This window comes from Zootoca vivipara, chromosome 11 (assembly GCF_963506605.1).
Source record: "Zootoca vivipara chromosome 11, rZooViv1.1, whole genome shotgun sequence".
Lineage (NCBI taxonomy): Eukaryota > Metazoa > Chordata > Lepidosauria > Squamata > Lacertidae > Zootoca > Zootoca vivipara.
In genome coordinates this window covers 13,767,148-14,055,505 of record NC_083286.1, presented here as the reverse complement: position 1 = coordinate 14,055,505, position 288,358 = coordinate 13,767,148, and the positions used below count along the sequence as shown (strand labels likewise).

The window sequence follows — 288,358 nt, the reverse complement described above, 5'->3', positions numbered from 1 at the left end:
CGTTTGTGAATTAAGCAGGTTTGGTGTAAGGCATCAGAAGTCATTTTCCAAAGTAGATGGCAGAAATAAGCACCCTTCCTGAGCTACTTGGGAAATCTGGCTAATTTTTTATCCTCCTAAATCTCAGACAGAAGGTGAACTCTGCAGCCGATATAATCTGGGATGTGTGACAGAGATGTATTTCAAGTGTGGCTTTCTCAGTCAAGAGATACAGTTTCATATGTGAACTTCCTTCGCATTCAGCAGTGACATGTCACGAGGAGAGTCAAGGGCATGGGTACCACGAAGCCTTGAGGTTGAAGGCATAAAAGGAATTTGCAATTTAACTGAATAACCTATTTTACATCCCAGATATTTCCACCCCCAAACATGGGCTGCTTGACTCTGTCAGAACCTGGCATTATTTGGTGGCCCCAGATACAAGAAGAGGAGGGGGAGAAGCAGGTGGGAGGCTGGAAGGCAGGCAACCACAGATGGAGAGGAGAGGTCCTTCCCTTCTGTCTCCAGATGTTACAGAAGAGGAAGCTGATTTGCTGGTCCTCTCCCCTGCCTCTCCTGCCAGAGCACAGAGGCTCATCAAGGAGGGAAGAGCTCATCAAGGAGGGAAGAGGACCTCAACCAGCCGGAGGGATGGACTTAGCAGGAGGAGGTAGCAATGGAGCTGGAGGCAAAGGGACTGGACACCTAGAAGTCATTGCTGCCTTCGTAGTTGGGTTCAGAGATGGAGTGTTCATGTGTGTCCATGTAGCAGACTTGTATATAACTTGGAATCTTGACTTCTGGATCTTGTGCTCAATGCTGAGCATGTACTGCTATTAGGCTGTGTAAAGATCTTTTCCTTAGTTTCAACTCAGAGTCACTGACATGTTTTGGGAGCCTGGTGCTCAAGTAATTTGGGGGGCATGCTGAGGCTACCTTGACATGCATGTGAGGGCAGGAGATCTTCACAAGTGTGTTACCAGCAAGTTGGAAGAATTAGGAAGAAACAAAGGACAAAAAGAAAGTAAAATGTTGACCAGGACAGCACCGTTTCAGTACAATCACACCTTAGATCATCCATCAACAGCAGAACCTGTTATTTATGCTATATTCAGGCATCTTTAGTTTCTTCAAATTGAAGCGTAACTTTATTGAAGTTACACAAGCATCTATTCTAGTAGCTTGCAGGTCCCTGCTCGTTTCTCTTCTAAACCTCATTAGCTGTCTGAGAATCTTCTTTTTTCTTAAAATGGCAAGATTACAACACCCATCATGCCAGAACATTGGCTATGATTGGGGCTGAGGGAAGTTGGTGCCAGGGGCAGAGAGCAGGCACATTGCCCCCAGGGACATGGCACACATTTTGGGGGCAGGGCAGCCGCACACAGGGGTGGGGTGCGCATTTTGGGGGAGGGGTGGGCAGCCGCGATGGCGCCCCTGGGATCACGCTGCCTGGGGCGGCGTGCCCTCACCACCCCTATCTTCCTACGCTACTGGTCAAACAACATCTGGAGGTCCCCAGATTCCACATCCCTGTTCTAGAACATCCCTATATATTACTGTCTCACTTGCCATGCAGATATAACAAGGTCTGGATGCAAAGATTCTATGTATGGGTTGAGCTTCCTCCACTATCTAGGAAGGAAGAGCTAAAGTGCAAATGCAGTTGTGGGGTTTTGGGATACACAGCCAGTCACTCTTTATGAATGAAGTACAAAGTAACCTGCCCACCTCAGCGGGGATCTGAATTTGCACTCAGCCTTTGTACTGTGGTTGTGCATGCCCACCCCAATCTGATTTGAGGCTTAATCCAGTACTTTGGAGCAACCCTGGGTGATCCAGGATCGACCCAGATTGGGCCCAGAACCAGTTCAAGGTTGGGGGGAGGTGGAACAGAAGGATTCATGCCTCTAATTCTCCCCACCCCTCACAGCCAGGGCTTTTTCCCCCAGCTGGAACTCATCAGAACTTAGTTACATAACCTCTCAGTTGGGTGCCATTGCCATTATAAGAGAACAAGGGTATTATGTACTAAGTTTGGATCCTAGAACAATAGGCAAGTAGGATCCTAGAATGCAACAACTGATTGGATTGCAGGAGAAGACCATCAGGTTCCAGGAAGAAGTTAATCAGCCTATTAGGCTGGTAGGATCGTAGAATGCAACAACTGATTGGCCTGCAGGAAAGGACCAATCAGGCTCCAGGAGGGAAGCGGAATCAGCCAATCAGGTGGGACTCATTGTGTAAATAATGTATATAAAAGCCTGAGGTTTGGGGGGGGCATCTCATTCACTGTTTTACAAGCTGCACTAAAGAGCATGAAGTCACTACAGGACTCTGAGTATATTTCAAAGGGAGACATTCATGGTGAGTTCTGGCACCTCTTTTCCTAGAAAAATCGCACTGCTCACAACCATATGTTTCATCAAGGTTTTTAAACCCAGATCTGGTGTTGAACCCTACTTTATACCTCCTAAACATGGAAGTGATGCTAGGGAATGTAGGAATGGTGTTTGGATACCTGTTTTCTATCAAGAAGCATACTCCAACTAGGGATAGCTTTGCTTAGAAAGATGATAAGATAAAGTGAAAGGTGACTATGGGGTTGCAGCACTCATCTCGCTTTCAGGCCGAGGGAGCCGGCGTTTGTCCACAGACAGCTTTCCGGGTTGTGTGGCCAGCATAATTTTCTGGTGCAACAGAACACTGTGACAGAAACCAGAGCGCACGGAAATGTCGTTTACCTTCCTGTCACCTATGAATGTCATTCATCACATAACAAAACACTTGAAAGCAAACTCAAATGCTCCCTTACTCCCCACCCGTCCCCCAGAAAAGTTATGTTGGGATCACTGGCCAAGCATTCAGGTGGAACCAGTCCCTCTTCTCCCCCACAAACGCTTGCTGTACCTACAGGTTCACAAACAATGTGTTCCAGCTGCTGACTATTGAACATTATTCTTTCTGTGCATCTCCCCTAGTTTTCAATGGGCTGCTTTCAAGCAGCTATAGGATGCATTCCACACCCTGTTCTGTACAGCCGGGAGGGATGCCTGTCCCATTACCACCCACAGTGACCTGGCTGCTCCTTCGTGGAATTGAAAACACTCTTGTTTCAGACAGGCTGTTCAACCCTGGCAAGTTCTGTGTAGCTATGCAGCACAGAATGGGTGTCATAAGTAAGGCCCTGCTAGAATGACGGGATGTCAGCCCCACACGTATATATTTCCATTTAGGAAGCTATTTCATCCTGTATGATGCTCAACAAAATCTTTGATATTTACACTTGCATTGCTTCTTTGTTGCTAGGGAGTGGCAGGTAGGAATTGCTTTCTCACATCCTAGTATGATGTGGCTTTGACTGGAGTCAGGATGTGGAAGGGGACAGAAAGCTTGCCAGACTTGAGGGCAATGACCCACCCTCTCCCTGCTCACTCTGCTTTTCTAAGCTGTGAGGAATGGATACGGTTGCCAAGGGGTACCAGGCACTCAGCTGGGGGCAGGAGGGGGAGCAGTAACGAGGGATGCTGTGGTGCTACCCAGGAGAGCTGACCTATCAGGCAAAATAGAGCTGATGGGTTGGTCAGAGGGACTACCAGGGGGAGGTCATAAGAGCTTTTTGGTCCACGCAGAGGCCAAGCAATTGGTTCATGTGCCAATCCTAATTGGTTCAGGTGTGTCTGAGCGCAAGGGGTCCTTACCACCTTGTCTACTGTGTGTCAGGATGCTGTCATCAGCTCCCAGCTGGTTGCGCAGGAAATTATAAAGACAAGGAAAAGTTTCTTACCATCCTTTTTTATTTCAATCTTTACAGAGAAAGGTTATAGAACCCAGCCTCATGGATAATGGCATTGTTTCAAGTGAATCTCCACACACACACCGCCTCTCCCAATTCCGCATTCATCACTTCTACGGGTGCCAATAAGTGCCCTCTGTCTTTGAGCTCTTTGCTCTCCTACTTTTAAGGCTTGCCGGGTTCTAGGAGATGGAGGGTCCGGAATGCATTCCCTTGGTGGATGCAGGGGATGCATGTAGGTAAGGCCAAAGGACATCCACCAGGCAGAGGGCCTTCTCGGTAGTGGCACCCACCCTGTGGAATGCCCTCTCATCAGATGTCAATGAGATAAATGACCATAAAGTGGTACCTCTGGTTGCGAACGGGATCCATTCCGGAGACCCGCTCACAACATGAAAAGGCCACATCTTGAAACTTCGTATCTGCGCACGCGTGTGACACAATTTGGTGCTTCTGCGCATGCGCAAAGCACGATTTAGCACTTATGTGCATGCGCGCGTGCCGTACCTGTAAGTTCCGGGACTTCCGGGTTCGACACATATGTAACCTGAAAAGACCTAACCCGCAGCGGACGTAACATGACTGTACAACTTTCAGAAGACATCTGAAGGCAGCCCTGTATAGGGAAGTTTTTAATGTTTGATGTTTTATTATGCTTTTATATTTGTTGGAAGTCACCCAGATTGGCTGGAGCAACCCAGTCAGATGGGCGGGGTACAAATAAAAAATATTATTATTACCATTATTATTATTATTATTACTACTACACACACTTGCACCATTCATACACAACTAATCTCCAGGGCTCCAGTGGGAACTCACCGGAACTCAGAATGGGCGCCATTCTAAGAGAACAACGGTTCATAGTGAGTTCCAACATTTCTTTTCCTAGAAAATTAGCAGCGCTCATCTCTCTCACATGTACATATCACTTTATCATACACAAACATATTTGGCTACAAATGTATTTTTAATGTTTGCAAGCAATGAACTCACATAGAAGGGAAGGTGTCAGTCAGTAGTCTTCTTGCTACATGGAAAATCACTTGATATGTGTTCTCAAATGAGGCTCTGACCTTACTGAAACCTTTGAAAGTAAACCTTAAGTTTAGCTGCTTTCTCTCCCCTCCCCGATTTCTTTCCTCACTTTGTTAGTAGGGAACTACACACGCCGAGAGAAAATTCCTACCATGATGTAAAGCTCTAATGAGTGCATCATTTTGTTTGGGGACTATTTTTAGAATCCAGGGTTCTGCAAAGAATGAGTCGTTGAATATCCAATGACCGTCTGGGCATGAGCCAGTCATTGAAAGGGCCTGGAGCCTCTCTGCGCTGCTATTTCACATTAAAAATATCGATCTGTTAAGCGTCAAGGCTCTGTGTGCTTAAAGGTGACAACTCACATTCTTTGGAAGAATGTGAGGACAGGAAATTAGGAAATGAGTCAGAAAATCACAGGCAAACCTCTTCTTGACATTTACGGCATTGTCCCAGCCCTCCCCCCCCTTTTTTTTACAAAAAAAGATTCAAGTCAGACAAAGAAACAGGAAATATGTTGGTGAGAGCTGCAAGGCACCAAAAATTCCTTCTTCATATAGTCATTCTTTCTGGCATTCTCTCTAAGCTATGTCAGGTATTGCTGAGGGGGAAAGATGAGGAAGGTCCTTGAAATGGAGGGAAGTGCGATGGGAGGAGGTGATTGGCGAGTTTTTCTTGGTGCAGTAAATATTCTGTCAGATTTTCAACTGGCCACTTTGCCGTGCTTCAGAAATCCTTTAAGACAAGAACACAACATGAGAACTAGATTCTGTGGCAAGGGCTTGTGAAGGAAAACAGCACCAGCTTGAAAAAATAAGGAGCAACTGTATTTTTGTATCACATAGAGATGGGTTGGGAAATAATCGCATTAGCTACATATGTTTTATCTTAAAGATCAGAGGGTATGGGGGAAGAAAAGGGTTCTCAGCCATAAATGCTTTTAAAATCAGTGAACTGCTTACCCTCCAACATTTCTCTGATGAAAATAGGAAAGTCCCATTCCATCATGATAATTGTACTAATTATAGCCCACACATCTGACTGGGTTGCTCCAGCTACTCTGGGCAGCTTCCAACTTATATAAAATCCATAATAAAACATTAAGACAAAACCACCACGACAACTCCCTGAAATGAGATGTATTGTGAAGACAACTTAAAACTAATGACTTTTCAAAAATATATATAAGTCTCCCGAACATAAGTAAATAAGAAAAAAATTAAACTTTTTCTAAGTGACCTATAAATCAAATCACCTGACGAGATGCCGGTTATATACTGTACTCTCGTTTCACTGGAAATATCTTCCTCAGAAGGAAAAGGCTTTTTAGTTTGGTTTTTAATATCTTAATGTTTAAAGTAACTCAGAGTAGAGTAATGAACTCTGCAAAAACTCTACAAAAGGTTGAATAAAACAGAGCAGTCGGGGAAATTTTCCCAGAGAAAGCTGGAATTGTTTTAACATAAGGTTAGATAACCTCCAAAGATTATTAATCAACAACAAAAAAAAACATTTTCTTGCAAGATTAAACTAATGGCTGCGCAAGTTTGCTAAAGCTAAGGTGTTCTAGTGGACATATCTCAAAGTTTAAACCACAAGCTGCATCAGCCTTCCAAAGTAAAGGTGTTCAAACCAACTTAACTCTGACTGCTGCCGAGTGTTGCTAATTCTGGGCTTTTATACTAATAGAGGCTTCATTCCTTAAAGAGACAGTAACACCACACTGACACCGGGCGTGTCTCAGACAACTCAATATATAACAAACTTATATGAAACTTATCTCAAAACATTTATAAAATGAGAAATTGAGAAATTAATGAGGAATCATACCGGTGAATGGAATTTTAAGCTGAAAGAGCCATATTCTTACTTTTAAACGCAGAAAACATTCCAAATACTTTTAAAGGGTGAGATAAATTCAGACTTGCTTCTTACAAATCCTAATGTATGTGGTCTAGGGAGGAGGTGATTGGCTCGAGTTTTTCTTGGTGCAGTAAATATTCTGTCAGATTTTCAACTGGCCACTTTGCCGCGCTTCAGAAATCCTTTAAGACAAGAACACAACATGAGAACTGAATTCTGTGGCAAGGGCTTGTGAAGGAAAACAGCACCGGCTTGAAAAAATAAGGAGCAACTGTATTTTCATATCACATAGAGATGGGTTGGGAAATAATCACATTAGCTACATATGTTTTATCTTAAAGATCAGAGGGTATGGGGAAGAAAAAGCTTCTCAGCCATAAATGTTTTTAAAATCAGTGAACTGCTTACCCTCCAACATTTCTCTGATGAAAATAGGAAAGTCTCATTCCATCATGATTGTACTAATTATAGCCCACACATCTGACTGGGTTGCTCCAGCCACTCTGGGCAGCTTCCAACTTATATAAAAGCCATAATAAAACTTCCCTATACAGGATTGCCTTCAAGTGGCTCAGGGGTTGGGTAACTCCATACCCTCCGACATTTCTCCAATGAAAATAGAGACATCCTAAGGAAAAGTGGGACATTCCGGGATCAAATCAGAAACTGGGACAGCTTCTCTAAATCGGGGATGTCCCTGGAAAATAAGGACAATTGGAGGGTCTGCTCACTTTCCCCTTGTTACCGGAATTTATGTAAAGGTAGGGGGTTGCCCCTCCAGCAGACATCATATACCCACTGGCGGAGGAAGAGGAGTGCGGGGGGAGTGCACCGCCCCCGGCAGCGCGATCCAGGTGGGGTGCCATCGCATAGCTGCCAAGTCTCCCATTTTTCACGGGAAACCCCCGGATTTTAATCCATTTCCCACTGGTCTCCCGAACTGAAAGAAATCCCGGCAATTCCCCCGGATTTCCTACCTGCCATTGAGGCTCCATTTTGGGTCCTGGCGCCACCCGATTTCCGGTGCCCAGACATGGGTAGTGCGGCACCGGAAGTCGCTTCTACGCATGTCCAGAAGTTGCGTAGAATCAACTTCCGGTGCCGCTCTGCCCATGCCTGGGCACCAAAAATCGGGTAGAGCGGCACCGGAAGTTTCTTCTATTATTATTTATTTATACCCCGCCCATATGGCTGGGTTTCCCCAGCCACTCTGGGCGGCTTCCAACAGAAAAATAAAATAATTGATTAAACATTGAAAGCCTCCCTAAACAGGGCTGCCTTCAGATGTCTTCTAAAAACCTGAAGCTATTTTTCTCTTTGACATCTGATGGGAGGGCATTCCACAGGGCGGGCGCCACTACTGAGAAGGCCCTCTGCCTGGTTCCCTGCAACATGGCTTCTCGCAACGAGGGAACCACCAGAAGGCCCTCGGTACTGGACCTTAGTGACTGGGTAGAACAATGGGGATGGAGACGCTCCTTCATGTATACTGGACCGAGGCCATTTAGGGCTTTAAAAGTCAGCACCAAGACTTTGAATTGTGCTCGGAAACGTACTGGGAACAGCTACCAAGGGGGGAATCTGGGATGTGGGCAGCCATAATCCCTGAAACCTGCGGTCACATAGCAGATCCTCCAGGAATGGATTGTGCTCCTGGTCAGGACAAAGAAGTGTGTTCACGTGACTGGGAAAACCAGGAACTTGTAAATATTTCTATTGTATCACTTGATGGGTGTAAGGTGAAGGGCAAGGGAGGGTTGGGGGAAACCTGATGAACAGGTTTCTGCCAGAAAACCCCTCCCTGTTTGTGACATATGTATGATGTATCTATGATGTATGCATGATGCTTCACCAAAGGTGTTGTGAGGAAAAGGGAAAACTTATATAAGTAAGAACATCCTTTTGTTCTGGGCTTCTTCCTGCTTCTTCCATGTGGTGGGTGGAAGTCCTGTTGCAACAGTCTTTGAATAAAGATCAGGCCTACAGGCTGCTGTTTTGCTCCTATACTCCTGGCTGGTGTCTTTGGCGATCCAGGTGTTATGTCCTAAGCTTGGATCCTAGAACAATAGGCAGGTAGGATCCTAGAATGCAACAACCTGATTGGCCTGCAGGAGCCCAATCAGGCTCCAGGAGGGAAACACAACCAATCAGATGGTACTCATTGTGTAAATAATGTATATAAATAAAGCCTGAGGTTTGGGGGGGGGGGTGTGAGGGATGGAATTCAATCACTGTTCCTATGAGCTGAAATAAAGAGCATGAAATTACTACTCAACTCTTGAGTATATTTCACCAAGCGAGCCCACATTTGTCTTCTGGAGCACATGAAATGGCTGGCAGGGCTATTAGTGGATTACAAAGCTGTCGGTGACACTGTTGGTGACGGAAGAAAGAATGGATTAATGGATGAAACTACGCTTGTATACAAAAATCCTGACTGCTGCAATAGTCAAAGAGAGAAGGAGGGAATGTGAACAAGAAACGCAAGCATTCTATGTTTCAAGGACTCCTTAATTTGAAAAGACAAAGAAAACACCAAAAAAATGAAGAGTTCATCTTCCCATGTATGAAATGGCTGGCTGCTGAATGTTTAAAATAAAAGTGCATGTGCGAGAGAGGGAGAGAGATCAATTTAAACTCTTGTGTTTCCTGCTTTTTCAAGCACTTTTAAAAACAAAAACAAAACCAAAACCTCTATACAGTCACCCACCCACTGGCTCCTAAGCCCTGTCCTTGACACGGCATGCACTTTGAAATATTAATTGTTCTTCTGAAACGCAATACCACCCAAGACAGGTGGAGGCAAAGGTGCTTGGGTGACTACGGTGTGAGGCAGGGGGTGATCTGAAAGAGGATGTTGCTGTGAAGGTTTCGTATTTGTAGGCGGGCCCTTTCTACCCCTGTGCTCTGATGTCCATTGAAATTCTGCAGTGCTTACATGTCAGTAGCCAGAGCACTCAGCACAAAGGGCATTCCTGGGTTGAGAGAACAATGCATTTCTCTACACTAAAATAACACTGCCATGAGAGCTCCTAAATAAGACACTTGGTGACACAGGCAACATTGTACTTTAACCTTTTGTACTAAGATTTTATTGGAAGCCACTCTTGGGAAACAAAACCAGCAGACGTAAATGCTCCTTGCTTAGATTTACATTATTCTAGCGTTGTTTTATTGTCCCACACAGATTCTCTCCCCACCCCCTTTGAATGATGTCATGGGTTTTGTGGAAAAGGCAAACAAAAATTATCTCTGACACTAATGGCTTTGCCTGCCGTTCCTATTGATCCTTTCCTTTTTATGCTTTTATCCTAGAAATCATTTGAACTTATCCAAGGGAGCTATTGAAGGCTTCCCTCCAGATTACAGCATGGGCCCAGGCCACAATCCAACCCAGAATTAGGCATGCATTAATCTTTTATGTTGGATGGGATCCATGACAGCACTCCAACAGGTCACTTCCATGTCTGAGCGTTTGTGCTGTGAGGCACTTAAAGTTTTGTGGGTTTTTTTGTTTTAAATTGATTAGGTGTATTTTAACTAATGAATGAATCTGCACCATTTGTGTTTTTCATTTTTTACTGGTGAAGTGGCTTTGTCATGCTGGCCACATGACCTCGAAGCTGTACGCCGGCTTCCTCGGCCAATAACGCGAAATGAGCGCCGCAACCCCAGAGTCGGTCACGACTGGACCTAATGGTCAGGGGTCCCTTTACCTTTACCTTTAGCCATTTAAAAAAATCAAAATTACACTGCAGAGACTGAAACAAAACAAACACGCATCCGTTAAGCTCTAACAAACTACAGTGTCTTGTCATGACAAGATATGATAGAGTATTTGCTTATACTTTGCTAAAAGCAGCAGGAAATATTTGCCCAAGAACTGAGCAATATTGTGCGTCATAGACTGGTCTTTCCCTCCAATGAAGCTTTCCATCTGCATTTACATATTACAACTAAAGGCGCCCCCCCCCCCAAAAGGAAAAGGCTCTTTCTATTCTTACTCTCTTTTATCTGTCATCGGCTTTCGATACAGTCCATCAGTAGCTGCTTCTAAGGGCTAAAATATGTGTGAGACTTATCACGGTGTTTGCAGTTGAGTGCAAGCTTTTTCTTTCACAAATTGCCCACCCGGGGCACCCAGTCCGGATCATAATACTGACCTGGGCAGAAGGGGTGGGGAGAGAAAGCTTAATGTTTCTCAAACTTGGGTCCCTAGCTGTTTTTGGACTACAACTCCCATCATCCCTAGCTAGGGCCAGTGGTTGGGGGTGGGATGGGAGTTGTAGTCCAACAACAGCTGGGTACCAAAACTTGAGAAACAATGTTAACCCTTTGCTACCTGCTGCGCTTACAATTTGGATGGGAAGCATTGTGCCTGCAATATGCTTTGGAGTTAAATGTTTCTGAGTAAATGATCCTCCCCCCCAAAAAAAAAGAATCAATTTTCACACATTCCCCTTCACACATCTATGGATACCATGATGTAAACATTTGGGTTGATGTGAGAAGCTCCACCGTTCTCTCTCTCTCTCTCTCTCTCTCTCGTTTTTCAGCTTAAAACTTTACAGAGATATATCAAACATAAATCATAAAAACAAGATTCCAAGGAATCTGCTGGGCTTCCATCCTTCCCTTTGTGGATCCTATTATTAATCAATTCCTCCCGCATCTTTTATGATAATCCAAACCCTTTACCTCTTCATGTCCAAAATTCACCATTAAAATTCAAGTGGTATTCCAATCCTACTAACAATTTTAACTGTTTACAATGGTCTTTAAGAAAAGTTATAAACTTTTCCCATTCCTTATTAACATTTTGGTCTTCCTGATTTCTGACTCTTCCAATCGTTTTAGCCATTAACTTCATCTGCCATTCTTCTCTGGTAGGAACTTCATCTTCTTTCCATCTCTGAGCCAGTAACATTTGTTCAGCCGTGGTCGCATACAGAAAAAGTCTTTTCTGTTCCTTTGGGATTTCGGCACCTTGAATTCCTAAAAAGAAGGCTTAAGGCTCTTTAGCAAAGGTCATTTTAATCTTTGTTCAACTCATTACATATCATTTCCCAAAATCCTTTTACTTCCTTACAATTCCACCACATATGATAAAAGGTGCCTTCTTTTTCCTTACATTTCCATCATACATTTGAGCATGTTTATACATTTTTCCTAATTTACTAAGGGTTAAATACCATTGGCACATCATTTTAATATAATTTTCTTTCAATGTATAACAAGCCGTGAACTTTGAGTCCCAATTCTGAAAAGCTCCACTGCTCTTAGGGTCTCAATGTCTGGCAGCTTAAAGCTAAATTTAGCTTAGTAGTAAATTACCGTGTTTCTCATATTATAAGACATGTCTTATATTTATTTTTTCCTCAAAAAAACACACTATGGCTTATTTTCAAGGGATGTCTTATTTTTTTCCTCCTCCTCCTGCCGCAGCCGGCATTGCTGCTGCGCCTATCACTATGTCTTATTTTCGGGGTATGGCTTATATTCCTTGAATGCTTAAAAATCCTGCTATGGCTTATTTTATGGGTATGTCTTAAAATATGAGAAACAGGGTATTCTATAGCTAGACATCACCTTCACCACCCTCAGATGGTCTATGCCAGAGGTCGGTAACCTTATCCGAGGATGGGCCGGTCGACTTTCCATCCGACCGAGGATGTGCACACAGACACTCTTCTGGGTCAGAGGAGCACCTGTGCATGTGCGCACATGCTATTTCCAGCGCTCCTCCGCCCCAAAAGTGTGCCAGAAATAGTGTGTACGCATGCGCACAGGCACTTCTCCGTCCTGCATGCGTGTGCACATGCTATTTCCGGCACACCTCCAGGTCGGAGGAGCGCCCGTGTGCATGCACGCAGGCGCCATTAACCCAGAGGTTGGTCCCCACACTGCACCAGAAAGAGCAGACAGTGGGGGTCGGTGGGGGTTGCCATGGGTCAGTCAGACAAGCCTTGTGGGCCGCTACCGGCCCATGGGCCTTAGGTTGCCGACCCCTGGTCTATGCTGTTCCTTTATGGGAGGGGGGTGTACATCCATCTAAACCTGTAACATGAATTTCCCACAGTTGAAGGGAATAAATTAGTCGCCCCCATGATTTACAAACAACAGCCCGCCTCATGCTTTGTTGGCCTGTCATCTTATCCTGGGAACAGAGAATCTGCACAGACAGGAGCCATTGTTCTTTTGAAATTAAGATGTTCTCAACTTGAAAGAGAAAGTGCTTCATTCCTTTTGACCCCCTACAAAGCAACCGATTAAGAAATGTGGCTGCTTCCGTGCTTCTCCACGAGTTTAACCTGCCCTAAGTTAGCAGAGCAAATCATCTCCTTGGGTTTAGAGATGTTTGTGTCCAGCTCAGAGAATAACAAGAGATGTCTCCGGTGCCAAAAAATTCTTGAGTTGCATTAATTAATTCATGAATCTTTGAAGAAAATGTTGTCCTGTTAATTTACTTCTTGGATGAGAATCAACGGCTTCGCTATTCTGCCGTATCAACTTTCCAAATATCAGCACCGTGATTTTATTACAGGGCGCACAATGGATTGTATGCTGCCGAGTGAAATTCACCCAGGCAGCTGCTCACTCAGATTAAATACACATGGGGGGGGGGGTGCTTTTCGTCTCAGATCTGGTGAATAAAACAAGGAAGTAGCCACACACACCAAGCAACACACTTTTAACTAAGCCCATGTCTGAAAATAACTACAGTGGAACCTCGGTTTATGAACACCTCGGTTTATGAATTTTCGGTTTATGAACGCCGCGGACCCATCTGGAACGGATTAATTCACTTTCCATTACTTTTAATGGGAAAGTTTGCTTCAGTTTATGAACGCTTCAGTTTATGAACAGACTTCCGGAACCAATTACACCCATGTTTCAGTTTATGAACGCTTCAGTTTAAGTACTTCGCGGACCCGTCTGGAACGGATTAATCCACTTTCCATTACTTTCAATGGGAAAGTTCGCTTCAGTTTATGAACGGTTACTCCGCGGACCGTCTGGAACGGATTAATCCACTTTCCATTACTTTCAATGGGAAAGTTCGCTTCAGTTTATGAACGCTTCAGTTTATGAAAAGACTTCCGGAACCAATTGTGTTCATAAACCGAGGTACCACTGTAATAGTAAACTTGGAAATAGAGTAAATGAAGAATGACAGCAAAATAAGAATGAAGTAAATAAGAATGAAGGCAAGTGTTAACAGAATACAAGGACAGGAAGCATGGCACCATATGACTATCCTCCAACTTTTTCTTGTCACTTTATCCACTCCAAGATCTTAGGGATGCCAAACATCTGGATTTCCCTGGACATTACTGGGATTTCAAAGGTGGAATTGAGAGCCGGGGGGGGGGGTTCCGAAAGGTGGCCTTTTGTCCTGGATCTTAGGTGAGTCAAGCTCAGCATTTTAGGGGGTTTCCTAAAAGAAGCTCAACAACTTTCGGAGTGTCCTGGTTTTACTTTTTGAAATATGGCACACCTATCTAATGAAACCTGAAGCTTTCCAACAAAGCCCCCATACATATCTTGCACGAAGAAAACTGAGTGTGCCTGACAACTTCCTAAGCTATAAATAGTCCTTGTCGAAATTTTGTGGATTGTGGGTGTAATTAAAATAGAGCTCAACCGAGTGAACAAAGGAGCATTTTTCCTTTAGGGACTGGCTTGAATTGCAAGCGCCCAGCAAAGGAAAATGCTTCACCTGACATCATGCTTGTGTCAGGTGATTGGCAGGTGGAGGACATCCAGTTCCCCACCTCTGCCCTATTGCAATGACTGAGAAAACTGGAAACCCATGTACATAAGGTGATCCACGACCTGATCGTGGATGGAGGACTTGACTTGGCATGTGTAACAGAGACTTGGTTGGATGAAGCAGATGGGTCTGTTCTTGCTGGTGCTTGTCCACCAGGTTTCTCTTATGCACAGCAACCCAGGTCATGTGGGTGGCGAGTGGGGGTTGCAGTTTTTTTTAGGAAGTCATTAGCTTACATCAGGTGTCCGATTGGAAAGATCCAGTTTTCTGAGTGCATGTTCTGGAAGTTGGGCAATAGGGGCAGTACAGGATTCCTTTTGGTGTACCGACCTCCCCGCTGCACCAAGGATTTCCTGCCTGAGCTGCTTCAGGTTGTGGTGGATGTTCTCCTGGAGACACCTAGTTTGGTTGTCCTGGAGGATTTTAACACCCATGCCGACATGGCCTTACAAGGGGCCGCTTGGGACTTCGTGGAGGCTGTCCCTGAATAAGTTTTGCCCAACTCATAGTTGCGGTCATGCCTTAGACCTGGTGTTCACCTCTATGGATGTTGGAGATCTGACACTAAGTAAAAGCGAAAGAGGAGTAGTAGTAGTAGTAGTAGTAGTAGTTAGGTTCAAAGTGAGCCCACAAAATGCTATTTGAAGTTTGTAGCTAGTCATCATGTCAACAGATGCTTAGCCCAAAACCCTTGCTCTCCATTTCATGTGAGAAAGGAGTGTAGAGAGTTTTTTTTAAAAGAAAAATCTCTTTTCGTAATAGACACTCTTAACATCATCAACAGGTTTATAACCCACTTTTACAAACCTGAAGTTTAAAAACGCTTTCCCTCAATTGGAACTTTCCTTGTGACCCCTCCCCCGCCCCCAAAATCCTGTTTTCTTTCATTACAGCTATCAGTTTGTGCAAAACTTTCAAACCTGTTTTTTGGGGGGTCACTGGGATGCCAACTGCATGTGCAAATATTTGCAAGTAACCTTCACCCTTATTTTATCAGGTGACTAGACCTAACGGGAACTCTCAATCAAGGAACTTTTGATGAGCATCTTTGCCTGTTCATGGAAACATCCTTTCAAAATGTTTTGTTGATGGTCAACACTTCTGGGACATGGAGCTAGTGGCCTGTTTCAAAATAATCAATAAAAAGCTCAGTGAACTTCCAGTGAAAGGGTCAAGCTGGCACCTGTACAGAGCCTACAGAATAGATTTAACATTAGCAATTGTGCCATCTGGAATCATTGCAGATTTGATGAACAATTAGGGCCATTCAAAGGAAGATGCTTAATTAGGGCTGCCATATGTCCTCTTTTTCCAGGACAAGTCCACTTTTTCATGGGTAAAGTCGACATAGCGATTCATAGTTCAAATTCAGCCAATGTGTCCTCTTTTTTGCTCTTCAAAATATGGCAACCCTAGAAGCCAGGGACCACCTGGCTGTGAGTCCTGGAAGACTTGTTCCCTTCTTTGTGTGGCCTTTTCCACCTGGCTGAGAGAGTGGGGCTGCGATTGACTCCAGTGACACAAACTGAGGCTGCTGAACAGACTCTTGTTGTTTGAGGGTGATTATTGGGGGCTGTTCTTTCTATCTTTAGAGGTTTTTTTTTGTATTTTTAGTTTTAGATTTTGCTGTGAATTATGGTTTAGTTTGTTTTTCTATCTTTTAAATGTTTTATTGTTGGTTTATGACTAGTTTTGTTGTGGTTATGTATTTTTTCATGTTGTGAGACACTTTGAGCATGGGTTGAACTGTGGAAAGTCAACAAAACCTGGCTGTCATAAAATCCTGGCTGTGTTGCAGTTCCAGTGTTTATGTACAGTTCTGGCCCCTCACAGGAGGTGCATTGCCGTTATAAGAGACCAAGGGTGAGTTCTGGCCCCTCTTTTTCTAGAAAAATAGCACTGAGAAGGAAGGATGCCCCAGCTGCTTATAACTTAAGGCAATAGTTGATACTTTACCAACATCTTTATGTCACTGACCCTGGGAGTCTCTAAAAAACAACAGTGTGGACACCTATGACTATATGGACTCCATATATACTTCCAAATACATGATCAAATGGTAGCCAGTAGTGGGCAGTACCTGTTTAAATAAAAGGGTTGCGGGTTGCGCTGTGGTCTAGACCACTGAGCCTCTTGGGCTTGCCAATCGGAAGGTTGGCAGTTTGAATCCCTGCGAGGGGGTGAGCTCCCATTGCTCTGTCCCAGCTCCTGCCAACCTAGCAGTTTGAAAGCACACCAGTGCAAGTAGCTAAATAGGTACCACTGTGGCGGGAAGGTAAAAGCCATTTCTGTGCGCTCTGGCAGTGCTTCTCTAGACCCCCATTGGTAGGAGCTGGGACAGAGCAAAGGGAGCTCACTCCATCGTGGGGATTCGAACTGCTGACCTTCCGATCGGCAAGCCCAAGAGACTCAGTGGTTTAGACCACAGCGCCACCTGCATCCTGCACGCCAGTACAAGTAGATAAATAGGCATCGCTGTGGTGGGAAGGTAAATGGCGTTTCCATGCACTCTGGCTTCCGTCATGGTGTTCCGTTGCACCAGAAGCAGTTTAGTCATGCTGTCCACATGACCCGGAAAGCTGTCTGTGGGGAAACGGCGGCTCCCTCAGTCTGAAGCGAGATGAGCCTCGCAACCCCATAGTTGCCTTTGACTGGACTTTACTGTCCAGAGTTCTTTACCTTTTTACCTTTTACCTGCTTAAATGCCCATATTCTATGCAAGCTGAACAATCCATGGTGATATGAACATCTAAAAATATTCATCTTCCTAGTACATCTCATTGTAATGTTAATGAAATCCTGGACTGAATCTAGACAAACAAACAACTTGCCCGAGATATCAGAAATGGGCCTGCCATTGCTGACATCCAGAAAAATGAAAGGCATTGTCTTTATGGTCAATACAGTGATGGACCCACAACAGAGGGTTATATAAATATATAAAATGTCTCTAACTCCCAAGCCATCTAAACTCTTAAACATGGTCCAGCTGATATAATAGGTAAGTTTGTTTGTTCTTTCCTCTTGGCAATTGAACAGTATGAAGCATGGTAGCTAACTCCAACTGAAAAACTAGAAAATTGGAGAGTTCTCTTTACTCGGAATACTAGTTTCTCTGCTTTGGAACTTTCCTGTAAAATTGACACAATGGAAAGCCCTGCTTCAAGGGATTAGTGCAGGGCTGAAACCAAGGTCAACCCTAACTGCAATCAGAAGACAAAAGGGGATATTGGGGTCAGGGTAAAACAAAAGTTCACAATGTCCTATGCAGAGACGAGCAAGGCATTTTGCTGCCCAAGGAAGAGAATATAAATAGTGTCACTCATAATGCTAAATATACAGTAAACTAAACAACAGATAATTTGCTGCCCTTTAATGATACTACAAGATATGCCACCTGAGGCTTTCAATCTGCTTATTGCAAGACCCAGCCCTGATGATCAATAGAAATAGAACAAACTAGAGTGTTGCAACAACACTAGCCAGTAACAAGAAGATAAAAGGTAAAGGACCCTTGGGCAGTTAAGTCCAGTCAAAGGTAACTATGGAGTTGTGGTGTTCATCTCGCTTTCAGGCTGAGGGAGCCAGTGTTTGTCCACAGACAGCTTTCTGGGTCATGTGGCCAGCAGGACTGAACCGCTTCTGGCGCAACGGAACACCGTGACGGAAATCAGAGCACACAGAAACGCTGTTTACCTTCCCACCGCAGTGGTACCTATTTATCTACTTGCACTGACATGGTTTCAAACTGCTAGGTTGGCAGGAGCTAGGACAGAGCAACAGGAGCTCACCCTATCATGGGGATTTGAACCGCCAACCTTCCAATCGGCAAGCCCAGGAGGCCTGACATCACATAGATCTTGCTTCCCTCCTTAGCCACACAGAGGCTCTATCCTTACCAATGGGACTACTCTGGAGCTGGCTGCTAGTTCAATGCTATTGCATCTCTGGTAAGGCAAAGATGGATGAAGTGCAACTTTGCCTTCAATGCAACAGTAAGGTAAGACATCTCCTTAAACTGTTCCAGCTCAATCCAGCAGCTAAAGGCCCAGATCAGTAGCACGTGAGAAAACTCCAGTTCATGTTTGCTAATAGGTCACAGAACTTCGAATTCAGAAAACAAATATTTGATTCCATATAATGATTACGGCAAAAAATAAAATACAAGAAAAGCTCATTGACAGTACATTTTTCATTGTTAAAAATCTAAACAAGATTAAGACAAAATTTAAACCAGTACTCTTAACAATTCTGAGAAAATGTTAATTCATAGCAAGGAAACACACAGTGCTGGGGAAGTTTGCGAGAAATTGTGGAAGCAGAACGGGATATATTTACTTACATAGGACCATAGGATTTACTTACATATTCAGTGCAAAAGAGCACATTTTTTAAACAGAGTCATTCTAATAGGTTATGTAAACCTGAGTCGGTGGGGAGATCTCTGCAAATTGTTTATATGGCTTTTATTTGCAGTAGCTGAGAGGAGCACTGCATGAGTGAAGAACTGTTTTGTTTCTCCCAATTATCATTCACATTTATGTCATTTGAGTTTTCGCTAGCTTGCCGAAGCCAGACGAAGGCTGAATCATCCTGGCTATTATCCAGATTCTCCCATGTGCAGTGCGAAAAATTAACCCATTTCGAAGGATGCACATCTGCACCGACCTCCCAGCACCTTTCATGTATTATCCCAAGAGTTACTGTTTCTGACTTTGCATTAGCTGTGTAATCTGAAATTGTTCTGGTGTTTGCAATGCCATATTTTTAGTTTATAATTCTTAAAATACAGAGCCATCATTTTTGCTTGGTTTACTAGAGTATTTACAACAAGGATTTTTTAAATAAAACTACAGGGAAGTTTTTAATGTGTGACATTTTAATGTATTTTAAATTTTTGTTGGAAGCCGCCCAGAGTGGCTGGGGAAACCCAGCCAGATGGGCAGGGTACAAATATATTATTATTATTATTATTATTATTATTATTATTATTATTATTATTATTATTACAGTGTGGTCATTATCTGTATAAAAGAGAGAGAAGGAAAAAGAGAAACAGAACCCATGTAGAAGGGAAAATAAAGGGGGAGGGGGGAAACCCCTAACTGTTTATTTTACAAGGTTATTCTTGTACTTCACCAGATCTTAACCTATTACAGTATTTGTAAGAATGGATTCCAAATATCATTGAATTTCTCCATGGCAAGTCTGTGTTTATATGCAAGTTGTTCATATGTTGTGAGTTTGTATAAGTCTTCAATCCAATTGTAGAAGGGAGCCGCATTTTAATTTATCCAATTCATCAGTATCAGTCTTTGCTGTGGTAAGGGCATGGAGAGTCCATTCATATTGTCCTTTTGTAAGGTTCCATGTGCTGGGTATATAATTCAAGAGGATATTTAATTAATTAATTCAAGAGGTTGTTCCGTACAGTTGATAGTTGCAGTTATCTTCTGCCAAAAATCTTTCAATATAGGAAAATGAAGAAACATATTTTAGAGAAGTGTTATCCCTATTGCATCTCCAACAGTTAGATACCTTGGATAGCCCTTTTAAAAATTTTTAAAAACAAAAACAAATCTTCTTCTTCTTCTATGGCAATCAATCATAGCCGAGTAAGATTGTCTTCAATAAACACGATTTTAACAATGGGTCCATAAGAACTGACTCAGCTGGTGGAATCTTAAGTCCCCCAAAAGGGGCGTGGCAGTGGCGGGACAAGCTGAGACTTATACCTATCCCAAATCTGTTTCAGCTCAGTCATGTCATATGACCTGGCAACCCAGTGGAAAATACACCAGCGAAAAAGGATGGTGTGAATCAAACTCTATTTGAAAAGCTTCTTTTTCTCTCTGTCAAGCCCAGGCAGGCTTAGCTGGCAGCAGCCCTGCTGATGGGGGGAGGGGGGAAGCAGGGGAAATGTAACTTACACCAGCTTAAGTTGTATTTAAGTCAGTGTAAGTTCAGCTTGCTTCCTACACAGTCGACCCTTGATAGTCGAACGCCGTAGTTGTTGAACAAATCGGCTCCCGAACGTCACAAACCCGGAAGTGAGTGTTCTGGTTTGAGAACATTTTTTGGGAAGCCGAACGTCCGATGTAGCTTCCGATTGGCTGCAGGAAGCTCCTGCAACCAATCGGAAGCCACGCCTTGGTTTTTGAACTGTTTCGGGAGTCGAGCGGACTCCCGGAACAGATTAAATTTGAAAACCAAGGCACCACTGTACTTTGGATTGCTCTGATGAAAGTCTAATCAATTGTAGCAGGATTAGCTGTTAAATGATTCCCCCGTTTTGGAGGGCGGACACAGAACAAGTTATTATATCTTTTATTCCAATGGGGTCATCTTAAAGAAGTCAAGGGTAGTACTGCCTTTCTCTCCATTAAAGACCAGACGCTGACAACACACCTAATAAAATGTGTTATTTGATGTAATGTTCTTCTTTAAAATGGTTTACATTAGAAAATAAAAGGTTTGTTAAGCTCAGCAGAAGCACACACACAAAAGAGATGAGCCCCATTTTAGTGAGAGGAATAGCGTGAAGGCAAATATTAATGTTTGAAGATTTAGAGTTTCTTCTACTGCTTCCTTTTAAACTTTTCACCACCGTGCTCCAAATGAGCTTTTTTCAGGGCATAGATCTTCAGTCATGTCACTTCAATAAGATGCAACAAGCTTCTATTTAAATGCTTTTACAGGCCCAGCACTGGACCAAATGGTAGCCCCTTTCTGTTTGATAAGTTTAATATGTTGTTTTTAAATACATATGCAGCTCATTCTCCAGCTTCATTGCACAATTTGCATGCATGATTTATCCATCGGATGATAAATTAACACAAATTGATCAGATGATAGTAACTCACCCGTGCACCGTTAATTTAATAGACATTGGCGCTCTACATTTTCCCATTAATAACGAATAGCTAATCAAGTACAACTCAGAATAAATGATGAATTCAAGTAAATTATGTCTATTAATTTCAATGGGTCTATTATGGTTCTGGCTAAGACTGGGAAAAGCTAACATTATTTCCAGTTGGTGTGTTTTCATTTTGCTGCAGTGTCCAGTTCCTTCTGTTCATTTGTGTCTTTTCCTGGTGCACACAAGCGTGTGTACACATTGATGATGACACACAGCACAAAAAGGAAAGGCAATGGAACATAGGGAAAAGTGAAACCACAGAATGTAACAAGAGGAATTCAGTTCATTCTTTACTACATATAGCGTTAATTTGTGTAATGTTTTTAAGGCTTGGTTTGCAATATCATCATCAAGGCTGGTAGTCTAGAGCAGTTTAGCAAGTTTGGTTAAAGAGCAACTCAGTCCATAACTGAGCAAGTTGCTCATATTGAGAGAAGTCAGCCTGAGTAAGTTGCTTTCAGGTAAAAGAAAAGGTAAAGGTAAAGGACCCCTGGATGGCTAAGCCCAGTCAAAGGCAACTATGGGGTTGCAGTGCTCATCTTGCTTTCAGGCTAAGGGAGCTGGCATTTGTCCACAGACAGCTTTCCGGGTCATGTGGCCAGTATAACTGAACCACTTCTGGCAATGGGATACCATGATGGAAACCAGAGCACATGGAAACGCTGTTTAGCTTCCCGCCGGAGTGGTACCTATTTATCTACTTGCATTGGCATGCTTTTGAACCGCTAGGTTGATAGGAGCTGGGACAGAGCAATGGGAGCTCACTCCGTCGCGGGGATTCAAACCGCCAACCTTCCGATTGGCAAGCCCAAGAGGCTCAGTGGTTTAGACTACAGCACCACCCGTGTCCCTTAAGTTGCTTTATGAGACCAGAAGGATACCCGGACAGGCACAGTCTTGTATTCCTTGGGGAAAACCCTGGGACAGAGAAGATTTAGGCAGCTATAGAGAGGTGGGGACTAATAATAATAATAATAATAATAATAATAATAATAATAATAATATATTTATACCCCACCCACTCTGGGCGACTTCCAACAGAATATTAAAACACAATAAAACATCAAACATTAAAAACTTCCCTAAACAGGGCTGCCTTCAGATGACTTCTTAAAGTCAGATAGTTGTTTATTTCCTTGACATCTGGTGGGAAGGTGTTCCACAGGGCGGGGGCCACCACCGAGAAGGCCCTCTGCCTGGTTCCCTGTAACCTCGCGTCTCACAGTGAGGGAACCGCCAGAAGGCCCTTGGAGCTGGACCTAAGTGTCCTCAGTCTCAGCAACTGCTTCATGGAGGCAAGACCAGCTGAAGATGAGTTGCTGAGCTCATTAGGCCTGACACTCCTGTGGAGATCCTGTTTTTTGCTAATAAAGAATTAACTCACTGATATAACTGAAGAAACCTAAAAAGTGACATTATCTTTACCACACACAGCTACAAAACTGTTGCAGTGCTGTTTGATTTATAGAAGATGTGCTGTGTAATTGTACCGGCTTTTGTTAGTGAAATATTACCCTTTCCAAATACTTCATGTCTCTCTTACATTGAATACTGTATTTGTTCTCTTGACAAGTAAAAGGAAACACCTATAGGTTGAACAAGGCACTTCTGTGTTTGCAAGAAGGGCAGTGTCGTAGTTTTGACTTAGCATGAAACTGGGAGCCAGCCAACGGCATGGGATCTAAAGCAAGCTCTACCACTTCCTTCTTGAATACCCTTGAAGAAGTCACTACCGTAGCTTTCCCCAACTGGACACAGTTGTATAGCCTGCCTGTGATGACTCAACTTCTACTCGTGAAAATATGCAACAACAAAAAACAACAGGCACTTGCAAGAATATTTTGGAAGATGGCTGCTTTGTAGAGACAGAAAAGCCTTTAACAAAACAACCCTGCTTATTAGCAGGCAAAAAGGAGATGTGCCAAACAATATCAATTTTGAAACATGACCTTGTGCTTAAAGTGATGAGTTCTTTAAAAAAAATACTTTTATTGACAATTTTTGAGATAAAATGCAATAAGAAGTGATGAATTCTTTTTTAAAGTGCTGGTAATTACAGGGAGTACATCATTTAAAAATCCAGCTTAGTAGGATTTAAAAGATGTTTGTCTCTTGAGCATATGACCCATTTCCTTATTTTACCACCACTGGTATGGTTTTCTGCATTCTGTGTTTCTGGCCTAAAGTTCAGATCCAGCTAGATATTACTAGGTCTAACCAATATGGAAGCACTGCAATCAGGAACTGCATGCTTACACTGATTATACTGGCAGATGCCTTAGATGTGGGAAGCGTGACTTTTCATTAACAGCTTGGCAAGCAAGTTTCTAACATACCACAATCTCTTTTTTAATTACTGTATATTTACCAGATTTCCTCCTAGAATTGCAAAACCCTCCAGCCCTTATACCAATTTTAGGCAGTCAAATTAAGGTGAGAAAATGGTGACGGTGATTTCACCTTTTACACTTGAGAATGAGTTGAAGAAGGTGTTTAAAAACACGTTTGTTAAGAAACCAGAAGCTTTTTTACTCGGGATTACAAGGAAAGAATTGCCAAAGAAAGATGTTACTTTTTTTCTGTATGCCACAGCAGCAGCAAGGATTGTATTAGCAAAGAACTGGAAATCTGAAGATCTACCGACCGTGGATGACTGGCAGATGAAGCTGATAGAATATATGGAACTGTCTGAACTGACTGGGAGAATCTGAGAGCAGGGAAATGAGACGATGGAAGAAGATTGGAAGAAATTTAAGACTTATTTGGAAAAGAATTATAAGATCAATAATAGACAATAAGGGAAATGGAAGTACAAAGAGGCTGAAGAAGCATTTAGATATAGTAAGATGGGAATAAGTATAAATGTAAAATGATTATTAAGATTTCTAGATCCATATAACATTTTGAAATATTGGGAATGTGTGGTTAAAATGGATGAAGAATTTTTTTTATAATAAGTGTGTTAGAAGAAGAAATGATTTAAGAGATGGAGAGTGCTGTATTAGTTATAAATAGAAGCGTGGAAGGGAGGGAAGAAGGAAGTCAACAGATTAAGAATTATAGTAGATATTGTTAAAGAATTTCCCCCCTTTTTTCTCTTTTTTCTTTTTGACTTTTGTTTTTTACATTTCGTTTTTTTCCCTCTGTATTTGACATAAAATCAATAAAAACATATTTAAAAAAATACAAGAAAAATATCAGCGTTGGGCAAGGAAGGAACAGAAAAATTATAAAGGCATCCCCACCCCCACCCCACCCCGTCACTGCCATCCAGTGAATGAGAGATTCGAATTTTCTTTCACATTTCAAGCATCTAAAAAAACATTCTGCAGTTACAGATTTACCAGTTTGCTTAAATGCTTGTTTACAACAATGCTCTGCAAAAGCTTTTCTGCTTCTTTTGGGTACGCATTATATAGAGAGTGTCTATGGGTGATGCATTTGTTTTGATGATCTTTTTATAGTAAATAATAACATTCCAATACTGTGGAGCAGGCAAGTTACTGCAATTTCCCCAAAGGATACAGCCCAGGCTCCTGTTTACTGAAGTTACTGTAAGTACCAGCTTGGTTGGGTGTTTTAAAAATTGCATTTGTTTTCAGTACAGGGCAATGGCTTTACTTGTTTTTGTTTTAGTGCCTGAATGCTTTCAGTTGGAATAGCTAAAAATTATAAAACCATAGTATCTCCGTAGGGGAGGGGAGGTTTGTGAGAACAGAATGCATGTCAGCCCTTTCATATGTTAATACTTTAACAGAATGCTGGGAAATCTTTCTTTTACAGCTGTATGCAGATGAAGATAAAAGTGATGCAGAAGGGAGTGAAATGCACAGAGACCTGCCAGTTAGGTTTTCTACAGCCTTAGGATTGGCACTTAAAAGGTATTGTGCAGTCATCTTATCTGGTGTGTGTTCCTTAAGGGTCAATACAACCTTGAATGTGAAGTGTGTATTGTTTTCCTTTGTACAGATCTTCTGCTCAAGCACCAAAGTGGAAATATTTTTCCAAGTCCAGGAACAGAGGAAAACAAGATGGGAAGGAAGACTTAACAATTGGGCTTAGGAAGGGCAGAGTCTACTTCACCCAGATTAGCCTTTTCTCCTAACACTGTCGGGGGGACCCAGGTGGCGCTGTGGGTTAAACCACTGAGCCTAGGGCTTGCTGATCAGAAGGTCGGCGGTTCGAATCCCTGTGACGGGGTGAGCTCCCGTTGCTTGGTCCCAGCTCCTGCCAACCTAGCAGTTCGAAAGCACGTCAAAATGCAAGTAGATTAATAGGAACCGCTACAGCGGGAAGGTAAACGGCGTTTCCATGTGCTGCTCTGGTTTGCCAGAAGCAGCTTTGTCATGCTGGCCACATGACCTGGAAGCTATACACCGGCTCCCTCGGCCAATAATGCAAGATGAGCGCGCAACCCCAGAGTCGGTGACGACTGGACCTAATGGTCAGGGGTCCCTTTACCTTTACCGTTACCTAACACTGTAGTACACCTCCTCATTTCTGTAAAAATCAGGGCTTTGCCTGTGCAAATAAGTTCCATTTCCTGAGAAGTAAATACAGTACAAGTGTTTCTGGAAAGCTATTTCAGTGCAAGAAGTGGGTCATGTTAGTTTACTGCAGCAAAAGAAAACAGAATCTTATGGCATCTTTAATGTATTCATTCTGGCATACACTCTTGAGGACTAGAGACTACTTCATCAGTGATTAACCTTAGTTGGAAGATACAGACACTCACACACGTGTGTGTGTGTGTGTGTGTGTGTGTGTGTGTAGACAGTAGGAACTAAGATATCTGAAGGACCCTGACTGCAGAAGGTGGACATCAGAGGAGGATATCCTACTCTTCTCCTGTCTTGTAAGATTCAGAGGATTAGGACATAGGACAAGGTCTTCTCTATGGTAGTAACCAGTTCTGGAACTCTCTGTTCTGGAAGACAAGGCCCTTTGGATGCAATTAGGTGGCAGCTCAAAAAATAAAATAGAATGAGACACCCCAACATGAAACATTAATGCTCACTTTCTTCCTTTCTAAATAGTGAGGAAGAAGCAAACACTGCGGAGCACTGTGTGTTGCATACATTCAAAACAAACTACAGAAAGGGCTATTTCTTCTTTCCCACAGAAGTCCACACCGTTTCCAAGTTCTACAAAACATCCTGGCAAATGAAAGTTCTGTTATAAAACAGGTTTCCCCAAACTTACGCAGATGTCTCCATCTCAGTAAACAAAACATAAAGTCCCAAGTTCAGCCCAGACTAATATCCTTTCTGGAAGGCCAACAGAACTCTTGGTGGCAAGAAATTGGGCTTGAGGGAAAGGCTACAAGATCACAACAAAATATTGGCAAGGTAATATGGAGGGAGAGAGGGACAATAGCTCATTCAAACAGACACCCACCTTGCATTCCAATGGTAGCACCCGATTTCCTGAAAAAAAGATTTCCTTACCATTCCTCAACCTATGCACATTCTCTAAAACCTGACTTCATTAGTAGGCATTGATTGATTGATTGATTGATTGATGTTTGTTTACAAATAATAAATTATTATTATTATTATTATTATTATTATTATTATTATTATTATTATTGACCTAGGATCATACCAGGTAGAGAATATTCTGAGACGTTTCTGCAAACATTCATATTTCTTTTGTGTGTGTGTTATATAATACACACACACATGGTAGAGTCCAGCTGACACGCAACTGACACGTGTGTGACCTTCAGCCCCGGAAGAGGTCAGAATGGGGTAGGGTGGAAATGGAAAGAGCTGATACGTGAAATGACCCTGAATGCAAACCAGGAGAGTAAAAACTTTAAAGCTTAGCATTTACTTAGCGTCAAATAATTCCCCCCCACCCAACAAAGGATATATCACAATGCAGAACAGAAAGAAAGTATCATCTAAAAAATATATGAGAGGAATGATTTTGGCTCTTTCTTCCAGCACAAATTATAATTTAATATATTACACCCCCACCCCCATTTCTCAATTGCATCTCTATGTCCCTGGAACTGGAAAGTGTCTGTACCTTTCAGCGATGGTGCCTTATTATATTACATTCACACTAATTTGAAATTGCACTATGCTTTGACTATTACTCCACAACTCTTTTTTTCTATACAAGGCTATAAGATAAGTGGGTGAAATGTAACATATTTGTAGGGATTAACTACATTCTACAAAACGGGTCCATGGTATTTCACATAAAAATGTAATGAATGAACTGGTCCAGCAGTACCATCTATAAATTGCTAAATTTGTGAAGGTTTTCGGTTACATTGTTATTTTTAATTAATGCAGCTTATTAATTTCAGATTGTTGTGACCCAGACATGGATTTAATGGACCATCTTAGCTAGCTTTGATCTCCGAGCCATATAAACATATGGACAAAGAAGAGGATGGAATCCAACCTCCCAAATCCATATTTATGCAGCTGAACAAATAAACAGAGATTAAAAGAAATGAACCTTCAACAATACCACCATGAAAAGCCTGTCATCTGTTGTTTCTATTATACATAGCATTAGCCACAAAACATTTGATACGGTATTTAGCACATACACAAACTAATCCTATCAGAAGACCAGCCCAGTATCCAGTCTATTATATTTGTGCTTGGTGAGGACACAAGATGGGGTCTTTTCAGTTGTGGTTAGTAGACTCTGGAGCAAACTGGTAGCAAACTATGGCCTGGGGGCTGGATGCGGCCCAACCGCATTCTCAATCTGGCCCATGGATGGTCTGGGAATCAGCGTGTTTTTTACATGAGTAGAATGTGTCCTTTTATTTAAAATGCATCTCTGGGTTATCTGTGGGGCATAGGAATTTGTTCATTTTTATTTTTATTTTCCAAATATAGTCCGGCCCCCCACAAGGTCTGAGGGACAGTGGACCGGCCCCCTGCTGAAAAAGTTTGCTGAGCCCTGCTCTGCAGTCTCTTCCCCGAGAAACTAGTCTGACACCCCCCCCCCCACTTTATTGATGTTCTGACAATCAGTTAAAACCATGTTGTTTTATTGCTTATTTGATTATGTCTGTTTTCTTACGTTCTCCTGGTTTGCCGTTTTAATTATTCCTTTGATTTCATTGGGTTTTTGTTTTTTTAGTGTGGATTCCCCTCCTGCTTTAGTATCTCTGTTTTAATATGTATATTGTTTATTTTATGGTGTTCTTACTTTGTGTCATCATCTGGTTTAGAGATTTTTCAGCAGAAAATTGTCTCAAAAACAAATATATAAATGCGAACACACGCTTATTCAGAAGTAAATCTCAGCAACTTCGATTGGGCATAGTCAGAAGCGTTACAAAACTGCAGCATTGCCTTCATGAAAAGGGTCAGCTGAAAAAGTAGCAGCAGCTCAGACCTTTGATTGGACACTTTTTATTACATGATCCACCCTCCCCTGGAAACAGAATCACCAGGAAACTTACAAGCTGTACATAGCTATGAGCTGAGTGCTAGGATTCCTTCACACCAGAAACACAAAACTAGTTTGCAAGACGTTTAAAATGAAGTATTCTCCTGCTTTCCAGTTAAAGAGTATTTGCACGTCAAGACCTCAGCACACCCCCAAGGATAAATAAATACACACTGACACAGAATTTTAGTTTGAAAGTTAATGGGCAAAAATTTAGGCCGCAACTTTAGTGATTACAGCAATGTGAGTAGTATTGGCTCAGGCATTGGCAATAACTGTATCTGACTCCTGCTCGCCTTGCAGGAAGTCTGGAAGGGTAAACAACCAAACGAGGGAGCTCTGTCAATAGCAACCAACTGAAGCTCACTCCTCGGTTCCCGCTGGGTCCTGGCATGGCCCTAGCCCCTCAAGCAGACTTCAGACGAGATCCAAATCTGCCGATTCCTTTACCGGAATACCCTTGTACCTGGAGTGGCAGGTGATGGCCACACCTTCACCCCCCCACACACCACAATAAGCCAATGCCTAACCACCAAACCTTACAAAAGTTGTGACGATTGCTAAGAGGTAGGCGAAAACCAAATGACCAGTGCCAATTTGCCAAATGGAAACAATTCCTACTCGGCCCCTGTTCCAAAACAGGCGACCCAAGTCCAGAGCAAGGCCAAAGCAAGCACATAAAATACAGGGCGGGTGGGTGGGTGTTCGGCGGCGCGAAACCAGGTGAGGCCCCAGTCAAGCGCCACCGCCTTTTATATGCCCCCACGGTCACTCCACCAATCTCTGATTGGCCAATAGGCCATGGTGTGATCATGCGGCCATCGCGTGGGCCGGGCTCAATCCCCCACCCCCTTAAGGTTAGTGGCAGGGGAGCACCTTGGGCCCGCGTACAATGTGGACCCTCATTTAGGAGGATCCGATTTGCATACATTTGCAAACTCATCTTGCTCGGTCAACGGTTTGAGGCTGACGTTGAAATGATAACCCCACTGGAAGAAGCTGAGCAAATCAGTTCGTCACACTGGCCTGTTGATCACTCTGCCGGATCTCACTGGTGCATAAGAAGGAAGGAAGGAAGGAAGAAATATACCAATAGAGGCTTGGGTTAACAACATGTTGAGCATAGCTCTATCCAAATACCTCACATACTGTTGGCGAATAATCAAAGGAATCATACACACACTGTGCATAGCTGCCAAGTTATCCCCTTTTTTAAGGGAAATTCCATTATGCTGAATAGGCTTCCTCGCGAGAAAAGGGAAAACTTGGCAGCTATGACACACACACACACACACACAATGCAATTTGGTCTCCCTCTTCTGTTTCATTGAAGAACAGGATATTTTAATACGATCACCGCAGATGTGTCTGTGGATGGGATATATTATTGAAAACCAAAACCAAACAGGTAGTTAGGTGCCAATTGAAGGTATTTTGCAAGCAACATGAGAGTGATGGGGAGTTGAGGATTTTAGTGATTGTTTAGTGTGGTATTACGGCAGTGGAGAAAGCTGTAACTCTTAATTTTGTGGGAAATGTATTACTATTTGTATTATTATTATTATTATTATTATTATTATTATTATTATTATTATACATTTAAAAAAACATGCATAATAAGATAACATTTACTCAATCAGAGTTACTTCTGAGAAGACATGTGTAGGATTATGCAGTAACCGTGATAATTTAATCATTCCAATCCTTATTATTATTGCCTGAGTATCTGCCTGCTGCAACAAAATATTGTTTAAACATGGCATTGCATTGGCACCCCAATAGAGACATCCCATCCAAGCAAGTGTTTTATGTGCTGGCATGTTAAATCATGGGATTGGCTCATAGGATAGTTTCCGGAGTGTAAACCATAAACTCATAGCTGCCAAGTTCTCCCTTTTTTAAAGGGAAATTCCCTTATGCTGAATAGGCTTCCTCGCGAGAAAAGGGAAGACTTGGCAGCTATGCATAAACTATTCCCAGAACTGGCAGTACTGTTGTAATTTATTTTCTTAAATTTTAGGAACATGGTAACCATAGAGCTGTTGAGGATTTATGTAATTATGCCCTTTCAATTAGAATGTACAACGTTGTGTCTGCAAATCTGGAAGCCATTCTAAAAGGTGATTTAATGCTGGCCATGTAGAGATGAGGAATGAGAAGCCACTTAAAAAGTTGGCCTGACTTGTCAGAATCTGCCCACCAGTTTCACAATCTGATTTGACTTTCCAAAGGTGGGCGAGGACATTGCTTTAGGGCTCCCATAGGCAGAAATGGAGTGAAGCAATTTGCTGTGACGGTGTTCCAAACGAAGCTTCTGTTTCTTATGGAACCCAGCTTAATTTATGAAATATTTAAGGTCCTTTAGTGAATAGGCTATTTGTGTTCCCCAAGCTTACCTTCCACAAAAGGAATCCAGAGGTTAGACTATGTTCCCTAACTAAGTAACAGGCATTTCTGAACTATAATTAACTTAAGTAGACAGTGAGTGCCATTTACTTTAAATGTTAATACAGCTGAAAGAATACTCCTCTGGCAATGAAGTATTTTCTTTATTAGCATTTTAGGCACAATGAGGAAGATTTTACAACAGGGCTTCATTGTTACAATGTTCCACCGACAGCCAAATTCTAGACTGAAAGCAGTGTATTCAAAATTGGGTGTTTTCATCTCCTTTTCTCCAAGAGGCAGGAAAGCAATCCTTAGAGATATTTGCAGGATTCCTTTATACTTTACTTCAACTTCATTTGCTTTGATGGTGTCTCTCTCCATACTAAACTTTAAGACATCAGCATCTAGTTCAGCAGATGCTCTGATTCTGAGCCTATTTTCTTGGAAGCAAACCCACTGGAACATATTTAAAAGTGTGTTTAGCAGCACAACAACTTAAATGATGGACTCAGAAACCACATCAAGGTTAACAGATGGGCCATTTCTCAATATTGGCTATATTGAGCTTCTCGGGTGCACTACCTGGAACATTTGTGGAAGCAGCTGCGTTCAGTACAAAGCTGGGTGGATTTATGAAGTACATCTTTGTGATTCCTCTACTGGCTTCTTAATAATAATAATAATAATAATAATAATAATAATAATAATAATAATTTATTTATTTATACCCCACCCATCTGGCTGGGTGGCTCCCAACAGAATATTCAAAACACAATAAAACACCAGACATTAAAAACTTCCCTAAACAGGGTTGCCTTCAGATGTCTTCAAAACATACCGTGTTTCTCATATTATAAGTCATGTCTTATATTAATTTTTTCCTGAAAAAAACACAGCATGGCTTATTTTCAAGGGATGTCTTATTTTTTAATTAAGTACCGGTACCGGTATCTGTACAGACCACAGACCTGCTCCCACCGGGTCTTCGCGCGCGGCAGGCAGAGGCTGCAGCCGGGTCCTGGGGCTGCACGCGCGGAAGGCAGAAGCTGCAGCCGGGTCCTGGGGCTGCGCGCGCGGCAGGCAGAGGCTGCAGCCGGGTCCTGGGGCTGCACGCGCGGCAGGCAGAGGCTGCAGCCGGGTCCTGGGGCTGCACGCGCGGAAGGCAGAAGCTACAGCCGGGTCCTGGGGCTGCGCGCGCTGCGCGCTGAGGCTGCAGCCGGGTCCCGGGTGTCCGCGCGCAAAGGCTACAGCCGGGTTCTGGGGCTGCACGCGCTGCGCGCTGAGGCTGCAGCCAGGTCTCGGGGGTTAACGCGGCAGCAGCAACCCTTCTTTGCCACAGACCTTCTTCCACCACCCGGTACGGCTTATTTTCGAGGTATGCCTTATATTTTTCCACCTCAGGAAAATCCTGCCATGCCTTATTTTGTAGGGATGCCTTAAAATATGAGAAACACGGTAAGTTATGTCTTATTTGAGTCAGGAAAGGAGTCACTTCCACAAATACATGTTTCTCTCTCTCTCTCTCTCTGTTGCATCAGAGACTGCCACAACTAAGCATGGAATTGGTCTGTTTCTCCCTCTGTTTTTGAAGGCTTACACTGATTCACATAGCATGCACAGTGATGCCAAGCATTGCTCAATTGACCCTGCTGAGCAATGATGAAGAGCTGCGGATCACGTGCAACTTGGTTTAGGGCAGCATAGCACAGGCGGTACAATGCCGAGAGTCTTAAATAGGAGCAGTGTTACAACCAGCATGGACACAGTTAGGGATGGAAGAGAAATTGGATTCAGTCAGCATTTAAAACCGCCAGCATTTAAAAGTAAATCCATCTAATTCACTTTCCCAAACTGTGTGTGAACCAAAACGCATCCTTTCTTCAAAATTCACGCTTCTTTAGATTTTGCAACTCAGTTTTCCAGCTAAGTAATGTATACAAAAGCACATTTAGTGGGGTAAAGTGTGCAGTAAAATGCAAATACAGTCATACCTCGGTTTAAGTACGCCTCGGTTTGAGTATTTTCAGTTTAAGTACTCCGCGGACCTGTCTGGAACGGATTAATCCACTTTCCATTACTTTCAATGGGAAAGTTCACTTCAGGTTAAGTACTCTTCAGGCGAAGTACGGACTTCCAGAACCAATTACACTCATACTTCGGGTTAAGTACGCTTCAGGTTGAGTACTCCGTGGACCCGTCTGGAACGGATTAATCCACTTTCCATTACTTTCAATGGGAAAGTTCGCTTCAGGTTAAGTACGCTTCAGAGGTTAAGTACAGACTTACGGAACCAATTGTGTTTGTAAACCGAGGTACCACTGTATTAATGAAAATAAAACACAAAGACGCATTATTAAGGGAAATTGCTTAGGAAAATATGCCTATTAGGAGAAATCTGCACTACGGTAAAACACTGATGAATTTTCATAAGGACTTAAAATAAATATGCAAACTGATGCAAATTCAGAGGCCTGGTGGGCCTTGTTATGGCTGCAGGCTGGACTTTCTATGTGAAGTAGTAGTCCTTTTTGGACTTTTATTAATTTCCCTGAACTGATTATCATAGTGGGCAAAAGGAAGACATGCTCCTCAAATTTGTCAAATTATCTAGAGCCTGGGTGATATTTTTTGCTAGTAAGTTTTATTGCATTGTTTATTGCAACAGTATGACAAAGTGTTTCTGGGTGACTTTTTGTGTATGAATTATATTTTATTTTGCCTCTTCCTAAAATATGTGGCCCTTACTGCAGTATCTGAACATAGTTACTTTGTCAGAACCTTCTATCAACTTCAGGCAAACTCAAAAGCAGCTCTTTTTTTGGTCAACAGTGCCACATAGATCCAAGAATATATCCATAGGGCATAGCTGCCAAGTTTTCCCTTTTCTCGCGAGGAAGCCTATTCAGCATAATGGAAAATCCCTGAAAAAAAGGGATAACTTGGCAGCTATGCCATAGGGCAAGCTTCTTCTCTCCCCCCCCCCCGCCCCCCGCCCATGCAAACTGCTGCAATACAACAAATTTAGTCATGTGTGATGCTGGCCAACCTCACATATTACAAAATGCAACTTTTCCTGCATCGAGGTGTAATTCGTATAATTTATGGTCACATTTCCCCCAGCTAAATTATTTAGTTCCTATTCAGGTATGTCAAAACGGACTCAGGGCACAGATTCAACAAAGCACTTAAAAGAATGTGATATACGAAACCACACTTAACATCTGGTTTCGCTCCATTTTAAAAGCTCGGCGAAGGTAGGAAGATTCCGTGCTCTTGCAAACAGAAGGCTTTCCAAGACCAACAGACTATCACCACTTTGTCTCATTTTGCTGTGCTGAGAACAGCTACAATCTAATGAAATCATGCATGTAGTAAGTATTCTCCTCCGAAACAAAACCTGTGTTGAAATATTTAAACCACCCAACATACAGTATATGTCTCTTTATGCAGGGACCTAATTTTTCCTTTTTGGAAGAGGCCGCTTACAAATACTTCTGTCAGCCTCTGATCCACATGCCCTTTATTTATGATAAACTTGCTCTGCTGGTTTCTGAATGAGTGAGCTATGAGTCAGTTTCCCACATGGCCGTGACCCAAATATGAACATTTTGCCATATCAAGCTTTAATTTCATTTATTTAGTTATATGGACAATTCCTGTACTGTTCTTCAGCCTGGGGCTCTCGGAGCATTTAACAATGATCTCATTCATATGTGAGCATATACATTTTAAAAAATCATAGGCTGATCCTCAGTCCCACCGTGCTAACAGCTGCTATGCCATAGATAGCAGGCACATAATGTAATCAGTCCCGTGAACTCACACTAACAAAGCAAAACACTATCGGGGCAAGCTACACGCTAAAGTAGCTGTCTAACCAACTGGCATTCCTTCAATGCCCCTATAAACACTGCCGCTGTCCACTGGTAGAGATGCTCTGTCTGCAGTACATATGAACTGAAGGCACACCAATCAATGCACAGAGGAGCAGGAAACACCATGAGGTCATCACACTCAACCCACAGGGCTCCACACGCAGTGCAAACAATAAGCTATAAAGAAGCCTTCACAGTGGTTGTCCTGTTAGAGGCTCCCCATAGCGCCATGGTAAAGAGGGCAGAAATTGGCAACATTGGCTACAAAGTTTGACCAGGTTGAAGGCCTTCTCGGTAGTGGCACCTGCCCTGTGGAACGCCCTCCTCTCAGATGCCAAGGAAATAAACAACTAGCTGACTTTTAGAAAGACATCTGAAGGCAACCCTGTGTCGGAATTTTTTTGATGGCTCATGTTTTACAATTTACAAAAGTAAATTGTCAGGGGCCTGAATCCCTAGGCAGTCCGGGATAAACCACCAGCAGCTGGTGAACAGCTATTTGATAGGGAAATACCTAGAACAGGGTTTCCCAAACAGGGCTGTTTTGGACTACAGTTCCCATCATCCCTGACCACTAGTCCTGCTAGCTAGGGATGATGGGAGTTGTAGCCCAAAAACCCTGGCCTAGAATGACACAGGGAAGGAAAGACTGCCATTACAAGTATACTAGCCATTTTCACAGTGTTGTCTTCATTGTGGAAGTAAGTTTGTACACACCTGACCCGATATTCGGTGAATTAGTGGGGCACAAATTTCCTTTAACAGAAAAGGTGGCATATAGATTTTTATGTTAAAAGTTTGTATAGCCAACTTCATTCATTCATTCACGTATCAATCATATGGAAGGCACATCACGTGAGCATTGGGGAACAGGGCCACACCTCTAACCACCTACAAGTCGGCATTGGCATTTGAACTGAAGAAGTCTGTGCGTAAGCAACTGCTCCTCTGCAGGCTTCCACATGACGGGTATTTTCCAAGAATCCTTTTGGGTGGCAACGAAAAGCCTCGCTTCCCCACTCCGAGGATTATTAAGGTTTGTCAAGCATCTCCTGCCATCCTCTATTCTGGCTTGTCCTGTTTTGAGAATGCTTTTAAAGGCCACTGGCAAATCTCCCCTCCCACAATGAAAGGCTGGTTCTTTAAATGTGTGAAGAAAGAGCATGTGGGAGTCGTGTTTTGCTGTGTGTGTGGTTTGGCTTGGCCTCTGCAAGAATGCTGGCAGCTCTTATGAGGCAAGCTTCATATCTTGTGCTTGAACTAGATGATAGGCCTAACAATGTCCTGTTTACAACCTCTTCTAGCATTTGGGGAGTGCTGATCTACATTGGACTACTGATTCTGCGTTCTACGTGGGGTTACCTTTGAAGGTGACCCGGAAACTACAACTAATCCAGAATGCGGCACCTAGACTGGTGACGGGGAGTGGCTGCCGAGACCACATAACTTGTAAGACCTACATTGGCTCCCAGTAAATTTCCGAGAACAATTCAAAGTGTTGGTGCTGACCTTTAAAGCCCTAAACGGCCTCGGCCCAGTATACCTGAAGGATCATATTCACCCCTATTGTTCCACCCAGAAACTGAGGTCCAGTTCCAAGGGCCTTCTGACAGTTCCCTCACTGTGGGAAGTGAGGTTACAGGGAACCAGGCAGAGGGCCTTCTCGGTAGTGGCGCCCGCCCTGTGGAATGCCCTCCTATCAGATGTCAAGGACATAAACAACTATCTGACTTTTAGAAGACACCTGAAGGCAAGTTTTTAATGTCTTTAATGTCTTGAGAGCAGTACATGTGAAAAGGATCTAGGAGTCCTTGTAGACCAAAACTTGACATGAGTCAACAGTGTGAGGCAGCAGCTAAAAAAGCCAATGCAATTCTGGGCTGCATCAATAGGAGTATAGCATCTAGATCAGGTATCCCCAAACTTCAGCCCTCCAGATGTTTTGGACTACAATTCTCATCTTCCGCGACCACTGCTCCTGTTAGCTAGGGATCATCGGAGTTGTAGGCCAAAACATCTGGAGGGCCGCAGTTTGGGGGTGCCTGGTCTAGATCAAGGGAAATAATAGTACCACTGTATTCTGCTCTGGTCAGACCTCACCTGGAGTACTGTGTCCAGTTCTGGGCACCACAGTTCAAGAAGGATACTGACAAGTTGGAACGTGTCCAGAAGAGGGCAACCAAAATGGTCAAAGGCTTGGAAACAATGACTTATGAGGAACAGCTTAGGGAGCTGGGTATGTTTAGCCTGGAGAAGAGACGGTTAAGGGGTGATATGATAGCCATGTTCAAATATATAAAAGGATGTCATATAGAGGAGGATGAAAGGTTGTATTCTGCTGCTCCAGAGAAGCGGACACGGAGCAAGGGATTCAAACTACAAGAAAGAAGCTTCCACCTAAACATTAGGAAGAACTTCCTGACAGTAAGAGCTGTTCGACAGTGGAATTTGCTGCCAAGAAGTGTGGTGGAGTCTCCTTCTTTGGAGGTCTTTAAGCGGAGGCTTGACAGCCATATGTCAAGAATGCTTTGATGGTGTTTCCTGCTCGGCAGGGGGTTGGACTGGATGGCCCTTGTGGTCTCTTCCAACTCTATGATTCTATGATTCTATAATGTCTGATGTTTTATTGTGTTTTGAATATTCTGTTGGGAGCCACCCAGCCAGATGGGCGGGGTATAAAATATTATTATTATTATTAGTTATTACATTTCTTCTTTCTGTCTGTTTCTCCTTTGTGATCTAGCATCCTCTTCTCACGGTGGCCAACCATGGAAAGGCTGGAAGCAAGAACTTAGCGCAACAGTACTCTCCCATTGTGAATTCCAGCATCCGGCATTCAGAGACATAATGCCTCCAATTATCTATTATGGATGCAGATTAAGAAATTTCACATTGCTCTCATTGAGACCCAAATGTCTATATTTGCTGAAGTCTTTTGAAGCTGGAGATACAATATCAGAAGTGGCATTGAACAAACGGAACAGCATGCCTTGGTTTTACCATTCTGTAATATTAATACTGATACTCTCTATACATGCCATGAATATTTCTTCATATATTTTCCTAGGGAACTCACTTCCCAATGAAATGTTTGGTACCTTATATTTTTGAAAGATCCCCAGGTGCTTTGTAAAATTTGATTTTCCAAATTGCTGAAACAAGGGAATGGATACCTGAGCAAAACAAATGGGTCAGCAGCAGTAGCCAATAACCTGGCCTTATTTTATCAACCTGAGTCATCTATAGTGAGGTTGAACTAAAATAGCTGGTAAACAGTAAGCAGCAATAATATACCACCGGCACTTCAGTCGAGTCCACAAGCAACAGACATTTTTGAGAATCCTGCAACAGAAAACAAAGTATTACTCTCCCATGACTGATGAATTCCTGCTACTATTTTCTAATAGCAGACTGTTTTGTCATCTCTGGCTTAAACTGCCTTCTATTAATTCTAGGCCTCTATTTGGTATTTCATGTCTAAATCAGTCACCATTGCAGCTGCTTTAGATGGCTGATGATTAAATTTGTTCTAAACATAACCAACAAGTGAATGTTTCCAGCCTTGGAAGAAAGCTCAAGGGGAAATGAAAAGCAAGAGTCAATGGAGTAGTCTCTGTGATGCTTGAACTGATCTGGCATCCCCAAATTTTTGAAGGTTACCCACCAATACTCAGTTTTCAGTACCTTTCTAGATATTTGGCAATGGAGAACAGAGGCAGGATGTATCTATAACTAACTGCCTGGGTGTAAAGATTATGTCAATGACTCTCAAATGGTGGGTTGTGTGAGCCACAGCATTCCAGCACATAAATTGCAAGCAGAGAAGAAATTCGTATAAAGACAACACGTTTTATTTCTAGTTAAACAATTGGAATCAACAGAAGAATCCAGCACAATTGCTGGAAGGACATACTCCCCACCTTAGACTCAGGAAAGTGGAAGAGGGGATTTCCACGAGTGCTATGCTTATTGTTTTATTCAGACCTCACTTTGTACATCTGGCTGATTCCACTTCAAATACCAAGCCTTGTTTCAGAAAATCCAAGGCTTTCTATGCCTTCCATGAGGAAATCGTCAATCAGCAACAACTTTCTTTCTGACAGAACTGGATGAAATTTGCAGACATAGCAGACCTGAGAGTAGGGTTGCCAGACTTAATAGAGGACAGGACTTCTGTGCCTTTAATTGCCCTGCTCTCTTTTGAGTCTGGAAACCTTAACGAGAAACCAGCAGACCCTTTGCTTGGAAATTAAAGTCCTGTCCTCTATTGAGTCTGGCAACCCTACCTGAGAGGATGATGCCTGCCAAATTTCAGACAGATAGGTGCAGGTGATTTTATGCAAAAGGAGTCTCAAAAGTCTGAGAGAAATTGATTCACTAATGCCCCATGGGTTTGGGGGGGGGGGATTTGTATTAAAACGGCATGAGGTGCAGAGAGTGTTAAGTATCCTTTCAGAAGGCTAAATGCAAGGGAAGTTGGTCTTTAACATTTTGCGGGGAAGGGATTTACCCCATTTTTGTGGGAGCGGGTGGAAATGTAAGAGGTGCCCTTTTGTAAGAAACCTTCTGAAAACTTCACCACCCTCAACCCACTCCCCGCAAATGGGAGGGTAGGATTGCTCCTTCAGACTGCCTGACTCTACTGGCATCATCTGAATCTTCAAGGCAGACCTGAAGACAGGGCCGGCCCACCCAGGAGGCAAGGTGAGGCAACCACCTCAGACTGCAGATTCCATGGGGACAGCAGATCAGGCCTTCAAGGAATGCATCACCTGCCGTTACTGCCTTTGCAGCTGCAGTGTGCTCCTCAGAGGCCAGATCTGCACCCTCCTCGACAGCCCCCCACCCCAAATTATCCCTAGACAGCAGCCTCTTGGTGACTAAGAGCCCATCCTTGTTCCCAATGTAGATATTTAATTTTCCCCCTTGTTTCTGAAGTACATCTTCACTCGCCCCTTCTTCCCTGGCTGCGGGATGGTGTGCTATTTTGTGGTTTGCCTCAGGTGCCAGAAGTTCTTTGGCCAGCCTTGCCTGAGGCTCTGGGAGAAGCCAAATGCACCTCAACTCATACAGAGCCTGAAGCAGCTTGCTTGGCTTCTGGAATCAGACTTCATCTGAAGCAGACGCACAACCCTAATTTCTACTAGCAGCAGCCAGGAATGCAAATGAACATGCTACAAGCCTCACATGCTTTAATAATCTTTGTGGTGGGTTCCCCCCCCCATTGTTTTTCACATTAAACACATCCATTCAAACAAAATAACACTGCTATAAACCTGGGGTTCTCTGAACCCCTGGATTTCTCCTCACCCTGGTTTTCAAAATGTACATTTTTTATCCTTACCACATTTAATTACATTTATCTAACTTTAATGTAATCCTTTTTAAAAAAAATCTTTAGGTTTTGCAAATTACAAGCGTTTTAAAAATCCTGCTAACATCTTTAAGTGTTTGCAATGTTCTTTAATAGTATATATTTTCCATTCTGTATTAAATTTGTTGTCCTCTTGGTGTCTGATTCTTCCAGTCATCTTTGCCATTTCAGTGTATTCCATCGTCTTCGTAATCCACTCTTATTTAGTTGGTGTTTTCTCTTCTTTCCATGCCTGGGCGTAAATCATTCTCTCAGCTGCCGTCATATACATAAACAGTCTTTTCATATCATTTGGTAATTCTCCTATTATACCTATTAAAAAGGCTTCTGGTGTTTTTTTTTTTAACAAAAGTTATCTTAAACATTTTTTTCAATTCGTTATATATCATTTCCCAGAATGCCTTTGCCTTTTTGCACATCCATGTGGTAGAATGCTTTGACAATCTTTGAATGGAGGATGTACATTTCAGAGACAAAAGGAAATGTATAGCTGCATGTGATTGACAGCAAGTCTCCTGGCCAATATCCTTCCCAGGCTTATGTTACCTGAACAGGACATGCTAAGGGGAGATTGCGGGGCCTATCATACAAAGCAGCCCCTCTGCTACTACCGGTAAGTTATGGTACATCTAACAGAATAAAGTGAGAGAGAAGTTGGGAATGTACAAGGAGGCAGGGTGGTTATTATTCAAAAAACACCCGAAAGGTGGTGTACTTCTTGTACTGATTTACTTGCAAACTTTTGTCACACAGCAGAGCCTGAGAAGGCTGGCAAAAAAACAAAAACAAAAACCCCAACACCCTTCAAGGAAGTGTGAAAAAATTATTTTTTGCATGTGCCAACCTTACAAAACATCTTGGTAATTTGTGGAGAGTTCAGAAGCATAACTAAGAAGCGGGATCAGGCTTTAATTGAGGAAATTGTGATTTAGAACGAAAGGAGGCTGGATTTATAAATAACAATCCCATATAATCTGATACATGCTTATCTCAACTACCTACACTTCCTAAGATTAAAAGATTAGGCTGCAAATAACATAAGAATGGGATTTCTTTCAAGAAGTTTGCTAGGGTGCTACCTAGCCAACTTTCAGCATGTTTACGGTCCATTGATGTAAGAGAATAGGAGAAGCAAGTGCAAAGGTTAAACGGGTCTTTCACCTCCTTGTAGCCATTGTTTGACTGAACAGAAGTATTCTAGTTTCATCTTGTCTGAGACTCTAAAACTCTATACCGGGAGAAATAACACTTGGTCAGGGAAGTAGCTCAGGGGAAGGGCCTTAGCTCAGTGATAAAGCATCTGCTTTGCAGGCAAGCAAACTCTTTTGATGAGAGTGAGCAATCATTGTTTCTGTTTATAATCTTGAGGCTTCATTCCAAAGTACTGTAGCTGGGAAGCTTGGGTCTTGATTTCAGTGCCACATACAAAACTTTCCCCTTTGTGCTCCACATTAATTATTCTACCCTTTGTTAATGATCTCATAAAGTCCCTAATGGAAACTGGAATTCCCACTTCAGCTGTAATAAAACATTAGAAGGTGGGGACAAAAATAAAATCCCCCCTTTTTTGTCTTGTGTAAATATAAAAAGGGTGGTTAAAAAGTTTTATAAGTAACTAATCTGTTTGAAGTTAATCTTGAATGTGGACCCAGAGATGACAGCTTTTTCCAGTTGTTGTAGGAAGTTGAGGAGGAAGAGGTACTTCCTAATATGTAGCAGGAGCCAAGCCCTTTTGGCCACCCCTGTATTTTGGGGTAGGGGCCGGGGCCACCTGCTGTCCCCAAAGCATGGAGCTGAACTTGGTGTGCCTCCAGAGGTCAGTTCCTCCTCCTCCACTGACATCTACCATGCACAGCTTCAGGCTTGATGAACACGATGGGCTCAATATTAAAAAGACAAAATCAAAACTGGCATCCTGAAATTCACGAGATGAAAAGTCCACACGAGCAGCAAATGTTAAAGAAAATTTGGAATGAAGTATCTGAAATGCCTCTGAAGCACCATTTGCATACATAACTGCATGGTGAACCCCAATAAAAGAAAAACACCAATCAATGCAAGATATATATTTTAATAACCTTGCTGAACAAGGTCTATGTACTATTCTGTTTAGAACAGTGTGTCAGATATGTCTAGGAGCTCATAAGAAGAATATGAAGGCAATCAACACTCCCCTTTCTTATAGCGTGAATGCTTTTGGAATATTAATAGAATATTTCACATAAATCACTTTTTAAAGGCTGGATTTATTAGTGTTTTTTTTAAAAAAAAAACCTGGAACATTTGGTACTGAGGACTTTTTATACACCTAAGTATCAGCCAATTTACATCTTCAAGAAAAATAAGGCAGCCCCGTGCCAACATTTAAAACTGGTCAGAAGTGTACTGCACATTCTACAACTCTCACTGTGAACACTAAAGGTAGAAAAACCTGGAGGCCGGGACTGTTTTCTCAGTACTGTGCTGTTCCTAATATCTAGAGCATGGCTGGGTTAATAAACACAGCCCAGAAGAGTGACTCATCGCCAAGCCAAGAAAAGAGGTGATGAAATCAAGACACGTCTAATGAAAAACTTGACATGTGGCAAACTAAAAACACACACTATCTTGTTCATCTGAATATTGCATAAACCAAGGTCCCAACCAAAGAGTGGCAACTTAAGTTGACGGAATATGCGCAGCTTGCAGACTTAGCATATAGAATAAGAGAACAAGAAAAACATACGTTTAGAGAAGACTGGAAAATGTTTATTGAATATATGGGAAATAGCTGGCAGCATTAAGATAAATTCAACAGTGTAAATAAGTTATGATGGATGTAATAATGGAATACTGAATGGCAGTTTCTGTAAAATATGCAGGGATTTACAATATGTAAAATGAACCATGGAAAGAGAAGAAGGGAAGTCATTGATATCTTAAAGATGTAAAAATGAGAACTTTAAATTGTAAAACAGAAAATTTAAGAAAATTATTATATATTAATATTGCATAAACATAGATGTTACTTGCAGTTTTAAAACTTTTTTTAAAAAAACGACCAACATTTTCTTTGTCTGTCATTTGAACCTATAATATGAGTGTGATGCATGCTTTTGAAAAAAATTCAGGAAACCATACTTGAATGAATGTCTTGGTGCAAAAGGCCACACTGTGCACCAATATGTTATATTATGGTATTCCTTATACCTATAAGTATATAGCTTCTCAGTGGAGGCCATCATCTGCTGCAATGATATCTCTAGGTTCAGTGTTTTACCTAACTCAGGGAGGTGAATGCTGTGTTTGCCTCCAGCTCCTGATGCTACGGGTAGGATGCTAGAGAATACAAAGCAAAGATGGTACAGAAAGGTCTCTGGTGTGTGGACAGTCTGTTACAAGTGTGAAAACAAGGGTAAGAAGTGGGCCTCATCAAAGCAAGTCACCAGCAACCCAGTAAATAAAAGGTATCGCCTGGACACATGAGAGAAATTTGATTTTGGACTCAAGGGTAAACCAGAATCTTACACATGAATTATGTTAACTTCTCTTAAGCTGGTTGTACACTTTGGGCTTAGCCACATACACAGGTCCACACTTTAAAGCTCCATGTCCTGAGCTTTCTGAGCAAAAACCCACTCTTTAGCACTCAGTTGGAGCAAATGACAATTTGGGATTTCTTGTGGATTGCCATTTGCTCTGATGCAGCTTTAAAGAGCAGCTTTTCACGGGGAAAGCTCCAGAGCAAACAGAAACAAAAACAAGGGCACTCGGAGCTTTAAAGCATGGGCTATGCCTGGAAAATGCAGAGGAAATGTAAGTGTGGATAAGCCCTATGTGTATTTAATCTTTGGGCCCATCCACACTGTTATTTTATTATGGGTGTATTCTGAAATGTAATTTTTTACACAATAACAGTGCATTGCAATTGCTTAGAGTGTGGTGCTCATAACGCGAAAGTTGCAAGTTTGATCCCTGTATTGGACAACTGCATATTCCTGCATGGCAGGGGGTTGGACTAGATGATCCTCAGGGTCCCTTCCAACTCTACAATTCTATGATTCGTGCCAGCTTTATTCTGCTTTAGTTCGTTCTGCAATGCTTCCTCAGAGCTATCACATTATTGTTGTCTGGAGGGGCTACAGCACAACAAAAGTGGGACAAAAACAAACCAGAACATTACTGATGCAAAAAGATATAGAATTTCAGCAGGGATATTCACCGATTCGCCATGTAACAGTACAACCACCTCAAAATCTTTGAAGTAACAAGCATTATTGAAAGTGGGATTGCACGTGAGTGGCCCGAAAGCACCACGAGCACAAATTACCACGAACCCTGCTGCGTGTAAAGCTTATGACACTGGTCACTGCACATTACTGGATATGAAGCAAAATATCCGACCTGTAATGGCAGCTAATGATGTTCTCATTTTCAAGAAACAGCTGGTGTTCCTTAGATCTCATTATGCATTAAGGGTTTTCTAAAAGCTGGCTACGGTGGCAGTCAAATATTTAAAAAGCAACGGGAACACATAATAGGTACCTAATAAGTGCCCAGTTGCTGGCTTAATTTAATTTAAGAAGGTACGATTTGCGTAATGAATACAATAGCTATGTGTAGCAGCAAACCCAAGTGCCTGAAGGCTGTTATTGCCCCCGTTCTTAATAATAATAATAATAATAATAATAATAATAATAATAATAATTTATTTATACCCCGCCCATCTGGCTGGGTTTCCCCAGCCACTCTGGGCGGCTTCCAACAGAAAAATGAAATAAAATAATCTATTAAACATTAAAAGCCTCCCTAAACAGGGCTGCCTTCAGATGTCTTCTAAAAATCTGGTAGTTGTTTTTCTCTTTGACATCTGATGGGAGGGCGTTCCACAGGGCGGGCGCCACCACCAAGAAGGCCCTCTGCCTGGTTCCCTGCAACTTGGCTTCTCGCAACGAGGGAACCGCCAGAAGACCCTCGATACTGGACCTCAGTGTCCTGGCAGAACGATGGGGGTGGAGACGCTCCTTCAGGTATACTGGAGAAGTAAAATGGTCCAACAACAAAAATAAACCAGTCTCTTCTTAGGAGAAGGCCTCCACTGATGAAAAACCAATTCTAGTCTTATGTTCTATCATCCAATTGTGTAACAAACTGGGTCTCTTTAAGAATTAAATAATGGGTCATACTACAAACTCTTGTGTCAGTGGGATTGCTGCTGAAGAAATGATTTGAGGAGCACAGACTTTGTCCCTCTGCCAGAGGCAAGTACTATTTCTTTTACAAATAAAAAAAATCCACAATGCTGCAAAAGAAATCTTTTATTAGCTGATGGTTATGAAAAAGCCCCATTTACCAAACAAATAAACCTCATTTCAACTCCAGATAGATTCTCTGTGTTGTACCTGGATGTGAAAAACCTTTTGACTGTTGTGCTGAAATGAAAAAAGATCCACAGCCTTGGTGACCTAGAACTGAGAACACTCTGTTCCCACTTCCTAGTCAAGCAATTTTAGGGAATGTTGGAGCCTTCCAGCTGAGTCAGCTTAGAAGCTGGCTTTAGTAAATACCTGCTTCTTAAAACAAACAAACATTAGATTTCAAGGAAAACACTGAAAATATACTGCAGTGGTGCTGAAATGTTTTCCTCTCAAATGATAACAACTTGGTGTTGGTGAGATTTTTTCTTATTTGCACAGAAACTCCCAAGCATGCAGGAAGAAAAATCCCTATGTAGCCCTAAATGTCATTTCTGTAACATCAAGACTTGGACATTAAGACAATAGTATTATGACTTCTCCCAATCTCCCAAGGTGCTATGTCCCTCTAATAGACAGATGGAGATATTAAGAGGCAGAGCCCAGCATGTGAAGGCTGAGTACGGATGCTCTTAGATGATGTCCTTAAGAGATTCCAGTTTTCTACTGTACTGAAGTCTATATACAAGGGATAGAACGGTGACACCCCAGTTAAGAGGCAGTCCAGCATAGTGAACTTAAATAAAGACCTGCGTTCAAATCCCTTATTTACTATAAAGCTTACTAGGTGACCTAAAACAACGTATTATAACCCTATTTATGCCACGGCAAGCTCTTTTGAAAGAGAGTGTTCTGGGGTTTGAAAGAAAGTGTTTGAAAGAAAGATCTGGGGTGGAGTGGGGCACAGGCAACAACTAAAGCTTTGGGTCAGATTGGACAATACCGCTATTCCATTTGGGTCCATAACATGGACTATGTGTGTACTGGCTGGCCATCCCACCTAGCATTTTCATGAGGGGAGGGGGGCAATATAGAAAGTGCAAATGCAACCTATGCATGTAGGCTAAAATTGCACAGGTGATTTTCAGATTATTATTTTTTTATGATAGTGAAATGGCATGCTTGTTCTCCCCCATCCTATGGCATGAGCCAGATTGGGAGAGTATCACCATCTTCTTCAGCCTTGTTAAGGGATTCTAAAAATAAATAAACAAATCTGTGCTAGAGGAGGAAGCATTCCCCAGAACTATTGGTAAGAGATAATGCTGAAATTCACCGAATAGCCTTACTCCTTACTTTAGGTCTCAGATTATGTGAGAATTGTGCAAAACGGTCAAACAATTAAAAAAACTGCTTGCCACTACTTTAAACTGTAGCTTGTTAAAAGGTATTTTCATATCAGGTATTTCAGTAGTGTTTTCCTCTGTTCCATTAAAAAAAAAATAGTCATGATTTAAAAATGGGAAAGGAAATCCTGTAGCCCAGCTCGAATGATGCATCTTTATGACAGAGCTTACAGTGGTGTAAGCAGCTGGGATCCTTATGTTCTCCCACAATATGGCACAATATACAGCAAACAAACTGGCAATACAGCAGCTACCCATTCCTATTGGGGCCACAGCAACTGCTTCTACCCAGCAATTATAATCATATTATAATCCCAGTGATGCCAAAATTAACCATGCATGGAAAGCACCAACCAAAATGCAGTGATGGAACCCAGTCCATTCCCTTTTGACCCGCTATTTATTTATTTCTCTAACTGCATTAGTATGCTGTGCAATAATTAAGTTTTCTGGTTGCTTGCTTGTAAGACATCATCACCTTGCTGACATGAGAAGTACCTAGCATCTTATCACGCACAGTTAACACCACAGCCAAAGCAGTTTGGAGGACAGAAAACTGATCCTGAAAGCAACAGGAGAAGGGCTTTCCTGAGCCACAGCATCCCAAGCAGAAATATATTTCGGGCTGAGGGAACGTTAGTCCACAGACAGCTTCCTGGGTCATGTGCCAGAATGACTAAACCGATTCTGGCACAATGGTACACCGTGACAGAAACCAGAGCGCACGGAAAAGCTGTTTACCTTCCCGCCGTAGTGGTACCTATTTATCTACTTGCACTGGCATGTCAAACCGCTAGGTTGGCAGGAGCTGGGATAGAGCAACGGGAGCTCACCCCGTCGCGGGGATTCGAACCACCGACCTTCTGATTGGCAAACTCAAGAGGCTCAGTAGTTTAGACCACAACGCCACCCGCACCCCATAGTTGCCTTTGACTGGACCTATCCATCCTGGGGTCCTTTACCTTTTTTAAAAAAACCAGTGGATGGGGAGATGTTTGCAAGTAGAGCCCACAAGTGAAAGAAAGCCTTCTTTACCCAGAAAGGCTCAACAGCTTATAGGGGGCCAATGATTCCTTATATGCAGTGCTAGTATCATTGCACTCAACAAACGGGCGGGGGGGGGGGGAGCTTTTGCACACAACAGCTTCAAGCACATATGAGGTAGTCCTGAGACTGCCTGGTAACTCATTAGAAAAGAACGCATAGGAAACCTACAACACAATATTGCAGTGTGATGTGCCTAGGCAGAGTTCCATCAAGTCAGCCAGGACACTACATTCTCCCTTTATTTACTAATATTATGTTCTACACAACAGACACTCAATATTATGTGGCTACTGAGGATGCTCAGTCCTTTTTTAGTGGGGAGGTTACCCCCTTAGAAAGTGTGCACAGGTGTTCCTGCAAACCTTGGGTCTCCTTTGAGCATACCAATTCCTTCCTCCTGGTTTTTAGTTTCCGTTGTTTTGGCTACAGTCCTGCTGGAACTCATCGGCTGAGTTCACCATTAGTGGGAGTGACGCTAGAAGAGGTAACAAACGAAGGAGAGATCCAACTAGCTTTCAAATAACCTTTAAAAAAAGGGAAAAGCTTCTGCAATGGGTAAGCGTTCCCACTCTACAGAGCAACAGCGTAGCCTCATCACCATAGAGCTGAAGCTCAACCCCTGGCCATGGACTTTCGAAAAGATCTGGGAAGAACCAAAGACACCTAACCAGTGCATTGCTGAAACCAACAAGGTGGGGAGGTAATCATCTGTATTTTTAATGAAGGTTTTATACTGTTCTATGTAAACCACTTAGAAGTTTTTGTTGATTGAATGGGACAAAAGGCTTGCAAAATAAATAAAATCTGAGAAAAATGCCACAGATTCCCTTAAGACAGTCGAGTGAGAGTGTAAAAAGTGAAAGCATGAGACACTTTTTAATCGGAGGATATTCTGAAAGTTAGCTTCAGTCAGGATCCAATACCTGAATGAAGACTTGGAGAACACTCCTCAAAGCAACTTGTAGGAGGGTCAAAATACACGAAGACCAAATACCTTGTTTTCAAAAGACTTACAAAGCACCAGCCATGTGCTATGGTTTGTAAAATGCTTTAGGTTTTTCCACTTTTGCAGGGTTAGGCAGACAGCAAACTCCACACACACGCACACACACACCCGCTGGCAGATTTATTAAACCTTTCATGAGCTGACATTTGGGGCTGTTGTGCTGCAGCTGGATTAGTGGGTCACAAGATAAGTACGCTTCCTCTGCACAGTCTATCGCAACTGAAGGAAGAGCACATAAATCACCCCTCTTTAAGCAGGGCAAATCCACGAATCCTGAAACTGAGTTCAACGCACCAAGCCTGAAACATTTACATCTGTCCAAATCTAGTGCAGATGTGAGCAATATTTCAGTGCACATGTGCTGAGCATAGCAACCCTACATTATACCGGGGGACAGGGAAGGCTGCTGTATCCCTATACTTGCTCTGTCTGGCAGAAGAAGAGGAAACATGCACAACCCAGAAAATCCCAAAATGGCAGAATGACATAGACACATCAACACTACACCCCTGTTGGGCAGAGCCAGTGATTATGTAACACAGGGAGCCGATCCATGCGGGCTATAAGCCAAGGGGATGTCCGTCACAATGCTACACACTTCGGACATGGAAGGCACACAAAGAGCCCAACAGAAACTGTGGCAAACTCCTTAGCATGCTCTGCTAAAGTGCAAGCAAGCATTCACTCCTAGGGTGACTGGTTTGATCCCCCCCCCGACAAGACAAAACAGTTTACCTCCTACTCTAATGCAAGAAAGCATAAACACACACGTTCGCAAAACCCCATCTTTCAAATCTACACAGGGGGAACACCCTCCTGGTCCACATCAGTCATTGTTCACTCAAAAGCTTGCAAGGGCATAAGCAAGATTGGAGAATGGCTAGCAGAGTCGGAGGGACACACAAATGAATGCTCACATTGTCACAACTGGCACAAATGCCATCAAGAAGATAATGCCTGATATTGCCATGGAAGAATTTTTTTTGAGGGGGGAGCAGCTGTGTGCAAGAGAAATGGATTAAGAGCACAGTCATCAAACGGAAGTGTCTTCACTAAGTGCCTACTGGACTGGGAATTCTACGGAATGAATTATCCCATAACCAATTGGGGGGGGGGGAACCAGAAGCCAGAAGTGGGAAGGATATATAAGTCTTAAGGACAGCTCGTGTTGCCAAGAGCTGTGAAGGGAATGCATGCCCCATCTCCCAACTGGCAAAGAGAGACCTGAGGCCAGAGAGGAACAAAAATGGTAAAAGGACAACTCAAGCCTGGCCCACCCCCTTCACCAACCTCGGCTACGATCCACACAGGAGCATATTGATGGCGGGGGATGAGAATGATGCACAGCAGGTGGGACAGGGAGGCTGCATGAACTGGCACACAAGGCAGGAGACAACAGCACACCTGCCACTGGGAATGACACAGTATAGCCTCCCCACTCTGTATCTGGCTGGACAAGCCCTATAGATCTCACAGGTGACAATTACTCTTCTGAAAACAATGGGGCTGTTTTAGGTATCCATGGCCTTAGCATTTTAGAGCTTTAAGGGTCAATATAAAGGCATCAGATTTGGCATATAAAACATGGGCACTCACTTCCTTCAAGACACGTGTTGTGTAATATTTACAATTTGCTCCTGATAGGAGTCTTGCTGCTAGATGTTAGGCCAGGGGTAAAGGTAAAGAGACCCCTACCATTAGGTCCAGTTGTGGCTGACTCTGGGGTTGTGGTGCTCATCTCATGTTATTGGCCGAGGGAGCCGGCGTACAGCTTCCAGGTCATGTGGCCAGTATGACAAAGCCGTTTCTGGCGAACCAGAGCAGCACACGGAAGCGCCATTTACCTTCCCCCTGTTTATCTACTTGCACTTTGATGTGCTTTCGAACTGCTAGGTTGGCAGGAGCTGGGACCGAGCAACGGGAGCTCACCCTGTCACAGGGATCCGAACTGCCGACCTTCTGATCAGTAGCCCTAGGCTCTGTGGTTTAACCCACAGCGCCACCTGCGTCCCAGGGGTAGTCAACCGTTTTATACCAACTGCCCACTAATGCATCTTTCTTGATGGTAAAGTTTCCTTACCGCCCCCCCCCAGTGCTCAATGGAAGGAGGATTCAGCTTGTGCCGTAGAACCACCTACCGCCCACCTAGAATCCTGAAATGCCCACTAGTGGGTGGTAGGGACCAGGTTGACAACCCCTGTGTTAGGCGAACATGCTCATTTCTCGTTGGGATATCACATGCACATTTAATCTTATATCACATATACTGTAAAATGCTTAATATATTTCCTGGGCAGCATGTAACACCAGATGTCAACAGCATCTGGCAAAATGAATGCTAATGTACGGCAAATAAAAAGATTTGTGGCATGACAAGCAAACTCGATTAAGACGGAACCTTTTGCTCAGTCAAAAATCCTGGCGTAGCGTTTGGTGCCATGACTAAAACCAAATCAAATTTTGGCATATATTTTTTTATAAAATTACAGAGTTCTTTTGAAGGAATGTGCAGAAGTTATTGTGTGGCTTAGCTGTTCTTGGCTGACTCATTTGCACCTATAACCAGTGCTATTTTTCCTAGAAAAAGAGGTGCCGGAATGCACCAGGAACACCTCCCTTGTTCTCTTATAATGGCAATGGCGCCCACCTGAGAGGTGCTGGAACTGAGTTCCAGATGAATAAAAGCTTTGCCTATAAGCTGCCTCCTTGCCATCTGAAGATAAGGTAGGAAAACCAGCACAAAGAGCTGGAAGAATCCATGGGGTTGAAAGCATGCAATAAAGAAGCCACACTGTTCATCAGGGATGCCATGGTTCTCATACCAATGATGGCTGGAGCAGGATTCCACACATTCACTGAATCAATGGCGAAGTACTTGAGGCAGGACATAAATGGACTTGACAAGACTAATTCTGTAACTGGAGCCTAAGACAACAGTAGCATTTGCAGAGGGAGAGCATATCCCTTCTGATATAAATATTGACACGGGGAATGTTGGTATGCCCTTCTTCAGACATACTGAACAAAGCAGGAGTAATAACCATGTGGCATCAACTGGGACTGTTAGCAGCAGCTGTTCCACCCACAATCTGGACTGTATTTTACCCTCGGCAGAGCTACACAGCATAAGATAGGTATGTTATGCTTCATCCTTGTTCAGATAAAACACTTGGGAGGCTGTCGTGAATATTTTGTGCCATCCTCCTATAGATTTAGTCAAGCTGATCTACTGTCTCGGTGGCTTTTGGCGTCTCGTTTATGACCCTTTTCTTAAGCTCAGCTAACACACTTATGAATCTCGTTTTGTTGGGTCATCTGGCCAAAGACTGACAACTAGTTTGGGGGATACAGTGCAGAGGTGACCTTTCTTAGCAACAAGTTGCCCACAAGGAGAGAGTGAATTTTGCAGCCATCAGTAGCTTAGGGTCCTTGGATGCTGAAAGTTACCCGATACCCCAGGACAGGATTCTGGACTGCAGAGGAAGAAACCTAACTTGATATGCCCGTCACTCCCTTCTCTAGCCAAGACCAGAACAGGGAGAAGAAAGTCAGTACCTACTATTTAGGTTTTCTGATTCAAGGAAAAAATGGTACTTCATGGATCCATCTAAGCATGTTTAACTAAGCATTCAAAAGAGACAATGAGGATTGTGAAAATGTCAGCTGCAAACATCAAGTTCTAAAAACGTAGCCCTTTTTAAAGATTAGCTTTTTATTACTATTAATGGTGGTCTTGATTTTAGACTGTTACATGCAAGGGAAAAACAACAGTAACCCAAGCTGGAAGGCAGAATACTGTACCTAGTGGCAAGTATAAAAATCATACTAACTTGTTGAAATGAGCTTTCCCACCCCTGCATCCAGCCAGCAATGTAAATCACTTAGAAGTGTTTCAGCAAGAAGAGCTGAATTATGGAATGTGCCTGGCAAACTTTCAGAAATATGGTACCATTAAACAAGAAAAAGAAAAGAAAGTGTTGGTCTGTTTTAATACACAAATATACATAAGATGCCTCATGGTTATACAATATTTGTTTAGGAATCTGTCCAATATCCGGGGGGAAAGGTAACACCAGTAACAGATTATAAGATAAGCCTTTCCCTCACACCATCACAATACAGTGTCTATGTATATTTATGGTGCACAAAAATGAAAAATAAGACATCAAAAGAGAGCAAACTTTGTGAATGGAAATGAGTCTGTGAATTATTCTTTATAAAATAATTATAGAAGGGTAGGCCTGAAACAAGATGCTCCTGTTCATCATTCCATTCACTGAGTCATACCCTTTGCCAAGATTTGTTGTTGTTTAGTCGTGTCCGACTCTTCGTGACCCCATGGACCAGAGCACGCCAGGCACTCCTGTCTTCCACTGCCTCCCGCAGTTTGGTCAGACTCATGTTGGTGGCTTTGAGAACACTGTCTAACCGTCTCGTCCTCTGTCATCCCCTTCTCCTCGTGTCCTCAATCTTTCCCAACATCAGGGTCTTTTCCAGGGAGTTTTCTCTTCTCATGAGGTGGCCATTCCATTCCATTTCCATCAAACTTGACTTTCTCTTCCCCATAACCCTAATCAGTCACTCTGTACTCATTTGCTTGTTTGGAGGTGGGTGGGCTGTTGTTTTTTACTCCCTTGGGGTCTCCCCCCTCAAAAAAACATTGTTTCTTACATCTCCAAACCTTTAGATTCTTCCTAAACCTGCTGGTATCTCCCTCTTGCATGTGGGCAGTGCCAGTTGGCTACATAAAAAATGGCGCTCACACTCTGAACATTGGAAATAGAGGGCATAATTGTGCTCAATAGCAATCTTCCTGGAGTTAATAGAAAATTCATGCAGGGAAACCTGAATTTCAAATGAGCCCTCAAAAAAGGTAAGTGTTATTTGGAATAGTGATGTATTCAAACACTGCATAAGGCAATAATAATAAATAATAAATGGCATAATATAAGGAGTCCCATGAAACTTAGTTCAAAGTAATCATACATACAGTTGACTGTAAGTGGAACTTATGTAAATGAGAGGGATTTAAGTGCACGCTTAACTGTTCCACTGGCATAAATGAGACCGAAAAGTGCGCACTGATTTCAAGATATAAAGATCACAATCTGGCAGAGTCGTTGATTTCAATTAGAACTATGTGCTCATAAATGAACTGGATTATGACTACAATCCTATGAATGAAACATGTTTTATCCTATGGCCCAGTTCAGATGTCACATTGCAATCCTAGCTTGGGATATCTTTCATTGTCTGTCTTAATCTTCATCTCCAGGTTTATTTTACCCACAGGTTACCATGATGTCTGCAAACTATGCTTAACATAAACTTAAACACCTTTACAGTACCTGAAAGCATGCAAGCCATGCTTCAGAGAACAGAGCTAATGAAAACCGCCAGGTTCACGGCCATGCTGATTTCAATCCTACAGTTTGCCCTTGAGCAGAGACTTTTTCTTTCACAAATTGCCAGCGGGGTGTTGGTGGGGCAATTCGGATCAGGAGCCCGGAACAGGGGTAGGAGTTTTTAAACTCTCACTGTGGTCCCGATCCAGAACAGGGAGTCCAATTCTGCAGCATGAAAAGGGGCCTGAGTCCCCCCGCCCCAAAAAGCAAGCTGCAGCATGCAAGTCCTGAGCCAAATGGGACCACAGCAGAGAGCAAATGCTTAAAACTTTCTACAACCCCAACCACCCTACTCAACCTGGAGTTATGATCCACATCAGGGCCCACCAACATGCTGTGAATTTGTAAAAAGCTGGAAATGGAAGTAGGATTGGCAAAAGAGGAAGAGGGAGGGTAGGGTAAGAAGCGTACATCTGCAATACATTTCCAATCCTCCAAACTATGATTCCGATCGTCATCTGAATTAAACCTGTAACTTATACAATTGTGTGTTACACACACACACACACTGACACACACTGTTTTATGTATGTATGTATGCATGTGTGTGTGTGTATTGAATATTCAGTGCTTCAATTACTTTTAAGCTGTACATAAGCAATAATTAATAAAACCAAGATATAGACACACCTAGCTTTATAATAATTGTATAGTTACCCACCCACCTACCCTGTGACAAGCACACAAGCCCTATATCTTCAGTATGACATAAGATAAACAAACAAATCAGAAAACACCAGTCATTTCCTTAAACCATTCATTAGACACCACACCTACAGTTCTAAAGTGGTTATTCAAAATTATAGTATACAGGTCTTTTGGTTGTTTGCCAATTCCGCTCTACAAAATATTAACTGCATAAATTTAGGCTAAATCACAACTTGCTTCCACCGTTCTCATGGCCATTATACAGGGGTTGTAAATTTTTATAATTCATTGTTTTACTGTCTCATGTTGCAGCAGAGGTAAGACTACTATGCTGCTTAATGACAGCAGCAGGGATTTTGCATTTCTTTGCCCTCTTGATATTTACCTTCTCCTAATTGCATCACTTATGTGGCGTTAATAGCATTCCTGCTACTAAATTTTATGGTTTTACGAAGGACTGGTATAAATGACACCATTTTGAGATAATACATACTAATGCATTAAGTACTATTCCGCATAGAAACAGGCTAGCAGTTGAGACACTCTTTACACTTCAGTCTCTCTCTCTTTCTTATCACAAATACTCTCTAGCTAGGTTGTCTAGGGATGCTGAAGCATTGTTTCTCCACAATCAGCAGGCAAGCAATTGCTAAAGCACAAGGTTATCCAGCAATTCCCTTCCCTATGCCAAGGATGTCTCCAATGTCTATTCACAAGTAAGTTCCATTCAGAATCAAAGTCCCTTCTTAATGGTAAGGAAAACCTTCCTGATTGCAGGTCCAGCCAAGATTACTGCTTTCCTATGTAATACACTTGAGGGTTTAGAAATTAATTCTTCTTTTAAAAGGTAACGGTAAAGGTACCCGACCGTTAGGTCCAGTCGCGGACGACTCTGGGGTTGCGGCGCTCATCTTGCTCTATAGACCGAGGGAGCCGGCGTTTGTCTGCAGAAAGCTTCTGGGTTATCATGTGGCCAGCATGACTAAGCTGCTTCTGGTGAACCAGAGCAGCGCATGGAAACGTCGTTTACCTTCCCGCCGGAGCGGTACCTATTTATCTACTTGCACTTTGACGTGCTTTTGAACCGCTAGGTGAGCAAGAGCAGGGATCGAGCAACGGGAGCTCACCCCATTGCAGGGATTCGAACCACCGACCTTTTGATTGGCAAGCCCCAGGCTCAGTGGTTTAGACCACAGCACCACCCTTCTTTACTTGTCCCTTATTTAATCAACTTTAGTTTGGGGTGGTGGGGGATGTTGAATTTCCAGTTTCTTCCAAAAATAGCATACTAAAGGAAATAAGGAGGTGGGGAATAACAGAAAGGCCTTTAAATCTTGTTGTGAGCATACCCCTGTTGCAAGTGTTTTTTGGCATCTTTTTACCCAAACCTGAAGTGGCACCCCTAAAAACTGCCATGTCAAACTCTGGCTATATGTTCAGTTCACGCGCATTCACACATGTCCCTTTGTTGGATCGTGGCCATGCGCTCTGGGAGCTATCCAACTAAGTCCGACTTAAAAGGATACCCTATGAAATCAGGAGATCAAATCTGAGCTTGACTAATGTTGGATATCACCCTCTGGCTTTACTGCAAAGCAGTTCCTCACTTTGAATAAAATTATTTATTTAGTGTATCTCTTGGGCAGGAGGAGACTACTTTATATTTCAGGCCCTATAATATAATATGTTTCACCTTCTACAATTCTTCATTGTTCCATTCCCATCTATATTACATGTCATTACTTGTGTTACTCTTTATTTACATGACGAAACCCATAATTTATTAACATAAAATATCAGCCGTGCACTATTAGGAAAAGTATATAATAAACAGTTTCAGTTAGATACATTATGCATCAAAATATTATGACTAATTGTTACGGATTATTTTTACATATAGCTAAATGAATGTTCCATTTCACTTTTCAGGGATACTTTCCCCAACACAATGTGCCTGATTACACATAGCATGAAGATAGTACAGTAATTTGATCACCCTGCAGTGTTACGAGCTAAATCTTACTAAAACTAAAACAACAGCATAACGGTTTGTGCTGAAAGATAATGGGAGTGGTTGGGAGGTCATGATGGCAGAAAGGATTTGGGGTACATTCTCAGTTTCTGTTGGGAGCATCAAACAACTCCAATGTTAGAAACAGCAATAGAAAAGCCATCTGCCACAGGGCTCCTGGAACCGAGGTTATGGGCACTAAAAGAGAACGGCTAGCCGTCTCCCCCTCAGTTCAGTGGCACTTTCTATTATTATTATTATTATTATTATTATTATTACACATGAACTAATACACAATTCACACCAGTGACACAGTGTTAATGTCACATTTTTAATAGCAATTCTTAATTGGACACCACAAACATAAATGAGGCTCAATCCCTGCAATAGTGGCCAAAACCGCAAGTCATTTGAATAAGTAATATTTACAAATGTGTGTGTGTGTTATGTAAAATATTGTGCTAGATTTGAACTTACTTGTTTGGGGTGGGGAGGGAGGCAAAGTAGCACTAAAGAGTTGGAAGGCAGCAGCCAGCGATCTTACTTTAGAGTGGGTTCTCCTCCTGCGCCCCCCGTGGCAATTTTAATCTTGAATCTCAAGTCTCCGTGCATGGCACCAAGATTTCTCAAATCAGACAATTCCTAGTTGCAAAGTGCGCCTGGCTGATTTTCAGCGCTGACTGCGACTCACTGCTTTTGGAGTGGCAGTAATTATTTTAATTATTATACCCCAGCCAGCAGCCTAGTCCTTATGTATGCCTCAACCTTCTTGTCCTAAACCAGGAAGGGGGGACTTCAGGCGCAAAGGCCAAATGCAGCCCTCCATAGCTCTCTTGTCTGGTCCCTGGGCTTTACACCCTCCTTGAACGAATCATAGAATCTTAAGAGTTGGAAGGGACACAAGGGTCATCTAGTCCAACCCCCTGCAATGCAGGAATCTTAGCTAAAGCATCCATGTCAGATGGCCATCCAACCTTTGTTTAAAAACCTCCAAGGAAGGAGAGTCCACCACCTCTTGTGGGAGTCTGTTCCACTCCCGAACAGCTCTTACTGTCAGAAGGTTTTTCCGAACGTTTAGTTGGAATCTCCTTTCTTGTAAATAGAAATAATTGCTCATAGAATTGTAGAGTTGGAAGTGACCATGAGGGTCATCTAGTCCAACCCCCCTGCAATGCAGGAATTCCCCCCCCCCCAATGTAGGACTTGAACCCACAACCCCGAGTCTCAAATTGAATGCTTCTGTGTGTGCCGTCAAACTGGGACAATGCCTCTTGCTTGCCTGGATGAAGGGAGGAAAAGTGTGGAGTGCATTTGGGCAGAAACATCTGGCGCTGTGTAGCTGAAATGCAATCTACTGTACAGAGGTAAGAGTCCTATCCACTGTTCTGCTCATTTTGCATGACCACATCCAATTTTGCCTCTGGCCCTGCCCATCCCTGGCCTGCAGGCCACAGCAGACTGCTCACGAGAGAATACAGCTGCCAGGCTGAAAAGAGATCCCCAAGCATTACCAACCTTTATTTTGTAATGGAGTTGTAGAAAGCTATTGAAAAGCTTTGACACGAGAATAACCACTAATAGAATAATATATGTGATTATTATTTATATTACCTGGCTGAATAATTACCAAGAGCAGATGAATAATTAACTCAAGCCAGTTTGTCCACGACATAAAAAAAAGTGCAGCAACCCATGAAGCCAGAACAATATACGCAAACACCCACGGCAGCACGGCACGTGCAAACAAATGCAGAGGCATGTCACCCAAAACTGTGCTGCATGTACAACACATCACATGCAAACACAAAGGAAACCCCAGGAGCATGCAATGGGCAAAGAAATGATATGAAAGCGTGCAGCAAGACATCTCCTCACTCTGGGGAAGGCCATTTTAATTTGAGGAAACAAGCTCCACCGCAGAAGTTACAGCTTGCCCAACTAGACATGGTTTCCACAACTTCAATCAAATGGCTTGTTTTAAATGGGAAGTCTGAAATGCCACACAAAGTAACAGGTCTTCATAAAACAAGCTGAAGGGACACCCTTGTAATCTTCTTGAAACGTTGACCGAATCTGAACCACCAACATAAGATATGCTAGGGTGGGTAGGAGAGACGCAAAAATGGTTGCTGGCACCGGGCACAAGTACCTCTGCTCAACTTTTTAACTATTAATCATCTTTCCTGAGAACTTATTTTGAAAAATGATCGTCAGATCATGCCCTTTACAAGACAGATTCTTCCCATGCTGAATTTCCTGTCTTTAATGGCTCACTTTGCAGGTGCTACTAAGCCAAACAACAGTTTGTCCCCATCTGTCCCAGGGCTTGTTGTCTGTCTCCCCCAAACCAATAATTACAGCTCATGGTGTCTGAAACAAGACAAAGCACAAGATCCGACAACAAACCATGGCTTGCTCACAGCAATGCAGCAGCAGGACAAAAGGAACATGCACACTCTTACATTTGCACCAGGTAATGGTACAATAAATAGTATTTTAATGCTTAATCGTATACAGTCGTACCTTGGTTTTTGAACAGCTTAGTTCTCAAACATTTTGGCTGCCGAACATCACAAACCCGGAAATGACTGTTCCGGTTTGCGAACTATTTTTGGAAGCCGAACATCCGGAGCTTCCGATTGAAGTCACACTTTGGTTTCTGAATGTTTTGGACATCAAATGGACTTCTGGGATGAATTCCATTCGCCTTCCAAGGTAAGACTGTACACCAATGGTGAACACAGGTAATGGCACCACCCCAAAATTAGGTAGAGTTTGCACATGCTTGTGGCACTCTTTACGGTAGATATGATTGGCAGAAATACAAATTGAAAGTTTTAGGCAGTCAGTATTTATTATTATTATTATTATTATTTCATCTGGCTATCAAAGTTTCTTGATTTTTTAACTTCTCAACTTCCTCTGGCTGTTCAAATTCTGTTTTGACATGTTAATTTGTTTTAGTTATTTTACCTGTTTCGACTGTTATTGTAAACTGCTGCGAGGGCCGGAAGGTAGTCTGGAAATGTGCTTGTGAATCTATATTTAAATCTGTGAATGAAAATGTTTTTAACAACCGAAACATACAGAGCATTGACGTGCCAGCTGGGAAAAATAAAACTGGAGGGCTGGAAGTTGGGGGATTAGCTACTCAAGGTCCTAAGAAATAGGTGGGGAACTCCCAGTTCTGATCAGCCCCAGCCACATGGCCAATGGTCAGGGATCATGACCATTGTAGTTCTGCAGCATTTATTTGGACAGACATGCTTGGCATCTCTGCCCTAGCAACTTATATTAAGAACCTTAGAGGGAAGTATTATTACCAGTGTGGAGATACATGCAGGGATAAACAATTCTCTTCCGCGCAATATGCAGGGATATTTCAGTTGAAAGGAAAGGGGAAAAGGCACATTTCCCCTTTCCCATTCTGCAGGCCATTATATATAGCTTTACAACACACAGGCTGGCAGCCGTAGCACTATAGTAAAGCTGGGAAAGGCTGGGTAGAAGAAAGAAAAAGGCATGGTTTTTTCACTTCCCCTCTTGTACACCCCCAGCCTAAAGAGGGCCACAAGACTCCAATTCTAGCCTAACTTGAACCCAGAACAGAGATACTCCTATTACGGGCTAGAACTACTCTGCAACATGTTGCTGTAGTTCCTGGTTGTAATAACAAAATAGTGAAATGGCCATCAACTTTAACCGCAGAACTGCTTCCATTAGTCTATAATTTAACCCATTAGTGCAGCGTATGCTTTTTCTGAAAGAACAAGCTCCAGAATTTTAGGATGGAATAGGCTCTTCAGTTCCCTTGAAGATAGTAGTGATTGCTACGGTAAGCTGAAAAATAGAATTGTCATTCATTTTTAACCACTTTTATATTTTCAATGGCCAAGCCTCATGGCTTAAGCCTCATTGATTTCAAAGGGAACTCAGTGCATTTAGTCCGGATTCAGCCAAATATTTAAAAACGCATTCATTGTAGCGCACTGGGAAATGGCAATATCAAATAAGGCAGGCAGGCAGTGTAAAAAGAGAATTTCAAGTTCATATTATGAGTTCACTTTTTAATGACTTTAGTAAGCTGAACCAGACTTGTGTATGACCTAAAATTGGCAACTCAACAAGCTGTAATTAATTTTGAAATAGGATGAAACAAGACATGGTGACTCACAATCTAGATAAATTCCAGACCATACATAATGAGAGTTCCGAGTGCCAAAATCAATGGAAGAAATCTACTCATGAAAACAGAAATAAAGGTAATATGAACTGGGGGGGGGGAAGGAATGTGAAGTTTTGTATGGTTTTCTGGATTTCACATGCTGCCATTTTGCAACAATTTTTTGTGGATTTGTAAACAACATCCTGGCATGGAAGATTCCCATGCCACCATTAAACCTTAGGATGTACATATTTTTTAACTCACAATGGCACTGCCAGCATCCGGATCTAATATATCAGAGTAGGGAATGGGCATGAGGTCATAAATCTTGCAGAGACAATGCACTTTAAATAAGCACACTGGAGCCTTTAATAAATAAGAATCCCTGCATAGGCTTGCTCTAAAATTGAAAGGGTGGATGGGATAGCAGGACTCAGAACTGAACCTAAGGAAATGGTTGGACAAATGAAAACCAACATGAGAAACGGACCTAAATATAGCCATTATATATAAAGTGGCAAAGTCTACTGGTAAGCTCATACAGCCAAGAAAATACCTCTTGCCTTTTCCTGAAGGAGCAAATTTTGCTGTCCAAATTTTGCGCCTTCAGGGAGCATTTTCCACATCCTTGTCTGCCAAGCAATCCCTGCACATTGTAGGGATTCTAGGTCATGTTCTATGATGCACTCTCAGTACAAAGGCAGAGCTGCTCAGGCCTGTTTGACTACACTGCTGCCCTGTCTGGGAATTCACCCTAAAGTAAAAACAGATCCAGTGGCTGGTTTATTGCTGGGTGGTATCAGTAGCAAAAAGCAAGCTACTTGGCTGATGAGAATTAGACATGCTGATTGATGCTCTTTCATTCGTTTTGGGTGAAAATAGTATCTGCCTTGTTCAGAGTGTCTGGGGCAACCCAGACAGATAAGGGGGTACAATTAAAATTATTATTATTATTATTATTAATCCAACCCACATTTACTTTGAGGTTTTCTACAATCAATTGGTAAATAAATTCTAGGGAATATGTAAATCTCAGAATGGTCAATGGGCCTTAAGCTGAAGATAGCAGCCTTGTAGAATTACTATTATTAATAATTATTATTACAGTATTATTATTAATCCAACCCACATTTACTTAGAGGTTTTTCTACAATCAACTGGTACATAAGTTCTATGGAATATGTAAATCGCAATGTGGTCAATGGGCCTTAAGCTGAGGATAGCAGCATCGTAGAATAATTATTATTGTTATTATTGACTTCTGTAACGAAGCGGAATAGAAATGATACCTTAAATAAACTGTTTTTAAAGGTGAGCCACGTTGAGTATTTCAGAAAGCAGATGCAATTTTAAATACTGTACTGTAGATCAAGAGCCTAAAGTTAAACCTTCTAAACCAGCTTTCCTCTGAAACCACGTCGGCTGCCCTTTGGGCTCGCTGCAACGTGAGAACCCCTTGCCGGGCAGCGCAACACAGCAGTTGTAAGACTCCCCTGCAGCCGGATGCTACGCGCGCTTCCTCGACACATGAATCCGCCCTGCTCCACTCAAGGCGAACGCAACTGCAGCCGCCGCCGCCTTCATATCTCCTCGCGAGATTTTGGCCGGCCTTTCCCCGCGCGCTAAAGGGAAACCCTCCCGAGACCGAAAAACTCTCATAGCCTCTCAAGGCACTGCAAGAGTCCCCAGGCACCGCCCCAGTCAACCGAGCGCGGCGGGCCTCGCGTTGTAAACCCGCGAAGAACCCTAGAGCGGGAAGGGGATCCGAGGGTCATCTAGTCCAACCCCCTGCAATGCAGTGAGGCGGGCGGCGCCTCCCCTGGTCCTCCGAGCGGAGGCGTCTGTCAGTGACAACCGGGGAGAACAGCAGGCGACCCCTACAGCCTCGAGGCGGCCGACGGGCGCTCCTCCCGCCGGCTGCGGCTCCTTTAAAAGCCGAACCCCCCCCCCCCGCAACCCTCAGAGCCGCGAGGCGATTGGCTGAGCGAGGCCCGCTCTTTCCTCTCGCGCGGCGGCGGCCGAGGGGCCCGTTGGTGTCGCCTCGCGGCTGGGCTGCGCCTCGGAACACCTTTGAGGTGGCGGCGGAGGAGACACGGCGCGCCACCGCGGTCGCCCCTTCAGACGGTGCGCGAACCTGCGTGTGTGAAACGAGGGCGGCGGCGCCCCCTCCCGCCTTTTCCCCTCAGGGGCCGCCCGTTTCCGAGGCGAGCGAGGCTTGTGACGTCGGCGGCTCCCTCAGGCAGCGTCTGGCGGGAGGGAGGGAGGAGCCGTGAAGGGACGGCGGCGGCGGCGGCGGCGCTTCTTCTTCTTCCCGGAAGGCTGCGGCGAGGCTGTGTGGAAGTCTCCGCGGCAGGAGCCGCAACTTGGCGGGAGAAGCGTGAGGCGGACGGGAGCCGCTGGCCGGCCCAGAGCATCACCGGCCTCATCATCACCTGGCGCGGAGGGCGGCGCGCGGGCGGGGAGGGGCCGCGGGGCGGTTGCCTCGCCGAGGAGGCGCGGCGTGTGGCGTTGCCTCCGGAGTGCGGCATATAGTGTCGCCCAGCAGCGGCGCGGCGCCGCTCGGCAGTTTAAAGCGCCCTCAGGAGTAGCAGCAGTAGTAGCAGCAGCCTTCCCGCCCGCCCGCTCCAAGCCGGCCGAAGCCGCTCCTCGCCCGGCTCCGCGTGAGGAGGAGCAGTAGCAGCAACAACAGCCATGAAAGGGAAGCAGCAGCCGCCTCACACGCCGCCTCCGCCGCCCAACGCCGGCTCTCCTCTGCTGAAAGGAGCAGACGACGCTGACGAAGCGCCTCGCTTCCCGGCCAGCGACGGGGATGCCGGTGGAACGGGCGCCCCTGCGGAGCCCGGCACCGTGCCGGCTCCCGCCTCGGCGGCAGGCGACGGGCTGGCTCTCCGACCGCTGGGTCCGACGCCGAGCCAGAGCCGTTTCCAGGTGGACCTGGTGGCTGAGAACGCGGGGCGAGCGGCCGCGATGGGGGAAGAAGAGGCGGCGACGGCGGCCCCAAAACCCCCCGGGGACGGGAAAGGCGGCGAGGAAGCCAAAGGCCGGTTTCGGGTGAACTTCGTGGACCCTTCGGCCGGCGACGACAGCTCAGGGGAGCCCGGCGGCGAAGGCTGCAACGTGAGCTTCCAGAACGGGGGCGACACGGTGCTGAGCGAGGGGAGCCTGCATTCCGGCGGCGGCTCCGGGGGCCACCATCACTACTACTATGACACCCACACCAACACCTACTACATGCGCACCTTCGGACACAACACCATCGACGCCGTGCCCAGGATAGACTATTACCGGCACACGGCCTCCGGACTCGGGGAGAAGCTCATCCGGCCCAGCCTGGCGGAGCTGCACGACGAGCTGGACAAGGTGAGAGGGATGCGGAGCGAGCGGGCGAGCTCTGTGCGCGGCTGCTGCGTTTTGCAGAGGATCGCGGGGCAGGCGCAAGAGGGGTGGGAGCAAGAGGGTGCCTTTTGCAGACACGCCGAAAGCATGTCTCGCAAGCCTCGGTTGCGGCGCCGTACAGAACTGCAGAGGCATCATCACCATCATCTTTGGCGATCCTTCGTAGCCGAGTAAGATTGTCTACCATAGAGACTGTTTTAACAGTGAACAGAGGCATCATCATTTGCAGAAGTCGTAGATGCGACAGCAACCCGCGGGCTAACTTAACCCCCGTGTCTAAAAGGTCTTTGAGAGGCGAGTTTCGGTCTAAACCAGCCCGGTTCCTGAGATGTTGTTCGACTACAGTTCCCATCACCCCCAGCCAGCATAGCCAGTGGTCAGGGAGGATGGGAGCTGTAGTTAAAGAGCATGTGGGGGGAAGAAACTGCCTTGCACATTACCAGTTTGCTATTTTGTTATGCTACACACTCTGGAGTTGCAGCCTGCTGCAATTAGGCACACATGCTTAATTTTTGTATTCCTAGAAAGCAAGAGATGTCTGGTAGACCTCGCTATGCATGGGTAAAGGGGCTACATAAAGGCTGGTGCAATGCTCTGATGCTGGTATAGACTAAATAAACACCCCTATGGGCTGCCAAAATTAGCTGAGCTTAAGTAAGGAGTGCTAACCTTATGTCACAGTACTTTGCAGATTCTTTGCACATGAACTTGGCCTTCTCAGGTACACGTGGAAAATACTGTACTTTAATTCTTCCATCTGCTTTGTGTATGTGTTGTCTGCTGTCCCAAGTGCACATGGGAGCATGAAACCTGCTTATATATCTACAAAAGTATGGAGCATTTGCAGCTGAAAATCTGCTAACGAAAAAACATGGCAAACTACTTGCTGTTAATTTCCTAACCCCAACAAAGATGAGTATTTACGTCTTGTGAACTCCATCCCTCTTTCCTTCCTGTTTATTTTCAGCAGAAACTTCTTGCATGGGGTCAGTTGGGGAGAACATGAAGCAAGTCCCAACTCTAGGGATCAATCAAAGGTCACCTTGACATAGGCCAAAGGAAATTAGCTTGTTTCTGCTTTTATAAACATAGCATCTGGGTACCACCATCACCCCTTATCTAAGTACTGGAATTGTTCAGTGACACAAACTATTTGCCATATTGCATGGTTTAGGCTTAAAATAATTCAACTTGATATTTTGTTCTCTTGTAAAGGCACTTGTTTACATCATCCTTTTCTTTATGGACTGCTGCATTCAGCATAAACTTGCATGTGTGATTGCCTCCTCGGTATCCTCAGGACTTATTTCAGCTTCTTTTTAACTATCTTTATCGGTTTAGTATTAGTGCTTTATTAACTGCTCCTAGAATCCTAATGCTTCCTGTGGTGTTTATAACCTGGTTTTTAAAAGTAGGAACTAGGCTTTGTTTTAAAGGGTATTTGTTACTGATTCTCACACAAGACAACTGAAGGTGCTTTTAGCAGTAGATCAGAATTAAATACCCTCTTCAATTTTTTGTCATACTGTGGGAAAAGGTAGCCTAACCTAACATGAGAAAGTTTGTTTTCAGTTTTCTTAAGTGTGAAATTTATTAGGAAATCCAGCAATAAGATTTTTGTTTGTTTTTGTTTTGATTTCTTCAGACCTATGTCCTTTAGATAGAAAACAACCCCATTTTCTCACATGGTAGAAATGGTTAGTACATTTTAAAGAAGCATCTTACATAAATGAATGCACATTTGAAGATACTTAACTAAATCCCTATCACATATTTCAGTTTAAATGGTATATCTGTTATCTACTGCATATACCTATACCTACCTGCAGGTACATGGTGACATCACTCTTTAAAATGGGACTTCTGTTTCTTAAAGAGGCAGACATACCTTCATATATCACTTATCTGTAAGACGTTTCCTATATTATGATGAAAATCCCATCAAGAGAAGATTGTGATATTTTTAACCCCAGTAATGTGTTCACTTTTCCCAGTAGAGAGTTGCATATTCAGATGTTCTGTTGGAAACCTTCACTAATAGGATGAATTAACATATGAAGTAACATATTAAACATATGGAAGCATGCTAAAGTATGGACTTCAACCATTCACTATCTGACTTGACCACTTAATTGCACATTTTAAACAACAATAATTTAAACAGGGGAAGATGTTTCTTATACATCCAGTTCACTCCTTTAAATTTCAGTGAATAAACAATAGTGTGGTGCCTTAGCAATATATTGTAAATATTTACTCCTGACTGTTTGCAATATGTTGTATGTTTAGTGTATGTAGGCTTTTTAAAAAAATAGAATTGAAATAATATTTTTAAAATTTGGATGGCTTGTTAAAAGTAACCCTCTGGTAGCCATTTAAAATGCTGCATGCTGCAACTAGCAGCTGCCTCAGTTGTGTTTTCAGTAGTGGTTGAAGTACCTGAAGCCATGTTCAACCTGGCATTTGGCCCCATGGTTAGTAGGTAACCATTGACTAGGTTGTGGGTAGGTTGTGAAGAATGAAAAGAATTACAGTGTTGTGTGTGAGTAGAGTCTTTGTAAAGCACAACCAGGCAGAACCCTTAGCAAAAACGTACTTTCACACCTTTGAGGAAGTTCAGAAATGTAGGTTCATCTTTATTTTTATTTTTTAAAGAACACTTGTGCATCTTGTGTACTGCTGAAAGATTCTACTCACCTTGGCAGATTACCTTTTCAAGCTGCTAAAATTATAGCACAGGGATAGTCAACCTTTTTATACCTACTGCCCACTACAGTAATGCATCATTCTTGATGGTAAAATTTCCTTACCGCCCCCCAGTGCTCGATGGAAGCAGGATTCAGCTTGTGCTGTAGAACGCCCTACCACCAACCTAGAATCCTGAAACGCCCACTAGTGGGAGGTAGGGACCAGGTTGACAACCCCTTTTACAGCATAACTTAAGTATACAGTAGTTGGTGGTCAGTTTGTATCTAACTGGCAAATGAGGTAGTTGCAAAAGGAAGTTGCATGGCACATGTTGGAGACCTCTTGAGGCAGTAGCCATTGTAACCTTTCCCATGTGGCCTGGTTCACCTGTAACAGTAAACCAGGGTCAAAACAAATGATGGCTTACTGGGAGCTGGTGCACCTGCTTTTGCCACACCCAGAGGAAACCAGGGATAGGTGTAAACTAGTGCTTGTTTATTATTTCTCTCCAAACCAGCCATGAGAACAAGCTAAGAACAAAATAGGCCAGTGGTCTGGGAGGAAGGGGTGGGTTTTAGTTGAGTAGCGTGCACGAGCACACTTGCTTGTTCTATGACTTACTGTTATATGTGAAGCAGGCTAGTCTTTGCTTCCTTTCCCATCTTTTCAAGGGGTGGAAGGTGAGCAATAAGTTATAGCAATCCTGAGGAGCCACTAACTACATGTGCCAGTGTAATTTTGGAATAACTTGGGGGCTTTCATGAAAACAAAGAAATGCTAGTAACCTTGGCCTGTACCTATGCATTCCTTCCATAGGGGCATAGTTCATTTTTATATCAATTTTCTAATATGGGAATAAAGTGGCTTACCATCATTAAAATGGAGCAGTAGTAAGACACCAGAAAGTAAAACATTAACTCACAGTGCTGATGAAAGAGGCTGGCTTGACTCATCACAATGATAGTGTCATCTGTGAATAGTGTGGGAAAATTTCTGTTTTACAAAAAAAAAAAATCAGTTGCTTTTTACTGTGGAAAATTTTCTGTTTTATAAGTTCATTAATAACAGTGAATGGATGTCAACTGAAAATAAATATTAGACATGGTTTTTTTAACAGTTCAAGTATTTCCCCCCTTTGTTGACCAATAAACAAGTACAGTATGCTAAATTAGATCAATCTCTAGGGCGTCAGAAATTTTTCCTATATATAAAATTCCCTGCAAATTATTGGAACTTGCATCAGAAGTGCAATGTTATGTTATGACTGCTGTTCACTGCTATGTTGAACATAATGTGATCACCATCTAGGGCAGGAAGCAGTTTTTGCCTCCCCCCCACTCTTGCCCCATATTGCACCCTATTTAATTGCTTCAGTTGAATTCAGTGGAAAGCACTAAGAACTGATCCCACTTCTAATATGTTTAACCCTGCTAGAATCTTGTTCGTACCTTTTAAAGCAGTGAAAAGTAGTGTAGAGAATGTGCCTGCCCAATCTAGATGGGACCAACAGCACATTCCTACCATGGTTAGAAGAGATGCTGCAGCTCCACAGTAAATGATTGCTGTGCCTTCAGTTGCCAAGAGGGGAGGGACTAAGCTCAGTGGCAGAATGGCAAGCTTTGCTTGCAGAAGTTCCTAATTTCAATCAGTTGTGTAGGACTGGGAAAGATCACTGGTGCCAGTCAATGTGTAGATAATACTGAGGGTATATGGACCAATGGTCTGATTGTGAATGGGTCAGCTTTCAATGTTCTTATTGTGGTAATGCTTTGCCTACCATTCCCAGCTCTTGCAGGCCAGTAAAAAAATGCTGGATGACTTCAAATTAAGAGGCACAATTTGACACTTTGACTGCTCACCTGGGGATAACTGCTTCTTAGTGAATATATCGCAAACTGCATGGCTGCCATAATGGTGCAAATGGGGCTTTATATGGTTCCATAGTTAATTCCAATCAACTTGTGCAATCATAGTTGGGCTGAACGTCGATAGTAACATTCAGTACATGTAATATAGCTTGTAATACATTTGCATTGATCCCCTAACTAATAAACACTTTATGATTATATCTTTTCATATTGTTGACTTTGGAAGAGTAAGTAAAACTCATACTATCACAGTTTTTTGGACACAAAAGTTCCACACTTAATCCTATTTTGCTAGCTTTGCTGTTGGCTCCATTATAATGCTAGAACATGGTAGAAGAAATTTCACTGTTCAGCTAGAGACATAAAAGGCAATTATGTCATGTTGTGGTATGAGACCTATATTTCAGTAGTCTGTTGTCTCTAGTCTCTTGAGGCTGCAGCCCAGTATCCACTGACATGTAAGTAAGTCCCATTGAGCTCAGGTGGCCTTACCACTGGGTAGACATGTGTAGGATTTTAACTGCATGATAAACTGCCAAACTATATAATTCTGTGGATCTAATCTAATGATGGACTTTTCAGGGGACTCTTAATCACCCTCCCACCCACCCTTTACAAGCAGCAAGATTGGGAGCAATGTTTACTTTACTTCTCCCCACTATTTATTCATTTTAACTTTTAATGCTTATGAATGTGAGATCTCCTTGACCTTAAGATTCAAATTAGTAAGAATGTGTTTGAGGTAATGCTTTTAAATGAAAAGTTTGGAAAACACAAACATCAAATAAAAAAACCTGAACCTCAATTAATATGAGTAAAATTACTGTAGTTGCCATTGGGATAATTTAAACTTGCATTCTGTTGAGACATTCATAGGCTGTCTCCCAGTATATTTGTGAGTGGTGTTTGTAGAGCAGATGAATGGCAACAATCCTTGTGTAAAGAAGATTCTGGATCTATCTTCAAATTTATACAATGTGGGTGTTTAAGCACAACAGACTGTTTAGAAGCACTGTAATAGATGCTCCTAAAGCAGCTAGGTCATAAAACAAATGGAGTAAAACAATCACAAAGGTGATAACACTTAGAAAGTGGCAAATTCCAACCACCCTCATAGGAATTTATTTGTGTTCTCTTTAGTTATATGATTCTCTTCTCTTCCCACCCTGCACCTCTTAGCATATTAAATGACTTTGAATGGTGTGGTGTGTAAGTGGATGTTTAACCCTTTCCTTCATTGCTTTTTTGTCTGCTTGCAGTAACCCCTCCTTCCAGATACTTTTCTTCACATGCTGCTTTTTCTTCCTCAGCTGCTTTACATGATAAAAGAGAAGATTAGGGTGGAGGTGGAAAGTGGAATAATAGGAACAACATGAAATCTGTCCTTCTGTTTGGGAATGCGGAGAAAAACTTTCAGTTTGAGGATGGGAGAAAAAAGTTTGATCTGCACTTAGAGCGAATGTTGTCATGATAACAAGAAGTTAAGAAGAGGAAGATTTGGGCTGCAGAACTATGTGCAGATGAGGAGGTGTTGAGGATTAATGCAAGGTCAAGAGCTGGAATATTAACCTGATGGCTCATAAAGTCTCAAAACTGACTACAAAGTTTTCCAGTAACTAATGACCGAGAATTAACTAGTGGGAAATCTGTTTAAGGGGATATATTACTAAACAAATTATAGCTAATGAAGCCCTGAGTACAGTAAACCTGTATCGGCACAGTTTGATTTGTCAAGCTGCTTGCTCAGGGAGGAAAGTCTGTAAAAGTACTTTTCTTGGGTGAGATAGAGTTCAAGTTTGACCTACAACTGGGGGGGGGGATGTAGTGCCATAAATTAGAACAAGAGCCCTTTCTACACCCATGGCTAAAAGTGTGAACAGAACCTAACAACTCTTTCAGAAATAAATATACAGTATTTCAGTGTGATTGACCATGATCCTTGGAAACTGACTTATGTCTATGATACTTCATAAGGAGCTTTTTCAAAGGTCCCGAGTGCTGGTTGGTGGATGAACTTATCTGCAGCTTTTCTCTCACAGTACTATACTTAGCAGCCTTTTGTTCCTGGTGGCAGGAGATCCATCAGCAGACTTGAATTTTCTGTCTGTTTTCCTGTATTGAATGGGGCTTTAACCATTGTGTGGCAGCAGAGAAGATTCCATTGTGGTGCTTACTTGACTTTATGTTAGAAATACTCCAGCATAGAAGAGCTGCATTTAGGGGTACAGAACTTGGATGTAACTACTCATCCTCTTATCTCTTTGCCTTAAATAATAAGCAGTCAAATAGCATTTTTATGTTCAATGCATGCATTCTTAAAGGTAAAGGTAAAGAGACCCCTGACCAGTAGGTCCTGTCGTGACCGACTCTGGGGTTGCGGCGCTCATCTCGCATTATTGGCCGAGGGAGCCAGCGTACAGCTTCCAGGTCATGTGGCCAGCATGACTAAACCGTTTCTGGCAAACCAGAACAGCGCATGGAAACGTCGTTTACCTTCTTTTTGGAACGGTACCTATTTATCTACTTGTACTTTGATGTGCTTTCGAACTGCTAGGTTGGCAGGAGCTGGGACCAAGCAAAGGGAGCTCAACCCGTCGTGGGGATTCAAACCGCTGACCTTCTGATCGGCAAGCCCTAGGCTCACTGGTTTAGACCACAGTACCACCCGCATCCACTGCATGCATCCTTAAAGGGACCCCTGACCATTAGGTCCAGTCGTGACCGACTCTGGGGTTGCGCGCTCATCTCGTATTATTGGCCAAGGGAGCCGGCGTATAGCTTCCAGGTCATGTGGCCAGCATGACAAAGCCGCTTCTGGCAAACCAGAGCAGCACATGGAAACGCCGTTTACCTTCCCACTATGGCGGTTCCTATTTATCTACTTGCATTTTGATGTGCTTTCGAACTGCTAGGTTGGCGGGAGCTGGGACCAAGCAACGGGAGCTCACCCCGTCACAGGGATTCGAACCGCCGACCTTCTGATCAGCAAGCCCTAGGCTCAGTGGTTTAGCCCACAGCGCCTCTAAATTAGTCAAAAATTATTACTATTATAGGACAGGTATGGAGGGGGCTAAGTGATAAGAGTCTCTGCAACAACTCACTTAGCCACTATTTTGGGACACCTCTTACATGTCACCAACACAGCAATATGTTTTGATTCACTGCATTTGTATTATACATACTGTAAATAGGACAGAAAAGTAAGTGGTTGCATTTTAGTAGTTTTAACACTTAAGGTTATTTTGCTGTCACTTGATCTGTGGGAGGCAACCCTCTCCTCCATCTCCCCCCCCCCCAAAGAGCACTCTGGCAATAAATAACATGAAGAACCTGCTAAAAAAGTTCTGAACATATAATAACCAAGAAAAACATCCCTTTTACAAGATAATAATGCAGAAACTAGGGGTGGTATTAAATTAAATTTTACTCAGAGAAGACCTATTAAAAATAATGGCTCTAACCTTAAGTAAAACAGTTGAATACCAACCATTGTTAGTAATACATCATACAAGGTAATGTATTGTGAAATCTTGACATTTGTCACACCACATAATGCCTCAGTGTTTTCATTCTGAGTACTGTACTATTAAAAGGTATCCACTTACTTCAATATTCTATGTATTAATATTTACATAGGTAACACATACATAATGCAATGTTGCCTTTTATTCATGTAACAATAATACTTTGCTGATTTTATAGTTGATAATCCTTTCACTATGTCTATATAATTGTTCCATGAAAGTCTAATACTAGGTCAGGGTACTGTCTATACTTGTACATCAGTTACAACAAGAAAATTTCTTTTATGTTAACATATCAACAGTTGACTAAATTACAGCACAATCCTATGCATATCTAGTTTCACAAAATGGTAAGCCATGGGGTGTTTTTTTTCTAACCATGAGTTGCCCAGTAGATTATCAAGCAAACTGTGATTTGTTTTGTTTTCTAGTTGCACTTGCACAATGCCTTTGTAGTTTGGTAAGCATTTGTGGTGGAGGGGTAAAACAATCATGGCTAAGGAAAGATGCTGGATTCACAAAGAAGAGCAAGCCAGAGGTGTTTTGAAACCCAAGCATTGTAAGCCAACAACAAACCATTGTTAAGCTTCTGGTAGAATTTACTCGGAGCACTAAGTCATGGTTTACTAAACAATGGTTTAGTGTAACGTGCTAACCAGGTCTGATACCAGAATGATCAGAACATGTTGCCAAACATTAGCAGTTTTATTTTTTGGTTATTATTTTTTTTTTTTGCTAAAAGCCTGAATATTTTCTAGTTCAATAAAATTAAAATGTTCTGGCGTTATAGTTTTGAATAGTTTGCATTTCACCAAGTAGTCGAAATCTTCCCATCGCTCCTAAATTTTAATTTGTTCTATCTAGATTCCATTTTGCATTTTGTGAGAATCTAGTAAGTATTATATCATCTGTGCTGTGGCACTAGTGAGTGACCTATGACATCCTGATTTTGTGCATTGTCATAAATAGTTCTTTTTAGATGTCATGCTATCAATTTTAACTGAATGCACAACTAGTTAAAATTTGGGGAGGAGGGATTTCCAATCCCAGGCCAGTTCTTTCAAGACTTACAAAGATTTTTCCTGGACTTAAAAATATGCATAGCATATTTTTATGCTATGGAATCTAATGCAGATAACTGTATTTGCTAATTTTTCAGCCCTTGCAATGAGGGTATAAATATCATTTTCTGCCTTTTTGAATGATAGTATCTGTTAAAAATTTTTTTTCTTTGGTATCTTGCTGAAGTATCTGAGTCCAGAACAGATGCCTTTTTCTACATTTATGGAACATGGCCTAATGAGGGGGAATTCAGCCATTTGAACATTATGGTATGCTGTTGTATTAATGCAGTAACTTTCCATACAGGATAGAAATTATGCTAGGCTGATCAGTTGCTTTCATTTTTTTCATTAATACATATTGATTGGCTTTATGCCATGTTTGGTATTACTTTTTGTTAGCCAAGCTTTAAATTTAACCTTGTGTGGAGGAAAATTACACAGCATTCTCTGAGCGACTCTCCCGTGGGATCCAGTGATCCTCAAAAGCAGACATTGCTTCTGGTTCATTTCACTTTTACCCTCTTGTTGAAGTGTTATTCCTTCAAATCTAGAATCTGATTAAGTCCACAAAGTACACAAGCGCAGCTAAGTTTTAAGATGCCAGTGCTTTTGAAAAATGTGATGATATGAAGGCATCTAATTCATCTTGTATGTGCTTCAAACCTTAACATTCAATTAAACCAACTTGACAGTTGCCAATATTGTGGATGAAAATAGTTTTTTTCATTAACTTGTTCCGTCAGCTTGCATGCAAATGCAATTCTGAAACATAGGCAATATTTAGATCAGTGGGCTCTAAATGTACTTAGCATTGCAACTTTAAACAGAGGCTCAATAGGTTTCCGTTTCATCCAACCCGCTCCTTCTGATTGTTGCTTTACTATAGGAACCATTTGAGGATGGATATGCAAATGGAGAAGAAGGAACTCCTACGGGAGATGCCGCTGCTACTTATACTGCTGAAAGTAAAGGGATTGTCAAGTTTGGTTGGATTAAAGGTGTATTGGTAAGTAGAACTTTGGTAATGATAAACCCATCTGTGCCATTTTCTTAGTAACTGATGAAGCAACAAAAATATGTCTACTTTCATGATTATTATATTATTATATTGCGGATTTTTTTAAAAAAAGGAAGAGCAAAATAATTGATCAACCTATGTAGTAGATACAAAGTTTCTGTTTTTCTGTATCTGCTACTCTTGTTGTTGTTGTTTTTTAAAAAGAAATATGTATACATTTGCCTTTGTCTCCCCCAGCTCTTTTTATTACTGTGCCCTAAAATGATTTAGGACATTCATGAATGGCCAAACACTTTCTCTCTTCCTTCTGTTCTTTAACTCAAAGATAAACTCTAGTTCATCTTTGAGTGTCTAGCAAATTAAATTTCATTCCTTCAGACACTTTACTAAGAGGCAAATCCCATTTAACTTGGTGGATCTTGCTTCTGAGAAAATCTTATTATGACTGGCTGTAAGGTGAATAATAATGAAAAGGCGTTCATGTTACTTAAGGCAACCTTGTATTGCATGCAGGTCCCACTTACCAAACACAATGCATTCCCAGGAAATCGTTTTTTAGGCGGGCGTTTGCATAAGGAACTGAAGATTTCTTTTATTTCCTATGGGAACATTTCTAATCCGTGACTTGTCTTATCTCGTTCCTCTGCCCACTCCATAGTTTCTGCCTGAAAATGGCTGGCGCCGTCCAGCAAACCACAAACAAGAAAGGAAGTGGGCATACTCTGGCTTATCTGAATTAGCTGTGTGTGTAGCGAGGCCTGGGTTTATTTTTTTATGTTTGGATAAGTGAATTTTTGCATAATAAGTGGGCGGATAGCAGGACCTGCATGCATACAGTTTGCCTGGTAACTTTATTGCAAATGTACTGGCAGGGGAGGGATGGCTCTCCTTCATCTGTAGCCAGTATGGAAATGCAGACACAAGTCACTTTGCACAGTTAACTCAGGAAACACAAGGGAGGGAACATGGTGGCTCAAATTTCATCCTCCGTCCAATAACTATTGGACCAATGCCATGATGTCATAAGGATACATTAATTTGCACAGCTTATAACATTAACTAGATTTTGTTTCTTCTGGTGGAGTGCCTGGGGAGAGCAGTCCTTTGGCCCAAATAAGGTTGAGGAGAGAGCAGTATCCTGGCTCAAATAGGTAAACAAAAGGATTTCATCTATAAATTGGCTTCTCTGCAGTGTTCACTTAATGGGACATTCATCTCAGTTAGTCATTTTTCTTTGACTTATTGGAAGTCTAGGGAGGAATTCAGTGTTGTGGTAAGGTGATTGGGGCAGGTTGAGCATTTTAGCTCGCCCAACAGAGGGATTCCTGCTCCTTCCCCCACATGCTACTCAGGTCTTCCTCCTGCTCCCTGCTCCCCCAGCCTATTGTTACTGTTATTATTGTTATTTATTAAATTTGTATACCACCCTATACCTGCAGGTGTATATTGCAAGTTGTACAAAAGCCCAATTTCCCATGAAAGCTGAAGCCCTTCTTTAGGACTTCCGCTGACAGGACTCATTAGTTGAATCCTGTCCCTAGAATTTTAATTGTGCTTTTGTTTTTTGTAAGAAGTCAGTGAATTAACCGAACCCAACCTTTTCCAATAAAAAAAAAATCTCATTCACAAGTTTATCAGACTTTATAGTTGTTTGAAAATAACTCCAAATGGATGCAAATCGAGCTTCTTCCAAAAAATTGAACAAATGCTAAACGAGGTAATTGATGGAGATGAAATAATATTGGCTGGGGACTTTAATGGTGTCATACTGCCTAACATGGATAGATCAAGTGATTCTAAGAAGGGAGGTAAGTTGCCAAAGATCTTCTTCCAATTAATTTCAGATTTTAACTTTGATTTAGTTGTTTCAAAGTTGTGCTAGTCTGCTAAGGACACAGTAAATACTAGAAGAATTTCTATCCTTCTTAACTTAGTGTTATAAAACTGCAAATGACATGATTCCAGCTCTCATGTTATAACTGACAAGATGGTGGAAATTTATCACAGTTCAGTTTGTACAAACAAAGCAACCTTACATGGACAAAATCCCCTGTCTTCTGGAGGAATCTTGACATGTCTATAATATATTTTATCTTGACATGGCAAAAAAAGTATTTACTTTAAATAATTGGAGTTTTTGTATTGTGTTCCAGTTTACAATTATACAGAGTATTAACTACCTATTTATTATTGTTGGTTATTATTATTGTTAGTCACTTTTCTCACTGAGTAACCCAAAATCACTTATATTAAAAACGTTTTAAAAACAACCAAGTAAAATCCCTTAAAAAACAGCTATACAAGTAGAAGGGAGGACTAATGGATCCCACTCCACCAAAAGATGCCACAACACTGCCTTTCAAATTAAGGGTCCAAAGAGAAAAGTATTTGCCTGGTACCTAAATAAAGATGGTACCTTGTGTGCCTTCCTGGGGAGAGCACTCCACAATCACCATCAAAAAGTCCAATTCTTGTGTTTCCACCCTCCAAACCTCCTGTGGTAGGGCCTCAGATTCTGCTGCTGCGGATGATGCAGGGTTTGGGTCATAAGCACTTTTGCTTAAACATTAATAATATTTGTTTTATGTTAAGGAGAAGTATAATTTTCAAAATGTAGTGACTTCAGTCACTGCGCTTTTAAAAACGGTCTGTTAAAGCAGGCCTGCACAACTTGCAAGACATCAAGTCAAATGGACCCACCATATGGTGGCCCAGAGAAGAGATTAATAAACCCCTACCACTGCTACTGATCCAGGACTGTAAGAATTAAAGATAATAAATTGCCACAAAGCATGTCTGGTCTGCTGTTTGGCTTGAATCACAAGTTGTGCATGCCTCCTGGAAGGAATTCTTGAAAAGTTGAGGTGCTTGGTTGCCTTCATAACAGCAGACTTTTGAATGTGACCCTGTGAACTCGGTTTTTAAAACTCTGTTGTAGCTTAATCAAAATGATACCTCTATAATAAATATTGGGACAGCATAGCATGAAAATTCTTTGCTCTTACGGTGTTATAGGTACGATGCATGTTGAATATCTGGGGTGTGATGCTGTTCATTCGACTGTCCTGGATTGTAGGACAGGCTGGCATAGGTAAGTGTGCCCACCAAATAAAACATCTCTGTACTATGTTAATCTTGATCAACTGTTAAAGATCGGTGACTTGTAACTTACAGCATTGGGTGAGAATATGATTGATGGAATGCTGCTGATTACCACTATGATATTCTTAACAAGGAATATATGCTTCTTATCAGTTTCACTAAGAGGCTCAGTGTGTCTCCAGAGCAATGTTCTTTTCTTTGTTATTACAGTACGAGACACTGATTAGGAGGTAATACATATTTGAAGGATTAGTCCTTCCCAGAGCGTTACCTAGGCAACAAGTAGTTTTTCATATTCCTTGTTTGTAGTTGCTAGTTTCTGTGGTGTCCTCAAAAGGTGAGGCATACTCTACCTGAAAAGGTACTCTTGAGGGCAGGAGTGATGGTAGATGTGCTTGTTCTTGATGTGAACAGGTGATGTCTTGCATATTGTAGGCACATGTTAAAACAAGCTTGTTTAAAACCAGCTTGTGCATGCCTTAGGTTTAAGACATTTTTGTTGTATTGATTTATTGAAACCAACAGCCAGCATTTGTTAAACATTTAAAACATTTGTTTTGGAGGAAATGATAATTTTCTGTAAGTAATCTTAGGAATCTTCTTACAGGACTTGCAGTCTTGGTCATTGCAATGGCGACTGTGGTAACTACGATCACAGGCTTGTCTACATCAGCAATAGCTACCAATGGCTTTGTGAGAGGAGGTAAAACAACGTTATATATGTACTTTCTTGTTTAGTTTTCTTCAAAGGGAGCCAAATCATGTGATATTTACTTTGCTTATATGCATCAAATATTTTATATAATTGCGGAAGTACATCATGTGGCAATGTTTTCTTCAAAAAACAATGTGATTGTGCTACTGTATTTTTAAGCTGTCAGCTCGCAATAGTGAACTTTGAAAAAGTGACTTGGGGTCATGAAGGTGAGGAGAGATAGGTAGGTCACAAGTAGGGATGGAGAGTACAGCTGTTAAGACTTAGATAAAATAATTTGAACTCAGACAAATGGTGAGTAATGCTTTAGAAATGGAGAGTAACTAGATCAGTGATGTGGAACCTGTGGCCCTCCAAACACCATTGTATTCCCATTGCCCCACCCAGCATGCTCTGTGGATAATGACAATTGCAATCCAACATTTGGTGGACTACAAGTTCCTCTTCCCTGACCTAGAACCACCTAAGCATTCACAAGTTAAGAGGCAAACAATGTGGTCCAAGCTATGTTTTGAGAAAGAGGTATCATTTATTGTAGTGAGATTTACTTCCAGCTAATTACATTTAGGGTTGTAGTCCAAGTAATTAAAAGATGTTAAGAAAACTCAAACACTGAGCTTGCCTTTCTTAAGAGGCTAATTGTAGATTTGTATCTTGAAAATCAACTTGGCCTTCTTCCCGGATGCTGAGCAATCTCAGTGATGCTATGGAAATGTGATTGTCTTAGGTACAGCAAGTCTGGTTTATATGCTTGTTATTATCTACAGTCGGATGCTCTGTTGATGCAACATGTTAATCATGACTTACACAATTGGACAATTTTCACTTGGGCATACTTTTCCACACAGGGTTAATTGGGCATATGAACAGTGCATTTGGGGGTACAGTCTTAAGGCAGTAGTGGAGCTTTCTGTAGATATACTGATGGACATCTAATGGGGTTTGAGTGCTTTCCTGTCAGTGGGCCTTTTCCCCTGGCAAAGTGGTGCTTTTAACAACTCCTTGGCTAGCCTTTGACAGCTTTAGCATTGCTCTTTATATCTCCTGTGACAGGAGTGGTTAACTTGTGGACCTCCAGATCTTGTTGGACTCTCAAGTGACTCCCATTAGTTGCAACCAGCATGACCCAGTGGTATGGATGATGGGAATTAGAGTCCCACCATATCTGGAGGGCCATAGGTTAACGACACAGATCATATGAGAATCATTTATGTAGCATAAAGGTAGAAATATGATGGCTTTATTTGAGACGCTTGTTTCTTGAATAGAGTGTCCATTGGAACAGAAAATACAACCCATGAATAATTCTGAAGTGAATTTTCTTCACTCGTTTTCACCGGTCTTTTTTTTGGGGGGGGGGGGTTGCTATTTGTGTTTTCTCTCTTTTCTCTACTTCAAAGTGAATGTTAGCAATCTTCAGCTGTATAGATTTTTAAAAAACAGGTTTTCTATCTTTTTAATGACAGCAGGAAATAAATAATACACTTTGATAGAATTACAAGCTTGGTGGATAAAAGGAATGCTGTGGATGTAGTGTATCTTTATTTCAGTAAGGTTTTTTATATCAGGACAAATGTACAGTTCTACACTTAGGCAGGAATGATAAGCTGCACATATATAAGATGGGGGACACCTGGTTTGCCAGTAGAAAATGTGAAAAGAATTTAGGGGTCTTAGTTGACCACAAGCTTTACATGAGTCAACAATGTGATGCAGCAGCAAAACAAAGTAACAAACTAATGCTATTCTAGGCTGCATCAACAGAAGTATAATGTCTCAGTCAAGTACCATTCTATTCTGACTTAGTCAGACCCCACTGGGAGTACTGGGTTCTGGGCACCACAATATAAGAAGGATATTGTCAAGCTAGAACGTGTGCAGAGGAGGGTCTGGAAACCAAGTCTTATGAGGAATGGTTTAGCGAAATGGGTATGTTAAGCATGGCAAAGAAGAGACAGATATGATAGCCATATTCAAATGTCTAAAGGGCTGTGTCATGGATGGAGCAATTTTCTGGAGTGTAGGACCCAAGCCAATTGATTCAAATTACAGTACAAAAAAAGAGATTCTGACTAAACATCAGGAAGAATTTTCTGACAGTAAAATAACTTCTTTTTTATGCTTTTCTGTTCTGAAAGCTGTTACACATGTAGCTGAGGGCAACCTAATTACCAGCTGAAGTAGCAGCTAGGGGCATATCTACATTCTACAAACGTAGAGCTTTTACCTGTGTGTGTATAAAAACATAGTACATACCAGAGCTTGGTTACACATAGCCTTGAATCTTGTTCTAATTCTTCTTTATTCTCTCTGCAGGGGGAGCATATTATCTAATTTCTAGAAGCCTGGGTCCAGAATTTGGTGGTGCAATAGGCTTGATATTTGCATTTGCTAATGCTGTTGCTGTAGCCATGTATGTTGTTGGTTTCGCAGAGACCGTTGTAGAACTGCTTAAGGTAAACAATTTTTTCCCAGTTTTGTTTTTCACAACGATAGAACCAGTCTGAATTTTACCATCCCTTTTCTACAATACAACTATGGGTTGGGTTGATCTGTAATAGTTGTCAAATCCACTACTCACGTGACATAAAATCTATAATATTGAATGACTCATTTTTACACAGACATGTAAACGACCTTGGATTTGGTGCCCTCAGAGTTCTGTTTGACAGGCAAAATACTTGTTGAGATCAGCCTTAGACCAAATGGTTGTGACTTAGTTGCAGTAAAAAAATATGCAGGATTCAACACTTGAAAATACTTTCGTAAGCCTATGGAGGGTTTAGTCCTATCGCTAAGCTTAACAGCGCTCTTTTTTACCCTCCCATGCAGAGCAAAGTATAAAACTAAGAGGAAACATTATGCTCAGCTATTTGAAAGGAATTTGATTTTTGGGGGGGAATCTACTACGTCTGCAAGAGCCTATGAACATGTTTAGATCCTGGTCTGCACCTTAATCTAAGGCATTTGATTTTTAAAATAAATTGACATGGTAAGGTAAACATAGGGCCATTAACAGAGTTGAACCATTAAAATGTGGTCTTCAGTTCTGGTTCATGTTTATTAGTCTTTCTTTTAAAAAAAATCAATTATTATTATTTTTGGCAGTTGTGAATGTTTGACTCAATTTGTATGAAAAACAAATTCTACAAAAAGAATATAATAAATTCTTAAGAAAAACTTCTAGCACTTAGCACCATATTTGCCTGGGACTCAGAATCATATTTGATCACTGATAGGGCAGAATTGTTTCATAGCAGGAAAGCAAACATATGGTGTCAACCTTGTCATAATTGTTTCTTTTCTTTTTGTAGGAACATAATTTAATTATGTTGGATCAAATGAATGACATCAGAATAATAGGAGCCATCACAATTGTTATTTTATTGGGCATCTCTGTGGCAGGAATGGAGTGGGAAGCTAAAGTAAGTAACAGTGATTTAAAACATCTAATGCCCTGAAAAACTGAATACCTTTTGAAATCTGCCAAGCAAGTGAAGTAAGCATTAACTTGAACTTACATTGGAATTAGAATTTGGAATCAGATTTTTGGCTGCAGAGTATCCTTGCAGGAAATGAACTTATTTATGTTCATTATACTGTTGATTAACAAGCCAGGCAAATAAACCAGTTCATAAAATTTTGCACTTGGGGAGGAATGAAGACAGACTGGTGCTGTTGAATGCATAGTTGAGCCAGTTGTGTGAGACTTTAATGCTACATGCACAGTAACTATTTGGAAACTGAAACCTTATATTAGTAGAGTTTTGCATATTAAGCATATTGTTCAAGGAGGTGGACTTATCCTTGGTCATTCTGGCTCATGATGTGCATTAGTCCCATTAAGTGGGTTTTGCTCATGCAGTCAAGTGTTCCCTTTGTGGCATCAAAAAGGGAAAGCAACAAGTATACAGTACTGCAAAATAGAGAGACCACCCAAAAACTTAGTACGTACAACACTGAAAGGTTACTCTGCTTTCTCGGTAGTGGCGCCCGCCCTGTGGAACGCCCTCCCATCAGATGTCAAAGAGAAAAACAGCTACCAGATTTTTAGAAGACATCTGAAGGCAGCCCTGTTTAGGGAGGCTTTTAATGTTTAATAGATTATTTTATTTCATTTTTCTGTTGGAAGCTGCCCAGAGTGGGGATTATTAATAATTATTATTATTATTATTCTCGAAGCTACGAACATGAGTTTGACCAAACTGCGGGAGGCAGTGCAAGACAGGAGTGCCTGGCGTGCTCTGGTCCATGGGGTCACGAAGAGTCGGACACGACTAAACGACTAAACAACAACAACAATTATTATTATAATATAGGTGATGCATTCAAACAGATCCAAGTACTCATGCAGAGACAGTGTTTAAGTGGCCCCAATGTGGTGTCTGCATTGTTAAAAGCACCCCTAACCTGTGTTTCAATACTTCAGATGTTATTTAAATCGGGAATATGAAAAGCAAGCTTCAAGTGAAGCTTAATGAAAAGTTTTAATGTATTATCATTCTAGTTGCATAAGAAAAATATAATTGGGATTGTGAAGTGAGGGAGAGGTGTTTAAAAACAACAACAGAGGTCCTATATCCATATTCATGAACCTTATTGAGCTGAAGAATCTTACAAGTAAATGAGTATTTCATTGTGGATTCGGTCAAATGACGAATAAAATATTGATCAAATAATGGCCACGTATTTTTAAAACATTGACATGAAACAAGCTAATCACCAATCAGTTTGATACTTCAGCTAATTACAAAAACAAGTTAGATATCTTTACAACTGTTACCACATTAGCTTAAATAAATTCATTACAATTTTAGGGGGAAAATTTAATACACATATTGAAACATAACATTTAATACTCAGACTCCACATAAAATACTTTAATGGTAAATTTACATTAATGTAAATACTTTAATGGTTACGTACTACAGTGGAACCTCGGTTTACGAACACAATTGGTTCCGGAAGTCTGTTCATAAACCGAAGTGTTCATAAACCGAAGCAAACTTTCCCATTGAAAGTCATGGAAAGTGGATTAATCCGTTCCTGACAATGGGAAACGCTGCGCTGTGCTCATTTAAGGAGGCTGAAAACCGGAGGGGGGGGGGTTCCCTTCGGAAGCGCTCCGGTTTTACCTCACGGGTAGAAAAGGTCTCCCAGCAGCAGCAGCAACAGCGGCTGCGGAGGAGGAGGCAGGTGGAGACTCCCGAGCCGCTTCATGGTGGAGACCCCTGCTGCAGCTCCCGCAGCCCCTGCATGACACAGCCTCTCCCCTGCTTGGCAAGCGGCGAGAGGCTTGTTGAGTTGTTTCATTGCGCCGCGGCGGCGGCCGCGGCTCTCCGTCCCTCTCGCTCCGCGGTGCCGGCGGGGGACCTTCCTCCTTCTCAGAGCAGCCGCCGCCACCACCAGGTGCCAGGAGTGGCCGGGGTGGCTCGCGGGGTGGCTCGTCGTCGTCTGCTTCTCTTGACCCTGTGCCGACGTCTCTCTCCACCCCGCAGGGGCGCAACGGTGAAGGTCCGGCTTCTCTCGACTCCTCCGCGAGGCTGGGCCTTCGCCGTCGCGCTCCTGCGACGTCTCTCCACCTTCTCCGTCGCGTTCCTGGACGGCGCGAAGGTGGAGAGACGTCGCAGGAGCGCGACTGCGAAGTCCCGGCCTCGCAGAGGGGTTGAGAGAAGCGAAGCCGGGCCTTTGCAGTTGCGCTCCTGCGACGTCTCTCCACCTTCGCCGTCGCGCTCCTGGAGGTCGCGCCGTCCAGGAACGCGACGGAGAAGGTGGAGAGACGTCGCAGGAGCGCGACGGCGAAGTCCCGGCATCGCGGAGGGGTTGAGAGAAGCGAAGCCGGGCCTTTGCAGTCGCGCTCCTGCGACGTCTCTCCACCTTCGCCGTCACGCTCCTGGAGGTCGCGCCGTCCAGGAACGCGACGGAGAAGGTGGAGAGACGTCGCAGGAGCGCGACGGCGAAGTCCCGGCATCGCGGAGGGGTTGAGAGAAGCGAAGCCGGGCCTTCGCAGTCGCGCTCCTGCGACGTCTCTCCACCTTCGCCGTTGCACTCCTGGAGGTCGCGCCGTCCAGGAACGCGACGGAGAAGGTGGAGAGACGTCGCAGGAGCGCGACGGCGAAGTCCCGGCCTCGCGGAGGAGTCGAGAGAAGTGAAGCTGGACCTTCACCGTTGCGCCCCTGCGGGGTGGAGAGAGACGTCGGCACAGGGCCAAGAGAAGCAGCCGACGACGAGCCACCCCGCGAGCCACCGCGAGCCACCCCGGCCACTCCTGGCACCTGGTGGTGGCGGCGGCTGCTCTGAGAAGGAGGAAGGTCGCCCGCCGGCACCGCGGAGCGAGAGGGACGGAGAGCCGCCGCCGCCGCCGCGGCGCAATGAAACAACTCAACAAGCCTCTCGCCGCTTGCCAAGCAGGGGAGAGGCTGTGTCATGCAGGGGCTGCGGGAGCTGCAGCAGGGGTCTCCACCATGAAGCGGCTCGGGAGTCTCCACCTGCCTCCTCCTCCGCAGCCGCTGTTGCTGCTGCTGCTGGGAGACCTTTTCTACCCGTGAGGTAAGACCGGAGCGCTTCCGTGGCCTCGGAAACCTCGGGTTACTTACTTCCGGGTTTCGATCGTTCGTAAACCGAAAGTTCGTAACCCGAGGTGTTCGTAAACCGAGGTACCACTGTATATAGAGGTAAGTATTATGTATGTTGTAGATGTACTGAAAGTTACATTTTGATTCTCTCCTTTCCCCAAAAAACATGGGAAGGCATTCTCATTCTCTATTTTACCTTAACAACTCTGTGGGGTATGTATGTATGACTGTATGACTGTATGTATGTATGACTGGCCCACCTTCATGGCTGGCTGAGGATTTGAAACGGAGCATTCCAGGTCCTAACCTGATGCTTTGCCTACTAAGCAGTGCCTTTGCCTCTGGTATCTGTTTGAGATCCTGCTTTGAGGTGTTTGCAGTCATAGCAGGTAGCCATTGTGAGAAGCTTTGCGGTGCTGCCAAGTCTGCCCCAGGCTATACACTACAGGGCTAGGAGGCAAGGTGATTTCACTGCTGCCTTTGCTTAACAAATGGCACTGGAGTGTAAGCTGCCATCTACTCCATGGTCTTCTTGGAACATGCGATCTTAGTTGACCAGTTAATTGCCCAAGCCTACTGTTTACATCCAGTTGCACATGGATTTAGCTTGGATAAAAATGAATTTTAATTATGTTGATGACTTCTAAAATTACAGGCACAAATTGTTCTGCTTGTGATCCTGCTAGTTGCTATTGTTGACTTCATCATAGGAACATTCATTCCATTTGAAAGCAAGAAGCCTAAAGGTTTTTTTGGCTACCAAGGTAAGGGAGAATGACCAAATATTAATTTGCTGGAAATGTAGCTGCAATGAATATCTGAAACTTCAATTACGTTGCTAGTGGAAATGTTTGCTTTAGTCAAAGCTATAAGACTATACTATACTATATATTTGAAGAATGAATGCCTTGGTTCGTACGTCTGTTGCAGGCATAGGCAACCTCAGTCCTCCAGATGTTTGGGACTGCAACTCCCATGATCCCTAGCTAACAGGACCAGTGGTCAGGGGTGGTGGGGATTGTAGTCCCAAAACATCTGGAGGGCCGAGGTTGCCTATGCCTGGTCTATTGAGAGAGCGGGGATTTGGGTTCCATGTGATATTTCATCATGCAACTCAATATGCTAATAACAGCTGATGCACAATTTCCTCTGGTTGGACTGTGTTGGAATCAATGAAGGCTGCACAGCAATAGTGCTTAGGCAAGCAAGCGGCAATTACATTTATTGGCCTGAGGGCTGCCCTGAGGTTTGGCTGATCCTCCAAGGGCCACTTGCAGTGTTAGATGTGGCCAATGCATACTCCCTCGCATGTGCACGCTCACCACCACAGGTAATTAACACATGTTACAGAGCCAGCTGCCTACCCCCAAAACTCAGTTGAGTAGCTGAAGAGGGGTGGGCTTTCTCCCCCATGGCAGTGCTGAGCTTAGGAGGAGAGGATCTGCAATGAGGAAGAAAGCTACCCACTTACCTTGCAAAGGAGACTCCTCTCCCTCTGGTTAACACCACTGCAAGAAGGTCTTAAGGCTTATGAAACAGGAAGGAACATTCCTTCCTGTTTCCGAAGACATTCATGCAGTGACATTGCGCCACAGAGACAAGGGCCTCCTTTGTAAGGTAAGTGGAGGCAGAGGTGCCTGGTTTTTGGATGGTTGGCAGGCCCTCTGCAGCAAGGGATATCTCAGCAGAAATTTCAAAAAAGAAAACTGAATTTTGGGGGGTCCTGGGGGGGAATGTGTGCTGGGATAATATTTGGTAAGAAAAAACCTTTTGTGGTGACTGGATCTTAGCTGTGGGTTAGCCACCCCTGGCTAAAGGAATCACACCCAAAAGCATTAACTTCTATTTTATATTTTCCAAGAAGGCTGAGCTATCTAAGTCAACACAACACACCTACCTATGTACTTTATGTACTTTTTCCTGTATTCTAGAATCAAATTCACTTGGTCCACTCATTGCCTCTCAGCCTAATTTACCTCAAATATTTATTTGTGAGGAATAGCATGAAAGAAAATGTTCTTTTTGCTCTGACCTTCTAGGAGGAAAGATGGAACAAAAATGTGGCTAATAAAACAAAATGTTTTGGCTTCCAAGAAGAGCTAAGGTGTTTTTTTAAAAAACAACAACAAACAAACAGATTTTCTCCTTTGGGGATTCAAGAGGAAGTTAAGACCTCTGCCTTAACTGATACATGCCTCTTAAGCAGTAAACACATCATACAGACTTTGATTTCATGCACAGAGATCTTTCTTTGCTTGTCCCTAGCGTTTCCACCAAATCTTCCAGGCCCCTGGCAGGCAGCCAATTTTAGTAAGAGCTGGGGAGAGCAGCCTGCTGCACTGTGTGTTTAAAGTTTAGCCTGACTTTTTCATAAGCTGAAAAACAGGTGAAGCCAAGCAGCACAACATGCAAGGGCCGACAGTAGCTAGCTTCTGGAGGCTGGGGACATTTATTAATTTAAAAGCTATTAAAAATAAATAAATTGTAAGATGCTGGAGTATTGGAAAGAGGTTGCAGGATTTGTGGAAGCAGCCTAAGGAAGTTAAGAGTGGCATCTGCTGAGCCCCCTAGTGGTAGCTACTGTATAAAATAAGTGCAATTTGCTTCCAGTGTTGAAACTAGAAAGTCTTAGGGCGGCCTTCTCTAAACATTTTAGAGATTCTGCCCTGATTCTTAAGATTTCATACCAGATTTTTTTAATGGTTATGCAAATATCTACCTTTTATAAGAATATAATGTTGTGATTATTTTTGGATAATGTTGCTTGCTATGTAATTTTATTGAATTGGGTAATGTGATGTCTCTAAATGGTGTGAAGGAAGGTAAATGAAATAAGGCCCAGCCTTCATGCTGTGGGGAAGGGCAGGTTTAAGCACTTGGTTGGTTGGCTAAATATAGGGGTACCTATATTTCAGATGGGACGCGGGTGGCGCTGTGGGTTAAACCACAGAGCCTAGGGCTTGCCAATCAAAAGTCGGTGGTTAGAATCCCCACAATGGGGTGAGCTCCCGTTGCTCGATCCCTGCTCCTGCCGACCTAGCAGTTCGAAAGCACATCAAAGTTCAAGTAGATAAATAGGTTCCGCTCCAGCAGGAAGGTAAACGGCGTTTCCATGCGCTGCTCTGGATTGCCAGAAGCGGCTTAGTCATGCTGGCCACATGAAGTGGAAGCTATACACTGGCTCCCTTGGCCAATAAAGTGAGATGAGTGCCACAAACCCAGGGTTGTCCACGACTGGAGCTAATGGTCAGGGGTCCCTTTACCTTTTATATTTCAGTTGTTACATTAAGGTAAAGGTAAAGGGACCCCTGACCATTAGGTCCAGTCGTGACCGACTCTGGGGTTGCGCGCTCATCTCGAACGGTACCTATTTATCTACTTGCACTTTGATGTGCTTTCAAACTGCTAGGTTGGCAGGAGCTGGGACCAAGCAACGGGAGCTCACCCCGTCACAGGGATTCGAACCGCTGACCTTCTGATCAGCAAGCTCAGCGGTTTAACCCACAGCGCCACCTGGGTTGTTACATTGCAGTGTAGCAAATTTGTGTGTGCTTGGAAAACAAACATTTCCGCAAACAGCTAACGAAACAAAATCTCAGTGTTCAGTTTACATGTGACATTTCTAATCTGAGGTGACTCCCTGTCATTTTACTTGCAGCTGCTTAGGTGGAAGACTATTATAGACATTATACAAACACAGGTTACTATAATAAACTTTTTGTAACATTCCTCCCTAACAGCTGAAATCTTTTATGAGAATTTTGGACCAGATTTCCGAGAAGAAGAAACTTTCTTTTCAGTATTTGCTATATTTTTCCCAGCTGCAACAGGCATTCTAGCGGGTGCAAATATCTCAGGTGATCTTGCGGTGAGTGGTTTTTAGTTTTGTGGCTTATTCAGTCAATTTGAACTGTTCCATAAATTCATAATGTTGTTGTTCTCCCCCCTCCCAGGATCCTCAATTAGCCATACCTAAAGGGACCTTGTTGGCCATCTTAATTACTACAGTGGTATACATTGGAATTGCAGTATCTGTAGGTAAATAACTAATTTTTACTTCTTCATTCTTTGTAGACAACTTGATGTTTTGTATACTGCTGTAGTTCTATGTTGAAATTGATGTTTTGAGCTTTAAAGCTGAAATTTTATAGAGCCTTCCATTATTTGGCTTTTATTCTTTGAATTGTTACAGGGGGCTGGATTACTGATTTTATTGCATTTTGATATTAAAGCAACATCAAAACATGCCAAAATCACAATGGTTTGAGCTCTTCTCTTCTACCATGTTACAGAAACAATTAATAATACAATTAATTTACAGTGCCTGTATGTTCAGGTCAATCCATCATCAATTACCATTTCTTACCCAGAGTACAGTTGGCATCACAGATTGATGACCATAAGTGTGGGGGGGGGGGGTTGGCAAGATACGTTGCCTGTGCATTCACTCACACCCGAAAAGGGGAACAAGAACTAACCAGAATTCCAGTGGCTGGGCAGGTAAACCATCAACCAGGCATTTAGTGTCAGCATTATAAAAATGGATTTTAGATTTTTAAAATGAAATATAAGAAATATAAGAAAGCCAGTCCAAAGGTGAGGCAGTGAGGAAAATGTGGAATGCCATTTTATCCAGTAGTGTTGTTGTTTTGTTTCTTGAAGGGTTCAACAATAACTGCAAATTGAGCACAAATGTTCAGAGAATACTTTCCCCAAAGACTGGTTGAATTCCAGCATTTTCACCTTTAACTTCTTTCACTGTCATCTTGTTCGTGCAGGCTACCTAAAGCTTTTTTGAAAAGTGGTATATCAATGGCATCATGGCATCATGGCAAATGTATATATTGTCTGCCTTCAAAAGTAAAAAGAACTTGTTCTTCAGGGTTTCTTAGTACTGTATGGGAGAATCTATTTTGAGAACACAACTTCTAGCATTTTACAAAGTGTGGGAAGTCTTCAGCAAGCAAAGATGACAATCTTAAGATTTGAAAGAAAAAGAGAGAAGCAGCTTAAATTCCTGAGACTGGCTTTGAATTTGTTACATTTCAAGCGATAGGAGCTATCTTGTGTACATATTTCTGTCATGTCTTTTGGTCCAAACTTATGAGGACTCAAATTATGATGAAAGTTGTGATTCTCAAGATTCTTCAGGAGTTTGTGGGCTGAGTACGATATTTATTACCCCTGTGAGCTGTTCAGCTCTGCTCTAACAACACATAGGTGCACACATGGCAATAAGTCTACTTGTAGGCTTACTTCTAGGGAAAGTAGATACAGGACTGCAGCACCAACATTTATAATCCAAAAAGAATGAATGCCTTTATTGTTCACCTCTTTGTCAATGGTGCTATAGCTCTAAAATTCATTTTGTGACTAGCCATACTTATTTTTACAATAGCTTTGGAGGGTAGAAGTAACTTGATAGAAATTTCAATTTCCATTGGAATATACCAAGGAGAAATATAATGCAGTTTGCTTTAATTGCTTGGAAGGTCACTGCTTCTATTTCCCTCTGCTCTAGGTGCTTGTGTTGTTCGAGATGCCACTGGGAGCCTTAATGACACATTTGTCGGTGAGCTGACAAACTGTACCACTGCAGCGTGTAAGCTTAACTTTGATTTCTCCTCATGTGAAAAAGGAGGGTGTCCTTATGGGCTAATGAACAACTTCCAGGTGAGCGGTGATTTCTAACCCTGAAATATTCAACTGCAGTTGTTTAAAATGTTTTATGCACTTTGTGCATGACTTACAAAATGCATGTACATAAATCTTAATATAAATTAGGGAGGGATGGATCAGTCTTATTTCTAGTCGGTGCCAACCATGTTCATAATACCCTTTTCTATCCTGTTCACATTAATCTGTGAGGGGTTTTGTTTAAAATGCCTGTACAAAAATTGGTATTTAAGTACATATTTTATTGAAGTACATTAAAATTGGCATTTTCATGCATTTTGAGCTGATAATGGTATCACAACAACTAAAGAAGTGCAATATCAAGATAATTACATTCCAGTCTGAATTAGTTCAAGGTGTGTGAACTAAATCATTTGCAGAGCACATGAAATAGATTAAATATAGTGTATCTCCCTCACTCCACTTTGTGTTTGCGTGTATATGAAAAAGAGAATGTGTGACTAGTCAAATTCAGACTATCTAGAACAGAGATGAAGTAGTCAATATGACCAGATGCAATCTGACAACAAAGTAAGTTAAAGGGAGTTTAAAAGAGGGATTGTTGCTTGCCGGACCTACGGAGATCCTACTTTTGCCTTTGTCAAACTTTTTTTTTGCAATTTTTAATATGTTTCAAAAGTCTGCATCTCTAGTCTCTGTTTGACCAGAAATGACAGTGGGAGCATACATTTACACTAAGTGTTTACATTAACTATTCTAAAATATTCCAAAAGCCTTTCGTCCAGCCACAATGGTTCTAAATATACAAAATAGTTTACACTTTGAAAAAAGGAGGAATCCTAGAGTTGTAGAGCAAGGATCATCTAGTCCAACCCCAGAAATGCAGGAATCTCAACAAGTGCACACACCCCCAATCCATTTTGAAACCATACCAGACCCTACTTAGCAGTTTTATCTAGAGATTATGAACTTTCACGTGTGAAATTCATATTCTTGTAGACAGATTGCAACTTCAGACTTCTATTTAGAGGGGGGAAATGCGCTATTTCAAACTTTTGACCATTTCTCCTAAGATCAGTGAAAGTCATTGCCATGATAGCCTTTCATATACTTAAGTCATAGAATCATAGAGTTGGAAGAGACCACAAGGGCCATCCAGTCCAACCCCCTGCCAAGCAGGATAATATAATATAAGTATAATAGCTCAGTTAAGTATTTAGGCCTTAAAGGGCTTTCATCTACTACGGTACTTGGCTGAATTAGGTAACGAGTTTACCTTCTTAGATTATGTGTCACTTTAAATCAAAAGCAGTTGAAGCAGTTATCAGTGACTACTCTAAAACATTAGTGGGTGCTTTGACAGAAAGATACTGCAAAGAAAGAGGCAATTTATTCAGGAGTAGTCGTGCCAGACTTTATTTAAAAACTGGTATTTGTTTAAAAGTCACAAATCTGGGTTAGCTGCATAGCTGGAACGTGCCAATCAGATTTTCAGTATTTTTAAAACAGAAGTTGGCTTTCTTCAAAGTTGTCAGTTGTGTGCAGAACAGCAGTACTGGTATTATCAGTAGTATCTTGAAAATACAGTTTCATTGGAAAATAACCCCCAAACCTGCAGCATGACAGTTCCTTAAAAGCACTCCAGTTCAGAGTAATGTACATAATCTACAAAGCATGGCTGCTGTGCAGTTCCACCCACCCCCTTTAATGTGAGGCTTGTGCAGAAACTTCTTTGAAAGGGAGGGAGTTATGCAATAGCTCTGATTATTGATCATATTTTCCCCTAAATAACTCATTGGCAGGAGGTATTTCTTCTTAAAAGCCAGTATTTAGCCTGTTGTACTACATTCACTATTTACGAGAAGTAGTAAACAATGACAGAGCTGCCAAAGTTAGAAATAATGTGCAGATCATTGTTGCTTGCTTTTATTTTAAATCATCTATGGTTTCTGGTTGCTGTCCAAAGATTTAAAAGCAATATGGTCCCTGCCTTCAGGATTAGAATACAGAACAATAAAATATGAGGAAGGAACAATAAACGAGCAAATTCTGACACTTAACTTCGTAAAGCAATGTTAGTGCTTTCTCTGAATGCTCTAATAGTTGTCATAGCGTTTGAAAATCGTGCATGCTGTTTCATATTAAACAACATTGCAACAAAGGTGTTAAAGTGTTTGAACTGCCCTTGTTAAAGTTACATTCTTATTCCAGGTAATGAGCATGGTATCAGGATTTGCACCTCTGATATCAGCTGGTATATTTTCGGCCACCCTTTCTTCAGCATTAGCATCTCTCGTCAGCGCACCTAAAATCTTCCAGGTAAGAATCTTGAGTTATTTGTAGCAAGCCTGATCAAACTTGAATTTTGGATATATTTTCAAACACTACTTTTCTAAATCCTAAGGATGTGGTGTTTATTCACTGTTTCTCAGTATACTGTTGGATTGGTCCCATAGCTAAACCAACAAATCAATGCTTTAAACACATGTCTTTCAATTATTTCCCCCAAATTTTGGATCTTAAGATGTGTAGACACTCAGTTTCCATATTGAAACCAATTTGATTTAGGCTTGCTTAAAGGTAACTAAATTGTAGCAAAGCTGACTTCCACTGTTCACCATCTAACTTCTCCCATGTTACCCAAGACCTCATTGAGATAGTGATGTCTGCAATTACTACAGGTTTTTATGTTAATTACATTCTTCACATGACATTCCGTTATTCAGATTTGATGCCTCGATTTATATCTATGTGACCATAGTTTAATTGTTAACATCTTTTCTTCTTCTTCTAGGCTTTATGTAAAGACAATATTTATCCTGGTTTCCTGATGTTTGCTAAAGGCTATGGGAAGAATAACGAGCCTTTACGAGGATATCTGCTGACCTTCTTGATTGCTCTTGGATTCATATTAATTGGTTGGTTAATACACCATTCTAAAAGGGGGGATATTTCTCTGTGGTATAAGTTTATCTGGTGCATCTAATATGGTCTATGTTGTCTAATCCCATGTAATAATTATCTGGTTCACTATGAATAGAGGATACATAGCCTGTTGGTGGCTTCTGTTTGGTAAAACTAAGAACATAGGAGCCCTGCTGAATTATCCCTATTGTCCAGCATTGTTTCCTAGAGTGGCCGACAAGCTACTATGAAAGGCCACAAGTAAAGCAGGAAGGCAGTTAGCCCTGACCTGCTGTTCTTCCCCAGCAAATGGTGATCAGAGGCATAGTGCCTCTGATTCTGGAAGTAATATATAGGCATCATTAATAGTAAGCATTAGTAGCCTTATCTTAAATGAATATTGTCTAATCCCTCCCCAATGGCGGGCGTTGCCATATTTTCTGGAAATGAATTTCCATAGTTTAAGTCATCGCATAATCTTGGAGAGGGACTGCAGAGAGCCCACACTCAAAGCAGCAATTCTGTTCTTATCATAACTATTCATTGTAAAATTTAATATAATTTTCTTTTCTTTTTACAGCTGAACTGAATGTAATCGCTCCCATTATTTCCAATTTCTTCTTGGCTTCCTATGCCTTAATTAATTTCTCAGTATTCCATGCTTCTCTTGCAAAATCTCCAGGTACGAATTTTATATTGATTCTATTGATCATTTGAAATCAGTGACGGCAAAAGCATCTTTTTAAATGCCTTTAATTTATAATTTAAGTAATTGCACAACATGTTGAACTTGATTTTTTTTTAAAAAAAGTGCAGCTTTTCAGCTAACTAGATTGTTGATAGCAATCTACATGAAAGCAACTTGAAATTTTACGATATGCACTATGGGGTGGTTTACCTGCAATGCTAAGCCAAGCTACCGTGTTTCCCCTTTTTTAAGTCGTAGTCATAATATAAGCCATGGCAGGATTTTTAAGATTTTTAAAATTTAAGACATACCCCGAAAATAAGACATAGGTCTACCTGCAGGCGCCCAGCAGCGAAGGTGGGAACGGGGCCCGAGGACGCCTCTGGCCAAAAATTAAGGGGGGGTGTCAGGGAGTTCAATTTGGGGGGCGGAGTTGGAGGGAGGGAGACGCCGCTGACCGGGCTCGTTGCCTTTTTCTTTTCACGTCGTTTTTTCCTGTAAAATGCCTGCAAGCCGGCTAAGCAGGAAAGAAAGGGGAGACGACTCGCGCGTTTTCTCTCCCCGCCGACACCTTTTCCCTCTTTCTCCCCCCCCCAACCACCACCCTGGGAAGCTTCCTCGATCCGGTGCTGGGCGCCGACCCGGCAGGCCGCTTCCTTGATCCGGCAACCTGCCGGGTCGGCGCTGATGAGCGCTGCGTGGAGCACCAGATCGAGGAGCCGGTCTGCAGAGTCAGCGCCCAGCAGCGCCGCACGGAGCATCGCCTCCTCAATCCAGCACGGCGTTGCTGGGCGCTGACTCTGAAGACCGGTTCTCCGCGCAGCGGGGGCGATTAGCAGTGGCGGGAGCCGCGCCGCCGGAACGTTGTGGGCCGCATGGCCCAAGGTGCCAGAGCGGCAATGGGGCGATTGGTGGCGGCGGGAGCCGCGGCACTGGAACGTTGTGGGCCGCATGGCCCGAGGTGCCAGAGCGGCAATGGGGTGATTGGCGGCGGCGGGAGTCGCGCCGCCGGAACATTGTGGGCTGCATGGCCCGAGGTGCCAGAGCGGCAATGGGGTGATTGGCGGCAGCGGGAGCCGCGCCGCCGGAACGTTGTGGGCTGCATGGCCCAAGGCAGAGCAGCGGCCGGAGGTGACGGCCCGCTCCAGCGTAGGTGACAGCCCGCTGTTTCTCTGGGTTAGGGTCGGATCGGGCAAAACGTGGCGTGCAGCGCAGGCGCGGGATAAGGGGCGCGATCCAGCCTCGGCAGCCCTAGCGACGGCGAGGGGGGCGTTGCGAGCTTGCCGCTGGATGAAGCAGCTCCACCCCACCCCCTTCAGAGTCTCCGAAGCCAGATCCCTCGGCACGATCACTTCCCGCCCCCACTGCTTAAGAGCAGCTGCTGGTGGAGCGCAGGGAGCCTGGAGGGGTGGCGAGGAGGGCAACCTGTCCATCTGCCCGCACCCCTCTCTTAACTGTTGTATGGTAACTTGGCAAAGAGGTTTCCCACCTCATCGTCCCTGCAGGCAGGCTGCCACTTTAGAGGGGAGGAGGGCAAGGGAGGGGGGAGTTCATTAATGTTTGGAGAGTCAGCTCGGGAAGGGGACAAAGGGAAGGCTTTAAAAGTGTTGCGAACGGGGAGATATTCCATTTTTTTCCAGCAAAGCTCTCAATGCAATGGCTTGAGTATCTCCTCTTTTACGTTGCAATCTGCGCCAGCTTTCGCAACCGATAGGGCTCCAGCGCCGGCGCCCAGAGCAGATCTATCCCTAGAGAGTTCTTCCTTCACAAAACCCAAGTCTTGTAGCGCCGTAAAAAGAAAAGAAAAAGACACCCCCTGAAAATAAGACACCGTGTGTTTTTTTGAGGGAAAAAAGTTATAAGACGGTGTCTTAAAAAAGGGGAAACACGGTATAGCTTAGTGCAAAGACATGAAAATGAAGGTTCCTGGAGAGGAGATTGTGGCTGCTGTACTTCTCCTCTGATCCTCCTTCCACTGTTGTGACCCTGGATCTGTGGTTTGTCTGATTCACAGTGGATGTCTAAACTGAAATTCACTGATCTTTGAAAGTGATTGCATGTGTCAGGTAAATAATAGGAGAATAAGGATATTAACGGGCCACTGAATATTGAATCATATCTGACCATTACATTTTTAGTTTTAACTCAGTTAGTTGAATTCAATTAGTGTACATTTTTAGTTTTAATTCAATTTAATTTAGTTCAGTTTTAATTGGCAGTGGCCTATACCTGATAAAGAAGTGCTTTCCTTATATTCCTTTGAACTGTTAATTTTATCTTACGGAATACTATCTGTATTTATACCATCTATAATTAAGTGTTTTCCCTTAACTCTGTTCCTTTCAGCTTGTGTTTTTGTTAAGGGTAGTGAAACTTTTCCTTTGGTTGCTCCCTCCAGGCAAACCACAAGCGGTAAGCCCCTGAACAAATTTTGGTAGCTGCTCATGGTTTGTCTGGAGCAAGACAAACTATGAGGCCAGGTTCAGACAACATGCTAAGTCAAGCTATCACTTAGCTCATGAAACAGTGCTAGGAACTGAGATATGAAAGCTAGGAGCTAAATGGCACCTTAAACCTAGGTTATAGTTGCAATGGAATGTCTAGGCACATTTTTTTTTAATAACAAGAATATAAAGCTGAAAATGAACTTCAGCAAAAATCTTAGGTTCATTTTTCACATGGTCTAGTCCTCATCTGAAGACTGCAAAAAAAAAAGCCATCCTTCCCCTGCCTGCTAATATTTTTAAGAGGGTCTTAAAAGAGTGGCTGGAAGTGGGGAGGCAGAAAAAGGTCCTCCCTTCCACACTGCTTTTTTAATCTGAAATCTTAGGCGCAGTACTGCGCCCAGAGCTCAGAAACTGTTTGCACTAATGAAATTCCCTGTCGCAAAATCCGTCTGGAACAAAGGGAGTTTTGAACGCTGTCATGAAAGCGTAGCAGTGGGAGGACCAGAGGTGGAGCTCAGCAGTTGTGATCTCCTCTTCGAAGACACAGATTTAAACCATGGTTTATCTTAGTGTAATGTGCAGACCAAGGCAGTGTACCCCTTTTCATCTGTTGCTCTATTTTGTTGGTATTTTATCATGTGCATATAATACACATAACCAGAATGTTGGCAACTTACATGTGTTTATGCTATTAAAATGCTGGGGGCTGTGGGGGTTGTGGACCCACACTGAAGGGGAAGCTTTCTGTTTGTACTCTTAATTTCTGTGTTTGCTTTTTGAATAGGCTGGCGTCCTGCTTTTAAGTACTACAACATGTGGGTGTCTCTAGTTGGAGCAATACTTTGCTGTATAGTGATGTTTGTCATTAACTGGTGGGCAGCACTCCTCACATATGTCATCGTTCTAGGACTCTACATTTATGTAACTTACAAGAAGCCAGGTGGGTGCATGTCTAGGAGACACTAGGCCAATGACTGGATTTATGGTTTGATTCAATGCTGTTTTTAAACATATTCAGTCTACCCTCTGTTTCCCTTCAGTGCTATTTAACAAATGAAAATTGACTAACCTTAGGCTCTGTAAACTGTATTAACTTTGTTAAAAAGGTGACAGGGAAAGTGATAGATATTCAGAAAGTGTTTGAGCTTGGTGGCCATTTTCCTTAGGAAACCCCAATATTTGTGTGACAAAAGTGGGAAAGTACAGTGTCCTGCTTGAAAGAAACACTTTGACAAACTAAAAAAGGAATAGCATTAAGAAACCTATTTTGATAGCTTAGTCTTTGATCTGTGGATTCTGATATGAAAGACAGTATTGGTGGTTAGGATTGAGCTGGTGAGAAGGCATGTGGCCTATTACACCTCTGAAGTGAGCAGTGAGGACTCTACTAACTTACCTACGTTTTCATTGCCATTGCATGTCAGCAAGGGAGGTGAGGGACAAAAGAGGGGAAAATAACACCCTCATATGAATCCCGCTATCTTCATTTAACAGTTTATTTGGGGATGTTCTGAAGTTACAGTACATAAAATGCACTTTCCAAGTTCAGCTTACCAATTAATTTAGCCCTTAAAGTGCACCCCTCTGTCCAAGGAGTGTGTGGTGTTCTTCACTGTGTGTCTGTCTCTGTGTGTAAGGGGAGGTTTGCATGTGTAATGGAACATGGGGCAAGGGAGGGGCAGATAAATCTGCTGTGCTGCTTCTTGCATGTGTCCACCTGTGATTGCTATACATTGAGTGCTTTTAAAAAAGAAAAGAAAAAAGTTTTATTACCCAAATTGGCTTGCATCTTTAAAATTAAAAGATGAATAAGACCTTTTCAAAAGTTTATTATCATTAAAAGTAAGGGAATAAGCTAACATGAAGCATTAGACGATATTGGAGGTTTCTGAAATTATAAGTCTGTACTTATGCAACCCCCATAGGTTGCATGTCTAGGGTTTTTTAGATGAATTAGTGTTGCTCTCAGAATTTGACCACAAAAAAGTGGTTAGCCCATTCCGGCGTAAACATTTTACTGGTATGTGGTTAAAGCTATAGGGAAACTTCAAAAAGTTGTCATGTGAATGCTGAATTTTACATCTGAATTTACCCCCAGGCAAATAATAAAAAATAGACAACTTGAATAAGTTGAAGGCTTATTACAAATTCAGAATACAAACAGTTCCTTTAAAGTAGCCCATATTCCCCAAGGCTAACAAATTTCCTCAATAGGATTTGTTTTCAAATATTGCTTGTTGTCTTTGTGTGACTTCATAAGCTTAATTGCAGTTTTTTAAAACTTATACAGTCATGCCTCGGTTTAAGTGCACCTCAGTTTGAGTACTTTCAGTTTAAGTACTCCGCAGACCCATCTGGAATGGATTAATCCACTTTCCATTACTTTCAATGGGAAAGTTTGCTTCAGGTTAAGTACAGACTTCCAGAACCAATTGTGTATTTAAACTGAGATACCACTGTAATTGGATGGCAACCAATCATTGCTTCTATGGAGGGGGGGGAGTCACAAAAATTATTGTACATGCCAAGATCTCAAACATATATAGGAACAAAGAACTTTAGTATTAAAAGTTTATTATGTATGGGTTTTATGAAAGCTCTTATATGATGAACCTCAGGGCTTTGCTATAACTGTACAACATTTTGACTTTACCCCTGAAGGTGCACTGCTCTATTGTTTCCCAAGACAGACAGATGCCAACACGTGCTTCAGTAATAAATTAACATTTGTCAGGTTATTAATGAGATCCCTTTTCTAAGGCAAGAGGCACAGCTGTGACCAGAAGTAGTGTGAGAGCGTGTACAAAATTGATTGATAATTTTCTTGATCTCAAAAGGCTCTATATTAAGAGCTTGGGTCTTAAATTTGGTGACTTCAGACAAGCCTAATGAAGTTTGCCACATGTTCATAATACATTATATTTGACTCTAAAAAACACATTGTCACTAATTGCTAACAAAATACCTTAGGGGGCTTTAACTACCCTCTCCCATTTTAGGAAATATTTCCTCCTAATCACTGCAGCACTGAAACAGCTAATCTTAATCTAGGTAACTTGGATGCTCTCTTCCAACCTGCTTGTGATTTTAGCTCAATTGCCAAGGTAGCAGGACAAATAGTGTCACTAAAGGGTCACATTTCGTGTTCATTCTGAAATAAGACTAAGGCACCTTTGCCTCAGTTGACCTCTTCTGTCTTAATGAAAAACCATTCTTTTTACAGATGTAAATTGGGGGTCTTCAACTCAAGCCTTGACTTACCTAAATGCATTGCAGCATGCTGTTCGCCTTACTGGTGTGGAAGACCACGTGAAAAACTTCAGGTAAAATCAATAGATGTTTGACAATATGGTTGAACTTTTGAGATACAAGTATACCTATCAGTAAAACAGTGCAGACTGTTGAAATAGAATGTTCTGAAAGTGAGGGCCAATTTATAGCTCTTGTCTAGTAAGCACGGAAAGTGGTTTCACACAGCATTTAGTGTATTCAAATGTGCTTGCAACTTTTCTGGAGGCATGCTTTGGAGTAGTAGCAGGGCAGAAAGAAGCTTGTCTGTAATGTTTGTTCCTTTGAGCTAATGTTATTCAGCATCAATATCATGCATGGCATTGTTAGCTAATTCCCCAATATTTTATGCAGCCAACATTCCCCCCCCCCAAATTTCATTTGTCTACCGCCCTTCATCCAAGGATCACAGGGCAATTTACAACAAAAAACCGCAAAAACCCAAACATGTAAGATAGAAACAGAAACAAAAGAAACAACATTGGTATTTAAGTATCTAGCTTATTAACATTTGTGATTGGGTTCCTGTAGGAAATGAATGTACACACCAATTTTTCTCTTTAATCTAAAACTAGGCCACAATGCCTTGTCATGAGCGGTGCTCCAAGCTCACGTCCGGCTTTGCTTCATCTAGTACATGCCTTCACCAAGAATGTAGGATTGATGATCTGCGGTCATATACATATGGTAAGTCTGTGAATAATTCCCCCCCTCTTATACCATAGCACTTGGAAAACAATCTATGTTTGTGTAATAAGTAGTATGCAAGCATACAGATAAAATGATGTATCAAGAGGAAAAGCTTAGATTTGCTAGGTTATTGGGGTACGCTTTGGGGAAAGCTGTGCTTATAGAAGAGCATTGGATTCATAAAATTACCACAATGCAAGAAAACACTTGAATCGTGGAAGTATTAGGTTGGGATATTGTTGATAATGTATTGCCTGCATGTACCGTATTGGCCCAAATATAAGCCACACTCTCCCCACCCCCCAAAAAAATTATGACTGAAAAGTTCAAGTGCGGCTTATATTCGGAGCCAAGCACCGGTTTAGGGAATGGGGCACCGAGCCTTGTAGCCCCCTGTTCAGCACGGTAGTGCTGGGAGACGAGTACGCAGTGTGCTCAGAGCCAGGCACCGGCTTGGGGAGTGGGGCGCCGAGTGCCCCCCGTTCAGGGCGGTAGTGCCGGGAGGCGGGCCGTACCCGCAAATAAGCATTGAATTTTAAATCTGCGGCTTATTTGCAGGTGGAGCTTATAGTCGGGCCAATACGGTATGTGCATGTATATATGTATCCATGGAAGGTGGTGGGTGAATTGCACAAATAATTGATAAGAAGTAAATTGGTAGTGCTCTACAAATACCAAAACTTTAAAGTACTAAATAGGGTCTTTTCTACAGCAAGGAGCATGAAGATTTAAAATAAAGTGTATCCTCTAATTTGAAAGTAGAAGAATTGAATATTTGTAAAGTTCTGGTTCATTGTCAGGGTACTGCTTCTGATATGTTATCTGGCAACTGGTCTAAGCGATAACATTTCATTTGAACTGGCCACACTAAAAGAGCCCATCTATTTTTCTCAGTAAGAAATCCCGACTTAAAGTTGTCCTCCAAAACTTGCTTCCGTGTCTTTGTAATTGTATGTTCCCCTCCCCACACAGGGCCCTCGCAGGCAGGCCATGAAGGAATTGTCAACAGACCTGCCCAGGTACCAGCGGTGGCTTATTAAAAATAAAATGAAAGCCTTTTATGCTCCAGTACATGCAGAAGATTTGAGAGATGGTGCGCAATACCTAATGCAGGTAAATGGTCATATAAAGTGAGGAGTTCTGCGCTGCTTAGTGATCTGCTCTGAGCATTGTATTTTTAGCTGCATTATACACACCACAAATTTATAAATATATATTTCAATTTTGCAAAGTAACAAACTTGTCCAGTGGAGAAAGGTTGTCAGAAATTGATCAAGTCCTAGGATTCTAGGTTTGAAAGCAAGGCTAAAACATTCCAGGCATTGGGAATTTTTTTTAAAAAATAGTGGAGGCCCTGCCCTCTCTAATCCCCATAGAAAAGCAGGGCTCTTGCAACCCAATTCTCTGTTACCTTTTTCCTGTTTCATTGGAGATATTTCTAAAGGTTCTAAAGGTTTCTGACCCTAACAGTTCATGGGGTAGAGGTCTTTCATCCTCCACTGCCATGCCAAGGAGATGTATTAATGGTTGGCATTAATTTATTCCCCATTGGGGGGAAAAATGAGAGGGAAACTTCTTTTTTAAAAAAAATTGATTGGGGGAGAATGCTGCTCTAACTTTACTTTACTCCTTGCTAATGAGTTCAGCAGGGCTTCGGGTAAAGCAGTTAAACCAGCTTCAATTCCCCACCCCTTGCAGATGGTTTGCAACATTGCAGTTCCCTATTGGAAAGCAACATATAATGGCTTTCACACCAGTAGCAGGCACATGTCCTCTCCAAGGAGATGGGAATACTGGGTTGATAGCCAAAGAGTTTGATGGCCCACATCCTAATGGTGTGGGTGCTGCCAGTCAGGAAAAATAACCAACAGTGAGGGTGGGTAAGATTCACGAAGGCATGCAGGTTTTGAGTTAGTGCCCTATAGGGAAGAAGGGAACTGTCACCTGAAGAAAAGAATAGGACTATATTTGCTTGCAAGGCCAGTTTTCTTATCTCTTCCTGAGCCATTTATCTAATGGTAAAGACTACATTCAGATGTTGTCACAGCTGTCATAGGATTTCCAACAGGTCTAGATAGGGCAGGAAAATGATGAGCTCCCCTACTCATCTCCCCCTGCCACTTTCATCACTAGAATAGAAAGGAAATTCCCATTTTTCATGTAGCCTACTGTTTTGTTTTTTTACAGACATAGATATAACCTCCCTAAGATTTAAGTTAGAGTTTTTTGTTGTTAGGCTGCAGGTTTGGGACGAATGAAACCAAACACGCTTGTTCTTGGATTTAAGAAAGATTGGCAATCGGCTGACATGAACGATGTTGAAACCTACATCAACTTATTACAGTGAGTAGAAGGTTAACCATATACCCGACTGTGAAGATGCAGCTCTCATAGTTCAGTGCATATACTGGTTGTCCTGATTCATGTATTATCAGCCTTTTCAGACCCAGAACCCACTTTTAACCCAAACATACATTTGGGGACTCATTTCTTTAATCTTTTAATATATATTTGCCTGGTAGTAGTGCTCTTGTTGCGACCCAGCTTGGGTCAGGCCACGACTCACTAGTGAGTCCTGACTCACCACTTGATAGTGTCTAGTTTAGCACTAATTTCAGGACAAATGTAAGCAGTTATTCCATTTCAGCAAGGACAGAAGAATGCACCCATTTTCATGACTACCTTTTATAGCCCAAATCTGGATATGTTGCAATACCGTAACATTCTTATTCCAGCTGGGATCACCTTGCCATAAAAGCAAAATGGTGCCAAAAGAGGTGTTGATTTTGGCAATGGGCAGCCCATAAACAAAGGAAGATATGGAAAATGGGGGGGGGTTACTCTAAAAGGGTTGCATGCCTGCCAGAATTATTCACATACAGGCATCCACTGCCATCTTAGCTTAAATTGGTTCATTAATAACTTTGTAGGAACAGCGTGGTCATTTCGGGAGCTGGAATGGCCTTTTGAAACTCACTCTGTCTGATTTTGGTGACCAGAGTACTTGTCCTTACAGCTGAGGTTAATCACTTGATATTTGGAAGTTTATATATTTCCCCAAAATGTGTTTATTCTATTACAGCGATGCCTTTGACATTCAGTATGGAGTAGTAGTTATCCGTCTGAGGGAAGGTCTGGATATTTCTCACCTTCAGGGGCAAGGTAAGCCTTACTTAACGCTGTCCATCATGAATTAATCTCTGGTCTTCGGGAGAAATTAGCAAATTATGCCTGGAACAAAAGTATATTGAGTGTCCCATTCCTTTTGATTCTAGCCTCACTTTGTGTTAAGTGCCTGATGAAGTAACAACTGATTACTTCAGTAAGTGCTCCTTTAAAGTGTCCTGTGGGAGGTGGGGGAGTGTTATTAAATAATTTCTAGTTGCCAGGTAAACATTCTTTTTTTCATTTACATGCCAAAACAAAATATACTTAAATCCAGTTATATGAACTTGGCTGAGCCATAGCACAGCTTTAGGTTTGTCAACATAGTGGTGGTGGTCTTGTGATGTATGGTGTTTAAAGTTTTGCAAAACTATGGTATATTTTCACTTGTCCTTGCTTGAACTTATTCCCAACCATTTCTCCTTATGAGTTGTCTCCCAGCTTGTAAACTTTGTTGTTGTTTAGTCGTTTAGTCGTGTCCGACTCTTCGTGACCCCATGGACCATAGCACGCCAGGCACTCCTGTCTTGCACTGCCTCCCGTAGTTTGGTCAAACTCATGTTCGTAGCTTCGAGAACACTGTCCAACCATCTTGTCCTCTGTCGTCCCCTTCTCCTAGTGCCCTCAATCTTTCCCAACATCAGGGTCTTTTCCAAGGATTCTTCTCTTCTCATGAGGTGGCCAAAGTATTGGAGCCTCAGCTTCACGATCTGTCCTTCCAGGGAGCACTCAGGGCTGATTTCCTTAAGAATGGATAGGTTTGATCTTCTTGCAGTCCATGGGACTCTCAAGAGTCTCCTCCAGCACCATAATTCAAAAGCATCAATTCTTCGGCGATCAGCCTTCTTTATGGTCCAGCTCTCACTTCCATACATCGCTACTGGGAAAACCATAGCTTTAACTATACGGACCTTTGTCGGCAAGGTGATGTCTCTGCTTTTTAAGATGCTGTCTAGGTTTGTCATTGCTTTTCTCCCAAGAAGCAGGCGTCTTTTAATTTCGTGACTGCTGTCACCATCTGCAGTGATCAAGGAGCCCAAGAAAGTAAAATCTCTCACTGCCTTCATTTCTTCCCCTTCTATTTGCCAGGAGGTGATGGGACCAGTGGCCATGATCTTGGTTTTTTTGATGTTGAGCTTCAGACCATATTTTGCGCTCTCCTCTTTCACCCTCATTAAAAGGTTCTTTAATTCCTCCTCACTTTCTGCCATCAAGGTTGTGTCATCTGCATATCTGAGGTTGTTGATATTTCTTCCGGCAATCTTAATTCCTGCTTGGGATTCATCTAGTCCAGCCTTTCGCATGATGAATTCTGCATATAAGTTAAATAAGCAGGGAGACAATATACAACCTTGTCGTACTCCTTTCCCAATTTTGAACCAATCAGTTATTCCATATCCAGTTTTAACTGTAGCTTCTTGTCCCACATAGAGATTTCTCAGGAGACAGATGAAGTGATTGTAAACTAATTTGAAGCTTGTAAACTAATTTGTAAAAATACTGAATAGTATATTTTTTCATATTCACAGAAGAATTATTGTCATCCCAAGAGAAATCACCAGTAACCAAAGACATTATAGTAAATGTGGACTATAGCAAGAAGACTGAGACAGTAACGTCCAAGCCCGTGAGTGAAAAAGCTCCTATTCATAAAGGTAACATTTTACTTAATGAACTTTTGTTGGCAGCAATGCAAAAATCATAATAGTCCTCCTTTATAAACTTAAAAGTCAGATTTGCAATCCAGAGTCTTGCATGGGTGTCACCACAAGGTATTTTAACCTTGTAGGAGCCTCACTTTAGGGGTCCAACTTTTTTTGGTGTTTCAGTCACTAGCAAGAATATCGCCACACAACAAGGATGGCCCATTGAAAGACATCTTACTACTTCATCTCCTTGGGAAGCCATTTTTTTGAACCCCAATGTGTTTGTAAGAAGTGTGCAAGACAGCATCTTGGAGCATTGAGACACAACAGCATACATGCCTTTACTAAGCTGATAGCCAATTTGTTGTACTAGGGGATCAAAGATTAGCAGTTTAGTAGTAAACATGTGTACAGAATTTTTGGTCATGGTATTTGAACAATGTTATGTGTTTGACTTTTATCTTTGTAAACTTCTTAGAACTTCTATTTACCATCAAGTGTTGCAAAGATTTTGTTAAATAATTGCTCTTATAGATGCTTTAAGCCAGGCATCCCCAAACTTCGGCCCTCCAGATGTTTTGGACTACAATTCCCATCATCCCTGACCACTGGTCCTCTTAGCTAGGAGTTTGGGGATGCCTGCTTTAATCACTTAACAAGTGCATCTTGTCTTGAGGAGAAGTTATGGGACTAACTATTGATATCATTCCCATATCTCCCCCACCCCAAATATCTGTTAGGGAAATAATGTTTAAATTGCAGCAAACATCTCTATTTTCTAACCCAAACCCTTTTGAGAGTGAAAAGGGATCTTAAATGGAAAAAAATCTAATAGTGTAGCTACTTTTAATATGTGGTAGAACTTTGTGTGTGTGTTAAATAAAGTGGTATGTTAACATGCTAATCACTTACATTCATGATCACTTATATTCATGAACACAATTGCTTTGAATTCATTCATTGTTTGGCTTTTCACGCTGCATCCTAAAAAGAATGAAGAGTCCACATTTTTATTAATACTGCAAAATAACCTTTTAATCCCCCCCTTTAAACCTTATCCAGAAGACGACGACGATGGCAAGACTCCAACGCAGCCACTTTTGAAAAAAGGCAGGCCATTTTTCCATATTTTGTTTTCAATCAATTCTTTTCATGCTGTAAACATCAGTTTATAATTTCTCATGCTTTGTTTCATGTACCATAACATTTTACATGTCTTCGGTAGAAGGTAATAGTTTGTACTTGCTGGGCTCATGGGAACCTTGGTGGTTGGGTGGGCTTCTTGGACTAGATAAGTTTGTGGTATGGGGATAGAATAGGAACATAATGCTGTCTTAAATATTAGAGTTGTCTTCAGCTACAGCCAGGTGAGAGAGTGCCCATAGATAACTTCTGGTGCATATATATAATGTGATATCTTCAGTTAAATATTGCAAGGTATCCTCACTCTCTTAGTGGGAAGCTCCTGTTCAGGGTTTCTGCCAGACAATAGTGTCTTCCTCCTGGGATACCAATAGTTGGGAGGGGCTGAAAAAGGCCAAATCTTCCTTCCCTTTAGGGAAGTTTTTAATGTTTGATGCTGTACTGTTTTTAATATTCGGTTGGAAGCCACCCAGAGTGGCTGGGGAAACCCAGCCAGATGGGCGGGGTATAAATAATAAATTATTATTATTATTATTCCCTATTTTCCAACTGACACATAATATGTGATTCTTGGAGGCCACTGAGCATGTTCATTGGGCTATTTTAATTTTCGGTAGGGAGGTACTTACCTCTTAATATATATTTTTTAATGGTTTGTACTTCTTTATACCTCAGGTAAACCTCAGTTATAAAAAAATTCCTTCAGTAGCACCTTAAAGACCAACTAAGTTTTTATTTTGGTATGAGCTTTCGTGTGCATGCACACTTCTTCAGATACACTAGAAACAGAAGCAACCAGACCCTTATATATATTCAGAGGGTGGGGTGGGGTTATGGGAATGGGTGATGGGCTGTAAGAGTGGTAAACCTGTTGGTGGCTGCTGCAGTAATCAGCAGTCGTTAACAGCCATCAACAGGTTTACCACTCTTACAGCCCATCACCCATTCCCATCACCCCCACCCTCTGAATATATATAAGGGTCTGGTTGCTTCTGTTTCTAGTGTATCTGAAGAAGTGTGTATGCACACGAAATCTCATACCAAAATAAAAACTTAGTTGGTCTTTAAGGTGCTACTGAAGGAATTTTTTTATTTTGCTTCGACTCAGACCAACACGGCTACCTACCTGTAACTCAGTTATAAAGAACATGGTGACAGCTCCCTCTTATTTCTCAGTAGCTCCATTTTTGGCTCCAGCCCTCTTGGCACAGAACCACTATTCAGAGAAATGATTATATTCACTGCTGAACTTCAGAGTGGTTTGGGAGCGAAGCTGGTATGGATGGAAAATATGTCACTCTAGACTTTTTCTAAAAAGAGAGAAATTAATGTACAGGAGCAAAGCTGTGAAAACTTTTATTTGGGTGTTTAGGCAGGGATGCCATGTGTTTTCTGCCCTTCCTAGGAGAGCAAATGGTCTTGCATCAGGTTTCATGAGGTTTGATTTAAGGTAGGCGTGGCTAACCTGTGGCCTTCCAGGTGTTGCCGGACTTTTCTATACTTCCCTGACTGTTGGCCATGCTGGCTGGGACTGATAGGAGTTGCATCTGAAAGGCCCCAGCTCAGCAACCCCTGATTAAAGGTAGGGGGTGTCCTATCCCATCTCCAGTTATATTTTTTGATGGTTCTTCAAATTCATAGTTGTTTTCTCACACGCTAGCATTGCTTGTATAGCGGATCTTCCCCTCCTTTCTTCTTTGCAGCCTAACATGCATCTTCAAAACCTGCTCCAAAGGGTTGCGAGGGCTGGAGGGGAGAGGAAAGGGATGTCCTGTTGCACAAGCAGAATGGCGCTCCCACAACATTGGAAGCAGAAGTAACCCATATTCTGCATTTGAGATAGGAATAAAGTTTTGCCCTTCTTGCTTTCTTTTAAATGCCACTTCTCTATTCTACAGATCCTAAAGGTCCGGCCTTGAACTTGGCTGATCAAAAATTGCTTGATGCAAGTTCTCAGTTTCAGAAGAAACAAGGGAAAAATAATATTGACGTATGGTGGCTTTTTGATGATGGGGGTAAGATAGTTCTTTTAAAATAATAATAATACTGCAACTAAGTAGTGTATAAAATTTCTGATACCGCCAAATCTTAACACGGTACCAAAAGTGAAAATTCTTTATTCATGTAGGCTTGACGCTGTTGATTCCATATCTTCTGACAACCAAAAAAAAGTGGAAAGACTGCAGGATCAGAGTGTTCATTGGTGGAAAAATAAACAGAATAGATCACGACAGAAGAGCGTAAGTTTCATAAAGTACAATTCTTTTATTATTTGGAAAGTATGGATTTGTTGATTGTTAGTTAGGAGAAATCAGTACTCTTACTTACCAGACCAGATAATTAGCAATGATTTTAAAACTCAGTCTTATATTTAGCTATATAGCTTATTTTATTATTCCACTTTTAAAATATTAGGTTTTTTTCTCCTGTGTTTCTGTTGTGAAACTTATTAAATACTGAAGGTTCTTGAGGCAGATATTTTCTAGTTGTTTATAAAAGTTAGAGAGTGGCATTTACTCCCAAGCGTAAGATTGCATCTGAACTTTCTTAATAATCTGGTGATCAGAATATAGAACCAGCTGATAACCTTTGTAAACATGCAAACCATTTTAGCTATCTTGACTGTACAGTTCAATATATACATTTAACTATGTTTTTAAAATTGCTTTTAGAATGGCTACACTGCTCAGCAAATTTCGGATAGATTTCTCAGATATCATGGTTCTTGGTGATATCAATACAAAGCCAAAGAAAGAAAAGTAAGTTGTTGTTTGTGTGTGTGTGTGTGTGTGTGTGTGTGTGAGAGAGAGAGAGAGAGAGAACATTCAGTTCCTATATTTGTTTTCACAAAATATTATTAACAATTTACACTAGCATTTAGCTGCCACTAGCAGCTAGTTTGAGAAACATAATTAAGTTTATAAAAGTACCGTAAAAGCCACAGCACTTTGTTCACTCATTTATTGTATTTTTAGGTATTTACACCCTACCTTTCTAATGTTTATGCACTAGGATAACTTATCAGTTTTTAAAAAAGAAACACATTGACTTTTTGATGATTTAAGTGGCATGTTTCCTTTGAGCTTTAAGTTCTACCCTTGTTTTTTGCCTCCAGTTTTTTTCCTCCGGCCCACCCCCCCTTTTTGTCTGTGCATCTTTTCTGATCTCTGTGATGGTATGTGATTTTATGTGTTGTCGTGAAAGATTTTATAATATGTAAACATGTATGCATATGTTTGGTTTAAAGATGAAAAAGAAAAGAAGAAGCCTTTATAAATAATGAGCATAATTAAGAGTTGTACAGCATTCATGCTCACCAGACTTTTTAAGATTCAGATGGAACTCTTTCCTGATACTCTCCTTTCCTCAAACCCACAGCAATATAAATATATTAAAAATTTTCTTTTGCAATTAAATGGCTTGAGCAATAGTAAAATGTTTCTGCACAAGCAGAGCATTTATTCATTCCATTCATTAATGTGAAGTGATTACTTAGGGCACAATTCTCTGGTCCCAGGGCCACTAGAGTTTTGTGGATCTCCCCCTCTACAGGAGCAGGCCTCCTTGTTGCAGTTCTTCACCATTATTGGTACAGTGGAGAAGCAAAGCAGCATGTTCCCTATACATGCTCCTAGAACAGGAAAAAAGGGATGCCAACCTTGGAGCTAACATTGATATTCCTACCTTCTTTGTAAGAGTTGATAAAGCAGCCTTTCAACACTTCTAATTCAGCATCCATTCTCTGCAGTTTTATTATCAGTGTTCCACAACTATAATCTGATAGTTGGTAGAGCATGAGACTCTTAATATCTGGGCAAAAGATCTCCACATGACATTGGAAAGGGTCCCTTCCAACTCTACAATTTTATGGCTCTATGAAATCCCCAATAAAGTACCCATTTTATAAATCTGAAGAAAATGTTCCTATTCCTCTTTTCAAATAGCGCCTCACCACACGGCAACTCAGACTGCTTTTATTTAGCTAGAAACTCGAGAATTTAAAAAAGCAGCTTGCATTTACAATGGAGTGGAAAAATGAATAAAAGTTTTGCAATATGTTGGTCTGTCTTTCCTACTTACATTAATTGAGTAATGGTGGTAAAATGCGGCTTTGTAGGAACTCATTGTATTGGCTTTTTAAAAATTCACATAGGAATCTTTCACTACCTAGAAGATTGCTTTGCTAACATAAAGACATAATATGGCTGTTGCATAAGTGAGATGGCTTTGGATTCAGTGGCAGCACCTAGTAATAGAAGAGGAGGGAATGCATTTTTTTGCCCGTTGTTGTGTCCTCCTTCTCAAATAACCTCAGGATTTTGGCTGCTTTCTCATTAAAAGCAAAAAAAGCTATTATCCTTGTTAGTTGTGTGTATAGCAGTTTTGTCATCTTACACAGGCTCTAGGTTTTTGTTTCTTAAACAGTAGTCCCCTGTTCTCTTGAAACTGAGCGGAGTTGTCACAGTATTTTATGATATTGGAGGGAGACCTGTTGCCCTGTTGTCCAAAGGTGGGGAGAGTTTATCACAAATTTAAAATCCAGTAGGAATGCCCAAGCAGCCTTGGTGTTTGCATAAAGCAAACGTGGATTCCAGCTAGTGGTTCTGTTGTGCAGCCTTTAAGTCAGGGTCCCCAAACTAAGGCCCGGGGGCTGGATGTGGCCCAATCGCCTTCTCAATTCGGCCCATGGACGATCCAGGAATCAGCAAGTTTTTACATGAGTAGAATGTGTCCTTTTATTAATATGCATCTCTGGGTTATTTGTGGGGCCTGCCTGGTGTTTTTACATTAGTAGAATGTGTCCTTATATTTAAAATGCATCTCTGGGTTATTTGTGGGGCATAGGAATTCATTCATTATTTTTTCCAAATATAGTCCGGCCCCCCACAAGGTCTGAGGGACGGTGGACCGGCCCCCTGCTGAAAAAGTTTGCTGACCCCTGCTTTAAGTCTTTATTGTGCAGTCTAGCTTGGAATAGAGAAGTCACATTTATCTTGTTAAATTAATATAGCATCTTAGTTGCAGGTCTCATTGTACAAATATTTCAGTTAGGAGTCTGAGGACTGATTAACTTCATCTGTATGATAAAATAATCTTTAGCATTGCAGCTTTTGAAGAAATGATTGAGCCATTCCGACTTCATGAAGATGATAAAGAGCAAGATGTTGCAGATAAAATGAAAGAAGATGAACCTTGGAGAATCACAGATAATGAAATTGAGCTATACAAAACAAAGGTATTTTTGTCATTCTCTTTCCACATAGGAATATTTAAACTTCTTATAGTATTCAGTTGATTTTCAGTTGCTACATTGGTAAATCTACTTGCTGATCTTTAAAAATTGCTGTTTGGGCTGTTTAAAATGTTCTCATTTTAATTGCAGAGCCAACGCCAGATTAGGTTAAATGAATTACTGAAAGAACATTCAAGCACAGCTAGTCTAATTGTTATGTAAGTACTGCTTTCTGTGGTTCTTGGCATCAACACCACTATTTGGGAAAGGTTAATAATTTTGGTGGCTATGAAAAGATCATTGGCTTGGCTTGAGGATTGCGCAGAATGGAATTTCACAAACGGGACAGTTCTCTAAGTTATGATGCAGTGGTTGAGCTGCCTGATTAGAACATAGCAACAGACTTTCTGTGAGGCAAATACCTAGCTAGGTTTTCACAAAAATGTCCCATGACAATAATTCTGCTGTAATCACTACAAGTTAGACATGACAAAGTTATCTTAATAAACGTACATATGAAGACCCTGAGTTTCTAGGTTTCCCCCTAAAAAGTAGTTACATATAAGATAAACAAGAGATGCTTGAAAACATTTATGAATGCCTCTGACTTTGGGGTTAAAGGGTCATTGATTCAGCAGAAATAAGTGGCAGCCATGCTGATGGATAGCCAGTGATAACCATTGTTAACCTTAGAGCAGACCCATTGAAACTGATGGAGCATTCAGTAGTGGATTGAGTATGACTTAGTTGGATGTCACCTGTTGTGTTTGAGAGCATAAGGTTGGATTGAGCAGAAACTCCTGTTCTGCAAACCTAGATGTTCTTATTTCCTTTCCCCCTGCAGTATACAGGGTCACCATCTACACCAGGCATGGCCAAACCTGGCCCTCCAGATGTTTTGGGACTACATCTCCCATCAACACTATCTAACAGGACCAATGGTCAGGGATGATGGGAATTGTAGTCCCAAAACATCTAGAGGGCCAAGTTTGGCCATGCCTGATCTACACTATTCCAGAAGGTGCCCCAAACCTCTGGAATATATTTTTGGAGGCATAGTAGGCTGGAAAGGGAGAGGGAAACAAGCATTGGAAAGAGAGCATATTGCTTCAGCTACAGTGGCAGATAATAGAATAGTGGTAGTTTTTGAGGGTTATGGTATTTAGGATTTTGACATAGTAACACTGAATGATGGGATAGAATTCTTAAAATAATAATGAAACGATCTTATTCTGTGCATGTTTGTCAGTACCCGTGTGTCTTACTCTCAGATAACTCCATCGAGGATTACAGCTTTGCCTTCAATGGTAGCAAAGTAGCATATCTGACAAATTTGGAAGATAATTCTCCAAACAACAAGTATTGTCTGTTAATGCTACTACTGCTTCTAATAAGCATTATTTAGCAGCAAAAATCTGGGTAACAGATCATTTTAAAGTTATCTTCTGTAATTAAAAATACAAACGCTGGCTGTCAATCTCAGTAATTTTGAGACATTTTGCATTAACTGATCCGGTTGTGCTGTTAACCTCACAAAATGCCCAGTTTATTCTTTTTTTGGTTATAGGAGTTTGCCAGTAGCACGAAAAAGTGCAGTATCGAGTGCACTATACATGGCGTGGATCGAAGCTCTTTCAAAGGACCTGCCACCAATTCTCCTTGTCCGTGGGAATCATCAGAGTGTTCTTACCTTCTATTCCTAAGCACTACTGCACAGCATGTAGCTGTGAAGAAATGGTACTTCAGTGCCTAAAGTGGGAGAGACTGAGATGTTTGATTAAAATATTAACATCACACACAGGCAAAAAGTGACTACTCTTTTTCACTGTTCCACTGACTTGAAAGCACACAAGGAAAGTCACTATACTAAAGTTGTGAAAGCTTCAGTTTTCTTCTAATTCTTCTGTAATTTAATCTTGCTTAATGGGGAAGATTTCTTGCTGGACTGAAGAATGAATAAACAGGATTTTCTTTGCTACTTGAGCGGCAGCAATAAAAGTGTTTATTTTTGATCAGTGAAAGGATTATAGATTTATAAAAGCCTTTTAGCCTTGAGGTGCCTTCTGAAGTTAACCAAATTACATCCATATACTCTATTTTGTAAATTTATAAAGAATGTCAGTCTGCCATTGGCTAAAACTTTAGATCAAACTTCTTTTAGTTTAGACTTCCATTTTAATAAAAATGCTGCGTTCTGGTCTTCCATAAAGGTATTAGTTTTATTGTTGTATGTTTCCTGTTGTTTGGAATGGTGTGTGTTTTGTTTTTAAAGATCTCTGTTGGATCTGAGACAAAGCTAAAAAGTGGAGCAAGTTGGCTGTAATTAAAAAAAAACACCAAATTTGTTACGTTAATATCTAGGACTTTGTACTTTTCAATTTGTACCACTGAATAAAGCTAAAGTTTATTGACAGGAGGTCCTCTTAGATTTCATCATATATATATATATATTTCCTATTGGGCTACTTTGGCTGAAGGTTAATGGACCAGTCTTCACTCTGTAGCTCTACTGTGAAGCTGCAGTTATGTTACATGATGATGTAAATGTCAGGCGCGTTTATGATATGCCATCTAACAGGATACTTCAATCTTTCAAGGACCATCTAAATAAAGTTAACAGTTTGTTCACCTGCTTAAATGGACCACATTTTATTAGAGGTGTCCCCAAGGGCAATTTATTCAGTTGTCAGAATCTATGTTTAGTCTTGTTAAATACTCAGGTTTGATCCTCTTGACCTTATGTTTTAATTTGTATGTGATGACCTTGTGTATTCAAGAACTGCCAATTTGTGTGCCCTCAATTTTTGTGTGTGTGTGTGTGGTTTGACTGCTTTATATTTTTTTACTCGATGAATTGCTTATTGAAGAATCACTTGAGGTTTTATTCACTAGTTTGTAATAGTGCTTATGCCTATTATCTGTAAGAGTTGCCTCAAATCCTTTCCCAGTCTCTTGGCATTAATACGGGGTAATATGGGCTAGATTGAACACCTGTAATTTGGATATTGAAGATATTGAAGATTCATATTCTCTAATATGAATACACAATATTTTTTACTGTGCAAGATCAGAATAAATGAACAAAATTTTTTTGGTAGTCCCAGTTACTGAGACAAGGTGGTTCTTGCAGATGGTGATTAGCATTCTAGAAAGTTACAACTCTCATTGTCTTACCAATGTTGTTTGTGTTCTCCCCTTTTCAGAAGTGCAATACAAGTTGGCTGCCAGGTAGAGTAAATCAATGCCAGTACCTAGTTTTCAAAGAAAATTTAAAGTTTTATAATAAGAACAGGATTTTTTCCCCCTAAAAAGCATTCCCAATGTGTAATAGCATTGATAATTACAAGTTTGCAGTGCTTATTGGTGTGATGAGGGGCATAAAATTATTCAATTAATCTGAACTTCTATTTCCATTGTTTATGTACAGACAGTAGGGCATGAACTTAGTGCTGCTATCGTGAAAAAGTGCACTGGTACACTTATTCAAAATTTTGCTATTCAGGAAAACCATTGCTTGTTATCTGTAAAAGGAACCAAATGAAAAGTGTCTCTGTGTGCTGTGTAAAAAAAAAAATCAAATTTATCTAAATATGCATATATGGATGGGAGCAAAATGTAGTCTGTAAATTAATAAAGGTTACTTCATACATGAGAATTCTCAGTATTTCACACACACACGCACACCACACTAGACACCAAGACAACAATTGTACAATTCATTCTAACACTCCAATAAACTTAATTGCACCTTGTTAGCAAGAGGCAATTTTATGATACATAGCCATTCCAATTTCTAGTTATTATGAATTGATCTTTCCTTTTTGGCGCCATGTTTTCTTAAGTTCCAATCAGTAATGACTTGAAATAATTGTTTTCCCTTGACACTCAGCAATACCATTTCTGTAGCAGAAACTTTATGAAATTAGGAAGTGTTTAGAAAGTAGCTGAAAAAAATCAATTATTTATTTGTTATGTTTGTATTAGGCTTTCCTTTTTACATAATTTGTTTTATATGCTTTTCTGTTTATTTAAAAATGAACTATGGTCTTAATTTAAGGATTGAGCTTGGTTGGTACTATTCCACAGTTTGAAAATGTCATGTCATATTTTGATAATATTGTACTGTAACTGTCACACACAATGGGTTTTCTAATGTTTTAACAACTTGAGTATTGCAGTTACTACTCTGTATTGGGGAGGGATCACTGCAATAAATGGGAGTGAATTAACTGTGGTTGCCTAAATCAGCCTATTTTTATTAATAAATTCCTTTCCTCTGGTTTTCAATACTCTTTATTTGAGCCCCACCTAACATGTAACATAATATGCCAGGAAGACCTAAACACTACAAGTTTTTGATATTACATGCACTGTTTTAAAAAGTGCTTCTGTAACCTGTAGATGAAAACAAGGGCATGGCAAAAACCACTATTAAAACGAATGTCCAGTTGTTGCATTTGACTGTCCAATAACAGGGTTGGGGTGGAGCTATAGAAATAATCTCATCTTGCACATTTAGAAATATTATGAATTTAAAAAATAGACTGTCTTCATCTAGAGTTTCAATATAGCTCCAGAGCTTAGGACAAGGAAACATGTTGAGAGACAGCTCAAATATACGAGTGGAGAAAAACTCTAGGTGGATACAATCGGACACCGGTGAGGGCTCATCATCAAGCCTATTTAGTGGCAATGAAGGCAGCAATGAAAGCATACTTTGCTTCCTCCATTGCATCCTCATTGTGCCACCCAGCAGAGCTTTTACAGGTAGCATGGGGCTTCTTACAGTCTGGACCATTGGGATGTGAGTGGCGCTGTGGTCTGAACCACTGAGCCTCGGGCTTGCCGATCGGAAGATCGCGGTTCAAATTCCTGCAACGGTGTGAGCTCCCATTGCTCTGTCCCAGCTCCTGCCAACGTATCAGTTTGAAGGCACGCCAGCGCAAGTAGATAAATAGGTACCACTGCGGCAGGAAGGTAAACTGTGTTTCCGTGTGCTCTGGTTTCTGTCAGTGCCCTGTTGCACCAGAAGCAGTTTAGTCATGCTGGCCACATGACCCAGAAAGCTGCCTGTGCACAAACACGGGCTCCCTCGGCTTGAAAAGCAAGATGAGCACCACAACCCCATAGTCACCTTTGACTGGACTTAACCGTCCTGGGGTCTTTTATTTAGCATTTAGAGCCAAAATGGCGGCGGAGGCAGTAGCTTAGTCAGAGCCTCCCGCCTTCAATCAAGCTTTTAAGCAGTTTTTAGTCACCTTTTGATCCTAAGTTGACACTTAAATTGTTCATTAGTTGCCTTATCAGTTTGTCTCCTTTTGTTTTTAGTTTTGTGGTTTTATTTTATGGTTTTATGGCTCAACTCGACTTAGCGTAATCACTGAACGCCGAGTGAAGATTGATTGCAGCCCTGGCGATTAACTTGCAGTTTCGTCTTTATTCACTGGCTGTTTTTCCTCCACCTGTTAAAAGACCTGGTTTTGACTTGACAGAACTTTGCTAATTCCTTAGAATGCCTGTTAGAAGGAAAAAACGAAGCAAGAAGAACCAAAACAGCATAATTGGGACTCATAAATCCTCTAAAGCTGAGAAGCGGTCGAAAGCGAATACCATTACTCCTAACCCTGAAAGAGAGCAAACTGTGAGTAATGATGTCGGGAGATCCCCCCCACTCTTTTCTCCAAGGGAACGAGATGACCTGACTCCCCTCCTCTCAAGGAGGGTTGGAGATGATTCAATCCAGAGGATAGGAGGAGGAGAGACTCCCCTTACTCCAAACGCTGACCCACCCATGTCTTTGGAACAAAACAGCAAAAGAGCTAATTGCCAGCAGATTCCAGACATGCACCCTTACCAAGAAATTTGCATGATGTCTGCAGAAACTATGGTCTTAGTTCTCCAAAGACTGAATGAAATTCTCACAAAAATAGTTAATATAGAGGAGAAATTGGATATCTGCCCTCCCTTTACAAAGCCCAGGCATAGCTATGTTAACGATTTGCCAATACAAGTCACGGACCAAATAAGGTCCTGCCAAGTTCTCCAAAAGAACCAGATTATGCTTGAGATTCATCGCAATGTGTACAGGTGGACGAATCGCAGGTCAATTACAACATCCTTATCCCAGCTTTTGAACTGCCATTATAAAAAAGTAGACCTGGAAAACTTCCACTTCTTGCCCAACACAAGAAATGCCACACGTTTACTTATGACCTTTAGTAAACCGGCATTCCCATCCCGACTTATGGAGATGAAAAACATCTTATGGCGGTCTTACTCTCTCCACCCGGTAAGGGTTTTCAAAGATGAAGTAGTGAGACAGTTGGTCCCTGACAGAGAATCAAAACAAATGCTGAGAAGGGAAATCAAACTAAACAATAGAGACATCATAAATACGAAAGAGGAAGAGAAAGTCGTGAGCTCAGAAATACAAGAACTGAAGAGAAGATTATTAAGCATAAAATCGGAGATTTCAATTCAAAGTATAAGGACACTACAGCCTGGAACACAATATTTAAATATGCCCATCAACTTTCCATCCCAAGGAAGGACATCGGTCCAACACTCGGATCTCCTCCTAAGTGATAGCAATGAAGAGGAAGAGCCTGGCGACCATGATAACTCCATGTTAACAACTCCCAAAGAACTTCAGGTTGCTGATAGACTCTTGATCCAAAATACTCAGGCTGGTCCTTTGCTTAATACTCCCAAAACCCACGAAGACAACCGTTCCTCCCCATTCCATCTTTGGCAAGATAGGACAGATGGAGTTCCTCAGCAGGAAGCTGGCTCTCTGTTGGCGAATGATCCCCATTTTACAGCACATGCTTCTTTAATATTCCCAAAGGCCCAGAAAGAGTTAGCAGCCCCTCGGTCATCCCATGAGCAAGAAAGGGATTGACAGCTAGTGGGCCATTGTGGGGCCGCCCTTCTTACATGGGGTGCTGCGGGATGGGCCATACCTAGTGGGGATGTTTGTCCAGCTGATTCCATACTCCATCATTATACCCTTCCGACCCAAGAGACCTGGCCCAGGGATGACTGGTTAGTGAGGGGATACCAGTCCTTTAGAGATGAGGCCAACATGGGGTTTGGGATCACCACCATGGAAGGGCGAGGGAGGTATGGCGGTGGGGGTAGATTTTACAGGCGAAGGGTTTTGAGATGTGGTGATGCTCGAATCCCTTCCAATCTTCGCCCCATCCCGAGGGACGAGGGTAGGGCGAGCAGGGATTACCCACCTCCGTCACTGGTGTTGTGCAATGCCAGGTCTATAGGCAATAAAACCGCCACTATGAGAGACTTTTTCATCTCACTGGAGGTCGACCTGGCTTGCGTGACTGAGACCTGGGTGCGTGAGGGCGAAGTAGTTGCCCTGCATGAAATAACACCCCCGGGCTTCTCCGTCCTCCACCAGTCGCGGACTGTGGGTCGGGGGGGAGGGGTAGCGCTGTTAATCCGGGAGGATTGCTCTTTCAGGGCTCTGCCATCACCATCAATCACCGGCATTGAATGTGTTGGCCTAGTGTGGGGCACCAAGGGGGGCTTGGCTGTCTGGCTGGTGTACCGACCACCTAGCGCACCAGCAGCCACCCTGTCGGACCTGCTGGAGGTGGTGGCAGGCTGGGCCTTGGAGTTCCCTAACCTACTGGTTTTGGGGGACTTCAACGTCCATGCAGATGCCACCCCCTCCTCACGGGTTCCGGATCTGGTGTCTTCCATGGCGACACTAGGGCTCTCCCAGTTTGTTTTGGGTCCCACACATCAAGCAGGCCACACGCTGGATTTGATCTTTGGTGCGGGTATAGACGTGATCATGTCCCCAACTGTGGAAGTGCCATGGTCTGATCACTACGCTCTGAAAGCCAGGATTGACTTCCCGCCCCTCCCCTGCTTGGGTGGCGAGCCTATTTGGGCTCGCCCGCATAGGCTGATGGATCCTGATGGATTCCGTCAGGCCTTGCGGGACCCTGCTCCCCCTGGCGGCTCATTAGAAGAGCTGGTCGAGAACTGGAACAACCGGCTCTTGGCGGCCATCGATGAGATCGCACCTAAGCGCCCTCTGCGACCCCGCCGAAACCGGGCCCCTTGGTTTACCGAGGAGCTTCGGAAAATGAAGCGGGACCTTAGACGGCTAGAGCGAGTATGGCGGCGTGCTCACGACGGAGCCTCAAGAACATCTTACAGGAAACATGAAAGCCTATGAGATGGCGGTGAAAGCTGCAAAAAAGTCCTACTTCTCAGCTTCCATTGCATCCGCTAGCTCTCGCCCAGCACAACTTTTTAGAATAATCAGGTCTTTAACAACCCTAGAGGAACAGCCAAATTTAAATACGAATTTGACCCATAGCTGTGAGGCATTTGCGAGCTTTTTTGCGGAGAAAGTCTTGACACTCCGCCGTGACCTCCCTGCCAATTTGGATACAATAACGGAACTGGAGGCCCCTCGACTGTCTTCGAGTTCAGTATTGGACCAATTCGATCAGATACTCCCTGCCGATGTAGACAGATTCCTCCGGGCTGGAAGGCCCACCACTTGCTCCCTGGACCCGTGCCCGTCTTGGCTGATTAGAGCGTGTCCAGATGAGGTACGGGCCCCCCTGGGTGAGATCATCAACTTGTCCCTGGGCACAGGGACTTTCCCAGAGGAGTTGAAGGAGGCAGTGGTGCGTCCACTCTTAAAGAAAACATCTCTAGATCCTTTAGATCTATCCAATTATCGCCCGGTTTCGAATCTTCCGTACCTGGGTAAGATAATTGAGAGAGTGGTTGCCGAACAGCTTGGTAGGTTTCTGGATGAAACATCAGCTCTAGATCCATTTCAGTCCGGCTTTCGCCCTGGTCATGGGACCGAGACAGCTCTGGTAGCCTTAACAGATGATCTCCGTAGACAGCTGGACCGAGGTGGGTCGGGACTGCTGATTCTTTTAGACCTGTCAGCAGCCTTCGATATGGTCGATCATGACCTTTTAGACCACCGCCTTGCCGACGTGGGGATTCAGGGCACAGTCCAACAATGGCTGCGTTCCTTCATCTCAGGTCGGGGACAGAGAGTGGCGCTAGGGAGGGAGTTGTCGCCGCGGCACCCCTTGGTGTGTGGAGTCCCGCAAGGCGCAATCCTTTCCCCAATGCTTTTTAATATCTTTATGCGCCCCCTTGCCCAGATTGTCCGGAGTTTTGGGCTGGGTTGTCATCAATATGCTGATGACACCCAGATCTATCTGTTGATGGACGGCTGCCCTGCCTCGGCCCCGGACACACTCACCAGGTGCTTGGAAGCTGTGGCTGGATGGCTACGTGGGAGCCGACTGAAGTTAAATCCTTCGAAGACAGAGGTCCTCTGGCTAGGTCGGGGCGACATGGGGTTGGGGGGCCAACTCCCATCTTTTGCAGGGGCTCAATTGGTACCAGCGCCTTCTGTCAAGAGTTTGGGTGTAACCTTTGACGCCTCCCTTTCCATGGAGGCGCAGGTTGCATCCACAGCAAAGGTGGCATTTTTCCATCTCCGCCGCATCAAGCAGTTGGTCCCTTACCTCTCTCGCCCCGATCTGGCCACAGTGATCCATGCGACGATCACCTCCAGGCTTGACTATTGTAACTCGCTCTACGCAGGGTTGCCCTTAAAGCTGACCCAGAAACTCCAGCGGGTGCAGAATGCCGCGGCGAGGCTCCTTACAGGGTCCCGGCCGTGGGATCACATTCATCCAGTGCTTTACCAGCTGCACTGGCTCCCGGTGGAGTACAGGATCAGGTTTAAGGTGCTGGTTTTGACCTTTAAAGCCCTATGCGACTTGGGACCCTCGTACCTACGGGACCGCCTCTCCTGGTATGCCCCGCGGAGGACCTTAAGGTCCACAAACAATAATATTCTGGAGATCCCGAGTCATAAGATGGCTAGATTGGCCTCTACTAGAGCCAGGGCCTTTTCAGTACTGGCCCCAACCTGGTGGAACGCTCTTTCCCAGGAGACCAGGGCCCTGCGGGATTTGTCATCTTTCCGCAGGGCCTGCAAGACAGAGCTGTTCCGCCTGGCCTTTGGGTTAGACTCAGCCTGACCCCTGTGTTTTTCTCCCTCATGGCTTGGATTTATGGCCTACTTGAAATGAGGCTGCACTTTAAATTTTAATACTGTATTTTAATCTGTATTTTAACTAATTTTTTTTTTTAATGTTTTATTGTGGTTCTGTTGGTGTCAGCCACTTATGGCCTACTTGAAATGAGGCTGCACTTTAAATTTTAATACTGTATTTTAATCTGTATTTTAATTAATTGTTTTTATGTTTTATTGTGGTTCTGTTGGTGTCAGCCGCCCTGAGCCCGGTTTTTGACTGGGGAGGGCGGGATATAAATAAAAATTTATTATTATTATTATTTTACCTTACCTACAGTCTGGACCAAAGGAAGTGGTAGAACTGACAGCAGCTCACTATGACTTGTTTGCAAAGCATTTTGAGGACAAAATCACTTGCATCCACTGGGATCTTGACTTGGTTATTGCAGCAGATTAATCTCAAGGGGTGCCCAAAGCACTCTCTACAGTAATGCCTCCGCGAATGTCCGTCTTTTCTAGCGTCCATTCCGGTGAACGTCCACAGCAAACTTGGAAGTACTGGAACAGGTTACTTCCAGATTTGCCGCTCGCAAATGCACTAAATCGCGCTTCACGCATGTGCAGACATGGTGCTTTGTCCTGTGTCCTTTTCGGCTAGCAGCCGGGGCTCCGGAATGGATCCCAGCAGCAAAACGAGGCACGACTGTAGTCCTGCTGTATTGGATGAGTTTCAGTTAGGCTTGAGGATGTAGACAAAGGGCTTGGATCAGCTTGGTGACCACTTTGCCTTGGACCTTGCCACTCTTGGCAGCAAGGAGGCAGCTGGCTGGGCCATGCAGGTGATTAATGCCTCCTTATGAGAGCGGGTGGTTGAATCCTGCCTGCTTGAAGGCGGCAGTGGTAAAGCAACACCAAGAAATTCTCCATGGATTCAGAATGCCTAAGTAAGCCAGCTCCTCCTTGGGCAAAGTTCTTGAGTGGGTGATCGCAAACCTGAACCAAGCACTCTTGGAAGAAACTGATTTTGTAGATCTATGTAGGCCTGGTTCACTACACTGGATGGATGGGAAGTTGCCTGCTCTGGATGGGGTTATACTCCCTCTGAAGGAACAGGAGAACTTCTGGGTCCTTTGCTGTGGCTTGAGACTCACATGGCCTCAGTGGCGCAGAGTTCCTAGCTGCACCCCTATCTGGACAGGGATAGTTAACTTCTGTTGCCTATGCTCTGGTAACCTCTAGGTTAAATTACTTCAACATGTTATACATGGGGCTGCCTCTGAAGTTGGTTCAGAAACTTCAGCAGGGGCAGAATTTGGTGTCTAGGTTGCTCACTGGAGCAAGATGGTTTGAGAATATCACACCAATCCTGCCCGACTGCAGTGGTTGCAAACCAGTTTCTGGGCCTAATTCAAAGTGCTGTTTTTGACCTACAAAGCCCAAAATGGCTCAGGATACCTTAAGGACCACCTCTCCCCATATGAACTGACCCAGACCCTGTGATCATCATCCAAGTCCTTTTTGTGCAGCCTCTGTGACAGGAGAGTGGTAATATGAGAACTGGTCTTTTCTGTGTTGGCTCCCCGTTTGTCAGATGCTCTTCACGGGAACTCCACATTGAAGCTTCCACTGGGCTTAGGCATCAGAGGCTCACCTGGAGCCTTTATTACATATCTTTACACACCAGGCAAAAACATTTCAACTAGGTGTTCAGCTGATTAACATTTTAATCAGTGTGTTTGTGGGAGACAGGGTTATTGGTTTGTTTTATTATGTATTTTGTACTCCCATTTTGTATTTTTCTGTTGTGAGCCGCCCTGGGATCTTCGGTTGAAGGGTATACAAGTTTAATACAAATAATAATAATAATAATAATTAATAATAATAATAATAATAAAAGTAGCAGTAGTATTCTTGATAAGCCAAGGGCATTAATAAGCCTAGTCCATGTCTTGGGTTGTCTAAAGTTAATCAGAAATTAACCCCATTCAGGAACACACTCCCTGATTCCAAAATTTGGACACCTCCTTAAGTCACTATCAGATGATCTTGGGGGAATATCAAATGACCCTGGAGGAATCACAGGTAGGACAAAAAGAAAATAGGCACCACTTCTTTGTTACTAGGATTGACTAACTGAAGGGGTACTTCCTAATGCAGGTGTCATTTCTACATGTGGATTCTTACTGATATTTCCCCAAATAAATTGTTTTAACATCCAGTTATGCTGATAACCATATTTTTAGGTACCAATAAACCGTATAAGCTGTGAATGAAATGGGTGGTGGTGTTTTGCTTAATATCCCAAAAGCTTTTTGCATTGGGTAACACTGAGATTCTCTATGTTGTTAATAACTGATAAAGAGATTTAATCCCCTGTCTAATCTTTCATGTTATTAAACGGCTTAATTGCACATTAAAGATTCAGCACCTATAGCCAATTTTGTATAATTTGTGTGTATATAAAGTTAGGATTTTTCTTCTTGTCCAGTGAGCACTTCTTGATACTTGCACTGGACTGCTTTCTCCACTTTAGATAACTGTATCTAATCTAAATAAATAAATAAAAATTCCTTCCAGCAGCACCTTAGAGAGTTTGTCATAGGTATGAGCTTTCGTGTGCATGCACACTTCTACAGATCTAATCTGTCTGCTTCTAGGAACACCAATCCAAATATGGGTAAGCGCAGTATTGTTCTCCAAACAGTTTTCCAACCCTCTGTTCCCCATCCCCTTCTGTTTACCAGTACATGAGAGGACCTGCCCTTTTAACTGCATGACAACTAAGGCTTCATGGCAATCTTTGCCGAGGGACTCAAATAACATTTTTAAGCCTCTCCACAGTTTGTTTTGTTTACAACCAAAGACCACAAAACAAAGCCCCATTTAGAACTCAATAATGGAGCACGCATTAAGATGCAAGCCAAGTGAATATAGATAGCCATTCATTTCACTACAGTTAGCGAAAAGGGCAATATTTCAGATGAAACGTGAAGTTTGTTGAACATCTATGAAATGGTTTCCACGCCAATTAAGTCGGTAGATCTATCTGTCCTATCAGTAGCTACAATAAAGAAAGCTGCTTTTAAAGATGACACCACCCGTAAGCCATGCCAGCTTAGCAAAAAGCCACAAGATGCTATTTGCAGACAGTAACACCTGCTCTGGTTTACCTTTTCCCTTTGGAGGCAGAGCAGCTGCATGGGAGAAAGATTGCTGGTCCCTTCCTCTTAGGAAATGACCTAATAGCAATTCTGAGGCCCAGTAGGTTTGGTGAAGAAAGTGCAAATGGTTCTCTTGGCAAGTTGAAGGTTGATATTTGGTGGTGGGAATCTCTGGCCCCTAGTGCAGTGTGAAAAGACAGCAGCTGTTTGAAATAATGAGCTTTACTCCTTAGAAGCTGGTGTCTGTCAGGTGGTTAAAGAACACAGCTGAAACTTGACTGCAGTATTGGATGGAGAGAGAGAGAAAGGCAGCTGTGGCTCCCTTTTCCACAGAAAAATTCAATATCCTCTTCCCCTCACAAAGTGTGCTATTTGAATGGGGCAGAATGGCTGTACTTAGGCTCTGGGTTGTTTTTCCCCCCAGAGGAAAACAAAATGGAAGAGAAAGGAAGTTTTGTGCCCCTCTCTCCCTGCTTATGAAGTGCAGGGTAGGAGAGATTAATGGCCGCCCTGGGGCTGTTGTTGTTTTTCAGGCAAAAGCAAAATGGAAGAAAGAGATGTGGCAGTGTTGTCGTTTTTTTGTGACCCCTTATGAGGGGCAGGATCGGAGAGCAGCAAGGACCGGGTGGCATCCCTGAGGCCTGGTCTTGAGGTAAGAACAAAATGGAGAGGGGCGGCAACTTCCAGGTTCCCTCGTCTCTTAAAGCCTCTCAAAATAAAAAGTGGCGCTGTTACTCTCTGTTTTGACAATGGGATAAAAAAAAGAAAAGGGCATTCATTTGGAAAGCAGCCATCTTTTGTTGCACTTAGCCTGCTTCCTGTAGCTACAACTTGTACGCAGGGGCTTTTTTGCAGCCGGAACTCTCCGGAACTCAGTTCCGGTACGACGGTGGTGGGGCACCATTGCCCTTCTAAGAGAACAAGGGAGGTGTTGAATTTTTGGCAAGTTTCCTAAAAGATAGGTTTTTTAAAAACAAACAAAAAAACTTCACTTTTCGAGATTTTGCAAGCTCAACAACTTTGCCAGAAAAAGCTCAGTTGTCTCTGAAATTGAAATATGGCATAATCCTATACTTTCCAAAATAACAGAAAAGGCACAAGGCTGGTGATAATTTTTTCCTCTTAGCCTCTGCCTTCTTGCTTATGTAGTTCTCCCTGTAGCTACCATTATGAATGGAACGGGTGCAAAGAAATTGTATCGCCAGTACTCTGTCCTCGGCATTGGAAAATAGAACCAGGGAGGGGAAAGTAGTACGGTATGGTGACAGAATAGCAGTGAAACTTTCTTAATTTGCAGGTCATTGAGTGCCATCTTGTGGCCAGACAGAATATTCTAGAAGGGAAAGGCTATTAAAGAAATCTATTTGGGGAGGGCAAAATACAAATTATTTTGGGGGGATTTAGTGCTCCTATTTGCTTTGCTGGGACTCTGAAGGGGGCAGAGGTGGGGTGAGGTGTCATGAACTGTTTTATTTGGAGGGGGTAGGCACTGAGAAAGGGAGGCACGGCAAACTCCAAAGACCCAGTGCCTGTTCAGAAGACCCCGCCCCCCAACATTTTCCTGTCTCCTCCCCTCATTTCACCACCTGCTTCTTCATGCAAAACTCAAAATAACTGGGAAGATCTTGAAAGGTACCGTGTTATTCCTATGTATGCAAATCACCACCCCAAAAAATATCCTAACCTCTCTCTCCACCCCTCCACCCCCATGGATGATGAAGTCACAACACTTCATAGCTCCTGTTAAGTGTTTCTCTTAAAGTTGTGTCGTCTCATTGTGCTTTGCAAGATGGGAGAAGCAAGAGAATTGAAAGCAGTTTTGCTGGCCACGTTGTGGGGGGTGGGTAGAGTTGACACACGCACGCAGTGTGGCTTGTTTATTTGTTTTTTAAAAACTGCACTCAACTAGACATTTACAAAACGGACAGATCTGTTTGCTAGAAGCAACGGTGCAATGAGTTTGCTTAAATTGACTGCCAAGGAAATAATTGAATAATATAGAGCATAGGCTCTCTTAATATTATTTTTAGTAGCTGTTATACCTCCCAACAACCTCGTGAATAAATGGAGCTATCAGGGATATAAAAAATATTCGTTTCATTACTTTCAGTTTCCTGGCTTTTTTCACTTAGTTGAAAGTGCATGTGTTAAACAGTTACCTGTATATTTCTTTCAGTGTTTTATTAAAAGAGGTTTTCTTAAAAGAAAACACCAGAAGAAAGATACAGGCAACTGTTTATCACATAGGATAAAACTTACGAAAACCCAATAACAGAGATATGTTCTTCTGTCTCTTTGATAACAATAGAGCATAAAGGAAAACAAAGCAGTGCAGTATTCCTTCGATCTGTATGGAAAGAGGAAATAAGAACTGAAAAGAACGTTTTTCCTTCCCCAGAAGTGTTCTAAGCCAGTGTCCTTCCTGTCACTAATCAAGATGGGAAGAGAGAAGAGCTCAAAGCCCATTAGTTGTACATCAAAATTACTAATCCTATATAATTCCACATTGGGAGTTTTCCTCGTCAGTGGGTGGGGTGTGTTCGGGATTATTATTGTCTGTTCCCAGGTTAAATGGTTTCTTAGGGAAAGGTGAATGGAATGGCTATGCAAACTGGCACATTCCTCAAGGTTAAGCGGTGTCTGTCTATGAAGATAATTGGAATTGGCATGACTTGTGTCTGCGTTGAAGTGACCAAACATTTAAATTGTGAAACTTAGATACACACAAATGTCTTCAAGTGCTACTACAGTCATACCTCGGTTTAAGTACGCTTCAGTTTGAGTACTTTCAGTTTAAGTACTCCGCGGATCCGACTGGAACTGATTAATCCACTTTCCATTACTTTCAATGGGAAAGTTCGCTTCAGGTTAAGTACGCTTCAGTTTAAGTACTCCGCAGACGGTGTGGAACGGATTAATCCACTTTCCATTACTTTCAATGGGAAAATACGCTTCAGGTTAAGTACGCTTCAGTTTAAGTACCAGTGACCTGCTAGCAATTCTGCCAGCCAGTTATAAAGTCAACTGGCTCCATTCTGCTTTTCTTATCAAACTTGTCTTAGCACCCACCAAGGCCTGTCCACCACCAAGCCCCACATTAGACAATATTAAAAGTGTGGCCACTCTCTTCACTTTATACAACAAAACATTATGAGTTTTGTAATACTTTTGATATCCTGGATAGAGTCTGTTTTCTTCCTCAGTGAACTAACGTGGACTAGCCAAGGATTAAATCCATTGTGCCCATACCTAGAGATAATATTTTCTCTTCTGCCACTGCCAGAAGATTGCTGCAAAGATCCCCTGCGACAGAGTAACTCATTTTCACCTTTCTTCAAAGACTGCATGTTTATGTTTGACACAGAAACCAAATTTTAAGAATGTTTTCAGTAGTTTATGGTTTGCCACGATTCCATACTGAGGACGTGGAAGTGGAAATGTTACATGATGGTTTAGATTTTCAAGTATTAAAAGTGCTATATTCTTCCAACAGGCACTGTGTCTCAGGTATGGGGTTTAATAAAGGCCAGTATCTGCCCTTAGATGAGGATGAAGAGAATGCTTTGTCTCCTGAAGCATGTTACGAATGCAAGATTAATGGCTACTCCAAAAAAGACAGCAGGAAGAAAAGAAGTCTCAATCAAATTGAGCTGAATGAGGTAAGTAAGAACTGTAGAGTTAAACTAGTTTACACTTTCTGTTCCTAAACTAAGTTGAATAGATTTGGCCAGTTGAGGTAGCTAGTTTTTTCCTATCAATCTGGGAGAAGGGTTGGAGGGCGGCCCCACTTTTCACACCAAGTGAGCCGCAAGAATACTTTGACACAGAATCCATGAGCTGTACACTGCTTTGGCGTGCAGAGGGTGAGCCCCAAATTTGACAGCTGCCACCAGGCTTTGGGAAGGAGGTGTGAGGTTCTGACCGGGGCCTAGACTAGAGCCATCCTGCCTCCTTCCCAAAGCTGGGCCAGCACTAAGTGGGTCTAGGGAAGGAAATGGGAGCAATCTAAGACCCTGTCAGGGCCCTCATGCCTCCTTCCCAAATCCCAGCACCACATTTACCTGGCTTTGGGAAGGCAGCACAAGGGCTGGGCAGGGGGTGTCAAATGTTTCTGAGGGCAGCATCTTGGGCTGCATACTGGGCCACCCTCCCCTATTCCGCCAACTGATGTGAAAAAGAATGTTCATGAACATTTCTTAGGCTCTAAAATATTGTATAGCTCTACTCAAACAAATATCTATATTACACAGATGCTTGTACAGTCACACCTCGGTTTAAGTATGCTTCGGTTTGAGGACTTTCAGTTTAAGTACTCCGTGGACCCATCTGGAACGGATTAATCCACTTTCCATTACTTTCAATGGGAAAGTTCACTTCAGGTTAAGTACGCTTCAGGCTAAGTACAGACTTCCGGAACCAATTGTGTACTTAAACTGAGGTACCACTGTACTACTACTACTACTACTACTACTACTATTTATTATTATTATTATTTATCAAACATTAAAAACTTCCCTAAACAGGACAGCCTTCAGATGTCTTCTTAAAGTCAGATACAGTGGTACCTCGACTTATGAAGATGATCCGTTCAGTGGCCGTCTTCGTAAGTCGAGGTTTTCAGATGTTGAAGCACACGATCGGCTTCTGTGCGTAGCGTGATTTCGCGCTTCTGCACATGCGCCGACCACGCGCGGCGAAAAGACTTCCAGGGTTGTCGACTTCGGAAGTCGAAACCTTCGGAAGTCGAAGCGTTCGGATGTCGAGGTATGACTAGCTGTTTATTTCCTTGACATCTGGTGGGAGGGTGTTCCACAGGGCGGGCGCCACCACTGAGAAGGCCTTCTGCCTGGTTCCCTGTAACCTCACTTCTTGCAGTGAGGGAACCGCCAGAAGGCCCTCGGAGCTGGACCTCAGTGTCCTCAGTCTCAGGAATTGCTTCATGGAGGCAAGACCAGCTGAAGATGAGTTGCTGAGCTCATTATGCCTGACACTCTTGTGCAGATCCTGTTTTTGCTAATAAAGAATTAACTCCAACTTATATAAGCACAGGTTACAGTGATATAACTGAAGAAACCTAAAAAGTCCAATGATCTTTTCCATGCACAGCTACAAAACTGTTGCAATGCTGGTTGATTTAAAGAAGATGTGCTGTGTCATTGTAGCGGCGTTCCACAGGGTGGGCACCACTACTGAGAAGGCCCTCTGCCTGATTCCCTGTAACGGCACTTCTCGCAGGGAGGGAACCGCCAGAAGGCCCTTGCTGGACCTCAGTGTCCGGGCAGAATGATGGGGTAGAGATGGGGTAGAGAGGTATGGTATACTGGCCCGAGGCAGTTTAGGGCTTTAAAGGTCAGAACCAACACCAGGGCCGTCTTAAGCGCCCCTGGCGCCGTGGTGCGCCAGATCCTTCTGGCGCCCTACCGCCCTGTTTCCTTGGGCGGGTGGGCGCCACGCACAGGCGCTGCTGCGCAGCGGGCGGGCAGACGCAGCGCGGGTGCTGTGGGCGCAGCTGCGTGGCGGGCCGGCCAGCGGGTGGGCGCAGCTCGCGGCGCCCTCCTGGCGGGGCGGCGCCGTGGTGCCCTGCGCCACCCAGCCTGCACGTAGGGCCGGCCCTGACCAACACTGTGAATTGAGATCAGAAACATACTGGGAGCCAATGTAGGTCTTTCAAGACCAGTGTTATATGGTCTCAGTGGCCACTCCCAGTCACCAGTCTAGCTGCCACATTCTGAATTCTAAATCCCAATTTGATTCCCACCATTCTCTCAAATTATTCTGGGGAGGGAAATATGCCTCTATAGTTGATTTATACAGGGATGATATTAATCCGTTCGTTGCTATATTTTCTTCTACTATTTTTTTTTATTTTGGTATTACATTGTCTTGTGGCTTCAGTTTTAATCTTAAGAGTTTATTAGAAATCACCTTAGTTGGTGTCCTAATAGCCACAGTATTGAGGGTTTCCCAATTGGGTTTATATCTCATTAATGGTAAGCGGCCTTCCGTTTTTGTAAAAATCTTTCGGGTAGTATTGTTTTTCTTTCCACCCTTCTGTGTTACAGATTTTATATTTATTTGTAGGTTATTTATAGGTTTTATATTTATTTGTAAAGATTGGGTAAAACTATTGGCATTTTGAGTGATGTGCCTGGGACAAAGAGAATTTGCCCATTTTGTCCAAATTTTAAAAGTTGTGTAAGTAAATGGGTTTTTGAATATGTGTAGGGAATTTAGTTTATCTTTTAAAAGAGGTATTACTTTCATAAGAATACCATCTATTTCCACATTCTCCAGCTTATTCCATTGGATTCCCTCATTACCAAACGTTAGGTCTATCATATTGCTTAGTTTACATGCATTATAATAGCTGTTTAAGTTTGGAAGTCCCCATCCAACAGTTGGGTGCTGATACAGCAGGGATTTTTTTAAATGCCTGTTCTATCTGATTGAAATACGAATGTATTAATTTTTCTTTGCCAATTGGACATGTGGGCTGGTGGGATCCACACTGGTAGGTTTGGAATAAAAATAACATCTTTGGAACAATATCATTTTAGTTGTGGCCAGTCGGTCCATAATAGAAAGTTTAATTTTTCCCTAGCACCGCATATCTATGTTTATTGTTTTTGCAATAATTTGTCTGATATAACAAAGAGACTGTTTCCATATTCTATGACAGGTCTAGGTTTTTTAAAATTATTATTATTACTTCTAGGCTGAGCCCTAGTTAAGTCATAAAGGAGATGGCAGAATAAGGAAGGAGAACTTCCTTAAAACATGAAAGGTGTATTTATTTTACCAACTGTTTTTGTGACCATTTCCAAGGGGTTAGCTGTTTTCATTTGTCTTTAAGACGCCACAAGACTCTTTACTGGGTTTTTTGTGTGAAGATTTATTGGATAAGTGGATTTTTTGTGTGGAAGGAAAACTGCTTTTCTGTTGTAATTTGTTTGCAATGAAGGTGGAGACAGCGCTTACAGAGGTGCTGGTGCATTAATCTGTTTGGGAGATATGCCCTCAATCTGTAAACTCTTCTGAATTCTCAGGGCCAAACTACACATTATCCTATATAATAAAGTCCCTGTGTCTCTGCATCCAGTCCCTGTGTCCCTGGGTTTGCGCTACTGCGCATGTGCCCCACGGACAGCCATTGGGACTTGGAATGCAAAGACACTTCGGAGAGGGGAGCTTGGTGCCCGCTCGGCCCGGCAGGGAGACGAGCCAGGCTGAGGCGCCGAGGCGGGCATGAGGACCGCCCCCCCAAAGCCGGCCGCTCCCCTTCAATCCCCTCACAGCCGGAGCGGCCGCCTCAAACTCCGGGCTCCTTCCTCCTCCTCCTCCAGCAGTAGCAGGAGCGCGACCCCTCTGGGCGGGACAATGGTGGGACCCCCTCCTCCCACCTCCCGGCAGCTCCGGCCGCCCCTCGCGGCTCCTCACGGGCGCGCCTCGCCCTCACGCGGTGGAGGCTATGGCGACGCCCCGCTCCTCACCACTGACCTCCCCGACAGCCCCCTCAGCTCGACACCCGACGCCTCGGCCCGGGCCGCCCTCCTCAGCCCGACGTCTCCTCAGCTGCCTCCCCTACGGGGAGGAGGCTCGCCAGCCCTGGGATGAGGAAGCGGATGAGGAGCCCCGGTCGCGGGCGGATGAGGAGCCCTGCGGAAGGAAGGGAGGAGAGAGGGAAACGCGGATAGTGCAGGAAGCGGCAAGGAGGGAGGGAGAGGCAGAAGTGCCGCTCTTGCATCCCCGGGAGCGGAGGGACCTCTGCGGGCGAAGCTGCCCTGCCGCCCCTTCCCGGCTTCCGGGGTGCCTGCCTGGGACTGGCCTCCCTTCCAGGCCCCGCTTGGTCTGGGGAGTTAGGGATTCGTGAAGGAATGTGGCCAACTGGCTTCCTCTCCCCAGAGCTGCCCTACATTTCATGCTATATCATCCGTTGGGACAGCTCTGTGCATGTCCCCGAGGTTGCTAGAGCAACAGGTCTGCTCTAGCACCCGTTATTTTGACGGGCTTCATGATACTAGTGTTAGATAATCTGATGAGATGTGAGCTTGTTTTCAACAGCTGCAGTATGGCAGGCTCCAATCAGGACTGGGACTGCAGCACTGGGTAATGGTGGATTAAATAATCCCTCCCCCTCCACAATGGGGACCTAGTTAAAATTGTGCCTCTAAGCCAGGGGTCAGCAAATGTTTTCAGCAGGGGGCTGGTCCACTGTGCCTCAGACCTTCTGGGGGGCTGGACTATATTTTTTTGAGGGAAATATGAACAAATTCCTATGCACACTGGGAAGAATGGGGCAGGGAAGGGCAGGCGTAATAAAATAAAATAGTGTGCATTAAAGCAGAGTGGGGAAGGCTCAACAGACAAGCTCACCCACCACCACGCTGCTCATCCTCCCTCCACCCGCCACCCTCCAACACACACACACAGACCCACAATCGCCCCATGGAGAAAAGGGCGGCAAGTTCAATATATGCAGAGAACGGCCAAGGCGAAGGAGGGATGGCGGCTCTGGAGAAGCGGCACTGGGGGGGGGCTGGAAGAAGAGGCATGGGGGGCAAGTAGTCCTCCTCCCCACCCCACCCCCAGCCGCCTTCTCGGTTTGCCACGTGCCTCATTCACTGAAGGGCTGGTGGCAGTGGCGCAAAACGGGCTTCTTCCCCACCTTGAGGGCACTGCACTTACCTTCCCAGGGGCTGCCGCCACCACCACCACCGCTGTTTCTTCTCGTGAAGCAGGTAGGCAGAGCGAGCTTGTCTGCTCTGCTCTCTGGCTCACAGGCGCACCAGGGCTGCGGCAGGAAGAGGCTGAGCGGCAGTGGCTCTGCCAGTCAAACGCTGCTGAGGTAAACCAGGTGCAGCATTTGATTGGCAGAGCCACCGCCGCTTGGCCTTTTCCTCCCGTCGCCATTGCCGGGAGTCTTGGCTTCGCAGTGGGTTATTAAATGGCCAGGTGGGCCGCATCTAGGACGCAGGCGGGCCTGATCCGGCACAGGGGCCATAGTTTGCCGACCCCTGCTCTAAGCTATTCGGCACAGGAGAGAAGATTTTGCTGAATCATTGAGAATCATTGAGGGCAGGAGAATTGGCTGAAACAGGGAATTAAACTAACAAAATGGGACTGCAGCCAAGTGAGTTGTACTAGAGGGTATTCTCATTTAATTTGATGGAACTTGGCTGATTGTGTCCATTAATTTCAGTGGGTGTACTGTACGATGTCTAATTCATGGTAGGAAAAGAAGCCTAGGTAGGAACAGCTTTGTAAAAGAATAGAAGGATCTCTTTTCCCTTGGAAAGAGCAGAACTAATGATGAAGAAATACATTGACTCAAATGTTCTCAAGCGCAGCCTTCCGTCTTTTGTGGTCTGCCTCCTGCTGGCTTATGGGCTTCCCAATGGTATTTGGCTGATCATTGTGAGAACAGGATGTTGGAATCAATGGGCCTGTGGTGTGATGCAGCAGTGGCATACAGATATACAAGGGAGAAATGTACAGCCATACCTCGGGTTACGAACGCTGAGGGTTGCGGACCGTGCTGAACCCAAAAGTATCAGAACGGGTTACTTCTGGGTTCTGGTGCTTGTGCAAAATGACGTCATGCACATGTGCAGAAGCAGTGAATTGTGTCACGTGCGTGTGCAGAAGCAGCGCTTCATGCTGCGGGTTGTGAAAGTGCCTCCTGCACGGATAATGTTCACAACCCGAGGTATGACTGTAATTCTTCAAATGCAATATTCAATAGTATTGCAACTTTAGCTCTTTAAATAACATAGCACCAGGGACATTTCCTGCAGAGCCCCACTAAAGGTGAGAATTGCGGGGAGAGCAGCTGATTTTTTGAGTAGGTCAGAAATACTTTGGGTGATGAGGAAAGAGATCATTATTTCCCTTCAGTTGGTAGGTATTTTTCTCCAAATGACTGGACAAAGCAAGACAGGTACCAGAAAATAGGTTTTATTGCAGGAAAGGTGGTGTTGTATTAGTACAAAGGCTTACAAAACAATACCCCCTTTTCTTAAAACAAAATTGTAATTTACAATGTTTTCTTATTTCCATAAAGAAAATACAAAGTGAATGCAAACAGTGTGTGTAACGTGTTGCTAATCTTTGGTCAGCACAGGTAGATGTCTGGAAAAAACCCAGATTTGGCATGTGCTTTGGGTTGTTTCAGATGTGATGTCCTTTTACATTGCATATTACAGGTACCAGCTGTCGTTTGTTAGCACCATGGTGACATACACTTATTAAAACATAATGGCACAACATTTTTAAAAATACTAAAAGTAAACTAAATGCCAACTTGTTGTACAAAAGTAATTCTTATAAAATAGGCTATGATAAAATGAGGCATATTGTGTATAACTACAGTATTAATGAAAATTCTTAATTGGTTTCAAATATGCATTTTTTCTTCCTTTTTTTCTGTGCAGCATGAATAGTGTACACATATGGCAGCCCTGAAGCAGCTCAGTCATATTTATTTCAGCATTAATCCAAGCCAGCACCATAAAGAATGAGGCATCATGTGTTCCCTTCTAAGAATATAAGGTTTGTTTTCAGCTGCCTACGGTAATGCAAGTATGTAGAGCACCTTTAGTTTGTGGTGAATGAGGTGTTGTGTGACATTGAGGTTATCAGGAGAAAATACAGTACGGTTTGGCCTGCAATTGGTACCACAAGCAGTCCAGGTATTTTGCTACAGTGGTTGAGTGCCACCTTCCATTATTAGTAATTTCTGAAATGGAATCTACTTCTCAGGGCAGTAACATAAGCATTAGTATTGAGGCTTACGGTTACTGAAATTCTGATCACAGTCACTGATGATAAGGCATGGCTTAAATACCCTACTTGGGAGGATGTTTTGGCCCTCCGGAAATGTAAATACAGTGCTCATTCGCCTTCATGATATTTTAAAGAACTGCCTTTATGTTTTGTGGGATGACTGGCACAATAGTGAAAGGACACTTTTTTGGAGGGGGAATCTCTTGGTTTCTCTTTTTTGAAAAGAAGAACCTCTTACCTGTGGTAGTTCAAATTCATAAAATATCAAGGAAAAACAGGTGTGTTTTCCTTTGTGTGTGTGTTAACATAGTTTGCTAAATTCTCCATATATTACTGCATTAAAAATAAATAAAATCTCTATTTTTTAATTTAGGAACTATAGCAAAATACCCAACGTGCTAGACTGCTAATAGAAAAAAGTAGCTCACATTTTGTGCCACCAGTATACTTTAAACTGAGGTTATATGGAAGTTACAGTAAGCATGATTGGCATTGTAGTCAAAAGCTTTGGCCCACGGTAAAGTCAAAGGACCATTCTGCAGTCTTGGACAAGATGGAAGGACTCAGAGGTTTCTGTCCTTGGTAGTTTTTTGGTACTTTTGAAAAAAGTAAGTCATTGTCTCTCTTTAAAGCTTTCAGAAAGCGAAGTATGTTCAGGTGTATAAGTGCATGAATGGAAGTGAATCATTCATGAAGTGGAGCTAAGGAGTGGAGGTTTTTAGTAGAGTTCAATCCAGAGCCTCATTTTAAGAGCTTCTCCAAGCTCTCCTAGGAGGTAGTTGTCCTCATTGCTTTCTTCCAGTTTCTTTAGCTCATTCTTTTTGTAGAGAGGAACGCTAACAATTTCCAGTGTGTAAGTGCCAGTGATTGCCTTTTTCTTGGCAATCTGAAGGTAACTCTGCCCGTCCTTCTGGTGTATCCGGAAGAGGTTGTTATGATTACCAAAGGAAATGACATAGCGGATGTGGTTTGTCAGGGGCTGAATTGCAGGAATGAGATCTAGGATGTGTTCTTTATTGCTGAGCCCAGACACATTGAATCTCATCTTCAATGGGTGGTCAATGTCCAAACTTTCCAAACTGATCTGTAAATGAGAAGTGAAAATGAAAGTATAGGCAAAACCCATGATCTGTCTTGTTTATACCGTTCTTACAGCTGTTAATTGGTCCAAGTGGCCAAGTTTGCTGATCACACTAAATTGTTCATGGTTGTTAAAACAGGAAGAGATTGCAAAGAGGCCTCACAGGACCTCTCCAAACTGAGTGAATGAACAGCATTTGCTATTTTGCTGCCCAATGAAAACAGAAAACTGATATTGTAATGCCATTACACAAATCTCTGGTACATTTGGAATTCTGTGTACAGTTCTGGTTGCCATGCCTTAAAAAAGGATGGTGTAGAATTGGAAAAGGTTCAGAACAGGGCAACCAAAATAATCAAGGGGGTGGAGCAGCTCCTCCGTGAGGGTATGTTGTAACATTTGGGACTTTAGTTAAGAGAAAAGGCAAGTAAGAGGTGCCATGATAGAAGTTTATAAAATTATGCATAGCATGGAGAAAGTGGCTAGAAAAGGGTTTTTCATGAAGGATAAGGCTTTCAATGGCTACTAGCGATGAGAAAGGTTACACTCTGCCTCCATACTTGGAAGCTGTATGGTTCTGAACCCCAGTTGCTGAATACTGCAGAAGGGGAGAGTGCCCTTGTGCTCAGCTCCTGTTTGCAGGTTTCCCACAGGTGTTTGGTTGGCTACTGTGAGAACAGGATCCTGGTCTAGGCGGGCATTGGCCAGATCCAGCAGGCTCTTATGTTTTTACCACCTCTCTGGTTATTGCATGTGAAATAGGCAGGCACTGGCTTATACCAGGAAGCTGCATTTCAAGAGGCTGGCTATACTTTTGGGACTTTTGCCACAGTTACAACTGCGGATGACCTTTACAGACAAAGACAGCGGTACCTCGGTTTAAGTACACAATTGGTTCCGGAACTCTGAAGCGTACTTAACCTGAAGCAAACTTTCCCATTGAAAGTAATGGAAAGTGGATTAATCCGTTCCAGACGGGTCCACGGAGTACTCAACCTGAAGTGTACTTAACCTGAAGTATGAGTGCAATTGATTCTGGAAGTCCATACTTAACCTGAAGCGTACTTAACCTGAAGTGAACTTTCCCATTGAAAGTACAGTGGTGCCTCGCTAGACAAAATTAATTCGTTCCACGGGTCAATTCGTGTAACGAATTTTTCGTCTAGCGAGTCGCGGTTTCCCATAGGAATGCATTGAAAGTTAATGCGTTCCTATGGGCTCCGGGGGACTGGTGGCGGCGGAGCTTGCTCTCTTGGCTTGGGGAAGGCAGGCAGGTGCTTGCTCTCTTGCCTGCCTGCCTTCGCCGAGCCAAGAGAGCAAGCACTGTCGCTGCCAGTCCCCGAGCCGAAGCGCGCTGGTGCTCCGATGAACGGACACGGCGGGGATGGGACAGGGCTTGAGAAGCCTCGTCCTATCCCCGCTGTGTGATAGGTGGCGGGGGAAGCTCCTGCGCTTTCCCCCCACCCCGCCTGCGCTTCGGCTTCCTCGGCAAAGGCAAGCGGGCCTTCTCCGAAGCCCCGTCCCATCGCGACAAGGCTGCAGGGGAGACAAGCGCTTCTCCCCCCTGCCTCCCGCCTGTCTTCCCCGGCATGGGGCGGGGCTTCGGAGAAGGTCCCATGCCGGCTGTGCGCCGTCCCGTGGCAGTGCAGTGCAGTGGCTCCGGGGGACGGAGCCGAAGCACAGCGGGCGCTGCTTGCCCCCGCCTGTCTTCCCCGAGCCAAGGGGAAAACAGGCAGGGGCAGCTGCTGCACCACCGTGCTACGGCTCCGTCCCCCCTGGCAAAGGAAGATCAGCTGTCAGCTTTCCGCACTGACAGCTGATCTTCCTTTGCTGCCTTCCTGCGCTACTTTCTATGGCCGCAAGACGAAGCGGCGGTCATAGAAAACCTTGTCTTGCGAATGCCTCGCATTTTGTCTTGCGAGGCACCACTGTAATGGAAAATGGATTAATCCGTTCCAGACGGGTCCACGGAGTACTTAAACTGAAAGTACTCAAACAGAAGCGTACTTAAACCAAGGTATGACTGTACAAGCATCTGTGTAATATAGATATTTGTTTGAGTAAAGCTATACAAAATTGTAGAGCCTAAGAAATGTTCATGAACATTCTTTTTCACATCAGTTGGCAGAATAGGGGAGGGTGGCCCAGTATGCAGCCCAAGATGCTGCCCTCAGAAACATTTGACACCCCCTGTCCAGCCCTTGTGCTGCCTTCCCAAAGCCAGGTAAATGTGGTGCTGGGATTTGGGAAGGAGGCATGAGGGCCCTGACAGGGTCTTAGATTGCTTCCATTTCCTTCCCTAGACCCACTTAGTGCTGGCCCAGCTTTGGAAAGGAGGCAGGATGGCTCTAGTCTAGGCCCCGGTCAGAACCTCACACCTCCTTCCCAAAGCCTGGTGGCGGCTGTCAAATTTGGGGCTCACCCTCTGCACGCCAAAGCAGTGTACAGCTCATGGATTCTGTGTCAAAGTATTCTTGCGGCTCACATGGTGTGAAAAGTGGGGCTGCCCTCCAACCCTTCTAGCAGATTGATAGGAAAAAACTAGCTACCTCAACTGGCCAAATCTATTCAACTTAGTTTAGGAACAGAAAGTGTAAACTAGTTTAACTCTACAGTTCTTACTTACCTCATTCAGCTCAATTTGATTGAGACTTCTTTTCTTCCTGCTGTCTTTTTTGGAGTAGCCATTAATCTTGCATTCGTAACATGCTTCAGGAGACAAAGCATTCTCTTCATCCTCATCTAAGGGCAGATACTGGCCTTTATTAAACCCCATACCTGAGACACAGTGCCTGTTGGAAGAAGAATCACAATTTTAATACTTGAAAATCTAAACCATCATGTAACATTTCCACTTCCACGTCCTCAGTATGGAATCGTGGCAAACCATATACTACTGAAAACATTCTTAAAATTTGGTTTCTGTGTTGAACATAAACATGCAGTCTTTGAAGAAAGGTGAAAATGAGTTACTCTGACGCAGGGGATCTTTGCAGTATTATACCTGGCTATTTCTGCAGCAATCTTCTGGCAGTGGCAGAAGAGAAAATATTATCTCTAGGTATGGGCACAATGGATTTAATCCTTGGCTAGTCCACGTTAGTTCACTGAGGAAGAAAACAGACTCTATCCCAGATATCAAAAGTATTACAAAACTCATACTGTTTTGTTGTATAAAGTGAAGAGAGTGGCCACACTTTTAATATTGTCTAATATGGGGCTTGATGGCGGACAGGCCTTGGTGGGTGCTCAGACAAGTTTGATAAGAAAAGCAGAATGGAGCCAGTTGACTTTATAACTGGCTGGCAGAATTGCTAGCAGGAATCAATATTCAGAATTAAGCAAAAGCTGCTTGCTGGTGGGATGCACCTGTTTGCTAGCTTCCCAGCAGGTGGACCATTGCTGCTTACCAGAAGAGGTAGGGATTGTGGAACCAATCCAACACTCCTACCAGTGCATTTGTACTCCACTGACTTCTCTGCTGTGTTGGCTTCTTCACCCCAGTGAGCATCACTTAACAACCTGCTGGGAAGCTAGTGTTGTAGCTTCGCCCCAACTGGCAAGAAGTATCTGGATTTTAAGACTTGTTGGGAGTGATATAGCTGGACACCTAGGCTTGTGTCTTTGTAAAGGAGCAGATGACATCAGTTGCCCTGTAGTGTCTCTTATTGCTGACTGTCTAAAGGCTGTCCTAATCTCCCAGCCACTTCAGAAAGGAAAGTGTGAAAATTATGTTTCAATCAGAAATAGTGCATTAATAAAATACTAGAGCACATTTGCTAACAATTTGGGCTACCTGGGCCTTCTAGAAGATTAGCATTATAATAAAATATAGGTGCTGGCTTGTGGGAATCACCAGCAAATACTCACCCTTGCCCAACTCTGTAATATCCAGTTGGGCAACCACAAAGATAACCGCCTTCTGTGTTGGAGCAACCGTAATTGCAGGGGTTCTTAGTGGATGAACATTCGTTTACATCATGGCATGCAGCTGAGAACTGATCAAAGGAAAATCCAGAGGGGCAGGCACATTTGTAGCTTCCAAGAGTGTTGTAGCATGAAGCTGAACCACAAATACTAGGATTTGAGCATTCATTTTCATCTGTTGGACAAATGACAACATTTTTTTAGGTATACAGAATTTATTATCGGGACAATAGTAGTAAGACAGTAGTATAAACACATTCTCAATTTCAGATTTTAAGGATTGGAACAGGAAAGTGCTCTTGCCGTTTTAAAGAACTACAGGATAAAGCATACTTCAGTAAGGTAGTGGGGTAAATATCTCACCAGCAGTGTGAGAGGGCAAACCCCATCTATTGTGCTTTCTTTGACTCTTCCCACCAGAATTATTGTTTTGCTCTCACTCAGCACATACAAATGCATAGCCCCCTGAATGCAGACTATAGCTAAAGGTGTCCTTTGGCAACACAGAGCAGTTTCCATTAGCCGGCTAGGCATGACACTGCAATCCTATCATCTATGCCTCATTAGTGCCACCTACTAAGCTCTGCTGCCCCACTGTTTATTGTCAGAGTTTTGAAAATTTAAATGTTGAATTTGAAATTTTGGAATGATCTGCTTGTGAAGTTTGTTTTCTTACCCACACATTGATTCCACTGATAATGCTGAACATATCCTTGTGGGCAGCCACACCTGTAGCCACCAAGAATGTTTTGGCAGCCATGTTGACACCTGTGGTTTCCTTCACACTCGTCCACATCTGTAAAGAAATAATGCAGTAGATATAAGAAGAAAAGGGAGAGTTGCAAGTCTATACACACTTACCTTACAAGTTCCATCAACTCAGTGGGACTTACTTTTAAGCAACTATGCAATAGGATTGTGCCTTAACAAAAATTTCTTCATAGAAAATTTGAGTTGGTAGTAACCCTTTTGGCCAACCCTTTACACCCTCCCTGGGAAGATTCTAAATCTTCTCCAAGAAATACAACCCCCTGGATTTTTAAGGGATACCTGTTCCAATATCTCAATCATTTATTATAGTTACATAACTGCTAAAGTTCCAATGTCTTATTGACTTATTCTTGCAGCTAGGAGGTACTTACGGATATAACTAAAACTGATCACTCCTCATTATGTTGCTTTGGTAAACAGTCCTCTGTGACATTTTAATAGATATTTGAACATTTCATTCTTCTTTTCTTACATTAGATATGCTCACTGCCTTCATAATTTCCCTAAGTGTTTAAAGTATTTACCACCTTCATTGTCCTTTGAAACATCTCTAGTTTGTTCTTACCTTTCTTAAAATGTTGTGACCAGAACAGGGCACAGTAATCCAGCTGCATTCTAAGTAGCACAGGGTAAAATAATATCTCCTGTGTTCCACTTAGCTGCAAAAGGCCCTTCAAATTCTAAATTGCATTTTGAGGCTTGGATCTGAAGGTGCCCTTCCACGAACAAGAAACCTCTTCTGTTTCTAGAAGGGCTGTTTGCAACTTAGTGGAAGTGCTCTGCGTAAGAAAAGTGCTCTGAAAACCACATATGTTCTTCTGTTTATGCAAGTCTGTTTCCTATTTGCCGCCCCCACTTCCAAATTTTTAACTATGTATGATTTAAATCTCTTACATGTGTGCATAGCAAGCACTAATGGCTGGAATGGGAACAGTTCCCCACTGGAAAACCACTTTAAATCCTCAAGCCTCGATTAACAAATCAAATCTTGCTTTCCAATGGGGAACTTTTTGTGCTACACACACTGCAATGCAGTCCCAGATACTTGATTATACTAAATCTTCCGCTTGTGCTTGTACAGAAGTTAACTGAAAAGCGCCAATAACTGAAAGCATTTAACTCAGGTTCTTTGGATCCAACCCAGAATTTGAGATCTGGTGCATACATCTAATAGTGAAGTTTAATCATTACTGAAAACACGGCAGTGGGAAACGTATGCATAGATATCACAGTGATGGCTTTAAAATACTTGCTTCAAAATATTGCTTTAAAATGTTTGCTTAGAAATATTCACCCAGCTACTTAGAACTAATAGAGCAAAAGATATAACTAATGGAATACTCTATGCTGCGCCTGCTATCTCATTAGACTCAACTAGCTGCCTAAGCTAAGGCATTCGGATTCTGAATGTCTGTTGCAATAGTGTCTCATAATAAACCTATCAATGCTCTTATGAATTTCCAGTATAAGCTCAGTAGGTAATATTATGTAAATAGGACTATGCTCTTACACCTTCTGCAAATATATCATCTACAAATAACTTCTGATGTTCAGATTTTACCATCACAGTTTAATCCAGTTGAGTCTAGAGAGAAACCTCTCTGGCATTCACAGGCAAAACTTCCAGGAGTATTCTGACAGATTCCTTTTGATCCACAAAGTGAAGGCTGTGATCCACATTCATTTTTATCTAAAAAGATATTCATTCTTATGAATCAGATTGTAAAAAGAGATCTAATACAAATATAGATGTATATGGCAATGGATATATACATGCTTGAAACTTGCACATTTCTATACCTATCAACATAGCACATGATGTTGACTAGGGGTTCAGAATATGATAAGATTGTGGGAATTATTTGCACCCACAGTGCTACTGCCAGATGCAAACTAAATAGGGGGTTCTCTTTTGAAAAATTTCATTCCACATCATTAACTTTGATTTAAATCAGCAAGATGTGTGCTAAAAGGCACACATCCATAAGAAGATTGTGGACATTTGATATGCCAATGAAAAATACTTTTTAATGTAGTTTTAAGCAACTGTAAGTCAGCTTTTAATGATGCTTTACTCCTTTGTCTCTGTGTGGTTACATTTACAATGTAATATTCAGCAACTGCATAAAAAATGCTCAGTGGCTGCTTTCATTTCTTCCAACATTTTTCTTTATCTACACCCCCCCCCCTTGAACTTATAAGTAGTGGTGACAAATATCTCTATACAGTTGTGGTTGTTTTTTTGTTTTTTTTTAAAAAATCTACACAAATCAGATTAAAAAATCAGGCAATTAACGTGACTTATTTGTTTTTATGAACGAAAATTCATTGTTTCAATTGATCTTACCAATACAAGCTGTATGATGTTGTGTGAAACCGGGTGGACATTTACATGTGAACCCTCCCAAGGTATTGACACAAAGGAACTGACAGTTGTGCTGCTTAGTTTGACATTCATCAAGATCTAAAAGTGAAAAAAGGTAAAATGTATTATGTTTAAAATGAAAGCAGAATAGTTGTTTACTAACAAACTATCTATATCACAGGGAAATTATTATTTCCTCTTATTTCAATAGATCAGCCACAAGGCTCTTTTACATGCTTACCCCATGCTTGGCTTGAACGGTTGAAGTATAATTCTATAATTAAGAACCAAAGCAGAGCAGGCTGCCTTTACCCAACTTGTCAAGACCCTACCTCTGTTTTAGTCACTATCAGATACGCCTGGACAGTTTTGTGCCTCTGTTCCTTCTAGGGAGCACTGCCCAAGCCTTCTCTGCCTGCAGCAGAAGCATGTAAAGCAGGCATCCCCAAACTTCGGCCCTCCAGATGTTTTGGCCTACAACTCCCATGATTCCTAGCTACCAGGACCAGTGGTCAGGGAAGATGGGAGTTGTAGTCCAAAACATCTGGAGGGCCGAAGTTTGGGGGTGCCTGATGTAAAGGCTCTTGCAATATACAATTGAACATACTGGGCCAAACTACACCTTTTTTATACAAAAAACAAGCAAAAGCCTTGGTCTAGCAGGCCACTTGTATTGAAAAGGAAAAAGCAGCAGTGGGAAATGTACTCCCAGTCCAGATTGGGACCCCACACCCAATTCGCTGCCAAAAATTCAAGTACAGTGGTACCTCGCAAGACAAATGCCTCATGCAACGAAAAACTCACAAGACTAAAGCATTTTGCGTTGCGCGAGGGAATCGCAAGACAAGGTTTTCTATGACCGCTGCTTCGTCTTGCGAAGCGCGGCCTTAGAAAGACAAAGTGGCTGTGGGCGGCAACAAAAGGGGAAACAGCTGTAGCACAGGAAGAAGGCAAAGGAAGATCAGCTGTCAGCGCGGGAAGCTGTTAGCTGATCTTCTTTGCCTTCTTGCCGCGCTACAGCTGTCAGCGTGAGCCAAAGTGAAGCTCGGGGAAGGCAGGCAGGCAGGCGACAACAGCCCCGGAGCCAAAGCTCAGCGGGCACTGCTTGCCACCTGCCTGCCTTCCCCGCCAGTCCCCCGAGCCGAAGCGCAGCTCGGGGGATTGTGGGCGGCAGCGGGGCTTCCTCAGGGAAGGCAGGCAGGCGGCAGGCAGTGCCCGCTGTGCTTCGGCTCTGGGGCTGCTTGCCGCCTGCCTGCCTTCCCCGCCAGTCCCTTGAGCTGAAGTGCAGCTCGGGGGACTGGCGGTGGCAGCAGGGCTTCCTTGGGGAAGGCAGGCAGGCGGAAAGCAGCCCCGGAGCTGAAGCGCAGCGGACGCTTCTTGCCGCCTGCCTGCCTGCCTTCCCCGAGGAAGCGCCGCTGCCAGTCCCCCGAGCAAAGGACTGGCGGCGGCAGCAGGGCTTCCTCGGGGAAGGCAGGCAGGCGGCAAGCAGCGCCCGCTGCGCTTCAGCTCTGGGGCTGCTTTCCGCCTGCCTGCCTTCCCCGAGGAAGCCCCGCTGCCACTGCCATTCCCCCGGAGCCCATAGGAACACATTTGCAAGACGCGATTTGCAAGACGCGATTTGCAAGACGAATTTTTCGCAAAACGAATCAACCCGTGGAATGAATTAAATTCGTCTTGCAAGGTTCCTTACACAAAAAGGAATGAACGAATAAAAGCAACCCATCAGAGACTCAGCCACTAACCTCTACAGGTTTTTCCATCTTCTTGCAGGATATAGCCACGTGGGCAAGAACACTGGTAACTTCCTTCACTGTTCTTGCAGATAAAGTTGCATGGTTTGGGAGACTGGGAGCATTCATCAAGATCTAAGTAGGATAATGAACTATTAGTAATGCAGTTTCTTGCTGGAAATATTATCTAAAGACACAAAGAAATGACTATTCCCCCCTCATAGGGGAAATATTGAAAAGAAAAACAGGTGTGTGCTAAGAGCTATTTGGTGTAAATATGGGATACACATTCAGTCACCAAATGCACAAAATGGGTGAATCTTTCTCCTAACATCCGTAATATTACTATATTTCAGGATAGCGCCAATATGACCTCTGCTTCCTTTCCTAAACCCCAGATATGGGACTGATATGGAGTGGGATTGGTCTGCTTAGACGGCGATAGCAACCCCTGCGTCACACACTTGCAGCTTTTTTGTAATCCAGTTGTTACTGTTCCACAGTTTACAGGAGGAAATTGGCACTTAGGGCTGTGTGGCCAGAAGTGTCCCCATTTTGTACTGCAAAGTGTTCATTCACTTATGTAATGGAGCAACAAGGAAGGCTACAAGGCTGTTTTAAAGTCAACCAAAAAGAATGAATTTGAAGTCGGTGGTAAAACTTACCCACACAAGAAGTACCACTAATATCAGTGGTGTAGCCAACTTTACAAAAGCATCTGAAAGAGCCCATGGTATTGATACATTGACCATGCCTACATAGACTTGGCATGACTTTACACTCATCAATATCTGTGGAATAACAGGAAATATTTCAAAAATAACATTTCTTACTGTAGCATAAGCAACTAAGGATGCAATCTTGATGTGGAGCATAGTCTAATTGCCTCATTCTGCACACTACTGGCAGGGGGAAAGGAGGCTGGACAAACAGTATTTCATGGCAATAAACAGAGGAGTGTAGACTCTTTTAAAAAAAAAAACTCCAAGCCCAGTTTAACCCCCCCCCAATTGTCTCCCTTAGAAGGATAAACCCAAGCCACTCTATTATGCTTGGAATGTCCCCTCAGAAACTATAAAACTGCACCTTTCTTTGCTTAGGAATGTATTACACAATTTTTCAAACAAATTATTTATCTTTCGACAATACCTTATTGTCAAATTCTGAGTTTACTTTCATTGCGTTAAGTACGGTAGAATGTGTAGGCTTGTCACACAAATACCAAACCATTTGCCTAGCTACTTAACAGAATTCATATCTCCCCAGCATAAATTGGAATGAATAAAATTTGAAAACTACAATAGTATATGATAGGTGGCCCATTTTGCATGTCACATTAAACCATAGTTAAAATAAACTATGAGTAGCATGCCAGCAGGGCACATTGCAGAAATTGCAGGCACTCTACTCCCTCGACTGCTCCTTATTGTCCGAAAGTGGGGTAGTCGTTTGTGTCCCTCAGACAAAAGAAACTAGATATTCATTCGGAGTGTTCTGCTAAGAGAAACGTCTGCGCAGTTGTGTTTAATTTACAACACCATCAACATACACACAAAATCAATGAATTTTTGGTTTGTAGAAAGCTTTTTGTCTGTTATTTTTAACTTTAGTGTTAGCTATCTACTCCTGTTTGAGAATAAAATACTTCTCAGCAAATTAGGAAAAATCAAATAAGACCCATTTATCAAACTTATCTATCAAACAGTACCTCGTCCATCTGTGGTGTACCCGGGACCATGTGGGCAAAGTTTCTTGTACTGAGTTGTTCCTGGGAGTGGGCAAACCTCACACTGATTGCCCCAGCCTCTGCCTCCATCACAACAGCACTCTGATTTTGTGACAAGGTTCCGGCTGCTAGAAGCCATCTGGCACATTGTCTGCAAGACTTCAGCAAAGCAGAAGCCTTCACGGTTATCTGTGAAGTGAATGTGAAGTAGCAACATGTGGATTAGAACAAGGTGCACTTCCTTGTTTAGCAATGGTTCTAATAGTGGCTTAATGTTTAGCACAATCAGCTTTTATTTGCATTAATACAACATTTACATATATTTCTAGAGTTGACATGAGGACTTCTGTTGTGATGGTAGTATAATAATAATAACAACAAATATCCCACAATTGTAATTTTTCCAGGTTAAATGCCTGGGAAGAAAAGGGTATCATGTTCTATGTAACCATTTTATCCAATTAGCCAGCAAGTCCTTTTCCAAATTATCATACTTCATCACAGAATACTACCTGAAAACAGACAAATCTATTTTATTAGAATTATAAACGGGTCCATTTTTTGTACCATAATGTGGTTTTTCAATACATAATTTTAAATACCACTCACAAAATACTATTTCATTTTAATACTACATACATGCCCATAAGTTCTGTAAGCCAAAATCCAAATACTGGTATACTTTTAGTAGTTACAATACACTGATGTTTACCTTCCTTGTTTTTATGCATTTTATTCATGTAAAGTAAGATTACAATGGCGTTTATTTACCAAATTTGTAAGCAAAACGTGTAAGGTAGATATGTTGGAATCTAAATGTTAATTATGAAATTTAATAGCTTTATCACCATCAAAGATAATTCTCTCAGAAAACTATGGGCATGCTATATTAATCTGTGTCCTGAGCTCTATCTCTTAGCAATATAATGGGAAAAATCCAGTCTGTATCCTGAACAAGTGAGCAATGTATACAGTAAAGCTCTTGCAAAAGTACACCTCTCTGTTGACATATGACAGGATAGCTTGACAGTAGGGCAATCCTGAAAATGGAACATTGCATGCATGAAAGTCTCCAGCTTTCCTAATTTAATTAATTTTCTCTCAAACCACCTGTCTGGTATTTTTTTATTTTTTAGCAAACAGAGGAGGATAATCTTTTCATTTCCCTTCCTTGTAGATAAGACAGATACAAAAGATTTTGTTTCAGTCAACTACCACTTATATCCAAACTGGCAAAGATTTCTTAAATACTCCCTTCATTTGAACAGAAAATAATGGACTGTAGGTTTACTTGCCAATGCATTCAGTTCCAGATGAACTTGACTGGAAACCTTCATTGCATTCACACCTGTAACTTCCAATAATGTTGACACAGTGGCCATTTTCACAGATACCTGGCTTGGTGCGGCATTCATTTTCATCTTTATCACAAATACAGAAACAAAAAATAATTAATGTACAGAATCACAATGCCAGTTAAATGATACCAATATAATCAACAACTTAAGATCTCTCAGTTGGGTTTCCTGTTCCCTCTTCTCTAAGGAATATGCTAATTGAGGCTGGAGAAGGACAATAATAATTTGAGGCAGAGAGTGTTGCTAGAAATAAGTCTGAGATCTAGGAGCCTGATTTACTCTCTGTAATAATCCAATGCTATGGTGCTGAGGGTTCTCCTAGAAAACTGATAGGAAGTAAGAAACATCAGAATTAATGCTGTAAACTCCCAGCTTATGCTCAGCATATATTAGGGATAGGGGAGAAATTCAGTTCAGTTCACAATTTAACGGAAACCTACCTAATTCGTACTTCCCAAAGCAATATGCCAACTGAAATGCAGCTGTCCTTCAAAATTCACACTTCTCTCAATTTTGTGAAGCTTACCAACCAAAAAATGAGCACACATTAGAAGTGTGCATCAAATCCATAGGTTAGTGAAAGGAACATACAAAAAAACCTAATATCAGGGACACTGCTTGAATAAATGTGTACGTTAGGAAACACTGCATACAAATATTGTGTCTATTATGTGCACTAACAATAGATCAGAAAAAGTCATAATATACATTAACTTTTATTCATAACAGTCACTGGGTAATACAGGAATACTGAGTTAAATAGGCTCAAGTTTTTTTCTTGAAGCACCCTATCTTAATACCTACCCATGCAACCTTCTCCATCTGGTCTGCGGGTCATTCCAGGAGGGCAGATGCACATGAAAGTTCCTATCAGATTTTTGCACATCATACCTCTTGATTCACAGTCGTGTAGACCTTCTGCGCATTCATCAAGATCTTTAAAAAATAAAGGAATGTATATGTTTAGGACATCAATCTACTATTTGTTCCGGGGACAATATTCTGTCAGTAGACTCCTATACATATGCACCCCAAAGTAAACAGCATAGAGTATAAGGGGACTTAGGTGAGTATACTGTCTTGCACAGATGGGGAAGGGTCACTTTCTCTGAAATGTCCATTCCATGCACAGGGCCAGCTAGACATACGAAACAAGGAGTCTCAAAATGTGGATGAGCCAGTCATGTTGGGAAGAGGGGTTCAATTTGTTAAGCACCGGGGAACAGTTTAGGGTAATTTTTGGAACAAGTCATGCCTATACAAAAGGGACTGACTCCACTTGAACCAGAATGCAAACCAGATAGTGGGGAGCTTAAAATAAAAGAAGAGCAGAGCACCTTCAAAAGGAAAAAGGAAAAAGAGCTGAAGAGTTTCCAGCTGATGATAAATCATCCCTAAGGGATGAGGGTGAAAATGTTCATGATTGCCCAAACAGGAAAGAGGTAGGAAGTACCATTTGTACCTACCTGAAAAGTAGATTTGCATGTCCAGTGTAGCATCACTGAGTTGGGCTTATTTGTGCCTCTAGTGGACAAAGGAAGGAGTAGGTTTTTCAGGACATAGGCTAGCCCCTCCTCAGTTTTGCATATTCGCTGAGAATGAACTGGCCAGAACTGAAACTCAGAACAGTGTTAACCTACTCCCTACAACAAACAAACAGCAAAGTCCAGTTGGGCAAGCAGAGGTGGCAATCGGTGTCACAGGGCATAGAAGGGTGTGGCCCCAGTGATGCTAACTGGACAAGGAAATCTACCCCTCAGGTAGGTATAACAGTACTATTTCACTTGCCAGTGTAGAATTGCTAGGTTGGGACGTCAAGGCTTCTGACATCCTGGCTGTTACCAATCCCTGTCGTGATCCGCTGCTGCATCCAACCAGTGAAATAATAATAATAAAAAAGATCTCTGGACGTAAAAGCCCTGGGCAAGCCACCATTTCTCCCTCTTCCAAAGTCAGTCACAGTGGAGGAGGAGGAGGAGATTTGACAATACACACATGCATGTTTCTAGGATAGAGAAGATGAGAATTAAGAGGTTAAAGACTGATGTGAGAAACTCTGAACTAGGATGAAGAAGTGAGAGGGACCAAAGGGAACATGACTGCTTTGTGGAGGCAGGAGCAAAAAACTGAGGAGGGGCAGGCCTATTTCCTGAAAAAACTATTCCTGCTTTTGTCCACTAGAGGTGCAAGCAAGCCCAACAAAACTGGCAAGTGAAATTAAGGCAATGAAGGCACAGAGGGGTACAAAGTAATTCAAAGTGGCCAAAGCACTGAAGGGTGCTTTCTTCTTGTCTTTGTTAAGTAAAATGTAAGTGATACATTTTGAAATAAAAAATATCTTTTTTTAAAAAAAAACCCACATCCATACCTTTACACATTTTTTGGTCCTCTCTTAATTCATAGCCCACTGGACAGGTGCATTCATAGAAACCATATGTGTTTATGCAGCGGAAAGCACACAGCAACGGGTTTTGTACGCATTCATTTATGTCTAAACAAACAGAAACAACACCAGTGTTATCCAGTCCTTAAAAACCTCCTTCCAAAAATAAAAAAACAAACAAGCCACTCTTTCTTATTTTTAATCCCCTTTGGCAGTAAAGGGAATCAGATAAAGATTCAAAGCAGGTTAGTTGCCCAAATGTAGTCAGAAGATAAAACAAATTATAATTTACCTTCGCAGTTCATCATTGGCCCAGGTTCAAACCCGTCAAGGCAATTACATTCAAAGCTACCAATAACATTGGAACACGTGCCATTTCCACATGGATTACCAATTGAACATTCATCGGTATCTAGGGTATAACAAGTAAAACAATCTTTTGAAAACTGGGATGCAGGTCAAGTTCATGAAGCTTTAAAGATTACAACGCATGAAACAAACAGATTTTACATATAGCTTTGAATCGGCACACACCTACACAACGCACTCCGGTGTAATCTAGCTTGTATCCCAAAGGGCATTCACAACGGAAGGATCCATCTGTGTTTATGCAGTGACCGTTGGAACAAATGCCTGGGCTCTCAAGGCATTCGTTGACATCTAGAAACAAGAAAGTAGCATCAAATCATTTGTACTGTTCTGTTATCCATCTCGGGATTCCTTTAGTATAACAGATACACATTTTATTGGACAGTAATAGAATTCCCTTTACCCTCCCAAAGAGGAATAAATGAATAAAAAGGAAACAATTATTTCTTATGCCAAAAACGTGGAGAAAATAAATGAATTAAAAAGCATTGTTATTAAGGACATTTGCTTTGCTTCTCTGATTAACAATTCGTTCCCAGTGGAGATCTGCCAGACACCCTCTCTCCCTGTCTTTAGACAGTTGCTTAAAATGTTTTAAACTTCCAATGGTTTATATTTTGTGATTTGTTGCTGTAAAAAAATGATTTGGTCTTTTTTATTTTTTTTAAGGAAAAACTTGATACACAAAAAATTGAACTGCTGCCCATTTGGTGTTTTAGTGCTGTTGTTTTTAGTACAATAGTGAACGTTTTAGGTGGGTCCGATAAGTGCGCAAATGCCCACACGTGCATTGTGTCAAACCTGGAAGTGACCTGAAAACATCACAAAAAGGGGCGGAACAAGGCAGGGGCGGAATGGCATGTTTGCAGGCTTTTTCAACGGTGTTTCAAATATATGCAATTTCATTTAAACCCATGGTGCCTTGGAACATAACCCCTGGAGTTGCATGTATTGTAGTGTTCTGCTTTGTTTCAAATTTCTATTTGATAGTATTTTAATTTGTCGTAAGTCACTTTGGTTGTTCTAAACCAGTGGTGGCCAAACTTGGGCCCTCCGGCTGTTTTGGGACTACAACTCCCATCATCCCTAGCTAACAGAACCAGCGGTCAGGGGTGATGGGAATTGAGGTTCCAAAAAACTTCTCTAAACAGAAGAACTGGATAGAAATTACCGTATTGGCCTGAATATAAGCCTCACTCCCCCCCCCCTTCTGACCGTGAAAAGTTAAAATTGTGGCTTATATTCGCAACCTTACGGTATGCAGCCAGAAGCGCGGGGCAAACAGCACCAGGAGCACGGAAAAGCGGTGCCCGCCCCGTGCGTAGTTCCCCATCTTCTCCCCCAAGGCCAGGAAGGGAGAAAACGAGGAAGGGGAAAGGCTGCTGGCAATGATGTGTGCGTGCCCCGCTGCCGCCACCGCCCAGAATGCAGCCAGGAGCAGTGAGGAATGGAGTGGCTTATATTTGGGTATTTTTCCCTCCCCACCCTTCTAATTTTAAAGGTGCGGCTTATATTCAGGCCAATACTGTATAGTGATTATAGTGCATAGAGTATAAATCCTGTGAGCTGCATCTGCTATCCTAGGCCTATACTAACTTCTGCTGCCATGTGACCATTCACCAATAAGAGAAAGTAAGGACGTTTTCTGGAGGAAGATTTATGTCATCTCCCCCTAATCAGGAATATTATTCGTATCTGAAAAAGCAACACAACTTTCTTTCTAAAAGCCAGAGAATGCTGTAGTATAATTCATTAAAGAGCTAAATAGTTTTAAAGTGATATCAAAGTAAAACCAATACCTTCTCGTGTATCATCAATCCCAGGTATAGTCCCATGACCAAATGGACACAAATCCTGGAAGGCAACTGCACAAGAACATTTTTTGGAACATCAGCACCACATAGGGAATAAAAATGGCAATGATTATACAGCTGGCTATGGCCAATTAAAGCAATAACAGGCACACATATATGCTTTTCACAAGTGCTACAAAAGAAGGCCCCCCCCTATTTTTCTTCCATATCCGAATACAGTACTGCGTAATAAGTGCCACATTCATAAAGTAATCGGCAACTGTAGCTGTAATCAATATTCAGTTTTTAATCTAAGCCAATAGCAAAACCCAAAAGACACCGATTGCTTTACTGGATTTTAACCCATGTTTAGCCAGCTCCAGTTTCCTGTGATGATATTGGTTCCATATACGCCATACATTTAAAACACATCTCCCCCTTGCCCCAAAGATCCAGTTATTTTATTGCTCATTGTATAGTAATTCAATGTTAGTCGATAGAAACCACTTACTTAGAGTAGCTCCATTGAACTATTGGAAATTGGATCAAGGATCTGGTTTGACAAGTAAAGGCTCTATATGCCAGTTGTTTTTTTACTACTGCCTCTCATCCCGTCACGGAGCTCATCCCGTCACGGAGATTTGAACCGCCGACCTTCTGATCAGCAAGCCCAAGAGGCTTAGTGGTTTAGACCACAGCGCCACCCACATCCCTGTTGCAACACTTAGCACGATTATTTCCAATACTGTTATTCAAATGTATGATGATTTATTGCACAGTCCTAAAGCCAGCACATGTTTTTTCTTTACCTTTTTCTTCCTTAGGACAAAGTTCACAGGGATCACCCCATCCTTCTCCTGGCATCTTGCTGCAGCAGCACTTTGCCTTTGTGGTGTTAAATGCTTTCGGCACGGAGCACTTGCCATTCTCAAAGTTAGTGAAGCAGAAGCTTTGCCGTGTATCTAGGGGGGAAACAAAATGCCACGGTTTCACCTCTCACTTGCGTGGGAATTCCTGCCTGAACCTCTATCAGCAGGAGGCATTATTATTTTGTAATGCCTTTTCCATGCACTAAAGCCCTTTCAGTCTGCTTATACTAGGTGTGGGAAACCTCTGAGCAGGAGTTGCTGGAGAACATTTCAGGACCCACCCACCCACCCCTGAAAAATTACCTTTGTAGTGAAAATATTTCTATCAAAAAATGACATAGTTCACTCTCTTCCCCACCCACCCCCCATCATCCTTCAATCCCTCTCCATCTACCCACCCCATAATGTCTTTTAATACTCAGTTGTATCTCCTTCAAGTATTATTTGACAAAGCCACTTCCGCCTTGAAGAGGAGGTGGGGTTGCGGGCATGGCTGGTTCCATGAGCTGATGGAACTCTTATGAGGGGCTGGGTGGTAAGACCCTGAGCAATAGGTGGGATTGCCGCCCGCGCTGCCTGCAGGCTGGCCAATCCGGCCGGCCTGGAGATGTGTCCTGCAATTCTTAAGCATGGGCGCGGACAGGAATCCCTCTCTTTGCTCACCAGCTGCATCGGTTTTCCTCGTTGGTTTGCTGTTTTTGCTTTGGTTCTTTGTTCTCTCCCCCCCCCCCCCGGCTTCTTTTGTTTGGTTACCCTTAGCGTTCGGGATTGCTGAGGCTAGGCGGGAGCACGGCGTCGCTACCCCTCAGTGGGGAACCCCATGCCTGCAACCTTCCCCCCCCCCCAACTTTGCCTGGCCACTTGGCAGGGCAGTCGGTTTTTAGGGCTTTGCTTCAGTGCATTCCTTTACTCCTGCTGCTCACTGTGGAACCGTAGGAACCAGCCAGGGAAACAGCTGAGAGGCGCGTTGGAGCTGCGACCCCCCCAGTGAACCAGCTGTGAGGCAGTGCACAGTGCAGGAAGCCCCGTTCTGCCTTGTCGCTTTAGCAAGGAGCATCGCCAGGTCGGAATCTCAGGTTTTGGGTGTGCATGTGTGTTGAGCTTGAGTGTTTTGCCCTCTCACACATGTGCTAAGTCAGCCAGTGGATCTTTGTACAGCCAGCTTTCATCCAAGACATTTAAAGCATGGCGTCCAGAAGCCTCAGTGTAGTATTTTGTTTGTTGTTGAATTAATCTCAGTCTAATATTACAGGTGGCTGTTTTAAAGTCATAGGGCTCTTGTCCATTTGGATGGATTGGGCAATTTGCTCCCTAAAAAAAGTTCAACAAATTAGGGTTGTCTGTAAAAAAAGGGGGGGGAGAGTTCCTGCACCTTTTTTTCTAGAAAAAAAGCACTGGTGTTAGGCAAGGCAAGCCTTCAAATCCATTTTTGCCTGGTCTGGGCTTAGCATGGATTTGTGATTGCATTACATTAAATATTCATACTGCTTTTAAAATTGTATTTGTATTTCTTTTATTGCTGCAACTGGGCCCACAGCAACTGGTCTAGCCAAAGTTTGTCTTTGTGTTGTGTTTTAAATTTCAAGCATTGCATGTTCATCTTTGCATGCGTTAATGATTGTATTTTCTTTTTATTATCATATTAGCCATCCTGATTTTTTTTTTAAGTGTAAAGGTGAGGTAAGGTAAAGGGACCCCTGACCATTAGGTCCAGTTGTGACTGACTCTGGGGTTGCGCGCTCATCTCGCATTATTGGCCGAGGGAGCCGGCGTATAGCTTCCAGGTCATGTGGCCAGCATGACAAAGCCGCTTCTGGCAAACCAGAGCAGCACATGGAAACGCCGTTTACCTTCCCGCTGTAGCGGTTCCTATTTATCTACTTGCATTTTGACGTGCTTTCGAACTGCTAGGTTGGCAGGAGCTGGGACCAAGCAACGGGAGCTCACCCCGTCACAGGGATTTGAACCGCCGACCTTCTGATCAGCAAGCCCTAGGCTCAGTGGTTTAACCACAGCGCCACCTGGGTCCCAGGACCTGGATTGGCCAGCCTGCAGGCAGCGCGGGCGGCAATCCCACCTGGGTCCACCTGGGTCCCAGAACTCCTTTAAATAAACATGAGATGACCCAACTTAGGCAAATGATTGTTTGCTGAATGGCCCTCCTTTCTGAATATTTGAGCTGACTGTTAACGGCCTGCTACAACCACTGTGCTTACCAAAACATCTCCTGCCGTTATCAGATATCACAAAGCCTGTAGGACAGATGCACTGGAATCCTCCTGGCGTATTAGTACAGGATCCAAAGAGACAGATGTTGGGATCCTCATTGCATTCATCAATGTCTGAAAAAAAATCATTTATTTATTTATTTCATACAATTTATACACAACTTGATTGTAAATAAATAATTTTTTAAAGATGGTTAAAACGAAAATGTGATTACAACATTAATCTAAAATGGTATTCATTAGTCATCTTGTGTATTTTCCAGAGCTCTGGTAGGAAATAGTGCATTAGGCATAATTGATTTTTAAATGAGCAAACCAGTTCGTCCTGTTTTAAAACAGCAATTGCTTTATAAAGTCTACTCCAAGGCTGTGTCAGTATATTTGGTTATTCCCACCCCCACCCCCCGCAACAATTTGGGGAAAGGCAGAAAGAAATTGCCCATAAAAAAGAAAGTGAGTATGAGAACTTGTGAAACATTTGAGGGGTGGGGCAGGGGTTTGTCTATTCCTGTTCCATTATAACGTAGTTGGGGGCTGTTTGCATCCTATCTTCCTTACCCTTAACCATGTGCTGTAACCAAGAATTAACCGCTCCCTCTGCCGGTAAAGTGAGATGAGCGCCACAACCCCAGAGTTGTTCGTGACTAGACTTAACTGTCAGGGGTCCTTTACTTTTTTTTTTACAACTCACGCTTAAAGGGAAAGAGAGTCTTTCTATAAGTATAAGTCCAAATTCAGAAAACACACTAAACCTGCCTTTGACTCAACTGCTGCATCATGCCATGCTAAGACGACTGCGAAGAAACACAGTGGTTGCCATCTCCTCGCCAAAACCCCACACATTTTCACTAAGACATTATTTATCTTAGTGTTATGTGCTAATCTAGCAGGTGTCTTGCACATGATATTCACTGCAGCCCCCAGATGCTATGTTATGAAAGGTTTTTTTTAAAAAAAAAAAGACTTGGATTACTTTACTGTGTTAGTACTGAAGTTCAAAATAAAATAAAATAAAAAATGCAACATTACCAATGCAGCTTTCGCTTTTTACTTCATATCCCGGTGGGCAAATGCACCTAAAAGATCCTTCCAAGTTTTGACATGTACCAGGGAAACATGAGCCAGCAAGCACCACACACTCGTTAATATCTCAAAAGAATAGGAAAAAAATATGTTAGAGATTCTAGAAGGATTACCTACAGTCTAAATATGCAATAAGAGAGAAAAATTTAGATCAAGATCATTGATCCTCCTTCCCACACTTTTGTCTGTCCTTTGTTATGTTAAGTAACACTGCTCCCATCTGTAAATAGCTATTAATTATTATTGTTATTGTTATACATAGATAATAATAAAATTTATATACCACCCTTCACCCAAAGATCACAGAGCGGTTTACAATATAAAAACACAAAAATACATAACAAACGGAAACAATAGCACTCCTCGTCCCTAGCTCTTGCTGATGGGGAAAAGTTCCTACCCACCCCTTTGCAATGAATTCTGCTGTTCAGTTAAGCATACAAGAGCCACATAAGGCCAATGTATCAACCAAAATTGGTAGAAGAACAGAGATTTCCTGAGAAGAGGGAAAGGCTCTGTCTTACTTGTCTGGTATAGGATTGTGTTTCAGCTGCAGTTCACAGCTATCCATAAATACCTGCCGGAAGTGTTTTCGTTGGGCTTCTTTAACTTATTTAGCTTTTTTTAAATTGAAAGACACTAGGATATATGTGACTGAAAGACACTGTAACATATGATTGTGCAAATGTAAATAAAGCAGCACAATTGTATGTTTATGCAAAAGTAAGTCACACTGTATTCAATGGGATGTAATCCCAGATAAGTGTGCACAGGGTTGCTGTTCTATCAATGCACATTGACACTAGGTAGTTGTTGCTTTCATACATACCAATACAGTTCTTGCCATCTGGAGTAAGTTCATAACCTTCATGACATAAACATTTGAAAGAACCAATTTCATTGAAACACCTCCCATTTCTGCACACCTGCCCAAAGAAGGAACTGCATTCATCAATATCTAAATGGTTAACAAAAAGCAACAAAATGGTTAACAAAACAAGGGCAACAAAAAGCATTAATTCTATCATGCAATAACTGCAAGCTACAACTCTGCTTTGGAACATGTTTTTAAAAGAAAAGCCTGACTAGCTTTTCAGGTACCTTTTAAATTAAATAACGTTCTAAAGAATTGCCTGAAGTAGCTGATATTACAGTTTGAAGTCTGGTTTATTCTGTTATATTTTACTCCAAGAAGACCAATTTATCCTAAATAGAACCCAATAAGGCAGGCGTGTATGTACAAAATGTTTTTTTTTTAATGATCCCATTGAGATCCCAAGATGAAATTTTGGAGGTAGCTCTTAGAAATATTAAATAATCAATACAATTTTTTTGAATTTTTAAATTATATTAATTTTAATCACTTTTTAAAGGTTTCAATTTTGTAACTTAAATTTAAATTTTAAAGTAAACCCATCATGTGACATATCATATTAAAGCCCATGAAGTTCTGGTATTTTTAGTTTTTACGTATCTCAGTTCTGGGCTGAGCTTTTATGTTTATTGTGTAGTCCAGCAAAGCCGAAATTGCCATTTTTAAAAAAAATCTCAAACGCTCTTAGCACCTCATAATGGGATGAGATAAAAAATTAAAATTTTAGATTCAAACTGAGTTTTGATCATTCAACAAGCGTACAAAATATAAAGAAAATTGGATGACACAATTTTAAAAAGTTGGATCACTTGATATGGAATGACCCACTAGCAGTCTTTTCCCACCCAGTGTAATTTTCTGCCACCACAAGCAGCTATAGTGCTGCTGTGGGTGGCCCAGTTAGTAGAAACTGCCGTTCCACACCAACATCATATCCCTAGGATGATGCTATGTGACAACATAGTGTCATTCCAAGGAAAGATAGGAAGGGGCACCAAGAGCAACTCTGCTGCCACTTGCAGCAGAAGCAACTACATTTTGAAAGAAAGAAAGAAAGAAAGAAAGAAAGAAAGAAAGAAAGAAAGGGGAAAAGCCACTGCTGTCACTTCTTTCCCAGGGGATCGCCTTCCCTTACAACTGAAAACTGTGCGATCCCTATCCCAAATTCTCAAAGTTCATCCCCTGCTGACCATTCTGAAACCCTCCTTTTCAATGGAAAAGATGACTTCTGGCTCATATGTAATTCTCTCTTCCCAAAGTTGTGGTCCTGATCTAGTTGGTGGTTCCTGCAGCTACTTGAAAGATCAAAAAAGGTGTTTGAAGCTGAAATAGTATAATACTTCCCCCCCCAAAAAAATTCTTTCCACAACAGAGTATAGACCTTAAATAGATTTGTCTGTTAAAATGCAGAAATTTTCATGTTTTTATTTGAACTTCTTGCACCATCCCTCTTCCTAAATGAAAAAGTGTAGTTTTCTTTTGATTCTCTTACCCATACAGTCATTATTATGTGTAAGCTCAAATCCTGGATAACATAGACAATTATATGAGCCAACCGTGTTTTTACATGTTCCATTTCCACAAGGATGTCTTTCACATTCATCAACATCTGCAGAGAGAAGGCATTAATACAAAGGAATTATTATTTGTAGAATCATCTCAGGAAACTTTAACCACTGGCTTATTTTTCCCCTCCCCTTTTTATATTTCAAAGTTTCACAATGATATAACAAATGCAATTACAACATTTGTCTGACAACACATAGCTTATATTCATTTGAAATAAATACATAACAGTATCAACCCAACCATTGCTCACTAAAACGTCAATTAATTAAGGTGTTCTAGATTTTCTAATTTGCGTTTTTACATGGATAACATTCTCTCAACATACCCATACACATAGTTTGGTCATGGGATGCCTTAAAGCCATTTTGACAGATGCAGTGGTAACTTCCCTCTTTATCGACACATGTGCCATGGCTACATACATTAGGAATTTCCTGGCATTCATTGCGATCTATAACAAAAATACACAAAACCCGTGGTATACATTATTGATTTGTGGTTTTGTTATTGCTCATCCATTACTCACGTTTTACAATCTGCTGATTACTGAAGGTGAACTTAAAATGTCGATTTTATAAAGTAAGTCATAGCACAAAAAGCCTACTATTTGTCTGTTCGTGTTAAGTCAGCTACTGCTAGACATGACAAGAAAGTTAGGGAAGCAACATAATTGTTTTCTTTTCCAGACGTTGCCATTTATGAATATAAGTGTGGGGGCAAAAACCACAAAATACAAATTCAGAACAGGAAAACTGCCAATATTCTAGAGCAGCCATCTGGCCCTCCAGATGTTTGGGGACTACAACTCCCATCATCCCTAGCTAACAGGACCAGTGGTAAGGGATGATGGGAGTTGTAGTCCCAAAACAGCTGGAGGGCCAAGTTTGGTCATGCCTTTTCTAGAGGGAATATCCATATAAAATAAGACTTAAGCAAAATAGTGAACACAAGTTATTTCTTACCAACACAGGCACCATTGGGTGAAAGTTTGAAACCTGCAGCACATTCGCAGCGGTAACTACCAGGGCTGTTAATACAATCTGCATTTCGTTGACAGAGATTGTCACCGTTGCTGCATTCATCAATATCTGCAACATCAATAATTCTTAGTCAAATGTCGGTATAGGTGTCCTTCATCTCTTTAAGGCATTCAGATACTTTTTGTGCTCTACATTGCAATGGGCGTAATTCAGCTAATGTTAAACCACTTTCAAATCCCACTTACTTCAATTAGAGAATTTTCAACACAATCTTAACATACCAACTGAAATCAATGGAACTTAAATGTGCTTATATCCCTTATCTTTGTGTTCATCCCTCTACATTATTGAAGACACCTTTGTTCAACATCCTCTAAGGAAGAGGAAAGAAAGGATTCCTGCCAAAGAGGTAGAAGAAGACTGACAAAAACTAAAAATTAGAGGAGGAACCCAAGCACACTCGTGTATCCCACAACTATACCACTCCAGAACATTTTTCATCATAGCATTTAACAAATTCTACTGTTGCAAACAGCAGGAATGTGGCACATTGTACACACAGAGCAAATGCTTTGAGTAATGTTCCTGCCTCCCTTTCTCTAAGAAATCTGCCAGGAAGATAAATACAATCCTGTGAGACCAGACAATACATGGATTTAAAGAGAAATACTTATATTCATGGAAGGAAGGGCAACTAATGATCATGTTCAAACACTTAATGGAATTACTGATAAGAGTTTCAAAACCTAGGTCAGGAATCAACTGATGCACAGCTTTATTTTTTTCAAAGACTTCTACACCTTTTCATTAGTCACTATTTTTCTATTATTTTCTAATAATTAAAAATAACTGCTGCTTTGTTTTGAAGAGATATCCACATGACTCTAATTTACTGGAGCAGATCACAGACAGTTGCATAGTAGACATGTGCATGGTATGTTAGCTTGCATTTCCTCTCTGCTGGTCCACACAGCCAGGTTAGGCCATTGTGTCAGTCAGTCAGTACAATCAGTTCCTCTTGATCATGAGCCTGATTTGGAGGCAGGTGTGATTTCTAGGTGTATTCCCGCCTCCCAACCCCCCCCCACTTATGAGCTGCAGTAAAGTAGGAGCGGAGACCGTTGCTGAAAAGGTTCATGCCATGAGGATAAACCATAGACAATACGATTTACATCACCTTCACAGACCAAGAGCAGATCATTGTAGCTGAATCCTGTTGGGCATTCACAGCGGAAGCTGCCAATCTGGTTAATGCAAACACCATTTGCACAAATCCCTGGGATCTCTTTACATTCATCAATATCTAAAATAATAATAATCAATATTTATTAGTCAAATGCAATAGCAAGCCCTGCTTTTTCTCATAGTTTCTCTATGCATGAAATAAAGAAAATAACGTGGTAATAAATTTACCTAGAAATATAATACAGTAAATTGAATATAGCAATTTAATTTTAATCAATGGCCACAGTGATCCATGCGACGGTCACCTCCAGGCTTGATTATTGTAACTCGCTTTATGTGGGGCTGCCCTTGAAGCTCACCCAGAAACTTGGGTGCAGAATGCCATGGCAAGGCTCCTTATGGGGTCCCTGCCGAGGGACCACATTCATCCAGTGTTCTACCAGCTGCACTGGCTCCCGGTGGAGTACAGGATTAGATTTAAGGTGCTGGTTTTGACCTTTAAAGCCCTATGCGGCTTAGGACCCTCGTACCTACGGGACCGCCTCTCCCAGTATGCCCCACGGAGGACCTTAAGGTCCACAAATAACAACATTTTGGAGATCCCGAGCCATAAGGTGGTTAGACTGGTCTCAATTAGGGCCAGGGCTTTTTCAGTACTGGCCCCGACTTGGTGGAATGCTCTCTCACAGGAGATCAGGGCCCTGCGGGATTTGACATCTTTCCACAGGGCCAAGATGGAGCTGTTCTGCCTGACCTTTGGGCTGGACTTAGTCTGACCCCTATTTTTTCCTCCCTTAGGGTTTTGAATTGGGCTACTTTAAAATGAGGCTCCAGTTTTGACTGGGGAGGGCGGGGTATAAATAAAAATTTGTTGTTGTTGTTGTTGTTATAAAGGAAGAATCCATATAGGGGAACTTTATACATAAAAAGCTGAAAACGTCTCCCCTGTCATGTTAGTTTTCCACACATCTTATAAATAAAACAAAAGGGGGAGGCGGGGAAAGTCTCTAGTTCTCAGATTCATGCTGCATTCAATACTCTGAACATAGGTTTAAAAACTTACCAACAGCTTTTCCTGTGTGGATGTCAAATGTGAAGCCAGGAATATTTCCACATATTGACTTGAACTCAACTTAAAAGGAAAGAAAGTGGCGTGGAATCAAGGAGGCTGAATATAAAAGTAACTCATGGACAAACAATCCATTTACAAAAACAGTAATCCATTTTATTGAATAAGAGGATCCCCACACACAATGCAGCCATAAATACCTACATTATTTAGTCCAAGTTTTAGCTTTAATGTTGACAGAATTTAGAAACTGAAAGACAGTACTGACGAGGAAAACCCCCAATGTGGAATTATATAGCATTAGTAATTTTAATGTACAACTAATGGGCTTTGAGCTCTTCTCTCTTCCCATCTTGATTAGTGACAGGAAGGACACTGGCTTAGAACACTTCTGGGGAAGGAAAAACGTTCCTTTCAGTTCTTATTTCCTCTTTCCATACAGATCGAAGGAATACTGCACTGCTTTGTTTTCCTTTATGTCTCTATTGTTATCAAAGAGACAGAAGAACATATCTCTGTTATTGGGTTTTCGTAAGTTTTATCCTATGTGATAAACAGTTGCCTCTATCTTTCTTCCGGTGTTTTCTTTTAAGAAAACTTCTTTTAAGCAAACACTGAAAGAAATATACAGGTAACTGTTTATCACATGCACTTTCAACTAACTGAAAAAAGCGAGGAAACTGAAACTAATGAAACTAATATTTTTTATATCCCTGATAGCTACATTTATTCACGAGGTTGTTGGGAGGTATAACAGCTACTGAACATTGCGTTTGCTTAAATTGACTGCCAAGGAAAGAATTGAATAATATATTACTGTATTGGCTCTCTAGGAATATCTGTCCAGAAAGGGATGCATATAACTTAATATTAATTTGGGCTCAAGAGTCTATACAACATCCCCTGTTAAGCCTAGTTTTTACCTGTTCCTGGAGTTGGACATGGTTCACAAGGTTTGTTCCAGGCTTTCCCAACGTTATAGGTGCAGCAACACATCCTCTTGGTCACGTTGAAAGGGAGTTCATTGTCGCAAGCCGTTCCATTGTAGCTTCTATAGCAAAAGCTCTTTCTCATATCTGTACATGTAGAAATCTCATGCTTTCAAATGGGTATTTTAAAGTATTAAACATATAACAACTGGAACTTGAGCACCGACCTTCTCTTTTCCTATACATCTAGTTGCCACCTGTTTCAGCTGACTTTCCTCTTTTGGAACACAAAACAACTCCAGCTGGATCTATTCTCTGTGTTTTATTCAAGAGGATTGGGGCAGATGCTAGATCTTCCCAACCATGATGGGGTCATTGGGTCATTGGTTCATTTTTAGCTGGTTGCCATGAGGAAGCATTTTCAACCCCCCGGGAGTCGAGAAGCGGCTGCGACAGGCTGCAACCACCACCAACCCTGGGACTGGGTGAGCAGCCATTATAAGCATGCTTAATTGAAGTAGACATAATCAGGATTGAGTTATAAGATCCAGAAAGCATATTTAGTACACAATAAAAGTACAGTGGTGCCTCGCAAGATGAAAGTAATTTGTTCCGCAAGTCGCTTCGTCTTGCAGTAATTTAGTCTTGTGAAGCGCAGTTTGCCGCGCCAAAAAAAAAAAAGCCTAAAAACTTCGTCTTACAAAGCACGGCCATAGAAAATGTCATCTTGCGAAGCGCCGAAAACATCGCAAAACGCTTTCGTCTTGCGAGGTACCACTGTACGGTAACTTACACAGCTGTTCTATGGAATTGGGGGGTGGGGAGAATCTGTGGCAGACCTACCACCACTTCCCTTGTCCTGACGGCTTGATATATCTAGGGTGTGGAAGCCTTTTTCACCCCTCTTGTCTCTCTCCCTATTTATCTCCCATTGAAATCAATTAATGGGAAATTAACTATGCAAGCTCTAGAATCAGCATAGTTCTTGGCCTTTTTTGAGCACATGTCATGGGCTTTAGGTCCTGCGGATCCCAAGCTCTGCAAGGCACCCACACACCACCAGAACCTCACTAGGGATACATACCCACAGAACTTTCTACTGGTGGACCAGAGGCTTTACCAGAGGCATAGCTGCTGTTCTCCTTTCTGACCTCCTCTCCACTACGGTAGTAAACTGGCACATTCAGAGACTCCACAGCCATCTTCTGGCCAGATATAGGAATATAACCTCAAGCTATGACTTAAGCTATTTCAATAAACATGCACATTTCCACAAATATTAGTTTAACTGACTTTGACCAAGCCAGATATTCCTCCGAGCCATTCCAACACCAATGGGAGGCCTCACGTGAATGCTGTCCAGCTGTGAGCCTGGATTGTAGTTCCTATGTGCTACCGAGGAAGCTGCATAGGAAGAGCTAACAAAATAATAATAATAATAATGATAATGATAATTCCTTCCAGTAGCACCTTAGAGACCAACTAAGTTTGTCATTGATATGAGCATACCAATGACAAACTTAGTTGGTCTCTAAGGAGCTATTAAGTGTAAACTGGGCCTACATTTTAGGAACTCATCTGGTGTCAATATCCTGGTAGGAAGTGGAGATATAAAAGGTAACATACCCATACAGTTGTGGCCTCCGTTCACCTGCATGTATTCTGGAGGGCAAATGCAAGTGTAGTTCCCCAAGGTGTTGTAGCATGTCCCAGGACCGCAGACACCAGGATGTGCAACACACTCATCAATATCTGTGGGAGAGCAGGGAGACTCAATAAGCAATTAAGGTACAACAAACAAGTGCTCAATAAATAACAACATATAAGGCCAAACTGAATTGCCAAACAAGTATTTCTCATTTGTGGACAAAGAGGCTAGGTAAGAGTTAAACAATGAATCCGCCATCTTTGAATCCTGTGTTTGGGATTTTCCTCCTCTTTTGAAGGAGCTATAGGACTCTCAGTCTGCAGCAGGACTGCAGTGCATGGTAGGGGTTCACCCATCCCTTGTACAGTGGTACCTTGGTTCTTGAACTTAATCCGTTCCAGGAGTCTGTTTGACTACCAAAACCTTTCGAAAACTGAGGCGTGGTTTCCGATTGGCTGCAGGAGCTTCCTGCACTCAATCAGAAGCCGTGGAAGCCACCCTGGACATTCGGCTTCTGAAGAACATTCGCAAACTGGAACACTTATTTCCGGGTTTGCGGAGTTTGGGAGCCGATTTGTTCGACAACTAAGCTGTTCGGGAACCAAGGGACCACTGTACTGCTTTCCCACTGAAAAAAATCACCCACCTGAAGCTGTTACTGGACTATGAAAAGTTTTGTTACAACAAGTAACATTTGAGGCTGTAATTTGTCTATGAAGATGTTACTTGCAGCAAAAAGCAGATGCAGGGGCGAACAACATCTTGAGGAAGTATGTGGGACCCAGGTTATAGTCCTAACACCCATTAAAGTCATTACTTTAAAAAGAAAAATCAAAATGGCCTGCATTATCACATCAAGTTTGACCCTAAGTAGTTTCAATTAGAAAGTAGTGTGCATATTCATGATTACCACGGGAGACTGTCTAAATATAATGGATATAAAATAATAACTGAAAAACTTGATAACTGAATGTGTAAACAGGACCATAGCTAGGGGTGGTGAGGTGGGCCCCCCACCAGGTGCGCAGGCTGGGGGGGGGGCCTAAATCAGCTTAAAAATATGTCCATAAATATGTCTATAAATAAAAATATTGATTATTGCCTCATAAGTAAAGGTTTTAAATTGAGGGTGAATTGAATGGGTGGAGGTTGGAGGAGGGGCGGAAAGAAGAGCTAATTTGTCTGTGGCTAGGGGGCGCAATCTGGACGGTTCTGCCAGGGGCGCAAGATCACCTAGCTACGGCTCTGTGTGCAAATGTAACTTTCAAATCCTAAAAATCTACAACTTTAGATCTAGTACCTGCATTTCATCTGCATGCTTTCGGGTGCGGGGAGAAATGTTTGCAGGGAAGAATATTGTTTGAGAAGAAATGTGTGCTCCACTGTGAGAAAAGATAAGAATTGTTACCTTCACAGATACGAGTTTCTTCACTGAGGTAGTACCCATGGGGACATTCACACTGGAAGCTGCCAAATGTATTGATGCAGTTTCCACCTTGGCAGAGGCCAGGCAACTCTTGGCATTCATCAATGTCTGTGTTAAGAGAAAAAAGGCATGTTTTTTGGCTGATGAAAGACTATAGCAGACTACTTGCATAGATGGCTAGCAGAGAATGACTTTTGCCTGTTTTTGTTTATAAATCTGCTCATACTTCTGAAAAAAAGTATGAGCTAGCCAAAGTACATTTAACTCCCACTAACTGCAGTACGAAGGATCGCAATATAAATTAAAGTCTTCCAAAAAAAGTCAATGGGTCTTCAAATACTGTGCTCAACCATGACCAGGTTGCATCATATTTTATCACCTAGAAACATATGTCCATGTAATTATCACTTTTTGGTACATTGCATGCATGCTGAAAGCTTAAAAGATCAGCTGTGAAACAGTCTGAGTCATGCTTCCAATTAATTTTTGATAGGGTGTTAGTAGATACAACTAACAGACTCAGAATGAGCCAAATGAATAAGATTAAGGCAGCTGATAAAGGATCCCCACACATTACATTTTCCTTTTAGCAGTAAAGCTGCCAAAATCCAAAACAATTTAGGAACTGAAAGTTTATAAAGCAATTTGCAGATTGTTGGGAAGCTCTTAACAGATGGAAAAACTCAGGTGAACGTGAGGATCTGGATTGCTGCCATTAAGAAGTATCGGTTACAGGTAGGTAGCCGTGTTGGTCTGGATCGAAGTAAAATAAAAAAATTCCTTCAGTAGCACCTTAAAGACCAACTAAGTTTTTATTTTGGTATGAGCTTTCGTGTGCATGCACACTTCTTTAAGAAGTATGCCATTAAGATGATGTAACCCACAGGTGGCGCTGTGGGTTAAACCACAGAGCCTAGGGCTTGCTGATCAGAAGATCGGCGGTTCGAATCCCTGCAACGGGGTGAGCTCCCGTTGCTCAGTCCCAGCTCCTGCCAACCTAGCAGTTTGAAAGCATGTCAAAGTGCAAGTAGAAAAATAGGCACCGCTACAGCAGGAAGGTAAACGTTGTTTCCGTGTGCTGCTCTGGTTCGCCAGAAGCGGCTTTGTCATGCTGGCCACATGACCTGGAAGCTGTACGCTGGCTCCCTCGTGCCAATAACGCGAGATGAGCGCCGCAACCCCAGAGTCAGTCACGACTGGACCTAATGTTCAGGGGTCCCTTTACCTTTTATGTTTGAAATGGCCAGCACTTTAAAACAAAGCTGACAAAATACATACATTTTAGTTTCTTCTATGGAACTAACATAGATTTCACTACCTCCCCATTACAGACATATTACAAAACTTGACTCTTGTTTAAGCCATAAAAAGCTATAGTTATTATTTTAAAAGAATTAACTTCTTTAACTATGTTAATGACCAAAATCAAGACCCTGTAATAGCACTCCCTCAGCCTTCTCAGCGGAGAGGTCATGTTTAGTGATATGTTTGGACACTGAATGTGTAAGTTTATGTCTAAAGTCAATGGATACAATAAACACCATTATATATACTTCTGGATGATGATGATGATATTATTATTATTATTATTATTATTATTATTATTATTATTATTATTATTACTACTACTACTACTACCCCACCCAACTGACTGGGTTGCCCGGCAGCTTCCAATGTAATTAAAAACACAGTGAGACATTAAACAAAAGGATTTAATGGTTCTTGTTTTTGTATTTGTTTAAAAACCAATAAAAATTTGTTGTAGGTAGGTAGGAAGGAAGGACTTACCTTCTAGAATAATAGTAATAGGATTTGGTCTGAAACCTTCACCCCCTGGACAGAGAGTATTATATTCACCTACAGAGAAAAGAACACAAGCAAAAATTAAACAAAAGGTTGTGGGAAGATTAACACACAGATGGCTTCAGTTGTTGTTTTTCTTTTGCATAGTCTTGTTCACAGCTCACGAAATTTATCATCTTAATATGTGAACTGTGTTTTGACTGTCAAGGCCCCTATGCTTGACCCCACAGTAGTAATAATAATAATAATAATAATAATAATAATAATAATAATAATAATAATTTATTTATACCCCGCCCACCTGGGTGGGCCTCCCCAGCCACCCCGGGCAGCTTCCAAAAGAATATCAAAATACAATAGTCTATTAAACATTAAAAGCTTCCCTAAAAAGGGCTGCCTTCAGATGTCTTCTAAAAGTCTGTAAATCACAGTAAATCAGAGAGATTTATAATAACTGTCTGGAAAGCAGCACATACAGTGTAGTGTCTTTTCAGACTCTTACAATCCATACATACTTTATGTCCATGCATCTGTTTTCCCACCAAAGCTGTACTACACAATATGGAAAAAAAAACATTTTCAATGTATCCATACCATGTATCTGAGGTGAATACATTTGAAGGAAGATCATAATTACTAATAATTCTTTGGTGTCTTTTGCAGATGCTTTAGAACAGTAGTTGTTCTAAACTCCCACTAAGCACATGGGAAAAGACTTTATATTATATTATAGGGGGTGGAGGCGACAATAGCCAGGCAGTGGCTCTGGAGATTCACCCTCCCTACTCTCCCTTTGTTTAATGTTTCTTGTGTGCAGGTTAACTTTTTCTTCCTGTTTAACAGGCAGTCTTTGACTGGTTGCTGTTGAAGGACCAGGAAAAATTTTTTCCTGCATTGGCAGGTTTTGTCTTCCCCGTAGCAATTCGTCACAACTTTGGCGGTTATGGCCTTGGGTGGAATCCTTTAGTCTTTTCTTCCCTATATTGGGGGGGGCGTGAAGTGGTGATTCCAGGGTCCCCCTCTTAAAGGGGTTATATATATGGGCAGGGGCATCTTACCCATATAGGCTAGTGGCGCAGGGCGCCAAGTTCTGGAGGGCACCAGGGAAGAGGTGGAGGCTGGATGCGGTGCCTCACCGCCCTCTCCCAACTCCACCATGCCGCGACGAAGCACTGCCAGGCCCAGAACCTCTGTCTGCTGTGGCCACTGCGGCACGAAGCGGCCAACTGAGCCGGGAGATGCCGCGTCCAGCCTCTGCCTCTTCCCCGCTGGAGGAACTGCCCTTCAGCTGCTGCCCGCCTCATCCAGCTCCACCGGCAGCACCGTCCTCCCTAAAAAAGCTCTGGGAAATGGGGGCGCGGGGCGCCGGAGGGAGCTTTGCACCACGGCGCTGGATATGCTCAAAATGGCCCTTTATATGGGTGTCACTGGCCATACACTGAACGGTCGTCAGTGAACTACGCTGTGTGCGGGGATATGGGCCGGGCTGCCTGCTACAATTACATCTCACAGAGCACCCCCATATCCCATTTACCCTGATGAGCCCCAGTTCCCCCCAGCTGGGGGGCTGGGAGGGATACACGCTCAAGGCCTACGCCAAGGTCTTCCTTCATTTGGAAGTTTAATAAAGTTGTGGCCTACTTTTAATTCCATGTAACATTGTCAGAGTCTTTATTCCTTCCTTATGATCCCTAGGAGCTGGGGCTGTCGCCGCCTGGTCACACAATGATGATCATGTGTAAAACACAACCACATGAAATGGTTTTCACTCCTTATGATATACTGTCAGTAGTTTTTCTTTTCACCCTTGCATCTAAGAGAGTCATTTCCTTACTGCTATTTACAGGCGGGCAGGTCTCGCAGGGATTTCCCCAGGCCTTTCCCAGAGAGCAGCAGCAGGAGGAGCGACTGACTCCAACACCAATTTCCGTGTTGCAGGATAGGCTTCCATCCCCTCTTGGTCCATATTTCAGGTAACAGTTGCCAACTCGATTATCTGTGGAGAATGAATGGAAAACAGTTGTGCCCACCAGCCACAATCATGTGAAACACGCCTCATGAATTCTTTAAGTAGAAAACCTCATAATCTTACATTAACTTCAGTATTTTTTCTCAGTTTTGAACTAAATGTAATGCTGCAACACCAGAAAAGTTCTTAAATGATCTAAGGGTGAAATGGGAAAAGCAAGTCATAACTGACTGCCAAGGGTTTGTCAGTGTAACAAGATCACAAAATAACAGAGTAAGACTTGGAAGAGGTCCAAAATGTCTTTTAGCTCAGAAGGCAGGAACACTCAGACCCAGTTCCTCAATAATCACCTGATAGAATCTAATTCCTAGTTTGCCACGATGAGAGAAAAGTACATGGGAAGTAGGTGTTTAGAGAGCAAGTAGGCACAAAGGACTCAGATAAATGAGCAAAACCTCAAGTCTCAGGGGAAAGTAATTGCCATTTTTGCAAGGGACATTGCTAATTGGACCAGGAAGAAATGTCCTTCCCTGATTCAAAAATGTTGGCCAGTCAGACTAGCATGAGAATGATCTTTGCCTCATATAATCAATAGGGGATAATTAGGTGCATTGCCACACTACCCAATATCTTGTCTTTCATTGAGGAAGTTTTTTTTTGTAAGCAATTTTTATTAATTTTCAATTACATATATCTAATATATTGAGGCAGTTCTTGGCATAACAGAAAATAAGAGCCTACTGAAGATCGTATGTAGAAATAAAACCTTGCTGACTTTAATGGGACATAGTAAAGAAACAAAAAATCATATTATATTTGTTATAAATTTATTAATTCACTAGCTGACCCGGCCACGCGTTGCTGTGGTTCTTTCCTGTGATCCCCCCGTCCCAATCCATGACGTATCCTGCCCCTCCTCCCTCCACCCTGGCTCATCCCTGTGTTTTGGTAGGATACCCTTTCCTCTGTTGTCCCTGGGGAGTGTTGGCCCCTCCCCCATGTATCTCCATACCTTGGCCCCCACCCTTGGAGAAGGAACTGTTAGGTTCTGGGTTTTATTTCCCAGCATGCACTTCTGTCTGAGCCCTCTGTTGTCCCTGGGAAGTGTTGGCCCCTACCCCCGGTATCTTCCTACATTGACCCCCATCCTTGGAGAAGGAAATGTCAGTTTCTGGATTCCATTTCCCAGTATTTACTGAGTCCTCTGTTGTCCCCTCCCCCCTGTATCTCCATATATTGGCCCCTGTGCACACATCGTGAACATTTCTATATATTTAGATTAAGGATGGGGGGGTGATGATGTGCCCTGGGATGCAGAGAACTACTTAAAAAATCCTGAGGGGGGGTCAAATAGCGAAGCCCCATAGCCCTGTAGCAACAGACAGGCCCAGACAGAAGGAGGGGGGGTCATATGGGCCACTTGGCGTGGGCCTCCGAATCTAAAGGGGGCCTCGGTCTGCATATTCACAATCAGTAAAATGAAAAAAGTAACAAAAGGGTTAAAAACAGAGCCACATTATCTTATCTACCTGGCCCGGGCCTCTGTCTGGCCCTGCAAGGGCCTGGCAACAGAAGGTGCGTTCTGAAGCACCCGAGTTGTTCAGTTCCATAAAAAACCCAAGGCAAGGGGAAGGTAGGGGGTTGTAAATGGGGTGGGCTGTGGCCACTGCAAATATCTGAGGACTTGAACTGGGGAGAGAAAGTGCATGGTTGTTTTTTTAAAAAAAAGACACAAAGGCTTAGTTTCAGTTGTTTCTCCTAAAATAAGACATACCCATAAAATAAGCCATAGCAGGATTTCTAAGCATTTGCGCAATATAAGCCATACCCCGAAAATAAGGGCCCCAAGAAAGAGGCAAGGCTGGACGCGTAATAAAAAATAAGACATCCCCTGAAAATAAGCCAATGTGGGGTTTTTTTTTTAGGAAAAATAAATATAAGACAGTGTCTTATTTTCAGAGAAACATGGTAAAGCCTAGGTTAAAAGGGGCACAACTGCCCTTACTTAAAATGGCCGCCGAAGCCTCGCATGTGACACAACACACACTAAATTATAAAGCGAAAACCCCTTGCTGTGCCCCCAAGTGTGTGTTAGGAGAAATGGTGAACGACTGCCTAATGCTGCCATTTTGGGGGGGTAGTGGTGCTAAATTGTAAAGTAAAAACCCCTTGCCGTGCCCCCAAGTGCGTTGCTGTGGGTTATCTTACCCCCCCCCCCCGGGCCTAGTGGAGGCCTAGCAGCCTGGCAGGGCCTAGGGGTCTGATAATGGCCGACTTGGTGGTTTCAGTTGCTTGGTTGATGATGTCATTTGATTTGTGGGTGTGGCTTTCACAGGAAGGGAGGGGGTGTACTGTGGGAGGAATTCCACTTGAGGGTGCTGTTTGACTTCATGGAAAATCAGGTCTACACCTGTCCAGGTGTGTGAGGTTTTTTTTGTCCCCAACAACCCTCGGGGAGTGGCCTGGATCGTTGTGTCAAAATTTCAGGTCAAGCGGTTACAGAGAAGATAGCGGCCGACAATTTCATGATTTTTACGTTTTTATATACAGTGGTGCCTCACTAGACGAATTTAATTCGTTCCACGGGTCTATTCTTATAATGAAAATTTGTCTGGCGAATCCCATAGGAATGCAATGATTTTTTTTTAAAAAAAATTGCCCATAGGAACGCATTAATTGAATTTCAATGCATTCCTATGGTTAACCATGATTCACTAGACGAATTTTTCGTAAAACGAATTTGTCTAGCGAGGCAACCTCCGCTAGAAAAATCCTTCTTTAAGCGAAAATTTTGTCTTACGGGGCGTTTGTTAAGCAAGGCACCACTGTATATAGATAGATCATGAATCCATTTACATTTGGGATTTTGAAATCAGCATCTATACTAGGTTTGTTTGCTTGTTTGTTTGTTTTGCAGTTCATGTGATATGAGTGGGATGTACATTTCTCCAGAATTTGTTCCACTGTATTTAAGTAATGAATCAATATTGTTTCATATTGAATCTTTTAACCTTTCTGCTTATTTATTTAATATTCTTACCAACACAGCCAACTCCTGTTGGGTTCAGCTGGAAATCTGGAGGACAGTTGCACTCATATCTTCCAGGTGTGTTCACACAGAAACCATTAACACAGTTGATAGGATCTGCACACTCATCAATATCTAAAGCAAGAAGAAGAAGAAGAAGAAGAAGAAGAAGAAGAAGAAGAAGAAGAAGAAGAAGAAGAAGAAGAAGAAGAAGAAGAAAATTTATGTTTAGCTATTGGGGGGACAATTGGATTGTTGTTTTTATTTTTATTATGCATTTGGTGGTTTTATATCTTATAGAGCGGTATATAAATCATCATCATCATCATCACTCTTTTAATTAAAGAAAAGAGCCTAAAAGTTTTGCATTCTTGTTTCATAATGAATAAATAAATAAAATGCCAGTTTTCATCAAACTTCTCCATCAATTGTTTGACTTATCTGTGCTTCCTAAAATGTATCTGTTTAACCACAAAGGGATATTTCTGAAATTCTCCTAAACCAATGAATACGTTTTTTACACTTCCATTTCACAGCCATCAACATTCTGGCTGCCATTAAAGAAAGCCAAAAATGTAAACGTTTATTTAACAAAATCTCATTGTTCTACTACTACATTTTTCAAGTTTGATGTGTTTATTATATATACCTGTACAATTTCCTCCAGTTCTGTCCAGCTCATAGCCATCATCACAAATGCAGTGAAACATTCCTGGCAAGTTATTGCAAGTACCAAACACACAGATGTTCTGGAAGGCACATTCATCAATATCTGAAAGGATAATATATATATATAAATATAAAAATTAGTTACCCACAAATCAGTACCGGTATTGTAGATATTCTGAATAATTTTCATTGAAGGCAAATGTGCATTTGAAAAATGTAATCAGTGCTTGTCTGAGGTACAATGTGGTTTTATTGGGAGCGAACAAGCGTGCAGTTGCGTACCCTTATCACATTCTACAATAAGAAACGGTTGTTTGAATGCAATACAGTGGTACCTCAGGTTACAAACGCTTCAGGTTACGCGTTTTCAGGTTACGGACTGCGGGAAACCCGGAAGTACCGGAAAGGGTTACTTCCGGGTTTTGCCTCTTGCGCATGCGCAGAAGTGCTAAATCACGCTTCGTGCATGCACAGAAGCACCAAATTACGTCACACGCAGACGCAGCTTTGCAGATTACAAACACTGCGGGGTGCGGGTGTGCCTCTGTCATGGATTACGTCCGCAACCCAAGGTTCCACTGTACTTTTCTACATGTCTTTTAGTAACAGATAAAAGGAAGATGAGTCCAAATTTAGCTGCAAGGTTTTTGGTCAAAGGGCATGCAAAGTTTTTAAAAATTAAGGCAGCCTTTATCCAAGCTGGCACAGCATAGTAATTCCTGCTTAGAAAAATGTATTTTCTATGCAAAGCTTGTGCTTGAATGTTCTTTTCAGTGCTTCTTGTGGTTTCCCTCCTGGCACACAAGCCAAACCCTGAAAATGCAAGGAGAATAGGGGTGAGTTACCTTGGCAAGATCTGCTGTCTGAAGCTGGAGTGAAACCCATCTCACACTCACAACGATATCCACCAGGAATATTCAGGCATTGTCCATTTTCACATAGATTAATATTTTCTGCACATTCATCAATATCTGTTGAATATAAGGGATTTTGTCAGCAAAGGTCCATTATAAACATATTTAGATAATTCTCCAAGTTACTTGTTTTGTTAAGTATTACTTGACATAAAGCAAACCTGGTGCTTCCACCACCTTAGTTGAAAATGAGCAGTGATATTTCTGTTTGATATTTAAAGCCCATTAGTGGAAATGCTAGCTTTATCCATTATAGAGTAGCTTGGGTGTAAATGTGATGTTAAGAAATTTCACAACTAGGTATGCAGAAATCTAAGTACAGGGGGAAACCTGTTCTCACAGTGTTGCTGGAGCTTTGAATTCTGCTTCTAAAGGAAAAAAGCAGATAAAATGATTTCATTAAACCCTCTTAAATCTCTCTTACCAGAACAAGTGAATCCATCTCCAGTAAATCCTTCTGCACAGGTACAGCGATATGATCCAGGAGCATTCACACACTGAGCATTTACACTACACTGGTGTGTTCCATTAGAACATTCATCAAGATCTGCCAGAAAAACACACACAAAGGAACTAGAAAATGGATGCACATGTTGACAGAAACAGGGATTTCCACAGGTATAGCCTGCTTGCACAATTGGTTCAAAGAGTGTCAGAACTGGCTCTCAGCCATCATGGGTCACAGCTCAGTGACGGAGCTGATGCTCTGCAATGCAGAAGTCCCCAGGTTCAAACCCTGCCATCTCCTGCTAAAAGTATCAGGTATTAAGTGATGGGAAAGACTTCTGCTAGAGAGCCACTGCCAGACAAAACAAACAATGTAAGGCTGAGATGGATCAATGTCTGACTCAAAATGAAGGTAGCTTCAGAAATTGATCTGCCTATTGCTATGTTCAACGTTAGTGGAACATTTTAAATACTTTACCAATTTTGTTTAAACGCTTTTTCATTTATATTGCATGCCTCTGTTATAATGGTTACCATAATAAGTAATATATATATGCACGCCAATTCATTAATCCAAGGCATGACTTTATTGCTGTATGATTCTAGATGGCTGCCTAAGGCAGAACTATTTTTTCAACCATAAATGAAAGGGACTCTTCTCCTTCCAAACACCACATTGATGCATGTATGCTGGTGCTTACCAAGAGAAAGAAAGTGGACAAGTTCAGCACTCCTACAGGAGTGGGGAGGCTGGCAGGCATAGTACACAGGAGATGATGAAGGAGGCTCAACAGGTCACATGAGAAGGGCAGAATAGATGAGGGCAGCAGAGCACATAACCTCCAGGATCCATTATGGGTAGAGGAGTTTGGAGGGCTGTGGACAAGGGAGCCAAGGGGTCATAGGGTTACTAGGTCTAAATCTAGACCTTGCTAGGATATTTCAGCCAGATTTGGCTTCAATTATCACTGCAACATTGTGATTTGGCAACTGTAATGGGGCAAAGAGTGCCAAGAACCAGTGGGAGGGAGGGTAGGAATCGTGGTGGGAATTAATCTCAAATATATTGTTTTGAACTAATTAACTTTGACTGCAAGCTGCAAGTTTAGCTTAAATTTGCCCAAAGTGATAACTTCAAACTTGCTTCAATGACACGAAACCATACAATTATTTTGTTTCTTCCATTTCATTTATAATCTTTACGTTTTAAACATCAACTCATTAGCACTGGGTAAATATTTAACTAATATTCTGCTCTATAATTGATTGGATTTAACAATTGTCACCAAAGGCCATCTCTAACAATGTTATTTGTCTCCTGTCAAAAATAAGAAATCATGAAAAAAATGGCTTTACTTTCTTTGTAGACTTCACCTAGAAAAATGTTCACAAACATGGAATAATAACGGACTGAGGCATTCCAGAAAGAAGGGGAATTTCTTATCAGAAATTTCTCTCTCTTAGGGAAGAAGGTAGTATTCTCAATACTTCAAAAGTGCCCCTCCTATCCAGATAAGAAGCAGGGGCAATGTGCTGATTAAGTTGATTAAGGGGCACCCTCTATGAAAATCACCAAAATATTCCTGAGTTGGGAGATGAGGGAGATTTTTTCTTCAGGAGTTACTCCACAAATTTGGATTTTGTTGGGACTACAAAGTTGTCTTTGGGGCTCATGTAATACTCCAGCACATATCCTACTGGCTTCTCCATTTTTACTGCCACATCTATTGTTGGAATCTGTAGTTGATTGTAATATTCTCCAGGCGAGAATATGCCTTATTAACAAAACAGTATATCACCTTGGCTCTAGCTAGGCTGGGTGGTCCTACTGAAAGAATATGGCAACTCAACAAGGAGGAGAATGTATGGGAGGAGAAAGCAGGAGTGGAATATCCATATCAGTAGTGTGGAAAGTTTAGCAGCTCTCATTCCCTAGACAATTTAGAATCCCATTATTATCTAGGACAGCTAGGCAAGAAAGAGAAGGCGAGGAGTTAACAAAAAAAAATGTTTTAAATGAAGAGCTCCATGGGAGACAGATAGATACTCTCTTCCATGGAGGAGTTAACCAGCAAACTGGCCCCATTTCTGACCCAAATGAGAAGAGAAGCCTGAAGAATCAAGAATGTCCCCTTCTATCTCCTGGGTGAAACATTTCAATAGCTACTTCATCCATCCCCATTCCAGTCAACCTACCCAATGATTCTAAAAATAACCAAGTAACTTAAGCCTACCATCTTGTCAGCTGAACAACTGTATCAATTCATCTCTACTCACCAATACACTTAATTCCATTTCCAATCCATCCTTCTTTACAGCTACACCTGAAGCTTCCTTGGACATTGACACATGAGGCATGCAGGTCACAATTATGGGCGCCAATCTCACATTCATCCACATCTAAGAAAAGTTGCACATTAAAAAGTTGAATTCAGAATAACAGATATCTTCATAAAATTGGAGACAGTGTCAATGTAACACATCCAGTATTATTATTTCACACTGGTTTTATTAGGACAGTATCTAATTTTAGGAATTATCTATAATCCTTGGCAACTGCTCATGGTTAACGAAGAGAGGGCACAACCATGAGTCTTGGTTCAGATGACACAAGCCTTAGCATAGTGTAGTGCAGCAGCAAAAAAGGAGGCAAGTGGTTGTGATCCTCTCTAGGAGTCCACATTTGCACAATCTTACTAAACCAAGGTTTGGTTTAACATATGTGAACCAGATAACTGTAATTCACAATGATATTCTAAAAGAATTCAGAATTATAATTAATAATTCTTGTTGTTTTTGTTGTTAATTAAATTTCTATACTGCACATTAACCAAAGATCACAGAGTAGATTACAGTATAAAAACACAAAATGTATATTGTAATAAAAAACAAAATCAATAATCCCCCTCCCCCCAGTTTAAAAGGGCATAGACTGTTTAATTATCTAAAAGGTCTGATGCATACAGTACAATCCTGTGCATTTTTTCCTGAGCAGTAAGCTTCACTGTGTTGTTGGGGCTTCTAGCTAAGTATGTATAGGTTTGCAGCCTTAAATACTTTAAAAATAATGGCTGCAATATTCCAAGCATTTCAATGTGACCTCAGGAGGAGCACAAAAGCAGTGGTACTTGATAAAATGGTACTAATACCTAAATAAATTTTTTTTAAAGGAGCATACTAAACTCAAAAGTAACTGCAGTTCTGAGTTTTGCTCTGCAGGACTGCTTCCCCACAATTAGATATGTGCATGTACAAAGAGGTAGGGAGAGTAGGTGGTGTTGTGGTCTAAACCCCTGAGTCTCTTAGGGTTGCCGATCAGAAGGTCGGTGGTTCAAATCCCCGCGATGGGGTGAGCTCCCATTGCTCTGTCCCAGCTCCTGCCAACCTAGCAGTTTGAAAGCATGCCAGTGCAGGTAAATAGGTACCACTGTGGTGAGAAGGTAAATGGCATTTCTGTGCGCTCTGGTTTCTGTCATGGTGTTCCGTTGCACCAGAAGTGGTTTAGTCATGCTGGCCACATGACCCAGAAAGCTGTCTGTGGACAAATGCCGGTTCCCTCAGCCTGAAAGTGAGATGAGCGCCACTACCTCAGTCACCTTTGACTGGACTTAACCGTCCAGGGTTCCATTACTGTTACCTTTACCTACAAAGAGGTATGCCACAACTATTTGGTTCTCAAGGAAGTTGCAAAGGATATCATACCTGTACATCCTGTGGTTCCCTTCTTGACAGAGTAACCCAGCTGGCAATGACAAATGAAGGACCCCTTGGTGTTCTCACACTCTCCAAACATACAGATGTTGGAATTCAGGTCACACTCATTCACATCTGTAAGTTAATATAGCTTAGTTAGTAACTGAAAACTTGTTCTTCGTTAGTCAAGTCACTCAAAATAAATGATCTTGTACAATTAACATAATAAATATACCAAGAATTCTACATTATTTTTATCTTACATTTTTCAACTAGATCATATCATTGTATGAAGCAACAAGATAGGAACCAATGAGAAAATGAGACACTTCAGTGTAGCAAAAAGATATACATAAATAAAAGTATTACTGAAGCATAAGACCTGATAGTTGCTAAAATTTAAATCCGTTTTCAAAAAACAAATCGGAATTATTTCAGCTACTTTTCTTTAAGAAGTCTATTATTTTATAACACATTAATATCTTCCCCATCATCCATGAACTAGCCCTTAGTATTCAAGATTCCCAAAGTGTGAATTGTCCCTCCTTGTAGACTTATGAATATTTATTAGGGAAGGTATAGATTCTGAATATGTCTGGTTCTGCAAAAACACAACAGCTGAAATAGGAACAATGTGTGCTATATTTTAACTGGTGTGATAATGACCAACTAAATGGTAGTCTCCAAGGAATTTAGTTTTTATTCTGTCTTGGTTTTCATCAAAGAGGATGACACCAGAGCTTAGCCTGAGATTCTTAAAAGAGCACCTTCCAATCCCTTTTTAGATCAGATTAGTAGAGAGCTGGAATATGTAAGGTTTTCTCAGTGGCAATGCCAATTCCTATTATTGTTCTTTCAGTCCTGATGTGCTGTAGAACTTGTCAGGATGACTGTAAGGGAGGGGGGAAGGAAAACTTCTTGTTCTTTGCTGCTTCTACTGCCACCTTTCCCCAGCTTTGAAGGTTAAAAAAAAGGAAACACTTTCCCCAGGACAGCCAGAAGGGAATCTAGAGCAGTTTATCACCACAAGATTTAACTACATTTTAGTTTATCAGTGGTTCTTTCGATGAGGTTTAAACTTTCTTCTGTGAAGTACAGTCATACCTCAGTTTAAGTACGCCTCGGTTTTAGTATTTTCAGTTTAAGTACTCCACGGACCTGTCTGGAACGGATTAATCCACTTTACATTACTTTCAATGAGAAAGTTCGCTTCAGGGTAAGTACCGCTTCAGTTTAAGTACTCCACGGACCCGACTGGAACGGATTAATCCACTTTCCATTACTTTCAATGGGAAAGTTCACTTCAGGTTAAGTACGCTTCAGGTTAAGTACAGACTTCCGGAACCAATTGTGTTTGTAAACCGAGGTACCACTGTAGTCACAAGATCAAATCTTAAGTTGCTACATTAGTGATGTCTTCCCCTAAGGAAAAGCTTTCTATTTTTGAGAATCAAAAATTGCATTAACAATATATTTACAACTCTTGAAAGCTACCTCTAAATTACTTACCAATGCATATTTTCATGTCCATAGAAGCCATGAATCCATCATAACAAAGACATCGATATTCTCCTGGAATGTTGGTGCACTGCCCACCATCACAGATATCTGGGTTGCTTTCACATTCATCAATGTCTACAGGAAAATTTTATCACTGTGAAATTCTGAACAGGTAAATAGCATGTGTTGATGTTGCATGAGCAAGGCTTGGACTTGCCTGATCTCTCCTCCCCTTATGCACTTTGATTTCCTCCCTGATTTAACACCTGAATTGGTAAGGTAATATTTGTGTTTGCCTTCCAAGCCAGAATCGGGAATGAGCTTCCAACTGTGTTTTCCAATAACAATTTGGAGGGTAAGTACACATCTACGTTTTTCAGCCATGAGGGATTTAGAGCAAGCAGAAAAACAAAGCTTGTGAGCCCAGGGCTCACTTGTGCGATGACAAATCATGGTTGGCATGACATGTGAACCAGGTCACCTACTCCCTTCAACACTGCAAGATAAACTTATACAATTTTCTCCATACTGCATCCAGAGAAACAATCACTTTCCTAAGGGCACCCATTTAGTCAATTATCTCCACCTAGAAATAGCCAAGATTGCATTCGAACCAAATAGAGACCTTCTGGTTCATAGCTTGTTCTTCAAACCACTGCATCATACAGTAAAGAAATTCACACATAATTCCAATGTTTTATGGATGCAGTTCTGCAGAACAGAACTGAGATGCTACTCTTCATTCTTTTACCTGAACAAGTCCTCATATCTGGCATCAGGGCATATCCATCACTGCAGCTGCATTCATAGCTGCCTTCTGAATTAGTGCAGTGGGTGTCACAGCCTCCATTCATGATCATGCATTCATCAATATCTAGGAAGGGAATATTTTGGACAGATTATTAGATCTATTAGGTACTTTGTTTAAAGCATCCCACCTGTCCCTCATATTTCCCCCACTCTCCCCTTCCTATCAGCAGAAGACAGTAGGCACTAAGTACCTAACTGATTTTAGAATGAAATGACAACAGCGAATGAAATAAAGTTAACATAAAATAAGAATGCAAAATATAGCTCAGCAATAAAGAGTAATAATGGGTTGTTGTTTTTTTAGAGGAGAGGGGCATACTGTCGTTGATTATTTAAATCACAGTTATGAAATCGAAGTTTGGAAAAACGAACAAACTAGAAACATTTATGCTGAAATAAAAATAAAAAACTTGCCAATGCAGCCTTGTCTGTCCGGAGTGGCCTGATACCCAGGATTGCATGAACATTGATACATCCCAATCATGTTCACGCATTTGCCATTTCTGCAGAGGTTATCACTAAGAGAACATTCATCAATATCTGAAAAACAAGAATCACATTACTGGCCATTGGGAAGTTGAGAATATAGTTACAGACTTAAAAGTTAACATTTTTATGAAAGTAGGTTCTGATATGAAGTTTTAACTTTATTCTGAATGTTTCCATGTGTCAAAATAACACACAAATTTCAATAGTATCCCCCCACCACCCCAAAAAAGAGACACAAGGAACTTCAAATCTGTATTAAACTTCAGTGTGGATAAATTGGATTTTGTTTAGCCTTTAGCCAACCTTGTCCTGGTCAGACAAGCTCACAGATTGCACAGCTTCCTTGACCTGAAAGACTGGGAGCTTTGCTTTGCAAAATATGAAGGGCCTTCACAGTTCCCAATGGCATTAAAAAAAAATCAGACTTGGAAAAACTCAGCTTGGCTGTGTCCATAACATGGACCAAAAACAGAATAAATAAACTGCTTGGATAAGCAGTCTGGTCTAACATTTTATAGCAACCAGTAAGAGTTTCATTAACAGTTCAATATTAAATAATTTCTGTGAATAGACCTTTATGGTTAGGCTGATCTCTGGCTGCATGTGTGCAAAATCTCATTTTACATTTCAAGTCCAATAACTTCAGAGGAAAATTACTGTACACTTGATTTGCCATTCGTCAAAGCATTGGGAGCTAGACAAATTCATATTACGAACCAAGTTATCTTTATAGCTAGGGAAAACTACTAGCTATAGAACAAGGAACATTTCATTCAGAGACATCCGAAACTCACCCACACAATCTTCACGTGATGGAGACAATTCATGCCCAAGAGGACAGTCACACTGAAAGCTTCCTTCAGTATTCACACACGTGCCACCTCTACAGAGAAGAGGGTTACGCTCACATTCATCTATATCTGAAAAGAAAATATAAGGGAAATGTTGTTATAGGGACCATTTGAGATGAAGTAAGAGATTGTAAACATCTGGAAGTAATTAGGGACGTCTGACTCCCTGAGAAGGAGGCTGTTTCATAACAACAATGATATCCTTCAGATTTCATAATAAATAAAACACAAAATTGTATAGAATACAGGAAATTGGATGATTTATTCACCTGAGGGACTCCCAAATTCATAATTAGGTTAAAGAAATTCATGAAATTTGAAAACCTGGATCATGCAGAATTGTTTTATTTGAAATTTCTTACATATACTGCTATCAAATATTCAAGTTTTCTTTCCTCTTTTATTATGAAAGACTCATTTTAGCAAATGGCTGCAGGCAGCAAAACAAAGGAACCCATGTTTCTCACGGGAACTATGTTACCTTTTGTTGTTGCAACTACTGTGATGATGGGGAAAATATGTTGTTTTATATATTGTAGTTTGCACAACTTTCAGATCATTTAACCACTGCTAATCCAAAAACAAGTACACAATGTTATGTCTAGTTTACGTGTTACAGGCACGAAAGGTTACCTTGTGCCCATAAAGGGGCAGGATTTTTATAATACTTCATATACATAATTGTTGGCAGTAAGCACAATCAAATGGTATGAAAAATGGGCATATACCGGTAGCTATGAACATGTCTTACACAAGCTTCGAAATGTATATGTAGTATGTATACTAAAACCTTCATCATTTACTTACCCATGCAGTTCTTCATCATCATAAATCCACTTTCATAGCCTTCAAAGCATTCGCATTCAAAGCTTCCTGGAGTGTTGACACAGGTACCACTTCCACAGAGGTCAGGTGAGATATGGCACTCATCAATGTCTAGTTTCAGAATAAATTAAAACAAAACAAAAACGAGACTGAGAATCCATTTTTAAATCCTTTTTTTTCATTTAATAATTTGCAAAGAATACTGGAGATATTTAAACATTTGAAATATCGAAGTGTCAGGAATCCTAAATACAGTAGGAAGAAAGATCATGATATCTGAAAATGGAATTTGATAATTGAAGCGGTTGGGAAATAATTGAAGTGGTTGTGACAAGCAATTTGTACAACTATTTGTACAGCTTCCCATGGAAACTCTCCCTCCTCTAGTACGATTCTTTGAACACATCTTCATAAAGTTTGGCATGCTGTGATCTCAGGGCACTGCCTCCTGAGCAGAAAGCAATAGCTAGTCCCTAACTAGAGTACTGTTCCATTCAGCTCCATGCTTAAATCACATCCTGGAACTGCTGATTTGAGGAACAGAAAGTGTAAAAAGGGAGAGTTCACCTTAGCTACATACTGGGTATTGTTCCATGTTGCCATATGCTTCCAGAGCAACGGACTGCTTCCAGATGCAGGGGGGGGGGGGCAGAAGTAGAACTGCAGAAGAATTGACTTGGAAATTGACCCAAGCTCACCAGCTCCCAAGCCAGGGAAGCCCATGCAATCTGTTGACTGGCTGAAGAGGTGAGACAAAATTCTCAGGCTTAGTGTCCCAGTCTGGTAAAAAGGGCAAGCAGGTGGCAAGCAGATTTCTTAGGTCTTGCATTGGCAGACAATCTCACAGAGATTAGTATTCAATGCTTCTTCCCTTCCTGTATAAGTTCAACTCTAGCCCCTTTACTAGAGATTATAGAGGAAGTGATGTGGAAGGGATATGCTAGAAAGAATGGCAGGAAAACTTAAAAATAGTTTGAAAGTTTGCTGAAGAACTTTGAGGGGCTTTTAAAAAAAACTGTGTTTCCTTCCCATAAAGCAGAACTACGTAGTTTGGGATGGCTGGGAGATTTCCCCTCAGAAGGCTGACCCTGCCTTCCAACTTGCAGGTGGTGCTGCTATAGAGGTAAAGAAAGCTCTCTTGACATTTGTGAGGGATACAATCTCCAGGTGATATTTTCCTTCCCAACTCTCAGAATTGCTTTAGACTTAAGAGCTAAGCCGAGCAAGTGCATTTCCCACCAATGCAATCATTATAAAAACAAGGAAATCACCAGCTATAGCAACATTAACATCTAGAAAGGCATATTGATTCACATGCCTTACCACCCACATTTTATATTGCCCCAGCACATTTTACTTCCGCAGTTCCAGAACAAACTTCTTTCCACTGCTAATGTGCAACCACCCACTGTGCACACATCCATTCATCGCAGTTGTAGAAAGTCTCAGGCAAAACCTCAACTTCAGATTTGCTCTGGTGTGAAAAGAATGGCTTTTGTTTATAGGACAATGCTAGATACTGATTTATTTGGACAGCTTGGGATCCATTTGGGATTCGTCCTGCTAATACAGCAATTTCGATAAACTGCACCTGTGAGAACGTTCCCTGGTGTGTTGAGGCCAGGTTTAGAAGATACTGGATGTACAACCCCTGGAACACCATCAGTGGTAACAGTAGATACTGTTATTTTAAGCAATCATTCCAAGCACCCAACTGTCACCAGATTTCTTGCCCAAACTGTTATCTCTGCATATCATTATAAAAAGATGAAAGATGCATTGCAAATTTAGTAAATCCTGGATAAAAACGGGAATGCCTGGAATATCCTTGTTCAATCTTCAGAAGTTCAAGTCCTGAGACCCTGACACATAGCACAGTCAATGGCTGTTTGGACAGGTTGGGCCCAGGATTCTTGGGTTGAGGTGTTCTAGGGGCTGCAACAAAAGCAATCTTGCACTGGAACTTGGTGCTTGATGGTTTTGAACATTAGTTGGAAGTATTTCAAAGTCTGTGTAAATAAATGCAAGGGCAAACAGTGGTCTCGTGAAACTCACTGAGGAAAGGAATGGCAGATAAGGCCTTCCAACACTCAGTGTAGCCACCTCCTCTTTCTTACTGCGGTTGCTGCTCTCCATATGCCTTCCCCTCTGGGCTCTATCAGTAGCATTTAATGATGATGATGATGATAATAATAATAATAATAATAATAATAATAATAATAATAATAATATATTATTTATACCCTGCCCATCTGGATGGGTTTCCCCAGCCACTCTGTCATACCTGCCAAGTTGCTGTCAGAGAAATAAGGGACCGGGCCGGAAATAGCAGACCGGAAGTAGCACTGCCACCATTTTGGAACTGGATGGAGCATGCTCAGAAGTGACTTTTGATGCTGCTTTGCCCAGTTCCAAAATGGCCGCCGCGCCAGAATAATCCAGGGGAAAAATCCGTTTTTTCAGCTAGGAACAGCTGGAAAAACGGGGATTTCCTGGGGGAAACGGGAGACTTGGCAGCTATGCACTCTGTGTGGCTCCCAACAGAATAATAATAATAATAATAATAATAATAATAATAATAATGATGTGATAAAACATCAAACATTAAAAACTTCCCTAAATGGAGAGGAGAGGATAGAAGAAGGAGCATACCATTCCTTCTCCTTGCTGGATCTCTTGGAGAGGGCAGATGAACAATGAGCAACATAGAGGAGGAGCCAGAATACTTCAGGGATTGGCCCTGTGCTCCTTACAGGGGTGTTAACCTTGGCAGGTGCCTGATACCTATAGTGCTGACTGTGCTGTTCTCTGGGAAGACCATGGCAGAAATGGTTTCCAGACATTTTAAATGAAAAGAAGCCAAGGCTAATGGTGGAACAGGGGAGAGACACTACTTAAAACTTCTTCCTTTTCAACACTTTTCTGCTGAAAATCACAAACACTGAACCCCCTTCCCATTCCCCTTACGTGTAGAAAAGCAGTAGGGAGTAGAAGCGCAGTAGGGAGTAGGGGCGGGGGGGAATGTATCTATAAAGAGTTGAGCAAGTGCACTTCCTGTCATTACTCCACTCAAACTTACAGCCCCTTGTGGCTTCTTTTAACTTAAAAAAAGAAGAGGAGGAAAGGGCAGTTCCACATTGTGGGGTGCAAGATTATGCTCTGCTCTGCTCTGTAACTTCTGATAAATCTGAGGAGTTAATTTCATTACTTCATACTTTTTAAAACTACAGTGGTACCTTGCTTTATGAACTTAATCCATTCCAGAAGTCTGTTCTTAAACCAAAGTGTTCTTAAACCAAGGCGTGCTTTCCCATAGCAGCGGGGGACTCAATTTAGGAATGGAACACACTCAACAGGAAGCGAAACATGTTCTGCTTCCAAGGCAAAGTTCACAAACCAAAGCACCTACTTCCGGGTTTGCAGCGTTCTTAATCCAAGTTGTTCATAAACTAAACTGTTCTTAAACCAAGGTCTTTGCAGGCTTTGGTTGTGGTGAGGAGCCCTCAAGCACCCAGATTAACGGAAAGTTGCTACAGGATGCAAACTTGAATGCCATGCAAGCCACATTCCAGGAAGGGATGAGTGGGCAGCTCAAACCTCCCTTTGTATGCACCAATGTTTCTCTAAGGAGTCCTATGTCAAACTCACCTGTACAATTTCTTTCTTCCATGTCTAAAGCAAATCCACTGTTACATCTACATTTGAAGCTTCCAATTGTGTTTCTGCATTTGCCATATGTGCACATGCCAGGGAACACTTTGCACTCATTTATATCTGCAAGAGGAAAATAGATAAAATGAGTTCACATATTTTATGCAATTCAAGAGCTCATTTATCGAGCAAATTGTGATGACTAAAAATGTACTGTTTTATCAAAGCGAACTAGAACAGCGGAATCTATTTTAGTAAATGCACCAGGTGTTTCATTTCGGCAACTGATCCTCTCAAATATATGTTAAAATTATACAAGCAACAATTAACATTCCAAATCAGATGCTGTGGTTCTCTGTGGCTGTTACAGTTAATAGGAGAGATAAAGTGAATAAAGAAAGATTTAGTCTCAAAACAGGTAATTAGTGGGTCAAATTACCAAGCAACTGTGTGGAGGTCATTAGAAGAGGAGTATTCATTCATTCATAAAAGAGGGTTTGTGCAGATCAAATAATAATGGACAAAGGAATATTTTGTCTTGCCAAATTATTTTTAGGGCCCCCTCTATTGTTCAGATAGTGAAAAAGACCCAGATCCACTGTAGAGTAAAGGCTTCATAATTACAGCCACAGTGGAGTTAGGGCAGTTAGAATAGCCTTTCTATATCCTGCTTTGACTTGTATAATTGCAAAACTAGGTATTGCCTGGCAGATCTCTAGTCAGTCTTCTCCTGACACCTGTCACCTGTCACAAGCCTGTGACATCAAGTGGAGGAATGAGGTGGAGAGGGGCTGATTAAGCTTTTTCTCCTCCGGCCACTTTCCTACTCTAACTCTCTTCTCCAAGCTAGCTTTCCATCGCTGGTAAAAGACATGTGTTTTCAAATAGAAAAATAGCCAGAGGGGAAAGCGAAGTAAGCAGTACACCTCCTCATTGCTTCACCCAAACTCAATAGTCCTCTACAGCTGCTTTTCTTAGTAGAGAGTTGAGAGGCTGCTATACACATCATCTGTGCTATGTAACATCTGGTTGCTTGAACAGCTTGCTTCGGAGTGGGAGGGCTGGGTAGGGACATGGGAAGCAAACATGCCACTCTGATTCCCTGTAATACCCTAGGTAGAGCCTGCATACATATGCCACAAGGAAGGGGAAGAAACAGGGCTCTCTTGGCTCAAAGGCAGTCCCTCATGTTTATGGCATGTCATCTACTGGACTGCAGACCTATACAGTGGAACCTTGGTTCTCAAACTTAATCCGTTCCGGAAGTCCTTTTGACTCCTGAAACCATTCAGAGAACAAGGCGCGGCTTCTGATTGGCTGCAGGAGCTTCCTGCACTCAAGTGGAAGCCACGTCGGATGTTTAGCTTCCGAAAAACGTTCGAAAACTGGAACATTTACTTACAGGTTTTCTGCATTCGGGAGCAGATTTGTTCGTCAACTAAGCTATTCGAGAACCAAGGTATGACTGTATTAGGTGGGCTATAAATCCAAGCGAAGAAATCGTAACTTATATATACCTACATGCATAAAATTATACATAAAGCATATTACACATTGGAGAAAAGTAAAATGTACAAATGATACTGCCCTTGACGGAATTCCACTACAAATTCTATTTACCTTTATAAAAAGGCCTGCCTGTTAAAATATCTCCTCGGTTGGAGAAGCCTGGTCCTCTGGGGCACAATATTTCATACTCTTTTGTCCCAGGCTTGGGACATTCCTCGCAGTCCAATCCCCAAGCGGCACCTACAGCACAGCAGCAGGTATCCATCCGGAACTTTCCAGGGACAAGTTGAACACATTCATCTTCATCCCACTTAAGATAGCACTGCTCCATTCGGATATCTACAAAAGAGATTGAAAACAATGCCAGATGTTGATGTTCTAGAGCCCAAACCTAAAACTTTCACACCACCAAGTACGTGGCTTATCATGAGCGTTCCAAATTCTGGCTTGGGCAAATATGGGACCAGCAACATTGATCTCTGGTCTATGGAGCCCTGCTTAAGGAAGTTTTAATGTTTGATCTTTTATTGTGTTTTTAATGTCTGCTGGGAGCTGCCCAGAGTTGCTGGGGAAACCCAGCCAGTTGGGCAGGGTATGAATATATTATTATTATTATTATTATTATTATTATTATTATTATTAAAACATGGAAATCAGATTGCGATTATCTGAAACTAAATAAGAGCAATGTTTTTTGAAATGGGACTGTTATATGAGGATCAACAATTTAATATATCAGGAACAGGATACTCAGAGGTGTTTAAACAATGAGGTTTAAGCGCTGGAAATCCTTCTTGATTTGGGCTCTTTCAATTTATGTCTTTAATATGAGGAAAATACAAGAAGTAATCTAGGAGTAGTGGCTGGCACAATGGTGGAGAATAATGAAGTTACCCGCCCCATACTGGCATCACTGCAGCTTAGTTGGATGTGGCTGGGGCAGGGATGGGTGGTGGCAAAGTTGGGGGCTATGTGGACACGGCTGGAATAGGAACATCAGATTGGCTCCACAACCCCAAACTTGCCACTGCCCTGCCCTGCCCCACCCAACACTTTTCCAGCTAAGATGCAGTGAGAGTGTGGCTCTTTCTTGATCTCAATCTGTATTATAATAGCACTGCCTTTTTCCTTATATAGCATGTAGTTATTTCTGCTCTGTGTGCGTGTGTGTGTGTGCGTGTGTGTGTGTTTAATAACATAAATAACGAAGCTGCTGAGAAAAGATACATAAATAGTACTGGCATCTAACAGAGCAAACAAAGAGTTATTTTCACATACGTCAGGAAAGGTTGCATGTCATGAGAAGTAAAGCACACCTGGCTCCATGCTGGTATCTTCACCCACATCACCTTGGAGTGATGCCTCGATATGCCGCTTGGCCATTTGACCATTGTTTGCTGTGTTTGAACTACTACATAAACTTTTCGTTCTGAAGTGCCTCGGGGCAGACCTTCTCAACTGGCATGTTGAGTGAGTTCTGTCCTACTGCAATAGCTATAATAAATGCCGGGTCCCAAAATCTGGATGCTGGACTTGAAGAGAGTTTCTTTGGTTCTGTGGTTTGTTCAAAAGGCGGTTGTTCCTCACCTGGGTAACGAACAAGGTAGTGTGGAGGGGAATTCTTACCACAATGGAGAGGAGATGTGGAGCTGCTCCCTGGTGCAGAACTTCCCTTTCTGCCCATCAAATGTGTGGAAGGGCAGAACTACTGCCAGTGAGTTCCCTGCAGGTTGCAGCCAGCAGTAAGCCACTAAGTGGGGTGTTCGCTGAGCTTGCCTGTGATCCACTGGGCCTTAAGCCAGCACCTCTGCTGTCACAAGATGGCATCAGGGCAGATTTGGGTTCAGAAACTGTTCCAGCTCCAGGCTGGCACAGCAAGTTGCCTGCTCTTTCCCCCTTCCCCACCAGCCAATGTGAATCACAGGATTGCAGATGCAGTGATCGCTGCGGTTTGGATTGTGCAGTAAGTTTTCACCCAGAAAGATGAACAATGTCCTGCTAATGAAGAAAAAACTGGGCTTATGGTAGCAAGTACACTGCCAGCCCTCTGCCCTACTGGGCAAGCCAAGGCCTTTAGGTATTTTTCCCCAATAACTTGCCCAGAAATTGAGCTCATTTTTTTTTTTTTGAAATTGCTATTATCTTTCTTGAGTGCGTTTTTACCCTGCTGTTTTCTTAAGAGTGAGGAATTCCTGAATTGTATGCTGGGTTGGTTTGGGTGATGGCAGAGCTTCGTTCCTAATTTTCATTCTCTTTTGGCTATAGTGTTTTAAAATGGATTCAATATGTCTACAGCTATTTCATAAAGTACTGGCATCTAACAAGGACATAACGAATGTGAAATTCCTAGAAGTAGATGGAAAGTACAATTGCAAATAAACCAGTAAAAACTAAAAACAAAACAAAACTAAATAACAAAAAAAATACACCGCACCAAGCACATAAAAAGGCCTTCCAAGGACAGCCTTCAGATCTTACACACTTCTAATATGAAAAGTTAAGAGTATTTTAATCTAATGGACACATGTCATTGCATGATCTTTTTCTCTGGGTATTTCTAACTAAAAAGATTGACAGTAGAATCCTATAAATGTCCATGCAGAAGTAAGCATTGCTGAATTCTATTAGATTCACAGTTTCAGAGCCTAGGAGCACTTTCAGACTTCCACAATTTTCAGGTAGGATTCAATCACGCAATGGCAAATTCAGGTCTTGCAATCATGGTGGATTGGCAAGTCTTGCAAAAGATTGGACTTTTTAAAATAAGGAGTGTGATGGGGGAAATGCACTGGAAAATGTGGGGTAATATTTGCTTTTACATGTCAAACAAATCAGGATGAATGCTCAATAAATAAGTAATCTGGATGTCACTTGACATTGTGGTATTTTATGCATTGTGGCTTGCCATTCTTTTTACTGATTATAGCTTAGTAATTCTTTATTGTAATTGTTTTGTGTAAACTGTTTAATTATTATTTGCTGATATTTAATTTTACTGTTCTAATTATGTTCTAATGCATTGTTGAACATTGTTTTCTTTGATATAAGTTATCTATCTTAAAGTTCTATTTTATTATGACTTTTTTTGTATTGGATCATATTGTCATAAGGCAGGGGTGTCAAACTCAAATTCATCGGGGGCCGCATCAGCAGTTTGGTCACCCTCAAAGGGCCGGTTGTGTCTGTAGGACTATGTGTCCACTCTTTATTATCATAAATTATTGTCACTGCATTCAATTATTACTGTTTTTTGTAATAATGTAAGCTCATTCCCGTCCCCACGCGGATCACATTCCGGCGTCGTGGCGCGTGTGTGGGAGGGGATGTAAACGAGGAAAATTTGAACAAAAGGTGGGGATCGGCGGCTTCCGGGGGGGGGGGACTCAACTAAACCTTCGGCAGGAAGGAGAAAGCCACTGCTGGGATTAAAAACCTGCAGATGGAAAGAGGGCTTCCCTCTCCCGCCCTGCGCACACCCAAACCCCGCTAGGCAGGATGCCACACGCTGCAACCCACCCCATGCTTTGGAGAGGGGCAGGAACATGCGGTGCAGTGCCAACTCCCTGCTTTGCTTTTGCATCCTCCCTCCTCAGCGCCAGAGTCCCTTCCCCTCGCGCTGAGGGAGGGCAGCGGATTTCCCGAGGAGGAAGGCGGCGGCAGCCCCAGCGGACGTGCATCTTCGCCTCAGAGCTGCTCTTCCCCCCACCCGCGCTGTTGTCGTCTTCGCCGCCGCCTCTCCCTACCGGGACTGCAGGCAGAGGAGGCTTGAAACCCCCCCCCAAAAAAAATTCCCCTCCCACCTACTCAAACCGCGAGGCGACTCCATCTGGAGCCCTACATCACGAGGGGCTGAGAGGAGGCGGCGGCAGAGCGGGAAGAGCAGGAACCCGTGCCGTCGCCGCCGCCTCCCTCCCGGCCGCCCCCCCCCCGGGGAGCAGCTCCATCCGGAACTGAGAAGCCAAAGGGCGGCTCGGGGGTGGGGGGCAGAGCAAAAGCCAGGCACCCTCCCGAGTGTCTATGAGGAGAAAACGGGGGAAGAGGGAAGAGAAACCCGGCTCCATCAAGAGAGCGACTGTTGCGCTTCGCCTACTTCCCCCTCAGGCTCACTCCGCGTCCCTTTCGCCCGCTCGCTCGCCCACCTCCTGGATGCAGCCGAGGAGAGGAAGGGAAGCGGCGGGCGGCGGCTCCCCAGTGCCGCCTCACTCGCTCTCGGAGACAACAGCAAAGCCCGCCAAAAAAAATCCAGCGCTGCTCCGTCCCGGCACCAACTTTGCCGGCGGTGCCTGTAGGGCTTTCCTACCTCCTCGGCGGGCTTCCTCCTCCTCCTCCTGCATCTCACTTCCCCGTCTAGCCGCTGTGCCACTGCCTCCCTCAGCCTCATTCGAAATTGAAATTCCCTGGCCAAGGCCGTCAGCGCGGCTCCAGCGCCCCGGCCTCCGCCTGCAGCCCCGCCCCCGGTTTTGACCCTCGGCCAATCACAGGCTCCAGAGCTACTGTCAGCGGTTATTGTCGGCGGCGGCTATGCGGGCCACATGACGAGGTCTGGCGGGCCGGATTAGGCCCCCGGGCCTTGTGTTTGACACCCGTGTCATAAGGTATGTGTTTCTTGCTATTTTGTTGTTTCTTCAGCTTGTAAACTGCCTTGTATATAGCAATATAGAGAAGTGGTATACAAATTAAAAGTGAAATGAAATGAAATGGCTATTGCAACTGGAGGTCACTAGGAGTACAAAAGGATTCAGGGCATGTGGACTCTTGGTACAAAGCTAATGTCTGAACCGACCCTAAATCAACCACACAGTGAAGGTTTTATGGTTGCTCACCTAAACACATTCTGCCTGTTCCATCCAATGTCAGGCCATCAGGACACTCGCAATGAAAAGATCCTCTGCTGTTGACACACCGTCCATTGGGGCACACTCCAGGGAAAACTTCACACTCATTTACATCTAGCATAAAGTATGAATAGGAAACTACAATTTATCCTGATTTTATTGAGAGTGAAACAGTTTATACAGTACTAACATATTGTGTAAGAAATGGCATATTCATTTACTCCTATCACATTGCTCCAACTAAGGAAATATAAGAATATGAGAATATAAGAATTGGCATGCTGAATGAGATCAAGGAACTGTCCCACTCCCCATTTATCACATTCTTCAACCCTAACAGCCTTTCCACTGACTCAGTGGTTGTTTAGAAATTGTATTTTTTTCTAAATAATGCACAAAAATGAGAAAGGATAAGAGATATGGAGCAGCTTAGAGTCATGGTACATTGACTTCAACAGGCACTGTTGTTGTTGTTAGAATAAATAGGTTCAATAATTACATTTGTGAAAAAGAATAACAAAGAATAACTGTACCTTCACAGGAAACACCTTTGACTCTTGCAAATCCTCTGGGACATGCTGTGTCTGCAGTGGAGCAAAGATTTATTTCAGAACATGCTAGGTCAATGAGGCCAAGTTGCCGTGAAGGGGACCAACAGCTATATTTGTTAACAGATTTGATAAAATTCAATCATTTTAGCTCATGAGTAAGTTTAAGTGAAATATAAGCAAGCTATATTAGGGATGGGAAACCTGTGGCCCTCCAGATGTGACTGAATCCCAACACCCATCATGCTCCAGCCAGCACAGCCAATGGTCAAGGTAAATGGCAATTGAAGTTCAAACCCTACTCAGATGGGTGGGAGGGGGGTTTCTGAATCTAGGTACATTCTTCCGCCCTCTTACAGCTGCTCAAAGCCAAAAGAAAATAGCATTGGTTCGACATGGAAATCCTCATGCACACCTGTGCAAAAAGATGAGCCTTAACGTTTTTGGCTGTTTGGATTTCAGTGTATTAACCATTCTTCCTGACCAAAGACATAACATTCTTCCTATTATCCAGGATGTCTAAGCAGAAATGAGCTTTACTTGAACTGACGGTAGAATAGGATTTAAATGAGTGAATGCACTCTGTTTGCCCTGCTTCAATATGCTACTACTTCCTTTAAATGTTGGAAGATGATGTAATATAATAGTTTTTAAATAACATAATTAGGAAATGAATCACTGAAAAAATTCCTGGTTTGCATACAATGTGAAATGAGATATTAACATCTGTTTGTGACTGACAGTTCAGAATTCTTAACCAGTGAACACTTTCTTTTATTTAACAATACTTACAAATGTACATACATTACATTACACAGAGGATATATTATGGGCTGTACCCAGATTTCCCCTTCCACACATGGAAAGGATTCTAATCCTGCTGGTAGAAGGAGAAGGTTTTCACCAATTTCTCCTTCTGCTTTCAACCTTGTACGTTTCCGAGCAAAATTCAAAGTGTTGGTGTTTACCTTTAAAGTCCTAAACAGCCTTGGCCCAGTATACCTGAAGGGGCATCTCCAACCCTCACCTGCACACTGAGGTTCAGCTCTGGCAGCTCCCTCACTGTGAGACGTGAGACTTGAAGCTACAGGGAACTAGGCAGAGGGCCTTCTTGGTAGTGGTGTCTGCCCTGTGGAACACCCTACCATCAGATGTCAAACAGATAAAGAACTATTTGACTTTTAGAAGACATCTGAAGGCAGCCCCATTCAGGGACGTTTTGAATGGGTGATGTTTTATTGTGTTTTTAATATTTTGTTGGGAGCTAACTGGAGTGGCTGGGGCTGCACAGCCAGATGGGTGACTTATTTATTATTATTATTATTATTATTATTATTATTATTATTATTATTATTATTAACCTACACTGCCACCTCCCATGCTTTTCTGGAGCCCCCCCTGCAAACATCTAGAGTAGATTTTCAGGGGGCATAGGTGGCTACAGGGGGTGTGTGGGAAATATTGAAAAACCACCTCCTCTCCCTCCAGCAGAAGCATTCCACTAGGAGAGTTCCATTCCTGGGAAGTCTGAATCCAGACCAATTAAATATATTTGGTAACACAGTAAATGAATTTAATAAGCAGACTTTTCTTTACTTAAAGGATGCACACAGTCAGCCAGGTTTAAAGCAATGTTCCACCACAGAAACAACTCACATATTTCTGCCAAGTAGCTGGAGAACATTGCAAAGTAAAAAATCCTACCTAATTCACAGCGCTCACAAGGGCTACCCCAAGCAGCTCCCAAAGTAGCACAGCATTCTGATTTTAGAGTGGCTCCATTGATGTTCACTTCACAACGATTGTCTTGAATGTTCAGCCAACACGTTCCTTTCAGACTGTCTGCAGTGAATTAAAATAAAACAGGATATTCATAATCCACCTGTGTAAAATCCGTGTTGGAAGTGAAAATGGCTACATGGTCAGCAGACAGGTTGGACTGCACATACCACTACCAAAAAAAATCATTCTTTGAGTCTTATTAGAAATGTTAATGTAGACACAAAGGTGCAAGTTCCCAAAATGTCTGGAACAGAGTGGGAACCTGTGGACCTTCAGGTGCAGTTGGACTCTAACTCCCATGGACCTCAACCAGCATGGCCTGCCATCAGAAATGAGTCCAGCAACATCTGGAAGGCTAACCCTTCCCACCTCTGGCCTATAAAATGTATCAACAATGAAGCGGATCTCTCTTGAAAGTTAGAGCCAGAAAAATCTTTTCTCACCATATTCAGTATTTCATAAGTCCAAGATAAGACAACACATGAAATATTATTCTTGAAACTTTGTTTGATACAACTCTCATGAAGAAAATGGGAATCTTGATCTATTTCGATCAATTCTTTCTAGGGAGCAATACCTTGCTGTATTACAAGTTGGATATTTCCAGATGCCATTCTTTCTCTAAGGAATGTAGTCAACTGAATTTAACTCAGCACAATAGTCAATGGAATTCGTGCTTTTGTTTAAACAGCAAAACAAACCAATAGACTCACCAATACAGATGAAACCCGTAGAGTCTAGTCTGCTGCCAGATGAACACTCACAGATGAAAGAACCAAGATTGTTCTTGCAGGCACCATTGACACAAGGGCTGCTTTCACATTCATTTATATCTATAATCCAGAAGGAAAAGACACTGTTAGATTCGCCATGTGTTTTTGGAAAATATTATGATGTATAAACCCTGCCATGAACCATGTTATGCCAGAATGTCTGGAAAATTTGTTCATGTTTTTTTGTTTAAGCGTTAAACTAAATTTCTATAACGCAGAGAATGTAGGGCAGAAGACAGCTTGCATACTTTGGGAAGTGCTAATTAACTGGCTGCTTCTCATAAAGCTACAAACTTCCAAGAACTTGGACTGGAACTGTTTTCCAGAATAAATTATAATTGTCTTTAATGGAAAGTAATCCACTCCCTGCCACAATGTAATGCGGCCAAACAAAGGCTGTATTGTTTCTGTCATTTTATGGCTCCATGAGGCTTTGGGGAAATTAAGAAAACAATGCTTCTCTGTGACTCCACAGACCTGGAAACTTCCTAAAAAGTAATGCTGCAACTATAATATGCAAAACAGTATCCCCCTACTAGCCCATTTTCTAAACTTCACCTGCCCCTTCCCATGGCTCATCCTCAGGCTTTCCATGTGCAGCCCAACCCAAAAATATCAATTTTTTAAAAAGGGAAAATTAGTTTGAACTCTACTTTTTTGATAACAAAAAAGTATTTTTTTTTTCAGGACGGTAATTCTCTAAAGAGTAGTTTTGTGTGTATAAATGTATTTGCATTCAGTTCACCTGAATCTTGTTTGATATGAGTCTTATCTCATGCGACAGGTAAGTAGCTGTGTTGGTCTGACATAGTCGAAACAAAAAATAAAAAAATAAAAATTCCTTCCAGTAGCACCTTAGAGACCAACTAAGTTTGTCATAGGTATGAGCTTTCGTGTACATGCACACTTCTTCAGATACACTGAAACAGAAGTCACCAGACCCTTATGTCTGACTATACATAAGGGTCTGGTGACTTCTGTTTCATTGTATCTGAAGAAGTGTGCATGCACACGAAAGCTCATACCTATGACACACCATGGGGTCACGAAGAGTCGGACACGACTAAACGACTAAACAACAACAAAAGGTGCTACTGGAAAGAAATTTTATTTTATTTTTTGTTATATCATGTAAGACATACTATTCCAAAATGAGAGTTCATGTTATGGCTCAGGAATGGAATACATTTTAGTACATAATTACTTTCTCAAGGAGGGACTAAGAACTAAATCCAACCCATTAAACCCAAAATTAAAAAAATAAGTGAAAAATTAAACACAAGAGCTAGTTAAATACTGGATAAATATACCCTAGTAGGTAATAATAAATACACAGATTAGATAAATAAATTTTCCACTTATACTTCCTTTGAATACGATATGCTACTCTGTTCTCTCATTCCCATCCCAAATCTGTATTTCTCCAGAAATACTCCTTTGGACCCCTTTTAGATTCTCCAGACCAGTAAAAACAGTTCATTGCCTGAGAAGAGGCTGGGTTAGCACATCTGGGATACTCTACTGATTATTGACCAATATATATATAAATATACATTTATAATGAGAGAGGAAGAGAGGGGGACATCTGGGATACTTGTATATCTAGACATTTGAGGTACTTGTTCACAGGGGAGACCCCAAAATTCAGGATAGCTCCAGACTGCATTACTTAATCAGAGGAAACACTGATTGGAAGCATTCCAAGTCCACAGTTTCACAGTGCAACTAAGAGACAAAGCTAACTTCCCAAGATCCTCATCTGTGTTTAAAAATTAAAATTAAAAAAAATGGGCATTTTTCTGTAGTAACATTATCTGAAAGAAAATTTAAAATAACATCCTTCAACATTAATAAGTTTTTGAGTTCATCTATTCTTTATACTCTTAATAGTGAAAAACGTAGCCTAGCTATATTCCGAGTTGACCTTTTGTAAAAGTAACATATTTAGTTTGCTTAGTCATTTCTTCAGAGTCAAAGCCAAAGTTGGAATTGTCCCTTGTGATTACATTACAGTGATTTATACTTTGTTGTTTGTGTTCTGGATTCATGTTCAACTGTGTGAACACGTTTATAGCCAGAGCTGTGCTTTGAAGATAAATATCAAGATGAACAGATACAGTTAGCATCTCCCTCTTGTATTATTTCAACCTTCACCCTACAATAAAACTCTCCATGATACCAGGACATAAAACACACTCACGACCATTTGAGCGCCTATAAAAACATGCAGTGTAATCCTATGCGTATTTACTCAGAAGTAAGTCTCAGTATTTTCAACAGGGCTTGTTTCCAGGTAAAGTGTGTATAAGGATTACAGACTTAAGCTGTCACTGAGTTCCAAGTAACCCTATTGCGCTTTGATCAGGCTTCTTCAAAGTAAATGGTTTTAGAATTGTAGTCTGTTTTCAAAAATTATGAAAGCTCAGAGTTGAAGAATAACATTTGAACAGAACTGCAAGTCTAGTCCCTGCTGCATCATCTTAACTGCGCTTGGGGGAGGGGAAATGTCTGTGTTTCAAGTGTTTTTCACAGACATGACTCTATATCCTTCTTATACAATTCAAACAACTTCACCATGATATTAAAAGGCTTCCATCAGACGATTTAGTAAATGTTCATGGAATTAAACCTGAATTGACTCTGGCAGAAGTTAAGCATCTATAGAGCGAGTTTACTTTAGTTAAACTCAGAGATAACTGAGTTTAGTTCAAGAAGCAAGTCGTTTCCTAAAGGGGGCAATTTAAATTCGCTATAAAATCAAGACAAAATATTCCATAGCCAATCCAAGTGCAAGTCTTGGCTGATTGTTTGATATCTGAATGCACCTGTTTCTTTATAAAAATGGAAATGCTACTCAAATGCCCAGGCCAATTCAAGAGAATTATGTGGCAATAAAAATGAGTAGACACTGTATGTTCATAAGTACACATAAGTTTTTAGATGTTATCAAATCAACCCGGATATAGTCTGTATTAATCTATGGCTAAGCTGACTCAGACTAACAGACAGAACAATCCAAAGGGAGCAAGAAAGGGAGACTTCCTGTTGGAAGACACACAAAATTCAAAGCCCTGCTGAGTTACTTTATGGCACAACAGATGGTAGGAATGTTTCGCGGTGGGAGGCGGTAATATTTCCTGGTCACCTTCCAGTCTTTCCTTCCCACTTATCCCAATAGGAGAAAAATAAGTAAGCCAGCTGCAGGGCTTGCATACTTTTATCCCCATCCAGGAGGTGGGAGTCATGGGAGTGGAGAATAGAAGGGTCTGGATTGAGCAAATTCAAGTTCCTAGAACAACCCTTTTCACTGTTACCACCGAGTACCAACAGCAAAGAATCATATGAGATCAAGCTTTCTGCGTCTCCAATAGGCAGCCTACAAGGGTGGACTTTCTTCTCTACCTTATGGATCTCCCTCTCTGTTTATGGAGAGGAAGCTCGACTGTATCCTATGGGCCTTTGGATCAGTGGTGTAGCCAAGCTGAACTGAATGACCTTACCAACAATGGGGGCTCTTTAAATGGCACATAAGTAGCATTTCTGTTTTCTCCCCAGTCCTCCCCACTCCGCATGCTTTGCAACCAGTTCTACATGCATGATATGTTAGACCAGGGTGGTCCAACTTTTCATACCAAGGGGGCAGCAAGAGTACTTCAACATGGAACCCATGGGCCACACACTGCCTTGTCATGCAGTGGAGTGGGGAACCAAAATTTAATACCCCTAGCTAAGCAAGGCAAAAGGCTCTGGCAGGGTCCCAGAGCCCTCCTACCTCCTTTCCGAAGCTGGGAAAGCACAAACTAGGCTTTGCGAAGGAAACAAGAGGACTCTAGGACTCTGTCAAGATGGTCCACGCCTCCTATCCAAAGCCCAAGCACCTTCTTACCCAGCTTCCTGCAGGGAGTAGGGGCAGTGGTGGGAAATGTTGCCAAGGGCTGCCAAAAAATGTTTTGAGGGCTGCATGCAGTCCTCAGGTCATGTATTGGACGGCCCTGTGTTAGACTGGGAGGGTGCAGAAACCTAACTAAAAAACGTTGATTGAAAAATAAATAAAAATACTCTGAATAAGTGTAGCTTTGCGTTTTAAATCATGGAACCAAGACGACGGGAATAAAATTTGAGTTTTATCTTCCTGTCCTGATGCTTAATACATTTACCTAAGATAAATGCCCACCTGTAACCATGTATATCAGTGTTTCCCAAACTTGGGTCGACAACTCCCATCCATCCCTAGCTAGCAAGTGGTATGGGATGATGGGAATTGTAGTCCAAAATCAGCTGGAGACCCAAGTTTGGGAAACACTCATGTATATGCTCAACAGAGCAACCCCTGACTATAATTAAAAATAAATAAAATAAGAAACTACATAGGATGCTACAGTGACCAATGAAAGCGGAACAGTCCCTGGCATCTGCTTGCTTACCCAGGTTGGTGTTAACTAAAGGTCAGCCCTAACAACAATGCTGCCTGGGAAATTGCTGTCTTAGTGGCCAATTCTAGCTTTTCAACATCAAAATATTCTGCACAGGAGTTGTAACGAAGGGCCTAGTCCAAGTTTAGTATTCATTCGGCAGCAATGAGACCTCCAATCATTCAGTCTACTTGGGAAGATGCGGCAAATCGCAACTATTCTATAGATTCTGGCCTGAAGGAATTCTCTGCAGGTGTCTCTAAGAACAATTAGCTGCTCTGTGCTGGTGCAATTTAATGTAGCTTAATGAGATGCGGAAGATATTCATACAGTATTCAGGAAATGAATTCTTAAGTAACAAAAAATAGTTATAGCCTATTTGACCAGTTTCGAAGCTTAAAAATAATTTAAAACAGGAACTAAAAAAATGTAAGAAATGAAGCTTTGGTGCCTTGTATTAGGCTTATAACCAATGACTAGTTTTATGAGATAAATAGTTATGAATTCAGGACTACATCCGTATTTTTCACTGCAGAAATCTTACCTTCACATGTGTCAGTTTCACTGCTGAATATATACCCCTTTGGGCATGAGCAGCTGTAGCTTCCAGGGGTATTTCGACACAAGCCATTGTCGCATAGCAATCTGTTCACTAGACATTCATCGATGTCTGGAAAAGAAAAGTTGATCGTACCAATTAGTATGCATGGCAGGAGTGGTGTTGCCCCTTCCCACTCACAACAGCAGAAGGAAAATTACCATTAACGTTCTTCCACAAATGTCAGTGATATTTTTCTAGAATAAAGAGGTGCTGGAATTCACCATGAACACCTCCCTCTTTGTTCTCTTAGAATGGCAATGGTGCACACCTGAGAGGTGCCGGAACTGAGTTCCTGTGAGTTCCCGCTGATAAAAAAAAACCCTGGCTTCTATAAGCAGAAGCAGAAGTGGTTCATTTGGTATGGAGGAGCTTCCTGGCACAGGCAGGCTGGTTTTGCTTACTGGAAGGGAGGGGGGTGAAGTAGTGCAGAGGTTGGTGTGGAAATTGCCAGTTTAGCTCTGCCAATATGTTTGCAATGTACCAACTTCTCTGCTTCTCTCCCCTTCCTCTCCTATTAAGCGACAGTGACCCACCTGCAAGAAAATGGTCCCACCACACCCAGTGAGCCGCTTCTGAGCAACAGTGGAAGAATTCATCCAGTTCTATATAGGAGCTAGCATGCTCCTTTTGCACAAAAGCCTGTGCAAGAAAAAGGGCAATTCTTTCTCTTGTTTCACTTTTCTCACACAAAACTCTAGTGAAAGATATAAAATAGCTCTTCAATTAGCAGAACAGAACACCGGGAAGGTTCTTTCTCGTTTGAGGCACCTAACACTCTCTCTATTGTGAAGGAAAGGCAGCGACCACAATACTTAGCTTTCAAGCACTATTTTCCTGTTGCTGTTAGACTCATGGGCAGCCACAGCAGAAATCATATGAATACAGTTCAGATAACATACCAACACAATTTCTTCCTGAAATATCCGATTCATATCCGTTGTTACAATTACACCGATAGCTGCCACGCAGGTTTTCACAAACCCCATTGGAGCAAATATCAGGATCTAAAGCACATTCATTAATATCTGCAAGAATAAAACAAGTAACATAATTAATGTGGGTAGTTCATAATTTAAATGACAAAAAATATACATATAATAATATGTGTGTATCTGAAGAAGTGTGCATGCCCACAAAAGCTTATACCAAAAACAAACTTAATAAAAAAATTCCTTCAGTAGCACCTTAAAGACCAACTAAGTTTTTATTTTGGTATGAGCTTTCGTGTGCATGCACACTTCTTCAGATACAAACTTAGTTGGTCTCTAAGGTACTACTGGACAATTTAATTTTATTTTTAAAAAATATACAGTACTAACTTCTTACAGCAAAGCCATTTAGTAAAAAGTTAAACCAACCATACTGAAGCTGCATAAAAGGTTAACACTTCAAATTAAACATCAGCAGACAAAATAGAACATTGGTCTGTTTGCCCAGACAATAATGGAATATTAACCTGCTGCTGTATTTTCGTGTCCATTAGGATTTGTACCTAGTCTCAACTGTTTTTTTTTTGTGTGTGTGGTTGCTTTAAATATGGCAACCTGCTTTGAGATTAGTGCTGGGCTAAAATATTTTAAATAATAAATAAATTCTTTGTTACAGGACTGCAGCCTGAAGCTGCTTGGGAAGTGTTTGGACTGTACGCACAGGTTTAAGGAATGAAAGTTGTTTCATTTTATTAAAATACTATGTATATGCTACTGCCAAGAGAACATGTATAAATACATTCCATGCTTCTGCTGCAGCAAGAGAAAATTTTGCCATTGGTTCCAGTGGGAAAACAGCTTAGCCATTCCTCAGAGTCTGGTTCACTTTTTAAAAAATATGGTGCCTCATACCTAAAACAACAGCATGTGGGAGGTTGAGGAACAAAATATTTTTGTCCGTTTATCTGATTTCATGCACAAGATTTATTTATTTATTTCCATTTCCTTTCTTTTTCATAGGTCACACCTGTAAAATGTTATGGAGTATTACCTCTTCCATCCACCGTAATTCCTACGCCACTACTACACAGACCACGGAACTCAGCTTCTCATATGAAAACAAAAAAGGTAGAAAAACATAAAAAAATAGGTTAAGTATGACTATGCTTTAATACCATGATACCTCAACTACTGCAGATCCAAATCTGATGTTATTTAACACTTGCAAGTACTGTGGAAGGAAACAACAGTCCCAACTAGGGAAGAATGGCAAGCCAGTCCAGTTTGCTGGACTATACTGAAATGGCAAAACCTGACCATGAGACTCAGGAACCAAGAAGATAAAGACTTTTAAAAAAAGAATGGGGGGGATTCATAACTTACTTAGGAGACCATTGTAAAGAGATAAAAATGTTAGCTGGACCTTAAAAACCACTTGTGAAGGATCCAATTCTGGATCCACACATCCTTCCACAGTGGGGACATTGGTTTCTGGGCGGGAGTTGATCACGGTATGGATTTGCAAATCGTGCCTTCCTCTTAGCACGTTTCTCCCTTGCATCCTGAGATCTAGTGTCTTCAAAGCCCATGACACCTTTGGTAAAGGCTGTTCTCCAACTGGAGCACTTGCAGGCCAGTGTTTCCCAGTTCTCAGTGTTTATACTACATTTTTTTAAAGATTTGCCTTGAGACACTCTTTAAACCTCTTTTGTTGACCACCAGCATTACACTTTCCATTTTTAAGTTTGGAATAGATTAGTTGCTTTGGAAGACGATCATCAGGCATCCGCAAAACATAATCAGTCCAATGAAGTTGATGTTGAAGAATCACTGCTTCAACACTGGTGATATTTGCTTCTTCCAGTACCCTGATATTCGCCTGTCGTCCCTAGTGATATGTAATATTTTTTGGAGACACCATTGATGGAATCTTTCAAGGAGGTTGAGATGGTCCATGTTTCACAAGCATACAATAAGATTGGTAGCACAATAGCTTTGTAAACAAGCATTTTGGTTTCCATGCGAATGTCCTGGTCCTCAAACACTCTGCACTTCAATCGGGAGAAAGCCGCACTCGCAGAGCTCAGGCGATACTGGATTTTGGCATCCATGTTGGCCCTTGTGGAAAGATAACTGCCTAGGTAGGAGAAGTGATCAACATTTTCCAATGTTACACCATTGAGTTGGATTTGTGGTGCTGCAGAGGGGTTATTTTGTACTTGTTGGTGCGGCACTTTGGTTTTTTTGGATGCTGAGTGATAGGCCAAGCTTTTCGTAAGCTTCTGCAAAGGTATTTAGGATGGTTTGGAGGTCATCCTCTGAGTGTGTGCACACTACGTTGTCATCAGCATACTGAAGCTCTATGACAGAAGTTACGGTAACCTTACTCTTTCCTTTCAGCCTGCTAAGATCAAAGAGCTTTCCATCTGTTCAATATATGATTTCTACTCCGGTGGGGAGGTTCCCTTCAACAAAGTGTAGGATCATGGCAATGAAAATAATGAATAGAGTTGGGGCAATAACACAACCCTGTTTAACATCTGATCCCACTGTGAATGTTTCACTTTGAGAGCCATTGTTATCTGTGATTGTTGCTGTCATATTATCATGGAGCAGCCGAATTTACAAATTTATCTGAGCAGCCAATTTTCAGAAGGCACAGCCCACAGTGCATTACAATTTACAGTGTTGAAAACCTTAGTCAGGTCAATAAACACCATATACAGGGGTTGGTATTGCTCTCTGCATTTTTCTTGAAGCTGTCAAGCAGTGAAAATCATGTCCACTGTCCCCCTAGATGGCTGAAAACTATTTTGGGATTCAGGAAGGGTCACCTCGGATATTGCTAAGAGACGGTTTGCTAAGATCCTTGGAAGAATTTTGCCGGCCGCAGCTAATAGAGAGATCCCTCAATAGTTTCCACAATCAGTTCTGTCACCTTTTTAAAAGAGATTGATGATTTTTGCATCAAAATCAAAAGAAGAACACAATTTTACCTGAGTTCTTGGCAGGGCATGGGTGGCAAGGCTCTCCAAAGCCATAGTCCAGATTGGCACAGCAACATTCAGATTTTGTCACTGCTCCAGGAAAAGGTCGGACACATATTCCCTTTTTGATCCCTCCGTAGCATGTGCTGCGCATATGGGTATCTAAGAGGAGTTGGGCACAACAATAGGTGAGTTGTCTTGCAACTGGAAATGGTATGAAGAAATGCTCTTCACATAAAAAATGAACCCAAAACCTTTACATCTGCAATTCATTAATTAATAATGAATACAAAACTTAGCTTCTACAAAGTCCATTACCAACCAAATGCTGACATCCAACATAGGCTTATATCTGTATCTGGGTATTCCGTTCATGCCCAAAGTTATTTCTAGTACGTATCTCTTACCTAACTTTATTTCCTGCAGGTTACTTTTGAGTTTGTATGAATGCGTGTATGATTTAAGATTATTTACATTGCAATTCTATACATGTCTACTCAGTACGTGTGTATAGTACGGCAGTCTTAATGAAATTTTCTTTTCATACAGTCTGTTAAATATTTAACCTGCTTGTCAGCACTACTAAAAGCCCTAAGCAGAATGTTTAATAAAAAATGCCAATTCTCAGACTATAAACACTTTTCAGCTGCCTACAGTTTCTGCCTACATCACTTAGATCATTCAAAAGTTCTTGCAGCTTAGCCAACAAGGAGGGTTTTGAAGCCAAAAAGAATTTACAGTAGATTTGTTAACAGTAGACACACACTTTGAAATTCTGTTCAGAGGGACAAGAATGAGTAAGATATTTTTTTTATCATGCACTATTTAAGATTTCTTCCCATTACTGCATGTCTAGAGTAATTATATCATCTTGTTGAAGAACTGAATTTCCTAAATGATTCCTGATTTTGCCTCTAGTGAAGAAATAATCTAACAACTAATCTCAAGTTAGATTCTTTTAAGCACCAGCATTGTGTATTCCTAAAGAGAATTAAACACCCTGGACTACAGACATTACTGCTAGTGCGGGGCCAGGGCTTAGAAGGTTTTAGTTTCTGCCCTGAAACCTGTACTTTCAGCAAGGCAAATTTCCCCAGCATCAACAAATCTATGGCAAATTGAGAGGTGGGGAAATCCCCATATAACTTTGGGGTTATTTTAAGAATTGAATAGGTTATTCATGCCAACTTGGATTTAGCCCTTTGGGTCTGGCTCTGGAATTACACAGATTCAATATCATAAGGTAAAGGTAAAGGGACCCCTGACCATTAGGTCCAGTCGTGACCGACTCTGGGGTTGCGGCACTCATCTCACGTTATTGGCCGAGGGAGCCAGCGTACAGGTTCCAGGTCATGTGGAAAGCATGACAAAGCCGCTTCTGGCAAACCAGAGCAGCACATGGAAACGCCGTTTACCTTTCCGCCGGAGCGGTATCTATTTATCTACTTGCACTTTGATGTGCTTTCGAACTGCTAGGTTGGCACAATGCCAAACCTAAACATTCTCATTTTCATTGTTGTTTCCAGACTGCCAATGAAAAATTTGCATTTATTAAGGAGTTAGTAGTAGAGAACAGAGGAGATGAAAAACTTTAGTGTACACTACTACTTCATTAGGCAGTGTTTGTTTATATTTAGAAGACTAGACGGACTATGAAACTACAATGTGCTGTTTCAAGTATGCGACAAAATAGGCTTTAGAACATATAGTGCAGTTTATCTTTGTAAACACAAGAAGTGGGAAAGTAGGCATTTCTGCAAAAGCTATTTTCATGTTAGAAGTGCTAGCACAAGTGGAAGTCATGTAATAGCACACACACACACACACACACACACACACACAGAGCAGCAGTGGTTGGCTCCGATACACAACCAGCACTGTGTCAAACTTCTGCTGCCTTGCCCCTCTCTTTCGGAAAAGACACACGACATTCAGGAGACGAAAGAGCAATGCAGTCCCAGCCACAGGGCCCCAGTGGCCGTAATGCTGAATGGTATATGATATTCTAGTGTTGTGCAACACTTCTGCTAGCCCAAGCTGCCCACTGGGTCCAGCTGTTGCACTACATTAACAATGGGGACCTCACTAGCAGAATGACTGTTGTACTAGCAGCTGCCACATTTGGCTCTCACCCATATTTGTTTAAACTTTATCACATTAAACTGTAAAAGTGTCTCTTACCTACACAAACACGACCATCAACTCCCACTGCTAGGCCTGGTGGACAATCACAACGAAACGAGCCCTCGGTGTTAATGCAGTGACCATTCATGCAAATCCCTGGTTGATGGCACTCATCAATATCTGGAGGAAAACGTATGTTTGACTGATTAGTAATTGAAACCATGATTTTCTTATAAAATTGTGTAATTGTGGCCTTCTAATGTCATTCACCAACTGCTTCCACTGATGATTCATATGTGGATTAAATAAACAATCAATGAATAGGCTCGGGGCAAATTTTGATCAAAGGGCACAAACCTCAACGCTGGCACAATTCAGTGGAAACTTTTCCTATGTCAGCACATAGGGGTGTGTGTGTGAGTGTGTGTGTGTGTGTGTGTGTGTGTGTGTGTGTGTGTGTGAGAGAGAGAGAGAGAGAGAGAGAGAGAGAGAGAGAGAGAGAGAGTGTCAAGATTGCCATAATATGGTGTCTTACATACCAGTACAGTAGCGCCCATTAGGAGCCAAGACAAAGCCCGGTTTGCAGATGCATTTGAAACTTCCATCCTCATTTATACACATGCCATTCAAACACATGTTGGTAGTTGTGCATTCGTCATGATCTAGAAAAATAAATTAGTAGATATATTTAATCCTTGAAGAAATTACTCAAGATCCCTTTCAAGATTTGTCTCATTTAATGAGAATCTTTCTACCAGAAAAACAAATGGGTGAAGTCACATAAAATGAATGGCAAATCTTTCTTTTAATCATTTTGTGCCAAACTTGGCTATACCTTAAGAGAGTGATCCAACTGGAAAGTGAAAACTTCAGTTCATCTACTTTGAACAAGTGGACATGAAGGGCATCCACAGTGCACATGTTCTTAGCATTTTCTCAGGGCGCTAAAAATTATGGCCATTGCATTCTGCATTACTTGAAGCATCCCAACCACCATCAAAGGCGGCCCCACATATAAAGCATTGCAGTGCTGCTTAAATCAGAATTTAAAATTGGAATCTGAACCTGGTTTCATATCCTGGATTGCAAACAACATTTAAATTCAGTTCAAAAGTTCAGGCATCTCAGAAAACTGGTTTTAAATAGCCAGAATCTAAACACTGGTCAGACACATGGAAGGAGAAGAGGGGAGAAAACAAAGAGCAAGGCATGGCCCCATGATTCATTATTGGCCCAACAGTCTGCCTTGGTCTGAGGCACTTTATAGGCTGCCTGATTCAACTTTGGATACTGTACATCCAAGGATGCTTTATTTTGTCTCCATTCAGCACTGATAAATTAAAAATGCCTGAAACTTTTGCTCCTTTTTTTAAAATAAAAAAGGATAAAAATTGCAGAAATAGGGCAAAATGGGGCAAAAAGTTGCTTTTAAAAAAAGGGGGGGTGCAAATCCTTCTGAGGGCATGAATCCAGCCAAATTTCAGAAGGATAACTGCAATAGTTCCCCCCCCCCAATATGGACCAGTGTACTACGTGTCAACCTATTTTGTAATTAACTGGCAAAGGCTAAATAAATAATAAAGTTATGTTAAAATTGAATTTGTTATTATTTAAAAAAACACCCTGAAATGGTAGCTGAAATTTTAACAAGCCCACAGTATAGTCCCAGTATATAAATTGTTGATGTTTAACCTATGAATATACTTTATTCTTTGCCATATAATGACAAGGACAGTATGAACACTCTTGCATGGAAATTTGCACATTTTATCAGCATTAAAAGTGAACAAAGAAGCAAAACAAGTAATTTCATACCAACACAGTTTTTCCCATCAGTAGTCAGTTCAAACCCAGCATTGCAAATGCATTGGAAACTTCCCTCAGTGTTCACACATCGGCCGTTTTTACAAAGCACACCATTCTGGATACATTCATCAAGATCTGAAGGGGGGGATGGGGCAGACAGAGAATTATAATGAAATAATTATCAACTAGTTTCAAAGAGAAAACAAGAAATTTGTTCAGACCATTGGGTCCAAACTTCAGGTTTACATACCCCTTACTTAATGAAAATTATATTTTTCAATTTTGCTATTGGGAAGTGTGAGGGACAGGGGATATCGCGAAGTCCCTCCCCTCCTGAGTTCAAGCCCATCCCCGAGCACAGGGGAAAGCAGAGAGAGTTCCGATTCCAATGGGGAAGCAGGAAGTCGTGTCCGAGGCTCAGGCAAGGTAGAGGAGCCAGGGTCCCAGGTGGGACAGGAAGGGGCGAATAAGGGGGGGAGACCCATCCCCCCAACTCCGGAATTACGCAGAAAGAGGAGGGGAAAGAGGATGGGTCTGCCAAAGCTTTTGTGTTGGAGAAAGACGCGCCAAAAGCCATTCGGAGGTTCTGGAACCGACTGACCACATCACTCCGTGTAAATAGCAATGACTTCAGCACTGTAAATACGCAGCACCAATAAAAGAATAAAATGCAGAGCTGCGTAGCGTCGTTACTCTGAAGTAGCCCACTCCGGCCACTGTGACAGCAACCTCCGAATCCTTTTTTGGGCTACTTGGGAGTTGCCGGGATGAGCGTGTCAGAGGCGGAGAGATGGCGGCAGATCGCGGAGCAAGCCCAGCAAGAACTGCAGCAGCTGTCGCTGCAGGCGCAGGGGGAATTGAAGGCAGCTAAAGAAGAGACTAAGAAGGTCCAGGACGACCGGCTACAACTTGCGGAACAGGTGAGAGCGCTACAGGAAAGAGAGCAGGAATTAAGGGCGGTGGCGGTAGACCTCCAAAACAAGCTGGATGCAGAGAAAAACAAGGCGGGAGGGGCACCCCAAGTCCAAGTGCTGCCAGGAAGGAGAGCCGGGACCCTAGTAAGCAAGTTCAATGGAGACCCGAGGGAATATCAGGGCTTTGAGACTGAGATCGTGTATGCTCTTGAGCTGCACCACGATGAGTTCCCTGATGATGAGCACAGGGTAGCGTTTATTGTGGAGCACCTTACCGGGGCAGCCAGGGAGTGGCTAAGACCGTTAATCGCAACAAAGAATCCTTGCATGAAGAATGTCAAACTATTTCTAGAAGGTTTGAAAACGATGTATTCGTCCGATAGTCATATGGACCAGACTAAGGAGGAACTTCATAATTTACGCCAAGGAAATATGACAGTTCGCGCGTATTGGGCGAAATTCACCATGCTGGTGCACAGATTGGGGTGGGAACTGGAGTCACCCCCAATGCAAGCGGCGTTCTACTTGGGGTTGCATGAGGAGGTGAAGGATGAGCTCTCGAGAGGTCCAAAGCCCAGTAATATGGATCAGCTGAGCAAAGCGGCTCTGGCGGTGGGGGTGAGACAGGAATCCCGGTGGAGCGACAAGCAAGCAACGCGCGCAAAGCGGGCTTGGTTCCCACGGTCGCAGGAGAAGCCACTCCCCCAACAACCCTTTCAAGCCACGCCTGGGGCCAGCCAGGACCAGGAACCCATGCAGATTGATAGCGCGCGCGCGGGGGCTTTTCAAACCCCAGCGGCGCCAAGACGCAAGGAGGGAAGGGGTGGGAATTGCTTTCTCTGCAACTCCCCCCAGCATCTCGTCAGAGACTGCCCACATCGCAGGGAGTGGCAAGGAAAGGCGGGAACGGTTGTGCCCTCCCCCACTGACGCAGCACCACAGCAGGGAAACGAGAAAGCCTGGCTGCAGGAGACAAGGGGCAGCAGCCAGGCACAGTCAGCAGACAACAGCCCCAGCCCACCCACCCGCACAGAGAGGAGCAGAGCCAGCCCACCCCTCCCAGAGCAGGAGTGGTTCTAGAAGTGACGCTCACGCTCCCAAATGGCTATCCCCTGACGGTCCTCGCCCTAATTGACAGTGGGGCGTCAGCGAACTTCTTCTCGAGAAACTTTGCAGAAGAGCACCAGATCCAGCTTCTGCAGCTGGATTTTCCTCTGCACGTGGCGACCATTGACGGCAGAGAGCTGCTGGGAGGGGCCATCACTCATCAAACCCCCCCATGAAAATGACGGTGGGAAGGCACTCAGAGACGCTGGCATTCAACGTCACCACCATCTCAGACCCCCCCATCGTTTTGGGCATGAGCTGGCTGGCGCGCCACGACCCCTCCATCAGTTGGCACCAGAGGTGCATCACTTTTGGATCGGACTTTTGCCTGGAACATTGCATGCAGCGCCAACCAGGGGAGGGGCCTCCGATAGCCACGGTAGCCACCATGCACGTCAAAGGGGGTGAGGCGATACCCAAGCCGTACTGGGACCTGCAGGAGGTCTTCAGCGAAGCGGAGTCCGACCACCTACCCCCACACAGGCCTTTTGACTGCCAGATCAACCTGGTGCCAGGGGCAACTATACCCCCAGCCAAGCTGTACGCCATGTCGGACCAGGAACTGGAGGATCTGCGCGCTTTCATCGACAAGAACCTCAAGCGGGGGTTCATCAGAGAAAGCAAGGCAGCAGGGGGCAGCCCAGTCTTCTGGGTGGACAAGAAAGACACGCAACAGCGCCGTCTTGTGGTGGATTTTAGACGGCTGAATTCAGTGACAGAGCCAGTGGCTTTCCCCATGCCCAGAGTGGATGATCTCCTGACAGCGGCACGCAGGGGCAAGATTTTCACCAAGCTAGACCTGAGGGGGGGCGTACAACTTGATCAGGATCCGGGAAGGCGATGAATGGAAAACCACAATGTTCACGCCTCTGGGCTCTTTTGAATATCTGGTGATGCCCTTCGGGTTGCAAGGGGGCTCAGCATGCTTCCAGGCCTTCATGTACCACGTCCTGGGGTCCCTCCTCTTCAGGAAATGCTTGGTCTTCCTGGATGACATCCTTATCTATTCCGATGACCCAGTGCAGCATGTGAAAGATGTCAGGGAGGTGTTGCAGCGCCTGAAGGAGAACCACCTGTATGTGAAGCTGGAGAAGTGCAAGTTTCACACCAAGGAGGTGGACTTCCTGGGCTACAAGCTGTCAGACAAGGGGCTGGCGATGGACAAGGACAAGGTGCAGGCCATCCTGGACTGGCACAGCCCCAGGACGCGCAAAGATGCCCAACGCCTACTAGGCTTCGCCAACTTCTACAGGAAGTTCATCAAGAACTTCTCTCGCGTTACGGCTCCCATCACTGACTGCCTGAGAGGCAAGCAGAAGTTCAGGTGGACACCAGAGGCGCAAGCAGCGTTCGAAAGCCTCAAGAGGGTGTTCGCCTCAGACCAGAACCTGTTCCACGTGGTTCAGGACGCGCCCCTGCGCGTGGAGACAGATGCTTCTGATAAAGCTGTGGGCGCCATTTTGTTGCAACTGGACGCCAACAGAGAGTGGAGACCCTGTGCCTTCTTCTCCAGGAAGTTGACCCAGCCAGAGCGAAACTACACGGTGTTTGATAGGGAACTTCTTGCGATCCACACTGCGTTCCAGCACTGGAGACACTTCCTGGTGGGCGCCAAGCACCCCATCCAGGTGTGCACAGACCACAAGAACCTGGAGTTCTGGAGAACTGCCAGGGTGCTCAACCAGCGGCAGATACGGTGGGCAGAGTTCTTCTCGAACTTCAACTTCTCCATACACTACATCCCGGGAGAGCAGAATGTCAGGGCGGATGCCCTCTCCCGCAAGCCAGAGTACATGGAGGAGGAGGCGCCACCGGCACCCAGGCACATTTTCCCCCCGTCAGCATGGTCCTGCGGAGCAGCAGTGGTGAGCGAGGCGGAGCTCACAGCACTGACGGCAGCGGATGAATTTGCCAACCGCATCTTCAGAGAACTGAGAGGGGGGGGGGAGCAGGCAAAAGACTTTGCAGAACGCAGGGGGCTGCTTTTCTACAAGGGTGCACTGTACCTGCCCACCACCCAGCTTAGACGTACGGTCCTCAAGCAGATGCACGACAACCCAACGGCGGGTCATTTTGGGAGGGACAAAACCGCTCACCTAGTCATGAGACACTTCTGGTGGCCAGGGGTGCGGGAAGATGTTCGAGACTATGTACGGGGCTGTGACACCTGCCAGCGGGCAAAGGTGGTCAGAGCAGCGCCACCGGGATTGCTGGAGCCCTTAGCCACGCCACACAGGCCGTGGGAAGTGGTGTCCATGGACTTCATCACAGATCTGCCTTCTTCCAGGGGCAAGACCGCAGTGTTGGTGGTGGTGGACCTCATGTCCAAAATGTGCCACTTTATACCGTGTGCCAGGGCGGTCTCTGCAGAAGAGACAGCCAAACTGTTTGTGGATCACGTATTCAGACTGCATGGATTACCTTTAAGGGTTATTTCGGATCGTGGCCGCCAATTTGTTTCCAGGTTCTGGCGGCGGCTCATGAACCTCCTGCAGGTGGAGGTCAGCTTGTCGACGGCTAGACACCCGCAGACCAATGGACAGGCGGAGAGGGTCAACGCCATTCTGCAGCAGTACCTGAGATGCTACGTCAGCCAGCGGCAAACGGACTGGGTGGATCGCCTGCCACTGGCAGAATTTGCCTACAACAATGCGGTGCACGTCTCCACAGGGGTGTCGCCCTTTAAGGCCAATTACAGGCGCGACCTCAGATCTTTCCCAGAGAGGGAGGGGGAGGAGGAGGAGGAGGGCCCACAGGCTGAGGATTGGGCAGAGGAACTGGAGACGGTGCACCAGCAGCTCAGAGAACACTTGGAGAGAGCCAAGGAAGCGTACAAGAAGGGGGCAGATCGCCACAGGCGACCGGGGGAGGTCATTAGGGTGGGGGACAAAGTTTGGTTGTCCTCGGAGGGCCTTCCCATCAGAGGGAGGTGCAAAAAGCTGGCGCCCAGAAGGTTGGGCCCCTTCACGGTCACGCAACAGGTCAACCCGGTGGCATACAGGCTGGCACTGCCAGAGGACATGAGGGTGCACCCAGTGTTTCATAGATCGCTGCTGTCGCCGTACAGGGAAAGCAGCAGGCTCCGAGACAGCGAACAAACCCCTGAGGGAGGGGGGGAGAGAGAAGGCAGGGAGCAACTCAATGAGGCCACGGCCATCCTGGACTCAAGGAGGGGGGTGAGGGGCCTGGAGTACCTCATGGCATGGGAGGATGCTCCACCGTCCCAGAATGAATGGGTCCCAGCCACTCAGATACAGGAGGAATTCCTGGTAGAAGAATTTCACGCCCTCTTTCCCCATAGACCCAAGCCCTGGCGCATGGAAAGGGAGGGGGAGGGGGAGGAAGCACGGGAGAGCAGTTCACCATGGCGCTGGGAAGCGGAGTTTGAGGAACCAGAGGATGAGGTATGGGTGTCACCGAGATCCACCCAGTCAGAGGAAGGAGCAGATTGGCAGAACATTTTTACCCCTACCAGCTCTGACGCCACGGACTTTTTGGGATTCCCGTCCTCCCAGGCGGAAGGGGGGGGATCGCAGGACTGGGGGGAGGTGTTCACACCAACGGGCTCGGAAGGCACTGAGTTCTTAGGCTTCCAGTCGTCACCGACACCTGGGGGGGACCTGGGGAGGGGTGAAGGAGAGCTTGGGAGGGGGGTGGATGTGAGGGACAGGGGATATCGCGAAGTCCCTCCCCTCCTGAGTTCAAGCCCATCCCCGAGCACAGGGGAAAGCAGAGAGAGTTCCGATTCCAATGGGGAAGCAGGAAGTCGTGTCCGAGGCTCAGGCAAGGTAGAGGAGCCAGGGTCCCAGGTGGGATAGGAAGGGGCGAATAAGGGGGGGAGACCCATCCCCCCAACTCCGGAATTACGCAGAAAGAGGAGGGGAAAGAGGATGGGTCTGCCAAAGCTTTTGTGTTGGAGAAAGACGCGCCAAAAGCCATTCGGAGGTTCTGGAACCGACTGACCACATCACTCCGTGTAAATAGCAATGACTTCAGCACTGTAAATACGCAGCACCAATAAAAGAATAAAATGCAGAGCTGCGTAGCGTCGTTACTCTGAAGTAGCCCACTCCGGCCACTGTGACAGGAAGCAAACATGAAGTAGCTTGTCAGTATATTTGAAATCTGTTTACAGATCCAGACTTGACACCACCACTGTCCCACTACTCAGCGTAATGGAACTCACATAACTAAATTTAGCTAGATTGTGTCCTGTACATTTGAGATGTGAACCCTATAGCTTTAATATATACCAAATATCAAGTATTTTATCTGTCCACAATCACTTGATTTTTCAAATGCAAGCAGATTTGACAAAGTCTGCTCCTGTAATAACACTTTTTCCCTTTCTTTTTGTTAGCATCCCTCTGTCTCAAGGGACAATAGTGTGTGCCTCTGGAGGCGAAATGAACCACTGAAGAATCACAGCGCCTGCTGTGGCTGCAAAGACTGGTGACTCATAACTGCTACTTCCCACATTGATTTTGCTGTGTTAGTAGCACTGAACTCCAGGGCACAAGCCTGGACAGTGTGTATGGAGGTCCTGGGCTGCCCAAATGACAAGACCTCCCTGTCGGCCTCACTAATGTGGTCCAAAGGAAAGCAGAGCAATACATTTGGCACCAGCCTGGCTGCAACAGGCGCCAGAAGGAGGTGTACAGGGCGCCATCCAACCATTTTACAGACTCCATTCCAGATTTGTGTAGGGTTTGTAAATACTACATCACTGTCACCGTTTGCTGAAAAGGCAATTCAAAATCGTATTGGATAATCTAAGGGGGGGTGGGGAGCCAGATCAAACTCAGGTCAAATATAAGCACAATTAATTGCGGAAGTATGGTGTTCTTACCAATGCAAGCCTGCTTTGTAGGTGTTCTCTGGAAACCTGTATGGCATTTGCAATAATAAGAACCAGGTGTGTTCACACAGTCTCCATTAGTGCATGGATTTGATATGCACTCATCAACATCTGTTGATATCAGAAAAGAAGACAATCAGATTTCACAAGTTATACAAAAGAGTTCCTAACAAGTACAATTTCTGAACAGAGAAATAAATTTCACTTTCTTCAGCAGAAACTGATTCAAAACACTAATCTAAAAAAGAGAGACTTGCACCATGATTCTCAGTATATAGTCATTACCTAATACAGCCCACTCAGTCTGTTTTGAAAAATATGCAGCATCTCATGCTTCTTAAATAAATAAAATAAAATCTAGGTAGAGAAAGAAAATAAAGCAATTAAGAAATATAAATATACACTTGTCACTAGATTACTAGGGCTGAATCACATAGTTCTTGTTTCTCCATTGTTAATTTGCCTTTCCGTGTTTTGGAGATGTGCCTGGCTGCCGATTTTAGGATAGGTTTCAACACACTTGGATCATGTGGAAAAACGAAGTATCAGGATTGACAAACACATAGCATCACAGCAGTCAAATGCACTGACTGAACTCACAAGACATGGCTCTTCACATGGAGGTGGCTGCCAAATGTAGCTTAACTACAGAAAAGCAACCATGCGAGCCCATTACTTACTACATATAATGCAACTCCTTGTTTCTGTTTATGGGCATTTCCTTAAATCAACAACCATTCATATTTATGATTTTGAATGAAGTGTTTTAGTTAACAGCCTGATCATACACCTGGGAAGAGGTTTATCAGCTGTTTATGGCACAGATTTTCATATGGCATTATGGCATTAGCTTCCTTCCTTCTTTTTGCAGTGGCAATTAGATCAGGCACAATGTCTTCCTTAAACTGGGAGAAATGTGTGCATACTGAAATGAGCAGTGATCAAATGAAAAAGCCCCCGTCCCCACCTATGCAGGATAAACCTCCTTATTACAGAGGTAAAATGGACAACAGTTTAAGAAACCCATTGCCATTTCACCTACGTTCTGGGACTCTAGTACCTATCTCAGGCATCCCCAAACTGCCACCCTCCAGATGTTTTGGCCTACAACTCCCATGATCCCTAGCTAACAGGACCAGTGGTTGGGGAAGATGGGAATTGTACTCCAAAACATCTGGAGGGCCGAAGTTTGGGGATGCCTGACCTATCTGAACAGCAGTGAAACTGACAATACATTCTGAACCACGTGTGATTTTCATCTCTGTGGTGAAAAGGCAATAGTTTCTTGCCAGAGCTTTCCCATTCTGCTCATTGTCTTTTCCCTTCAGCCTGTCCTTTCTTCCTGGGATCGCTTTCAAACTCTTGTTGCGTACAAAATTTGATGTGTACAAAATTTGATGCATCTTTTGCCTTTCTTTTTCTGGGTTAAGTCCTTGAGTTTTAGCTCTGTTGTTCCTTTCTGGAAACTTTACAGTGAGCTCCTGTTAGTTTGGCTAAAGCATTGGTTTTCTGAGTTGGCTGTAATGAGCAAATGGTAGCCTGTCGTCCAGCAGGAGGAGAACTAGAGGCTGCCAAGGGAAGCTGTTCCCCCAACCCATCACCCACAGTTTCAAGGGGGAACAACTCTCAGGATACAGAATCAGATTCACATTGTCCCCAAAGCAAGCATGGAAACGGAGCTTCTCTTTGCAGGCTTTGGACAAAAACTCTCCAAATTTGTCTACCACATTGCACATCCAAAAGTACAAGCAACTCCCAACTTACGTAGGGGTTATAGTCCAAGGCACCTCAAGTTTATGTGAAAATGTGTATATTTGAAACACCATTGAAAAATCATCAAAACAAACCGCTTCCTTCACCCTGCCCCTGCCATACCCCATTCTACCCTCTTTTGTGGCATTTTCAGTTCTGGGTTCAGTGTGATGCGCATGTGCACAGCTGCGCACATATCGGACATGCCTAAAACGGTCGCTGTCTCTCTTTTTTCTCCCCTGAAGACCTTGTGCAAGAGTTTGCACATCAAGCTGCTAATAAATTTTTACTCAATGTAAATTAAATCACATATAAAAAGGATTCTAAGTTATTTGCCCACACCAGTGAAAAGTACAATATACAGTGGTACCTCGACTTACGAAGACGATCCATTCCGCGGCCGTCTTTGTAAGTCGAGGTTTTCGGATGTCGAAGTGCGCGGCCGACGCATGCACGATGAAAAGACTTCCGGGGTTGTCGACTTCGGAAGTCGAAACCTTCGGAAGTCGAAGCGTTCGGATGTCGAGGTATGACTGTATACGGTACATCAGAAATCTAACCTGGCAGATTATGACAATATTCTATCTAATACTATACCCACAGTCCCCATTTCTCATGCAAAACCCCCCAACTTAATTTCACACACCACTTACTTTTGAGCATGTAGTTGAGAAAACTGCAGCAAAGCCATAAACATGAAGCAATATGAAGAGAACAGGATATATTAAAATAATCAAATGTAGCAGCCATTCAGCACTGACTTTTATAATTTTCTGTCTGAATTGTACACAGTAACCTGGGGATTCCTCCTCCCCCACAAACTTCCCTGCAGAATTTGATTATTTTTCTAAGCAAAAACATTTTGCACTCATGCACAGCAAGCCAATCTGTCTCTGGATTATTTGTTTCTGCCCTCAGCAAGCACGCAACGCCAATAATTTCATCAGAACAAAGCCCAAAAATTAAAGCACTGTTGATATTATTTCAACTAGCCCACAGGTCCTCATGAATGTGTTGCCTGTTATATCCTGTCTGTTAACTTCATATGAAAATAAAAGAACTTCTTAAAGGAATGTACTGTACTGAACTGTTAATATATTCATGGGTGGAAGATATGTATAAACAACAAACATAACACACCTTCTGCCTTGGCAAGGTTTCTTCAGAAAGAAAATGCTAAGTTTATGGATGTATATTTTCTTTATGTCCTATGCAAATACATGTACTCTGTCTGATAAGCAAATCTTTTAAGCGCAGCCAGCAGTTCGCTTTTTCCACTAAATTCAAGTCTACAGGGAATATTTCTATTCAGTTCAACTCATTTAAATTTAGTAAACTCCCATACGGTATTAATGCTGGTGATGGAAGGGAGTAAAGACAAACGTACAATAGCTTTTCAATAAGGAAATGCCTGACAAGAGTAAAACTCTTACTTTTTGTTGGAAACCTTTCTGAAGAAACAGAATCTCCTTGCAAATGCCCCCCACATGAGAACACATTGTCTACTTAGTGCTATTTTGGCTTTTCTCTCATCTGCTCACTGTACCTCTCAAAGTACCCTATTATTGCTCAAATGGTTTTCCTTTGAACATTTTCCAACTCTCTAAATGTCCCAGCTGCTCTCTTTAATGCCCTAGCTCTTGTGGGAGTTCATTACAAAGCACTTAGTAGTTTATTTTGTTTCACTGGGCAGTCCAGTTAGTTGAAAACTAATATCCCAGTGAATAGCCTTACAGATTAATACATACATTGTTAGAACTGTAGAGGTGGTTGCTGAACTACTAGAACACACTAGGTAACATCTTTAAACTGTTGCTTCCAAGTATGTTCTAATAATTTAAGAACTACTTCCATATGATACAGCACTCCTAATATTAGATTGCTAAACCTCCAGAAAAGTGTTCTCTTATTAGGAGCTCTTTGATCATCTAGTCATTACACAGAGTTCCTTGTTACTTCCCTCAATAGTTTCTCTCAACCAAGAGTGGCCTTGGTAGGCTCCCAATCTGACCAGAGGAAGGGCTGGAGAGTAGAGGCTGCTTAAACTATTGGCCATTTTTTGTGTGTGCAGTCCAACCATGCAAGATGCTCAATACATTTTGTAAAAAATAAGAGTTGTCCAGCAGAAAACTAGTAAGCATTTGCATCAGTGTACATAAGTGTTTATAAGTTTTATAACAATATGGTAAAAATAAGTGATAAAATAATTCTTCATAGTTATCACATTAATCTACATCTCACTGCAATAAAGTCTCAAGCGCACATTGGGGGCCTTTTAATATTTCAGCATCTTTTTACAAGATATATTTCAGTATCTCTATCGAAGAGGTATTTTAAAGATGTTTACTGATCGGATGAAAAGAGGTGAAATCGGAAATTGCACTCACCAATACAGTCTCCATTTGCATCTTGTTTATACCCCATATTGCATTCGCATCGATAACTGGAAATCGTTGGGATGCAGCGTCCATTTAAACAAAGATTTGGATGGTGTTTACAAATATCTATTGTTTGATTGAGTATTGCTAAGGGGAGGAAAAACAGATCCAAGTTCTATTACAACATTAAAGTTAGGTCCAGATGATCAAATGACTTTATTTCCCATAGTATATTTATTTTTCATAGTATATTTATTCCATGGGGTCACGAAGAGTCGGACACGACTAAATGACTAAACAACAACAACATATTTATTTTAACTTGCAATCAGCAGTATTGACAGTGGTAGGGAATACTCACTCATTCTCTCAACTACTACTACTACTACTTCTACACACACACACCAATTATCCACTGCATGGAAACAATCAAATATGGCAACTTACTCAGCCCTGTAATGATGGGGCCATTTCCTGTGGGACCTTGGCCACCAGTCCCAACTCCAGCCCCACCCACACCAGGGGAAAAACCATTTCCCCCAGGAAGGGGGATGAATCCTGTTCCTCCTGGGCCATAGCCATTTCCATTTCCTCCAGGAAAGAACCCATTTCCTCCTGTGCCACCAGGTCTGGAGCCCCCTATGACAGGAATGCCATCTATGCACAACCTGCGATATTCATCTACAGAAATGAAAAACAACACAGAAGCATTAATACCTCATCTTTTCACAAGGAAGAAGGAACATACACCAGTTTATCAATTTTGGAAAATAAGATACTCACTTAAAAACATACTATTACTTACCATATTAGAGATTTTGCCACCTCAATTAGCTTTGGGCAGAGCTAATTTTTGCAAGGTTACTCCAAGAGTTATCATGACAGAATTTATTCTCAACTATTCAGCAGCTCAGAAATAGAGGATATTCTTTCTTCTACCTTGTTTTAAGTCCCCCAAGGCTGACCGAAAGAAAAATATACTTCTTGCACCGATATGAATTTTGCTTCCAGAAAGGGCGTAATTTATCAAGATAAACCATAATTTCTGTACAGTTTTTGATTATACTGTTTGTATTCATGTAAATGTTCACACCCATCTCCAAATGTGTACTCACATGAGTAAATATGGAATTGGTCGCCATCACTAACCATTGTCTCCTAGCCCATTCACATTAATTTGCTAAGCAAGCACTGGAGACAGCTGAGAACACTCATTTAGAATAATACACAAAATCTCAGCCAACTCCAAGAGAATATATCTCTCCAAGTTATTTTATTCTTTGGAATAGGCAGAATATTATTTATATTAAGATTGTTTAGAAAACATTTAGGGATTCTAAAGGGAATATAGTAAGGATGAGGATATGAGTGATATGGAGCCAGATCACTATGGAATGCAGGTGGTGTGTGTTGGGATTAGCATGACCCAAAAAAAGTTCAAAGGGAGGTAAAAGCAGGTCACAAAGACATAAGGCATTTGGACCAGGAGAGACTTCAATACAGCAGGGCAGATAATAAATACAAACATAGAAAACTTGCATTCTCTTATGTTGAAAAGGCAGCTCTTTTAAGTTAATGTTCCTGGAGGATTTCTGTTTTATTTCAGACATTTTCTGCAAATTTGAATGTTTCTGTATTCAAACCTCTTCCTCCCAGGTTATTTGGAGAAATAAAATGAAATACGGGTGCCTTGTATACTTCCAGTTCAATTTCATATAACAATTAAAAATAAGCAGTACAAGGAGTCATTATTTCTTTAAATCGAAATGAACTATGACTGCTTTAAATAATCACAGCTTTAAATAATCACGGTATTTTCAATAGTAATAGAAAGAGGCTGCCACTTAACAGTCACTGATCAGAGACAAGTGCAGGCTGGGAACTTCATGTACTATACTTTTGAAGCAAAATGCAATTATAATTTTTTTCATATCTAAGCTTGATTTTCAAAATTGGTGTAATATTATTCCAGCAATCCTAGCTAAAACTGGGCATATAAAAGCACTCACCAGAACCTCTGACAGGACACATTTCTGGTACAGACCCAAGCGCCCAACAACGTCCAGATTCACAGCAGCATTGCATTTTGGTAAATCTGCCAGGAAGTTCTTGTGCACAGCGACCATTCACCAGACTGGAGAAACATGTACCTGCTCTTTGATCTGGATATTGATCACGAGAAAAATTACTAACAGACTGCTTATATAAGTCATTTTAAAGCATTTTCTTAACCCTAAGGTAGCATTTAAATAAACTGGGTGAACAAATGTGAATATTATCAATGCAGTAGAACACATTGTGCAATGCAGTTTATGGCTGTCAGTTCTGTGCAGAGAGCCCATCTACTACTGGCTGCTACAGTTGACAAATGACAACCATGCAGCCTAAAAGGCCATAAAACTCCTGCATTCATGCTACAAGGCAGAGATAAACTGGAAGGTAGCATTCCTTGCTGTTAGTAGACATTGCAGATTAGGTAACTTTTGGAATAACTGCTTACAGTTTCTAGAGTTCGAAGGCTATATTCATGTAGGAAATATTTACAGGATGAATGGAGATGAGAGAGAAAATAATAGACATCGTGTCTCAACAAGTTGGGAGTTAACAATAAACCAAAATAACTCATCCTCTAAAAGGCTCAGTCAAGTTAGACAGAAGGGCTACAATTGTGGGCTAGATTGCTAAACAAACAGTGCCCTCTGGTGGTTTAAAGTAACACGTGCATTAACTAGAAATTCAAGAGAAAGGAATGTATTTGCTTTTCTCCCCAACTGGCTACCTGATATCAGAAGTTTTTAGGCCAGGCGCCCTCAAACTTCGGCCCTCCAGATGTTTTGGACTACAATTCCCATCATCCCTGACCACTGGTCCTGTTAGCTAGGGATCATGGGAGTTGTAGGCCAAAACATCTGGAGGGCCGCAGTTTGGGGATGCCTGTTTTAGGCTTTGACTGCTGACATACAAGCACAGAAATAAATCCATCTTCTTGGCCACTTTTCCTCGTGGGGCATTAGAGGATACTTAGGCTGAATGAAATAGCAATCTTTTCTGTCGATGTATTCTAGCTTCATAGGAATAACTTTCAAATATTGACTTTGTAGTTATAAACACCAATCCAAGACAAACTTTACAATATTAAAGAAGAATCAGATTAATCTTCATCAGAAATCAATTTGAGTTTCCCCTTCAAGTTCAGTAGAGGCTGGATTAGGTAAATAGTATAATTTTAGTTTCCTCATGTCTTGTTTTCCAAACATCATAAAGTTGAATTACGTATAGTTTGGAAATGACACAATCTTAAACCATGGAAGTAGACTATAACCAAACTGTATAAAATTATTGCTGTTATTCTTGTATTTCTTATCCACCCTTCACCAGAAGGTCCCAGAGTCTTTTTTGTAAACACACTTCCATTTATTTATTTTAATGGTCAGTGCATGCAAGGATCACAGCTCCTTCCTCTACAAATGGGGAGATTGTGGAATGTGACCAGTGTTGTATGATGACCAAAGACTAGCAAGTTAAGTTGATAGACTAGAAACCTTAATGAACTGTCCAAGGAACAGCAGGTTAGAACTGGCCAGCAATGAGCTTTGAGACCCTCCAAAGGGTCCATAAAATAATATACCTACCAATGCAATGAGAGCCATCTGTCGATGTCACAAAACCACGTGGACAGAGGCAAAAATAACTTCCCACAGTGTTGGAACATTCACCAGCATCACATATTCCTGGAATGAGGCTGCACTCATTAATATCTGGAGACAGAAGCAGATGAAGAACACCTTTGAAATCTTTTTTCTTCCTTAGGAGTTCCTGGATGAGACTGATTCCTATATGCAGCAGTTCCTGGATGAGATTGATTAGCTAGATCTACTACAACCTGGGTTCAGACCTGGTTTCGGAACCAAATCAGCCTTGATTGCTCTGACCTTATCATGAGAGATGGGGGAGTGCAACCCTGTTACTTCTGCTTGATCGCTCAGCAATTTTTGACACCAACAGACCATGGAATCCTCTTGGACTCATTTAGTGGGATGGTTTATCAGAGGCACAGCATTATAGTGCTTCCACTCTAATATTCAGAAAGTAGCACTGGCTGAATACTTCTCAGCCCCCTGGCATTTGTGGCACAACTTAGGTTCAGGTACCCCAGGTTCCCAAACATTTATATCCTAGCTCATTTCCTGAATTAACCTGCAGGAACCTTGTTAGTTGCCCCTGCTCCTCACCGACTGGCAAGGCTCACCTGATGGCAACAAGAACCCAAGCCTTTAGCATCATCAAGCCTTTAGTGTGGAATGCTCTTGCCAACAGATGCAATAGGTGCTGTCTCTTTTAATATTTAAATGACCTCTGGAAACTTATCTATGCCATCACACTTATGCAGGCATGAATCAGGGTGGATTTGATTTAAATCAAACTGATTTAAATCACAATTTAAATCACAATTTAAATCACTAGTCAGTACGGCTTGATTTAAATCATAGTTTTCTACATAAAGACTAATTCTTGCTGGTATAACTTTAATATGCAAGTAGATGAAGATTTTTAGAATAACAACTTTTCATATTAGTTTTTTATCCCCAGTTTAATAGGTTAATCATTCATATTCGGACAACTTTACCGTTGTACTTAGGAAGGAGAAAAATAATCATTATCTTAATAATAACAATTTAAATAGATTTATTCAACTGAAACAATAACATTACAGCATACGTTATTTGCTTAAACAAGCATCCATGTTTGTTAACTAATTTGGCTAAACAAAAACAAAATATATATATTTTAAGAAACTTAGACTGTCAGCCCAGCCTACACATGAAAAATTTAAATACTGTCCACTCCAAACAATCAGAAAAATATTGTTTCTATTCTATTCACTGAACTTCTTGAAACTTAGCACTGAAGGGGTTGTTTCTGTATTCATAGGTTTGTAGAACAATAGGATTAAGGTCTTTTTCTCAACACTGTTCATGTTATAACATTTTTTCTGTGAAGGAGAGGCATGTGATCTCTGTTGAGTCAAATTCAGTTTTGAGAACTGCAAAAGTAAACCAAGCATCTGTGATAATATCTTGTAGGCAGAGAAACTGCCCAATAATCTTACTTTTATCCACCCTGTTATGAATACAAATATTTGTACTGTGCTCTAACTACACCACCTGATGGACTGCGCTAGTAAATATTGGACTTCTTCAAGTTCCCCTGTGCCAGTGTATCATACCTGCCACATTTGTATATATAATGTTACCAAGCATGCTCAAACGTAATACAGCATGCTCAGTAATGACAACTGGAATCAAATTTCACTACACAACAGAAAACACATACAATTTGATTGTAGTTGCCATTACTCAGCATGCAGAGGATCATACATGGTGTAATGTGTGTCAGGAAAAAGTACAATCATGTTTATAGCTCTTTTTTAAAAAAAAAGCACTTCTTTTTTTACAACTTCTCCAGAGCTGGAATGAATACAGCCTGCCCAGTTTCTCCCATTGTAGCCACTACCCTGACCAACAAAACAAAACACCACATTCTCAAAAAACAAAGGCAGGAATTACCGTAAGTGATCTCATTACAAAGTGAAATGTAGGTGCTTACTATGTGGCAGCCAAAAAAAAGCAACGCAGGACGTTTATATTTAACCCTGCTTGTTCTAATAAGTATGTGCCCCAAGAATGAATTAACCCAAAGTGACCACAAGAGGGTATAAAATGTATCCCTTTATTTCCACCAGGATCAGACAAATGTCTGCTAATATTCCCTAGACTAGAAATGAAAACAGTACATTCACTTTCACTGCAATTCAGATCTCTAGGTTTTTTTTCCTATGTTACAGTCACCCAACAGATCCCTGTATAAGTGAATGTAGTGAGAAGAAAAGGCGGTTTAGTGTAGTAGAATTTGTCAGCTTCTCATGGAAAGTGGGGAGCGAGGGGAAATTATTTCTGGACTTTAAACGGGATTAATTCCTGAGAGCATCTCATACACATAATCTTCCTGACAAGAGTCTGTTTCACAGCAGGGTCATTCCGTGTTGCATTGTGTCACTCTGATGCCAGACACACAGAAGGGGAAGTGTACAATATAGTTCGTAAGTTATAACCTCATAGGGGTGACTAAACCATTTCGGAACAAATGTTTTGCTTTTGTTCTGAAGTAGGGGGAATTGCTCATCCTTGCTTTCATTCTGCGAAGCCCACCCTCCACCCCCCGGCAATGACTCTTAGATTTTCACTCTATACGTAATTGCACAAAGTAAGTGATTGCCTACGAGGTGTAATGTGCTACACCACCCCTCAGAAAACTGGACTTTTAATAGTTTTCTCATGGAACCCACATTGTTCAGTCTTTATGAGTCCTGTCCTCAACTAGATTCTGAAAACCAGGCATGGCCAAACTTGGCCCTCCAGCTGTTTTGGGACTACAACTCACATCATCCCTAGCTAACAGGACCAGTGGTCAGGGATGGTGGGAATTGTAGCCCCAAAACAGCTGGAGGGACATATTTGGCCATGCCTGGCGTAAACTAATTCAGTCTTCCCAAGCCTATAAGAGACAATGCCAGGACCATTCCCACTCCAGGTAGTTTCTCCTTCCCTGTCTCTTCCATTGTGTTCCATTGGCTCCTCTCTCTGCTTGCCCCCCGCCCTTTGGTCACAGTCAAGAACCTAAAAGGGGCACAAAGCCTTGTTTACATACTATTAAGTAGTTTTTCATATCCTGCAGCATTTTCCCGATGAAAACAGGGATGTCTCATTCCATAATGATAATTTTACTATTTATACCCCACACATCTTACTGGGTTGCCCCAGCCACCCTGGGCAGCTTCCAACATATATAAAAACATAATAAAACATTAAACATTTAAACAAACACTTCCCAATACAGGATTGCCTTCAGACGGCTCAGGGGTTGGATAACTCCATACTCTCCAACATTTCTTCAGGAACATCCTACCAGACCTTCCAACATTTCTCCGATGAAAATAGGGAGATCCTAAGGGAAAGTGGGACATTCCGGGATCAAATCAGAAACCAGGAATGGCTTCTCTAAGCGTCCCTGGAAAATAGGGACACTTGGAGGGTCTGGCTTTTCTATTTTTAACTTGACTGAGAAGCTTCAAGGAAGACCCAGATTTCTTGCTTTAGGCACCATACCATGCAGGCTCAAAGGAACCTACAGGTGCATCTAAGGATTGGCGAAACCAGCACCTCTCCCCGGAGCGGGGCACAAAAATCACCTAAAATCACCTATCAGACTATGCAGTGTATGATATGTGGCCTGTTATTCTGTTGCTGCCCTCTAGACCTCTTGCAGAGGAGGTACACACAAAGAAGGGCCTCAGATTGTGATTTCAGGATCCACGTCAGTTCTTACGTGGTCCCCACTGGTTCTATGGTGTGCCTCACACTGTACTAAAGTGCGCAAAGCATTAGAATAGTACATGTTTCTTTTCTTGTCTTTCTCCATGTACTTTATTTTCCTTTAAAAAGAGAATGTGTCTTTCTCTGTTCCCTTCTCTTAAAAAGAAAAAAGAAAAAGAAAAGAAGATAAAAAGGGAGCAGGGGACTACCAGCATATAATTGGGGAGAGATGGAGCTTAAAATGTTCATTGCTTTCAAACCACACTGTGAAACTTGTCAATACTGCTATGCTCTTATATTCTTATATTAACCATATTAGTTGTTCCTATAGTATCTCTAATATGATTCTCACAAAGCAATGCCATTTTATGGCGACCTCTGGTACATGTAGTCAGAGCTCCTTGTAAATCTCTTTATGCAATCTATCACCAGTTAAAAGTTGCCAGCTTTCAGGTTTTGTAACGAACTTGGAGGCTGGCCCAGGTTTAAACTGGGATTCATTTTGTTCAAGCTTAGGCCAAGTTTCCACAAACCTTGAACTGACTTATGTTTTCCATTTTGAAGCTATGTGAAACTCTGTAGGGTTTGTATGTCTCAATCTATAGCCAGATGATTCTGCCTCAGCTGCCTTTTAAGTTGAATAAAAAGGAAAACGAAGAACACTGTCCTCATAAAACAAAGCAAGAGTCCAAATCCTTGAGCCTTTCTCTATAGCTATGGAATTCGTCACTCAAAAGGTGTTCAGAATTTCTCACTGGGGCAGAATGCAACAGTTGCTTTGTGCTAGGTACCCCAAGAACACTGCCTTTCTATAGCATTCTGAGCCTATTCAAGGTGCTAGTTTTTGTATTTAAGACAGAAATTATGTACAGTGGTACCTCAGGTTACAGGTGCTTCAAGTTACAGACGCTTCAGTTTACAGACTCCGCTAACCCAGAAATAGTACCCCGGGTTAAGAACTTTGCTTCCGGATGAGAACAGAAATCACATGGCAGCGGCACAGCAGCAGCGGGAGGCCCCATTAGCTAAAGTGGTACCTCAGGTTAATAACAGTTTCAGGTTAAGAATGGACCTCTGGAACGAATTAAGTTCTTAACCAGAGGTAAAAGCTAAAGGTACCCCTGACCGTTAGGTCCAGACGCGGACGACTCTGGGGTTGCGCACTCATCTTGGTCTATAGGCCAAGGGAGCTGGCGTTTGTCCGCAGACAGCTCCCGGGTCATGTGGCCAACATGACTAAGCCGCTTCTGGCGAACCAGAGCAGCACACGGAAATGCCGTTTACCTTCCTGCTGGAGCGGTACCTATTTATCTACTTGCACTTTGACGTGCTTTCGAACTGCTAGGTGGGCAGGAGCTGGGACCAAGCAATGGAAGCTCACCTCGTCGAGGGGATTCAAACTGCCGACCTTCCGATCAGCAAGCCCTAGGCTAAAAAAAAACCAACCACAACTAGCTAAATAAATAAACCATGAGGTCAGTGTTAACAGAAAGCTTGATAAAAAAAGCACGTGTTTCACCTGCCATTTGATAATCTGAACAAAACAAGTTTAGTTCATTGTCTTGTTGTGTTGTGTTGTGTCTGTGACAAAGGGGGACCACACCAGGGTGAAGGCATCCTCCTTCGCTTGTCCCTGTGCTAATTTAAGTATGTTGCCTAACTTTTCTAGGTGGGCGGTTTCCCACCGATTTTGGTACCAGTAGTCCATGTTTGCTCCTGATAGGTCCTTCCAGTGTCTAGTTATGATGCATATGAATAAATATGGCTAATCTGACCACACAACCCTGCCCCCAAACACATACAAACAAGCCACACTGCAACCAACTGAACACAACCAACCAGGCTCCTGACCCCCTAATCTCTTGCAATACCAAGAAAAATAAAGAAATTTACAAATAATGACCTCTCCCCACATCAAATGAGGGGTGACTTTTGTGTGATGCTGACACAATACCGTACCTAAACGCTATGCAAGTGAGCAAAAGAATGTTACCCTCCCATTTCCCCCCCCCCCCCGCCCCACAACTTCATTATGTCTACAATGATAGTGTCTCACACAAAACATAAACGAACTGACTCTATGAGTAAAAAATGGAGATATTATATGTACCGTACTTTTCCGTCTATAAGACACCTGCTTGTATAAGGACAGCCCCGCCCCCATTTTGGGGGACTAAATTTTAAGAAAGTAAGGGCAGATGGCCCAAAGTTGTTGAGCCTCTCCCCCCATGTAGCTGCGGGCAGGAAACACTCCCTGGATGATCATTTCCTGTGCACAGCGGCATCGGGTGAATTTGCCCTCCTGTCAAAGAGCTGGCTGGCGGCGCGGCGCTCCCCCCCCCGCCATGCCACTATCCATGTATAGGACTACCCCAGTTTTTTGACGTGATTTTTGAGTCAAAAAACCTTGTCCAATACATGGGAAAATACGGTACTCTTCCTTGTTTATTTGTTTCCTCTGTAACCCTAGAAAATCTTCAATAGAAACTCATTTTAAAAAGCAAGTTTAGGAACACAGGAACCTGCCTTATACTTAGGCCATTTGCTCATCTGGCTCAATGTTGTCTACATTGAATGCCACCAGTTCTCCAGAGTTTCAAGGATTCTTGACCACCCGTCCTGGAGATTAAATCTTAGACCTTCTACATGTAAAAGCTCTACCACTGGGCCTGCATACACAACTCTAAGATTTTGTTTCTTAGTTTGTTAGAGTGTGAAGTTTGTTTACAAACCACGCATCTCTCCTTCAAATGTTGCAGAGTTCTCTTGCAACAAATAGTGGATGAGTATTAAGCCCATCTGCTGCACACGACTTGGCCCTTAGGAGGTGAAAGAATGTTTAGCCATCATCACCATAAAATCTCCCGAGTCCTTTAAAAGAACCAAGCCAGCACTGTTTTAAGCCAGAACTGTCAAACAGTAAAGTCAAGCATACAATTAAACACAAATACCTCTTGACTGGGGGGGGGGGGGAGGAATGAGGGTGAAAATGTTGTTAAGCATTGTGCAAGGCGAGGGAGAGAAGAAGTTATATTTTAAGCATTACACCTAGGACAGGACTGGACATGACCATGAAATGGATAGCAAATTTCCACCTGTGGGACATTTTAATAAAAAGCCAGCCTGCCTGCCAAGCAAAACAACTCCCCTGCTTGTCAGCTAGAGGTCATCTCCTTTACCAAAATGAGTTCAATGAACAGGTATAATAATTGGGAACTAACCATGTCAGAAAAAAAGTCTAAAGACATTTCTGAACAGTTGCATGTTTCCTTTTCATCATTTGCTGTATTAGAAGCATTTAAAATATATAAAATGTACTTACTATTTGTTGATGAGCTGTTTGTGTGTCTGTTCACACAAATCCATGAACCTGTTAACTTATACACTGGTACTGTATAGGAATACTTAATCTGGAGATGTTTGTGCATCCCAGTGGCGATTGCACTTTTGTTGCTAGTAGTTTAAAACTCCCAGTACTGTTTTGCTTACGTAGGCGAATAAGCAAGAAGCAACATGTGCCAGTATAAATTAATCTAATTTAACAAAATGGTGGATAAAGAGTAAATATAGATGAAACTAAACTAGTGAAGGGTTGAGTAGGGAGTGGGCAAGCCTGGGGACTTTTCCCTGTCTCATTACCTAGGGAGGGAAAAAACATCTAATGAGGGCCAAAGACAAGTGACTTTCAGAAGCATTATAATACTTATTATGTATACAGTGGTGCCTCGCTTAACGAATGCCCTGCTTAACTAACTTTCCACTTAACGAAAGGATTTTTCGAGCGGAGCTTGCCTCGCTAGACGAATGCGTTTTACGAAAAATTCGTCTAGCGAATCGTGGTTTCCCATAGGAATGCATTGAAATTCAATTAATGCGTTCCTATGGGCAAAAAAAAATTCAAAAAAATTCAATGCATTCCTATGGGATTCCCTAGACGAATTTTTCGCTATAAGAAAAGACCCATGGAACGAATTAATTTCGTCTAGCGAGGCACCACTGTATGAACTTAATAAATGCTTTTAAAATATAAAGTACCATGAACAAAAAATATTTTTATTTGCACTGGGTTTTCTAAAAAAGAAAAACGTGATACCCAGAGAATTAAGAATTAAATGTATATTTCCAGGAACAATGAGAAAATCACTAAGCTTTTATAGTTTTCCCTTAATACTAGACTACTACTACACTAAACTAAAACCCTTCAGAAATAAAATGGAAGTCTTGTAAAGAGTATAAAAATTTAATTAACCTGTGGATCCATGGGACCAGAGTACAAGTTCTACTGAGTTACAGTAGGTTTTGTGCTCTTAAGTTATTTAAGCAATTTTGGTCAGCAAAGTACTGAGAATGTAATGTGAATACTTCTTCACATTCCTGCCAGGAAAAACGTTTCTTTTAAGCATGCTAAAGCACATCTGGTTCTTCAAGTCCAAAAGGTAAAAAAGAAACTGAAATTACATGACTCTTAGTTTATTTTCTTTTTGAAAAAAAGTAAAAATGGATAGTTAATGTCAAAGTCATACCATTCCTGTTAAAAACTGGCATCTTGCCTAGGTAAGGCCTGCATCACGTTTGCCCCTCTGCAATGTTTGATCTGGCTTTACATATATGAGAGGGGAAGGGAGTGAACTAAATACTTGCTGGTGAGATCACTTAAAAGAAAATCCAGATTAAAACAAGTATTCTTCTATTGACTGAGTTCTCATGCTCTCTCTTGCTCTTTCAGCCTTATAATAAGCCCAATTTTGTCAATACTCTCATATTTTGAAACGTTTCCTGCATTGAAGGAGCTCAACTTAACCCCTAAAATAATGTTTACCTTCAAAAACCTAAAGCATCTTTTATTAATTTCAGGCGCCCTTTCACAAACTGGTTTAAATAAAATAAAAAAATTCCTTCAGTAGCACCTTAAAGACCAACTAAGTTTTTATTTTGGTATAAGCTTTCGTGTGCATGCACACTTCTTCAGATACCTGCACACGAAAGCTTATACCAAAATAAAAACTTAGTTGGTCTTTAAGGTGCTACTGAAGGAATTTTTTTATTTTACTTCGACCCAGACCAACACGGCTACCTACCTGTAACCAGAACTATGGTTTAAATAAATCAATAAAAATCTACAATCTATTTTAGAAAGCTGTTCTCTATGCATTTGGATACCTCTTAAGATACTCACGACCAAATTTTGCACTATAGTTGTTGAAGCCAAGGAATAGGTTTTCATCTATGTTTGGATACAAATGAAAGCCATTTTGAATTAAGATGGTGGACTGCATCTTTCAAAACTACACTGATTTTAACCACTGATTTGAAAACCACAGTGATATTTGTGTTTCCTAACATTTCCAAGCAATTCCAGGTATGAGGCTATGAGTGTACAATAAAACCCTTTGTTTTTAAGGAGGTTTCCCCCTCCCATAAGAAGCCCCTCTGGAAGAAGCCTGGATCCAACAGTTGCATTGCCCGCCAGTTCGTTTCCAGGACCAATGACTGTAGAGATTCATGGATGACGACTGAATTACTTAACTATGTTTTTCACCCATAAGGCCATGTGCTTGTCGTCCTTCTGATTTGTTTTTGACCACTCACTTATTCAGAGTGGAACGCCATCATGAATTAGTTCAGCATGTACTCTATTCCCCAATAGCACATATATCAAAAAATGTTTTAAAATAATTCGGCTTGCCTGACATATATAAGTTCACTAAGTTCTAAATACTCAGAAATAATTAATCATTCTATTGGTAAAGCTGCAAATATAAAATTTATTTTAAAAGTATATTTATATAGGTCTCTAAGCTTTTCACGGTTTGTGGCATTCACATTTCTTTACATTAAAACACACAATAGCTTGTTTTTCTAACTGATTCATGCCAGGAATAGGTAATGTCTGCTACACTTTCAGCCCTGTCTGAAGGTTTATACCCACCCACACCCCTTCCAACAAAACGTCATATATGTTAGGACTCTATGTCGAAAATGGTGAAATTTTCTAAAATTATTTAAAATGTCTGGGAAACCCTGGGCATATGCCAGCACATGCCAGCCAGTGTTGCTTCTTTGGCAAATTCCCCCCAAAATAGCTTTTAAAATTCTTTCTTTTTTGAGTTTTTTTGGGGGGGAAGCTCAATAACTTTGGCAAAAGAAAAAAAGAAAAATCAGCTCAACAACTTGGGGGTTCAGATTTTCACTTTCTGAAATATGGGAACCCTAATATATGTATTAAGGGACCCAGGTGGCGCTGTGGTTAAACCACTGAGCCTAGAGCTTGCTGATCAGAAGGTCGGCGGTTCGAATCCCTGTGACGGGGTGAGCTCCCGTTGCTTGGTCCCAGCTCCTGCCAACCTAGCAGTTCGAAAGCACTTCAAAATGCAAGTAGATAAATAGGAACCGCTACAGCGGGAAGGTAAACGGTGTTTCCATGTGCTGCTCTGGTTTTCCAGAAGCGGATTTGTCATGCTGGCCACATGACCTGGAAGCTATACGCCGGCTCCCTTGGCCAATAATGCGAGATGAGCACGCAACCCCAGAGTCGGTCACGACTGGACCTAATGGTCAGGGGTCCCTTTACCTTTACCTTTAATATATGTATTAGGGTTCCCATATTTGCCAACAAAGGTCCGTATAGTTAAAGCTATGATTTTCTTAGTAGTGATGTGTGGAAGTGAGAGCTGGACCATAAAGAAGGCTGATCGCCGAAGAATTGATGCTTTTGAATTATGGTGCTGGAGGAGACCCTTGAGAGTCCCATGGACTGCAAGAAGATCAAACCTATCCATTCTTAAGGAAATCAGCCCCGAGTGCTCACTGGAAGGACAGATCGTGAAGTTGAGGCTCCAATACTTTGGCCACCTCATGAGAAGAGAAGACTCCCTGGAAAAGACCCTGATGTTGGGAAAGATGGAGGGCACAAGGAGAAGGGGACGACAGAGGATGAGATGGTTGGACAGTGTTCTCAAAGCTACGAACATGAGTTTGACCAAACTGCGGGAGGCAGTGGAAGACAGGAGTGCCTGGCGTGCTATGGTCCATGGGGTCACGAAGAATCGGACACGACTAAACAACAACAATATATGTATATGGGACGTGGGTGGCGCTGTGGGTTAAACCACAGAGCCTAGGGCTTGCCGATCAGAAGGTCGGCGGTTTGAATCCCGGCAACAGGGTACGCTCCCGTTGCTAGGTCCCTGCTCCTGCCAACCTAGCAGTTCAAAAGCACGAAGTGCAAGTAGATGGATAGGTACCGCTCTGGCAGGAAGGTAAACAGTGTTTCCATGCACTACTCTGGTTCGCCAGAAGTGGCTTAGTCATGCTGGCCACATGACCCAGAAGCTATACGCTGGCTCCCTCGGCCAGTAAAGCGAGACAAGCGCCGCAACTCCAGAGTCGTCCCGACTGGATCTAATGGTCAGAGGTCCCTTTATCTTTACCTTTAATATATGTATGTCAGGCTGTCATTAAGCAGCCCCCACTGGGAGGATTGGCAGTACCACATCACAATCCTGGATTTGCATGAAGTCAGGATGAGGTGGGGAAGCAAAATAGAAGGCAGTTTTCACAACAGCAGTGGCCATGGCATGGGAGCCAGAAGGGAGGGAAGTTTGAGGAAACAAGAGGAAGCAAAACGAGAGGAAATGCTGGTTTAAAACAATGGCAGAGGTTTGAGTAAAGTGCCTCCATACAATTGAATATTTGAGGGCTATGCATTCTTTATCTCTCTCACATGAGGCAGCTGAAGAATGGAAGTGGGAGAAGTTTGAAAACAGTGAGAAGGGTAGACACTGGAAGGAGGAAATACAGGCTACAGAGCCCCCAAATGTTCCATAGCAGCTTCACAGAATTTATTTCACTGCTGGTAGGTACCATGTGTTGTCTTCAACATCTTCATGATTCAGAGTAGTAATTTAGAAGATATATTAGTCCTCCTAGTGCAGCAGCAATAAAACTGCTAGCACTTTTGCAAAGCTAAGCAGGGTCCAGCATGGTTTCAAACTGGATGAGCAACTGTGTGTTGAGATTCCTGCACTGCAGGGGATTGGGGTCCTTGAGGTCCTTTCCAACTCTACTATTCTACAATTGCAAGCACCCATATACGTACAACATCCGCCACCTGATCTTAACATTTGTCCACTCAACAAACTGGTAGGCTTACTCTTAAGTGTCTATTCATCCTAATGACACAGCAACATTTTTTCAGCATGGTGCGTGTACAGAAAAGGGCTGCAGAATAGGAGAGAGGACGAACCATAGAAATGGGGATTGTCTGTGTACAAAAGACTTGAGAAAAGGAGAAGGTGGGAAAAGGTGTCAAAGAAGGTGATAATGGTGTGCATGGGCAAAGCTAGATACACAACAGGAGAGGGGAGATTGCATGAAAAGGGATGTGTGATCTGTGTGCAAAAAAAAAAGAGTTGAGAAAAGGGAGGAGGAGGAGGAGAAGGGTAGAAGGAAATAATAATAATAATAATAGCATTTCTTGCAAACAATGTTACATGTTTCAAAAACAAATAACTTGTGAATTCCACAATACAGCACAAAAGCCAAGAACATACCCACACTTGCTTTGCCTACGCAATATCTGTACTATGTACAGCTAAATTTAGAAACTAAAGCTGTTGTCACCTAATTTGTTTCAGTTGCTGTTGCGCAAGTAACAGTACATTTCCAAATTTTCACAAAGAGAAGATAAAGGATTTCTCGTGGTGAAAATATACAACAGCTCTCTATTTATTGTTAACATTGCCTTTATTATTTATTCCAAAACTGATTTATTTATGATACAGTCCCAAGCAAATATTTTCTCAGTGATGATGATAATATTTCTTTATTAATTTCTTTCATTTCATTTCATTTCCCAACCACCTGGCTGGGTTTCCCCAGCCACTCTGGGTGGCTCCCAAAGGAATATTAAAACCACGATAAAACATCAAACATTAAAAACTTCCCGAAACAAAATGTTTGTTTTCCTTCATTAAAACTGGAGTCATAGCCTCTGTTTTGCTATCTTTTCTTCAAAGCTTAACCAATTGTATTTATGGTTACAATGTCTGCTATTTAGCAGGAACTGTAAAGGAATAAAATTTTAGGGAATTTTGCAGACGAGAAAATAGATGGGTCTTGCTACCTTACCTCCCCCCCTTTCCCAAGAACTCAGATTTTCCTGTCAAAGTTCAGTCAAAATGAGCAAATAAGTTAAAACATAATTAATCTACACATAACAAATATGTGGTTCATCTGTTCATGATTAAATGGATTTTCTTTTCCACTGTTCCTCTCTTCTCACTCAAACACCTGTGCAATCAGATTACGTTACCTTGCTCTCTCATGGTCAGCACGATTGATGTTCTTAGGTCTTACAATTCATTTAATAGTAGAAGAGGGCAAAAAAGAGTTCTTAAGCCTAAGGGAGAGTTTGGAATATTTCCAGAAATGCTTATACAAGAGAAAGAGAGAAGGGATTTAGAGTCACTGTCCCATGATGCTGGGAATGCTTGACAGACTGAAGCAGGAAGGAAATGGAGGATGAAGTGTCTTGCCAAATTTCAAAAAACGGAGAAGGAATAGCTGGAAGCAGCAAAAACAAATAGGGTGCAAAGTGTACACGGCAGGCGTTATATGGGAGGAAATGAAAATTGGTGTTCTTATCAAGCATCCGACTGAATCCCTCTGTTAGGGTCCAGACTCTAAACCCCAAACTATGCCCCCATGCTCTCAGTCCAATATATCATAAAACAACAGGCAGCGAACACTATCTAGGAGGGTTTCCCCCCCAGTTTGTTACACTTACCTTCACATTTCTGAGTTGCTTCATTCTGTTTGTGACCAGCAGGACATTTGCACTCATATGATCCAACTGTATTGATGCAATTCCCCCCTTGGCAGATTCCAGGGATTGCCTGACATTCATCAACATCTGCAAATAAAATATGCATTTTCAATATCCTAAATGAAAATAAACCTCATGTGAATGCTAATACAATGTACACTAATGTGTTTTCTTGCTGAGGGCAGTCATAATCTCTATCTCCAGACAATGTGATTAGTTACCTCTATGCTCATCAATATTCCACAAATCCTGAAACCTCAAAGGCCCCTGCGATCTAGGGCTGCTGGCCTCCCAAACCCCGCCCACTCAGCCTGGACGGACTGGCTGGAATTCAAATCAATCACCTGGTGAGAAAGCCTCACCAATCCCCAGGGGCCGGCCTGGGAATTCCCCAAACTGTTGGCTGTTTGTCCCAAGCGTCGCTCCCTGGGGGGTGGAAAGTTTGTTTTATTTTTATTTAAGAACTTCTGTAACTTCTGCATCCTCTGAGTATGGAGAAGCTACCATCTTATTTTAGATGGCCCCATTTTGCACGATTTGAATTTTAGAAAAAAGACGGCAGTAGACGGTTGTGAGGAATCCCCAATTTCTTGAAGCATGGGAACCCCCAAAATTTTTTAGATGATTTGGTATAACATTCGGTTTGATTGATATATATGTGTATAATTTGAAATAATGTGATATAATTGGTTTTAATTGGAAAAATTAATAAAAATATATTTAAAAAAAATAGATGGCCCCATTTTGCTTCTACACTATTAAATTTCCACATTACAAGGAATTATTCTATTTAAAACCAACCAACCAACAAAAACAATTCTAGTTCCAGAAACCTGAAGACATATACATTGCAAACAATGAGAATTTGAAGGACTTTACAATGTAGACATCTAGCTAAACATAGTTTATTATAACCATTGATTGCCAAACTTCAGTTGTAACTAAATTTGCAGAAGTGTTTATACTTTACTGCTGAAACTATGCTGAGTTTATTTAGAAATAAACAGCCTCCATAATGCATAGAATAGAGATGATGTAAAGCCATGTGGACTCCTGCATGTCCTTCCTAGAATTGCCGTTTTTTAGTTTTTGGTTTGCAATATAGGCTGTTCAAGAGGAACAGCACTTATAATGAGGGTAAAAGATAAAGGTAAAGGTACCCCTGACCGTTAGGTCCAGTTGTGGACGACTCAGGGGTTACACGCTCATCTTGCTCTATAGGCCGAGGGAGCTGGCGTTTGTCCGGAGCTTCCGGGTCATGTGGCCAGCATGACTAAGCCGCTTCCCGCCAGAGCGGTACCCATTTATCTACTTGCACTTTGACATGCTTTTGAACTGCTAGGTTGGCAGGAGCTGGGATCAAGCAATGAGAGCTCACCCCCATCACAGGGATTCGAACTGCCAACCTTCCGATCGGCAAGCCCAAGAGGCTCAGTGGTTTAGACCACAGTGCGACCCGTGTCCCTATAATGAGGGTACATTAGAACAATCAATTTTCTTTCTAATAAAAAATGACTTGTGCATTCAAGTACAGTGGTGCCTCGCTTAACGAATGCCCTGCTTAACGAAATTTCCGCTTAACGAAATGATTTTTCGAGCAGAGCTTGCCTCGCTAGACGAATGCGTTTTACGAAAAATTCGTCTAGCGAATCGCGGTTTCCCATAGGAATGCATTGAAATTCAATTAATGCGTTCCTATGGGCAAAAAAAAAGTCAAAAAAATTTCAGTGCATTCCTATGGGATTCGCTAGACGAATTTTTCGCTATAAGAAAAGACCCGAGGAACGAATTAATTTCGTCTAGCGAGGCACCACTGTAGTCTAGAACTTTGTTGCCTGGAAAAGCTCAATGACTCTACAGACATTCTTCAATAGAGAGGCCAGATTTTTGCCCTTTGTCTAGATGGCAGGTGCAATGGTGACCAATCTTTCCACCCAGAACCCCATGACACAGGCACTTATGGTTTTTTCATCTCAGCAGTGCTAATTCAGCCCATTAAAAATCCTCAACACATCCCGCACCTATATACAGATTTTAGCATGTTTAAATGGCACATTAAGGATTTTGCAGTCTGTTATCATTATTATTATTTATTGGATTTATATACCACCCTATACCCACAGGTGTCAGGAGGGTTCACAGACTGTTGACGGTGCCTGTAAGAAACTGTATTTTTATGGGAGAAATCTAAATGTAACAAGAGGGCTCTGTTTCAAACACTATCAAGTTAATTGTGTGAAAGGGGGAGACTGGACTTTTATTCCTAAATGACGCCAGATACAGTAAAACCTCGTGTTACGTTAGGTTCATGTTGCATCTTTTCGGCTTGCGAACGTGGCAAACCCGGAAGTATACACTTCCGGGTTTGACGCGTTTGCCATGCGCACACGCACAGAAGTGTTCTGTGCACTTCACGCATGCGCAGGAGCGTTCTGCACACTTCACACATGTGCAGAAGTGTTCTATTGCACTCCGCGCTTGCGCAGAAGTGCCGCTCTACTCGCGGACTTTTTGGGGTGCAAACGGCACCCCAGAATGGATTGTGTCCGCAACTAGAGGTACCACTGTACACTGTATTGGGGTACCATTGGCAGTTTACCAGGAGGCAGATAAACTGATAAGCCAAAAAGATTATTATGTAACGCATAAGGTTTCAGTTGTGACACTTGGCTACAGAATTCAACTTCCATACATTTCAGTAGAATCCAAAAGGACATTCCACTCAAATATATTGGTCTGTAGTTATAGACCAATGAAATTTTGGGATTCCAATGAGAACCTAGCGACTGGTTGGAGGGTCTGACTGGAGAGAATAAAAGGGCAGGCTCAGCATTTTTTAAGGGGCTTCGGAAGACTGTGAAGATATGTGCCGAAGAGATAGAGACAAGTCTGAAAGTTTGGAATGGAAAGCTCTTGTTGCCAGGGGAAACAACCAGTGTCCATAGGGGGCTAGAAGGAAGCAAGAAGAAGGAGCCAATGCTTTAAAGCTGAAATCAATGAAAGCTGAAGCTAAGAAGGTTTGCAAGGACAGAGGAAGCCTCCCACAGAAGTCCTTTGGAAAAGCCAATGGGAGCAGTGGCAGATTTCGGCTCTCAATTTTCAGTGGTGCCCTGTGCGACGCAAATTCGGTACCCCCTGCCTCTTGTGCTCCGTTCTACAGAATTTTTGTATTTCCACTTAGTGTGGTGCCCAGTTCTGCCACATTGCTTGTGCCACCCTAAAACCACCTCTGATTGTCAGTATTATATTTCAGTATGTTAGCTTGAAAGAAAAAAACAGCAAGACGACTTCAAGTGATCAGCCAGTGATTTAACAGAGCTGTGGCTTAGAAGGGTAATTGGCCAGTGATATAGTATAAGGATACGAACTAGAGCAAGCTTCTAATTAAAACAACAATTACATTAAGACAGCAATTACAAAATGACAACAGGTTGGGCAGGAGGAAGTGCTAGGGGGGAAATGTGCACCGTATTTTTCGCTCCATAAGACGCACTTTTTTCCTCCTAAAAAGTAAGAGGAAATGTCTGTGTGTCTTACGGAGCGGATGCATGGCCCCTGGAGCCGAATTGCCCAGGGGCAAAAGGCAGATCATGCTTTTTTTTTTAAAAAAAGAAAGAGCTAAAGGCTAACAAGAGGGGAAGAGGGTGTTGAAAGGAAGCCGCTCAGCAGCTGATTGCAAGAGATTGGGGAGGGACATAAGAGACGCTAGCTCCCTTCCTGGCCCGGCCCCCTTGCCCAGGCATCCATTGTTGAATGTTCTGCAGATGGAGGCTGTTTGTTTCCCTAGTGACATGTGACTGGCTGATTAGATTATCTGTCTGGAAACTGTAGAAATGGCTCCCTTTCCGTTCCTAAAGAAGCTGCAGAACTGTGAGTTGAACCCTATAAAAACAGGATTTCCCCCCTTTGCAAGGTAAGCTCAACAACTTTGAGCTGATCCTCAAAAATGGAGCTTTCCCCCTTTGCAAAAAAGCTGCACAACTGTGAGCTGACCCCCCAAAAATGGAGCTTTCCCCCTGTGCAAAAGAAGCTGCACAACTGATCCCAAAAAAAACACCACAGGGCTTTTCCCATTTGCAAAAGAAGCTGCACAACTTTGAGCTGATCCTCAAAAAATGGAGCTTTCCCCCTTCGCAAAAGAAGCTGCACAACTGTGAGCTGATCCCCCCAAAACCGGGACTTTTCCCATTAGCAAAAAAAAAAAAAAAAAAAAAGCTGCACAACTGTGAGCTGATCCCCCCAAAACCGGGACTTTTCCCATTAGCAAAAAAAAAAAAAAAAAAAAGCTGCACAACTGTGAGCTGATCCCCCCCTAAAACAGGGCTTTCCTCCTCTAAAAAATTAGGTGCGTCTTTTGGTCAGGTGCATCTTATGGAGTGAAAAAAAAACCCCGCTAATTTACTCTACCTCTTCGCCAAAATTTTCTCCTGTAGATTTTTTCAACCAATCTTCATCAGTTAATGAGAAAAGAAATTGTGTTCAAAAATTATCAAGGGGGAGAGGATATTTTGGTTAAATTCTCATGGGCAGGGTGGAGGAATTTGTTATGCTTATGTTACTTCTGAGGTGACTAAAGGGTAATTTGTGAGTGCCCTTTCTTTCATTCAACCAATCATCTCACTAATAGTCTGCACTATGGAGTTTCTGGGGGTTCCTGTGTTTTAAAGCCCCGGGCAAGACATAAGGTAACTTATCCCATGGGGCTTTTTCAGATTAGGAAGCATGGAGTGGCAGGAAGGCAGCAGAGTGCAGGAGAAATCTTTACTGTTATGCAAAATGCATATACCACCCTTGGCCCCCTTGAAACAATTAGGTAAGCTCCAAAAAAACAAAAAAACAAAAAAAAACCAACCCATCCCCTGAGATTCTAAAGTGTTCTGAGAATAAGGCAAAAAATAAAATAAAATAAAATGAATAAAATAAAGGAGAGAAAACTTTTGAGACATTGGAGGGCAGATTTCAGCACTGCAATTATTCGCCCAAAGTTAAGTCCCACCAGACACGTGGTATTAGTAACCACGTCAGTATTCCCAATAGCCTCTTTCAGTTCTTAGCTGTAAGGTACAGGGTTTGACCTTTAGCCTTATGCTTCAATGTGCACTCAATGCATGGAGGCATTCAGTATAAGTAGACCTTTTATCTGCCAATGTTGCTTATTCAAATGCAGCCAACTGTGTCAGCAGAGCAGTAGCTAATATTAACAATTTACAGATGTTGTAAGTAGCAAATTAATGTGCAAACAGCAATATATGAATTCTCTGGTGGCCACTACTTCTACAAAGAGTGTCTCTGTTTGACTCCTTCACAAGAGAATGTTTCACAGCTAAATGAGTTGCAGATATTGAATTATTAAATAATTAATAGCTCTACTAGCAGGAAACAAAAATAGGCTAAGTTTCCCTCTCTCCCTGAAGTGAAAACATTTTAGTATTTAAGAAACTTTATTAATCATTATCAGCTTTAGTTCGATTTATGGTAAAAAAAACAAGGAAGGGGGGAAAAGACAGCAACTTGCATTATGTAAAACTGTCCTATGGAAAATAAATCAGGAAGTGAAATATGAATGGAGCCTTGCTACATCAGCAACTGAAGCTAGAAAAGCTATTGATATTTACATATGTACATAAATTAGGTCTGAAATTTGGTTGGACACATCACAGTCTTACACAGTGAGGTTCTGAACTAGCCAAATGAAAGCACATATCAAGTTGGTTTCAGTGGTTTCATAAGCCAAAGGTTAGAGGCTACATTGGTTTCCATCTCTGCAAATGGCTCTTATTATAGTTTTCATGCCTCACTTCATATTTCATATGAAAAAGGGCCTGTAGATCTTTTGGTTCAGCAGAATACTAAGATGAAATCTAAATATTATTGTGGCCATTTATAGGTGGGAGACAGGAGAGTCTGTCGGATATGACATTGTTCTGCCCACTTCCATGAATGTTGTAGTTCCCACTATGCCACCCTATGGTCCAGCAAACCCTGCTTCACCAGAACCAACTCAAGGGGTTTCCAGGGATATAGAAACATAGGTTTCACACATGAGTATTTCCCACCTCTGCCTGGATGCCAGCATGTGCTCATGAGAACTCAAAATTCCATGGCTACTGAACATGTTCCTTCTGCACTGGGCTGTTAGGGATGGTGCAAGGTGGGGGATCCCACATTGCTTTTTTAAAAAAGTGTAACATATTTGCTAACATCAGTGTTTCCCCAATGTATGCTGATACCTCCGCTTCTTGTTCTCAGTGGCCTCATTTTGCCTACATTCTTGTCAGCACTCACCACCTGAGTTTGCTATTAGAACGAGTGGTTCTAGCCAGTCCTGTGGGCAGAAATATTCACAATCCTAGTGGCATAAGATGGACTTGTAAGAAAGTAAAGCTCGAGTCCGGTTAATACATATTTACAGTTCCCTTTTACTGTAGATAAGGCAGGACTAACATCTGTTGTTTTCATCCCGAATTGAGTGTTTCTATAATCTTACGATGTCTAACCAGATGTGTTCTTAGAGCGATGTTTCACATTAGGGTAGTCTCTGCTGGAATTGCTTCTCATCTGTTTTTAAGTTGATTATAAATGTGGACTAATTACTACAGAGATGTCAAATGGTCATCTCTTCCAGCTTGTCCCCTCCCCCAAACAGGTACAAGAGAGGAAACCAAATGTTTGGTTTAAAGCATACTTCAAACCTTTTAACTTTAAAGCCCACTTTACTGTTTATAGCTACATGCGTAGTCAGGCTTTTTTGCTTTTTGCATTGAAGAGCAACTCTGCCATCAGAAGCAGCCACTGAAACTAAGCAAGGCTTCCACTGCAAAGCAACATGCTCCTCAGCAGATAAAGTGATATCTGTCAATGTAACTTTCTCCTCCTACAGTTATCTTGTGACTAAAAAAAAGGCATCTCTCTCCTTCCTTGGAGGTTTTTAAGCAGAGGCTGGATTGCCATCTGTCACATATGATCTTGTTGTAATCTAGACTAGGTGACCCCTGGGGTCTCTTCCAACTCTACAATTCTATGTGTATATATCTGTGTTCTTTCTTTCTCTCCCTCTCCTTTCTTTCGTTCTCACACATCACTTGTATCCTGCCTCTCCATAATGAAGTGCTCAAGAAAGCTAATAAAAAAAAAACCATCTAAAAAATGCCAGTAGAATGCAAACAATCCAGTAATACCTAAATCCAATAATACAGAATGTAAACAGCTAAGACTAAATGCCTGTCTAAATAAACAGGTCTTCAACAGGCAGCTAAAATCTAACATAGCAAGGGCAAGATAGATCTCCCAAGGCAGGGAGGTTCCACATCTCAAAAGCTTTCGTACCAGATGTACCTCAGTTACAACCAGGACATGTAGGAAGGCCTCCTTGTATAACCTCATAGATTGGGGAGGGTCATCAAATAAGTTTATCTTCCCTTTTGGTTGTGAGGCAGCTCACAGTCTAAACTCTTCTAAAAGCCACATAAAAACAAAACTCAAGCCAGTATCAGAAGCCAGCAGCAGAAGCCATACACATCAGGAAAGGCAGGGCCAGCCCTATGGTCAGGTTGGGTGGCGCAGGGCGCGCCCGGCAGCCATGCTATGCGGTAAGCCCGCCTGCCACGCAGCAGCGCCCGGCAGCCATGCTGCGCCCGCCCGCCCACCATGCAGCAGCACCCGGCAGCCATGCTGCGCGCTGAGCCTGCCCGCCCGCCGCGCAGCAGTGGCCCGGCAGCTGTGCTGCATGCACGCTGAGCCCGCCTGCCCTGTTGGGAAACGGGGCGGGGGGCGCCGGAGGGATCCGCCGCACCACGGCACCAGGGATGCTTAAGACGGCCCTGAGGGAAGGCCACAAGCCAACATGCAGAATCTCATTCAAGATCATCAGATTTCTTTAAACTTAGGAACATACATTGTCTGGAAGAAGCATGCAAAGGGAATTACACTTGCAAGGAATATGGGCTTCTATCCTACACTTAAAACAGGGGGCCTATCAAAGTGATGTGCACAGGAAAGCTTGTCCGGTAGGGCCTGTGCAAATAAAGATCAGGATGCTGCCACAGCTCTAGAAGGAAGAGGAACATAAACCAGTGGTACCCTTAGAACCCTTTGTCCTAGTGAGGATGATGGCTTGGACATGGCAGTTGTTTGCTGCCACTATTTCCAAGGTACCATTGTTCTAAACAGGATAAACAAACCCACGTAATCTCTCAAAGTAAAAAGCAGAAGGTATGAGTTATGTGCCATCAAGCACACCAAGCAAGAGAAAGAACATCTGGACATGGACTTGAAATCTATATTTTCGAATTAAAAGTCAGGAGGTGTACATCAATAGAATTCTCTCAGTTGTTCAGTTCAATGGCAAATCAGGAAAACTGATAATGGCTGTCAAATAGTTCCATATAATACCTTTATGGGATTGTTCTGAGGATGCACAAAATGCGATTTCAAATGCTTCTTTCATTCAGTTGGAAGACATAGCAATTCCATCTGGACCTCAAATAGGGAATCTTTTCTGATTATGACTTGAAAATGGGAATCTCTATTATCTTCCCTATTAGCTCAACTGGTAGTACACAAGACTTTTAAGCTCAGGGTCATGGGTTCGAGCCCCACATTGGGCGAAAGTTTTCTGCATTGCAGGCAGTTGGACTAGATGTTCCTCGTGGTCCCTTACAGCTTTATAACTCCACAATTCTATGGTCTGAATAAAGGCCACACATAATCAGTTCCTGTGTTTCTCTGTTAGTTAACAAAAGGAACACAGTACTGTGTGCAGGAAAGCAAATTCAATCCGTGTTTGCAATTGGCCTTTGTGTCTGGCTTAATAAGAAATATGGATATTCAGCACTTTTCAGGATTTGTCCCTTGTCAAAAGTCTGATGTTATCTTTATGCCTTTGATATTTTGCTTCTCTCTGAAATGATTTGACAGTACAAGCTTCTCAGCAGCCAAGTTCCTAATTCATGTTGAGCGAAGCACATTCAGAACGCCGTAAGAAGCAATTGTGAAATTACATAGTGTAAAAAAAGAAAATGGTTGTTTTAAATGCGCATTGTTCACAGGCAAAATACCCACACTGTTTTCTATTTCCACAGTGTAATTCTGCAACAATGTCAACTGTTCATTGCACAATTTAAGGATATTTGTCATGCTCAGTTAGCCAGCAGCCAAAGCCGTGAAATGCCAAAAAACATTCTCAAGGGCACTGAAACTACAGAGCTAAGTGAATCCTTGGCATACTTCTAATCGTTTCTCTCCCTAAACTACAGGAGTCATAAACATTCGAGAAAAGATACTCATATAGGTGAGCACACCCTTGAAAACATCCAAGCCTGACACACAGTTTGTAAACTTCCACCCATTTCCTATAATGTACTTTAAGCATTTTATTGCCTATTTGCAATCGGTAAACTGCTATCCCCTGCCCTAAGGCCAAAAAAAAGCTACCTTCACATAGAGGAAGGCAGAAGTAGCAAGCTCTCCTGGGTCCCAGCAGAATGGCTTTCCTGACCGGGAACCAGGGCTGAGACTAACAGTTCCAGAATCCCCCAAGTCTTTCTTTCCCTTCCTATGAAGAATATCCTTGGGCACATGTGGGGACTCAGAGGCATTTTGGGAAATGGATAGGGAAAGTGTGAGGCTGCTGGGGGCCTGCGCTTCTCTTTCCAGGCAGCCCATCCACTTCAGCAGCCCAATCCTAGACGCAGGAAGGCCAAACAAACTCTTCTATGAGTTCTGACAGTGCGTAGTACCATTAAGGAAGGCTGGACAGTGCAAAAAATGCAGTGCTAAAACCTTTTAAAAACAGCACATGCTTTGCTTCCCAAGGTCAGCTTCTTTCATACACTTCTGTATACTAAATAAAAAAATTGTCCAGCAGCATCTTAGAGACCAACTAAGTTTGTTCTGGGAATAAGGTGCTACTGGACAATTTTTCAATTTTTCAATTTATTTTGACTGCGTCAGACCAACACGGCTACCTACCGGAATCTACTTTTGTATACAGTTTCACCTCTTGGCAGGCCGGGATATAAACTTGTATAAAAAGGTAAAGGGACCCCTGATCATTAAGTCCAGTGCAGACGACGAGTTGCGGCGCTCATCTCACTTTACTGGCCGAGGGAGCCGGTGTTTGTCCGCAGACAGCTTCCGCGTCATGTGGCCAGCATGACTAAGCCGCTGCTGGCAAACCAGAGCAGCGCACGGAAACATTGTTTACCTTCCCGCTGGAGCGGTACCAATTTATCTACTTGCACTTTGACGTGCTTTCAAACTGCTAGGTTGGCAGAAGCTTGGATAGAGCAGTGGGAGCTCACCCCGTCGTGGGGATTCGAACCGCCGACCTTCTGATCGGCAAGCCCTAGGCTCTGTGGTTTAGACTACAGTGCCACCTGCGTCCCTATAAGTTTGCATATATTGTCTCAAAAAATATACCAATTTTCCTGCATAAAAATTGTAGTTTTGTAAGATAGTAGCAAACAGCGATGTGTGTATTTCATGTCTGTACTTCAATGTCTTTGAGAGTGTTCTGCTGGTTCACAGAACACATGCGAAGCCTGAGGCCCATATGGCTGCATTACATGAAATAAAAGCTGTTTACACTGTTGCATTCCCACTGCAAGATCTGCAAAGAAAGTTTTATTCACATTCATCCATGCCACTGCCTTCTGAGTCACATGAACACTTGTTCTGTTATTACACTACTTTCTTGGGCCATGGACCCAATTCTTCTACCTGACCTATGGAAGTCTCTTGAACATTGTGTTTTTCTTTCGCGGCCGAAGCCTGCGACACTTTCAGGGAGATTTTCCCAATCTAGTGTCTTCCAGATACCTTTTGTACTACAACTCCCATAATTCCTCATCATTGGCCATGCTGGCTAGGGCTGAAGGGAGCTGTATGCCAATGACATCTGGAGGACACCAGGATGCAGAAGGCTGTTCTAAGGAGAAGGAAGGATATATTTACTACTGGTTACTTTTTTTCTACTCATTCCACATTAGATTCGATCCAATGGAATGAAAATTGGCGCATATGTCTGACTGCTGTAGAACAACCTATTGTTATATTAATTCACCTTAGAAAGCAAAAGATCACTGTATCAATCCACTGAGCAGAAATTATGTCACTTACCCATTTTGTACAAGGACAAATAGGCTGCTTTGTTAAGGCTGCCAATTTTAGAACCAGTTGCTATAATGAGGATATTTCTACATGACTCTCAGATTTTAGTGTCAGCCCTGTAATTGCATTAATTACATACTCAGTGCCTATAGGGACAAAAAGCTTTGAAGTACATTTTCTTAATAACTGTAATAACCTGCACAATTTTCAAGAAAATGTACTTTTAAGTTTGGCTGGCAAAGGCTGGGAGTAAAAATGGGCATTTCTCCTATATTTCACAATTCAGTATGTTGTGAACAACAGTTACAACTTTGGCGGGGTGGGGAGGAAAGTAGTTGCTCTCACGCCTTTCTAGGAAACCCCACATTTCACTTTGGGAACCACTCGTTCACTTGTTTTACCAAAATGCAGTTTGTTTGTTTGTTTGTTTGTTTGTTTGTTTGTTTGTTTATGTACAGGGGCAGCAGCAGTCACCAAAGGAGAGCACCACTCAGGACATGGCGGCACTGCAGTGGTGTCACAGCTGCATACTTGGATGGCACAGGGTAGGGCAGCAATGAGGTCAGGCCAGCAGGGCACACTAGCAGAAGTGCCAGATTGGGTGCCCGAACCACCCTGATCTCTCTGCTGCCCTTACCAGCCCCCTCACTGTCCCATGGTGACAGTAGCTGCTGGGAGGCCAAGACTATTGTGGCTGCCCTCTCCACCAGCTGCTCCTGTGCAGGGGAAATTATAGACACTTAATAGACATAGTATATACAGTGGAACCTCGTGTTATGGACGGGATCCATTCCAAAAGCCCATCCATAACACGGAACTGACGCAAGCCAAAGCGCCACATCTGCACACATGTGCAGCACAATTTAGCACTTCTGTGCATGCACAAGCAGCAATACCCAGAAGTAACCCATTCCAGTACTTCCGGGTTGCCGCAGGATGCAACACAAAACCTGAAGCGGACACAACATGAGTTCTGACTGTATAATGGTTATCCCAAGAAAGGGGAGAGGCATCCATTGCAGTACATGACTCTATCTCAATAAGTTATTTTCACTTTTGTATTTCATGCACAGTCTGTGGGTCTAATTCATTCCTCCACCATGGTTTCATTATTATGTCAATGCCGCCTAACAAATATCTTGACACTTACAGAAATGCTTTATATTTTGAATATACTCTCACTTTCTCTCTCTCTCTCTCTCTCTCTCTCTCTCTCTCTCTCTCTATATATATATATATATATATATATATATATGAGAAAGGAGGGAAGAAACATCTGGCTTCAATCAATTGCTCAGATCTACTCTACAGTAGGAAAACATTTAAATTGCAGTAACTAATGTAACACAAATGGCTTACCTTGACATGCGCCAGTGCGGATGTTGGGGATGAAACCACGGCGGCATGGCTGAGGCTGAGCAGGGCACATCTCACAAGGGTGGCCCCATGCACGGCCAATGGTTGCGCAACAAAGCGTCTTCGTGCAAACAATGCCAGTCAGCTGGCCTTGACACATCTGGTTGCTGACCTGAGTGAAACAAGGGCCTGTTCTGTAATCTGGAAATTAAGAGGAAACATTTTAATGCCTGAGGAGTGCCTCCACCTCCACATCTATAAACAGAGCAACTTTTCAGTTTACTTGACTTATCTGATGCAGTAATATGTTCCGTTTGAAAGCTTGCAACATAATGAACCATTTTTTCTCTGAAAGGCCATGGCATGTTGTGACTTTTTAAAAAATAAAAAAAATTGCCATATCCCACCAGGGCTTTTAATTCTTGGTGTACCTTGTCTATATTTTCAGTTAAAAGGAGGGATTGTTAAAGATATCTATCAAACACTATCCACACACGAATGACAGTGCAGGTGTCATGCAGCTTGCACAAATTTTGATCAGAATGCTGCTTTGATATCATGACCTGCCAGGACACAGAGAAAAGGGAAGAGGATCCCAGTAAGGGGTGTAGCCACTGAAGATGGGGAATGGGAGACTGGGGCTGATGAGGTCTCCTCAATGAACAGCAGAGGATGTTGAAGAGAGAGCCAGCAGTTCACAGGGGCCAGAGGAAATAGACATGTCACCAGAACCAGAGGTGTCCCCTTCTCCTTCTGAGGCACAGTGAGGAAATATACCTTAAGAGGCTGAGGTAGATGAGAGAACACAGGCCAGTTTACTAGCTGATCAGGTGAAGATCAGGTGACTTGTTAGGTCTGGGAGGTTTGTGGTCACTCAGCTCGATTAAGCTCAGAGCAGATGATGTTCACATGCTTTGTTAAGGAGAGAGATGGGCTCTTCTCCCTTGCAAATTGCCCTGATCAAAGGACAATTTGCACCTGGAGATGGACAGGAGGAAAAGTGTGCTTGACTTTTCCCCAACCATGGGGAAAACTAGCTAACTAAAATTCTCTCTCTTACACACACACACACACACACACACACACACACACACACACACACTTTTACCCTGCCAGAGTTCTCAACCTGTGCCAATTTCAAAAATGTGGGTTTGGGACACGCTGATGCTAAAGTAAAGGCAGCTGTTGGAGAAGATTCAGGGGAAAACAATTGGCACACTTTCTTGCCCATTCTCCAGCACTAATTGTTCCTTCCCAAAGGTGCCTTGTAATGAAAGGAGTGTGATGATGTCATTACACACAGCTATAATGCAACAAAGCCAAAAATTGCCCCTTCATTTCAGTGAAAGAAATGGCCAGCCTACATTAAAGTTTTGTATTCAATCGCTTAATGTCCAAGCCTCTTGCAATATAGGCCACTATAAAAACAACAACACTGTATTGTATAACAAAACACCACCCTTCACCGAGAGATCACAGAGCAGTTTAAAGTATAAAATACAAAATACATAAGATACAAAATACATACACACACACACGGACCAATAAGCCCACCGCAGCAACACCCAAAGGCTTGCGTGATAGGCAAGACATGGGGGATAATGATGCTGAAACCAGCAACAGACAAGCCCTGGTTGAAATACATAAAATTTCTTTATGTATCAACAAGTCAGAGAGGATTCAGTGAACTGTTTGGAAAACAGGTCATACAAGGACAGGCTAAATGTCTAAGAAAAAAATTAATATAGCCAAGATGTCAGCATTCAATTAAACGTATCATCCTAAATATATCAAATAAGAGTATGCATTTTTTTACCTGGGTAACTAACAGAGGGATTTTAAAAGCTGATTTCAAATGTAGCAAATTTATGCCAAGTACTGGAAAAGGTTCCTTATAAAAACAGATGCCCATGCTCTTGCAGCTTTCCATCTGGATTCTGCCCCCACGCCAGGGTTCTATTTGGTTCAGTATGGCATAGGACCCCTGCTATAAACCTTTTGGTGAGATCCTTGATCTCCCTAATGGAAACGTATGCATGCTGGGACAGGGACAGCCAACATGCTTGAGTAGCATGCCATTTCGTACTGCAATGGAGAGCAAAGATGGGACATTATCACAAGGCTGTTGGCCTGTTTTGCATGTTCATGATATCTGCCCAAATGCAGTGTTTGTGTCAGTCTGAAAAACTTTTGCTTTGTTCCGCACGCTGCCGCCTATGTCTGGAGAGGCCCACTACTAAATGTTGGAAGTCCAACAGGGATTCTTATTACATCTTTATTCTATGCTCTATGAGTCAGAATAGCTTCTTTCACACAGAAGAACAAACTGTGCATGTAAAAGTTGATGGAACCGCCACCCCTAACTTCTGGACTTTAAGCAGAAATCAGTAGTTACTTCATTCTGTTTGTGCTATACACCCTGCTCATCTTCCTCCTATTGCAATTATTTCACTAGTTACAGGATATGTATGTTGGATTGACCCTAGATGTCCCTCTGTCTTTCCCGCCAGCCTCCCCTGGCCTCCTCCTGCCCACTACCTGCAAAGTAATGCTACTCCGCTAGAGCAGAGTCCTCCCTCTTCATGCAGCCAGGCAAAGTTCTGCCAACAGGATCTCTACTGGGTGGCAGCCAGCAAAAAGTACCGAAGCAGAGCTTTCCCAGAAGAAACAGATCAGGGCTAAGATCTGTTGGATTCTAAGCCTGCCCCACTGCCATCATATAATGGAATTGGCCCCAATATGATCCGCCTCCCTTCTGCCCTGGCTTTTGGAATGGCAGAGTGGTAGTTCCACCACACCATTAAGGTACTGCTGGGCTAGGAGGAGTATGGATTGTTCCTTTGCAGTGGTTCCCAAACATAGGACTCCATCTGTTTTTGGACTTCAGTTCCCATCATCCCTGACCACTGGCCTTGCTTGCTAGGGATGATGGGACCTGTAGTCCAAAAACAGCTGGAGACCCAAGCTTGGAAACCATGGTTTAGACCAGCGGTCCCCAGACTTACCGGCTTTTGGGCCGGTTCCCACCGCGCCAATCGCGCGGCGGGCCGGAGGACGGGGGAGCGTGTGCCTGTGCGGGCCGGCGGGCGGGGGAGTGTGCGGCCGTGCGCATGCGCACGGGCGCTTACTGGCGCGGTGGCGCGCTTCCAGGGTGGAAAAAGCGTCGAAAATCCGTTGTGCGCATGCGTATGGGCCTCCCCCGACCCGGAAGTGCACCAGAAATGACCTCTTCCGGGTCGGGAGAGGCCCATACGCATGCGCACAAAGGATTTTCGGCGCTTTTTTCCCAGCCCGGAAGAGCGCTGCCGCGCTGTGCGCCGTAAGAGCGGGCGGCGGGGGTCGTGGCAGGCCGGATTGGCAGGCCAATTGGGCCGCATCCGGCCCCCAGGCCATAGTCTGGGGACCCCTGGTTTAGACTCAGAGCATGGGTAGGCAAACTAAGGGCTGGGGGCCAGATCCAGCCCAATCGCCTTCTCAATCCGGCCGGCGGACAGTCCAGGAATCAGTGTGTCTTTTACATGAGTAGAATGTGTCCTTTTATTTAAAATACATCTCTGGGTTATTTGTGGTGCCTGCCTGGTGTTTTTACATGAGTAGAATGTGTGCTTTTATTTAAAATGCATCTCTGGGTTATTTGTGGGGCATAGGAATTTGTTCATTTTTTTATTTCAAAATATAGTCCGGCCCCCCACAAGGTCTGAGGGACAGTGGACTGAAAAAGTTTGCTTACCCCTGGTTTAGAAGAAGACTTGCATCAGCCAATGCCTATAGGATTTTTAATATTTTCATGCCACTTTTATTTTGGGGTGCTCAAAGACGTTTACATGAAGTTCAGTAGGAGATTGTCCATCAAGGTGCTAACTTGGCTCTCTGGGCTTTAACAAAATTATCCATATCATGCTATGATCAAACCATGCTATGGATCAGCTCCACTCTAAGAGACAACCACTTTCTAAGGAATGCCTGACACTACAGTGGAATGCTTTTATTTTTCCTTTTATAACTACCTTCCAAGTCATTAATTGCTACGTTAAGGCTGAGGGATTTCACAAGTCCCAACACATGGTGATGTATTCATGATGGTATCCTGGACACGTCACCCGTGTATCAGGCCTACAAGTCCACAATTACATGGATATGAAATATTTCCGTAGACACATATCCCCAGTGGCATTTCAAACCAACCTATGCAAGGCTGATAAAATGATTTATTGCCATGGTGCATAGGAAAACAACTTGGCACATTGCTGAAGGCATTCCACGCTTAGGCTGACGACACTTTTTTCTTACACCTAATTAAATTAAACGTAAAATTAACATAAACAAAAATTAACTTCATATTTTCCTTGTGCGCAGACAAGTGTCATGTTAGGAGTTTCACAATTTGTTTTTGCCCCACTGTTGCTATGGGAACAATTCTATCAAAAGGCACTGATGGAACACATGTTACAAATTATAGTTTGCTTAGCAAATCTTATGCCTTGATGAGAGTAGGTAACCTACTTTTCACATGTGGTTGCTACGTTTTTCTCTGTCTCTGAAAACTGTCAGCTCCAGGAATGAAATGTCTTAAGATATGGAGAATGAGAAAATAGCTATAATAAAACAATTATCTATCTCTCTGTGTGTACACATATATGTTTACGCCTACCTTATGGTACTTTTTCAGCATCTTTCATTTGTATTTTAAAACAACAGCTAGATCCTAAGGCTGGATGTAACAAAAGTTACATCAATGCAATGTCACAAAACTTATGCTAAGCTCCAAAATACACAAGCTAGGAAGTAAGCCTCATAGAGCACAGTTGAATTAACTTCTGAGTAAACCCAAATAAGATTGTGCTGCAGATCTTATATCAGCAATGTTATGTTGGCATGACAGGCCAAAGCACTAATGCAAATATTTGGGATGAGCAGATAACAGCATTTCCATAGTTTGTGCACCCCCACAAGGCCCCCTTCCATTCTTAGGTCCGCACAATTATAATCCCATGCAGCGGGAGCTGAAGACTAGCACTCAAGTGTTGCTCAAATGGCTTACAACAATGTATGATTACAACAGAATAAAATATACTAAAATACCAAAAAAGAACCCAAGAAAAATACATAAACTACACAATATTATATCTCTACTGGTATTTTAAAGCAGATCAAGAGATCATGAGTAAAAAGTGCCACAATAAAAATGACAACAAAAGACAGCCTGAGAGGGGGCTACCCATGCTTCATGGGGTAAGATGGTACAGCCACTGAAAAGGTCCCAACTTTTGGCATCATCAACCATGCCTCTGCTCTAGGTGGGGCAAGAGATGGGTCTCCACTCTAGGTAGGGCACAGAGAGCCCAATACTTAGTGAATCAATCATAGTATCACTTAAGCAAACACCCTGATTTAGCCCTCATTCCACTAACCCACAAATCAGACTTTTATAGGGTTCAAGTAAATCATGCCAAGTATGTGTTCCCGAGTATGTGTTTCATTTCTGTGTATGATTCTTCAAAATATAAGCATCTGCCATTATGCTTTATGTTCTGGCCTACTGTTGTACAAAACAGACTATTAAAATGTCAAACTGTGCAGAAGCTGCAAATAAATACATTAATGATCACCTTAAACATTTTATTCCAATCGTTTAATGGTCATTAATGAAAAACCTATTCTTTTTAAAATAATACATCACAGCCAAAACAAAGAGGTTGCCATGAGGCTTTAGCTGTTTACATTAAGATAGTCATGTACTGATTTAGACCAGATAAAAATAAAAAGCATTTTTACAATGTTATCCAGCAAACTGGGGATAATACAGTGCAGGTGGAAAATGAGAGCTTTCTCTTCCAGGGGGGGGGGTGTAATAAAAGTGGTCATTTTCCCTAGAAAATTAACCATGCTTAGAATAAGATACGGTACGTCTCACAAATGAAATATCAAATACTTTTATGCAATCCTCTACTTAAATCATGCTGGGACTGATGTATGCTGCCATTACACCATTTCATATTTTCTAATTGTGTCCTTTCTCCTCCATCTAGGCTGAGTACATATGGAATTTGACAGGCGCTCCACTGCCATAGTGGCAGAACATCTCTGAATCCAGGGTTAGCTACATATAAGATTGCTAACTTAATCCAGATGCTCCTAATACTCACTGGGAGTGGCCGCCGAGAACATATAACACCAGTCCTGAAAGACCTACATTGGCTCCCAGTACGGTTCCGAGCACAACTAAAAGTGTTGGTGCTGACCTTTAAAGCCCTAAACAGCCTCCGACCAGTATACCTGAAGGAGCGTCTCCACCCCCATCATTCAGCCCAGACACTGAGGTCCAGTGCCGAGGGCCTTCTGGCGGTTCCCTCACTGCAAGAAGTGAGGTTACAGGGAGCCAGGCAGAGGGCCTTCTCGGTAGTGGCACCCGCCCTGTAGAACGCCCTCCCAAGGAAATAAACAACTATCTGACTTTTAGAAGACATCTGAAGGCAGCTCTGTTTAGGGAAGTTTTTAATGTTTGATGTTTTATCGTGTTTTTAATATTGTGTTGGGAGCTGCCCAGAGTGACTGGGGAAACCCAGAGAGATGGATGGGGTATTATTATTATTATTATTATTAATGCTTGAGCTCCCACATACAGGCTAAGTAGCAGCCTTGACTGCACTTTAATGCTTGTGTAAAACAAAGAACATAGGAAACCGCCTTCTAAGAAGTCAGACCATTGGTCCATCTAGGTCGGTATTGTCTGCACTGATGGGCAGCAGCTGTCCACACTGGGGACATTCAAAGCCCTACTGGAGGTGCCCGAAACTGAACCTTGGATGTTGAACCAGCCCTTCCCCTTCATCCCTTCCATTCTGGAGAACGTGCTTTGAAAGCAAAACACCCCAGGTTCCATCCCCAGCATCTTCAGGCTCAGGTGCAAAAGGTTCTGTCTGAAATGCTGGAGAACTGCTGCCAGCCAATGTAGGAAAGAGTGAGGCAGGTGGACCAACAGGAGCAACCAGTGGGGGGGGGGGTAGCAAGAAAACTACACTATAGCACAGGTTTTGCACACAGGGGAACTGCAGAGGCAGTAAGTACCGGTAGTAAAAAACACTTACTGAGCAGTGGAGCAGTAGAGGAAAATCTTGAAGGGCTGGGTTTGTTTGTTTGTTTCAAAACAAGTGTGGTACAAATGCACAAAGAAAATTAAAAACAGATGCTAATTTTTTTTTTGCCTTATTACTTGTGGGCATAGCCTTCACACACAGCACTTATTAAGGATAATCTAAATATGGATATTAAAATGGAACCTACAGTGCACTGTTTTCCTAGAGCAATCAGTCAATAATAGCAGGGCAGTCAAATGGAATATTGGATTCATACAGGATAAGCCGTAACAGCATTTCAGGCTTGCAGTCCGTCCCAGCACAGAAGAGAGTTATTTCCCATAAAAACAAGGCATGCCCAACCTATGCATGTCAGATTTTTATACTGGAAAATTTCGCTCTCATTATTACTTTTGATTATTTTCAGATGTTTTTTTGGTTTCGAGGGAAGCCTTTCCCCAACTTTCCATGTACTGCTTTCATTGTGCTAGCTGATCATTGCTAGTGCAAACAGACAAGCAGGATCACCACAGGTGGCACAGCAACTATGGCACACAGCCAGCAGCTACAGCCAAGCCACTTCCCAAACTGGGAGGGAAGATAATGGACTTTCCCCAAACTGGGGAGGAAAGGTAACCCAGAAAAGGAGGAGAATGGAGGATAAAAACCAATGCCAAAGCAAACAAAGAACAGACTTGCTTCTTCTCAAGGATAGTTTATATGGAAGGCAAGATGCTTGGAAGCCTCCGTGTACAGAGAAAGCTACTGGGAACAGATGCTACATTCAGCTCCAAGAGGCAATGCATTTTTAAGACAAAGAAAGTGTGCAGCTCCACTGCGACACCAGGCCAAATGCATCACCACATACCTGGCCACAGAATGGCAATAAGAATCCCTCTAAATCTCCCCAGAAGGGAATCCAGCTTTACAAGCCCTACAAGGCCCAAGCAGCGCACTCAATTTATACCTGGTACTCCCAGAGTTGTCTTGTGCCAACATAGGCAATTGCAAGATCTGTTAGTCTTTGAGGTGCCACAAATTGCTTAATTGTTTTGGTCAAGATGGGCTGGTTTTGTTGATTTTTGGAATATGAGGTATGGAAATGTTAAGGTGCTATACCAGCTGCCTCTCCTGGTATGTCCCACGGACAACCTTACGGTCTTCACATAAAAACATCTGCAAACGGCACCCCGGAACGGATCGGGTCCGCAACCCGAGGTACCACTGTACAATAAAATATCACCCTAAAAAAAACCCAACATTTTTATTAATTCACATGACTACTGAAATTCACATGATCTTCATAAAATTCATATTGCATAGAAAAAAATTATATTCTGCAGTTCACAAAGAACATTCTTCTGGATTATCTGCATATCTTCAAAAACCAAGAAGCAGAGCTGGCCACAGGAACAGTTTCCAATAAAGGATACAAAATAATAGATAGCAAAGTGTGGCTGGGAGGGTCCAAAAGAGGTTGTGCTTTCTTGCAGCCCAGCAGCAAACCTTCAAGTTAAATATACTGTAATCATGCCAGTGATTAGTTACTGCTCAGTCTCCTGTCTCCAGCCCGGAAATTAGTCTGCTAGAAACCCAGATAGCTGAACAAGCGGTCACGCTTTATCATACCACTGAGTTTGAGAGGCCAATATGAAGGAAAGCTACATGTGTTCTATATTAGGGAGAAAATACCTAATTTAAATTACCTTAATTTACAGAACTATAAAATCTCTGTATTTAAAGTACAATAACATAAATATTAGCACAATAAATTCTTTAAGGCTGCAATCCTAAACACAATTACTAGGAAGAAAGCCCCACTGTACACAGTAGTTTACATCTGAGTAAACATGCGTAGGATTACACTGCACAAATATTAACACAATTTACCCAAGAAATCTGTGGAAACTTTAGCTATAAACTTCTAAAGACTTCAAATTAAGAACTATCACTAAAATTTCATGCTACAAAGCAGGCAAATTACCAGCACTGTTCTACTATTTTATCATCAAGCACTCGTTGCCTCAGTACATTAAACAACAGATCTCTACTCTACAAATTGTGCTGGTTACGCATTATTACTAAAGGTAAAGAAGAAGAGGAGGAGGAGTTTGGATTTGATATCCCGCTTTATCACTACCCTAAAGAGTCTCAAAGTGGCTAACATTCTCCTTTCCCTTCCTCCCCCACAACAAACACTCTGTGAGGTGAGTGGGGCTGAGAGACTTCAAAGAAGTGTGACTAGCCCAAGGTCACCCAGCAGCTGCATGTGGAGGAGCGGAGACAGGAACCCGGTTCCCCATATTACAAGTCTACCGCTCTTAACCACTACACCACACTGTCTCCCTGGATTAACCCCTAGATGGTTAATTTCAGTCAAAGGAGACTATAGGGTTGTGACATTCATCTGCTTTCAGGCTGAGGAAGGTCTCCCTTCTCCCCGGCTCGCTGCGGGGTGGACGGAGGGGAAGCCGCCTGAACACTGTGCACGGCTCTGCGGCTTTCCCTCCACCTGCCCCGCAGCGAGCTGGGCAGAGGGAAAGCCACAGAGCAGCGCGCATTTGGGCAGCTTTCCCTCCACTGGCTTTGCAGCGAGCCGGGGAGAAGGGACGGACGGGAGCCCTGGCTCCGGCGGCAGAGGCATCCCCCTGCTCCCGACTGCAGTGGCAGCCGAGGGATCCCTCTGTCGTCCAGTGCCTTTGCTCCATAAGACACACAAACATTTTCCCTTCTTTTTTAGGAGGGAAAAAGTGCATCGTATGGAGCTGTCTTATGGAGCGAAAAATACGGTAGCTAGATGGTGGAAGGGAGATAAAACACCAACTAAATTGGAATGGCAGGCAAAGTTATTTCAATATGTAGAATTGGCAAAGATGACAGGGGAAATTAGGAATCAAACAAACCAAGAGTTTAACAAAGAATGGGATTTATAAATTATATTTAAAAGAAAATTGTTCTCAGATGAAATCTCTGACATGTTTTGAATAACTTTGATATATGCTACCAAGAATATGGACAATTAACAATAAGTTTGAAAATATGCAAACATGCAGTCAACAAGGTAATGATGGACCCACATTGATTTCATATACATTTCCCTGCCTGCAGTTTTTAGTTCTTACCTCTTTCACATTGTGGGCCTGTGAATCCATACACACATGCACAACGATTGGGTCCAATGCAGCGACCACCATTCTGGCACCCATTTTCACAAACAGCTGTGTTTTGAATTAGAAAAAGGGGAAGAAACCCATAATTATGTACTTGGTCATATTGAAAATATCCCTTTGAAGTTCTACAGAACAAATTAATAAAATGGATGCTTTTCACCATCATTATGCCCAACATGGTAATTAAGTGAAACTTGCAATAAGTCTTTAGAATAGCTTTAATAAGAAATTACCTGCTTTTATGCTTGAGATAGCTAGCGCTTGCTATAATGCAACCGAGTAAGTGAGGTTTGTGGCAGAGTGTTGTGAAGAGGTCAGAAAATATGGACAGATTCTAGAAAAAGGATCTATACAAGGCTGAAATTCTATACCAAAGGGTGGGGGACAGACCCCGACCCTGAGAGCATCCTAGGAGGCATCCCATGGGTTTTTATAGTTTGGTACATACTTTTCTAGATGCATGATGAACAGTGAGGTATACACACATATACAAATCCAATGGGTGTGGAGAGGGGGGACCTGTTTTTCAAGGCAGAATAAAAGATAAAGGAATACATCCTAATACCAGAAATACAATCAGTGAGCCTGTTGGGGATTATGAAAGAATGGGAGGTGGAACCCAATACTGTATACCAATCATAAAAATGCACAGAGAAGGTCATATGGACTGCCTGATATTTAAAATACAGTGGACCCTCTGGATACAAATTTAATTCATTCCGGGGGCCCCCGAAAAATCCGTATCCAGAGGTGCCCCTTCTGCACACGCACGCGGTGCGATAGAATGCTTCTGCACGCATGTGCTTCCGGGTTTGCCACTTTCGCGACCTGAAGTTTACATTACTAGAGAGTAAGGTAACCTGAGGGTCTACTGTACACTGTTTCCAAACTGAAAAAAGAGTTCATAATATCTAGATAAGGGCAGGAAACCTATAGCCCCCCCCCCCAAAGGTTGTTGGGCTCCAATATCCGTCAGCCTCGGCGAGCAATGCCAGTGGTTAGGTATGATGGAAGCTGTAGTCACATATTTTTCCACTTCTAGATGAGATCTAGCTGAAGGTCTTACCCAGTTACAATTTCCTTACAATGGAGGAATAGTTCAAATGGAGAAATGGGGAATAGTTCAATGGAGGAACAGTTTCCTTGAGCAAACTGCAGCCTACCATTTCTTGCAAAAGAAAACTATAAAACATTGCAAAGAATATCATCACTGATAATTATGTGTGAAATGATATTGCGAAACTATCTGAAATAAGTATTTCTATCATACGGTAATCAAAGCTTAAATTTGCTGGCTCGATAAGTGAAAACAGGATCAGTTCTCCCAAAGAAACATTTCCTTTTATACCCCTAGGATTTCTGAATGGGCCTCTAAGCAAACAAGCATTTACATACAGCAGAAACCATTCCCCTCCTCTCCACATCGAGACACCCCAGGGGACATGACATTTGTCTGCAGTGCCATGATGTCTGGGAACTGAGGGACAAAGAGCACATATGTAGATAGCAGGAGGTGGCAAAGAATTTCCAAACAGAAGGAATGAAGGAAAAGTTTGTGTTGACCAGATCAGAGTAAGTGTAACTTGCTGGTAGGATATAAGTAGGGGTAATATAATTAGGCTAAAGTGCTGTAAAAATAATGCTGGTGGCTTAAAATCAGTTCTGCATTTTTCAAGGATCACTTATGAATCTGAGCATCAAGACTGCATTAGCAAATCCCATTTCACACAAAAAAGTCACATATAAATGTAGCGTTTCTAAGAGTGCAAGAAACTATACTGCAACATTCTCCAATCTGGTAGTCTCCAAATGTTAAAGAACTACAACTTGCCTCATCCCTGACCACTGGTCATGCTGGCTGTGGCTGATGGAGATTGTAGTCAAAAATATCTGGAGATCATCAGGTTGAGAAAGGCTACCATACTGAGTGCCTTGCCTCAGGAAGATGCTGTAACTTTGCCCTCAATTGAGGCCAATGGTAACTGCGGTGTGTGTGTGTGTGTGTGTTAGAAAATCAAAAGAATGTGTCAGCTGATGAGTGAACGTACATAGTTTAGAATTATCCGCAGAAGAACAGACTTGAGTGATATTATGTCAGTGTATTCTGTACCCCACCCTGGGATCTACTGTAATGAAAGATGGATTATAAGTGTGCTAAAAGAAAGGGGGGGGGAGGAGGATGGATGGAAGGTATTCAAAGTTCAGAATAAGTAGGCAGAGCAGTTCAAAATAGCCAAACATTTCCAGCCACAGATGCTCCTTCATGCGGCAATTCTGTATGTTGTGAAAAATGCAAGCTTTGAATAGGGAGGAATATTTATATTTTCTTTACAGTTTTGTTCTTTTAAGTGTCTGTTAAAAGAAACACACACAAGTCTCACTTTACGAGCATTTGCAAATCAAGTTCAAGATTTCCATTCATTCCTATGGGAACACTTCTAATGCAGGATTTGCCCACTTTCTCCCAAGTCGTTGTCCCCCGCCGCTGCAAAAAAATAAAATAAATAAAATGCTGCAGCCAATCAGCAAAAGAGAGGCGGGGAGGGGAATGGATTTATCCAATCTCTCCTGCTCTCTGATTCGTCTGATTTTTTCTGCTCTCTAATTGGTCCGATCTCACTCCGCATTCCCTATCTTCATGGTTTCTGTCTGAAAATGTCAGCCACCAACCAGCAAAGCACAAAAAAACCACAAGGAAATAAGGAAGTTGGCTGTTCATGTATGTGACTCTATAGCATGTATAGCAAGGATTTGACAGTCCATTTGTGTTCAAAATACTGGGCTTTTTTTTATTTGCCTTCTTACTTTGAATTCTGAAAAAACCCAGTTTGTGCAAGAACTTAAAGCCTATTCTTGGATTGAGCTCAACCTGCGAGTTTCCCTTTCATTGGACTGCAGTTAAGAGATACTCTAAAATGAAATAATCCGGAGTTGTTTCACAAGTGCATTTTGCAGTGCAATCTATAAAGTGCTAAAAGTATCTATGTCTTTAATAGCTCCACTTTTACCTAGCAGATTGCAACCATAAGAGGTTTCACTGTCTTAACAACTTCCTCAAGCAACAGCTAAAAGTGATTTGGTCTCAATGTTTTTAGGCAGGTTTCCAGCCTAGGCCCCTATAGCGTATGGTCAGGTTTTGAAAGCATTCAGCTTTCCTGTGCCAAAACAACACAGAAGTAGGGAGTGAATAAATCATTCATACTAAGGGAGGCGGGGAGGGAAATGAAAGGGAGGGGAGAACTTTGAAGTGTGCTAGAACTATCCCCTTATATCACAAGGGGAAACACATTAAAATGTACTGTTGTCGCAAGACATTCTACTCCTTATCAAGGCTTTTTAAACTGAATTGCCTTTCACTCATCAATGCGCAGAATGACAACACTTCTGTGTTGTTACCGGTATAAAAATATATAGCGAGTGAATTATGATGCCATGTGAAATAACAGTGGGGTTTTTTTGAATCTCAAGGACAGTGCATTTAAATAATGTTTACATAGTGATAATGGATAAGAATAATATTCGTCTAATTTTCATGTGAACTACAATTCAGTGCACACAAGCTGGACCTGCAGCAAAATGCTGCAGTGTGTGGAGTGCTCCTGTCTGCTGATCCAGTCAGCCAAGCATGCCCTCCTCCAGGATATGGAGAGAGAAAGAGAGAAAGAGAGAGAGAGAGAGATTTTATTCTCCGCCCTCCCCACCAGCAAACAGTCAACATTCTAAGTCTTCTGATATCCCCTTCTCATGCATGGATGAGGTGGTTCTGACTACAGAAACACAAGCACACAAAGACTTGAAAATGTATAGGTTAGGGCCAAAATCTTCAAGTGTGGCTAAAACAACTGCACGGTTTATTGCCAGCTCAGATCTTGATTCTCACTGATATAAAATGCAGGAACCAAAAGAATCACTGAAAAAGGAGACAGAGCTAGTGGAAGGCAAGATATGTTTGAAATTTAAGGAGCAAGCAAGGGTGTGCAATCTAACAGCAAAGAATATAGGGAAGGAAGGAAGGAAGAAGCAACAGACACAGAAAAATAAGAGAAAGATAGCAAGGTTAGGAAAGGGGAAATCTATCCTACAAGTATCTACCCTTCTCTTCCTAAGCTCCATTCTGTCTGTCTCTATCTGGCCAATAAAGACTACTCTAGTGTATTGAGACATAATACCAAGCCATGGTTTGGTATTAGCATGCATGAGCAGAGTCAGGCCTTGATGTTGCAAACTCCATCTCTCTCCCCCCCCCCAATCTCTCTCTCTCTCATACTCTTGCAAGCTACAATTTCTAAATGGGGTTCTTGGCAAACGATTTTGCAATTGCATCAAAAATGTGGCAATCTATAGTCTGAGTAAGTTGTAGTTTGCTCCTAAACCAGAATGAAACCATGATCTGGGATCATGGTTTAAAGGGAAATTATGATTTTCCTACAGTCCAAAAGGAAGCCAAAGTATCTACTTACGTTGTCCACAGTAAGTACCAATATATCCCTTCTGGCACTGGCACTGGTCTTCTAGACAGGTACCACCATTCATGCATCTGATACTGCACTGTTGTACTGCAGCAAAACACAGTTTACAATTATGGCAGGTAGCGAAATGTTGCTTTAAAAAAGCACAACCATCAATCAAGCATACAGTGATAGTTCAAGGCTGCCCAAATACTTGCGATAGGTATTGATTTAAAGCATAAAATAGGAAGTAACCACCATAAGAATAAGTAACATATTTTAGCACCTCATTAACTGGAAAGACTTTGCTGTAATCTCAAAACTGATATAAGGCACGTTATTTTAAGCTACAGCTAAAGGCTGGTGAATTCCAATGCACGTGTAAAGATAAAGGTAAAGGGACCCCTGACCATTAGGTCCAGTCGTGACAGACTCTGGGGTTGCGGCGCTCATCTCGCTCTATTGGCCAAGGGAGCCGGTGTACAGCTCCCAGGTCATGTGCCCAGCATGACTAAGCCGCTTCTGGCAAACCAGAGCAGCGCACGGAAACGCCGTTTACCTTCCCGCTGGAGCGGTACCTATTTATCTACTTGCACTTTGATGTGCTTTTGAACTGCAAGGTTAGCAGGAGCTGGGACCAAGCAATGGGAGCTCACCCCGTCGCAGGGATTTGAACTGCCGACCTTCTGATCGGCAAGCCCTAGGCTCTGTGGTTTAACCCACAGCACCACTCACGTCAGTTCCTTCGTTTGCTGCTACTCAGTCAGAAAAATGGGGAAGTCTCTCACCTCTTCACTTGTACACACTTGCCTCCCCACTTTGTAGCCCCTCCCACCACTGCATCTTTGTTCATGACACTTCTTTTTTTTCTGTCCACCCTTCTCTCCTCTTACTCATGTGCTGTTGGGGTGAAACTACTCTGCCGAAAACAGATAATAGGCATGGTGCTCTGAATTTTGCAGTAGAAAAATTAATCCAACTATAACTTTTGCCATACTTGAGACTGCCATACTCAATATATTTTTCCTTCCTCTAATTTCACTGATGATATTATCCTCTTCTTAAATCTCTGCACTTTCCCCTTTAAATTTATGTTATCACTATGAAGCTCCTTTGTCTTTATCTCTTTTATCCTTTATCTCAAAGCTCTTTACCGTTCCTGCAATTAGTTTCCTTTTTTCCTTTTCTTATATTAACCTCATCCCATCCATCCATTCATTCTCTGACCTCAATGTTTTTCGTTCATTATTCTAGGTGCACAAAATAATCGATGTGAATTCATTTAGATTAGATTAGATTTCTTTATTGTCATTGTGTAATTACAATGAAATTAGATGCTATCCCACAAAAACAAGAAACAAAACAAAAAAAACCACACATTTTCAGCCACACAATCACTGCAAAGGAGCATGAGGTGAGACAGGTATTGAGGATGGTGAATCCGAGGAAGGCTGCTGGACCTTGTGGTATCACAGGAAGAGTGTTGAGGGGCTTTATTTATTTATTACTACCTTCCTAAATTTTCTTTATTAAAACAGAGGCTGCAATCCTATACCCAGTTACGTGGGAGTACGACCCATTGAACTCAGCAGGACATACTTCTCGGTAATGCTGCATGTGTAAAACTGCACTGCTGATAACTTGCTCTTCAGGAGACAAAATATTTCAAAATACAATACAGCATCAATTTTAAAAATCAAATAAAATGAGAACTGCATACATAGAAAGACCCCAAGCAGAGAACTGAAGTAGCTGAACAGTAAAAACTAAATTACATTTTCCACAAATGCGTTCTTAAATAAAGGTGTTTTCACTGTTCACCGAAAGGCAAGTAGTGACAGAACCCGTTGGACCTCCTCAAATGGGAGGGCATTTGAGACATAGAGTCATAAAAAGCAAGGAGCAGGAATCTTCTATATGCAAAGCAGCACCTTTCATGCAAAAGAGGGTAGGGAAGATGAGATAGGTAACTCTCTCATGCACTTAGTATTTATTTATCCTTAAACACTATCCTAGTGTAAAACATTGCAAAATACTTCCCCCCCCCCAAAAAAAAACTTTAAAAATGGAGACTTTAGGCCTTACTTGATTTTGTTCCACAGGTTGGTGATATCTGACCACTGGAACAAGTGCACATGTTGGGGCGAGAACAAAATCCATCACCACAGCTATTTCTACAAATTGCTGAGGAAGAAAACAATGAATCAAAATGCTTGTACATCTTAAATTGCTTCAGAAACACTGGCAAACAAGATAAATTATTTGCTTAAATGTGTCCAAATTTTCCCCCCAAGAACATAAGCAACTGCATATATGCTGAAACAATGTTACTTTTGTTTTTGTGTTTGTTATGCTAGCTTCACTTTTACTAAAAACAGGACTGTAAAGATAGAATCTGTTATGATGTGCTTAAGATTTTAGAGGGTGGTACGAAACATTACTTCTCTAAGAAGTGAGATTTGTGTGCTAAATACAGGTAAAAGTCAATCTGGAAATCAGAGTAATCTAAAATTATGGAGTGACATTTTACTTTTGCATGTTAAGGGCTGAGAGACAAAACAGATGTGACCTTAAGCGTGTAAATGCATTTAAGACACCTGTTTCTGCTATCAAGATAATAGCCACAAAGGAGGTGGGGATGAGTTGGATCAGGACCATTGCACTGGGTGTGGGGAGGAGTGGGAGACAGGGCTAACTTCTTTCCTTTAATGCTGTGGTCCCAATGAACCACTGGCAACCACTGGTGCCAATGGAAGTTTCCTTCTTGGAGTTAATAGCATCTTTTTTGGAGTGGGAGGGGAATTATTGCAACCATGATGTGGTCCACTTATCCCACAGAACCAGACCTCCTACCCGACCCCCCAATGGCTGATATTTTGATAATAAAAAGCAGGCAAATTAAAACCATCCATATATTTAACACCAAGATTGTTTTATCCCCCATAAGCCTAAACTATGGCTTTCCAGTTGGCAATAGTATCTTCAAAAACAATGCTAACAGCTGACTTTTTCCTAGCCAAAGCATACATAGAACTAGATTTAAACTCAGAGACTTTGAAGTTCCTTTGCTGTAAATATACATGATTACCTCCAGAGAAGTGATTAGGTACAGTTCATTCAAAGATTTTCTAGGAATATTAATTTTAAATATCTCTCGGACCTCATTTTAGAGACAATGGAATATTTTCTAGCTTAATATGACACATTTAAAAGACTTCCCACACCTGTTTTAACTACTGCACTGCAAGGAATAAATAAATTTGCACAGTCAAAGTCCAATACAAATGATACGTAATGCTATTAGTATGTTCACAGCTCAAGCGCATCTATGTTTACTCAGAAGAAAATCCAGTGTTCAATGCAGCTTACTTCCAGGGTTGCTACCTTGTTTGAGATAGCAATACTTGCATAGGACTGTTACCTTCTTTGAGCTTTTAATGATGGTTATTGAAATATGGACAGAACAAGGTACTCCACATGAATATAACAAATCTGCTATCTAACTCATGCAATAGGTTTTCAGAGGACTGATGGAGAATACTCAGGCTGACCACATCTATACTCCAAGCACTGCCTCTATATCAACACTTTTCAATGTTCTAGCAGCCTATTCTGAGTGAATTTTCTCATGTGAAGCTGACTAGATATTCGCATGTGCCTTTGAGGCCCTTTGTGCTGTTTTGTGTACAGTGTTAATAGTGAATGTTGTTAATATGGGATATAACACAAAATAGAAAATGCATGCACATCGTAGCCAATATAGGTTTTACATTTGTATTGCATAACAATTTAAGCCAAAGCTATTTCAAGCATCATGTGTGAAAATGTTCTGAAGATTGGGCTGCAATATAAATGAAACTTTGTCCAAAAATGCCATAACTAAGAACAGAAATAAAATAAACATAAAGGTCACCCTTCCACCACTTGGGAAAGTAGAATAAATAGTTAAAACACAGGTCTATTCTCTTACTTTTATTAGCCAGCTATGTATTGTTTCTGGGTTAGGAAACATTAAGGTATCCCTAAGGTCATCACCATCTATGATATATGATGCATGCAGTTAATGCTAAGGCCAACTAAACACCTGGGTCAGAATATGAACAGAATTCCTTCATAACTAAGTCTAAAATTTCAACCCCCAATTCAGGTCTTCTTAGTCACTTGATTTGCTGAATGGAGCATCAGGATATGAGTTAGAATAGATTGGCAGGATTACACTAACAAAAGGAATTTATTGCCCCTTCAACAGCCCTTTGAGTTCAATAGAAGGAACTCTTGGTCCTGGCTCTATTCTTATGGCAATGGGAAGAAGCATTGTAGCAGTGCTTGTAACTATTGCTGCATTAGTACAGTGGTACCTCTGGTTGCGGATGGGATCCGTTCCGGAGCTCTGGTCGGATCCCGAGGTTTCTGCAACCGGAGGTGTTGCTTCTGCGCATGTGCGAGTGGCCAAACCCAGAAATATACTTCCGGGTTTGCCGCTTTCGCAACCCGAAGTTTACATTACCCAAGGGTAACATAACCGAGGTTCTACTGTACTGGGGTTGAGGATTAGGCCTCAGCATCAATGTAAAGTGATGTATTGTGCCTTTGCACCAGCATTGGAGATGTAGCACTTGACTTTATAAACTGTTACTGTGTCATAGTGCAACAGCCGGAAGCCATGCTGCGCCCTGCGAGGGCGGGGGCGCTGGAGCGATCTCTGCCCCTCAGCGCCAGGGCGCCCGACCTGCTCGAGACTGCCTTGGCAACAGCTCAGACCATAAACTACACTAACAGTTCATAGAATCATGGAATTGTAGAGTTGGAAGGAACCATGAGAATCATCTAGTCCAACCCCCTGCAATGCAATGGGGCAGTGCAGGAATCTTTGTCCCAATGTGGGGCTCGAACCCATGACCTTAAGATTAAGAGCCTCATGCTCTACTAGACTGAACTGTCCTTCAATCCTAGGCATGCTGTCCATAGCTGCCAAGTTTTCCCTTTTCTTGCGAGGAAGCCTATTCAGCATAAGGGAAAATCCCTGTAAAAAGGGGATAACTTGGCAGCTATGATGCTGTCTGAGAGGTAAGCCACACTGAGTTCAATTGAATTTACTCCCAGGGAAGCTTACAGTGGGCTACCATCCTATACAAATTCCTTGGAGTAAGCCCCACGGAACACAGTGGGCCCCACTGAACACATCGTTTTATCTTTGATTAAACTTGCATTGCATTGTGCTCTTAACTTATAAAACCCCAGCTGCCTGAACCTCTTCTCTCTAAATCCCAGAGATAGTAGATGTTGATAATATTAGTCAGTGGGGAAATAAAAGCCCTCTAGTCTGCATATGCCCAGATGAACTTTAACATTTTTCACATGTTCCAGGGCTGAACTCTGACCTTAGCCACAGGGTGTAGGCTCACTCCTGGTGAGTCCAAACCACAGTTTAACTGATTTACATGCTTTTGTCAAGTCATATCAGTTGTCACAGACCTCAGCACAATAAAGAGCTTTGCCAAATAAACAATCATGTTGTTGTTAAATATATATTTTAGAAAATTTAATCTAGATCTATTGTAGCACAACCCCGAACTAACAAAAACAACAAACAGCCTTATGTGAAATATTATTCCTAGGTAACTCAGCTGCATTTTCTCTTTGTTGATAAAGTACAACCTACTTTGCTTAGTATTTGACTATTTCTGTTTTAAGTGTTCACTGCTGTAAAAGGGCATTTTTTTCAATCAATAGATTTGTGAGTTAGTGTCTAGTTCTTAAAAGCATTATGGAAGCCTAAACTTAGCAACCAGAGTAGATTAATTCCTTACTTCCTTTTTAAAAGGGTAATTAATTAAAATTCAAAGATGTATTTTGGATGGATTATTACTCAGAGGTTGTAAAATCTGAAGCCAAACACTTACGAACAATACACTGATTTCCCCCAGGGAGTGTTTTCCATCCAGGACAACAGTAGGAGTGGAATCTGGAGCCACACACATTTGGCCTGTTATATGCAAACAAGTGTGTACACAAAAAATATAGGTCAATGGAAACAGATTTTAGGTATGCAGGATAAAAATACATTGGCCTCAGAAACAACATGCAAGCTTTTTTCTTCCCTTCTTTTTACAGAACCCTCACATTTCTTAATAAAGAAAGCATTTCAGTGAATCCCTCCCTCCAATAGCTAAGAGCCCAACTCTTTAGCAAAAAGCAAAAAGAGACAATGACTAAGTAATAAGTATTTAGTAAGGTACCATTTTTAAACAGTTCTGAACAATGGACCAAATGCATGCCCTACTGTAACTACTTTACAAGCAGTAAATAATTCACACCAAATATATCTAAAATAGCCTTTTCATCTTAACACCAAGAGTTACATTTTACATGAAAATCTATTTTTTCTTGAGGTATATTAGAAAGATTTAAAAGTGGAAAGAAATGATCGTGCATTTTATAACAGCATTTTAAAGCCTCCCTCAACCAATCTGAAAAAACATGTTTCTTCAGCAGATTTTAATTGAAATCACCCTTCAGCACTGTTATAGCAAAGACCATTAAAAACTTGATCATGAAACTGAAGCAATATTTGCCACATTTGGTATTGCTATTAGTGTCGTATTTACACATGCTTTCTTTTGCAAAAGCCAGATGTTTTTTACACCACTCTCAAGAAACATATGGAAACTTTCCAAGATGGATCAAAATTTAAAATTAACATTCAAACCAAGCCAATCAGTAGACATTAAGAAGGAAAGCAACAATTACAGAAGGGGAAAAGGACACAAGTAAATGGAGACAACTGCTAGCATTTGGACTGAAAGTTTGAAAGGGAATGCACAGATATGTGATGGGATTGACTAGGAAAACAAGCTGTATAGAGAGGTGGCTGTTGGGATACAATTACACCTTAACAAAACAGCTTGGTAGAGACAAGATCAAAAGAAATATGGCTGTCCATTAGACCTAGCTGCAAACCAGTGGTTCCTATGTATTGCCTTGCTGGTAGGTTTTCTACAAGACAACTTCAAAGATAAAGGAGTAATCATAGGAGCCAACTCCTAGGGGCTGAGGGGTCTCCAGCCTCCTCACCAAAAAATATTTGAGGGGACCAGGCCCCCAAAAAAGTTGATGGGCATTGCCATTCATATAGTGTGTGGGCACTGCATCATGTGATCAGTTATGTGGGGCAGGGCTTACCTGGGGGCCCCCAATATGTTATTCACGTTGGCACCCCTGTGAGTAATGGTGTCTATTCCATTGGGACCTTTGGAGAAGTCAAATAGAAAAATAAGGTAAACCCATTTCATCTTCAAAACTATATCCTTCTAGGAAAGAGAACCCTCAATAGCAGTGTGCTTCAAGAGAGCACATTAGGACAAGTTCTGGGTGTGGGGACCAGACAGTAGGGTGAAGAGAAATATTAAAGAATGTGTCCAGGTCCAAGACTTGATGCCACCCACAGGCAACTATCAATTGCTTATGGGATGTTGCTAAGTTCTTACAGGACGTAAGGCTAGTAAAAAAGGTAAAGGGACCCCTGGCCACTAGGTCCAGTCACGGACGACTCTGGGGTTGCAGCGCTCATCTCGCTTTACTGGCCAAGGGAGCCAGCATACAGCTTCTGGATCATGGGGCCAGCATGACAAAGCCGCTTTTGGCAAACCAGAGCAGCGCACGGAAATGCTGTTTACCTTCCCGCTGGAGTGGTACCTATTTATCTACTTGCACTTTGACGTGCTTTTGAACTGCTAGGTTGGCAGGAGCTGGGACTGAGCAACGGGAGCTCACCCCATCGTGGGGATTCGAACTGCCGACCTTCTGATCGGAAGCCCTAGGCTCTGTGGTTTAACCCACAGCGCCACCCGTAAGTGATGATAACAGTGCCAGAGTTAATATTCAAATCCCAGAAGAAAGATTAAAGGCTGTTTCAGGCAAGAGAGAACTTGGTGGGAGGTTGATTGGGCTCTGATGCCAAGGAAGAAATATGGGTTGGAGGGGGCTGTTCATGGGAGACAAGCATTGGTGAGACAGTTATCAGGAAGTGGCTGTAGGCTTTACAGAGGCAGGATAAAGTGATGTTTTAACCTGAAACACTGCATGAAACACTGAACGGTCTATCAGAGACAAGACTTACGGATGGTGCGAGAACAGATAAAGAGGATAAATGAGCTAGAAGATAGGGACTGGGAATGTGGATTATTTACCTTTGAGTTGCATGGAAGTACTTGAAGGAGAGCAGAGGAGGAATATTGCAGGAGGGTTACATATTATGGGGTAGAGAAGGAATTCACTGGGGCTGGAGCATTGGAAATTAGGAGCATTTGTAAGGCGGGGTTGCAGGAAATGAGCAAGGGGCAAGAGGAAAGAACTTGTGTCCTAGGCTGGAACCTTAGCCAGAGATGGAGGTGATGGGCACTACAGAAGTGCTGGTAGGGGTTGTTAGCAGAAGTAGCCAAAGGTTTCATGGAAGTAGAATAAAGGTGGCATTTCAGAACTTTTGCCTGTGGATCACCCAGAAATTGCTGAGAGGGTGTGCATGCACATATTTGATTGGGGGGGGGGGCAAGATGGCAGGTTGCAGCTGGTTACATCCATGCATAACCTGATACAAGCCTGGCCTAGTTCTCACAAACAGCATCTGATCGAGGAGATAAACCTTTGCCTGCACAGTACCACTTCAGACTGCAGGTGGAGGCCCCCGCCCAGGTGACATGCTCTTTGGGGTGGGGCTAATCATCACGCACCTACGACTGGAGCATCAAGGAGCAAGCTAGGCTAGGATCCTTTCCCCCCGGACACCTAGCGCCCCCCCCGTGTCCACAGAGACTGCTCCGTTCCCACGAAGACTATGCAAGGCAGCCCCCCCCCCAACCGACCCCCGCTTGCCGCCTGAAAGTGGTACGATCTGGGCACGCGGGTTCTATAAATGCCCCCTCGCCGCTGTTTGTGAGAGGCAGGCCTACCTGCGCGGCGCGAGGCAACGCGGCTTCCCTACCCCCTGAGCGCGTCCTGCTGGCCTCTCCGGCGGACTCGGTTGGTGGTGGTGGCGGCGCCTTCCAGGCTCCTCGAGGCTGGGTAGCTGGTGCTGCCGCCGCCGCCGCCGCCTGCTGCTCCATCCGCCGGGCGGACCTGCTGCTTGCCTTGCGCGGCTGCTCCCTGCGCCCAAAGCGCCACACAGCCCAGCCAGAGGAAATAAGGCTGCAAGCGGAGCTCCCGCCGCCTCGCCATGGTCGCGGGCACGAAAATCCTGAGGTGCCTCAGAGAGGAGCTCCAACCTCCGGCTTGCCCCTGAGTCGGGAGCTCTTCTTCCTTCCCGGCGAGGCGTTATTCCTCCGGGCGCTCTCTCTCGCTCTCTCCCCCCTCCACCTCAGCGCGACGCTCTGCTGCTGCGGGTCGGGGCGGCCAGGGGGGCGGCTGCTGCTCCTTCTCTCGCTCCGCGCTGCATCCTCCTCCCTTTTCCCGCCTCTCCGCTCCTCTCCTTCCCGATTAAAAGCCGTCGGGGAAAGGAGAGAAATGAGGTCCAGCTCTTCCCGAGGAGGGGGAAAAAAAGGGGGAGAACAATCGAAGGGTGTGGGCGCCCTCAGCGGGGCTTTTCGGCGAGCGAGCTCGAAATTGCCCGCCTCGAAGATAACAACGATGATGATGATAACGAGCCGCTAGTGACAGGGGCCGGCAGAGCGGGCGGCAGCTTTCCACCCTGTAAGGCGAAAAAGGAGGAGGGTTTCCTCTTTAGAAAAGCTTGCGACTCGGGGGAAGGCGAGGCGGCGGCTCTTGCCCGGTGCGCTGCGAGAAGAATGAGGGGCGAGGGAGGGAGGCAGGGCGGCACTACCGCCCGCTCGTCGGTGGGGAGCAGCAGCGCCGCGCCAAGCACGTGGGAGAGGAGCGCGCCCGAGGAGCGAAGTTAGGCTGAGGGAAGGGGGCGCCCGGAGGGGAGGCGGGAGAGGGAGGGGCCGCGGCACTTGTAAAAAGGGGGCTGGAGGAATCGGGGGAGGAGCTTTATTGGAAGCCGCGGAGGGGGGGTGAGGGAGGGGCTGAGGCCGGGAATTAGGAAGGGGCGCCGAGGGGAAAGTCTGTCAGAGGAAGAGGAACCGTTGGGCGCCACTCAGTCACACAACCTTGTTGCCCGTTCTCAAGCAGTCCGTCCATCCACGCCCCAACCCCCTGGCCTCGTATTTTCTCTTTGCACCGAAAAAATCATCACAAGGAAGGCGAGACTGTTCAGAGGAGTTTCTCACCCGCCGGCGGCGGCGGCCAAATTTCCCCCCGGTTGGAGCCTCTGGGATAGGGTTGTCACGCGTCCGGGTTGTCCCGGACACACACTGAATACTGTATGTAGCAGCGCGCCGGGCTCGCTGCCCGGTGGAATCCGGACGTATGGCAGCCCCTGTCGGCAGCGCCGTCTGGTTCCCCCCCCCCAAAAAAATAAACGCTCAAAAACGGCTTTTATTTTAATTTTTTGCGATTTCGCCCAGAAAAGCTCAGCAACTTTGGGCAAAGCTTAAAAAAAAAAGCTCAACATCTTTACTCTGGGAACCTGCGAAGGTAAAAGGCGGCAGCGTCGTCCTTGCGTCTCTGGAATGGCTGCCTCAAAAACTTTCGCCGCGAGCGAGAGGGAAAAGATTGTGGTTTTGAGGCTGCATGGGGTCTCTGGAGAGAACTGGCGGGGGACTGTCTGGCACGCACGAGGGGATGAATCCCTTCAAGAGCCTCAGTCCGGGATCCTGACAGGCACACGAGGCCACGCCCCTCGTAAAAGGAACCAGATGGGAACTTGAACGCGATCCAGAGCCCACAGATGTCAACGCAAGCGCTGATTTCTGTCGGTTTTGATCAGTGGAACTGGCAGCTGCAGGGCAGAAAAGCGAGGATCCCGCGCAAGGCTCCAGAAATGCCTACAACCAGGACTTCAGTGGAGCTCAATCCTGGCTGGCAAATGTCCTTATAGACCAGGGTTTCCCAAACTTGGGGCTCCAGCTGTTTGTGGACTACAACTCCCATCATCCCTAGCTAGCAGGACCAGCAGTCAGGGATTATGGGGGGTTGTAGCATCTGAAAACAGCTGGAAACCCAAGTTTGGGAAACACTGTTAGAGACTGTCCTGGGATTGTGAAGGAAACTCAACCTTAACCCAGGGGGTAAGAATCTGACCATGACCACCTGTGACCTTTCCACCAAACTTCAGTTTCAGCAGAGCAATATACAATCCTGGTTTCTCTCACTGACGTTTCTCGGCATCATCACACAGTCTAGTCTTTTGTTTCTTGTACTACAAGGATAATACTGTACTGTAGATTTGACACCAACATTGGAAGACTGGGAATTCACAAGAGGTTTGGACCAAGCGAAATTATTGTTAACAACACACAAGAAAAGTAAAGCTTTGCTGCAAAGTCATATTGCTCCAGCTCTAGCCATCATCATGATTTTATCATCATCAACATTAAATGCATATCGCAAAACAATCCTAGATATTAAATCAGCCTTTGCCAACCTGGTATCGCCAGATGTTTTGTCTGACAAATGCCACTGGACCTCAAATCCGTCTTGTACTGCCTCCTATGAAGGATGGTGCCAGAGCTCGCCATGAACTTCTCCCTTGTTCTCTTAGAATGGCAATGGCACCCACCTGAGAGGTGCCAGAGCTGAACTCCTGTGAGCTCTGGCTGAAAAAAAGCCCTGGTGGGCTCTACCATGGTTAGCTCTACTAACCAAGTTTATTTAAGGGCCTGCAAAAAAATAGCTACCTGCTTTCCCCAAATTCTTATGTTTCCTTTATAATTTCAATCCAAAGTAAATCTGTAGACAAGCACTTGAAATACAGGGAGGGTGGAGAATGCTGACCCCTTCAGCTTTCAATGCTTAGCTACTACCTTTTCTTCTCTTTAGGTACAGTGGTGCCTCGCTAGACGAATTTAATTTGTTCCACGGGTCTTTTCTTATAACGAAAAATTCGTCTAGCGAATCCCATAGGAATGCATTGAATTTATTTTTTTTTGGATTTTTTTTTTGCCCATAGGAACACATTAATTGAATTTCAATGCATTCCTATGGGAAACCGCGATTCGCTAGACGAATTTTCCATTAAACGAATTCGTCTAGCGAGGCAACCTCCGCTCAAAAAATCCTTTCGTTAAGCAGGGCATTCGTTAAGCGAGGCACCACTGTACTGTCTTTACAAGGCTGCAGGGACCAAATTTCACACTAATACTTAAATTCTGATATACCATCATCACTCCATCGTATATATAACTACAGGAAATAAGCTGTACCTAACTGGCATAAATACAGAGTTTCTGGCTCCCATGTCAAATGTAAGCACTCTTTATAAAAGAAATCTAGACCAGCCTTTGCCAAAATAATGCCCTCTGGCCTTCTGTCTATGGAGTTGTAATCCAAAACATCTGGAGGGCACCAGGTTGGCCAAGGCCAATTTAGACAATGCAAGCAAACTCAAGTGGGAAAGGCCTATATGCACTTTACCTGAATAACCCAATGCAATCTCAGGATGGAAAAAAAACTTATAGCAGTTAAATGAGCAGGGGGAAAGTAAGCAATATTTTTAGGCCACCTCTGCAGTCTTGCAATCACAGAGTTCTGCAGGGAACTGACATTTACCATTGTATTTTCAAAAGACAAAATACATAGTTTGCACTATGGGAAAAGGCCACAGGAAGATAGAATACCTTTTTCATCTTTGGAAGCCCATTCATACACAGGGCTCTCTGTCATTACGATGACTTTAGAAACCTCCATCAAAAAGATAACTTTAGCCACCAGTGGGGCTGGATTAACTATTATGTCAAGAACATCTAGTCAAAGAGAGCCCTTTTGTAATGTAATTATATGACAGCATGTCTTGAGTGGAGAGTAAGTCAAACAATGCTTTTTTTCGTAGTGGAACACTTTAAAATTCCCATAGTTCAGACAAGCTACAAGATGACTGTTTTCTTTTCACATTGTTCAACACAAGACAGCTCCATGTATTTTTCTCTAGCAATGGTCACTGTTCCATGACAACTGGCCCTGACTCTGGAAAGTAGATGCCTAGAGTTTGGTTTACACAACCAAGATCCAATGTTGTTATCTCAGGGTTCTTATCCAAGAAGTTGTTAGTATGAGATAACAACCCATGTCTATGGGAATAATTACAATGTTCTTCTCTCTGTCATTGTTTCTTGGCCATTTTTACAAGCCGACATGCCTCTCTTGTTTTCTGTCACCAGTGAATGTGTTCTTTGCAAATTATAAGTTGCCATATGCAAGTCTCAAATCTTCCTTCAAAACTTCATACAAATGCATAGAATCTGCTGGGGCCTCCCAGCTTTATAATAAAGGCTTTGAGCTTCAAATAGTTCCCAATAGCCTGGCCTTGCTCCCATTTTGCTAAAGCTACGGCGAGCCTATACCGCTTTGATCTTTCAGTACTTATTCAGGAAAGTACAGTGGGAACAAAACACATCCATCTGTTATTCAAACTCACTTCATATTTAAAGCATTTGAAATAGTATATGTTAAAATAGAACAATGAAAATGTTAAGTTGGACCTTACGTAATCATCAGGGTCATGTACCTTTTCAAGTTATTGACACTGGAAGGTTCATTCTAGTGATAAATGACAAATGCTCATTTGTATAACCCTCAGTGAGTATAACTTAGCCCTAAAGAAAGTACTGTGCATTTTTCTTAAAGGTTCAAATATAGCTAAGCCAAAATGTTAACAAGATCCACTTTTGATTCAGATATTGCATGCAGGGATGCCTGTAAAATACCAGCTTCTTTTCCCCCCACTTTCCATGGGGAAGGGAGAAATAACTATTTTTCTAGGCTTATGCTTGGCTCTGTGATTCCTAAGCACCCGACAGCTGGCTTCTAGGTGCTTGGGGACCCCATGCAAGGTATTTTGAAGTATATTGGGTCACCCACCTGTCAATCATGTGTTGTCATAATGATGTCACATGATTACAATATGAGTGGCCTCATCCACCTGTCGAATTTGGCCCTGCAGGCCAATCCTGATAAGGTGGAGTTTCCCCACCCCTACTCCGAGGATATTTGTGCGAGCTCTCTAATTATTTCAAAGAAAACAAGCACCAATGTCAGGTGTTGAGCAGATGTGTCAAAATAGTACAGTTTGTAAACTACCAACCATGGGTCAAGTGATGTTATTTTGTTTTCAATGGAGACCAGCAAGCAACTAATACTATAATTAGTTTTACGTATCTACTATGACAACCTGGCTGACCCTGAGAACACATGTTCCCTTAGATTTTTTTGGCCAATCCTTCCAATCCTGTATCCCATCTCATATTGTGGCTATCTCTAATAAAGGAGATAGGAGAAAAGGAGAGAGATCATTTTGTCTTCTTTCCTGCCTGCCTTCTCCTTTGAATCACCAACTGTATTTGTTTCTGGAATCTATTGAAGAGCAGGATAAAATTAGCAAATTACTATATTGCAGAATATAGTATTGGACTGCAGCCAACTAAATTCTTCCCAGAGTAGACCCATTGAAAGTAGTGGGCCTAAGTTAGTCATGTCTATCAATTTCAGTGTATGAAGTGTCCCTCCTTTAATCTACAGCTGTGTTAAATGAAAAAAAGCATATGCAAAGCTAAGTACATTGGCTATTACCCCAAGGGATGTATTAAAAAACAATGGCATTATACAGATGAAATGAAAATAAAACAGAAGAGCAAATAAATTTAAGCAATGAACAGGCAAGCAAACCAAAATACTGGTATAACAGACAACCAACGAGAGAGAGAAATAAAGTATCAGAGAGAGAAAGAAACACACAGAGAGATAGAAAGTATCAGCAGGAAAAACAGAGGTAATACAGAGTCAGGAAAGTGCCAACTAATGGAACTTCAACTATGAAACTGGAGATGTTACAATCAAAAAGGTGGAAGTGTCTCAAAAACATTAACCAAAAAAATCACAAAATGCTGAATGCAAGATTTGCAGGGAAAGAAAAATGTAAAAGTAGTCTTGGAAATAGTAGTCTGGGTTGGCAAGGCAAAGATGATAGACAGTTGCCAATACCACACGGAGTACCACAAATAACAGAAGAGAGAGACGGTAGTAACCTCAACAAGTAGGTTTATTGAAATGAGGCTGAAACTATATCCCTTGGGATACTTGACTGAAGGTTGTAAGGAGGAGTAATGGCTTACAAAACATTTGTTCACTGTTCATTACAAGAGATTCTCCTTATCTGAGGCTCCTATTGGGATTTTTCATATAAACACAATTTTTGTAATGGTGATCATTCATTCTCTCTGTGTGTGCATGAGTGTATGTGTGTGTGAATGAACAACCAAATCAAGAATTTTCAGCAATCATTGAGGTTGATTTTGATCAATAATATTTCACAGCAGAGCCATATTATGGACAGTTACAGAGGGGGGGGGCAGTTTTAGTAAGCTTGTTGGCAGGACGCTCCTCTCCCAGCAGTGCTTATAATAGCTGTGAGATTTTAAACCATTTTGAGTTTTTTTCTACAATTTATTTCCTAAATAAATTGTAGAATAAATTTTATGAAATAAATAGATAAATAGGTAAAGGTAAAGGGACCCCTGACCATTAGGTCCAGTCGTGATCGACTCTGCGGTTGCGCGCTCATCTCGCATTATTGGCCGAGGGAGCCGGCTTATAGCTTCCAGGTCATGTGGCCAGCATGACAAACAGGCTTCTGGCAAACCAGAGCAGCACATGGAAACGCCGTTTACCTTCTCGCTGTAGTGGTTCCTATTTATCTACTTGCATTTTGATGTGCTTTCGAACTGCTCGGTTGGCAGGAGCTGGGACCAAGCAACGGGAGCTCACCCCGTCACAGGGATTCGAACCACCGACCTTCTGATCAGCAAGCCCTAGGGCTCAGTGGTTTAACCACAGCGCCACCTGGGTCCCTAAATAGATAAATAATCAACCCCAAAAGAACATGCACAGCTTTAGCAGCCCTTTAATTTATTCATAGGTGTAATGCGCAACTGGAGTGTGGTTGGTTTCAGAGCGAGACTTGCACCGCTTCCACTCTGGCCTTATTCTAGTTTACCTCACAGCCTGTAGCTCCCCAGAATACCAAGGAGCCACTCATCCTCCGCAACAGCGGAGGAGATGCTCAGAATCAATCACGTCAACCACCCGTTCCCTAGCAAGACCAGAGCGTTGACAGGATCATCAGCTTTCTCCACTGGAAACCCACCCAGAGCATTCAGGATCATATCCGTTTCCATAGGTTTCCAGGGGTGGGTCGTCCAAATGGGCCCATCAACATTACAGGAGAAAATTGTTTCTGGATAGCAGCTATGCATCATCCCCATTTCTGAAAACATGTCTGGCTATTTCACTTAAGGCATGAGACAGACCAGGGTGACAGACTCCTTCCTCGACACATCCCTTAAATCTGTTATCAGTCCACCACCCCCCAGTCATCCAGAGAGAATTTCTGTATGTGGGGAGACGAGAGAAGAGGAGGGGGGGGAATCCCAAGATGCTAGTGCAGGCTTCCTCAACCTTGGATCTCCAGATGTTTTTGGCCTACAAGTCCCATGATCCCTAGCTAGCAGGACCAGTGGTCAGGGATGATGGGAATTGTAGTCTCAAAACATCTGGAGGGCTGAGGCAGCCTGTGCTATTGCAAATACTTTGTTGAAGACTGTTCAAGAGTATTTCTTCTTTAAGATGTGAAGGCAAAAAAATCATTTAACTATGCACTGTAGGAACATCATACATTCAATGTGAAGGTGTAAAATCTACTCAGTGTGAGGCTCATGCAAATCCCATAACTTTACATTTGATATTAATTGCATTTGCAAAGTTTAAACTGTAGAAGACACTGTGAGCCTTTCTGCAGGTTCAAAGTGTTTCCTAACTATAGTTAAGCTGATGTGTGATACTCCCACAAGTTCCTGTCCGATGCCAGGAGTGCAATATCCCATGATTGGCTTGTTAGCAGTCACTGCGTTGTCTGTGTTCATCCGATTCCACCGAAAGCCTCAAGCAACTGTGTTGAAGCTCCCTCAAGAACGGCTGGCAGCGTTTGTTTTAAAAACAAGGCCATATTCCATTTTTAATCACTGGACCCTTTAGCATGCTCAATCCTAGTGCTCTTATTAGCTAACACAAATCAAGGCTTCTAATCACATATTGGAACTGTGCAGTTCTGTGAATTTTCAGGAGGGAAGGATGTTAATTTCACACAGATGTGCTGTTGCATTCCTCTAGTTTTCAGTCTGAAAAGGAAATGCTAGTTATTCCCTTCTTGCAGACCAGGGGTAAATGTCTCCCATACTGGGCATCTGAATAAAATTTTCATATTATTTCTTTTCCTACTTTATACATATACATATACATATTTATACATTTTTATTTTTATTTTTTGTAGCTGCCACTGGAGCCAGAGCTCCAGAGCAAACCCGAATGGGAACTAGACTAGATTCCCTAACACTGCACCTAACTTGTCTGGCCATCAAAACCTCCCATTGGCTTACATCTAACTCAACAAATATACAACAAACAAACTGCACTTTACTTTAACCTTTTCCTGAAGCCTGAATGTTTTCTTTACTTAACAGTCCCCTTAGTGCTGCGACATAAGATAATCTTTCAAAGGATCTTGACAGCTTTAATGTGTCCACTGGATATCACAAGGTCTTTCCATCACTTGGAAAAACTGGTTTCAGGGCTGTCAATGTGCAAAATGGGGCTCAATTGTTTGTGCATTCAGGTCTAGTAGTTCCATAAGGGCTGGAGGCACCTGATGAGGTCCCTTTAGAAATTTGAAGTGATCACTGGCCCTTGGGCACTGAGGACTGGAGGCCTAACTAGGGTCCCTTGCACCTTTGGCAAGGAGCTGTATCAGCACCCTTCTCAGGGGGGGGGAACACACTTTATTGCAAGACCCACATTAGAAAGTCCTACCTTTTACGGGACCCAAGTTTTTGACGTATCTGAAGGCAAGGTGAGGAGCAGCGCTTTTTTCTGGGGGTACGCAGGGGTACTTATGTCCATTTACTGCATTTATTTCCCCCCCGATTTTGTGGGAATGTTCAGGAATGTGGATGAGGAAATATTATTAAATATATCCTCTCCCAGCTTGTGTTAGCAAGCTCCAAACTTAGCAGAGTAACATTCCCTTTCAATGCACAGCAGAAAGCGGTTTGCACAGGTTTGCTTAAACCTCTAGAATAAAGTATATATTTCCTGGTAATTTCCCCCTTTATCCCTCCTAAAAGACACAACACAGTGCTCTTTAAAAGTATAAAAAGCGTTTACTTACAAGCTTCCTGAGATACAGCACAACTCAAGAGGTAGACTAGCTTAGATAATAGTATATGCATGTGAAGTTCACTTATATGAAGTGAGACTCCATTTCCTCTCTCTCTTGGCTGGAAGCCTAGAGAGAGTCTCCTCACTAAGATGTTGCTTGCTCGAAGTGTGTGATCCAAGAGAGGGAAAATGGCTACTGGCCAGTGAATTTATCTGGCACTTTCCCCATCTCATTTGCATGTGTGGAGGAACAGGAAACTGACCTGGTTAGGTGTTCCTCCATGTGTTCCTCCATGTGGACACTCTGGGAACTGTTGTGACTTGACTGCACCTGTTTACATCCCACAGATTTGAACTATAAAATGGTGATTTCCTTGAGTCAAAAGGTAAAGTTAAAGGGAAACCTGACAGTTAAGTCCAGTCGCGAATGAATCTGGAGTTGCGGCACTCATCTCGCCTTACAGGCCGAGGGAGCCATTGTTTGTCCACTTCCGCAGACAGTTTCTGGGTCATGTGGCCAGCATGACTGAGCCACTTCTGGCGAAGCCAGAGCAGCACATGGAAACGCCATTTACCTTCCCGCCGGAGTGGTCCCTATTTATCTACTTGCACTTTGATGTGCTTTCGAACTGCTAGGTTGGCAGGAACAGGGACCGAGCAACGGGAGATCACCCCCTCATGGGGATTCGAACCACCGACCTTCCGATTCCTGGAAAATCCCTCCTGGATCTTAGACTCTAACTGAAAGAAGACTATATAATTTTATATTTTAATGTGTTTACTCATTCAGATAAAGCCTACCTAAAAAACAAGAGTCTGCTTCTGCCCTGCAAGTGGATATTTATAAGAGACTAATTTAGTCCTACATTTCTGGCTAGAATTTCCCCCCAAACAATATGCTAAGTGTGTTGTACATTGGACAGTGTCTTAAGGGATCATTTAAGCAGTGAATAATGCAAGTTACGTGTTTGCAACTAGTACAGTGTAGCGAGACACAGTTTGTGTCTCCTTGAAGGAGCAATATGAGAATCCACAAGGAAATATGCTTACAAGCACAAAATCATGTAATCCTAGATACATTTACATGCAAGTAAATCCCAATGATGCTTTCTTCTGAGTAGATATGTATGCATGTACAGCACTCCTTTGAACAAAAAAGTAATACTTTAAGATGTGTTGTTAAGTTTATGGATAAACTGAGCTTCCTTCAATCAAATTCAAATACAACTTGTTTCAATTCTACTTTTATTATAGTCACTGGAAAAATACACAGAGAAAGTGAAAGAGAAGAAAAGATATTTTATTAGCTGCATGTCTTGACTGCAGAAGGATGTGTGTAAAAAAAAAAGTCAACATTTCATCAGTATGCTTCATTTATTTTTGCTTCCTCCCATGACCTAATCACAGTACACATCAAGTATAGTTCACATTCATGGGAAATCTTTTAAACCAGCAATTCCCAAACTCTCCCCCTCTCCTGTGGACCACTTGAAAACTGCCGAGGGTCTTGGTGGGCCACTTAATCATTTTTCTGCCCGTTGTAGCAATTGTAGCGTGCTGGGCCAGAAGCTGTATAATTTTAAATTGTATTTTGTTGCTTACAATTATTGTATATCTGAATTTCATATAATTCAAACTGTAATACAAAAAAAATGCAGAACAAGAAATAAAAGAAGGAATAAAAATTCAATTAAAACTCACAAGGGCACTATTGTACTTGTCATCAAACGTGACGTGGCTCTCAGGTTAGCCCCCTTCGTTCGTTTTCCATCTGTACACAAAAAGAAGGGGCAACAGGGGTACATTGCTGCTGTCCCCCTTCCTATGAGTAGGTTTCACACATGGAGAATGAGCAATGGGATTTCCGAAGCAAAAAAAAGAGAGTTCTGAAGTCAAAAGGAATGCTGGGGCTATAGCTCAGTGGTTGAACAGATGCTTTGCATCCAAAGTTCAGTCGCTGGTATCTCTAGGTAAAGCTGAGAAGGTCTCCTGCCTATCAGGTGATTTGACACTTGTCAAAGTAACCACCAGGACTGAGGACCTCAAGATCTAGCCAGCCAACCTAATTCTGTTTCCCTACTCCTGAGCTATGAGGACGAAAGTTGGTCCTACCCCAAGGTATCTCTAACAAAGGGGTTTGAAGAAGGCTCTTAAGCTGAGTAGAACAGCCCAGGAAGGCTCCAAAAAACCATGAAAGGAGCATGGCCCACACATTTTTAAAAATTTATTTAGGCTCAAAGCAAGAAGGGAAAAGAATCCTTTCCCACAAATCAGAATAACATTTCATCAGACATAGATAGGAAACTTGGAAGGACTTCTACTGAGGGGCCAGACAAGCCCCGTTTGGCTGCTCCTCTTCGTGAACAGTTTCCATTCAAGTTGGTCATTTAAGAACCCTGAACTGTTGTTGTTTTTTTAATTAAAAAATTTCTTTCCCTCCCCATCCACCCATCTCTCTTTCCTTTTAAACTGTAAGCTTGGTGATAGAGACCGTCTAGTTTCTTATCAGCGTTGTGTAAGCTGTTCTGCAAGCCTTTTTGGCTGAAGAGTGGGGTAAAATGCTTCAAGCGAATTAACTAAACTTTTCTCAACATTAGCACAACCACATCCACTGCACATAAAACAGCTTGCCACCATATGACCGTGTGGAGTAGAACAAACCTAAAGGCTTCCAGCCAAAGCTCTACATTAGGAAAGAGGTTTGACTGTTCCAGTGACTTTTCAAAAAAAACTGAATCTCCCGTTCTACTCCCATAAACGGTGATACAGACTCCCCACCAATTATAGTAAGGCTTATTCCCTCCCCCACAAAAAGCATATTGTTTGTTCAAAACTGCAGGAATGGCATTCGCAATACTATAGTATCAAAGAAGTATCATTGGCCAGAAGAAGAAGAAATCAGTACAAATGCTTGAGATCCAGCTTATTAAAAGGCAAGTTGGGAGGTGTGTTGTTGTTCTTCTCATATTTTCTTGCTCATTATAGTTATTAGATAGGGGCTTTCAGTTGTATGTTCTGAGAAAAGCCTTACTTACTACATTTTCCAGATAAAACAAAACCTTGGCAGAACTAAACTTTTTGACCAGTTCCCAGTTTCCATGATATATCGTTTCAGTTTGCGCAGTATCTTGCTTCCACATTTCTTACATTAAAATTCTTTGAATTCTACATCTGTGAATTTGAATCAGATCATAATTCAAGTGAAAAATATTCAGAATTCTTCTTTCACTTAAACACTAAAACTGATCTTATTCACAGGATCCATGTAGATGAACTTCTTGCGCGCGCGCGCACACACACACACTTAAGCACAGTACAAATTGCCACATTTTCCATACAGGATAACATTCTCTACTTCTAATATTACATATCTTCCAGAAATAATATTCCTGACAATATTGGAGCGCCTTTTAATAGTAATGAAACAGCAGCCAATACCATGGCAATAGAGGAGTAGGTGCTCATCTGAATCATGATGTTATTTGTAAAGATCAGTATTTCAAGAATAGGCTCTTTAGAGACTGGATTGGAAACTAATTCAGCCATTGTCTACATTGCTTATTGTTGTCAACTGCAAGTATAGGAGATCTGCTCAAAAGTTCCATCAGGGAAACTTTATTTGAGTGAAAGCACATGGTTTTGTCCACAGTGTGGTGGTGATAATTTTATATTTGCTTGTTTTTCAGTTGTTTCTGTTTCTTTGCTTACTACTTTTTCTGTGTGCCACTTTTCGTCCCCCTGTAGGCTTCCAAAGTCTTTCATAATAGTCTGGTTTTCCAGGATCACTGCCATCAATATATATTTCTCTCCTTTAATGTTTCCCCACCCCGCCCTTTGCATCTGGATTTCAAAATGTCCTTCATCTGGATTTCAACATTTTATTAGGTTTGAATCACTGTAACTCATTCATTCTGTCTTGCTGACCTTTAATTCCAATAGGTCCAGGGGAATTCTGCCACCATTTTGGGTGGAGGGGAGGGGGCCTTCATCTGATAGCCTCCTTTTTAGATGTGAAGCTGTCACATTCCTTAGTTCCTACAGTGTGCCCCCTCCAAGTACCCCTCCTGCTTATCACATAGCTGCCAAGTTATCCCTTTTTTAAAGGGATTTTCCCTTATGCTGAATAGGCTTCCTCGCGAGAAAAGGGAAAACTTGGCAGCTATGGCTTATCTGTGCAGCTATCTCCTTTTATTGCAGGCAAAGTCTCAGGAAAACGCCAACAATAACTGGAGTGGCTGTGAAGAATTAGCTACGAGCACCTGCCATTATCACGAACAACCTCCAACACCACTTTCAAAAGTCCAAATCTGTCCACAGGCCTGAAAAGGTTGGGTTTT

The 288,358-nt window shown here is 42.5% G+C and overlaps 2 protein-coding genes across 2 annotated transcripts; one reads left to right on the top strand and one right to left on the bottom strand.

Annotated features, from left to right (window-relative positions):
- Window positions 1-63,284: 63,284 nt before the first annotated feature.
- On the top strand, window positions 63,285-116,368 carry SLC12A2 (solute carrier family 12 member 2). The gene is made up of 27 exons (XM_035099726.2): window positions 63,285-64,656; window positions 74,723-74,842; window positions 77,870-77,945; window positions 78,564-78,659; window positions 80,988-81,127; window positions 81,986-82,096; window positions 85,902-86,010; window positions 88,987-89,114; window positions 89,200-89,284; window positions 90,768-90,919; window positions 93,095-93,202; window positions 93,678-93,801; window positions 94,368-94,469; window positions 97,707-97,862; window positions 100,146-100,245; window positions 100,786-100,897; window positions 101,873-102,013; window positions 103,137-103,243; window positions 103,983-104,062; window positions 105,595-105,720; window positions 106,774-106,821; window positions 108,753-108,869; window positions 108,983-109,094; window positions 109,527-109,613; window positions 111,955-112,090; window positions 112,238-112,305; window positions 113,655-116,368. The coding sequence occupies exons 1-27, from the start codon at window positions 63,988-63,990 to the stop codon at window positions 113,788-113,790; spliced, it is 3,546 nt and encodes a 1,181-aa protein (XP_034955617.1). The 5' UTR covers window positions 63,285-63,987; the 3' UTR covers window positions 113,791-116,368.
- An 18,869-nt stretch (window positions 116,369-135,237) lies between these two features.
- On the bottom strand, window positions 135,238-275,538 carry FBN2 (fibrillin 2). The gene is made up of 65 exons (XM_035099625.2): window positions 274,747-275,538; window positions 271,670-271,752; window positions 267,852-267,950; window positions 265,779-265,874; window positions 261,271-261,366; window positions 251,076-251,273; window positions 238,569-238,694; window positions 225,041-225,166; window positions 223,418-223,570; window positions 221,856-222,089; window positions 221,418-221,555; window positions 217,270-217,389; window positions 210,409-210,534; window positions 209,133-209,255; window positions 208,651-208,773; window positions 206,479-206,631; window positions 204,534-204,587; window positions 203,453-203,578; window positions 202,497-202,622; window positions 197,481-197,600; window positions 196,690-196,827; window positions 194,971-195,021; window positions 194,426-194,551; window positions 189,714-189,941; window positions 188,091-188,216; window positions 184,425-184,553; window positions 183,561-183,686; window positions 182,692-182,817; window positions 182,219-182,341; window positions 181,477-181,602; window positions 179,977-180,102; window positions 178,552-178,674; window positions 176,252-176,374; window positions 175,759-175,884; window positions 174,894-175,016; window positions 174,257-174,379; window positions 171,082-171,243; window positions 169,233-169,301; window positions 167,427-167,552; window positions 165,997-166,122; window positions 164,365-164,517; window positions 163,436-163,504; window positions 162,365-162,490; window positions 161,170-161,295; window positions 160,533-160,658; window positions 160,131-160,247; window positions 158,594-158,722; window positions 157,711-157,830; window positions 156,670-156,795; window positions 154,394-154,546; window positions 153,591-153,656; window positions 151,957-152,082; window positions 151,715-151,834; window positions 151,408-151,530; window positions 149,844-149,975; window positions 148,977-149,102; window positions 147,664-147,870; window positions 146,621-146,746; window positions 145,968-146,090; window positions 144,208-144,324; window positions 143,422-143,550; window positions 141,766-141,885; window positions 141,033-141,264; window positions 139,789-139,954; window positions 135,238-137,165 (listed from the first exon to the last, which is right to left on the bottom strand). Exons 1-65 carry the CDS (start codon window positions 274,977-274,979, stop codon window positions 136,800-136,802), a joined length of 8,703 nt encoding a protein of 2,900 aa, XP_034955516.2. The 5' UTR covers window positions 274,980-275,538; the 3' UTR covers window positions 135,238-136,799.
- Between the last annotated feature and the right edge of the window lie 12,820 nt (window positions 275,539-288,358).

Bases quoted from the DNA above. Each gene is read 5' to 3' on its own strand.
- FBN2 (XM_035099625.2), bottom strand. From the start codon at position 274,979: ATGGCGAGGCGGCGGGAGCTCCGCTTGCAGCCTTATTTCCTCTGGCTG. The intron at 261,367-265,778 runs GTAAGTAGATAC...TTCAAAACACAG, and splicing joins TGGTACTTACTGTGGACAAC to CTGTTTGTGAAAATGGGTGC. The intron at 222,090-223,417 runs GTGAGTGCTTTT...TCATTTCTGTAG, and splicing joins GTGTCCTGTCAGAGGTTCTG to ATGAATATCGCAGGTTGTGC.
- SLC12A2 (XM_035099726.2), top strand. From the start codon at position 63,988: ATGAAAGGGAAGCAGCAGCCGCCTCACACGCCGCCTCCGCCGCCCAAC. The intron at 78,660-80,987 runs GTAAAACAACGT...TTCTCTCTGCAG, and splicing joins CAATGGCTTTGTGAGAGGAG to GGGGAGCATATTATCTAATT. The intron at 109,095-109,526 runs GTAAGTTTCATA...AATTGCTTTTAG, and splicing joins ATAGATCACGACAGAAGAGC to AATGGCTACACTGCTCAGCA.